Here is a 288,358-nt window from a genome sequence, read left to right as displayed (position 1 = left end):
TACATGGATTCAAAGTTGGGATATTATATACTGTGTATATTATGGCATGCCATTTAGGAAATTATTATATATATATGTGAAGTTTGAATATATTGAATGAAAGTCTGAATATATTGAATGAATGTCTGAATATATTGAATGAAAGTCTGAATATATTGAATGAGAGTCTGAATATATTGAATGAAAATCTGAACATATTGAATGAATGTCTGAATATATTGAATGAACCTCGAATATATTGAATGAACCTCAAATATATGGAATGAACCTCAAATATATTGAATGAACTTTGAATATATTGAATGAAAGTCTGAATATATTGAATGAAAGTCTGAATATATTGAATGAAAGTCTGAATATATTAAATGAACCTTGAATATATTGAATGAAAGGCGTGTTGACGTTAGCCTGATAAAAGGGACCTGCCTGACCAAAGAGGTTCCTTTCATTCGGTCTTCCATGATGAAAAAGTGAATAAACTTCTTCATTGGGAGAACGGTACTGGATACGGTTACCGTTAACAGTGTTTTGGCCCGTACATGCATTCACCAGTGTGTTAATAATCTCTTCATTGCTCAAAATTGCTGACACTAGATTTCTTGCTGATTCGCTCATAGTGTCACACTTCAGTTATTAATCACAACGAAAACACAAGATGGTGGCAGACAATGACGTCAGATTCCATTTCAACTTTCATTCAATATATTCAGACATTCATTCAATATATTCAAACTTTACATATAAACTTAGCACAAAAAGTAAGGAAATTTGTGTTTGGTAGATTATTTCTCTGTGGTAACAATGCTTTTTGGCAATAATTCTAATACCGTTGGAAAGTCTGTTTAGTTCCCTTTCAAATGGTGCCCCATTTGTAAGGAACATGCATTTGTGGGATGAGCAGCAGCGCTGAGTATGTGGGTTGTGCCCATGAAAAATTTGCCAAATCTTCTCTGCCAATGCCAAACAGATTATTTTGCTGTTGCTATTGACACTTGTTTTGAGGCTTGTCATCATTGGAGGCAATCTCAATGCAGAGAGATATAGAGATGAGATTCTGCAACCAGTCCCATATCTCCATAGTCTATCCTCCAAGATGACAACACTTGCCCCCACAGGGCGGGGTTTATCAGAGACTACCTCCAGAATGTGGGAGTGGAGAGGATGGAATGGCCTGTCAGCAGTCCTGACCTCATACCCATTGAAGACTTGTGGGATCAGCTTGGGCGTGCTGTTCGTGCCAGAGTGACCAACACAACCACGTTGGCTGACTTGCGACAAATGCTGGTTGAAGAATGGGATGCCATCCCACAGCAGTGTGTGACCAGGCTGGTGACCAGCATGAGGAGGAGGTGCCAGGCTGTTGTAGCTGTGTATGGTTCTTCCACGCGCTACTGAGGCTCCTGTTTGTGAAATGAATAAATTGTTAAATTGCCAATATGTCTTGTTTCTTCAAACTTCAATCATCCAATCCACCAAACACCAAACGAGTCAATGGCAGAATAAGCCATGGGGGCACCATTTGAAAGGGAACTAAACAGGCTTTCCAGCGGTATAAGATTTATTGCCAAAAAGCATTGTTACCACAGATAAATAATCTACCAAACACAAATTTTCTTACTTTTTGTGCTAAGTTTATATATAATAACTTCCTAAACGGTATGCCTTTATTTATTTATTTATATATATATATATATATATATATATATATATATATATATAGAGAGAGAGAGAGAGAGAGAGAGAGATTTTTACAGCCTGTGCTGTGTCTGTGTAAAAGAAAATAGACAGAAGGGATTTCTTATTCTCTTTGTCTGACAAATTCATTTAATTTCAAATAGACTTCATTGAGTGAACAATGACTTATTGATTCAGTGCACAATAAAGATAATAAATTAGAAAAGTTTCGGTGATAGTACCCCATTGTGACGCTATCACCCGATGAAGTCTAGACTCCGGGGGTGATGAATGAAAAAGGATGCTGAGATCTGGGCAGATAACGACCACAGCAGCAGACTTCTGGTGAGCTCAGACCTAGGCGCTGGAAATGACCAACTGGAGGTGGATGGGGTGGAGGAGGGTTGTGACGATTCACACTGAAATGACAGCTGACAGCAACAGAGAGGAGAACAGATTTAAATATTGACAGCAAAGATGTGATTGGGTGATCATGGCTAAATCTGGTTAAGAGTAAACACCCCTAATCAGCTGATAAGAGGAAGCAGGAGAAGAGGGAGAAAGAGAGGGGATGAGAATGAGTAACATTAGTAACATTATATAGGCTTCCTGTTTGAAGATACGCTTCATATATCCTCCTGAAGGTTTATGATGTCTGTGTTTGCTTAATCACAGTGCATTTTGACGTTTTGTGTTACAATCTAAATGATTGCAGCAGGATTAGTGCCAGTGCCATAAAGGTTAGCCTCCTGGCTAAAATCTAATCAAGCTAAGGTGTGGGATAAGGACATTACTAGCTAAAAAAAGTCAAAGTCAAAGAGTAAAAACAAGTCAACAGCAATGGCAGTGAGTCATTGAGGAATTAGTGACTAACCCTTGTGGGAGTGACACAGGCTGTTCTCATAAACCATTTATATACTGTAGCTACGAAAAGTAATGCACTGTAATTCTTATGTATTCAGTGTATTTATTGCTGCATGCACCACATTGACTGCTGCTGTATAAGAGCGCAGTCTTCCTAGAAGCGTGATGGTCGGGTGGATAGGTGGGTCATAAAACACAGAGCTTTCAAGTGGGGGTAGCGGAGTTCATGTCGCGGGAAAAAAACAAGACTCAGGAACTTTGTGTCCTGGGAGTACTACTTAAGGGGGCCGGTGTTTTAATCCAAACCACAATCTTTTCTCTAATCTTAACTAGTCGTTTTAGTGCCTAAACTTAACTGTCACTACGTGATGATCACCTTTTGTCAGCTAAAGTTAACTGCAACAGCCGCTTTAACGAGCGGGACCTCACGGTGCTCTGTACCTGGCTCAAAGTCACCTTTTGGCGGCTAAACTTAATGGCAATGGCGCGCTGAAAGGACCAGTCCTTTTTTCTTGCAACAGATAAACTGATGCTACAGTTGGTTTTCTGATTCTGGCTTGTCACTTACATACAGTTGCAAATGGGCTGTGACTGAACCACGCAGGGCTTTGCCACCTCAGGTGAAATGTCTTTCAGTTTCTGTGGGTTTGATTATGCTGCAGAATAACATGTAAATGCTCCATGCTAACATATATAATTATAATGTGTCAGTTCTGAGTCATCTAGGTTATGTGATATCTTGAAATACTAAGACATCTAGTCTTGCTTTGCCAGACCCTCCTCGCGCTGGAGGAGAGTCTGGCTACTCCATATAGCATACGTGGATGGGAGGAAAACGTGCTCTGGTTTATTGGCATTTCTTTAAACCATTCACAATCGTCTTGGGCGGTGCTAAGCCGCGGTGCTGCTGCAAAATAGGCTCGGAAGGAACTTGTTTTGGTGGCACATGTGTATGTTTAAAAGTTGTTTTAATCGTGCAACAGAATACTCAGATTGGACAGATAGTCTAGCTAGCTGTCTGGATTTACCCTGCAGAGATCTGAGGAGCAGTTAACCATAGTCCTCACAAATCCACCATAGTTTAAAATGCCAACACAATTCGGTCTAAATAAGTGAAATCCGGCAGATTTTCCGGCGACAACGGAGCAATCCCGGAAAGTGGAACGTCAAGGATATAGGACTATAAGACATCTAACCCCAGTTTTCTTTGACTTAGTGCATCTGGATGGTTAACAACTGCAGAGCACATTTTTTAGGTGACTTACGTTGGTAAACATTTAGTGAATGATGAATGATCCATGTCTTTAATAACTATTAAAAATGACAGTCCTGGTCTGTGCTTCTCAACCCTTTTATCATTAACTCTGTTGGAACCTATTAGATGATCATTGGGCAGCACGGTGGCTCAGTGGTTAGCACTTCTGCCTCACAGCAAGGTTCTGGGTTCGAACCCAGGTCGTCCCAGGCCTTTCTGTGTGGAGTTTGCATGTTTTCCCCGTGCTTGCGTGGGTTTCCTCTGGGTGCTCTGGTTTCTTCCCACCATAAAGACATGCATACAACTAGGACTACAGTTGAAAATTAGCCGACTGGCTAACACTGGCGCATTTACAGAAATGTTGATTAATGTGCATTGTCCTAATCAAAATAAATAAATCTTAATTGTACATTACCTCTAATTAAATTGCAGTGAGCAAGATTTCCCTACAAAAAATACTCCCATTTTAAAAGCTTAATTCACTGAGGTGGCAACAGAAAATAGTGTCCCACTATGAAACGGTTTAAATTCACAATTTAAATTACAATTAAAATCTCAAACCCAAATCTATCGCCTAAAAAAAGCCACAGAAAGCAACACTCGCCAACGTTAGCGGTCTGACCACTCTGGCCTGTTTGGTTTTCTCTGAGCATCACCAGCTGAGTTGGTCAACATTAGCCTGCTGTGTGTAGTTTGACTGGTTACGCTGTACATCATTTCAATTCCGATTTACTCTATCTGATTTCAACTGAGTTCAAAGAAGTCCCATGTTGGTTTCCTTTGTAGCAAGCCATCAAAACATCATGAATAGGGGTGGCACGGTTCATGAAAAAATAAAATAAATAAATATCCGAAACGTTCGGTTCAATGCATGCGCAATGTAGCCTTGTGCCCGTATGTGACCTCAGACAGTGTGTTTCTCTTTTGCGCGAAAGAAGAGGTGTGGACATAGACAGTTACCAACAAAACGTACAGCGAAAGACAAAACATTTCAGACCGTCCTGCCAACCTGTATACATTTTAACATCAATGTACGCTGTAATGTTTTTTTTTCGTTTTTTCACTCTAAAGTCGCTGAAAGCTGCTGTTTACTGTCAGCTCTCTGCAGCGGGCGGGGCTGCTCAGTTCCCCCCGCAACTGATGCGCGCACACACACACAAACACACACGGTAGATGCAGGAAAAAACAGAGATAAGACGTACAAGATGACCTAAATTGAGGACAGCTACGCTCGTTATTGTAAGTGCAATGATAAATTAAAGTCCAATCAGTACTTTATCAAACCGTATGAATGTGTGTCCCAGCCCAGGTTAGGAAATTAACTAACAATGTAAAGATCAACAAGCCACTGACACATAGTATGTTCAAATTTGATTCATTCAATAAATAATTTTTTGTCTTAAATCCACCAGCCATTTTCATATTATACCAACATTTGCAGCATCCTGAGCCTTTTTGGTAAGGTTACTAGGAAAACTCAGCCTAGAGTAATTTTATTCTCCCCAAAACAAGTTTCCTTTTTATTTTTAAAGAACAATAAAAAAAAAAATCACAACTTTTTTTTTTAATGTTTAACGTATTCTGACTTGAATCAAAAAACAGAGCTTTAAGAGTTCCTCTTTTTCTTTTAAAGGATACAATTTTTGTAAGAGCTACACTGAAGTTGGCAGTTTGATAAATGCAAGTTATTTCAGTTGATATTCTGTAATTTGTCAATCTTTGTGTGCTAAAAAGGCACATAAGTTCCTGTAGATGGCAATACACATTCTCCTTTTGTTGCCAAATAAATGAAAAGCATGTTGAAATCATCAATGTCTCACCTAGCTTTCCTCAGAGATGGTCCCAATAATGTGTATATATAGCTGTATATACAGCTATATATCATATGCTGAAGTATATTTCTGGAGTGTTAAAGATTAAAAGAAAAAATAACAACAAGAACCGCAAAGAACCTAAAACCGTGATTCGAACCGAACCGTGGGTTTTGTGAACTGTGCCACCCCTAATTATGAAACACTTCAACTTATTTTGGCTGATTTTAAACAACGGAGTGCCAGTTCCTCATTTATTTCTGATGTATTTTCAGTGGAGGAGTCAATGCTTACCCTCTTGGTGGTCCTTTTGTGGTTAAACCTATCCAGGACTAGTTTATGGTTCCAGATTTCACATCCCAATTGTGGGAAGAATCACGCCAATATCTCACGTCTTGTTTTAACAGGATGTTGGCATAACATTGCCGCCTCAGCACATTAACTATATTTACTACCACCCTTTTCTACAGGAAATTGCCTTGGCATGCTGAAGAAGTACTAGGAGGGCATTTTCTAAAGTTAGGTTATTCAACAATTTATAGATGGACATTTCCAGAATCGCATGTCACATTTCGAATTCCAACATTGTGTTTCCTTGCTGCGGCTGTAGGCAATAAGACTCTTTCCATTGTGATCTGTAAATGCTCATAGTGAATGATGTCAGGGGCAAAATAGGAGGTGTCTCACACACACACACACACACACACACACACACACACACACACACACACAAAACAACAACAACAACAACACTGTAATACACCATCTATCACGGAGGGATGGGATGGAGACAGAGCGACATTGCATTGGCTAATTTCATTTTACATCATAGGAAGTTTTATTGCAATGGGTTTGCATGGAAGAGAGAATGTATGTGTGAGGTGTGTGTGTGTGTGTGTGTGCGCGCGCATGTCGGTGTATGTGTCTTCATACAGCAGCTGGTCCATGGAAATGAAGGGACCATAAAAATATTCATCTGTGGTATTCCCTTCTGTCCTTCACAGAGTAATTGGAGCAAACTGTCTAACGTCATCTACTCTATTTTGTTTTATTTCCATGGGGATTTAAATTCTTAGATAGTATATCAGTCTTGCTGTTACTCCCCAGTGTGTGTTTACAGGGTGCTAGTTTCTTGCTCACTCCCCGTCCCGTTATCACACCATGTGACCTCTGATTATTTTCTCCTTCACTTGTCAATCTCTCTCTTCGCACGCAGTCACAAAGTAGTCCCAGTTTGCAGCATGACAAAAGGTGAGATTGACTGCCGTGTGAATGTTGCCCTGGACCAACCTGACATAGGAGGAGGAGATATCATAGATGAAATAATGGGACAAACAGTCGCCTAGAACCTGTCAGGGGAGATGAGGGGGAGCTGGATCTGCTGATATGACTGAAGTTCATTCGGGGACATTGATTAAACAATATTTTTTCAGACAGAGCACGGTGAAGGGAGCGAGATAAACCCTACAGAGGATTGAGAGACTTTGTGGGTGTGTGGAGGGTTTGGAAGAGGAAATCTGATACGTTCCCTTTCCACAACACATTCAATCATCCACAAGCATTCTCACAAGGAAAATCTGTAAATTAGTCTTGACTTTAAAGTAGACTGCGTGTGTTCTCTTCCCCTCATCCTAAGTGTGTTTCAACTGTTGATGCATGCTTGACATTGCAGATACTGCAGGCAGCCACCCACACAAAATGAAAATAATACTAGCTTAATCATTTCAGTCAAATTTCACCCCTCTGCGTGATGTTCTGCTCACACCGATCAGTCCAACGCCATGCCAGGAAAGAAAGCTCTGTGCACCTGTTGTGGGAACAAACTGATGACCCTCCTCCTCATTTTGCTCTTTAGAGTAGCATGAAACGTCACCTTGAAGTAGAGTTGGGCAATATATCGAAATTATATCTATCGTGATATGAAACTAGACATCGTCTTAGATTTTGGATATCGTAATATCGTAATATGACTTAAGTGGTGTCTTTTCCTGGTTTTAAAGGCTGCATTACAGTAAAGTGATGTCATTTTATGAACTGTCTGACTGTTGTAACTGTTCTATTATTTGCCTTTACCCACTTAGTCATTATATCCACATTACTGATGATTATTTATCAAAAATGTCATTGTGTAAATATTTTGTGGAAGAACCATTAGTCAACACTACAATATCGTTGCTGTATCGATATCGATGTATTTGGTCAAAAATATCGTGATATTTGATTTTCTCCATATCGCCCAGCCCTACCTTGAAGCTGCAGGCAGTTTATTTATGTTTTCACTCAAAGATTTAATGATACAGTGCCAGTATTGTATTTTCAGGCAGACATGTGTCTGAACTGTTAAAGCTCCATTCATTGTAAGGCTTTTCTTTTAGCTTCAATTCTGGCTTTATTTTTGTTTATTTTTTCTCTCCCAGCACTAACACACTCTTACACTGTGTGACACCAAGCCTCTTTGACAACTATGGTGCTTTCAGCAGCCACAGAAGGCGCTTTGCAGCAACACTGCACAATGATAAAAGCTATCCAGCAGCATGTTCATCGGGGCTGCAGAATAAAGACATGTCTTTCTTTATTTATTTTATTTCCCACAAAAAAAAAATATTTTGGTTTTTGTTGTCGTTTTGAAGCATTCTAAACCTCTGTTTTCTTTAGCTGAGCCCCTCCAAAATTTAAATATAGTTTTTGCTAATATAAGAAATGTATTTATTCTACAAAAGAATAATGACATTGCAGAGAATATTAGACAGAATTCAACATGGACCGTTTAAAACATGCACAGAATTTAGAACTTTTAATTAAACTAAAACACCGTATTATTAGTGTCAAGTCAGTCTACTTAGTTAAAGATTGGTATATAGAGGGTTTTCACGACGCGTCATCAGATGCGTCATCAGACCCGAAGTCGCCATGTTGGAGGTACTCCGCATCACAACAAAGCACAGGCACTGAAGTAGATCCCAAACGGCGTCAAGGAAAATGGTTAATTATTGCCGTGTTTTAGGTTGTACCAATAGGTCAGACCGAGAAAAACATTTGGAATATTATCGACTTCCAAAAGTTATTAAAAACCAGGGCGAGGAATGCCAGAAGTTATCAGAGGAAAGGAGGCGCTTGTGGTTGGCAAAGCTCAACCAGGATCTACGAGGGAAAAATCTGTCTTGTTCGATCTTTGAAATGAAAATAAACGATTGAGAGTCACTTGGCTACACCTTGAGTATCGCAGTGATATCATACAGTTAAGGTTAGGTTGATTAAAGACGTTATTGCATTACTTACTTTGGCCTTCACAACACGGTCGTTAATGACTTGGTACTGCGTCTCCCTCACCCATCCACACACCATCTGGTTATAAGTCTCCAAACTTTTGTAGGATTTAAGGTCTTCCGCTGTGTATGGGCTCGGTGAGAAAACCAGGTAGTTGACTATATCGGGATATGCAACTGAAGGAAGAATCACCGGGTCGCCATGGATCCAAGAAGAGGGAGCCAACTTGTAGGGATCTGCAATAAACTGTAATTTCTCAAAATATGCCTTTTTTTGTGGTCCAAGTCCTTCCATGCCTTTGCATCTTGGATGCGTTTTGATAAGCTTTTCTGTTGTTTAGACATAAAGTATTAAAGTATCCAAAGTGCACAATACTCCATTACTCCATTCAGTTGTTTACACCGAGTGCCTCCAATATGGCCGCGCATCCAGGTTACTGCCCAGAACGTGACGTCGGTGAAAACCCTCTACAAAGGTCTAAGGTCTTACAAAGCTTAGCTAACACTTTAGCTTTGTTTGTCCGATTTCAATTTAAGGCATTTTTGTTTGAGTTCTCGATAGGAGGAGGCAAGCTAGCTCTCAATGATAGAGCTCCATCCAGCACACTCACGGACAAGAGGTGTTTATTTCCCCGATCGTTTGTTTAAATAACTCAACACACATATCCATTATAAGATTAACTGGAACTTGTGGTAAGAGATTGTGGGCGTAACAAGCTCGCTGGCCGCGTTCTCACTCACACACACCAGCCATTTAGCAGGAAGAAGGGAAGGAGGACAGCGAGCTGCAGGCCCTGGAGCTCTGTCAGGGCAGCGGCGTTTGGTAGTCCAGTAACCCAGAAACTGTGAATTTGCGCGGGTATGGAGCACCGCGGGCTGCCGGTCGTGACGGAGCTCCATCTATCTCACAGCGGGCTGGGGTCTGTGAAGGCAGCGAGGCAGCAACCCAGGCAGCACGGGCCGCTGAATTCCGACACACAGTCGGACAAAATTTGCAATTAGCCATCAATTTTCGTAAAATGGCCCATATATGACCTCTACATAGTTGATTTCTTGCATAAAAAAGTCTCAGAAGTGAATTTAGTGATAAAATAGCAGATGAACAATGTATACAATTTCTGAGATCTATGCGACCTATTCAGAAGACTACCTGATCTCAGATCAGTGGTGTAGCCTATGTAAATGTTGGGGCGTGACAAAGGTAGAGACTAGAGCCAAATAAGGAGGAGCCACCGAGTTGACGTCAACTCGGTGGTTCATTGAGATTTACCCGTTTTCAGAGGCAGTTTGAAATTGTGAGATTTGCAGAGGAAAGAGGTGTCAATGGGATTTTGAGGTTCTATGTATGTCCTATTTACCCACCAAACTGTCGTTATTCAACTATGACAAGGTAAAATCGGTTTTGCATTCTATCACCCCTTTAAAGCACAATAGAACGCTTCCTACCTCTTTTGATGGTTTTTTGTACAGCTGTAACGTGAGAATTTCCTCTCTGCAGATCAATTGTCTTATCTTATGTTACTTGCATTGATACTTAGCATTACATAGGTTTTTATTTAGAATTAAATATTCAATGATGCGCCACAGATACTAAGACTACCGGTATGTGGAGTTGGCTATATGTTTTTATTCTTTAACTCATGATTCTTTCAGATGGAAACCTTTAATCATCTCATCCATGGCCCCTGAGCACCTCGTACCTCATACCTATGTGCCTGTGCCTCCTATGTTTCCCAAACAAATACCAATCCTCAACTGACCAAAATGTATGAATTTCTGATTTAAATGCACCCATGCAAATAAGATGGAGTAGTTATTTAATAAGTTATTTTCTGGTACATGAGTAATTGGAATGGCTACAGTACTTTAACACATTTGTAATTGTGTTCACTCAGGAAATAGGTGTCTGTGTTTCACAAATTACAGCTCACTGACGCGCTGAAATACAGCAATATCCAACTGCACAAGTTTTTTCACTAAGGTCTTGCTGCAAGGACGCTGTAGTGTTTATTATTATGATCTCAATCTGGATCTGGAATCTTAAAATACAAATGAGGTCTGCATATTGCACAGTGACAGCATTTTACATCACCAAGGACACGCAACAGGAGGCGCACATAAATGTGGAAGTCTGTATAAGTGTGGCATTATGGAAGGGTGGAAGTGGGGGTTGAAAATATCCATTAGAGCTCTCTTCTCACATATAGCTACCTTTCATACCTGACACTGTGCCTTAGACATGACATACAGTCACAGAAAATGGCTTTTAATAAAAAGAAGACTATCTGATGCATTCACATTCCCACTATGCATCTTGCATAGATCCCTGAATCCCTGAAAACAAATTGCAGTTATCAACCTCTGTCCCTTAAACAGCACAAGTGAACTGTGTAAATGTATACTGTAGTAGAATGGCCTTTTTTTCAATATATTTTTTAAGAGCCAGAGCCATACATTTAATGCTTGTGAACATGTCATTGTCCCCCAAATCATTCTGCAGCTTCCTAAGAAAACATAACACTCTCCACAACCATTATTGCTACAATGATCATTTTACATTAACAACTACAATAATTTTCTTTCAGGGATTGTTTTTTTCTGTAGTTAGTATCAGAGCCATACAAGTGAACCAAAACAATGACTTACTTAATGCACATAATATTCAGGTTTTTGCCCTTATTCCGAAAAAGTTGATATTCCGACTGAGCTGTTTACATGGCTAATGAAAGTGAATATTCCACTTATATTCCCGTTTACATGTAGCCGTGCAAAATACAATGTTTTCAAAGTTTATCAGTGGTGGCAGACTTGTTGGGCCGTGCGAACACAGCGTCCCTCTTTCTTTCCTTCAACCAGCTTCTTGAAAAGGTCGGCGTAGCGATGTGTGCGCATATCCAAAAACCTGTTGATATCCAAGTCTTTGATAATGTTTAAAATTTGCTGTGTTTCTCCTTATCGGGTCTGCAGCCTTGCAAATTGTTGACTGGTTGGTTGTGTACAGCAACCATAGCAACGCACAGAGCTGACCATAAGCCGTAAACAGGCGAGAGGCCGTAAACTGCGGTAACGATTCCGATTGAGACGCATATTCTGCATATGTCCAAAGAATGCCTCTAAAACCCTAATAATACCGGAATACCCCACGTCTTTATCGGAAAATGCTATATTCGGAAAAAAGGCCTTATTTGGAATATCCAAACGGAATATGCTGTTTACATGACCTGTATCAAATTCGGAATATTGTCATATTCGGAATATTGATTGTAGCATCTTTAGCGTATAAAAATCAATATATTTTGATATATGAGAAGAAAGTGGTGCGCTGGTGGCCTAAGGGTTGTGGCTTTGACCATGGAGTTTATAGTTCAGTTTGGGGAGAGATTCCAGATAGTAATGGAATTGTGCTTGAAGACTTTTTGCATACACATGTATCGAAGTCTTGAATGGTTTTGGTAGATTATGAGTGAGAAAACAGGATAATGGATCAAGGAGATTCAATTATTCAGGGCAAGATGGGAGAAGTTGGGACAATTTTTTTTTGCTGTACGTGTTTGCAATAAAGATTGTAGAGAATTGAGGAAAAGCCATCTGGTAGTAATGCAATGGAATAGAAGAGACTAAGGACAAAAGCAAGAGAGAAATTTAGTTGTAGCTTAGAGCCAGAAGTGAGTAATTTAAGAATTAAATATTTTCAAGTTTTATAAGTAGCCAACTTTACAGGTCAAAAAGAGTTGTTCTACGAGGATTTATTTTAAAGTAAGAAGCTGGTGGCTGATGGATCATTTTGAATATTTTAGGGTCTGTTTTATCAGTGAAAAGTGGCTTAAAAGTTGTGTTACCGATGCCTAATGCTTGGTGAAGGCATTATTTGTCTCATTTCTTTTTTTCTTCTTCTCTTTGCTGCACTGAATGCACTTGTACTTGATGGAAAGCAAACAAGCCAGTTGCTCTGCTGACAAACTGAAACTGTGCACTTTATTTTGTCACATTTTGACATACATTAAAAGCCAGACTGTGCAATTAAAATGCCATCCATAACACTGTGTTTAAAAAAAAAGAAAAAGTTCTAAAATATGTTACAAATTGTGGCTTACTGAGCTGTGTTCATGAGGATATTTGTACGCAAAACATTTCTGTTCTTCGGGTTAGTTGTATCTTAAATCAAGATGTGCTCATAAAAAAGCTACTACATGTTTCATTCAAGAGAGTTTGTCAGATTGGATTGTTAAACAACATATACAAAATAAATTGCATTAAAAGAAATGTAAGAGTGGACTTTATGATGGACTGTGACACGTTTCAGCTGGCAGTGAAGGGTCATAACTAAGGCATAATGGAGAGAAAAAAAACTGCTGCTGGAGTTATGCAATGATTTGTTAGCCTTCATATTTGGCAGAATGGATTTCATTTTGATGTGATTGCAACTGCAATGATTATAGATGACCTTATAAATCATACCTGGAAACATGTAAAACAGGTCATTTATAATGATGGATTGCGCGCAACAGTACAGCAGTATGACTCTGCAAGCTGTTTGTGAAAACAACGAGAACCTATGACTTCCAGTTAGTAAGGAAAAACCTGCATTAGACAAGTGTTTACTTTCAACAACACCACTGTCGCCATGTAGACTGTCCTGCATGGTGGTTTATCAGTCACAAGACTTTGCCCGTCAACCGCAGATTAAAAGACTGTTAACCCTGTCATGAAGGAGAGGGAGTTTGACATTAAAGAAAGGCTTGTCTAAATGTAAATAGGAACAGCATTTCTTGGTGAGCGTACCCTCCTCCCAGTGCTCTCAGCTGTAATGGATAACACTGCCAAGCCTGCAATTACTCACTGTCTCTCGACTGCACTGTTTTCATTACACCCTTTAGGATTAGTCCCATGAAAAAAAAAAAAAAGAAAAATTAAAATGCATGCTATTTATGTTGATGTTTTGAAAACCCTGTTGGAGAGCTGACCTCCTCAGCTACATCCTTGGCTTCCACCCTCTAAATGATTGATACTGCTGGTAGGCTGGGGAGTTAGTCCTGATAATTCAATTGAAACATTTGTGCATTTAAACTAAATTCAAAATTCTTTAAAGGGTGACAAGGAATATATTGGGGATGCATATTAAAAATAACTAATACTAATCCAGTCCGAAAATAATTGATTAACCTAAAAAAAAAAAAAAAATTATGAAAGATACTTCTCAGTTGTCACACTTAAAGTCAAGTTTATTACTACCTTCCTTAATGATGGCTGAAATCTGTTTCGGTTTCAAGTACCCAGTATTGGCCTTCTTTTCACAACAGACATTTTTACTTGTCGTAGTAACGACACACAGGTGTTACTAATAACGTAACACTAACGATGGCTCCGGTATTGTGCAGCATGGCTCTGTCACACTTGTTGTGCACAGTAGGGCTGGGCGATAGGGTGAAAATCACGATATTCTTGACCAAATACCTTGATATCGATATTGCGGCGATATTCTAGGGTTGACAATTGGTGGTTTAACAAAATATCCTCACACTTAGATTTTAGATAAATAATCATCAGTAATGTGGACATAATGTATGAGTGGGGGAAATGCAAATAATAGAACAGCTAGAACAGTCTGGTAAGTTCAGAGAAGTACATCACTTTACTGTAATGCAGCCTTTAAAACAAGGAAAAGACAACACTTATGTCATATCACGATATTACGATATCCAAAATCTAAGACGATATCTAGTCTCATATCACGATATTGATATAATATCAATATTGCCCAGCCGTAGTGCACAGTTGTTGTCACCTGTGCTTTTCCTGCTATGACAAGTCTTAATGTCTGCAAAAAAAAGGTCTACACCAGGATCCTGAAACCGAAGCAGCTAAATACAGACTTCAATCAACTGGAGTGTGCAGCTAGCTAGAGTGGAGTGTGCAGACTTCTAGCTTCCCTGAAAACGGTAGCTAAACCTTTAATACATCCATGAGCTAACCACACTGAGCCTCAGCCTTCTCAGCTAGCATACCTTTTCATTTGGTAATTTTAATTATCCATATCCCACTGCTTGTCTCTTCACAGGACAGGAGTCTTTGAAAAGCCCTGAAGCACAGTTCTACAAGGGTGAGTAACATTCTTGGCAAAGCACACTTTAATAACTCTCATAGCAGTGTTTCCACTGCCATTGTTTTGGTCGGGCGGCCCGCCCCCCCTGAAAGAATGACAAAATTATATAATTATGCTATATATTCCAAAAAAAAACTAATGCGCGAGATAAAGCTGTTTTCACACATACAGGCAATTCGCTTCTCGGTCCTCGCCTTAAAAATTCAATTAATTTTAACTTACGGGCTGGCTACATTGCACGCGTAACGAGCGGACATTCCAAAACTACGCTTCCACTATAATCAATAAAACTGGCTACACCAGACACAAATGTCCGCTAGTTTAGGTATGATTACCTGCATGTAAATAATGGTTTCAGTATGAAAGACCCATTTGTGCATACCGATTGTAAAAATATGAGAAAAACAGCTAAATATTCTATAAAGCTTTAAAAGTCAAGTTTATTCGTGTAGCACAATTCACACACTTTGGCAATTCAAAGTGCTTTGCAAATAAGCAGATATAATAAAGTATATAATCACAGAAAAATAAAAAATAACAATTAGGGCTGACAGCGTCACAGATCACAGTCTCCAGGAACCCCTTCATCCCCACATCATCTCCAGACTCCATCCGGAACTTGTAAACAAAATAAGACAATCAGCTAGTAGTGTGATATGGGAGACAAGCGCTGCTCTCATATGTGAATGCACAGAGCAGGAGTGTTAAAAGAGCAGCTTCGGTTACACAGAGCAGTTGGCGAATTGTGGCGGTAGCTTCACACGCTAACAGCAGAGCTAGCAGCAAACAGCAAAGCTAACGGCGGAGCTAACAGCTAACGGCGGAGCTAAAAGCGGAGATAACAGCGGAGCAAACAGCGAAGCAAAGACGCCCATACCGTTTCGGTTCAATACGAATACATGTACCGTTCCACCCCTAATATCCATATACTGTGTTAGGCTCGGAGATTAATTCTTGGCCTTGGAAACATCAGTTTATTAACACAATGGCCACTTACTTCCAACAAAAACCAAAATAATACAAATTAATGAAAAATATATCATCTATCATCAATGCCACCATCCATCATTATTTTTATTTTTTTACTGAGCCATGTTTTTAATTTTTCACTAAGGTAATCACACCTGTGGAAATCTGACCAATTGCCATCAATGAACAACTGAATGAAAATTGATAAATGGTGAAGCAGCATTAAAGCTTTAGTGCGTAACTTTTTGATATTATTGAACGTCCGTTACATTCAAGCCATTGCCAAATGAGTTTCTACAAAGCTAATAAAGACTATCAGCTTGATCAACTCTCTCTGTATTTCTCAGTATGGCTATGTTCACAAGATTGTGTTGTCCGGTGGGTTTACCGCACTGAAGCTCGAGTGAAGAAAATTACCTTTTGTGAAGAGTCCATCATGTGTCCTTCTTGGCTATTTGCAACTGCGTGGAGGAGGGGTGGGGGCGCGTGCGAGATCACAGAAGGCTGTATCATGTGGAGGCGCCAACAGTGTTGTTGTCATTACTTAGAATTCATCATGGGGGCGGAAGAAACTACACACTATAGCTTTAACAGAATCTGAAATGTGCATAATTACATCTGTTTTTTCTTGGCATGTAATGGCTTTATCAAATATAATCATGCTTTACAGTGTACTCTTGACAGCTTTTATGATTTTCTTACAACTTTTAATTCACATTAGACTTTTACCATTTTGACTGTAAAATCTTTGCTATTCCTTGAAATTTGGTTGCCAATGTTAACAGTTTCAAGAAATGCACACTTCCAATTTTTAAACCATCCATTGCTTTCATTTAACAAGATTTCTGATTGAGACCTGCAAATGAAATGCATGCCATTATGCCCTGAAAGATTTTGGTTCTGTATCAATCTTTCTCTTACCGATTTATCTCTTACTTTTAAGCAAATATTGTGTTGTGTTGATATGCTGCCTTGTTTGAGCTTAATTAATGCAGTAAATACCATAGGGTCAGTGATATGTTCCATTTTAAGAGTAGATGATGAGGTGTCTACTATAGCTGGGGTGTAATTATTGTGATATTCCATTGCATGAAGAAGCTGATAGCACTGAATTCCAATAGTACGTAATATGATGAGTGAATGTTACCACAACCATTTTAAGATATGGCTACAGGAGCTTTCCTCTGGCTGACACTAACATATGAGGTTAAATGATTCAAAGGCAAACAGACAGGCAACCTGATGGAAAGCCTGATTGGTACTTGGAAAGAACTGCTTTAAATAAAACCCATAATCAGATAGCAAACCGCAGGCAGCCAGCCATAGTACTCTGTGTAATTCTATGGATGGAAAAGAGCATCCAGAGGCTGAGATGCAGAGAGTCAGCTACCAGCCCTGGCAGCGTCGTGTGATTTGAATTTACTGTCAGGATTAATGCCATCCCTAGATTTCGATTCGGTCTGTGGCTTTTCAGTGTGTGATTATTCAGAGAGTGTTTTCCAATCTGTGTAGCTAGGGAGACTACTATGGGAGTTCTCTCCATGTGCCCTTTTGTGAGGGGGGAAACCTCAAGAAAGGCATGTCTTGCTCTTGCACTACAAAGTACAGCCTTGTCGCGTGTGAATCTCAAAATGAAATTCTTTGTGATAACAAATGAAGAGGGAGAACAAACATCGGAAGTCAGCTCCGTTTTTTTTATTCACTGCTTGAGGACGAGAGCTTTGTCTGAATATTCTTTCCACTTCATCAATTAGCAAACTTGCTCTTTTAGGAAATAATAAGAATTAGATTAATTAGCGTTGTCCCATCTATAATCATTGTGTATGATGCTGTGCAGATGCTGTACAAACCATTACTGCGTGAAGGGTCAGCTGTTCTGTGGTGCTTTTCATGTTTCTGAAGAGCAAATAAGGCAAGTTGACAGATACTGAAGAAAGAGAAAAATTCCAATTATCTTAGGTTATATTTCTCTTTGGATAAAAGTATGGGGTGGCAGAGGGATTTCAGGGCAGAATGACAGGAACTCAAGGGGGTTACCACTATCTCAGCCAATTACCCCACAATGGGTCAGAGAGAAAAGTATGGGTCAAACTAAAGGAGTCCATCAAAAATGCAGTTTTGGAGGACATGAAACAGCCAACAGATAAGCTTGTGTCCCAACAGTGAGATACTCCAACAGTACAATTGATACAGAATGGACAATGGTGGGGCCTCAACCCATCTATATGTAATTTATACTAATGACAAATACATTGTGACGTTTTGCTTAAAGGGGCATTCCACCGATTTTACAAATCAAGATCACTTTATCAGTCACAAGGAGTACAGCTAAGCTGGTGAATAACCGAAACAAGGTCTTCTATGACTCTTCTGTCAAAATCTGATAAGGGCTGATAAATATAACACTGCAGGAAATTCTTAGATCTCAATCTTACAGGCGTGAAGGACAGTTAAGGAGGAAGGCTCACATACTAGTACTGTGCAGAGGGAAATGCATTATCAATAGCATCCCAAAGAGACTGTCATTCAGGTTAAAGGTAAAAAGCTATTCGATGTTTAAGGCATTCAATGATGATATAATGCACTATAGTCTAAAATAACTAGTGCTGAGGATTTCCTTGAATCAGCAGCTAAAAGCAAAACATTTGTCAATTATATGGGACTCTAATATCAGAGTGAAACTTCTCAAAAAGACCATTCTCATTCATATAGGCAATAAGCTGGTCTGCAACTATATTTCCAAAACCTTGGCCAATAAGAGAAGCTTCACTGATTTACAGATTGTTTAACATATCAGGTCTAATTTGGGTGGCTTCTTAAGTAACAGTTGTTAAAGGCCCTGCACACTCAAACAGGTGTTTCCAATTCCTCTTGCTGATCAGACCTCTAGTCAGGTAGATGTCAAGTGGTGCTATGCTGGGAATCAACAGTGTGTATCAAGTGCTGTATAAAAAACAACAGCGAAATCAAAAGTCGGACAAAACATCCACGACTCAAGACTTAGTTAAGAGACCAAAATGCAAACCAGGGGTCAAAAGAGAGAAGAAAAATTCCCTTTGAAACCGCTACTATTACATTATCAATATACATGACCCCTCATCCCACAGCTTCTTCCCTCAGACCCCTTTAAATGTTTCAAAACCGGTCCCCTTGCCCTATCAAACACACTCTTACTCCCTGCATTTGTGAATTTGAGCTTCTCCAGCTCCAGCTCCTTTTAGCCACACAAGGCAGAGCATCGGACTTTCATAGTTGAAGTGAATGTGTCTGTTGGGAATAAAACCTGTTTGATCAGGGTGCACAATTGTGTGGATATACGTTTTTAATTGTTTGGCCAGAATATTGCTTTATCAAATTTGTTTCATTAGGAAGTAATCACACAGGTCTGTAAGAAGAGGCATCTAGCTCGTTGCGGCCCTTTTTCAAAATTAAAGAAATGTTTGCCTTATAAAGCGTTTGAGGCAGTTGACTATTAGATGCTGCAACATCCGCAACAGTAGTGGAGACAGCTCCTTAGAGAAGCACTTAGAACTCTATAGTGTACCCGTCAGGGCCAGGTGCCTTGTTATTTGCGAATTCCGTAATTGCTTCTACTATCTCTTCAATAGAGATGTCCTTGTCTAACTCCGCCAATGCTTCACTGCTGAGGGAGGTTCAGCTCTGAGAGAAATGACCTAATTAAGTCTGTGTCATGATTACAGTTTGACTTGTACCGTTCTGAATAGAACTCCATAAAACGTGTGTTTATTTCTTTAGGGTCAGTATGAACAGTCCAATTGTCTTGTCTTGGGTCTTTCTCAACTGCCGTGCCAACAATTTCTGAGGTTTATCTCCTATTTAAAATTGCATCTGTTTAATTCTGTTCATCTGCTTACAAATCTGACCAGATTAAATTGTATTGTACTCATCTCTATGGGAGACTATAGAGTTCAATGTATCTGGATCGGCGAGGCTTTGTAAGAATGCTCTAGTTGAGATACAGATTCATTTAACTCCACTAACCTCTTTTCTGCTTGTTTTCTCCTGCCTGCTACATGGGATATAATGCTCCCTCTAAGCACTGCTTTGATTGATTCCCACAGTACTGAATCAGTCACATCCCCAGTGTCATTGATGGCAATTATGTCTGGCACATATAATCCAGAAAGATTTTCTCTTTCAAAATTGTGTTATTAAATTTCCAGGTGCGTTCACCTCTATGAATGTTAGATCTAATGTCAAGTGACACGGGAGCATGATCACTTATGAAGATATTATGGTATTGTGTGGTCACAACACTGGAGATCAGTTTAGAGTCCAACAGCATGAAATCAATCCTAGAATAGGATTTATGAACTGGAGGGGAAAAAAGAGTAATCTCTGGTGTTGGGGTTAAGTAGCCTCCAAATGTCAACTAAGTTTAGATCGTGCATAGCATTTTTTATCCAATCACTAGATTTGCTATTAGTAGTAGACCTTGATGTTTGTTTATCCATTAAAGTGTCAAGAATACAATTAAAATCCCCTCTCATAATGATGTTTGTCTTACCAACCTCTGGAATTCTACTCAAAATCGTTTGGAAAAATGCAGGATCGTCAAAGTTTGGACCATATACGTTTATCAGTGTGACGGGAACGCAATTGAATGTCCCTGATACAATTAAAAACCTGCTATCTGGATCCCTGACTGTACACCCATGATCAAACAGCACATTCTTCTTAATAATATTGGCTACCCCTCTGGCACCAAAGTTTGACTGGTATATTTGTGATCCCCATCCCATGCTTAGTTTGTTTCTAGCTGTATTCCTGATGTGTGTCTCCTGGAGAAATATAACATCAGCTTTCAAGCTTTTTAAATGTGCCATAATTTTTCCTCTTTTAACTGGGTGATTTAATCCTCGCACATTCCAGCTCACTATCTTTGTGACATCACCCATACTCAATGGCATGATATATCCCGTTCTTATGTAACAGCCTAAAATTGTCCAAAGATGTATGTAAACAGTCTGCCATAATGTCAAATTGTAAAAACATGTAAACAGCTGCACTGAACCTGTGTTGTCCTCCGGGGCCCTCTACCTCCCTTCACTCATTCCCCTCTGAGAACCAACATCCCCCAAGTCCAAAGTTCCTTCCAAGCTCGTAACATACCGTCATAGTCCACTTAGGCCTGTCACGATAACAAATTTTGCTGGATGATATTGTCCAAGAATTTATTGCGATAAACGATAATATTGTCGTTCTGAGACCATTTTCATCTAATATAATGATAATGGCATAATAATGCAGGTACACCTTTTCAAAGATCAATAAACTTTTATTTCTAAAGAATATTTAACACTGGAACTGGAAGACATTTTAAATATCCACAATAAGTGAACAAAACAACCAAAAACAATAAATAAAATGGACTCTCAGCCTCTGTTAACAAAAAAATGCACTGGAATAAAAACCACACACAACCAAAACAATAAATAAAATGGATGTAAACAAAACTGCACTTCAAAAAATATTAAACATTCTGCTCAGACATAAAGAGTGATACATTCCTTAACAGGCAAAACTGCCAGTTAGGAGCTTTTGTAAACAAAAAGTGCAAAAGAGATGAAGCAGATGCCTCAACAGGCCATATGCAAAAAGATTATTTTAAATAATTTCTCCAGCATAAAGCTTTGGTCAAATAAAGCAAAAGTGAATTGCAGTCTATGTCCACAGCAGGGTGTGCACCAAGGACGAGAGAGAGAGCGAGAGAGAGAGCGAGAGCGAGAGCGAGAGCGAGAGAGAGAGAGAGAGAGAGAGAGAGAGAGATGCGCTACGCTACTGTTTTACAACAAATGCGACATACCGACTCGCTCAGGTGAAGTGGTTCACCACGGTCATTCGGTGTGAATCCGAAGTGCTCCCACACTGCAGCTGTCGCGTTTGGCTTTGAAACCAATTCCACCTTTTTTTTTATTCCTCCAACTCTCAACTAGCGTTTTCTCTGGCTATACTCCTCACGCGGCTCTTTTGCTGCACCCTGTTGTAGGCTACCCCAGGAGTCCCGCCTCCCCACACAGAGACCATGCGGCTGACAAGTGACTGACATGAGGGTTCACTCCTCGTTACGCTAAGGAACCGAGAGAGAGAGAGAGAGAGAGAGAGAGAGAGAGAGAGACGAGGAAAACAAACAAGTATGCAAATGGAAATTATCGCGGCCGGAAAAATTATCAAGTTCATTTTTATTTATCATGCGATTAATTGATTTATTACATATCGCAACAGGCCTAAGTCCGGTTCCTCCTGTCCTGTAGAGCGTGAGAAGCAAATAAAACAGGGAGGTTGAAACGTTGCAAGTGAGTCAATCCATGTTAGCCTGACATGAAAGTTGTCCTTTTTCTTGAACCATGGTTCGCTAGACTAGCGCGGCACGTTTTTGTTATCCAGAAACTTCTCAGCATCTTTCCAGTTGTTGATTGTGCGTTTGTCCACTCCTACCGAGACAAGAAATGTCGCTGGATGCTGGAACCCGCATCTCACCTCCGCCGCCTTGCATCTGGTCCTGATGTCGAATCGCTGACGCTGTTTCATTACGGCTGGGCCCAGGTCCGGGACAATAAAGATGCATGATCCCTGATGTTGTAAAGGGAACTTCTGTGAAGAAAGCCTCGTATCAGTATTTGTTCCTTTATTGAGTCGTGATGAATCCTTGCAATAAGTTGACAAGAAGGGCCGTCTGTTGCCGCGGCCCTCACACGGACCCTGTGTGCACGATCCACTTTAACAGGCTTGTTGCCAAAGTTTTTTTCTCCCAGCAGTGTTGGAATAATTTTCGAAACGAAATCTGTAGGGTTGCATTTTGCCGTCTAGATCTAGACACCAGGTCTTCCACTCTCTCGCTGAGCGACCTAGCCTCCTCTGCCCATCTTGAACACTGATCCTCCAGCTTTTTAATTTGGGTCTCATGTTCGTTCAGACCTCCTTCGTTTGAGATAACTCTTTTCTCCATGCCGTCCAGTGACAGTTTCAGACCAGCGATGGATGCATTGAGTGACTCAAACTTAGAGTCGACATTCTGATTCAGCCAGTTGATTGCAGCCATGACATCCGTCATTGTTGGCGCCTTGTCCGTCGCAGTATCCTGAACGTTGCTAGCTGCTAGCAAATTAGCTTTCGTCTCATCACTCGTTTCTTCAGTTGTAGTTTGTTTTTCAGTGTTTTTGGCTTTATTCGGCTTCACCATGGCTCCACTGCACACCGTCGAGTCTCACAACTATCTCACGGAAAATATCTAATCTTAAATTGCCATTATTTGGTGGAGGAAGCGGAGCCTCTCAAAAACGTGATTATTCCATCATCATCATCATCACACGCTTAGCCGGAAGTCCCATTAAATTAAATTTAACAGAGCAACATATCGATCTTACAAAGATCTTCACCTGGCATTGTCAAATTTTCTTTTTCATTTTGAAAATGCCTAAATTCAATCAACCCCACTTTGAGCCTGCCTGCAGTCTTGAAGAGGTCTAAGCAGGCAACTTAAGGGTAAGTTCACCCCAAAATCAAAAATACATATTGTTTCTCTTACCTTGAGTGCTATTTATCAGTCTAGATTGTTTTAGTGTAAGTTGCCCAGTGTTGGAGATATCTAAAGATATGGTTTAAAGAAAATAGTTCCTACATGAAACGGCTCACAACTGTCTGTGGATTGTCTTGAGTCACCGGGTCAGGATTTCTGGAAATAGACATTGCTACTGAGTTTTTCAAATGTATTTTTTGGAGCTTTGAGCACCACAAGCCAAGTGCAATGTAGTTCCATTACAGTGGAAAGAAAGCAGACATCTCCACGGCCGATATCTCCAACACTGGGCAACTCGCACCAAAACAATCTAGACTGATGAATAGCACTACAGGTAAGTCGATGTTTTTTTGATTTTGGGCTGAACTGTCCTTTAAGTTATACACCTGTATGGATGGAGCAAGGGTGTGTAGGGGTTTTAAGGATGATTAATCAGATATGTGGATGTACTGTAAGATGTGGCCAAATAGAAGCCTATACTTGCCCATCATTAGAGAAACAACAGCAATGGGCATGAATTCAAAAAATTAGTTGTATTTACATATATTTAACCATACATTAACGATAGGTGTGGCATATCATAAAACACAAATGAGCTTTTTTAATGGCCTTATAATGGGAATACACATTTTGTTATTTAGGTATAAGTTATGAACCATTCAACACTTATTTTTCTGCATTGATAGGTGGGAGCAATGATCACATTGCATAGTCTTGTTTTTACGAATTACATCCTCTGAGATGAACAAAGACCTGTGACTGTGTGGGGAACAAGACAATGAGAATCCCAGGAACCAAAGGCTTGTCTTTAGCAGTGGTGTCATAGACCTTGGGGTTAGAAGTGGACCCATAGAGTAGCAGGTTTTGATTTAAGCATTTATGAAAACTAAATAAATACTACAGTAAGACTTGAGATCTGAAAAATGAAGCTTTTTCACTCACACATGACATACTCTACTTGCTTCGACATATATCCAGTAACATCTGACAATTGTATTTAAGCGGTTCCTGTTCAATATACCCATTATGCAGCTGCTTCACAGCTCATTTGCAAAGGCTCGTGTAATACTACTGCTGCTCAGATAACATTTCAGCCCCAACTTACTCCAGCACTCTAATAACAGTAGAGTAGAACTTTGCATTCTGTGCGGCAGAAAATGTCCAGCAATGTTTAGATGTGTTGATTGTCGAGTTGAACTTTGTTTTGATGTTCATGAAACCAGTCCTGAATTTGTTCAGTGATGATCTTTAGTGATATCAGATTTTGCACATGCAGACCAAATACACATTTCTGCCTTTTTGCATGCAAATTTATGTAGACAAAGTACTTTCTATTTCTATCATCATCATTAACTACACCTTAACTTAATAGAGTTTGCACCATATAGTGGTCTCATATTGCTTGGTTGTTACACAACAGTACAGACAATGTAATTACTGTGGCTGCCCAGTAATGGCTGCCCACAACCCATTACAGATCCCCAACTATGTTTAACAGTTGGCAGCAGACCTTGTGGGTTGCACACATTCTTTGACTTTATAATAGCGAAAGCCACACAGATGTAGAAAATACGGAAAGGGGTGACTCATCAGACCACTTTACTTTTTCCATTGCTTTGGGGTGCTTCTTAGACCAGGGTTGTCAGTTGTGTGGTCATTTTAATGCTGTAAATCTGTGGTAAGTATGCTGTCAAGTGCCTAACATCCCTGTTGTTGAGCTTTGACTGGTATCCACTTTTTATTTTTGCTGGTTTGGTGTTTATTCCTCCACGGTTGGCGTATGGTGTTATAATTTGAGTCTGTTTCACTTAACACATTGAATTATGCAGTGATTTTGAGACCCATGCACCTGCAATTTGGAAACCAATAGATTGATCTCCTCGGAGTGCTGATGTTTGATGTCTTTATAGTTGACTCTTACGACTAAATGGCATTTAATTTGTCATGCAGCTGCCCATCACCTGCTAATACAAAGAGAGCCATATATTTTCTATTTTGAAAGAAAGAAGACAAAGAATAAGATTAGAAGAAAACAGTTTGTGTACTATAACACACCTACCTCAAGAAGGCGGTGCGCGATCACGGAAGGCTTGTATCATGTGGACGTGCCGACAGTTTTGTTGTCATTACTTAGAATTCCTCATGTGGGCGGCAGAAACTATGCACTATAACTTTAAATAATTTTTTCCCCAGATCTTCCACTAACAATTGCTTTGTGAGAAGGCGATAACAGCTACTGTATAATCACACTAATTTTATTCAGTGACACTACTTGAACTTTAATTGCACTGATATCCAGCTTTCCATTAATTTTTTACCTCCCACACATTTAAAATACTAAGACATGAAATGAAAAAAGTAGTTATTTGCTGGATGTAACCAATTAACCTTTATAGGTTAATTGCTTAAATCAAAATCACCTTTACTTTGTCAAGATGTGTAATCTGGCCCAAACCTAATAAACACTCAAACTAGCAAGATGTGAAACTCTTACACATCGCTGCCACTTATGCATCTGCTGTAGGGAATTGGAAGCAATGAGTACTTTCATTTAAAAATGATTGTTTAGTGTGATCATGGTCCTTATAGAAAAAGAATGGTTCTGTCTATAATAGCTGAAGAATGACATACTTTTAAAGGGTACCTCTATATATTATATAGAAGATAAAAAGCCAACCATGGTTTTTCCATTTTTGAAAAGGATATTTCCACAATGAAAAGCCGAAACAATTAAATTGCAAGATATAAAAACTCTTCCTGCAACAATTGTGAAAAATGACAATGCACATACAGGAAAGGACATTGGAGAATAAAGAGAAGTGAAAGTGCTGGGGGAGAAGATAAAAAGAGGAGAGAGAAGACAAAAGGGATGGCAAAGACAATCTTTGTAGGCTGTACGGTAAAAGAATATGTGTGTGTGTGTGTGTGTGTGTGTGTGCGTGTGCGCATACATCTGCGTATGCACGCATCTGCGTATGCATGTGCAGTGGGCCAGAAAGAGGGGGTGTGTTCTCTTGGAGACAGCGGGGATGGCTTATTAGGAAATCATCCCTCTTAGCCAATGGTTTTTAAGAGAGAGGCAGATGTCATTTGACTGAGAAGTACCACCTCCCACAGCCAGCACATCTCCTTCAGTGTAATGCAGCGCTGTGTGAGAGCACCACTGTCACTGCTCTCTCCTCTCTCCCTTCTCTCTGATTTTTCTCTCTCTCTTTATCTGCGCTCGTGGTCCCTCTCCTCATCCCTCCTCTCTCTCTTTGTGTTCTTCCCCTCTTTCTCTTTCTCTCTGACTCTGTCCCATAGGCAGAGATAGGATCTGTTACGTACAGCAGCAGCCACACCAAGAGCCAGGTAAGACCTTTTCTTCGTGATTTATTAACTGATGGGTTATAATACTAAAACAGAAAACCTTTTGCTCACTCTCCTTTGTGCTCAAATTGATTTCTCTACATTTCTCTTTCATTTCTCATTGCTCTGTTTTGTCGTGAGGAATTTGTAGTGGAGATCTGATTGATTGTGTTAAGGGACAGTGGGAGCTAAGTTGTTAATACCTTTAGTGAAGCACTCAAATATGGTTTTATAAGAACTTTCATCGCTGGTAAGCTGTGACGATGACAACTTCAGGAATCCGGCTTCAGTCATAAGAGTGTCACTGAGAGGTGTGTAGGACTGTTAGGATAAAAACCCATAGACATTATACAGAAACAGATATAGGGAAAGATGCAGAGGGAAAGAGATACATACAGTAGCAGAACAAGACAGACAGGCAAATGGGCTTTCGCTGATCAAAGCTGGTGGTAGGAAGTGAGTTAAGAGTTGCTGGAAAATGAGTTCAGGTGTTCGTTCACAGATCAGCAGGTGACGAGTGCACTTTATTGATCTGGAGCTGGCATCCTCCCCGAACTAAGATCAGGCTAGATCCAGAGAAGCTGATGTGAGATACTGTCTCTTTGGTACAATTATTGAGTGTTCTCAGTTGGGACTTCATTTACAGCAAAGAAATCCTGCTGGAGAGTCTGTCTGTTTGGTGCAAGAATAAAGGATAAAGGACGGTTGCTCTCATCCACAGACCCTCTGTGTGTCTGAATGTGTGGATGTATGTTTGAATAGATTTTCTGCTCCTGACTAATTGACACAAATTGTAAATCTGTGTGCATGGAACATTAACTCTTAATGTGCTGGAGAAAGAGGATAATTAGATGCAGTCCATTGCTGCGTGATACAGAAAAAAGGTTAGGTCATAGTGGAGGTTATATAGTAATTGCTATTCACTGATATACATTTGGAAAAGAGTTTCTTTTGAAATGAATATGTGAATTTGCATAAATGACTGAAGAGCCATTTCTTCTTGTCCCTGTCATTTAGGAGATGTATAAATGTGTTTAAGATTGCCCATGAGCAATGTTCAGCCTTTGAAGTTTAAATTAACAATAGCACAATGCAATGTTACATCTGAAATTCAACAGTGAAGCACATTAGTGTCACTTGAATCATGTCTTGTGGAGGGCTTGGTCGCTGTTTGCGCTGCCATGGAATTACTTGTAGGAGCATTGCAAGAACGCTTTTACTATAGTGATTGATGTAGACATTAGTTGAAAGGTGGGCTTTGCTGATAAGTAATCTCTGAAGTTCATCTTTAGCTAATATTTTCTCACGGACTGATGCCCTATCGCCTGGTTCTGTGGTATAAGAATATTCATCAGACTGATGAATTTAAATGAAATCTGAAAATAGCTCAGAGCAAAGTTGCGTTAGGTCTCATAAGTAATACAGCGGTATGCTTATATTTCATTCATGACAGTTTGCAGCTCGCTCTTGGACTGTGGAGAGAAATGAGAGAAATAGCTTTGTAATGTGAAAAGACATTGGTTGTTGAGGTAAGAGAACATCCAGACATGCTGCAGTGGGAACATTAGTAGCAGAAATTGAAGCATCAGTTGCACTTTAATTGTAAGAACCCACACTGAAACTTGTTCATTTGAACCATACTGTCCCCAACCACAGAGCCACAGTGTAGCAGTTTTGTAGTATTGGTGCAATTTGGTGGGCACTGCAACCCACACAGTACTGAGAAGGAATCCTTGGTATGGGCTTTCTAGAAGGCACACAACTTTAGCAAAATGAATCACACATTCTTCAATTTCAGTTAGGCAGTCACCAGCCGAGAGACGTAATACTGTTGTGGTGTAGTGCAGTATATTGGGCATCTGGTTTAACATATATAACAATGTGTTGATGTTATCTAGAGCTGCCTCAGCTCCTTGCCTGACACAGCTTCTGTCATTAACCCAGCACTCAGCCAGAGACCCAGAAAAATATCCACATTTTCAGGAAATTAGAGTCAGAGAAATGGGGGAAGCTGGTGCCTTTTTCAGTCCGCTGAGGGTTCTCCGCTGACAGCTACACTCTGTCTTTTTTCTGGTTGGTTGTGAGCTGCCCCAGGTGTGACAGGCAGCCGGAGTAATGGGGGACATTTGACAGATGCATATTTCCAGCCTTGAATGCTTCATATAAAGAAGATAGACGGCATGGATTCAGGCTGAGCGGGGGACAAACTGTTGGGCTGTGAATCACCCCAATGAGCGTGCCGCCTCTCTGCTCGATTGATCTGTCACGTGACTCTCACAACCCGTCCAAGTTACTAATTGCATCCCACCATGATTATTGATTGAAATATGAGGGTGGTATATTGGACTCCTGGAGGCAGGCAGTGCGTCGCACCCACTGAGGCTGGTGGTCAAGTTACAGGCGCTGTGAGTATGAGCGATTGATGATTTGGTTTCAGAAAACAAACATTTTGAATGCAAAGCATGACTTCTACATGGATTTTGTGAGTGTGTGTGTTTTAATTTGATTCCTACAGCATCATAGGGGATTTGTACTAATGTTGGAGACTTTGTGATAATTAATCTTTCATAAGCCTATCAGGGCACATAACCAGGAGTCAAGGCCAAGAGATTACATTACAGTTTGTACAGTAGAGCAGAGTGTTTCTTGGCAAATAGACTTCATCCCACTGCCAATCTATTCAGAGAAAAGACAAACGCGGGGCTCCTATATAACTTGAAATTGATGTACACTTTAAATTTACAGATCCATCTGGTGCTGCCATGCCCACTGGCTCATTTATTGTAATGGACATTTAAGTAATTTGATCTTGTTGTCACTCTTCATTTTAATTAATGTTGTTAATGCAGTGTATCACATTTAGTACAGTATACAATAACATACATATAGTATTTATCCTAATTAATATTAACAGACTCAAATTAAAATCAGTCAAATCAATCAACCAATTAATTAATCAATTAAAATCAGTCAAATCAATCAACCAATTAATCAATTAAAGTCAGTCAAATCAATCAACCAATTAATTAATCAATTAATATGCAAACAAGACTAATAGTTAGACTTGATTTTAAACTAAATGCTAATGCCAGCGTTCTAACACATTCACAATGACAATGCTAACATGCTGATTTTAAACAGGTATAAAGTATTGGACAAATTATAACTTTGACCTGATGATGGTGTGGGGGGGGGGGTAGTACTTTCTGAAAGTACAGGACTTTTCAGGGTGGGGTTTGCAGGGATGGCCTTCGCTGATTGGTCAAGAACACACAGCACTGCTGCTTCAACTCTGGCACCACTTAGGACGAGGGAAGAACATTTCTCTTGGTTTGATAACATTAAAATTAAAGTTAGGCTTTGCTCTCGGCTTCCCGACTAATTTAAAAAAAAGACAGCGCTGCGGTGCTGTAAATGAGGGAAATAAAACATTATTTTCTGTTTGTTTCACGGTGGTTATGTTCTAAAGCACAAATGAATAACCATCAAACCCTCAACAGGTGATTTACTGTGGAGACAGACACTTAATTTGAATGCATTTCATTCATTACATCGAACGTGCATCAATAATACTATGCAGCAGTAAATGTCGCTGCAGACTAATTTGCCTAATTTTCAAAGGTTTTTAGACCGCCTGGAAATTTAGATAGCGATGGGCTAAAGGAACCTTGTATTTACTTTAAAAGTTGTCCCTGGGATTAAAAGTCCCAGGAACTTTGGGTTGAAACCTAGTTTAAGATGCATCGTCTGGTAACCATGAATCTCTGGACAAGATTTTGGACTGAAATTTACTGGACATTTTTCATAGGACAAAAAGTCAGAGGATAACCAAAATCGGATTGATAATCTGAGGGCCATGAATGTCTGTACAAAACTTTGTGGCAATTCATGCAGTGGATGTTGAAATATTTCAGCCTGGACCAAAGTGGTGGACCGACCGACTGACAGTCAGACAGACATTTTCATAGAGCCACGCCGCTAGCATAGCTCAAACAAATAAACCAACATTAATTATTTTGACTTTCACTTGGCTGATAATTGCCAAATGAGAAAGATGTGTGGTGAGATGAAATTCACATTTTCTATTTATGTATGTAGATTATTGGTCTGACGATAACATTAGTTACAAACTAGACACTGCAGCAGACACAGCAGACAAAGCAGACAAAGAAATAAATTCAGCCAAACAAAAGCCTACAAAATGTTGATTATGAATAATGGAACAAAATTGATTATGAAAAATGGAACAAAAAAACTACACAAACAAGTTTGAGACTATTCAAGTCCCACATTCCACTTAGAGAGACTGCTGTTCAGCGCTTTTTTACTATTGATTTTACATTGTAACTTTAGAAATAAAGTTATTCCAAAAATAGGCAGTCCGAGCCACCCACCCTACAGTACTGTTAACACAACTTTCAGTGATAACAACTTAACTAAGTGCAATTCTGCATTGTGTAGGCGTGTGCAATCTTTGAATGTCCTTGTGATATTTTAAGTAAATAGAGCTAATTAAAGTGATTTTTGGACTAAAATAAGTGGCACATTTGAATATTCCTTTGCACTTCTATAATGACTGACGCTGTTTAGAGCCCGACCGATAAAGGATTTTTAAGGCCGATATCGATACAAATATTTGGTGATTTAAAAATCCGATATTCCGGAAAAAAAAAAATCCACAAATGCGTAACAAAACATAAACAGAATTCCCTAACATTAGTTATTTGTAGTTATTTATGAGTCCTCACTAATATAATATGATAATGCAGTTTAAAAATAAACATGTTTGTTTTATTGTCACAACAGAACAGAGGAACATCAAAATATATTAAAGTTCTGATAAATAAAATGTATAAAAATACAAACTTAAGATATGAAACTTAAAGTCCTTTGAACAAAAACACAATAAAAGAAATCAAAGAGTGTTGCCAACAGGGAGGTTGTAGAGTGCCCTCTGGTGGACAAACTATGCAACGCCAACACTCATAACATGGTTGAAAGGTGTTTCGTCCGTTTTTATTTTATTTTTTAAATATTAATTTACCGGCCATTATAAATGCCGATACAGATAATTGGAAAATGCCTAATATCGGCCGATAATATTGGCCCGCCGATATATCGGTCGGGCTCTAACGCTGTTTCTTTGTCTTAAGAGCAACCATGATTTGTAGACATTTCAAAAGGCAAAATGATTCCAGTTCCATAAGTTATGGGCAATTAGTTATCTGTATACAGTACAATAAGTCATGGACCATGAGCAGGTGTTCTGTGTTGCAAATGAAACCTTACAGCTGTTTTCCTTTCTTTATGTGAGAGCTTTGCTTGTTACAAAAAGGTTAACAGGACAGATGGTTTAGTTAGTGCATACATATTTAGCACAAAGATCTCTCTGATTTATTGTATATCTCTGTCCTGATATGATGAAATGAAAGGGCAGAGCAAGTAGGAAGCTATTTGTCAATGACATCATTCTGATAATAGGATTAGATGCATCTGTAGAGCACTTAAAAGAACAGTTAAATCTAATTTCTCATTAGAAAAATTGTTCATTGGCTATATTGTTCAACAGTGTAGCATAGGCCTAATAGTGGTTATTAGATTATGAATGCACGCCTTCAATTTGATCAGTTAATCTATCGATCAATCCATTTTCCAGCTTTGTTAATAAATCACTTACATAAATACTTAAAATGTGATATAACATGTTACAATATTAATAAGAATAGTTTTCCAGTATTGATACATACTGCTCTTTGAATTGACATTTGTATGCAAAATCACATAAACCAGTCAGTTCAATGATCCATTTCATTGGACAAAACTCTTCCTTTGTGTAAAAACAATAACTCTCTAAAATGTATTTTGTTACTTACTTGGATTTTATTTTACTTACGATTGATGTGTTTGACAGAGAAACAGCTCTATATTTAGAAAATATAACCTGCATCACAGCTTTCCTTTGCTTTGTGCAGAGGAGTGTCTGTGTAGATCTGTTGCGACAACCTCTTCATCTCCAGCATGAACAAAGTACTGAGGTTCAAATGCAGTTTTAAACCAACAGGAGCACTCTAGACCACCTGCAGAACCTTGCTGGACGGTGATTTTTTTTGCCCCCTTTTTAGTCGCCGGCTTTACTTGAATTGCTTGCTGACGCATGCAGTCATAGCATTAAACTACTGGTGGCCACATATTTATTTTGAGGCTGTGTGGTTAATTAATGGGAAAACTCACACACAATCACCCCTTCCTTTACAGCTGTACTCCTGCAGTCATCCAGGATACATTATAGTGCCAAGTCTGATCACGGCCTCTATAGCAATATCCTACCTAAAAAGTGTTTCCAGTATCAATTACTCGCTCCCGGGCAGACTTAAGAGGTGGCCTAAAAAAGTTTGGTAAGGGTTGTGTGTAACCCTTGTTAGATTGTGGAGAACTAAGGCTGTGGTTGAATTCTTGCTGATTGCGTTAGAGAGCCTCTTATGCTCTTTTGTAGAAATGACTGTTATAAGCTTGTGATTCAGTTCAAAGCTTCAAACCAAATTTTCTGAAAAGTCCATAGAAAAAATAATTCCTGGACCCAAACCCGGTGAAAGAAGGGATGGGCAGGTTTCAACTCCACAGAGAGAATATCGTCACATCACATGGGGATCTTCTAGCGTAAACACTCTGTATGCATAGAATATGATTAATGACCTCCGATTTTAATATGCACCGCATTCATCCTGAGGAACATGCGTTGGGATTTGCTGAATGGTTGAGAATAGAATAAAGAAAGCAGATGAATTTATGCTGTTCTTTTATGAGCGACAGCTCTTTTATTTGCCACACCCATTGGCCCATGTGCTATAGAAATTCCAGTGGACATACTATTTTACCATATAGATTTTAATGAGTGAGGAGCTGAACAAACTGCTATGATGGTGTAAACAGTAGCATGTTTGTACGGACTGGGATTTATTATTTTACTTATATGGAAACATTGAGTGTGTGTGCATATGTAGGTTTTTATGTGTATGCATGTGCTCATCAAGTGATTAACAATGATAGGAGCATCCTGGGATTCCTTGGTCTCATTACCTGTGCTGACACAGGGCAGTAAAGCATCACATCAACCTCAGACGAAGGTCAAGTCACTCAAGGTGGACCTTTAGTGATGCTCACTATAGTGAAGTATGTCTTTTATATGGGTTCTGTGTGTTTCATTCATTCATTTGAATTTGTTGCTAAGTCAAATTTAAAAGCAGTAAATATTTCACTTATCAAACCTCTTTAAATGATGTATATTGTTCTGTCACTCACTGCTGACTGCTCCAATTGTTCACAAAGGTAATGCAGCTGAATTGTGGAAGCTTGGTTATGGCAAACAATTGTCACCTTTTTTTGGCTTAACAATATCAGAATCCACTTAAATAAAGAAATCCTCCTCAGAGGACACCTTTTAGCCAAGTGTAACCCATGACATAGTTAGTGACAATGATTTTAAGCTCCCATCCCTTTTCACATCAATTTGATAGAAGGCAAAATCTGCAAGCTATTATTTGGGCAGAAGAATCCTTACACTCAGCTCGGCTATTGCTACTTCACATTGCTACTCAGAACACAAACACTTTTTTCCCCCAAGTCTATTGGATTTGCTGACCCCCAACACCTAACAGTTTTCAATTACATTAGCCACCATCCCCCATCCCACTTGGAATACAAATGTAAGAGTGTGAGCATGCCTTATCTCAAGGTTCTTTGTCAAATAACTGGCTTATTTGTCTGTAGCTCTTTCCAGCTAACCACATAGGTTATTATTTGGGTGTTATGTGGTTGTCGGGCAGCTGAAGAAAGCTGTCACAAAACCTGGTCAGCCTCCTGTCGGCCCTCTGGCCTTTAGCTTGGAACTCCGTCACCCCTATTACCTATGGATCACTGGCTATATTCACTAAATCTTCCATTCACATAATAGAATTAGTGCAACAATACGCTTCCTCCTCGATGGTCAGATGCGTCTTTTTCCCCTCCCATACAGACCCTCTGTCTCAATTGACATTATCTTTTTTTTATTCTCCCGCTGTCTTTGAGGTGTCACCAGTAATTACATCTAATGAAAGAGGAAAAGAGTTGTTCACCTGAAGAGAACACATGACCTCTGTTGAAAACATGCTGTTCCTGCTATTGCTCTAATGGAAATGTGCAGCTGCAGTCAGTTGGAGTTGATGTAATGCCACTTTGATATTCACGGGTTAGCACAGGTTTTTGAACCAAACACCCCTTTGTGTCCAATGGATTCAGGAAGAGAATATACTCCTACATGAGAGGATGTCACAAGTAATGACTGGGAAGTGAAAGATGTACACCTTACCACTTAGTAATGCAGACTTGAGAGGTGAGAGCCCAGAGTGATCTCATTGCAGCTGCTTAAGAGGAAAGTATTTTTGATTCACAGAGTCTCTTTAACGCCACTGTTGCGTCCTGATTTGCCATCATAAGTAGCTACCTCCAAGTGGAAATTACAAATAAGACTGCAATATGTAATGGTATGGTACCAGGGCCTAAGATAATTCCCCTTGGAAGGCTTATCACTATCTCATTTAGTGTCTCAACATTTATACACGTCCTAACTGCTAGTGAGTCAAAACAACATCTAACATGACATGGCAAGGCATGGAAGGGCTGAGATTGGGCTATTATAAATATTCTATATTTAAAGTTTTATGTTTTAAACTATAAATATTTAAAGCAACATTGCATAACATTGGTAAGTTTTGTGATTTGGCGCCCCTACAGTTTCAGTGTGCAATTCACTTCTACACTCCTGTCATTAATATATTTATATTTAACATTTGTTATGATTACATTACTTATGATCCAAAGCTAGCGAGTTGATAACTTTGCTAACACAACCAAACATTAAGCCAGTGCAACAACACAAGACTCAGCAAGTTAGGCAATTTTACGTACTAGTCCAACAGCAAGATGGCCAGCTCGCCGTCTGTCTTGTAGCCTTTCATTACACAAAGCTCTTGCCAACGACTAAAAGCCCATCTGAGATTTACTCTTCTTTGCTCGCTCTCAGCCGCCCAAGCCCACAAAATAGAGTACGTATTTGGTGCAGTAGTGTGTATTTATAGCACAGGACGATATATTGTATTGACTCAAACAGTGCTTCATGGTAAAAAAGAAACATGCCTCCCAACGGTGTGGCTTATTTAATGTGTTAATGGGTTTTTAATTGTTCTTTGGACAACAATAGCATATGTTATATCAGGATTTGGCTGTAAAAGTGAGTGTTGCTGCAGTCTATTAATTATATATTATGTATAATATGCTGATGATCCTGGTCTTTCTTGATATGAGGTATTTTATATTTTGCCTGGTTTATACTATAGCTAGATGCCAATCCTTCATGCAAGCAGAGGTGTGCATGGCTGTATTGCCCCGCTTTGTGCAGTCCATATCATTGTAGTTATTAATTTACACTTAATTATCATCCACATTTCTGTGTCATTATGTGTAAACAAACAAATGCACCCACACACTCTCTTTTAACAAACTTCACATTTTCTGACTTTGGAAAGAACATTGTATTTGATGATTTATATGAGTGTATTGGAAAATGAGACATCAACTTCAATTTTTAATGTTAAAAATATATATATATACATGATATATATATATGCGTATGTATATGTATGTATATATATATATATATGTGTGTGTGTGTGTGTGTGTGTGTGTGTGTGTGTGTGTGTGTGCGCGATGGTATGGTAGCCCAGGGCCCTGGTCTTTAGAAGTTGGTAATGATGTAAATGATGTTAGCTTTCTTTCTTTCTTTCTTTCTTTCTTTCTTTCTTTCTTTCTTTCGCTTTCTCTCTCTCTCTCTCTCTCTCTCTCTCTCTCTCTCTCTCTTTCTCTCTCTCTCTCTCTCTCCCCCCCTCCCCTCCCCGCTGTATTCTCCTGCACTCTCTTGCTCTGTAGCTTCTCTCTGTCTCTTGTCTTTCTGCATGTGGTAAACGACAGACAAGCATTAATTGTAAGAACATAAGAAACTCACACTCAAATACTAAAGGAGAGGGTTTGTGGACCAGTGATAGGTATTTTATAAAGTATGTTAAGTCTTGTCCTCATAGTCATAGTCAGTCTTACTGTTCTGTAAAGATGAAAATGTGAGTACATGTAATCAGGCCATGAAACTCTTTAATCAGCTGTCCACTGTGACAAGTGGATGCAGAATTTATTTCATGAGTTATATTTAGCAGCAAAACAAAAGATATTATGACAGTTTGAGCAAAGTCTTGGCTACCTGCCTAAATGGCAAGCAGAACTGATGGGCACAATCTAATTACAATTTCAAGCTGTGCTTATCAAGTTTGAATGTGTTTTATACAAACGAAACATTCTGGCATTCTTAGAAATGGATGCTAGATCAGTGATCATCTTGTATATTGTGGTACTGCATGCAGTCAAGGGACAAGAGGCATATAAAGCTGCAGCAAACACAATAAAAGTATGCCACCTGTAATGCCAAGTCTTGTAAGGAATCCAGCCAACATCACATAAACTTCATTACTGTCTGTTAGAATAGCCTGATATTTTTGTTTACAGCTGTTATATTGCGGTTTGGGTCTTTTTACGATTTGTGGATGAGCTGCTGTGAGGATCAGCTTTTATCGATCACATTTCACCCTTGTGTCCTGACACCTGGTGTGCAAGGATCAGTGTTGCAGATCTTTTTCTGTGATGGCCCTTTGCTCTCTACAGCAGTTGCATGTTTCAAAAGGCCGCCTGTTGATTTGCTTTGCTTTGCTCTCCATACCAGAAGATCCCATGGTAGTTCATTATTTCATTACACTCCAACCTGCAGCAGTAGGCTGTGTGACATGTTTTTTTTTCTATTCTCATTTGCAGCACCACTAGATAGAGTTTCTCTGCTCTTTTGCATCTAATTAGTGTGCCTCTAAACAATAGGATAATGACTGGCACTTGCTGGTTTCTTGTGCTGTTGCTGAGTGCCTCCTGGCAAAGAGCCAGAGCCTTGGCAGGGTTTCCTGCAGAAAATTTGTTAGCCGACACACGCACGCACACAAATACTGGCTCACACACCAGACGCCAGCCACCACGTCACTTCTGTTTACGGATAGCTATCGTTTACCCCAGGCTAATTAATTAGCTAGTAAGTGCCGATTTTTGGCAGACAGCCTTCCAAAAGATAGAACAATGAAATGAAATGTTAACCAATCATTAACCATTGACCGACAAGCAGGAAATGGAGTCTCAGTTCAACTGTCCGGGAGGCTCTGACACATTTTCCGCACTCTGTGTCCGCGGACAGCTGTAAGCTTGTACCGGTTAATGTTCTGTGCATTGTCGGACACATGCAGCCACTTTCCTGAAACCGCTTGCAAGACTGACAAGTCCACAGCAGCCCGTGGCATTTAGTCTGTCTCCACCGCCTCCACCTGCAGGTTGTCAACTGTGTGGTTTGGAATGAAAGGGAGAAAACAGGACAGTGACTCGCCGTGTGGAACTGATTGATGAAGATATTGCCAGCAAGTTAATCAAAAAGGCAGAGTCCTTTACTTTATATTCATTAGCATTGAATGAAAGTAATGACATAAAAGACACTGCTCAGCTCCTAATTTTTATTCGAGGGATTAACGAAGGTTTTGAGATAACGGAGGAGCTTTTAACCATGGAGTCCCTGAAAGGAAAGACGCAGGGAGAGGGCTTATATGACAGGGTGTCTGCTGTCATCGAGAGAATGAAGCTACCTTGGAGTAAACTTGCCAATGTCACCACGGATGGATCGCCAAATTTAACTGGAAAACACGTCGGGCTGCTGAAAAGAATCCAGGATAAAGTGAAAGAGGAAAACCCTGACCAGGATATTATTTTCCTTCACTGCATCATTCATCAGGAATCTCTATGTAAGTCTGTATTGCAGCTTAATCATGTGGTGAATCCAGTAGTAAAACTTGTGAACTTTATATACATACATCGAGGACGTCAATACTGAAACGGTACAGTTTGGTTTTGAGCTACTATGCATGTGTTTTGTTGAGGTTTCTGGTGTAACGTTGCGACTGGAGCGCAGTATCACAGAACAGAAGGCATCAATAAATTGTTGGGGAGGGTCATGCCTCTCTTCCCAATCATTTTGGAGGGATCCGATACATCTGCAAATACATGGACTACGATACATTTTAATATGAAATGATTCAGTGCAATTTGATGTTGAAACGATTCGGTGAGATACGATTCAATCTGATAGATAATATTTGTTTAATTTACACACATTCATTTCCCATTATAAATTAAAATAAGCCAATCCTATAAAAGAAGCATTGCCTACGTTCAAGTAAATATATATTTTGTGAAAGGACCAGGGAATTGCAAAGCTAGGACATGCTAATAGTATACACTGTAACTTCAATTTAAAGTGCCCATATTATGAAAAAAATCACTTTTTCTGGGATTTGGGGTGTTATGTTGTGTCTCTGGTGCTTCCACACACATACAAACTTTGAAAAAAATCCACCCATGCTGTTTAGAGTGAGATACAGTTTCTGAATGTGTCCTGCCTTCAGTCTCTGGGTGAGCTGTTCAAAATCGGCACGGCTTGTGACGTCACAAGCCGAAACGAGCAGGCTAACCGCAACCATTAGCTCGTAGCGTTAGCATGCTAACGCTATGGCTAACGCTAGCATGCTAACGCTAGCATGCTACCTCGTTCTCAATAGCAAAGCACTGCTACAACACACACAAGTTCACCATAATCTACAAAAGAACTACTTACATGTGCACCCTCATTTAGAAGTCTCCCAGCTAATCCTGCCTTGTAACTGACCAAAGTTGTAGAAACAGCCTTTCTTTTACTGTCTATGGAGCTAGCTAGCTGACATGATCTACATCTGAGCTACTGGGCATGTGCAGTGCAATCAAAGATAGTACCGAAGAAGAAGAAGAAGAAGAAAAGAGGTCTCACTCTGTAGCTAAAACAGAGACCAGGTGAAAAGAGGATCTGCAGCAGTGAGATAGAGCGGTGCAGTACAACACAAATATGGTGTTTTTTGAAAATTAAACCATGTAAACCTATTCTGGTACAACCTTAAAATACAATTATGAACCTGAAAATGAGCATAATATGGCTGCTTTAATTAGCTAGTCACTTATTACCAAATCACATCATCTCCATGTTAAATGAAACTGCCTCCTTGCTGCTGTAGTCTGAGAAACAGTAACTCAAACACAGGTCCACGTTACGCAGCCGTTGTGAGCACTCCAATAATAATCATATACAGTATTACGTGGGTATACATGTGAGCACAATACTGCTGTGAGCGGTAGCATGCGGCTAGCGGACTTTTGCGCTAATGTAACTGAAAATCTTAGAACATATAAACGTCAATATAAACTTAACATACCCAAATACATATCTATATATTTATACCAGTCTACTCACATGTTTATGAACACACACATGGATGGATGACTCACAGACCGCAGCTAGTAATTTACAATATCCACGATGTATTCCTCTCAGCCACTTTCACCGGTAACTCCAAAAACGAAACCTAGCAGTCTAGTCGGCACGTTTTTTCTGCAAACCCAAACAAAGGCACTGATTGGCTGATCCCTGCCATCACACAAATGGTGATTCTTTTGTCTTAGTCACGCATAAACACAGACCCGTCTCTTTCAACAGCATCACAAGCATGATTGACAGTTACAAATGAATATCACACAGTGGCAAAATTGTCCTCAATTGATCTCATGTCACATAATTAGCTACAGTAATTTTGGCTAATCAAAGGTAATTTTGACTTTTAAGAGCTATACTATGATATTCATTGATTTTCCACGTCTGTGAAGGTTTATGTTGTGAATAATGTGGATTTATTGGTGGATTGCTTTTTTTAATATAGCAAAAAGTATGCAAGGTTGCAGATGCAAAATCTGCAAACAATGCCATGGCCAACCTCGATAAATGATACGGGGATATAAGAATTAGACCCCTTTGGACTTTTACTGAAAACATCGTGATCAGGCCCTGATTTCCTTTTAAAACTGCTTTTTTGTGTTTTTAATGAAGCAAATGTTTTTGCAGGCTCATAAATTCTCTATTTTTTAATCGGATATTGAGATTACTCTAAATGCATTAAAATATGAAACCTTGTGTATAAGTTGAATGCATCCACATGCCGACGTTTGTGGATAATTAAAAAACAAATAAGTCAGACTGCAGCTACAGCTCTTTTTTCAGCTGGGTAACTCAAAGTAGTTGAGTTTCAGAAGTCATAACTCTGTCACAATAGTCTGCATGTACAGCAAAAGTTATACAAGCAACATAAACTAACACTGCTAATGCTGCGTGTCAAGGGTTTTCTGGCGGGGTATTTATCCTCTAATTTCTGGTTATCACTGCTTACTTTCCTCTCTTACAAATTCTAGATACCTCTTTGAACAGAAATCGATGAATGCAAAAATAGGATGCGAAATATTATGGTTTATTGTTTTTTAAAATGGATGGTTTAAAAGGAGTTCTAATTGAAAGTAATAAAACATTTATCGCAAGTATGAATGCTAGCTTGCAAATACCGTGTTTTTTTTTTTCTTCATGGACATTTTGATCATCTGCATACCATCAACTTATGGACATCCAGACCACCAATAACAAAAAAATAAAAAGCATTCTGCATTCATATCAAAGCTGTTAGACATCTTCAGCTCAAGGCTGGCACTGTAACCTTTGGTGAAGAACACCCCCTCCAAGCTATGGTCACACAGCCCACATCCAAAACACCTGCCTGCTGCTTTCATTAACAATAACAACATCTGCTGCTTAAGCTGTGAAATTTTGAAAAGATAACGAACAGCCCATTGCGCAGTTTAAGCACAGCTCAGGAATATTTAAACATAATCAAAGATAAAGTGGCTATGACCTCATGTCCTTGACTAGCAAATTAGCAATGCTGTCATGTCTTAAAACATACTGTGCATCGATTCATACAAACAGCTTTGAGAATACAGCATTAGAGCATTATGAGATTCCTGTTTGTGGGATGCATACAACGAGGGGTGAACCTATTAGGAAACTACAGACAAGGTTGTGTTTAAGGAAAATAATTTTCATCTACTACTGTAACCAAGGTAGATACAAGGGGTGTGTGTGTGTGTGTGTGTGTGTGTGTGTGTGTGTGTGTGTGTGTAAAAGCTCTCACACACAGAGATACACACTGCGCCAGCTGTACCGTGTGATACGCTCCTAGCTTACATAATGCCTCGACAAACACTAAAGTATATTAACATTATATGTGAATGGTTACCATTGCAGTCATTGTACTACATTTTAATCACAATCCATTCGTGAGGGAAAAATTATATTGTGATGTTACATATACAGGGGATCACAATGTAATGCATCGCAGCCCAAATCTTGATCAATTAAATCACACATGAAGTAAAACATGTAGAGTTCCTGCTGGTAAATGCATGATTGCTCTCTACTGACTACTAGGAAAAATGCCCCAAAATTATTTAAATGTTCTGCCAAATTCAATGCATGTTTGGCTATTACCACACAAATCATCCCATTTTTGCACAGAGCCTATTTCTACCTAAAATGTTTCACTGGAAAAAAGGCTAGCTGCAGTGTGGCTCTCTGGTTGGATAATGGAAACGGAAAAGTAATTCAACTATAAATCAACTGCTATACAGACATTCAATTTAGAGATAGTTATTATTTATCAAAGGTAGAAAAAAAATGAAATGAAATTGCTGGAACAAACTATATGTCCGCTAGACGGCTAATAAACTTTCACTTTACAACCAAATCAGGCCAGGTTTTGATGTCTTTTGACCTCCAAATTACCAAGTGAATGCTTACCGGCATTTATTCTATATAAATGTGTTTTACTATTATTGTTTGGGATTCCTTTTTTTTGTATAGCCCATTTCAAACAACATTTAAAAGTATTTTACAACCAATTAAAACTAAACGAGCTAAGCACAGCTTTTCTAAGGTCGGTTATTGCACGTTGAGTCGTTGACTGTTTACATCTCATCCCCAGAGCAGGAAACTCTGGACTCTGTTATTGATCATTTCACTTAAGTAAAAGACGTCATTCCTTATTTTACCAACCCAAATTGCATAGTTCTTTGACACATGCAACTTTGTACTTTATGTCTTTGTCTCCTAAAAAAATACGTTCCGGTACACTGTGACTGCATTCTCAATTATGTTTTAAGGGAAACTTATTTTCCAGCGGCCGGTGCGTGTTTGAAACGGTCACTAACGAGTGGTTAATGTTGTGAATGGAAACAAAACTACTTGGTTAGGTTTTGGCAACCAAAGTGCTTGGTTAGGTTTAGAAAAGGATGGTGGTTTGGGTTGAAATAAGAATGTTTGTTGTGTAAATTAAGTTACGTACGTGATGTAGGTTAGGTACGTTAAGTCAAAGCAAGTCAACTTTCACTTTTGGTTTCAGACGGGACACTAGTCCTGTTCGTTGACCCGTGTATCTACCTCGAACATATTTGCGATAAGACGAAGACAAACGTAATCCGGGACAAAGCATGTTTCCCTTGAAACATAATTGAGAACGCAGATTTGTTGTATGGGAACGTAATTTTATGAGACAGGGCTGTTTATGTGCACCCAAACTCTTGCATACCCAGACTTTGCCATACTTTAAGAAAAAGTTTGTATTGTTGCTAATGTACAGTTTCTAATTAAAGAAGACAAAAACAAATTGTATTCTTTATATCCTGGATGGAAGACAGCCCAGACAGATGTTGTCACCTTGGGAGTGTTGCTAGGTTACAAGTTCAGTTGCTGCAGTGTTTAACGGAATGTCTCTTAGCCAGTTGTGTTATTCAGTTGAACTAAGTGTTGTACAGTTTTACTGTTTGCAGTTTTACATTTTGTCTTTTTCCACACATCACATCTTGTGGAAGTACAACAGCCAGGCTCACTGTTGATCAAATAAGTTACATAACATGTCAGTTTGAAAGTCTTTGCATTTTCTCACGCAGTGAATTATTTTGTTAGTTGTTTCAAGTTGTTGTCCTAAAATTGCAGTCAGAGGTGGATGAAGCATAGCAAAAAAATCATTAGAATTCTTTGTGCTACTGTTCTTTTGAGGATAGGCTGATTTTTATCACTGTCCTAGGCGAGCTGGGGAAAGCCACAGATGGTATGTGGATGTAGATTAGCATGTCTATTGATCGTGGTTCAGGTTGCTATAAATGGCAGATGGAGCATTAATCTGATGAACAAATCAGGGTAATTTATTTCTTATTATTGATATAATATATTATTCCTACATAATGTCTGAATATGTCTCTACTGTACTGAATGTAGTGTACTGTATATCATAAAAGAATAATTGCAAAAACATTAGGGTTGTTAGCCTTACTCACTGAGTGTTTATCACTATCCACACATTGACGGCTAACAAGCATGGTGTGATAAAGTATTTAAATAATGGAACTAGAAGGGCATCCGGAGAGTGCAGTCCTCTGCCAAGGCATGCTCCATCTCACAATGTTAATGCAGTGGGAATTTTTCCAGATGGGAAGTAATTTTACCAATTATTTCGACATCACATGAATGCTGCACAAATGCCCCATCTCGCAATGTTAATGAAAGTGAAAAAATACTTTGTCTGTCCGCCCCGTGATTCGGCTACGCTCCCAAATTTAACGGGTTCTTCCTTGGCCCATGCTACACCCTTCCACCAAGTTTCATGAATATTGGGCCAGTAGTTTTTTCCAGTAATCCTGCTGACAGACAAACGAACAAACGAACAAACCGAGCCAAAAGTTGTTGTGATTACACTTCAACTATACCTTAAAATGGCGGCGCGCACAGACGCAGTGACCTGGAGCACTCCCTGCAGCAGCTTTATTAGTGTTAAAACTAGTAATGTTAAAACTTACACACAGACAGAAATCTTGCGTCTAAGTTTGTGTTGGACGTGCATCCAGCAACTCTGGCTCCATTCCGCTGGAGATTACACGCTCAGCGGCTCGCAAGAAGACCAACAGACCCACCGTGAGGAGACGCAGGTGATGTGAGAGGAAGCAGAAGCGGGGTAAGAGAGCCAGTATCCGGGCGGGGCTACGATTAGTCCCGCACTAACCTGCCGTTCCCAGCATCTTCCTCACCAACGCCCGCTCCATTGTTAACAACCTAGACGACATGAGATTGCGGGCCACCAGCAACCGCTTGGATAGCTGTATTGTGGCGTTTACTGAGACCTGGCTGCATTAAAAAACATCTCCGACCTAGCCATTGAGCTAGCAGGCCACTCCCTCTACCGTGCAGACCGCACAGCAAAAACGTGGACATGAAAACAAGAAAAAAAAACTCTGGACCAGGTCTACACAAATGTTCACGGGGCTTATAAACCTCTGCTCACCTCATCTTGGACAGTCGGACCACCTGTCCCTGTTTCTGACCCCAGCCTACAAGCCCCTCATCAGCAGAACAAACCACAAATCAAGACTGGCTGGAGGCATCCTTAGCCTGGCAGGATTGTTTTGAGGACACAGGTGGGAGCTCTTTGATCAGCTAGACATAGAACTCTTAACCACCACAGTCCTGTCTTACATCAACTTCTGCACAGCCATTGTAACCCCGAAAAAAACAAATATGGGTTCCCCAACAAAAAGCCTTGGTTCAACAACAGAGTCCGGGAGCTGTCCAGATCCGGGACACAGCGCTGAGATCAGGAGACAGGGAAGAGTACAGGAGGGCTCGGGCTAATCTACAAAGAGGCATCACATCAGCAAAGTGGTAGTACAAGCAACGTATTGAGGACAACTTCAATGAAAATAACCCCCTGCGCCATATGGCAAGGTGTAGGGAACATCACCGACTACAAGCAGAACAACAGTCACCCCACCTCCACTGACCATTCCCTCTCTGATCAGCTAAACACAATCTTCGCCCGCTTTGAGGACAGCTCCAGCTCCAACAGGGAACCAGACCCAGACACCAGTTTTCCAGAGAGCGAACAGCCACTCGCTCTCTAGAGCTACCAGGTTAAGAGAGCACTACTCAGCATCAGCTGCAATTAAGCAACTGGGCCAGATGGCGTCTCAGGACGAGTACTGAAGACATGTGCTGACCAGCTCACTGCCATATTCACACACATCTTCAACAAGTCTTTGACAGCAAGCCACTGTCCCCTCCTGTCTGAAAACTATAATCCCCATACCCAAAACCTCAGCCATCACCAGCATGAATTATTACCGGCCAGTTGCTCTCACCTCGGTAATTATGAAATGCTTAATGTATTTTGGACCAACAGATCCACAGACGGTATTTGCATCGCACTGCATGCAGCTCTCACACACTTGGAAAACCCCAACAGCTACGGTACTTCAGGATGCTGTTCGTGGATTACAGTTCTGCATTCAACACCATCAACCCAATCAAACTGGTCAACAAACTGCAAACACTGGGCCTGGGAGCCCTTCCCTTTCATTGGATTAAGGACTTTCTCACTAACAAACCCCAGCACGCCAGGCTTGGCCACCACTGCTCCTCTACCATCACTCTCCAGGGTTCCCCAAGGCTGTGTTCTCAGCCCAACCCTGTACTCTCTGTTCACACATGACTGCACCCCCTACCACAATTCCAACACATACATTAAATTTGCAGATGAACAGTAGTGGGACTCATAACTGACAATAATGAGACTGCCTACAGAGAGGAGGTCCGGATAACAACTCATTGCAAAGACAACAACCTCATCCTCAACACAAAAAACAACAAAAGAAATCATAATTGACTTCAGAAAAAGCAAAAAGACACCCCACAATGGTCTGTGGATAAATGGAGTGGAGGTGGAGAGGGTCTCAAGCTTCAAGTTCCTGGTAGTCTACACAAGGATTTTTAAACTGATTTTAAAACTTTGTATGAATGCACCATTGATGCAGACCTCAAGCTGCATTTATTGTAGCTCTCTAAAGATAAAATACCCACCTGCTGATCTGTACTGTATTTTGACATGGATTTTAAAGACAGGTTCAGTTCTACTGTGTATGTATGGTTCTCCTAAGGTGTTATTAATCAAAGACATTGATGGAAAGTCTGTAGGGGCTTTATCTGGCACAGTAGCAATACAGAGACTCTGAAAGACCCTTTATGAACTGCTTTAAATTGCTAGAAGGATATATTTCACAATATAAATCTGAAGTAATGGTCAGAAGATGCTATATACATGAAAAAGATTATATTCATGCTTACTATAATGGTGTTGAAACAGCTTCCAAGCTATACTTGCTGTGTTACAAGCAAATTGTCTTATTGGAATGATGGAGAGGCGCAATTTTTATGATGCAATAAAAAAAGGAAGCCATCAAGATAGTGGAAGAGCAAGAGAAACATTGTCTTTTCAGTTCTATCCTGTTCTTCGTCTAGTAATTCTTCACCAACATTGTTTTGCTCCTACGTCTGTGAAAGTCTTAAACCAGAAGCTTTCCTCCTAAACTGAACCCGAGAGGTGAGCAGCAACCAGCTGCTGACTGATTGGACCTGTCAGCCCTCAAAACATTTGATTGGATTTGGCCACGGTGAGGTCTCTGCTTTCACAAAGTGAGCCAGCCCAGGGTTCTCCACAGAGACAGAATGTTCAATAAAGTCCCACTTTCAACCTCCCTTTTCTCCTTCCTCTCTTATGCAGGAAGCACAATCAGATAAGTGCCTCACCCAACAAAGGCGATAGGGCACTCACACCATGAGCCCATTTGTCACGCAGCATCTTCCCACCCAGGAGTTGATAGAGCGACAATTAGAGCTCTAGTGTGGGAGGTTAAATATTGTTTTAATCGTTATCAATGTGTAATATAGTCCTGGGGGCTTTCTATCAAAGTGCCACATTTAATTATGACACAGAATAGATGACCACTTGCGGCAATACATTCTCAGTAACGTTTCAACCTGCTGGCTCACACTTTATTAGTGTGCATTTGTTCAATGGAAGTGTATCTGTATTATCAGCAAATTTCTGAATATAAAAGGGATGGTTCGCATATTTTGAAGTGATGTTGTGTGAGGTACTTATCCATAGTCGGTGCACACTAGTTTGGAGAAGCAGAAGGGAGTGCGTACTGAGACAGACTGAACGGGTGTAGGAATACGGAAGTGATGTTGATTTTTTATATATTGCCATTATTTTTTCCCCAAAAGACATGCAATGTTGTAACTCACAAAAATGTAAACACTAAATCTGGGCTTTATAAAATGTATAGCAGAGTTATTCTAAGAGGCTCCTGAATGTCATCTACTCTGTTTAATTGCATGTTTATACAGCTCCATAATTTTTATAACATCACACCTAGATTGCAAAATGTTTTGCTTATCTGAAGTTGATTATTTTGTGACACTGCTCACAGACAGTTGATTACACACATATTCACAGTAAACATGTCATGCTTTTTTTCAGTTGTGACTTCCTTCAAGATCTCATAGATCCCTGTCTCAATATATTCTTATGGCCGTTAAATCCATAAGAAAATCGTATAGCAGAGTTATTCTGAGAGGCTCCTGAATGTCATCTACTCTGTTTAATTGCATGTTTGTACAGCTCCATCATTTTCATAACATCACACCCAGAATGCAAAATGTTTTGCATTTCTGAAGTTGATCTTCTTATTTTGTGAAAGAGCACACTGCTTTGCCTTTAGTAGCAGACTACCTCCCAACACAACAGCTGTATATTTCTCAACTGGTCTTTACTAATGTTAGTGTTGGATGAATTTTATCACTTACATCCACAAATGATGATACAGTGGAATTGCATTTTTGACAAATCTTTAATGTTGGCGTTTAAAATCCAATCAAAACCTTTCAAATGACAAACCAGATTAAACAGCTTAGATCAACTCACAATGTAGTCAATGCCTTGCATGCTTTAAACATTCTTCCAGCAAGGTTGAAATGGAAGTAAAAAAAAACTTTAAGTGACACCCTTCACCTTAGGATCTAAATCAGATTTACAGGTAGAAAGGCAAATGTAAAAGAATCCTTGGTCTGGCATTTTATCTCAATAGTATTTTTATCACGACTGACTTGTTTATGAGATTTTCTGTCAGTTGAGAGCCCCTCCTCTACCAGAGCAACACGTTCTTATGGGATTCACCAGGGCTCTATTCTTTATTTTTATTTATGTATTTGTTTATTTAAAAGGGACAATGCACATCAATTGACATTTTTTGTTTACACTCAAAATGTAAATGTGCCAGAGTTAGCAAAAAAGCAAATTTTCATCTGTAGTCCCTTGGCAGGTTAACACATCATCATATTACATTAATAAAAAGAATGCAAGAAAGATAGAAAGCAAATTAAGAAAGAAAAAAGAGAGAAAAGAGAAAGTGACAAATAAAATAAATAAAAAATAAGTTCAATACATATAAGGGCAATACCTAGGATGAGGTAAATCAGCTATTGATGATTGCAGTTTTGATTGTTTTTAATCCATCTCTTGAGTGTGGTTTTAAATGATATCTGGTGCTTTCTCTGAGTTCAATAGGAAGGCAGTTCCAATAATTATGTTGTCATACCTTAACGTAACGGCCCCAGTTTTAAACACGTCATTAACGTTGTGAAACGGTGGGAATATGTGCAAAGCATGCTATAATCCCATTGGTTTTGTACAGGTAGCAAGAGGCTAGAAACCTTGGGGTGATCTTTGAACTTGATGTCATTTTCACTAAACATAGCAACATAAAGTATCACAGAACCGTCACAAAGATAAGATAATTCTTTCATCCAACATGCACAATCATGCCTTTGTCTCCACCCGATTAGATTACTGTAGCTCTATTTTCTTGCACCAGAGACTGACTGCCTGCAGCTTATAGAGAACACAGTTGCAACTCACAAGATCAAGAAAATGTTAATACATCTGCCATTTATTTGGCTCGCCTTCACTGGTTTGCTTTTGCTTGTAGAATCAATTTTAAAGTGTTAAAGGTATAGGTCTGCCTGGCACCTTTTGTCCTTAGAATTCTGTTTGTACCCTAAGTCTGCTCTCTTGTTCTTCTCTTGTTGACCATGCTGGAGATAGAGGGCACTAGGGCATTTTGCTGCCAGGGCTCCAAAGTTCTTAAATACTGTCTTGATCTGAAAATCAATTTGTCTTTTTTTCCTATTGAAGACTTATGTTGTAAAATTGGTACCTACTTTGCTGACATTTTTTGTTTTATTCTTATGTTTTCATTTTTTTTAAGTATGTATCCTACTGTCTTTCATCTGTTATATCATTGAAGGTCTGATGGTTTAAAAAAATGCTAGACTGTCTAAATAAAGGTACTATTAGTTGTATTAAAATACTTGTGAGACAATTGCGTAAATGGCCGCATGACCTATTTTTGTTGATTGTAAACAATCTACAATTTATTATATTTCTGAAGTGTTTTTGGGAGACTGAGAGCTGTGTTGCTTGTCAAGTTTTCAATTTCCATCTAATTCACAGCAGGCAGTGCCCTCCTCCACTCTGTCTCACATGTCTATGTTGTACACTGTTGTTATGAAGAATGCATTATTTAGTACAGCAGTTTTTGGTTAGTGAGTGTTGATCCAAGACTCCATTTCCTGTTTCAGATTTGTTTATTCAAATGTGACAGTTGAGAAGGAGCTGTTGCAACGCTCTGCTACCAAAGGTCTGAGTAGATTAGGAGATTCAAAGAGACAAAGACAGTCCCATCCCTGCACTATTGACTGTTGTGAGACAGATGAGTCACATGCTGGTAATGTCCCCCAGAGAGCATTCGCCTGTATCTTTCTAACAAGGGCTCATTTACTAACAGTGACAGGATGATGCTGTGTTCCTGAAATTAATTTGTTTGTTTCATACCGTCTTAGAAGTTACACACTGCTCACAGACAGTTTATTACACACATATCCACAGTAAACATGTCATGCTTTTTTTCAGTTGCGACTTCCTTCAAGCTCTCATAGATCCCTGTCTCAATATATTCTTATGGCCGTTATATCCATAAGAAAATCACAACTATATATTGGTAAAAATGATGGCCCTATTTTTTAAACCAAACATATTGCTTCTTATCAAACGGCAGCTCCGATATAGCTCTGGGTGCTTGCAATTGGGATAATTGTGTGGATTTTTTTTTATACACACTTCTAGTACTAGTAGGAGTACAAATAAGAACAATTAAGGTAGCTCAGGTTTCACTATCTACATCTAGAAAATAATAGTCTGTCCATTTTATCTATAGAACTATGGTTTTCTCTGTTGACCTATAGGATAACACTGATAAGATTAACAAAGTTTCATTTCTGCATCTGTCTGCCCTCTGAACACATTCCGCTGACTCTGCATTCACAAAAGTTGCTCATTAAGAACCCAGCCCATAGTGAAGGATACTGGCCCTATAGGATGCTACACTACATCCTTGGCAACAGTAAAACTGCCAGCAGAGAGTGGAGAGTTATTTCTAGCTCTAATGGGATCAGGACACTTTTATCAGTTGATTAACTAATGCATTGTTCCCTGTCGAGATGTAGAGTTGTTTCAGTCACCCTAGGTCGAAAAGGTCAGGCCAAGGAGAGATCCAATCAGGCCTACAGCACTGTCCCACGCTGCTGGGGCCCCGGTGTAATTACACTCTCCAAGACTCCTGGTGAAGTTACAGATAAGGAGTGGGCTTTGTTAGGGGACTTGGGGAAACCCTGTCTACACAAACACATTGTTTCACATTTTTCATGTTAATTGTATTGTCAGGATTTGCTGTTGCTTTACATCATAAGCACAAAGTTTCAAGGTGACTTTTTGTGCTACAGAACAAGTTGATGGTGTAAAAAGCTTTGTGTGCTAGATGCATGTCTTTTATGATGATTATCTAAAACAAATTCTTGCCTTCATTATTACAGTAGTTCTCATCTCTCATTTGTCACTCTGTACAGTAGTACTGCTATTGCACATAATCTGTGATATCTCTAATCTGTCTCTCTGAATTCTCCAAATGGCTGCTATTTTATTTAAACTTGGATTGCAATTGCTTATAGTTGTTACAAACTAATTTTGGTTACTAGATGTGTAATAAAATCTTCATTAGGCTATCCGGAGTGAATGTGTAATATACCGACCCTAATGTGTGTTGGGTTGTGATATTACGGGGCTGATATCATAATGTAGCTCAAGACATATCTAACAATCTAAGAACACTTACTAACCTGCATGTTTTCGCTACGTAAACTTCAGAAAAATAGCATACCAGTCTAGTCCGCAGTTCAGTGTCTTGTACCAATTCTAGATCCTTGTGTTGTTAAGGAAGACATACTCAGTAAAGGTATGCATATTTTTTAACCAGTATGTCCAGTATGACCCGTATGTCATTTTGCACAGCACATTCTTTAACATAGAGACTGTAGAAGAAGGGCCCTACTGCCGTATGATAGAAACAAACTGTATTTAATCATACAAATGGATGTGTTGCGCTCCTGAAAAAGGGGAGAAATAATCACGAGAGTGATACAGCGATGTTTCCTCACTGAGAACTTTAGTGTAATTCCATTTTACAACAGTACCACATTTTAACAGAACAACAGATCTACAGGAAACAGGTCATTTTGTAGAGTACCAGGCTTATTCAAATCACAACAGCATACACTGTAATTCACTAATTACTCACTATTACTAATTTTCAATATAACTGTTAAGCACAAAGTAGTTTTAGCTCAGTAACCCATAACTAAATTTATCACAAATGTCAAAGTGTTTGAAACACATTATACAAATAAACACCACAAAATATATTATTAACTGCGTACATGTTAATTCACAATTGACATGAAATGGCGGCTATTCTCAGTACGAAACTATTCTTCTCTGTAACTGAGCGGGGGTTCTGCTCACACACACACACACACGTTACGTTCTGCAAACTTAACTCTAACTTACTCAAAATGTTACTAACACACACCTTAAACACTCTTGACAAGTAGCAAGTAATTAAATTAACTGTTTTATATCAATAACGTACCTGAAAAAGGGGAGAAATAATCACGAGAGTGATACAGCGATGTTTCCTCACTGAGAACTTTAGTGTAATGAGGAAAAGACCGCGATTTCCCCGAGAACTTGGGTGGAGACCAAAGCAATCAATCTCAGGCTCATAGATTAAAGTGCCCATATTATGAAAAAATCACTTTTTCTGGGATTTGGGGTGTTATGTTGTGTCTCTGGTGCTTCCACACACATACAAACTTTGAAAAAAATCATGGTGTTTAGAGTGAGATACGGTTTCTGAATGTGTCCTGCCTTCAGTCTCTGGGTGAGCTGTTCAAAATCGGCACGGCTTGTGACGTCACAAGCCGAAACAAGCAGGCTAACCGCAACCATTAGCTCGTAGCGTTAGCATGCTAACGCTAGCATGCTAACGCTAGCATGCTACCTCGTTCTCAGTAGCAAAGCACTGCTACAACACACACAAGTTCACCATAATCTACAAAAGAACTACTTACATGTGCGCCCTCATTTAGAAGTCTCCCAGCTAATCCTGCCTTGTAACTGACCGAAGTTGTAGAAACAGCCTTTCTTTTACTGTCTATGGAGCTAGCTAGCTGACATGATCTACATCTGAGCTACTGGGCATGTGCAGTGCAATCAAAGATAGTACAGAAGAAGAAGAAGAAAAGAGGTCTCACTCTGTAGCTAAAACAGAGACCAGGTGAAAAGAGGATCTGCAGCAGTGAGAGAGAGCGGTGCAGTACAACAAAAATATGGTGTTTTTTGAAAATTAAACCATGTAAACCTATTCTGGTACAACCTTAAAATACAATTATGAACCTGAAAATGAGCATAATATGGCTGCTTTAAGAGCACTTAGTAGATCACAGATTAACACTTTTACCCTTAAAGTATGCACCACAAAATAAAGTAATAAATATGTTTACACATTCTTCTTACAATTTTTACCCTTTGTATGCGTGACAGATTTTAACTTTTTAACACAATTATATGAATTTTATCAATCTCTATGAACTGGTACTGAGTGCATGATCTTTTTAATCTGAGATATTTTAAGATCCTTACATACTATGAATTTACCAATACCTTTTAGTGTATAACAGGCTTTAATTATTTCTATTTCCTTTAACCTGTCACAGGTGGACGTTATTCTGTATATGTTCTATACGCTACATTATTGTTAAAAGTATTGGTAGTAATCACAGTTAATCTAACCAAATACAGACTCTGCCTTAATTGCGTTATATGTGTTTAAAGTATCCTAGGATTAACGCATTTCTTCGGCAACCTTTATTATAATGTTAAAAGAAGACAATGCCCCATTTAGAAGATAAGACCATAATCACCCACTTAAATGATTATAAAATACAATTGAGAAGAATCTCTTCAGTGCTTTAACATGAACTTTGAGTATCCATTAGCTAAGAGCATAGCCACTAATCACATTTTTTGTTGCACGCAAAATCGAATTAACCATATGGTGAAGCTCAGCAATATTTCCGACTAGCTCTCGCATACTGTGAGAGCCTCATGGCGTCCAGGTCACGGTTCTCGCTCCTCCGTCTCAAGGCTCAGTACAGCGAGTGAATTTGTATCCCCTTGTGCATAGGTGTGTCTGATTGGTGGATCAAGTTTCGTGTCCCCCCTTTCTGGTACTCTCATTGAATTACCACCATGTGGGCCCAGCAGCTGTTCCTTCTGGTCGCAGCAGGCCGCTGTCGTTAATTGAAGCGTAATGGGCTCAGCAGCAGGGAAGGTCAGACAGAGCTATCTGCTGATGCACAGCCCCTGTCAAAACCTATACACAACACAACACCTAGAAACTTTTCAACTCCTCTCTGGGGTCAGGCCAGGCTCTATCAAGTTTTAAAAAGCATGTGTAATTCATATCAGAATTTGCCTCAAGCCTAATTTGCTGCAACACATTGTAAATGTTGTTTTAGTGTACAGTTTACATCGGTATGGCACTGCAGTTCAGTTGGTTTCTCTGCCACTGTTTTAACACTATATTTCACTGACAGACCCCACATCAAACCAGGTAGTGATTCTTGCATAGGTGTAGATTTCAGGGTTAATGCAGGGGATATGTTCTCCCCCCCCCAATATTTAGAAGAGGTAGATTTTTCCCCCTGAAAAAAATATGAAAGACAACCCACCCCCCAAAAGAGGTAAAAATAACTGTTGAGGGGGCTCAAAAGAACACAACAGGAGCGTGAAAAATAAAGAGATTTATGTAGATTTAAACTTTGAAGCTTCTGGCTTTAACAAGGTCTTATTTTCTAACAATTTGATGTTGAGATGTACATGATTCCTAATAATCCTGAAACACGTGTGATGTTTTGAATATGAAGAAAGTTTTTGACAATACAGGAGAATAATAATTTCCTTTACATGAAGAAAGACAATATCACCTGGGTGCCCGGATAGCTCAGTTGGTAGAGCGGGAGCCCATATATAGAGGGTTCGTCCTCTGACCTGCAGCCCTTTGCTGCATGTCATTCCCCCCTCTCTCTCTCCTTTCATTTCTTCAGCTGTCCTATCAATAAAGGCTTAAAAATGCCCCCCCCCCCAAAAAAAAAAAAAGGAAGACATTTTCACCATAAATTGTTGCATAAAAATTCATCAGAATCCAGGAAATTAAGTGTTTGTATTTGTATTTTATGGGACACCTAGACCCACTGGTTATAATGTGTGTGTGTCCCCCCTCCAATGTTGAAACCAAACCTACGCTCTTGGATTCTTGGCCTGCCTCAGAAATGCTCCCTGGCAGATTCATCTTTTGACTTTTACCTCTAACCCTACCCCTCGGACCCTACCTCTCGCACAGTGAATACACAGCTCTTGATGCAATCTTTTCATTGTCTGTGCACTTTGTATATAAGTTTTGGTAACACTTTATTATAAGGGTATATTGAATATATATATATATATATATATATATATATATATATATATATATATATATATATATATATATATATCATGAATTCATGCATGATATCATGCATGAAAAAGCATTAATTCATTCATGTAGTACTTCATGAACTATCAGTAATGTATAAGGATTATTGGTATCTCATGCATGACTTAATGCTTGAACAATCTGTAAATTAATGCATCAATTAAGGTATTTCAATCATCATGATTTATTGATGTTTATTGATGACAGGCTAAAAAACTAAATTTTAGTGTTGTAATAATGATTAAGTAAACATTACTTTTTCATTACTTCATCATGTTTGTGGCCCTTCAAATAAAGTGCTGACCTCGTCCATCTTCAACATTGATTAATAAGATATGATTAATGGTGGCGTAAAATTAGGGCTACAAACATGATGAAGTTTTGAAGAAGTAATGTTTAGTTAATCATGATTACAACATTGCAATTCACCAGAATTGTGAAAGGTCAGTTTTGTTTTGTTGGCCTGTCACTTTAATTACAGATTTATCTATGAAGAAGACATGAACATCATTAATAAATCAGAAATCATGATGATTGAAATACCTTAATTGACGCATTAATTAATGTATTGTTCTTGCATTAAGTCACGCATGCTTTTAATCCTTGTACATTACTGATTGTTCATGAAGTACTACATGAATGTATTCATGCTTTTTCATGCATGAAGTCATGCATGAATTCATGATAATTGATGTACCCTTATTATAAAGTGTTACCAAAGTTTTACATTTTTTAAGTCTTTGAGTAATCGTTTCAGTCCTAGCACATTCATCAAATTAGCATTAAATAAGGAGTACATTTGGTAGATTGGATTTAAGTTGATGTAATGTGAGGGTTGATGAAAATGTAGTCCTGCAGACATGTTTCCCCAACTACTAAATTAGTAATGTGAAATAGTTGCATACAATTCAAGTCACAATGAAATTACATTGTTTGCTAATTTTCCATGCTACAATATACACCTACACTTTTATAATCCATGGCTGAAACGAGTTCCAGCGGTCTTTTTATTTCTGACTTCAGATTTCGATTTGTGCTTTACGGTACACTTCCTCAGGCCACTTATACGTATATGTTACACAAATATGTTATTTTGCTGCTGCTTAGAGGTCTGCCTGTCTTGTACTGACAAATTGTTCAAAACAGGACAAACCCAAATTTAACCTGACCAGAGCCTGAAGCTGCATGCAACAAAATAGCCCAAACCAGCTCCGCTCTGGTAGACAAACTTTTACCGGTGATAGTACTCAGTGCTACATGCACTGTAGGTACTGTATGTGATTTTGAGCTCTGTTTTTGCGTGCTCCTCGTGCTGGGTGTTACAGCTCTGAAGAAAATTAGCTTCAGCAATAGCATAGCCATTCATCTTCATGCTTACACCTCAAAGCACCAAATAATTATCCTCCAAGCTCCACTTCTGTTTTGATGATTCAAAAATAATTCTTGGATCATTGGCATGAGATCAGAGAAACAGTTTTATCAGTCCGAGAAACACAATGCTACTGCACATGGTACAATTATTACAGGCATTGTTTAGCTAGCTGTACTAGATTTTGTCTTGTCTTACTGGCACTACAGTTACAGCCTCTCTGGTCATCCAGTAGCTTCCATGAAAGAGGCTTTGAATTGTGGGTTGTACTGTAAAGCAGGGACTGTGAAAGATTTATGCCGTGGTGGGGCGCCCTGGTCAGAGTTGAATTGGAAATGTAGATTCTGTATGCATAGATTCAAGTCCCAGCTCTTGCTGTACTGTTGCATCTCCAGCTTGTTGTCATTTTCAAGTCTGAGGTACTATTTTCAGTACTTCTTTAACTTCTAGCCTGATTCCTATGAGAGATTCTTGATAAGCATGGCTCAGTTCACAAATGTATGTCAACAGGAGTAACCTGTAAATTGTCTTTTGCCATTGACCTGTTGGCTTTCCACTTCAGTTGAATCTTGAAAATTGACATCACTGCCAGTTGGTACATTATCTCAACTAAAAGCCCTTTGTTGCCTTTCTTGGCCTTAAAGTCATGTTGAAAACCTTTCTCTGCTGTTCGAATGCCATTTGCTATGAATAAGAAAGTATTTGCTCAGTCAGTATATAGCCGACTAATTGCATTATGGTCCGATTGTTCAGCCAGTCTTCACCCAGAAAACGACCATATGGGTCAATTGTGCAAGCAGCTCATAACGACTGATAATTACGTTTCTTGTTATCGCGTGAGCAAACAAGTAAGTGAGGTGACAAAGTAAGAGACCCACATTCTGCTTTAGGAGGCAGGTTGGGGTCGTGGATGAACACAGGACTTTAACACAGGAGACTGAGGTTCGTGTTCCATGGCAAACTTTATCATAGTTCATCATCATAAGTTTATCATATTGAAATTAAAAGTTTTACCTATGATTTTTATGGACCTTATTCCGTGACACAATAATGTCTATGACCTCAAGTTACGTCCTCCTTTTAGTAGTTTTACGTGACTCATTTTAAGCCAATCCCTGATGTTTTACTAACCCTAACTACGTTTTTTTTTTTTTTTTTTTTTTCCAAAACGTAACTAGTTCTGTTTCACAATGTTTACTACCTGTTTTAACTGTGGCTGCTAAACAACGTGAAATACTACGGTCACATGATGAAACCGCCACAACTGCAGCAGTAAATAGAACAGTTGTATGTGTCGTTTTGGGTGTCTTTGGAAATCCACCTATAATGTCGTTTAGGTATAAGCGTGTTGAATTGTTTTGCATGTGACTCAAATTCAGCAATTGAAAATGTCTATATGCTAGAGCCCGACCGATAAAGGATTTTTAAGGCCGATATCGATACAAATATTTGGTGATTTAAAAATCCGATATTACGATTTTTTAAATAATCCAGAAATGCGTAACAAAACATAAACAGATTTCCCTAACATTAGTTATTTGTAGTTATTTATGAGTCCTCATTAAAATAATGCAGTTTAAAAATAAACTTGTTTTATTGTCACAATAGAACAGAGGAACATCAAAATATTTTAAAGTTCTGATAAATAAAATGCATAAAAATACAAACTTAAAATATGAAACTTTAAGGGTTAAACACGCGTGTTGCCAACAGGGACGTTGTAGAGTTCCCTCTGGTGGACAAACTATGCAATGCCAACACTCATAACGTGGTTGAAGGGAGTGTCGCCCGTTTTTATTTTATTTTTTAAATATTCATTTATCGGCCATTATAAATGCCGATACCGATAGTTTGGAAAATGCCTAATATCGGCCGATGATATCGGCCTGCCGATATATCGGTCGGGCTCTACTATATGCTCCACAAGGTTGACTCTTTGAGTAAACCTAATTAGCTGAGATGGAATAAACTGACTGTGGTTCTTATAGTCAACTGATTTACTAGGATTTACTGTACCTGTAATCAAAATAATAGTGTGGGAACGTTATCCCCCCTTGTGTTCCAAACTTGCCATACAAATAATTTAATTTCTTTAATTACTGATAATTTACATTTTAAAGTTTGTCTAAAATTTCTATCCTTTTTATCCTTTTGATCTGCATCAGAGCTATGGGATAAATCTGGTACAAATGATGTACAAATCCTCTGGCTTTTTTTTAGAGATGTGATGCAATCATACAGTGCAGTGGCAGGCAGTGCTATTTGTAGAAGAATCTGTTATTATTCTGCAAGTCAATCTAATTTAAAGATAATGTGACTCAGTGATGCAGAATGTCTTATATAAAAGTTAAGCTGTTACCGATATGTAATCAAATCCTAAAATCCTTGTATAAGATAATGTATGCATCCAGAAGATGATATAAGTTTCTATCCCTTAAAAAAATTGTTAAATAATACTGACTTACTCATTAAGGGAAATAAACCATTTTAAAGTTGCATTTCCAATCAAACACTTAAAAACTGTTTAAATGTTTGCATTCTTCCAGCATGGTATCAAGATATAGCTGTATCGATGTGCCATTTTTTAACATTATCCACACTGGAAATGCTTGATTTTCTGTGATAATCTATTTCTGTCTTTCATGCTCTGACTCTGCAGTGTGGCAGATTAAGGAAACCTTTCTTTTGTGTCTTATTTGCTTTGCAAAAGTCTCTACAGCAAATAGAATAGGTGCTATTTTTGTAACATGAAGTGCAGACTGAGAAAGAAATGCTGGCTCTTTTTGGACCAACATTGGTGTAACCTTTTCTGAATCCTAATCTCTCACAGGTTGAGTGAAGTTGCTCATTTTTTTCCTTGACAGGGATGTAGCCTACTGGTTGCAGCTGCCTACTCTCCAAACTAGCAAAACGTAAAAGGATATGCTACAGGAAACAGTATATTTAAACCAGATTATTATTATAGTTAAAGGAACATACTTTTTTATATTTAATGTCTATATTATAAATACTTTGTGTGAAAACCATTCACTAACTATGAGTTTTTCTTTTGATTTTAATAATGGACTTAACTGGGAATTCTGTATGAAAAAAATCCCACTTCTTCAATCTTATCTGTAGGTCTGACTCATTTATAGTTATAGTATAGCGCCACATATACATTTACTCAGGTACTATACTAAAGTACAGATTTGAGGTACTTGTACTTTACTTAAGTATTTCCATTTTATTCTACTATATACTTCTACTCCTATACATCTGAAAGACAAATGTTGTACTTTATTGTACATTTATAAATATTGTACAGCTTTAGTTCAGATTACAATTTCTCATACCCTTCCTCCCCAGTCCATATATCTCCAAATTTGGTGAATTTCTATTTAATTTCTGATGATTTGAAGGATGAGGTGTTCCTTTTATAGGTTGATAAAACCCTCCTACTTGCTAAGCTAATTAAACTAAAAAATGTAAAACCCTCTTTGATCAGCTGGAAAATGCATCTTCACAAAGCTGAAAACAGTGAGCTCATGAGATGATATATGGTTCTCACAGGACAGCAATGCTACAAACATATGATGTTCCTATATGATATTATGCATTACTGTAGATTGAGAATGAGCACTTTTACTTTTGGATACTTTAAGTACATTTTGCTGATCATACTTAAAAACATTAGTCTGGGTCAACGGATGTACTTTGCTGGGATAAAGCCTGACATCCAGTGCGTGATCCATTCCCTCTCGCTATCTCCGCTATCGGGGCTTAGGACGGTTGTGATCGATTTAAAGAAATACAAACAAGTCAGAATGTTTTTTTCCCTATCCCAGAATCGATAGGCAGTGGAGCCATACTCCATCGCTGACACAGCGGTGTGGAACTAGGTGTGGCAATGCGAGACTATACATACTTTTACTTAAGTAAGGTTTTGAATGCAGGACTTTTACTTGTAGTTAAGTATTTCAAAGTGTGGTATTGCTAAGTTTTACTTAAGTAAAGGATCTGAATACTTATTCCACCACTGCACATAAATATGTCAGTTTTTTTTCCTGCCCATCAACGCACATGGGGGCTCTCTGTATTGTATAATTGTCTCAGATCTAGAGCTAAGCTAGATCTAAAGCTATCATTTCTTTGAGTCAAACCACTTTACAATAGAATTACATAAATACCATATCTGTTACAGAGTTTCAAACGCAAAAGAAAAGGCTGACAGCTGCCTGTCAAACCCTCGTACTTCGCAAATTGTGACTGGTACAAGATTGAACAGCTCTGGAATACAGAGAGCCAAAAACCACATCCAAGTTCTGTTCCAAAATGTATTTTTCTATAAAAGGTTTTTTTTGTCATCAATCTTTCTGAAAAGCTGAGACATGATGCATGGCTGTGTCCTACTTGACCACCTATTTTTGTCAGCACAGAACACCATTGTTATACTATTTGTGCTTGTTGTGCTTCTAATGGCATAGTAGCTTCTAGTTGTCACGTTTGTCACTTGTTATTATCAAGACATAACCTTCATTTGGACGGGCTTTGTTTCTTTATGGAAGATGGGGTGATGTTTACCTCCTACGCCAGTAATAATTACACTCGCAATTACCTTACCAATTATCACTAGGGGTAGCCCAACTGATTTTGTACCCCCAAGACTTAACACTAATCTGGGCAAACAGTCTTTTCTTTATACTGGAGCTACCCTTTGGAACCGTTTACCTGGTACACTCAAGACAGTCAGAAGCATAGGCAGTTTTAAACAGAGGTTGAAAGTATGGCTTAGGTGCCAATCATAGTCATCATATCATAGTCTATTTTTATTGTTAATTTTTCTATATAATGTGGATGAGTTTGTTTAATGTATAATGAATGACTGATGTGTGATTTGCTGCCTCTTGTCCCCTCCCCCCTGCCCTTATAGGGACCACAATGGAAATAAGTCTTTGGGCTTTATTGTGTCATCCCTGACTATTTATGTATTTTTAATGTATGACACATGTACTGTTTCATATTTTTATATTTAAGTGGTCAAATAAAATCAATCAATCAAAACCTTGTGGGTTTATTGGTGCACTTGTTGGTGCTTGTATAATTTAAGTCCCATCCACCTTGTATTTTAAAACCAAACGATTATTTTCTTGCAGCAGGTGTGTATTACAGAACTCCTATATTTTGGTAATGTCTCAAATGCCGTCCTTTACAGAAGAGCTTGGCAAATTATTGTGGACCTCCCCCTGGAATATTATTGAAATAATTATTAAATCGGGTCCAATTAGGGCTTTAGTTATAAAAACAACCTAATAGTCCGTTAGGTTGAATAATAATAATAATAATAGGACATTCAAAATGTTTCCATCAACATAAGGGTCATCATTTCAAATGTTTTTAACTTTAATTAACAACAGATTCTAATAAGTATAATGTATACAAAAGTATGATACAATATAATGTAAATCATAAGCCTGTATCTTAATGTGCTAATTACCGCCATCATAGTCAGTTGCTGGAACCACGCAATCCAAATTTGTCCGAAAGAGACGATGCCTGGGTAGATTCTAGGTGAAACAACCAACATTATGAACACAAAACTGGAATACAGCAGGGCTCCAACATTTTTGCACCATGGACCATTTCTATATTGACTTTGTTCGTGTAGATCAGCCAATAAAGGATCTTTATTTTTGTGAGTGGGACAGGGATTGATTAGGAAGGTGTAGCACAAACAGACAGAGCCAATTTTAAGGTAATTACCACACAGACAGTGTGCAAAGTTATGTGCCGATTAATCAGCTTTTTTCTTTTTGCAGAATCATTTTGTTTCCTTATGGCTAGAAGCAAATAGGAACCCCTGCAATGCCATACAGAACACATGTTAGTACTGAATAGTACAGTCTGGCCCCTAGCTGCCATCTAGCTAAAGTAAAGGCTGTGTAAAGCACTTCATGCTTATACAGTTTGAGTGTTAAAGCCAATGTGGCTTTAACACTCAAACTGTATAAGCATTCTCATCATAATAAATGGGTTTACAGAAAGTAGAAAAGGAAAAGAGAAGATGGAACAGACAGACAAGGCCACATAAAATCAGGGACACAAACTGTACAAATCACAAAAATAAAGCTTTGAGATCACAAAAAAGCCAAAGAAAACAAGCGAGTTAAAGATGCTTTTAAAACATGTGCACTGGTTTTGCCTCTCTGAGACTTTGTAGGAGGTTATTCAAAAGTCATGAAGCAACAACAGCAAAAACATGATCACAATCACGATCCACTTATTCTTGCAAATGAGGTTCAGTCACAGTGTGTGCTAAAGTGTGAGTATGGAACACTGCAGCCAATCATCTACCAGGAACACATGAAAGATGTTTCCATCATTCAAGAGCGCCACCCTCTCCTGTCATCATTATGTTGCTATCATTCGCGGGCTAATCTTCACAAATGATTGTGTATTCTTTTAAAGCCTGCAAGGAGGGAAGACAATTCCTATCAAATGTTCACACGCTCAGCGACGAGCCTAATTGCAGCTGCCAAAACATTGTCTGTTTACACGATACTGGAGTAGGCACTTATTCCCTTTCATGCTACACCCTACAGAAACATCTGTGGAGTGAGTGACAAATTGCGTTCTATCATTTCCATTTCCAGCCTTGAGTAGCACCAACACTTGTGAATGACATCAGTTATCTTCTTGGCGAGCTAACCAAGCTACCTTATTTGCAGTGCACATGGCTGCCTGTCAGATCTGGGTCAGACATTGTTTGTAAATTATATTTTGTTTTCCTTTTGCTGGAGTCTCTGACAGGTAGATTTCGCTATAGAGCCACAATTCACTCATTGAAGATTTATTCTTCCTATTTTGTAGCCTGTAGTGGTTCATGCATACAAACAGGATAAATAGGCCCTTATGCAACAATTAAAATTAAGAAACCAGTGAGGGGAAATGTAACAGCTGTCTTGAGAGTGCCTTTCCCCTGTATCCACACTGGCAATGTGAACTGGATCAATATAAGGTTGAGGTTTAATCCCTGGAACACATATCAATCAATAAAGGAAGTTACCCGTTTGAGTGCCTTTCCTCTACATGGAACCATAATTCCCAGTAACACACGCCGGGCCAGCCTCCTCTTCTCTGCTCTCCTTTACGTCCACGGCTGCACTCTGATAATCCAAACGGCTACAGACTCAGCATCCGGTCTTTCAGGCAGCCTTTCTCTATTGTCCTGAGCTCTTATCTCTCTGCACAATACTGGTGCCTCCTTAAAGCACAAAGCGCCAACTTGTTTCCCCTCACCCCTCAAAATGTGAACTCTGACGCAGTGGAGCTTAGAATCTTCTCATTTTATGGAAGAGACTTCAAAAGTTGCTCTGTGTGGCTATTAGCTGTCTGTGCCTATAAGCAGACTTTGTGTCTTTTGTGTTGTTTCATCAATTGGAATTTGTGTTTGATGGCAGGGTAAATCTAGGTTTTTGTTGCCCATGTGTAGGTTCTGTTAAACGTTTGTATTATTTTAATTAAACTAAAGAAATAAAGTTTTGTAAATGTATGCACATAGCAGACCTCTGATAGTGTCTTTTCAATTAGGTGAAAAACAACTGTGCATCCCTGATGACACACACAAACGTCTTTCAGCACATTAATAAACAATAGTTAATGGCATGGCATAGCAATTAGCTCATTGTTTTAAATATGTAGATAGCACAGTATGAGATAGAAACACAGCTGTGTGTGTCTGGTGGAGGTGTTGATGGGTTTGGAAAGGTCAGTGAACAAAGTGAGCATAATGTTCTGACATTTAGAAGAGTGCGTGAGATAATAATAATGTTTTTGATGATTCAAAATACAAAAATGGTGCCTTTATGCAACAAAGTCTTGTCTTAGAATCTCCAAAGTAATGTTTAAGCCCTAACTTGTGGTTTCAAGTCCTAATTTGTACACTTTCTGTGTAACCTTTTTTTGTGGTAGTTGACCTGTTAGCGGTTTTTTTTTGACAGAGGAATTAAGTCATTCAGCAGTTTTCTTTTACTGTTGTCAGACTGCAGAACATTGAGCAGTGGATAGGTCAGTGTATTGTAGTCTGAGCTATTTATAGAAAATAAAACCAGTGAAGGCCTGTTGTTCATTGTTAATATTGTGTTGATTTTTTTTTATTTATTTTTTTTTACAAAGAAAACAACAATAGCTACATAGCCTGGGTAAACCCTGACGAACTTCCGGCAAATTTGAGATTTGCTCTGCAAGTCAGTCTGCCGAAGAGCCCATTCAAGCCCATTTCCAATGTCCCCAAAATCAAGGCACCAATCATAACCGCTGAGGCGGGCTTTACACCAATCACAACTGTTGAGGCGGGCTTTACGCGACGACGATAGCGCAGCGACGGCGAGCAGCTTTTTGTTTACATTCAACATGACGGCTACCGAAGCGCAGCGTCACCCGGATCGTTGGTCTGATTGGTTGAAGGACTATCCAATGTGCCCAGAGGCATTTGAGCAGCGTCCATTGGTGATGCCCCTTTGGAAATGAACTGTCAGTGAACCTTTCCCAGACCCACTCTGAGTTACAACTGAGAAGGGTCTGGTGTCAACCAGGCTAGTAGCTACACAGTCTTGTGTCAAACTACGACACTATGTTTTCAGTACTCTAAAGGAACACGCCGACTTATTGGGACTTTAGCTTATTCACCGTAACCCCCAGAGTTAGATAAGTCCATACATACCCTTCTCATCTCCGTGCGTGCTGTAACTCTGTCTGACGCCCCCAGCATTAGCTTAGCCTAGCACAGCTCATGCAGGTAACAGGTTCCAACTAGCCGACTGCTCCGAATAAGTGACAAAATAACACAAACATGTTCCTATTTACATGTTGTGATTTGTATAGTCACAGGGTGTACAAATAATAAGGTCACATGAGACACAGCCATCTTCTAACCGTATACTAAGTGGGAACTATATTCTCAGAAAGTGGAAGCACTGCTACTTGGGTGGAGTGATTAGCGCAACACCGAAAAGCACAGTTACTTCCGTCAACAAAACCAATGTGAATAGCTAGTTAGTAGCGGACGTGACTGGTGATCATGGCATTATTTGTACACCCTGTGACTATACAAATCACAACATGTAAACAGGAACATGTTTGCGTTATTTTGTCACTTATTCGGAGCAGTCAGCTATTTGGAACCAGTTACCTGCATGATCTGTGCTAGGCTAAGCTAATGCTGGGGGCGTCAGACAGCGTTACAGCACGCACGGAGATGAGAAGAGTATGTATGGACTTGGGATACGGTGAATAAGACAAAGTCCCAATAAGTCGGCGTGTTCCTTTAACACACCATGCAACCACCTCTTTCTCCAACATGCTGGAACATTTTGACTTTTCTTTTTTTACTGAAACTCCAATTACTACTTTTTTTGGTGAAGACTTATCACAAGAACCAGGCTTTTAATTTCACCCATGGTTCCCCTCTCCTCCACATTTTCCCCCCCTCTGTATAATTGACTTTTTGCAGGTTTTAGCCATCTCTGGACATCTTCTGCAGGCTAGGGAGGTATCAACCCCTCCTCTACCACCCCCCCCCCCCCACACACACACACACACACACACACACACACACACACACACACACACACACACACACACACACACACACACACATGAATGAATACAGACATCTCTCAGTACATTTAATACTTATTTTACAGAGAGACACTCGTGGCTTCAGGGTCCAGGTGTCTCTGCAACTGGTGACCCATGTTATCAGCCACCCTCAGCAACCAGGCCTCCTCGAAATTAATCCTGATGCCGTCACGCCACCCCCCTCGTTCACACTGATGGCTCCCTCTTTGGGCGACAATCCCCTCTGGATCCTCAGCAGCCGGGACTCAGACACGCTCACCTGCATACCCCAGTCCCACGAGACACTCCTATCAATTGAAAAGGGGCGACAGAGTGACCCGGATTACAGCCAGTGCTGCGTTAATTATAATGTTTTTTAATGAATGGGAGGTAGGGGCTGGGAGGCCAGGTTGAACCGCCACACAAGACAAATCCGATTATCCAGGAACAGTTTGTTTCTCTTTCAAGCTCCCCATCTCCCTTATTCTGTTTTTTTGTGGAATAATTTCTCAGCTTGAGAAAGCAGAGACATTTGTTTTTGGTATCTGTTTCTGCTCCAAATCCTTTCTTGCTCTATTTTGCGCATGTTGTCGCAGCTTCTCAAGGGGCTGTAGTTACTTTATTTTCACTGAAGATGAACTACCTGAAACATAACCAATTAAAATTCTTTGTACGGAAGATGAGAGATGTCTTTTCACCTAAAGCAACTTTAGCTATTTCCACTTTTGTTTTTCCTGGGAGATGTGTCTTATCGAGCATGTTCACAGCAATACACAGAAAAAGCCTTATCATTTTGCAGCTTTTGTTCTGCTATTGTTCTGGCCTAATTTGACATTCTTTTCATGTCTGATGAAATATTTAAATATGTGTAAAAAAAAAATATTCAATAGGATTTATTTGGCTAACAACACAATGCTCTGTGGCTTTGTTTTAGACATCACATCAATTAGCGGCATTTTGCTCTAAAGGCTATTGATTTGCTTTGAACAGGGAAATGTGTGAGTGAGTAAATGGTGCAGGAATATCTAGCTATGAAATTAAACACCTTTTATATCTTTGAAGCAGCTTTGATGCATGAGGGTATTATTTGTTAAACACCAGAGTCTGTTAACATTAAAATACATCAATTTATCTTTTTTAATGCTTGCCTGTCTCTGACTTATTCTGGGTTGTTTTGATGAGGCTGAGCTGCAATAGATCCCACTGAGCACTGGTTCTGGATCAGACATTTCATTTTCAGCAACACGGTGGAAGAGCTTGTAGGCCTATGTTAACACAGCTGTGGGGTTCAGCTTTGTTGGGATTAATTTTTCCTTTCATCCAATGATAATTTACCAAGAAATGTTGTAATTGAGATGATTTAGGAATTTGCAGATTGTGAATCAAATTTAAAATACTCCACTGTACTGAAGTAAATATTTCCTCTCTGTAATAGTATTTGACGTAACTAATTTGATTAAGAGATTGGCTGCAGCTCGTCCATATTTAAACATCCTGGTGCCACATTTTTGCCTTTTTCAAATTTACCCTGTCTGATCACATTTGCTTTGTAATTAATCACTGTAATTCGGCAATCTTCTAAAGAATCATGTGCTTCCAGGCCAGTTAATTCAATGATTCAATTTTCATTCTAATCCAAAGCTATTTGTTGTACATATATTCAGAAACTAAGGAACAACAATGCATCACAATATAGACATTTAAAAGATTTAAAAACAAAAAAAACAACTCCCCAATTTTGTGAGAAAAAGACACTCAGGAGTAGATGGATGGTACCAGTTAGTTGATTTTTGTGCGGTGAGGCTGGGTGGCTCGGCTGAGTTAAAATTCTCTCCTGCCGTTATCAACGAGGTGACCCTGTCAGCTTGCTTAACTACTGCACTTATAGCACATAGAGAGGCAAGCAGAAAGAGCCATAGTATGTTTCATGCCACAAAGATAAACAAGCAGCTGATTGAGTTCACAACCCTGGCTTCAGGAGCAGCTGCTAGGACTGCCAGACTGTTTGAGGTGTTGGCAGAGTAGAGATACCTCTCTCTACCTATCTTTTTTTTTTTTTAAGATTATTTTTTTGGGCATTTTTAGGCTTTTATTGACAGGACAGCTGAAGACATGAAAGGGGAGAGAGAGTGGGAACGACATGCAGCAAAGGGCCGCAGGTCGGCGTCGAACCCAGGCCCGCCGCGTCGAGGAGTAAACCTCTATATATGGGTGCCTGCTCTACCAACTGAGCTATCCAGGCGCCCAACATACAACATCTTAACAGTCTGGGGAAATGGTTTTCAATTCCTGAGAGGATTGCATAATATATGGTGTGTTTTAATGATGTCATTATTGGCAAAGCACCATAGTTGAGCTTGATGTTCATCAGCTGATATACTGTATAGGGGTGGAAAGGGTTTTATGATGTATAAAAAGGTTTGAGGCTATGAATACTCCCAAGCCTGGTTTGTTTTGAGACATATTCAGACGATTTGAATGAGAGTTTAAATTCCTATCAAGGTCTTGGGTAAACTAGAAATCAGTTGACAGCTGGTAATGTGCAGGAGATGGTCAAGTTCAACATCCACCCACATGAGCAGAATATTTTCAAAATTGTATTACTTATATTTAATACTTATATACAGATATTATACAGTGCCTATAGAAAATAGTCATACCCCTTTTGAAATACTTTTATGCTACTTTTTTGTCTTACATTCTAAAAAAGAATAAATGGATCTTTTTCCAGCTTTATTTGAACTTACAACTTTCAACTAACAATATGTCTCTACCAGCTTTGCACACCTAGATTGGAAATAGTGAGCAGCGATGGACTGCTCTCCAAGTTCATCCACAGGTTTTCTATCGGATTTAGGTCAGGGCTCTGACTTGGCCACTCAAGGACTTTCGCCTTCCTATCATTAAGCCACTGCATGTTTTTTCTGTGGTGTGTTTGGGGTTGTTGTCGTGCTGGAAGGTGATCCGTCTGCCCCGTCAGCGGTCTAGCAGAGGGCCGTGGGTCTTCATAAAAATGTTGGGTGTACTTGGCAGCAGTCCCTGCTGAAAAAAAACCACCCGCACAACATAATGTTGCCACCACCATGCTTTACAGTAGATACAGTATGGTGTATTTTGGGTGGTGTGCTGTGTTTGGTTTTTAACGCTCGAAGTTAAGTCTAAAAATGTAATCTTAAATCTAACCTTAAAACCTTTTGCCACATGGCATAAGAATCTTCCAAGTGTTTTTTTGCAAAGTGCAAACAAGACACTTTTCATACCGCCCTGCTGGTTTGTAGGGACGGCCCAACCTAGGCAAGGTGTTGGTGGTGCCATACATTCTCCACTTCTTAATAATGCTCTAAACGGAGGAATAGTTAAAGCCTTTGAAATCTTTTTAATAATAATAATACATTTTTTTTTATATAGCGCTTTACATGGTACTCAAAGACACTTTACTGTAAAACCAGCACATATAGCACATTAAAAACAGATAACCAATAAAACCAACACATAAAACAAGCATATTAAAAGCAATTAAAAACAGTAAAACCAGTAACTATCAGGTGAGAAATGTAAGACTATTGTATGTGAAAAGCTAATCTGAAGAGGTGTGTTTTGAATGTGTCCAGGTCAGTACCGTCATGGATGTGTATGGGTAGGGAGTTCCAGAGGGAGGGGGCTGCAATGGTGAAAGCTCTCTCTATCACCCCAGGTACGATGCTTGGTCCTGAGTGGTGGGGAGAGGAGGTTTGTGTAACCCTACGGTGGTAGTTCTGCTTATAAGCAGGCTAAGAATCTATTGTAGGAGTTATCTAAATCTAGATTCGATGAGGAGGTTGGTTTTGTACTAATCATATGGCAAGAAAACTCACAGATTCCACCCCAAATGAAGCACAGCACAACAGATTAAAGTTTGAATGAGGTTCTTATTAAAATTATTTTCCTTATTTTCTTATTCAAAATTCAATATTTAGTTCAGTTCACACAACATCACTACCATTAATATTCACAAATCGGCCACAATTATTTTTGAGATCTCATGAAACAAAAAACAAAAGGAAAATCTTTCCAAAGAAAAATAGTTACTCTTGAGTGCACTCAAATATTTTAACTGTCCAAACACCCCTTCAATACTTAGCGTCCATATCAAACCACCCAATGTGACCGTTGCAGCGCTGTTAGATGAGGCAGTGGACCAAGGAACCAGGCACCAGGGTGAACAGAGAAGAATCCAGCCTCAATGGAAAGAACATCAGGGATCCGGGACCAGAGAAGCCTAAAAAAAAAACAGTCTACACAAAAATGTGCAGAAAATTAACTAATGTTCAACTAAATGTCCTTTTTTCATCATTTAAAAGTCCATGTGTTCAATAATACAACTTAAAATAAAAATCAATAAAATGGAATTGAACCAACAAAAGTACAGTATAGCATAGTAACTAAAAATTGGCATACTTGACTCAAAACAAAATTATTTCCTTTCAAAATGCATTTTTTTCATTGTACTAAACAGTAGAATATACAACAAATGTACCTGTGGGGTAACATCCACTGCTATTGTCGATAGCCAGACTGGTTTTTAATCCACTGAAATCCACTGTAACGTTGAAATGTAAACCTTTTAGTCATTTCACTATTTTAGCTTTAAGCTAATCAACACAAAATAATAGTTTCACTCACCGAGATAACTTTGTTTACAACAGATGTCGTGTAATGTTCAATGTAGTTCAACCTCGAGGATATATTTCAGCTTCTAGATCAATTTTAATTGTAATAGTTACTTCCGCTCGAGCTCCCGTTTTTCAGGCTTTTTTTTAAGGCAAAAACGAATGCCAGGAACAGCAGAAGAAGAACGAATGCCAGGAAACAGCAGAAAAAGAACGTTTCATTGTGCACTGCCACCTAGTGGCGAACTAGATATTGCACTTTATTCTAGGTTTAAGCGTTTGCATTAAAGATAATTTCAGGGCTTTATTGGGGCAAAATGTACAGGGTTACATTTGCGTCAGAAGAGCGGAGGTTGGGGGGGTTGGGGGTTGTGGCGGTGGAGCAGGTCTGTGAGGTAGGAAGGAGCCTGGTTATGGAGGGCTTTGTGGGTGAGGAGGAGGACTTTAAACTGGATGCGTTGGGAAACAGGGAGCCAGTGGAGGTTCTGAAAGACGGGAGTGATGTGATCACGGGAACAGGTGTGGGTGAGGAGACGGGCAGCAGAGTTTTGGATGTATTGGAGTTTATTTAAGGCTTTTGCAGGTGAACCATAGAGGATGCTGTTGCAGTAGTCAATTCTGGAAGTGATGAAGGCGTGTATCCTTCTCCTAACTTGTGCCTTTCCACAACTTTATCCCAAAGCCCTTTTGAAAGCACCTTTCCAAACATGGTGAATTCATGGACAACGTATTAGTGGAATTCTCAAGGACCACTACAATTGATGTCTGGTTTGGGCCAGTTGGCCTGATGTGTGATATGGAGTACCTGAGCAAGTTTTTTTACCTGAGTTTTTAATGGTAAATCTGAGCGGCTGATCACTTATCCAAAACCAGGTATTTTACTAATTACATTTTAATATTTTTTCAGAATAAAAAAAATAAAAATAATAATAATTTAACTTGGATGTTGAGAGTTGTAATGTGAATATTCAGCTGGAAAAATGTTAGTTGTTAATGTAAATGTTAATTTACATGGTGTAATGTGACAAACGGCAAGGATTTTGACAGTTTTCCATGGGCACTGTATAACTTCCCTACACTGATACAGCAAGGTATGTAGGTCTTGATCTCCCAAAATGATGCAGGTGGCAGCCCTGGAAGAAATCTCTATTTTCACTATAGTGCAGTGTTTATGCATGTTGTCATATTATCATATATTTAAGATAAAAATCTGAGCTGGGCAATGTTAAGATTTTGTCAGGTTGATTTGTACCAACTTGCAGACTTCTCCAACTTTTTAATGTAAAAAAGAAATGTCTCATAACTACAATACAATACATGTGTAAGGTCACAGTGAAACACTGGCAGGCTAGACACACCACAGAGGCAGGATACATGGTTAAATTCACTCCCTTTGATAGCTATTAAAGAAAAGCAATGCTGTAATGTGGAGCAAAAGCTCTGTAGTTGTGTCAAGACGGCGTTTGGCTATATGACTGGACGATAGTTCCAAGCTTGGTGAGGTACACAGCTCCTGAAAGAGGGTGCGAAGCATGAGACAGGTTGAGGTTGGAGGCGATTGTTGTAACAACAGAGGTTGGCGGACACTTCGGTTTTTGGGCTGAACTGTGTGGAGTGGAGTGGAGCAGAGAAAGCTGTAGAGGACAAGCCTGTTGATGCTATGTTGTCCCAGTATCAATTGTATATGGTAGAATAAGTTAACATAACACACTGTAGGCATACCAACTAACACTACTGTAGTTTAATATAGCCCTCAAATAAATCATACCTTCATGAAGGTATGTTTAGTGTTGAAAACGGTTTTAAAGAGGTGCCTCCAATTGATGGCCATTTGGAGGCAGTTTGTGGTGCTGGTGAAGTGTATGTAGGTTTTTCTAATAATTTTTAAATATTTTATATATAATATCATTAGGGCTGTCAGCATTAACGCGTTAATCGCAATGCGATTAAGGGCCGAGCATAATGCGTTAATTTTTTTTAATCGTATTAATCACATGCCGCCATTTATTAATTTATTTTCACTTCACTCGGCTTTGCGTCGTGCCTAACATGCTACTATTTTGCCGTACTTCCTCGTAACACATCGAATAGCAACGCGCCTCATTCTGGTGCCACTGATATGCCTGCACTTCTCTCTGATGCTCTGAAACAGACGTTACAGGCAACAGAAACATTACTGCATGTGACGCTAGTTAACACTATACTTGACAGCAGCTAACGTTAGCCTACCGCTAGCTAGTAGCTGGATTAAACACGGTTACAATGCTGACAGCTAACGCTAAACAGTGTAAAGTTTGTCTGTATTTCACTGTAGAGGATTCCGACACCGGGATGTAACAATCTGCAGCTGTTGTTGTCGGAAAAACACAGATGGTGCGTTCATGAAACTGGTAATTTACAGCCTCGTGGTGCATTCAAAGTTGTTGTTAAATGCCCTTTTCCCATCTGGTGGTTGTTTTTGTCATTCAACAGCTATTTACTAGTGAAATAAGTTATTGTTATAGTGATTACATTATTATTAAACATTTAATTTTGACGATATGGCCTTAGCAATAAACAAGCCATTCTTTAATGTCGCCAACTGTTTAGTGCCCTTCTTTTTTTTTTTTACTTTCTTAAAAGTATCGGTTCAGGCCCCGTTAAGGCACCGGTACCGTTTTAAAAGTACCGCTTTAGCACCAGTATCCAAACCAAACAATACCCAACCCTAATATTGACTCTAGATTCAAATGTGTGACTAGATTAAATATATAATAAACAAATACAAATCTTAAAATCAAGTTCATAAAGTCATTTTCTTTGCATTCATTTGATTCCCAATCAAGATACACTGGTAAGAATTGCTTTTCATTGTTAATATGTACTTAAAAACAGTTGTGAAATACAAAATAATAGAATTTTAATTATGTGATAAAACATGCGATTAATCGCGATTAACTACATAAAATTCAACGATTAATTGCGATTATGAAAATGTAATCGTTTGACAGCCCTAAATATTATATATTAACACTTGACTTTACCTACCTAAAAGTATGATTTATTGTAGGGCTGTTGTATTAGATATTAGTTTTAGCTAGGGTTGAATATCTTTTTTTTTTCCGATACTGATGCTAAAACAATACTTTTAAAATGGTGCCTGTGCCTAAACTTTGAAAAAAAAATAGAGCACACAATGACAGTCGGCGAAATTAAAGAACGGCTTGTTTATTGCTAAGGCCACATGGTCAAATTTAAAGAATTAATTTAAAATGTCATAACACTAATAATATCTATTGTATTATTGTATATATATTGTATATATATTGTAATAACAATAACTTATTTTACCAGTTCTGCATTGTCATCCGGTCCGGTAGATACTGGTTGTTTAGGTTTCGGAACCCAACCCTAGTTTTAGCTAGGTGTACCTAATGAACTGGTAATTGAGTGTAAATAATGTATATTTATTACTGAAATTACATTTTGCTTATTTAGTAGGTATAATTGGATACATCCAGCACAAAAAGTAAGGACATTTGTGTTTGGTAGATTATTTCTCTGTGGTAACAATGCTTTTTGGCAATAAATCTTATACCGTTGGAAAGCCTGTTTAGTTCCCTTTCAAATGGTGCCCCATTTGTAAGGAACATGCATTTGTGGGATGAGCAGCAGCGCTGAGTATGTGGGTTGTGCCCATGAAAAATTTGCCAAATCTTCTCTGCCAATGCCAAACAGATGGATGATTGAAGTTTGAAGAAACAAGACATATTGGCAATTTAACAATTTATTCATTTCACAAACAGGAGCTTCAGTAGCGTGTGGAAGAACCATACACAGCCACAACAGCCTGGCACCTCCTCCTCATGCTGGTCACCAGCCTGGTCACACACTGCTGTGGGATGGCATCCCATTCTTCAACCAGCATTTGTTGCAAGTCAGCCAACGTGGTTGTGTTGGTCACTCTTGCACGAACAGCACGCCCAAGCTGATCCCACAAGTGTTCAATGGGGTTGAGGTCAGGACTGCTGGCAGGTCATTCCATCCTCTCCACTCCCACATTCTGGAGGTAGTCTCTGATAAATCCCACCCTGTGGGGGCGAGCGTTGTCATCTTGGAGAATAGAGTTCGGTCCCAGACTGTGGAGATATGGGATTGCCACCGGTTGCAGAATCTCATCTCTATATCTCTCTGCATTGAGATTGCCTCCAACGATGACAAGCCTCGTTTTTCCAGTGAGGGAGACCATGTTCTTAGTTTAGTTAGCATGCTAATATTGCTTATTAGCACAAACATAAAGTAGCCTACAATTTAGGCTGATCATGGCGCTAGAGATTGATAGATCTGTTCAAACAATTCGGATTTCTTAGACATTGTTTATGTTTTTCTATACACAACAACAATTACTGCAATACCAACTATAGCTAGATGCAGAAATCCACAAGAGGTGAGAATAAGAGGTAGCACAGCCACACACACTTTGAGTGTTATAGAAGTCTAAAGTTGAAATTGAATAACGATTAAATGAATTGCTTGTTCCTACTTGAAACTCAATGAAACTGCATGCTCGCAATTGATTTTACTCCATCCACCAGGAGCACCTTCCTTCCATCCTATTTGTTGGCTTTTATTTAGTTAGCCAGGGTAGGAGAAGGGCAGCTACAGAGACAAGCTCATTTGAGCCACAATGGAATGACCAGGCAAAGCACTTAAAAGCCCTGGGAAATAAGGTCTGGGTCATTGGAATCTGGGGTTTTTCAGGAGCGTGGCCAGGAAGGTCAATAAGGGAGCGAAGCTTAGAGGTGGGGTAGGGATTGGGGGTGGATGGGAGACCAGGACCGGAGGTGTTAATAGAATCCGAGTTTCCTGTGGATGACCTCTCAAAACAGGCTCGGCTGGAAGGTTGACATGTAATCATTAAATGTCATAGGAGAGCAAAAACCCAAGCTGCTACTCTTGGACTGCACTCTTGTCTCTAATATTACTGTGAGAATGTGACACAGGCAGTGACAAATATGACCATAAGCCTCCCAGTTTACTGTAAATTTCACAAACAACAACCAACCCTGTGCTAAAACTTTACATAAGTGACGCTGCCCTTCATCTCTATAACTGCAGCAAATCTAAATTAGGGGGAAACTTGATAATTATTTTTTACATGCACAGCAACTTTCTCTGAGATCTTTCTGCTAATTCTTGGTTCTCCCTAAACGATTTTAGCCCTGATTTTCTACTCGACGACTTTTTCGTAGCTCCCTGACAAAAGCCCCACATCAGAGGCAAATTGGCACTGTCTTGGTGCTCACAAATTGGCGCTTGAGCGATATGCGCGAACTGTTTAAAGGTGCGAACCGTGAGGGTCGCTGGTGCCTCACAGACGTATTCTAGATATCTAGCAGGCTAAACATCTGGACCTGTCGGGACATCTGTCGGGGACCTACAGCCAATGAGAGCGCAAGACACAGGTTGAGGGAAAACCAAGGGGAGAGGTCACCAGTATTATAGGATCTTTACCTTATGTGTTGTATTTGCAAGAAGTTGTTGCACCTAGAGAAAACAGGCTATAATTGGTAAAAACGTGTGTAAACAGGCTATTTTGTGAAAATGTGTCAACGACGACACCCCTAACCCTTCTATTCTTCCTTTTTTAATTGCTGCAAATCAGCCACCAACAACTTAGAGCGATTGTTCCAGGCACACTTCCGTTTTTGGAAAAAAAAAAACATTCTGTCTCGCATCATGGCATTATTATGTTATTTCACGTGTCACTTCTCGCGCGTCACTTCTTGCGTGTTTTTTGTGACAAAACATAGTTTGGAGGCCGGACATATCAGGAATTCCTTCTGGTGAAATATCTTGTAGTGTGTTACCTGCTGTTGCCGGTCAGTCATGTAGTGTAACGACCACAACGACTTCAAAACTCCTGATTACCATACAGCAAGCTTTGACTGTGAACAGTACAGTACAGTGAAAGTCGTGTAGTGTAAACTTAGCTTGAAATAAATAGTAGAATGAATAAGAACATGTCTGAATGTCATGAATGGATTGTAAATAGCAGCAAAGTCATACCTCTGGACCAGTGTGTACGGATATGTATAAAATGAAAGGTCATGCATTTTTATGAAGCTTCCCTGCATCTACACATTGTCATTCATTCCTTTTTGCTGTATCTTTTGCACACCTATGCGATGCAAGATGGCTATCAACACTGCATCATGTGAAAGAAATATATTCTTGAGCATGTCATTGTTTGAAATGTCAGATTTTACTCTGCTGTGGTATCAGATGTTTATATCAGTATCTCTTTTTTTTCTTCTCTCTTTTTGTCTTCTTCTACCTCAGACCCTGTAGCCCCCGCTGACTCTTGTGCCAACCCTGGTGGGAACATCAGTGGGTGGGTACTTGACAGAGCCAGCGCCAGGAAGATAAAACCACTCAGTGCTGCTGGAGGTGTAACACAGTCCCAGCCCTCTGCACATTGATTCACACAGGATTAAGCCACTGCATGATGCTTCAGGCGGAAGGCCTGGCATAGCTGAATTACCGTCCCCGTCAGAATTAACGTCTTTGGAAGCCTCCTCTGCCTTGCTCCTGTCTTCAGTGGAAGGAGTAGTAAAAATTATCTGCCACTGCACCAACCAGATCACCCAAAGGGATGACTGGCAGTCATCTGTGTCAGGTACCTGCAAATCATGCCAGCTAATAGTGTCAGCTACTGTGTATTTACGTGTGCTTGCAGTGTGGGAGTTGATTTTGAGGGAATTTCTTAATTCTTAATTTCTGAGTTTTATTCTGGGGTGCAGCTACTTAGTTTTGTCATATCTGTCCTAACCAGTGTCAATTGCGTCAATGAAAACTATGACAGAAAATATAGGTTGACAAACTTCTTGTCATGACTGAAACAAGACCAAACTAAATCAAAAAACTGTGACACAATGTAAGACATTACGGTCAAAAAATAAAAACTATAAACAATAACAATAACAAATACAAACAATAATTAAAAACAAAAACAATATTGTGAAAGTTGTATTTTTTAATGCAAATTCTTATGCAACCACCTGCATCACCTGAATCACTCTGTATTCTAAGGCTTCTGATTAGTAAATCACATTTCTCCATCACCCAAAATATCTCTTGTTCAGGAGTTGATTTAGCCTGCTTGATCATTAATAAGAAGCATTTCACATTCAGTAACATACTGTCTCTGTCAGTAATGTGACGTTACATATTTTTATGGACTAAAATTATCTACAATCCACTGCAAATTAGACGAGGAGCAGCAACAAAACAGCAGGGGAAAAAAATACAAAAACATTCAGGCAGCGCCAAAAGGGTAACCTAATGAAACATCAATTAGTGTTGATGTAATGTTAATGTTACACACAGACAGCTATCTTTTGTGCTGCTATCGGAATGAATGAGTGAATTTTAGGATTAATGTTGACAGCCAACCATCTGAATCTTTCTTTAGATATTCGCTTAAGAAATATCACATTTGAGCATCTCCTCTCATGCTAAACTCAGACAATGAACAATATTTTTACAGAGTGAATCCATTTCTGAATGATTCGCTGCTCTGCATTGGAGAGCACAGGGAGCTGCGATAAATGCTATGCGAGCAGTAATGACAGAGAGACAGTGGTTCTGTTCAAAACAGCCAGAGTTTTGAAATGATTACTGGGTTTACTGAGAAGAGTCAGTCTGCTGTATTACTGCACAGCAGAGTGACATGGACTCTGTGTGGGAATACACACACAGGACTTTTCTGCTAACCTGGCGATAGACAAGAACAACACCCGTAACCACTGCAACTGTACACAACAAAGATGGCGACAGCTGTAGCCTTAAAATACGTAGAATACATTCAAAATTAAAGAGATGCAATATAAAAGATACAGAACCAAAAGAGCCGTATTCACAGGTAAACAAAACAAACTGTTCTGTCCTCCCTGTTAAAATTAAGAAATCGCCTACTGGTTACAGTTGATAAAAAGGCCAACGTTAATTGTTAAATTAATTGCCATCTATGATGGGCCAAAAACTCAAGTCTTCTGCATGAACTTGCTACACACCCATTCACCATCCCAACCTCCATACCCTTACAATTGCCTTGCTACACATACAGTAGGGCACACTACTTTCTGCTATTGCACTAATCATTGGCATTGAATTTACATTGTAAGGTGCAGATTCATCCAGTATGGATGTAATTTCTAAGATATTGGGCTAATCTGTCCCTGTATGCTTATTTTTAACTTATATTAAATCAGCAGTGCCCGTTCGTTGTACAGTCACGAGGAAACGTCCGAAGAGGCTAAACCTTTTTGGAAATGGCAAATACACAGCATGTCTCAGAGCTGTCATTATCTGTTCAGCCAATACAATTCGAAAGTCGTCTTTGTTACACTTCTGAATAGAATAACAGAAACTGTGTCAGAAGAATTCAGGAATAAATGGAGATGGACAGCAATATTCTCAAATATTAGTCCATGCAGTGACCGATGAATGCAGCTGCACCCACAAGCCTGTGATCAAAGAAATACAAAAAACTGTGTTGCGCATTGCATTTCTGATTGTCTCAATGCTGTCATGGTCATTCCTGCCAATGAAAACATCTGCAAAATTCAGCTTCTTTGGGTGGGAATACATTTCTGTTTTTGTATTTCCAAACGCAATCAAAAACAATTACATGCATCACAACGTGGAGAAATACGTGCAGCTGCGTTAACCTCAATATACTGGATGCAGTACACACAGAAGAGCACAAGGATATGGGCAGGAATTTAAGCCGAGAATGTGAATAGAGAATGAGCTGGTTGGCTACATAATTATGTGGAATTCCAGGGAGGAGGTTGGCATCTCTGGAACACGTACTGGGATCAAATGCCTTTGTTTCCACTCCAGATAGAACTAGCTGTTTGGCTTATTTAAAGAGAGGCTGGAGGATGGCATGGGGATTGTTCAGAGTCTTGGCATACCAAATTAGCTTTTGCCGCTCATTTAGAAAGATCTAATCAAACAGTAATTATTGTGACCACCTGTGAAAGAGAAGGCTGTTGAGTGTTCATCTGTTCCCTTATGGTAGATGCAGGGTCCTTACTCTCTCAATCCAGTGAGTGAGCCCCAAACAAGGACCACAGGAGACAGAGAAGCAGATTGCATTCCATCAGATCACGGAGTATCTAATAGTATGCACGACAGCATCTGAGCCACGCTGCTGTTTGCTAGGTTTTCTCTGACCACTGAGAGCCTGGCATGATTCCTTTGACCCAGATATTTAGCAGTTTAAGAGATTTTCTTTTTTAAGAGTTTCAAGATAGACTGCATTCCACCTCTACTGGCACAGTCCAAGCCTGAGCTGTAAGAACACAATTGCCACCAACCCTTGAAACCGATTGACAGGCTTTAAGAAAAGCAACCAGTCATCTGATTTTGCAAACCATATCTAACTCTATGGTAATCTCAAATGTCTGTCTTTGAAAAACAATACTGGGATGCCTTGGGGTCATGCTTGTTTTCATTGCATGTTTTTGTTCAAGACCATGTTTTCCAATCAGTTGTGACACGTTCTGTCAGGTTACGGAGAGCGCTGGTTGTCCCATGAATAGTCAAATTAGACTGGCTAGAGGGAGGATGTAATCGGGGTGCAGTCAGGTATGGCTTCCAGAGCAGCGCAACCCAAGAGGTTGGCTAGTAATCAGCAACCAGAGGTGTCTAATTGGCATATGGCTCTTTAAGTGCCAGACTACTCTGCTCATTCATCCAAATAGAATACATTCTCTGGCCATCACAAAATGTAAGACAAAAGCAGCTTTAATTAAACAAAACAAGAAAAGTGCATTCATTATATTCAGAGTGGATGAGTTATTTAAATAAGAGAGAACAATTAACCCCATCACTATTCTTTGGGTTGACAGAATTCAAATGGCATGCCACATATGTGTCTGTGAAGTGTTTGTGAAACCCATGCTGCAGTATTGAGGACAGATGCGAACACAAACTGTTTGTCGAAATGCCAAACCCTGAATTTGAGTTTAAAAGCCCCTCTGACACAAAGAGACCAAAGCACTTTTGACTATAGAATAACACATCAAACCCAGAGGAAAATTGGACAGTCCATCAAAAAGTGGGCATCTGGCAGCCCACTTCTGGGCACCAAGCCATCTCCACCCTGCACATCTTTCTCATTAAACATATTTTGCCCCCACCAAAAAACAGCTAAAGCAGAAAAGTCAAAATCTAATTTCCTTGAATGAAATCGAGCAAAAAATCATCAAGCACCCAGCGCTTTCAGAGCTTCACCATGTATGAATAATCTCAAATCTTAAATGCCTGCTGCCTCTCAGTAGTTAATCTACCATCAAATACTCTATGATACTTAGTTATCAAGGCAAAATGTGAACCCAGTGTGTTGTGGTGATCCGCAACATTAAAATAAAAATGAATTAAAGAACTAATTTTCATTTTGTCATGATGTACTTTTTTATTAAGGTCAGTAGGTAAATGTACCAAAACAAACTAAATAAATTAACCACCTGACATTTGTCGGTAAGTCAATTTACATAAACTTCTTAACTTTTTCTACTACTTTTCTCGTATATGCAACAACTCTGGGTTGCACAATTTATGCAATTGTATTCAATTGTATGCCTAATTATGTGTTAAGTTTTTGTATTAAAAGTTTTGCTGTGGATCACAAATTGTATTTTATGTTGAGTTTGTGATTGCAAGAATTGGCAGGGAGTACTCCCTGGGATGATAAGCTAATAATAACAAATCTCACAATACCCAAGTGCTTTTTGGAAAATGAATCACCTCAGTCATTAACAACATAACATCAGTCTCTCAAAGCATCAGGTGTTACAGCTTTGATTCCACATTCATTATTTTTGCTGTTGGTGCAACACAATTAGATGCCTAGTGAATCCAGGACTAATCCCTAACACTCCTAGGACATGAACCACAGCAGCAGGAGATAGGAATAAATGAGCTGCAATAAAAAGGTACTAATACCCGTATTACTCCAAGCTTAAATTCTCCCCTTCCTTCAATACATGTGTCCACTTCTTCCTTGGGAGACTGAGATGCTCAAGCCTATCTGACTAATTATTTTTGGTCTATGTGGGAGGAGAAGCAGGCATGATATCAGGCTCGTATGCTGAATTTAGAAGAAGAAGAAGAAAGAAACACTATGATTCATGTGCGAGAGAGTGTTATGTACTTTGGAAGGTGACACTGAAAGTCATGTATCTGGGCTGGAGGTTTCAGTGGGACATTTTCTACACAGCAGCTTCAGAGTTTCTGACACCACCTCCACTTTCCCCACGTTTAAAGAGCTTACACACGGTCTCTTCTTCTGGTTTCTCTGGCCCACGTCTCTCTCCATTTTTATGAGCAACTTACTGATGTATTTCATGTTCTTCCCACAGGAGTAAGAGAGGAAGCAATGGGCTGGACTATGACTCTAAAAGATGACTTTGGGGTCATTGCCTGGACACGGCGAGCTGGGAACAACCTCTGCCTCTTCCTCCTCTTGTCCCTCTTTTCTGTTTCAGTCCAGTCAGACATTGTGTTTCCTAAGGACCATCATTTCTCATGGAAAGCAGGTAAAATGTTTAATTCTTTGCTATAAATGTGTTAATCAATGCATCTTCTTTGACTTTTCAGATATTATCATCCAGGTCTTTTATCTCTGGAGCAAAAACACTAGATGTGGTCAATTATAATTCCACACATTGAGATATTCAAACTAGCTGCTCATCATTTGCCAAGGTTGCTTCAATGGCATTCTTTGAAATATATTATTTTTTCTTACCATTGAAGTTTAAAGATGTATCTCTCTGAACCTGTTAAGGTTTATAAAGTACAGCTGGATAAGCTGCGTGTGTGAGCACACAGAGACACACACACACACACACACACACACACACGCACGCACACGCACGCACGCACACATGCACACACGCACGCACACGCACACACACACACACACACACACACACACACACACACACACTCTTCAGTATACATACTATATTTAAACACACCATAGTCAGACAGTCATTACTACTTCTCATTAAAGGAGAAAATAGTACAACTACATTTGTTTTCAGTGCAACCAGTTCTGGGGGAAAGTATTCCTCCTCTTTCTGTCACACATTGTTGCACACATTGTGATATTGGACATCACCAATTTTAAGGGCCCTTACACCTGGGCAGTTAGCATAATAATACCTTCTTTCTGACAGACTATCTATCCCCATCACCGTGGTGACAAGCGGGGGTTGGATTGTTACCATAATGATGTGTATGCTGTGGTAACGTGACACGGTTAATGAGACATTGGTGCACAGTAAAACATCATGTCCTAGTATGTGCTGCTGGTTTCAATGAAAGCATGCTGCATACAGTTCATGTATTTCTGTCTAAATATATTGATTTAAAGTGTTTTTTATGTTACAAATGCATTTGGTGTGCATTATTGCAATATTTTATATACAAACATTTATCATATTTGTGGGAGAATCACATCTGGATAACTGTATTGAAAGCTGATATCATACGTCACTCCCTTTTATAAAGAGAATTTGAGGGAATCTCACGATTCATTCTTCACTCGCTGAGCAAATTCAATTGTAAATGCATTTTCAAAGCAGCTTGAGGAGGAAAACCTGGCCTTCCCACACAACCGCCCCACTTGCTGTGCGATTAGCACTTTCATTTCTCACTCTGTGGTTGGGTAATGACAATGCCCAAGTGATAAAGAGATTGATTAATTTCCCATGAAAGAGCGGATGTTCAAAAGGGATGGAACCGGGACACAGAGAGTGAGGATTTGACATCCTTGCAGGGCTAAGATGGCTTATGAGTTGTTGCTTAACTGGAAATGAGAACCACTGTCGACACAAAAAAAGAAAATCTCAAACTTAACATGCCTCGCCTCTGAATATACCCACCTCCTGATGACTATTTGACTGAGGGACTGTAACAATCGGTAGCACAGTGCTTTGAAGTGCAATCTTACAACAGAAACTTCAGTTGAAGAACAGTCGGTTGTACAATAAAACGTGTTGTGTTACAGAACAAGGACGTATTTGATATAGTTTGGTTTAAATGAGCAAACATTCCTCGGGGCCACACGTGTCTCACATTCACTGTCTCTGCAGCAGCTCCAGATTCTGTCTGAGTATTACGTTCATGTTGGCAAATATTGATTTAACTTCTCCATCTCCACCATGGACATAATATATTTGAATACTTAATTTGGCTAACAAGCTCCCTTTTAATTTTGGACTTGCCAACGTAGGAAAGATGTGCTCTAAATTATGCACAGCCGCCCTATTGTGTGTTTGGTGTGTCTATCTAGGCCAGCAGCATTGTGGGGTAATCTTTTGTGTGAGCCAGTTCCCAGAGCTGTGGCTAAGCTGGGAGTCTCTGGCTCAAACAGAGAGCTGGAGACATTTAAGCTTGACCTTCATCAGTGTCTTGGAGAGCAGAATGGAGCACTGAAACACTGCGGCTAATGGGACTATTATTTAACTGTTTAAAGTGACTGTTCAAAGACAAACCCCTATGAACAGCCATCGTTGCCCTTTTTAACAGCAAGGTATACATTTACCAGTAACAAACAGCACACTGAAAAGCATTGTGCCAGAATAGACTAGAGTTAAAAACCACATATAAGCATGTAAGGCTTTTTGCTCAACTACACAAGGTAGCAATCCCTTTTTTTTTTTACATTTCTGTGTGTGAGAAAAATGCTAAGGATGTAACACACATGATAAGGACTGGATGTTCCCACTTCAAATACCTTCACAACACATCAGTGCTGTCAACTGGTACAGCGCAGCGTGATTTGCATTGCTCTGTTTTATTTCATTACATCTTTGCGAGTTGTTGCGCTGTGTAGATTGCATAAAACTAGTTTATGTGTTGGAGAAATTGATTGTAGAATATAATGACAAACAAGTGAAAGTTTGCATACTGTAGCTTTTGCCTTTTAAGTTTTTTTATTTTTTTTATTCAAGGGATCATATGCCGTCAATGTTAGCTTAAGAATACAGATATCCTCCTAAACAGGGCATTCAAATTGTATTTATTTTGACTTCCATATGCATTCGCATTTAAACGCGACAGCAAGACACGGCGCTCATCCAGTGTCAGCTTTAATCTACTGAAGAAGTAAGACCCTGTCTCTTAGGTTGTCATTTGTCATCTGTGAAATGAGTGTAATTTTTCTGTAGAAGGCCTTTTGAAATGCTGGGATTCACCTATCAGAGTTATTTCTGTTTTTTTTTAACAAAAATGAAAAGAGCTGCTTTATTCTTAGATAAATCCCAGATGGGGCTGTATTGTGCATCAAAGCTTCTTGCTCTGAAAGGAACAACACCTTTTATTAAGTTTTTATTATCCTTCTTTGACTAGGGAATCCAACTAGTTCAGGATAGTAAGGTATGTTTATCTCTGAGGAGAAACATTTGATATTCCAACATAATTTGAACAATACATTTGAGACTGTGTATAGTATTAACCCTTGTTTGGACAACACAAGGGTTAACTATACATTTATTTGACGTTTTGTATTGGCCTGGCATTGAGCTTCGGGGCCCCCCCATCGCCGGTTCATGTGAAATGACATCACGTAGTACGCGAGGGTATCGGGGGAGCCCGAAGCTCAACGCCAGGCCAATACAAGGTCGTCAAATAAACTGGACGGGTCCCGGTGACCCAAAGGACAACACAAGGGTTAAGACTGCAGTGAGCACTTTAATTCAAATAATGCATTTTTATTTGTGTGGCAACTAGTATTTCCTCATTTACTTACTTGTTTCATTCATATTTATTCCATTTATGGCTAAAAAATGTAATGATACAAGTTGTTGTTGTTGACGTGATAAATCCTGCCAGGGTCCTCTGGAGGATTGAATTATTAAACCATATTCTGTTCATCTAAGTTATGTGGGAACTTTCAGCTATAAGAATCAGCTGAGGGGAAATGATTTTTATAAGATTAAGAAATCAATAAAGGTTTCCCTTAATGAGAGGGATCTCCCTCAGTTTCTGCTGGATTATTTAAAGAGATTCCAGGGCTGAAGCTCCAGGACCCCGGGCCTTGTGACTGTAAGACAATATGAACCCATATCTGGAGTGATACAGTCAGGCAACATTTACATTTCATTTCAGGGTCTGAGTGTACTTATTTGCAATTTCACCACACTGTTGCACCATCAAAGCTGAATTCAAACATCACTGCTGCAGTCAGCTTCTGTTGTTTCTGAAAAATAAGCTCAAAAGAGGCAGTATGTGGATCCAGTCTACAAGGATTTTACATTTAACAAAATTGCACTGAATATTTTACAGAGGGCATTATTTGCTTTAACAGTGACAAAGAAAAAAAATTACATTGCAGTAGGCAAATGCATTTTTAGCCAGTTTAGCTATTACTGGATAATCTGTTAGAATAGATAGAATTGATTTAACTTGATTATGAAAGGAGTCAAACCTTGTCCTAACGGACAATCCCTAGATCCAACATGTTACTTTCTCTTGGGAGCATGAATACACACAGCAATTGTTATGTACGGCACAGGCCAGGAGATGTGTTCATTTGAAATTTGAATGTGAAGAATACACACAAATAATAAATGATAAACTTAGGTCTCATGTGACCAGTGCTATAGGTGCAAACACCATTCGCAGCTGTAAATGACAAATGACATGTTGAATAGAGAACAGGTTATTGTAGGAAATCTGAGAATGTGTCTACATGCACTGCCATAATCTCATTAGTTACGTGGAGTTGAATTGTAATTGAGTCTGGCATATCCAAACCAAATACACGGACACAGTTTTTCCTTACTGTGTGCACTAGTCTGAATGTTACAAAGGACCTCTGAACTGTGAACACCCACTTATTCAGATGTATCAATTTACATTTCTGTTTTGTCTAATATTGGATTGAAAAGATCTTAATACAGCTATGACTCATGTTCTTTCGTGTCATTTGACTGCACTACTGCCCTAACGATACTTTTCCTGTATTGATCTTTGTCATGGAAATGTGCCATTAAGGTCATGTGCACAGTATAAGTAGTCTTAATTTACAAATGCATCTTTCTATTTCTATTTGTCATTTTCCTCCAAACCTCGTCTTAAAAATGCCCTTCTCACATTTAAATGTGGATAGGGAAAGTAAACGATAACAATAATGTACTCCTGAACAGAAATGGGAGTAGAATTGGGAAGAAACAAACTTTCTGTTGCTCAAAGCCTTTTTTATCCCTCATGTTGAATGATTTATATAGCCCATCACACAATGAAGTTGTTGTCATTGACCTATTAAGTATTTGCTGTTGACACCTGAGTGTAATCCAACGAAATTCAAAGAAGGGCTGTGATCATGCAGAGGCACACACACAAACATATTTACAACATTTCTGTTGTTGAAATTTATTGAAATTGTTAAGAGGATAACCCCTTGAGATGAAGCATCTTGTTTTCGAGGGGGTCCTCCATCTTCCAGTTTCAGTAGAAGACGAAGAACTATTTTGTAAATGTGATTAAGTCGAGCAACTATTACCAGTAGATTAATAAGAAAACTATTTATGTAAGAAAAATTACAAAGTATTACAAAATAACATTTTGACAGTAGTAAGAAACAATTTGAAATCTTGCGCCATCTGCAGCCCTAAGCACAACATAAGCAAGGCTAATAATGAGTAGACAACGTCATCAGGCCCTTAACATCTCTCCAATCCCAGAGAAGGGACGTCCCATCTGGCTATAAAAGATGCTTATACCTGAGAAGCACTCTGAGTTTGCTTGTTTAACAGGCCGACAGTTCTCCATCAAAGTGAAGGCCATTTCCAAACCACGGTAAAACAATTTAAGCTGGTTCAATCAAAAACACAAGTTTTCCTGCTGCCCTTAAAACATTGAGATAACAAGTTCAATAAATGTTGAGGTTTTAAGTTGAATCAACAGCTGTTCTGTCACAGTGAAAAATATTGCAGTCAGATATGTTTTAAATGTTCTCAGTCTGAAGATTCAGTTCTTCATCTGACACAAAGAATTTACAGCTGCCTTTGCTGCTGATGGTGACGCTATGTACCAGAGTATAGTACAAAGACAACGTGCACTGTGGTAGGGACTGAATTCGATACTAACGTTCATTGTTTTCATTATTATGAAAAAAAAAACAGCAATCATTTACTTTATCTTGGCATATAGCATATTTCTTCAAATTACAAAACGGAGGGGTCTTAAGAGTTTTAATTTTTAAACAATGCTGTGCAGACCATGCTCCTTGACTTACTTTAGTGAGTTGAGTGAACCCTAGCTCTATTTATTTCAAGTTAATTCAACTTGAAATGTCTAGTTTTATTTGCAGTCCACTTTATAAATATGAGTCGTCCTGATTTAAAGTCTTTGACTTGAAATTATGAGTTAAATATAAGTAATGCTTATATTTATGTTAAGATAATGTTAAAAGATTAGCTGATTCTACTCAGTTGCTGTATTTTTTACCATGTAGCCAACACAGATCCCCCTCCTTCATCCAGCTGTTCCAGCTGACAACATCCCCATATAAAGCCATCTATCCAGACAACTTAGTCCAGGAAATGTGCATGTATCAACGATGCTGTTCTCTTTTCACTGACTGGACTAATCCACTCCATCCATGTTCATGCAGCATTTCTACGGCATTGCTAATCTGCTGTGATTCAGCTAATAATCACCTTGAACAAATCAGTTTCATCTGCAATGTCATCTACACATCCAACCTTTTTTTTCATAAGGTCCATTTGCCCCCACCTAGTTGCTTGTTGTCTTTTTGTTGCAGTTAGTAGTAATGCATTTGTGTGGATCTAAGATTCATGTTGCCAAGGATCTGTGGACTGCATACATAGTAATAAATTACAACAGAAATATATTTGAATATATTTATAAGTCGCTAAGGGGGTCTGAAATGTCGCTAAATCTAGCGAGAAAGTCATCAAGTTGGCAACACTGTCCACAACATTACTGCTGCAGCTTCCTGATTTCCCAAACTACGGAGCGAAATCACAGAACGTGCATGTGTTAATTGCGCGTTAAAAGTTAGTGGCGTTAAAAGGAATTTGCGTTATCTCTTTATTAACGCATTCATTTTGACAGCCCTTGTTTTTATAGAATGATTTCAGACACTGATGGACAGTTACACAATATGTTGGAGATGGTATGTTTGTTAACTTTTTGGAAGATACATTCTCAGCACTCACTTTTTGACTTTAATGTAATCACAACGATGGCTGCCTCCTGGGGGCTCTGCAGTTGTCAGCAGTTTGACAACAGCTGTGTATCAAAGTGGGATTTATTTGGCTGCATACTGTATAGAGAGCTTTTAAGGTAAATAAGCAATGATTCACACTGGGCAGAAAACTGCTGCTGCACTTCCCTCTATGCTCCAAAACTTCTGCAACACGCCGATCAGTAATGTCACAGCATCGTCTGACAGGCATTTGACGCACAACACACTAACAAAATATAAATGACAATAACAATAATAATAATATCAGCTACAGTTTCAAGTCGTAAGTTCCATTATCTGAGTGTTTGCATGGATATAGCAGATAAGTCACAGCATGTTTTTTTGACTGCAACCACATGTCACACAATTCCCTCTCATTAAGTCAGTCTTTCTCTAACTTAACAAGGGGTTAGAATAGTATTGTTGTAAAGGCACTGGTCTGACATCTCACACACATCTGAAAAAATTAAAAACTGTACAAATTATGTGAACATTTTTAGTGATAAGTGATATAAACATGCAAAAATACCATCCAAACAATTTTGCAGCAGATAAGGACAGCAGCTACTTTTACTTCCTTTTAAATATGATAAGTCCAGATATGTTTAGACTATCTTGCCACAAAGACTGGGAGGAAACATTTAACATTTAACTTCTGTCAATAAAAGAGAAGAAATTTAAAAAGAGTCACCTGCGGTTTCTTTAAAATGATGTCCAAAATGAACACCTTCAGTCTGAACACAGGACCTCTGGGAAGGTTTCACAGAACACTTTCATCCAGCTGAGCTTCTATTTCCCTGCACACAACCGTTTGAGATGACACACACTTGATTTAACTGTCCCCCCTGTAAAGCTTTCAAGATTTTTCTCTTGTTCTATTCATATAGTATCAATTATGCAGTTGGGCATTACAATTCAGTAAATTCCTGCAAATGTGCTCAAATGCTGTCTCATTAAAATTTGAAATAAAAAATGTGGTTTGCAATCTGCCTCCACGCATATCTCCCTTGGGTAGGCTGAATCTAGTACACCAAGTAAGCCGGATTAGGATCAAGGTGAATACAATTCAAAGTTGACTATTGATCTGATCCTGAAAGATGTTGCTCCAATTAGATATTCCATATCTCAAGCTTTTTTTTAAATCCAAACACATCCAATCTGCTTTTTTTAAAAAAATGTTTACAAATAGTGCCTTGGGCTTACCATTGACAGAACACACAAACAATAAAGTGAACAACAAATGCTCTGCTTTTGTTTAATTAAAATTTGATCAGCATTGAAAGCGCCATATTTATAAAAGGAGTATTCCAGCTATCAAAGAGACCTTGACAAAATTTGACGTGTCTCTTCAAAAGGCCTTTTCGTTGATTATTCAATTGAGATCGCACTCATGTCACTCCTTCTGACTGGCAGGGAGCTAATTGAGGCTCTCATAAAAAGCTGGTGGTATGTCTCATGAGAGCCACAAGGCAGGAGATTCCTAGCAGTCAGACCCTTAATCCCATGACAATATCCTCGCAGAAGAGCTTGTTTAGAGCGGCTCTCAGAAGTCTCTTTCAAGCAGCGCAGGGTTCTCACATCACCCTTATACAAAACGTTCCAATTCTGGCATCAAGGAGGAGTAGGGAAAGCAGACGGCTATGACTACAGTAGTTTGGAACTGAGGACAGAAGTAATTATAAATAGTCCTTGATACTAAGAATATCCAGCCTGAAGTGCCATTGCGTAAATTATGGCAATCAAAGATAGGTCATCTCATTACTGAATGACTCCTGCAGGTTAAATTAATACTTATATTGAAATACATAAAAGGCATCTCTTGAGCTTCTACATTTTTGTTTAATAAAGCCCAATGTGTGCAGAATAGCAGCCTCAATACATCACTCTCAAATAATTTGTTTGGAAACTCTTTCTGCATTTTTACATGAAGAAACAAATACACAGACACGTTCAGATGCTGTACAGTGGTGTCTAGCTTTGTGTGCAGCATTCAAAATATTCAGTCTCTGTAGTATAGCTGACTGCACAAGGACAGTAATTCTTGCAGATAGTTGAAGTAAAATCTCAATCAAACTAGATATTTCGAAGGATTTTAGGAATACCACCGAAGCAAAAAAAAAAGTCACAATGCTGAAATGTGATTAGTCAACAGCTTCAGCTCCTTTAATGCAAATGAGATAAACCTGCTGACAAGGGCTTCTCCTGTTCCGTTGCTGCAAACTGGCCCAAGTACAAACATTTCCGTAAATCAGCAGCACGGAGAGTCAGGCAGGAGCATGTCCTGTTCTTTGATGCCTTGTTAGAAGTTGGGAGTATTGAGGCCGATGTGAATGACCTTGTACTTTGTGGGTTATGCATCTCTGTGTGAAGGTCAGGCACATAAAGAGGCCGTAAAAGTTATCCGTCATTGCATGGAATGAGAATGGACAGTATCTCACAGCCTCTGCTGCACACTACAAAATAAAATAAGCTTCAGTGTCACACGGCATTATTACTCAATCATTCTGGCCCTCATTTTTTTGTCAGGGTTGTTAATATGCTCCATAAATGCTCTCTAGTGAGGAACTTTATTGTAATTCCAGTTCATAAAAAAGGCTATTTGCTGCTTTAACAAAAACACGACATGCCTGTTGTAATTACAATAGTTTTAATGAGATAAACTTCTCTTTGCTTCACAAAAATAACTGTAAGCCTGAAGGTCTTAGCCAGACTGAGTCAGTGTGAGTCCAGGGAGAAGCTGCAGAATGTGCAGGGAGCACTCAATCAATGCTAAACATGATTCAAAAAAAAAAAGAAAAAAAAAAAACTCTTTTGTGTTCATCTTCTTCATGGAGCAGTTTCCTTGACAAGCTGTTCGCCCTGCTGGAGTGCTCTTTGTCAGCACAACTGCTTACACCCCCTACTGCAGACAGAGCTGGAAGTAAATAGGTTACTAATAAGATTTCTCATTTTTTCTTGCAGATTTCACTATATTTATGTAACTACAGTATGTCCTCCTTTGATAATTAATGGCATGCTATTTGTTTCCTGGGGTGGAGGTTTAACTCCTCAGAAAAATGGAGGATGGGGACTCCTTACTGATGCACTGGCTAAAATAAGAGAATAAAAGGAAGATGATAATGTTCTCTGTGTTTGAACAGCAGCTTCTGCAGAGACCTGTTAAAATAGTCTACTTTGTTTACTGTGCGTTTGACTCAGAGGGGAACACACTTGAGAGACAGTGAGGTGAAATCAAATGGATTTCATTCTTACCTGAGAAAAACTCCCACATGAGTCATTTTCTGATTGCAGAGCACTGTGTATCAAGAGTGCTTGTTTTATTATACTGTTTGATCAACTGCTGAAACAGACTATTCAGAGCAGAGGATGTAGGAGGGAAGAGTGGAAAAGAGAGAGAGAGGAGAGAGGATGTGTGCAAAGGAATGCAGTGGGGTTATCCTGCCAGTATTAATGCGGTAGCCATTGCAAAATATACGTTTTGAATTATGATCTTTGTCATTCATCTACCAGAAAATGTAGTATTAAAAACATGCAAATATGGGATCTGGGCTCTGTTCCAAGAAGCAGGTGTATGGAGCTATCTGAATGACTTTACTGAGTAGCCCTGTGTCAATACAGTCTCCGTTTTTTCTCCAAATTCCGTTTTTATACTACTAATTTTCAACAGCAAGTTACTAGAGCACAATTGCACATTGTCATGGTTGGGGAAAGGTCTCTTAGTATACCCACCATCCACCCTGAATACTTCCCTATGACTTATGTGTGGTACAACAAGCTTCATCACTTGAGAAAACATTGCCTGTGAAAATAATCCAGGCAGCAATTACATTTTTTACCATGACATAATTGGGAAAACAAGTTGATATTTTATAAACATAATTTCTAGGAGACAGGGTTGGCAATGTTTTTTGGTAACTTAAAGGCCCGGTACACCCACACAAGTGTTTTCACTTAAGGCGGATTTATAGCAGTACGTAGGCTCTATACACAGAGCCTACGCTGTAGCCAACATAAGTGGCCTACGCCGTTGTGAGTTTTATTTAATTTTTTTTCTATTTAACCTTTATTTTACATGGGAAACATCACATTGAGATTAAAATCTCTTTTACAAGTGAGCCCTGGCCAAGAAGGCAGCACATAAAAATACACTTTAATATACAACAAATAACAGACAGACAGGGATGGACAGCAATAATAAATAAGAAATAAAAACAGAAAATCACAAAGTTTTAGTTTGTGGAATATCATACAGTATGTATCTACTTGATCTTAGATTATATTCAGATCTACTAGATGTTAAGAGTGTAGTTAAATATGAAGGAGTGTGTCCAGTTATTGATTAGTACACAAAGGTCAACCAATGTTTGAGCCTTCTTGTGTTGAGTGAGGGCCAACCTACCATTTCATAAAATACACAGTGATGGGTAGAGTACTTAGCATGGGTTATAAATCTCAGTGCTGAATGATACACAGAATCCAAAGATTTCAACAGAGACGTTGTGGAGTGTCTGTAAAACACATCTCCATAGTCTAAAATTGGCAAGAAGGTAGATTCAACCAACTTTTTCTTGACTTTCTGTGTGAAGCAGGAACTATTTCTGAAGTAAAAGCCCAACTTTAATTTCGTTGCTGTGTCTGCGTCGTTCTAGCGTAGCTTTTGGTGTGTGTGGGGAGAGTGTGGTAGAGTGAGTGAAAGAGTTACGTGGATTAGTTTTGGAGCGAGTGCCGACTCCGGCGTTGGAGACAGAGAAACAAAGTGTGTCCTCTGTGTTTTCTGACAGTGGTTGGAAAGCTGTAACAGGAAGGGTTAACCCTCTCCTCCGCCGCAACGTGAAGTTACATTTGCGGGAAAGTGCATGTCAGGCTACGACGTAGGATCTGTATCTGCACGTACCTACGTACCTACTAACGGCGTAGATTCAACGCAGAACCTGTAATCAGTTAGGGCAGATTAAACCACTGCTCAGGTTGAAAGTACACTGGAATTACACTATGGATTTTAACACTGTACTCTCATTTACTTCTGTCACTGTCCTTTCAGCAGCCCCCTTTGTCTGCTGCTTTTTTTGTTTCACCATGCAGATACATAACCAAGAATATAAACAATCAATATTTCCTAAATAAGATATCCTGAATGAGAGGTCAATCCATCAGACTGACTGAACATTCGAGAGCCTTGTGATAACGGTGCTAAAGCACAGTTGGATTGTGCAAAGCAAAGAGATCAGGACCAAAAATTAATATGTCTTGCCCTGTTCCTCATACAAATCAATAGGGAAAGAAATCCAGTGTGTGCATAAATAATTTGCCTCTCCCTACCATTAGTAAAAAAGCTACAGCTAAGAGGCAGGCGGATGTCAAGCAGTCTTTACACACAGTCCTGAGAAGAGGTCTAATCAGTCAAAAATAATTAAATAATAGGTATTTTAATAAACCTGACTCTTAGAAGAGGGCCATATACAAATGTAACTTTAATAACTTTAACTTTTTTTTTTATAAACTTAGCACAAAAAGTAAGGAAATTTGTGTTTGGTAAATTATTTCTCTGTGGTAACAATGCTTTTTGGCAATAAATCTTATATTGTTGGAAAACCTGTTTAGTTCCCTTTCAAATGTTGCCCCATTTGTAAGGAACATGCATTTGTGGGATGAGCAGCAGTGCTAAGTATGTGGGTTGCGCCCATGAAAAATTTGCCAAATCTTCTCTGCCAATGCCAAACAGCTTATTCTGCCATTGACTCATTTGGTGTTTGGTGGATTGGATGATTGGAGTTTGAAGAAACAAGACATATTGGCAATTTAACAATGTATTCATTTCACAAACAGGAGCCTCAGTACCGTGTGGAAGAACCATACACAGCCACAACAGCCTGGCACCTCCTCCTCATGCTGGTCACCAGCCTGGTCACACACTGCTGTGGGATGGCATCCCATTCTTCAACCAGCATTTGTCGCAAGTCAGCCAACGTGGTTGTGTTGGTCACTCTGGCACGAACAGCACGCCCAAGCTGATCCCACAAATGTTCAATGGGGTTGAGGTCAGGACTGCTGGCAGGCCATTCCATCCTCTCCACTCCCACATTCTGGAGGTAGTCTCTGATAAATCCCGCCCTGTGGGGGTGAGCGTTGTCATCTTGGAGGATAGAGTTCAGTGCCAGACTGTGGAGATATGGGATTGCCACTGGTTGCAGAATCTCATCTTTATATCTCTCTGCATTGAGATTGCCTCCAATGATGACAAGCCTCGTTTTTCCAGTGAGGAAGATGCCGCCCCACACCATCACACTGCCTCCACCAAAAGGTGTTACTCTATCAGTGCAGCAATCAGCATAGCGTTCTCCACGTCTTCTCCATACTTTGACCCTACGATCCAACTGCCGTAGGCAGAATCATCCAATCCACCAAACACCAAACGAGTCAATGGCAGAATAAGCTGTTTGGCATTGGCAGAGAAGATTTGGCAAATTTTTAATGGGCGCAACCCACATACTCAGCGCTGCTGCTCATCCCACAAATGCATGTTCCTTACAAATGGGGCACCATTTGAAAGGGAACTAAGCAGGCTCTCCAACGGTATAGATTTATTGTCAAAAAACATTGTTACCACAGAGAAATAATCTTCCAAACACAAATTTCCTTACTTTTTGTGCTAAGTTTATTTAGAACATACAGAACATACAAATACAATTGAACAAGACCAAAAACCCTCGAACCACCCCCCACCCTCTGCGGTCTCGAGGAAAACAAAAACAAACAAATAAACTAAACCTAAAACAGAAATCACACCTTGCTTAGTCACTCTCCTCTAATTCTTGTGATGCTGAGGTCATTAGGACTGATACTTTTGCTGCTGCGTTTTTCCATAGGTCTATAGTCGATGGTTTGGCTTTGTTAATCCTTGCTGTAGAGAGCTCAAGCATAACTATGTCTAGAAAATACGCCAGCCACTGTTTTATACAAAGCGAGTGGGGGGTGAGGGGGGAGCCAGCGCTGAGCTATCATTTTCTTGGTTGCAGTTGAGCCGGCTAGCCAAACTTTCCTCTGTCTCCCAAGCAGGTGTAATTTAGAGTCGTCATTAAGTAACAAAACAATTGGGTCAGTAGGAAGTCGACATCCTATCACATCAGATATTATTGATGTTGTTTTATTCCAGAACTCATGCACCTGTTCACACTCCCAGACCATATGCAGGAAAGTTCCAGTTTGTTCAGGTTGACAGAACATGCAATAGGGAGTGGGAATGACTTTAGAGAAGTATCTCTTCTGAGGAGTCCAATATGTCCTATGACATATGTTGAAGTGGATCTGCTGGTGATTTGGGTTCTTGGAGCAATGGAAAATGTTGTCCCAAACTGTCTCCCAATTAATTGCATTCCCCTTAGGGCTCAGCTCTCGCTCCTATTTCCTTGCTATTGGGAGTTCTCCTATAGATACTTGCAACAGTTAAGCATAGATCTTGGACGCTAATCCGCTTACAGGAAAATCAACAAACCATTTAATGACTGGGTGAGCCTCAAGACTGTTTCCCCATGGTACTCCATAACATTTTAGGGCTGATCTTAAGTGCAGATACAAGAAGAAAGATGTCCTGGGGACCTCAAAACTAGCTCTTAGGTCTTCAAAACTCAACATACCTTTCTCATTGAATAACTGGTTTACAGTATAAATGCCTCTGTAACTCCACTGCTTACAAGCAAAGGGTTTGTTACCAGACATTAAGTGTCCATCCATCCATCTTCGTCTGCTTATCCGGTATCGAGTCACGGTGGTAGCAGCTCCAGCAGGGGACCCCAAACTTCCCTTTCCCGAGCCACATTAACCAGCTCCGACTGGGGGATCCCGAAGCGTTCCCATGCCAGGTTGGAGATATAATCGCTCCACCTAGTCCTGGGCCCAGGGGGCATCCTTACCAGATGCCCGAACCACCTCAACTGGCTCCTTTCGACGCGAAGAAGCAGCGGCTCTACTCCTTACAGATGACTGAGCTTCTCACCCTATCTCTAAGGGAGACGCCAGCCACCCTCCTGAGGAAACCCATTTCGGCCGCTTGTACCCTGGATCTTGTTCTTTCGGTCATGACCCAGCCTTCATGACCATAGATGAGGGTAGGAACGAAAACTGACCGGTAGATTGAGAGCTTTGCCTTCTGGCTCAACTCTCTTTTCGTCACAATGGTACGATAAATTGAATGTAATACCGCACCCGCTGCGCCGATTCTCCAACCAATCTCCCGCTCCATTGACCCCGTCATACGCTTTCTCCAGATCCACAAAGCACATGTAGACCGGTTGGGCATACTCCCAGGCTCCCTCCAGGATCCTTGCGAGAGTAAAGATCTGGTCCGTTGTTCCACGACCAGGACGGAATCCGCATTGTTCCTCTTCAACCTGAGGTTTGACTATCGACCGAACCCTCCTTTCCAGCACCTTGGAGTAGACTTTACCGGGGAGGCTGAGAAGTGTGATACCCCTGTAATTGGCACACACCCTCTGGTCCCCCTTTTTGAAAAGGGGAATCACCACCCCGGTCTGCCACTCCTTAGGCACCATCCCCGACTTCCACGCAATGTTGAAGAGGCGTGTCAACCAAGACAACCCCTCCACACCCAGAGCTTTAAGCATTTCTGGACGGATCTCATCAATCCCTGGGGCTTTGCCACTGTGGAGTTGTTTAACTACCTCAGCAACTTCCACCCGGGAAATTGACGACAATCCCCCATCATCCTCCAGCTCTGCCTCTACCATAGTAATACTACCGTATTAGTCGGATTTAGGAGTTCCTCAAAGTGCTCCTTCCACCGTCCTATTACCTCCTCAGTTGAGGTCAACAGCGTCCCATCCTTACTGTACACAGCTTGGATGGTTCCCCGCTTCCCCCTCCTGAGGTGGCGAACGGTTTTCCAGAAGCACCTTGGTGCCGACCGAAAGTCCTTCTCCATGTCTTCTCCGAACTTCTCCCACACCCGCTGCTTTGCCTCTTTCATGGCAGAGGCTGCAGCCCTTCGGGCCCTTCGGTACCTTGCAACTGCCTCCGGAGTCCTCTGGGATAACATATCCCGGAAAGACTCCTTCTTCAGTCGGACGGCTTCCCTGACCACCGGTGTCCACCACGGTGTTCGTGGGTTACCGCCCCTTGAGGCACCTAAGACCCTAAGACCACAGCTCCCTGCCGCAGCTTCAGCAATGGAAACTTTGAACATTGTCCACTCGGGTTCAATGCCCCCAGCCTACACAGGGATGCACGAAAAGCTCCACCGGAGGTGTGAGTTGAAAGTCTGTCGGACAGGGGCCTCCTCCAGACGTTCCCAATTTACCCGCACTACCCGTTTGGGTTTACCAGGTTTGTCCAGAGTCTTCCCCCACCCTCTGACCCATTTACCACCAGATGGTGATCAGTTGACGGCTCTGCCCCTCTCTTCACCCGAGTGTCCAAAACATACGGCCTCAGATCAGATGAAACGATTATAAAATCGATCATTGACCTTTGGCCTAGGGTGCTCTGGTACCAAGTACACTTATGAGCATCCCTATGTTCGAACATGGTGTTCGTTATAGACAATCCATGACTAGCACAGAAGTCCAACAACAAACAACCACTCTGGTTTAGATCAGGGAGGCCGTTCCTCCCAATCACGCCTCTCCATGTGTCTCCATCATTGCCCACATGCGCGTTGAAGTCCCCCAGCAGAACTATGGAGTCCCCCACTGGAGCCCCATACAGGACTCCATTCAAGGTCTCCAAGATGGCCGAATACTCCGAGCTCTTGTTTGGTGCATACGCACAAACGACAGTCAGAGTTCCCCCCCCACAACCCGCAGGCGTAGGGAGGCGACCCTCTCGTCCACCGGGGTAAACTCCAACGTAGCAGCGCTCAGCCGGGGGCTTGTGATGAAATAGTAGTAAGTAACCGAGGCAATTATCCCAGATGTGAGTTAGAGAGAAGACACACTAGCCCGATAATCGGCCGTCGGACCGTCTGGCGAGGTCGGTGACTCGAGTCTGTTCGGTGTTCCCCGTGCTGTCGGCCGTCCGAGGAGCCGTTGGACTTCATTTGGGCCGACCCGACATGTTCAGTCGGGAGACAGGGCAGTCGGGAGTCACCCGGAAATGGGGAGCGGATGAGCCGCTCAAAATCTGACGAAAATCTTTTAAACTGACCTTTGTCAATCTGAAATGAAGACAGATTCAGAAACTGCACGGCCTATTTCTCACTTAAAATGTTTTCAGAAACACGTTTCGTGAACTATTTTAGTACAATATGAGATCGTATTCTGAACAAGCCGCCATGACAGTCTGGCTGTGAATTTCCGGAGAAAAAAGAACCATGCGACGCGTTCGTCCAATCAGCTGCTGGTTTTCATTTTCTGGGAAATAATCAGACGGTTAATGGAAACAATACAGAGCAGCGCCGCCTGCTGCTATGGAAACGTATTATGTTTCGCGCATGCGCAGCGCCTACGCTCAAGTCGGCGTCGCCTCAGTGTGTTCTGAGGCATTTTTTGGACCTCGGGACCCGACTGATCAGTCCGACTGCCTTTTCTGCCGACGGTCGGCCCGTCTGGTTGGTGTGTCAGGGCCCTTATACAGTAACTTATATATGGGGTTTGGGGTTTTATGCCACATCATTTAATTTGCATTAAGGGTTTGTTTGGGTGTAGCCATTGTCCAATTATATCTCTGCAGCATATCATTTTTATTCATTCAGTCTTTCCACACATTTCATTCGTCCCGCCCTGGGATGAGCCGCTGAATAATTCTTTGTTGTTGAGAGTAGAGGGAGAGCTGAATTGACCTATTGGCCTCAATGGGCACAACAAACACTTTAATGAATTCTGCTAATGCTTGTCTTTCATCCTCTTTTTTTGTTTAGCAAGGCTGCATAATTTTTTTGTGGGTGACTTCTTAATCACAGTGTGGACTTAACAATTTGCAATTTTCTGCTTTACTTATGAGATGAGAGAGGGGCATTTCCTAAATGGGCTAAATGAATAAATGCCAAAGCTAAACAAGACATCTCTGCTATTCCAATCTAAACATATCCAGATAATTTTCAGGCAAAATAAACTCTAGCATTCATACAGTAATTATTTAGTAAGGACAGGATAATTATGAGATAAATATTGGTACACATTGGCAGTTTAATCTCATATTAGCTTTGGCTGAACTACTGTATGCATGTGTTACACAGAACAAAGGCTGTGTAGTTTGTCCTCCATCTCTTACAGAAAAAAATGTTGTGTTAGAAAGGGACAATATGGTGAAGTGGAAGGATTACACTGAACAATAACTCATTCAGTCTGACCCTAAGAATTTGTGATAAAAAAATAACCAAACTATAATTATTTACTGGTTTCAACACAAACCTTCCTGCCAATCAGAAAAAAAGTATTCAGGCCATTCTAAAAGGGTACACTTGACTCTAATGGGAATGTCATTAGTTTAGCAGGCATTTGGTCATAAAGCGAAGTATTGGAATTTTGATCTGGTGCAAGATGAAAAGTCAGGGGATAATTCAAGTTATTACAATTCATCCTGAGGGGGACATACATGCCTGACATATTTCATGGCAAATCATCCAGTTGTTTTTGAGACATTTATGCCAACCATAAATGTCAACCTCATGGTTGTGCAAGAGGAAAGGTCAGGGTATCACCAAAGTCAGAAGAATTTATCTTCTGGGAAGCATTGATGTCTGTTCATAATCGTGGCAATCCATCCAGTACAGTGTTCTGAACCAAAGTGGTAGACTGACTAACCGACCGATGGACTGACAGACAGTAATTACCACCCATAGAGCCACGCTGCTACCATGGCTAAAACAAAGCCTTTCTAACAATACTGTAGCTGTTTTATTTACTATTAAAATAAGAGTATTTATATTAGAATACGAGTAATTCCAAAATATCTGTATCCAGAAATTGCAATTACGGTGAAATAATACCACGTTGCAGATCTTCAGAAGTCTCCTGATGTCTTCAGGGGAGTTAGCACAAATGGTTTTATAATTATTCATCTCAGCAAAGTTACTTTACCTCAGGACTACATCTCCCCAGCCTTCAAACCCTGGATCCTGTTGAGAAAGAATTATTGAATTTCACAAACCTGAAGTTGTAGTGTTGAACTTATATGGAAGTCAAGTGGGAGTGCAGTTCAGAGAGATTTAAATAAGGCACTCACAAAGTTGCATTTCAATAAGATGTAACTAGGGGAGAGAACACTATTGCAATAATAAACAGACAGCAATGGGAAAAGGGTGCTGGTAGGTTTTGCTGTAGGGGTGCTTGGGGGCCTTTCCTTGATCAGGGATCATACTCTTAGACTGGCTGATTTGACAGCATGAGGCCTCCTCAGCCAAAGAATGGCAGAAGCAACTTCATGACAAAGTCGGAATATCCAAAGAAGCTACTCATCACAAATGAAGTGAGGCCTGAAAAGCGTGTTAAAGCAGAAACTACAAAGTTGTCAAAGCTATAAATCAGCCTCATGCGTCAGCTGAGCTTGTCAACTGCCGTCACAAATAAGCCATCATAAAAGCCCCTACATATAGAATTTGAAATGTGTTAACTTCTGTGACTCCTTTAGTCCCTGAAGCAGTATTTTACAATAGGTGTTGAACAACAGCTCACCCCTTAATACTAATATATGGAGAAAAGGTGATGAAAAACTGCCACAACTGGCATAACATGCATAACGGGATGTATTATGAGAACAATAAGATATTCTGTGTATTCTGATATTCTGTCATTGCTTTTTCCGTGGACGAAGGATTTATTTACAGGATTACAGTATGTGTGCAATAGTGTTTTCCCAAAGGCTCTGCTTTTTGTTGATGTTAAATTACACCTTACAAATAATAATAACCAAAAACAGCCCTGACACATAAACAACCTATTTTGACACATTAACAGGCTCATATTCAATACAGTAGTTGGTCTGACTGAACTAGGTAAACTTGTTAAAAAAAATTTTTTTTATACACTATGAGATCTGGCTAATTTAACAACAGAAAGTCAGTTAAGCATTCTGTTATGTTCAGGATCAAAACATGTCTATAATTACATTTACATTTGGAAGATGCTCGTATCCAGAGCGGCATACAGCTCTGATCAGTATTCATGATTAAACCAGGACCACCGTACTGAGATATCTGGTGGCAATCAGATCATTGCTGACCTAGGTTAGCATGGGAGCTACAGGGATTGAAAGTTGAACTCATCATGGGAACAGAAATAGACTATAGCCTATACATAGTGGTTTGGTTTTTCAAGGTGCTTGTCCTCTCCCATAGCTACTAGAGGACAAATAGTACAAATAATAATGTACTTCAAATTTTCTGTGTGTTTCCCCATAATGCTAACATCTTGTGTTTATCAGAATATCTAAAAGGGGCCCCAGCCCACCATCCCCCTGAGACAGTCATTTTCATTAATCCCCAAGAAAAAATGAGCACACATTCTTCGCCTCATCGTCTGAAATTATGTTTGGGGTGTTCTGTAATTGTGATACAGGAAAAGATGCTTAACCATGAGTTTGCAAGAAACTCATAGCACATACATTAATTAATATAACCCGGAATGTCCAAAGAGCATCTATAGTTGAATACAAGAAAGACCCAGCAGCGCTTACACTCCTTTGTCTGCAGTAATTAATATAAGTTTGATACGCCATGCATCATTTTCCTACCCCAAACGCCCAGCACTTAATCATGAGGAAAGAAGCCAGGTGAACTTTTAATTAGGATTTGTGGAGTGATGTTTGATCTTTCATTACCTTTGCCGTGCTATGATGGCCTCTGCCTTTCTGTGCATATCAAACATTGGCTGGGAACATTGATGCTCCTAACAGGAAGACATTTTTTTAGGTTAATGACCATATAATTTTTTACCTGGTGGGTGCCACTAAGAGGCCAAAGTAATGACTGTATTATACATGTACTCATGAATTATTGTTATGCAGGTACAATATTTGCACAGACCGGCTGCTATGATGAAACAATATTAACCCCATGACCTTTCTTATGCACTGAGTTGAGTGCAGTCTTGTTAACTTTGATCCAGAAACAGTCTTTGCTATGTCTGCAGAAACTGATTAATCGCTGTGCTGTGGTTTTCAAGTACAACTTTTGGGTAATATTCTCGGTGTATTGGGGAGGAACTGAAAATACAGTGAAAACTCATGTTCTTTTTAGGGAAAGCCACTGGTAAACAGCAGCTGCTACCTCCAAATCAGAAAGGACATATTTAAGACTTTTCATTATCCAATTGTCTTTGAATCCGTGTAACTTATTATGACACAGTGGCTGCAGATTTCCAGCAGAGTACAGGTGGAATCTGTGGAAGGTAGAGCTCTCAAAAACATAATTGGCTCTACCACTCTCTGTTCAGCTGGGTTAGAAAATTGGTCAGGTTTTTTTTTTTTCTAATCTTTTACTCAGTAACTACCATAGAAATGCGTTTGATTAATGTCCCATGGAACTTAAAATGAGAGCAGAAATGTTATCCCCACTCTCTCTGTGATGTGTGTCTGTGTGATGTGTGTCTGTGATTCTTTTAAATGAGTGTTAACGTGTCAGGCTGTGACATGAATGGCATTTGTCTTCGTGATCCAAAGAGCTAGCAATGCTGACTCAAAGGTAATCCTAAAATGTGTTTTTCGGTCTTAAACAGTAACTCTAACCCTCTCAATTCTGCAACATGAATCATGTGGCTGGATCTGTGATTTGATTTATGTCTCTCATTTAATTATAAATAATCCTTGTGTAAAAAATGGTCCATGCCAGGACTGGACTAGGATAATAATGCAGGCCAGATATTACCCCAGAGCTCTGATAGGACTTGTGTTGTGCATCATGAAGCTCTGGTAGATCTGTGTAACTGGAGGCACTACATAGCTACATAGCACTACATAACTGTTGCACCAACTGCTTGCTCATGGGAAATTGTTGGGTCTTTGTAAATTATAAAGTGTGGTCTAGACCTACTCTATCAGTAAATTGTCTTGAGATAACTCTTGTTATGATTTCATACTATAAATAAATTGAATTGAATTGACATAGCATTAAAAATGAATTATTAAAACACAGACTCAAATCTATATTCTGTTAATATTTATATTGTTCTGTCAATGTTCTTTTGTATGTGCTATTGAATAAATGAACACATTAATGAAACTCAGGAATGGTAGATGGGATATTATGACGTGCTAAAGTGGCCCTGCTAGCATGCTTTGTTTTAAAAATAACGCTAATCGTGTCCCTTGCTTGTGAACATATTTGTAATTTTGCAACATTTAGCCTCTCAGCTCCATCTTTTCTCCACATGCGAGTACCTACATAAAAAAGCAGGCTAACTGAACGCTGAATGCTGTTCAGTCAGTTCCTGCTTTTAACCTGACAGCATGATCTCTGCCAGCACGCATGATTGGTCGCACGCACGTCCTCACGCTCCGGGCCAGTCGGCTGGCAAGGCCATCTGGTATTCTCCCAGTGCTTCTGATAGCCAGTCCAGGGCCTGTTCCAATTAGGACTACATTGTATCAGTTTCGTTACGAAGCAAAACTGCATCTGCATCATTCCCATGGAGAGCAAAAAGGCCCCAATAGTTTTCTTCCGTATTGTTATCTTCACAGTGTTTCCCTGATCTGTGCAGAGAACGGCGTCAGAGCAGAATTGTTGTGCAAGAAAACCTCAGCGAGAGTCCAAGCAACCTTGATTTATCCCCCCTGTTCCTTCACCATGTACCATGTCAATGGGGCATGTGATAAGTGAATGTTGCTGCTGGCAGTATCATGGCTGTAGCCAGATTTATGTTCAAGCAGCTGAAATTGGATACCTTTTAAGATGTAGACTTTGTAACTTTACTTCACTTAGACCAAGATGAGCCCTAAGATTGTTCATATCTGACAGATAACCTGCAAGTGTTGTGAGTGTTTATAAATGTAGAGTGTACTGCAGGCAGGGCTATTGTATTGCATTTTATTACAGGTGTACCTACGTAATAATCTGGTTGCACATTGCATAGTCGGGAATATTCAATTCATACTCAGAGCTGTGAATGCCTGGTCTCAATTTCTGCCTTGACTTATGAGCCACACAATCCAAGCCATATAGCTGATTTTCAGGGTGGGCTGCAGCCAGTTTAATGTCATTTAAAATCCATGCATCGCACCCACGCTTCTAAATGATATGTGCCCACGCTTACATAACTGCCTTTCTTATTTTGTGTGTATTCAAGAATGAAGAAGACAATGCCAAGCTCTCTGACAGCAGATTAGTCAAGAATTCAATACAAGTTAATTCACAGAGTAAAAGGTGAAAGACGGGGTTTGATAGGGGTTACATTTATCAAACAAGCCTTGATTATAGTTTACATAAGACTACTGCCATAAGACTAAAGGCTTGTCTATACGGGGAGGGGTGTTCACACTCATTTTTAAGTTGTCCCTCTCACGTGTCTGACAGAGAATATACAGTAAGCTGTTCTTGCTTAATCTGTTTTAACCAGGACAGCCATCTACGCAGCCTGTGCAACTGCTTGCATATAACTTGTTATTTACACATGTACTGTAGTTGCAACCTGAAGCATATTTTTACCTTTCAAGTCTATTTTATTCCATTTTACGTGTGCAACTACCGTGAGCACAGTGACACCCAGCACTGTGCTTGAATGCATCCTGTGTCGACACTGCAATAGGATTTAAGCTGGTACTGCTGCTGCTTTCATTATGCAGCCTGTGTAGGCCTTGTGTAAGTTGGATACAAGTTGAGGTCTTAGGTTAGTTAGTCAATAAAGATGTCTCACTCAGGACAAATATGGTGGTCTGAGTGACTGAACTGAGCAACAGACTAGCCAAAAATATTCATGCCATTCAAATCATTTTTCCCATATATTTGACTTTGGCTTATTTGCACACCACAGCCGCAGTGTCCTCCGTATTATCTGAGGGAGATGAAGGAAGGTACACCTCCAACTATCAGAAGTCCCAAACCATCCATTCATTTTCTGTCCTTTCCTATAAGTCTCCCAGAGGAATGGAGTCGGAGCTGTCTGCACATCTCTAATGGACTCAGTGATAACAACTACCGTGGCTGCACAGTCGCTGATGGCTTTGTTTGAATCCCTGATAAAGACAGACCAGAGACTGTTGTGTTGTGTATTTTGGGCAGCCTTCCAGAGTACATTGAGCGATTTTTCAATTTCAAATTCAAAAGCGTACTGTGTTATTTCTGTATTGTACTTCTACTATGAGGTGCAAAAATAGAAAAAAAGGTTTCTTGGTAGCTAAACACTGAGCCTTTGCTGACTTTGGCATCAGGGAAGGACAAGTCTCGTGGTTTCGTCTATTGCCACATGTCATTTAGGTGATAGGGATGCTGGCAAATGTTATTTTGTCCAGTCATTATTTATTTGACCTCCCAGAGATGACCATAAAAATTAGAGGAGAATATGATTAATAACTGAGGGACAAAGGGAAGACAAATGACTGACAGGTGAAGTATTTTGCCTCTGCAGGTTACACTCTGCAGGATACCTGACTCGGGTAATCACTTCTTCTGTCAGAGAAACTCTCTTGACTCGGGGTCCTCATTGAATTGGTCCTCAACTCAGCTGCGTGGCCATATTGTGGTTGATTAAAGGAAAAAAAAAATTGCTCTGTTTTAAGTCTAAACCATGGAATGACTCTGGAACATGAAAACCCAGTGGACAAAGATGCTTTCAGCAGTGTATTCATGAATTGCCATTCATTTTCAGTGACAGTGAGGCAGACTGTTTGTTGGTATGGGGATATCAGTACTGAAGTATTAATAAATCTGTTCCTGATGTCTCCTTTTGAGAATCAAACCTGACAGACATTTTGTAAGGTTTGCTGGAAATGCTGAATACTAATCATTGGTAGAACATTTTTTTTTGTTTTTTAAATCTGTAATAGTTCATAGATAAGATTTATCGTATGTTGTTGTTTCACATAACTGAGATTATATTATAGTGTGAAAAATAGGCTACGTCAAATTATTCCAAGGGACATACATGAGGGGTCCCCTCCCCAGTAAATTGTCTTGTATCTCTTTTGCAAGAGGTCCTTGGCTGTAAAAAGATTGAGAACCTATGGTCTAAACATAACTATGTAATAGATGCAACAGATGAGAGCATGCTGATGTGACTCATTTTAAGCACAATTTTTGTTGTTTAGGTATGAATGATCACTTGCTAGATTACATTGTTGTGGTAGACGAAACCTGCCTGCCTCAGTTTGAAGTGCTTTCACCTCACACTTTAGCAGAAATCGAGCAGCGTCAGGAGTCGCTGCTCAGTCTGAGAGCAGCTCAAGGAAAACCTCTGCGGTGCATCAGCAATCAGTGCTCTAATGAAATTTCAGCATGTTCAACCATGAACACTAGCTTGTCAAATCACCCCTCAAACACATGTGAGTATTCCATTTAATTTAATTTAATTCCAAACCAGTCAATACATTTCTTTTGTTTTTGATTTCAAGTCAATCATTTCACCTCCACAAACTCACCTGCATCGTCATTCATAAATGTCACTTTAAGCGTTTAAATCATTGCAGAGTATAAAACTCTACTGCCCTCCTGTGCTGTGCTGACATGACATGACATTACACATAATGACAAATAAAACATAATTGAATACCATTTGTCATTCTGTTACATTTTTTTTTTTTTGATAAAATTTTACTCACCAAGTTAATTGAATTGCAACTGAGTCTGTCAGGGCCAAGGTTATTATAGTTTTGCATTTTTCATTAGTTTTTATTTCGTTTTGACTTTTTGTTTTCAAATTCAGTTTAGTTTGAATTAGTTTTTAAAGTTGGTTTGCTAGTTTAGTTTTTATTAGTTTTAGTCTTAGTTTTAGTCTTTTTTAGTAATATGGGTTATTTGTCAGGGGCAAGATTAAAAAAGGTCAGAAAAAAGTATTGTGTAATAATAACTCAACAAAAACATCACACCATTTCAGAAATATGTATTCACAATGTATTCAACAATAACACTGGTACATTAAATGTACATATGATGATGAGCATGAACATATGATGATGAGCACAGATATGTAAACAGTCTACACAAGACGCAGCAGTAAGTGCAAAATGTGTTAGTAACGTGTGCCAGGAAAAAACCTGAATAGCCAACAGACTAAAGAAGACATACATGAACAGGTGTTTTGAACTTTGGTTTGAGTAAAGTGTTGAACTTTTTGGAGTCAATCGACTCACACAGTTGTGTAGACATCTCAGTATCAACACACATATTAACCCACGCTTCCTCACGCTTTTAGTGTTCATGCGTATTTACTAACCAGCAGCTATCGGGTCACCGGTGAAAGCCTTCCTGTAGTGTTCTCTGTTCTGCGGTTGTCTCCATGATGCTGCCTGGCCCTGGCCCCATACATCCATGCCCGTAACGTTACCGGGGTTAGCTTCTGTTTCGGGGGAAGGGGGCTTTGCGTTCTCCTTGCCCTGTCACTGCTTGTTAAGGTAAGCTAGGTTAGCCTCCTTGTGTGCGCTTCTCACATGTACTTTCAAATTTGTGGGATTTTTCCCTTAATTGTCCACTTATTTTACCACCTTCCACTGCGAGGCACTTGCTTTTATCTGACACAGTCATAATCAAATAGGACTCTGCCGCTTTCTTCCAAGGGGGTAAGCGTCTCCTCACAACCCAAACCTCCTATGGCACCATTTTGATGCTACCAACCCATCATCTCCCGTTAGCATTCCATTGACTGCCATTCATTTTGGCGCCACTTTGACAGCGAATAACTTTACATCTGAAGCGTTTAAAGACTCTATTTGTCCATTGTTTATTTCTAAAGAAACACGACAATGTATAAAAGGCTCCATTACCTTGTACCTCACGTTATGGCTCCGTAGTAGACGTTTTTGTAAAAATAGGCTAACGATTGTGTCATAACCACGCAACTTACTGTCGCACAGTAGAGAAATTACCGTACAGTACAGGAGCTCGCAGGCAGTTTCGTCTCACATTAGCTGTTTAAGTTTAATTACTAATGTTAACTAGCATTTTAGTTAGCAGTAATTAGCCTGTGCCTATGTTATCTCCTTACATATACCTACGCTCTCCGTCTCTGCAAGATTCGGAATGATTGAGATTTCTCTTGGCACAGCTACCAGAAGACTTACAACTTTCAGACACGTTGCTCATGTCACATCTACGTCGTCTCTCTCAGTTGGAGGCTGCGCAGTAACGCTCAGCCATCACCGGAAAAGTGCTTCTAATATCCTTCACTGGTCTCCGTCCAGAGCAATGGGATCTGTTGGTCCATTATATATATGTCAATGCTTTCTTCCGACGTTCGGTACCGCCATGATACCAGGTGAGGGCATGCATGGGCGAGGGGCCCGGGCATGGACATGTTGTGTTCAATTTGACGGGGAACGTCGGAATGTCTGGGTTTCCAGTCAGAAACTATGTGTCTATGGCATAGACTGAATAAAACAGGTTTATGGTCGGAAATGTCAATTCAAGATATAACGTTATTTGCTCTGTGAAAGACATTGACGAAGACGAAAACTAATGACAATTACTTGATTATTTTATTTTAGTTAGTTTTGCAAGCAGACATTACAGTTTTAGTTTAGTTATCGTTTTTTTGTAATGCCTCGTTTTTATTTTTATTTCAGTTAACAACAATGTTTTTTCCCACCTAGTTTTCGTTATTTCGTTCGCCTTCGTTAACGATTATAACCTTGGTCAGGGCAAGCTACAGGAGCAATCAGACACATTATGTAAACAAGTTCCCAGTTTAACTATATTTTATTAGCAACTCGTTTTAGCAGTGTCACCCTGCTGAAATTACATTTGAAAGAAAAATAATATATTTTTTTCAGAATTGACAGTGACATCTACAAAAATAACCTAAAAAAAAATAAAACCTAGCTCATTCACTAAATTCAGTCAATAGGTTACCTATAATGAATTAGTCCAGGGCCTTTATCATGAAGACATGGACACCCAGGAAAATGATGTTTGTGTAAGCTGTTTTATTGAGTTATTGAATTATGTATCCACCCACCTTTGCTCGTTTTGTCTTGACTAAACAGAAAGGAGCCTGTGTTTTCAACAGCACCCATTTAAAACTCCCTGACAGCCCACTACTGTGGGCAGGTTAGAATATACAGGGGAGAAACAAAGACAAATGTGACACAAGCAATGATCCGGAAAAAATATATATCAGGAAGAGCGGAAAATAAGATTTTTTTTTCACGACTAATCTTCATCTGTACATATGCAGTCATATATACAGTATACATATATTAAGCTTTTCGAGCTACCAGTGAGCCAAAGTTTCACCTCAGTTAAAAGGTGTACACTCACAACTATGGCTCAAGCACAAATTTATATTCATTTCAGAGTATGTGTGCTTAGTTTTACATACACATGTTTACAGAAACATTGCTAAATGTGTCTTTGGATATAAATTGATGATGTTATTGTACTGTATTTATTTTTGTAGTATTGTCTTTAATTGATATTAGTACAAAGTCTTCCCTGGCACATAAAAAGTAGCCTGAAACTTATTTTGAGCAATAAATCAACTTAGCATGTTGTATCTCTTTTTACTATCATGCATTCATCATATTGTATTTTGTGGTGATGCCCTGGTTTGCAGTTATGCTTTATTGAGGTGCTGCTACTGTAACACAACTTAGGCTGCATTCACACCAAGGAAGGTGGCGACCGCAGGGGATGCCGGGGAGAAACAGCAGCGGCCTTCGGCAAAAAGTTAAAACAGAATAAACTTTTGGAGAAACGCAACCCCACGTCATGCTGCGATTGTCACGTAACTGGCAGTCAGACAAAACACAATGGGGTATAACAATACACATGTTTCACTTGTAGTCATTTAATTTAGCCTTGTGCACCAGTTTAAAGCTGTAATGATAGGCCTTGCATCCAGTTGTTGAAAATAAATGTGTTTTTTTAATACCTCGTAGGACCGGGCATAACAGCAGCATGGCTAAATGCTAGCACCATGGGGAACACAATGGAGACAAATGAGCCATTTAAGTGGCATCCCCACATTGCCGCACAACCCTGTGCCTTAGTGCCTATCAGTATCGGGAATCAGAAGAAGTTCTCTGCTGTAGTTGATTTTTGGAGGCTATGTTGTATCACTATTGGTGTGTTTGCGCAAAGTGGCACAGGAACCATAATATACCATAGCATTATTTTAATTACATGTAAATATGGATCAAAATGATTTCATGGCTGCATGATTTCATTGGCATAATCATGCAGTCACAGCACTGTGTTGATTGTTTTAGCCAGAGCTGAAAAGGGAAATATCCCCAGAAAGTGAAAATATTATTCAGGGCCTCATGACCTCTGTTATTTCTTGTGGGTCCACCTTACTGAGTGGTCTGACTTCTGTGCATTTTACAATAGTTCCTTATCCCACACAGTGATAACTCTCTAAAGTATTCATGCTAATACTGACCAGTGTTGCCACAGTTACTTTGAAAAAGTGACTTAGTTACTTTACAGATTACTTGATTTTAAAAGTAACGAAGTTAGATTACAAGTTACTTTATTAGTTACATTCAACAACTGCCGACAACACCCCCACATCCTCAACATAAAAATAACAACCGGTTTACTGTGAGGCAGCTCGGCATTGCCAGTAGTAGGGATCTTGTTTATTATGGCACGAAAGAGAGCGAGTCAACCGTGTTAAGGGCAGCATTTCCTCTACAACATACTGCCCGATCAACTTCTTCAACTCTCCCCCACTTACTGGTTTTGTAAGTCCAGCTTTTGTTGTTTGGGTGGTGGGGGGCCTTCTTCTCTCTGCTTCGCACCACCTGGTGGGACTTGCTCTGTAAGTTTGACTGCAGTGCTGCGACTCCAAATGTTTCTTCAAATTTGACATAGTGTTTTTGTAGCTAGATAGCACTTTGTCGCCACCAGCACAGAGTGTACAACAAACCTTAATATTGCCGTCTTTAGCTGACACAAACTCAAAATAGTGACTGTATTTCCAGCTAGAAAACGCGCATCTCTCTCCTCCCTCCATTGTTTACGTTTGTGTCGCTGCGTGGTAGGCTACAAGTGAACTGTCCACATGCTGAAAATGTGACCTGTCCTCATGCTGAAAACGTGACTTAATTGTTGCATACGTGACTTCACTCCCCTAGACTTAAGAAGAAAGCAAAAAATATATTTTTACTAAGGAAAATGACAAAAATAGTAACGCACAGTGACTTGGATAAGTAACTTTAATCTGATTACTGGTTTGGAAATAGTAACGCGTTAGATTACTCGTTACTGAAAAAAGTTGTCAGATTAGAGTAACGCGTTGCTAAGTAACTAAGTAACGCGTTACTGGCATCACTGATACTGACTAAAGATGATTGATTATTCACTTAGAAGTCTTCATGCTGGTATTAAAATTATCCTCTTCATGATTTACTGCATTATGGATTTGAGGTCAATCAGAGCGGAGGAGCTTGTAGGTCCTTCATTATTCTTTATAGAGTGTGAGACTGGCTCCATGAACCGTTACACCTGGAATCAGGCTACAGACTCTGGATCAGTCTATGTGTGTTTATTTATCCGTCCGTTGATCGAGCATAATATCTTGGACACCACTAATCAGATTCTCATTGATGGAAGGAAATGAGTCTCATAGCTGCATTTTAAAATAATGCTATACAGCCAAAGAGTGGGGTTACATTACAGTTTTCATTTGGTTAGTTACTGATTGGCCCAAATGGGGATTACATCACTCAATGGGCACAACATGTGTTAGTGTTGTCTTGTTTATACTGCTGGCTATTCAGTTAGCGATTAGGCATTCAAGTAGGTCTGGCACTGGCGCTGTAGGGCTGAATACTAAATTAAAACAAAAGGCCTTTGGGGCCATGTGTATGGTATTGCAGCCCCAAGGTACGTAATTCATTAGTGTGGGATATTGAAGCTCCTTTTGATGCTTTGCCTCGGGATAATGCAAGCTGCAATAAGTATCTCATTGTCAAGCCAAAACATAAATACTATAATGCATTCACTTATTGAGCATTTATGGAAATATGTGATTTATATTCAAGCAGGAAGGTCAACCTTCTGTTAGCTGTTTTTATCATCACGCAAACTTTATTTTTAGCTGCAGGTGATAAGTGTTTTTTTGTCAGTTGATCTGCTTGTGCGTTGTCCCATGGCGATCACTTTCAACTTTTTTTCTTACATTTCACAAATTTCCTTCTAACCTGCTCTATAAACACAACTTGGTTAAAATGGGCTGATTCAGGCCTTCTGGAGATGGATTGACTGCCTGATGATAATCTGATGAATTTCTGCATATATGAATGTTGTAATTGAGGATGCAACTCGCTGCTCATAAATTACAACTAATGGAAGTGTGGCATGGGGGACGGCTCTGGGCATAATAAGGCACAGTGGCATAGGTATCATTTAATTAAAATGTGTTGTGACAAAGGACGCATGTATCCAAACAGTCAAATTTAACTCTGGCAGAGAAGTTGAAGATGGATTGTGAGTAAACTCTGCAGATGTATGTAAGGAAAATGCACAAAAAACTGCGGTGTAGAGAGAAAACCATATTGTGCTCTCTGCATATGTCACGGTACTAAATCAGCATCTCACATCGATGAACATGTAATCAAAAGTGTGCTGCTGTTGTTCTGTTCAAACTGCAGTATTGAACATTTTTAACTGGGAAGTCTCTACATAACCTGAGGTAGTTGATGTGTTTCTTATACAAGCTAAATAAAGTGCTTGGAACAGTGAGACACGGATCAATATCGTGTCTCTCTATCGTGGCTTACAGAAGCACGTTTTTTGGCCATGTAAAATCCAGCTGGTCTAATAGTTTAAAGCATCACTGGTAAACATTGAACATTCAAAGCTCCAAAATGGTGGTATGAAGTTGAAAGCACCAATAAATACTTTAAGACTTTACTGACCTGACTCAGTGTTGCTTTTACCAAATGTAATTAAAGAGACCAGAGAGGCAGAAGATTTAACAGCAGTTTTCTCTTGATGGAGAGCTGCTGTTTAAGAAACAATTTACTGCTTTGCTGTTTTCTTCTTCTTTGTCTGTTTGTCTGGTTTCGGGGCACAGTGGAGATTGCTTTTGTTGTGTTACTTGTTATTGTCGTACAGCCTTGCTATCATTTGTCCAACTTAAGGGTTCAACTGAACACTGCTAAAAAAGAGAAGATATGTTCAGTCACGCTACACCAGCTCAGTTTAATTCAGGTCTTTTCCTGTATTGTAGAGAAGTCTGCACAGCCTCTTGATGATTCCGTTTTTTCTTATATCCAGACGTAAATGGAATAGTAAATATAACAGGGGACCCCTGGGGTACCGGAGCCCCCCGGAGGTGTAAGCAAGGAGACCAAGTGCGTCAGGATGAAGGAGCTGCGGGTGACTGGTTCCTCCTGAGGGCTTGACAGATGCTGATGCTGACAGATCGAGAGAGTGATTATTCAGAGCTTAGGAGATGAACTAGTGCTTGTGTTAGCTGGCTCCCCTGGCAGCGGAATCACTCCCAATCACACCTCCATAAATCAGGCACACATATCCTGGCACAGCGTGAAAACAGCAACATTGAGCACAGGTGGTCAAAGATTGGTTATCATGAAAGAGTGCCATCAGTGACCAAGAGAGCAGTGCACTCAGATGCTCGGTGTTGACACTAAAGGTCTTTAAGATCCGATTCTCATGTCTTATATTTATGAAGACTTTGTATGTATTTTAGGGTTTAACCCATAAGACTTTTTTGGTCTTTTCAGCTTTGACTGAATCGAGAACGTCTCTTTAAGCACACTGCGGAGCAGGGATGTTAGAAGTGGGGGCACGACTACACTTGAAATTAAATTATACTGATATCTACTGTCTAATTAAAAGGTTTTCATATACGTACAGTAGATGTTTTTAACGACCGTGATTGATCTTGCGTAGCCTCTTCTCTCTTCTGACAGAAACATGTCTCTCCTGTTCAATGCGCTTGTCTTACAAATAGCCTGGCAGTTCACATCATCTTAAGCCTGAGCTCAAACTATCCATTTAAACTGAATGGATAGCTGAGAAACTGAAGTTGATATAATAGAGTAATAGGGGCGTGGACGCTGTTGTTAAATACTTCCTTCATCGTGGAGGCATGCGAGAAAAACACATTTTTCTTCAAGAATTCAAGGTAACACAGGGTGATTAATTAATATACAAATAATAATTTAACTTTAAGGAGGCTAATGTAACCAAATATATATTTTTTGCCTTCAAGTGCCTACAATTTGACCTCTTGATACAGCTCTATTTCCATAAGCCACGGGTCTAGCTCATTATTTATCAGTCTGCTGCATTTTTATTGACTGCTGCATTCGAGTGTGTCTCTCCAATGAAGTTCTTAATGAGAATGCTTTCTCTACATTATTGTGTGTTGTTGTCCTCCATCATGTCAATTCACGCAGGATCAGGAATTAGCACATCCTGTGAAAGCTGTAAAACCTGGTTCAATACAAATCACATGTAGGTTTGTACCACGTATCCATGTCCATATGTTGTTTATGGCAATCAACAACCTTTGACTGCAGTGTGAATGAAGACAAAAGGATGATAATATTTGTTGTGACAGTATTAATGCGTTTGCGCCACATACACATACATATACATCTGCTGGAATACCCTCAGTGTATCAGACAAAGATGGCTATGTTGTCGTTACAGCACCTCTACATGTTTATTTGCATGTCTTATCTAGTTTTTAAAATTAAACGTATAGTATGTAATTTTCTGCCGCTAGGGGTCTCTAAATCGAAACCACGGATTTAAACACGGGCTTCAGAGGATGTCGTGAATTTGCGTTGGATCACGGGACAGAGTATGGGCTTATCTGCTAATGTAAGCTACCGACCGTTACCTTGAAACCATCCAGAAAATAGACGGTACCGTAGGGTGATTCAACGTCACCGCTCATTTTACACAGTTTAACAACAAAACAAAACACTGAGTGAACATTACTAGCTACATTTTTCATGTTGGTTTTGAGCGGTATGCACCCCCACTAACCTGGAAAACGGTTTGAAATCAGTAACGTTACTACAGCGTGTCAGAGGAATACACACAGTCTCCTGCAGCGGCGAGTCAGAGGCAGAGGGGCCATCACAGCAGCATGGCTAACGTTAGCTTCTTGTCTCATCTGGGGTCTGATAAACAGTAAATTCATCAACTTCAGTGTCCACAATGCTATTTTCCAATAAACTGTAGCTGTCATATTTCACGGGCGTGAGTGGGGATTTCATGTCGCGGATTTCGTCGCTGTTTATCACTTATTGAGTGAAGTAGCTAGTACTTGCCCTGTTGTTTATTTGGTTGCCATAACTTCGCGAGTGATGACGTCCTGTCACTGTTCAGTTGCTCTGCTCACCCTAGGGGGAGAGAGAGCGGATGACAGTTCGCTTGAGTTCAGTAGAGCAGACGGCGCTACGACTTTATGACTTTTCATAAACAGCTGAAGGAGCGGTGGTGCACGGCGTACATAGCGGAAACCCTGTTGTGCGTCTGCCCTATTTCTGATACCATGGCGCTGGAATTTTACCGTGGCGGACCGCCACTATGCTATCGAACGCTCATACACGCACTGTATGAGCGTGTATGAGTGGGGGGATGGAGCGGGGTCACTAAAGAGGCGTTTTCATCCGAGAGACGCTGTGATTGGTGGATAGGATATGGAGCAGGGGACTGACAGTGACATAACCAATCACACTATGACAGACGCTCCACTTAGCACCAACTGCAATGTTTATTTTTAAAATGTATGTAGCCTACTGGCAGTCGAGCCCCGGAGTACCCACGGTATCGGCGCCTATGTACGTGTCCATTGTCAGCGTCATTTCCCTGCTTCCCATTCATTTCTATGAGAGCAGCTGTGCAATGCATTCTGGTAACGTCACGGGGGCGTCGAGTCGCCCGCTCCTCATTTGCATAACAGTGAATCCAGGCTACTTTATGCAAATGAGGAGCGGGCAGCTCTGCTCGCCGCCTCTAAGCTCCAAGCTTTAAGCTGACAAAAGTCTTTTAAACTGACCGTTGTCAATCTGAAATGAAGACAGATTCAGCAACTGCATAGCCTATTTCTCTCAAAAAATGTTTTCAGAAACCTATTTTCATTTCCAAACGAGCCGCCATTGTGGTCGGTTTTTGAAACTTGGAGCAGACAGCCCCACGTGAAGCGTTCTGGGTATAGCCTTTTAGCCAGTTTTCTTTGCTTGCCAGTGGCCAGTGAAGATAAACTGATAACTGCTGGGACAAGCCCACTAGTGTGCAATGCAGGGAAGCGGAAAAATGCCTATATGGACACATACCATTACTTTGCTGGTTGGGATGGCGTGCGGCATCTCCGGGGCGGACTGGAGAAACCCGGATGGCCGCTGTTTCCTGTCTGTTCCACGCCAAAACACTAAACTTTCTGTTATTGCCGTTGGCGTCGTTAGCACCTGATACTGGGATTTGTACTGGCTGGGTTCGGGCTACTGTAGTCGCTGACTGGGGACTAATGGCTGTTTCATGCTTCTTGGGTTCAGCACGGTTGGTGCGGTGCGGACGGCAGTATGACGTAAACGCGGCCTGGGCGGAGGGTCTGATTGCCAAGCTGCGCACCTCCATGATTGGCTGCAGGAGAGAAGAAGTCGGTTCTTTGAGCCACTCTAATCACAATCAGTATGAAAGACCTGACAGTTTGCGGGGACCATGTGCACTGTCCGCAGCGCCCTGACCTAGCTGACCACAAGAAGCAGGAAAACCCATTTAACTGTGGCCGTGTCCCCGAGGCTGTTGTCCGCTCTGAGCCTGACTGAAGTCCCTTATGCCGAAAACACACTGGACGCGAAGTGCCGTGAAGCACAGAGACATTTTCATTTCATTCCAATCTGTGAGTTCACACCGGCTGCGATCAGGAGCAGAGTGGCCACGCCGGCCCGCGCACTGCAGCAATCGTTTCGGCGTCTCCTCTATTTCTCCCGCGAGCCGTGAGCGAATGTGTCAAGCCAGGTAGGTAATCAAATACCGGAAGGCTACAGCGAAGCCGGATACTTTACAAAATGTTTAATTTCAAAATGAAACACCCAGCTTTATGTAGATTTTATAATCTTATAATTTTACTGTACGGTTTAGCCACCATGCATTTGCATGAGCCACACCTAGCACATTGTATAGTAAGCTGGATGAATATTTTAATATCTATCAATATCAATAAATTAGGTCTCTACTGTATTATGCAAAATGCCATGTAATTAATGAAAAGAATATGCTGTGTGTCAGAAAAAAAAATCCTGTTACTTAGTATAATTCTGTGACATTGTATGATTCACAAATACTCTCGAACGTATTATCTGGGTTCCCGTGTTTTGACGGGAGTTTGAGTAACTAGAGGGGTCAAAGGTTATATGACGCCATTGACAGGCAACTAAATGAAACGTCCTGTGTCATTGATTAAAATTACAGATGTCCCTGGGTTTGAACATTGTTAGAAACATTTGGAATAATGTAAGTATACAACTAAAACATGTATAACATAAGTGTAGTCGTTTTTAGACATTTTAATGCAGAAATATTACATATTATATATTTAAGCCAATAGACAAATAATTAAACTATTTTCCAGTGTACACAAATCTCTTTGTTATAATGTATTAAAGTCATATTTTTTGTCATTGGTGTGTTCAGTTTGTGGTATTGTACTCGCTTAAAGTGCAAGACAAAATTATCATATTAATATAATGATGTAAGTGACACTGTAAGCCCGCATTAGCATTGCAAAGCCACAACGAATAAACTCAATGATGTGCTTCGATGAACTATGAAACAATTTAGCAGTTTGAAATATTGCTCCCTTAAGCAAAAAGCTCCAGCTTCAAAGCAGTGTTGTTGTGTTGATAATTGAACAGGGAACAAAGTGTTAACAACAGATTTCACTGGCACCAAAAGGCAATAAACTGTTTCAGCAAGTTGTCATTCGAAAGCAATTTAGAAAGCAGTAGGATCTCATTATTACATCAATTTAATTCCAATTAAAAGAAATGAATCAAATTATCCCTTTCATAGCATGTGGCAAAATAACTGGATGAGAAGTGAAGGTGACTGACGTAAATAACCACATCATATCAGCACATTGATTTCATTCATTTCTTTTTCTGATGTATGTCTACTTCTTTTGAAAATGAAGACAAAAGGTCAAAAACTAAATTAATAGGGCACAAATTTGTTTTTGGATTGGGTTTTATGAATTACAAATTGATGTTGCATTTTATGAAATTGCAATTTAATTAGCTTTTCTAATAAGCGTAATCTACACATTCTGCAGACATTAACACAACGTGGACCACTATATCATGGCACGTTTTGGTATAGATTTGAGAACATATTGAAATAAAGAAGGTAGATACAAGCCTTCAACTAAATAAGCATTATTATTCAACAGGTGCTTCATGCATGATCATGAGAGAAATCCACTTCATAAGAGAATTACAGCAACCAAAAAGGTGCTTGCCTACACAATACTGACAACTATTTTGATGAGACTTTTTGTTTGCTGGAACATTCTGATATCAGCAACATTTAGTGCATGTCAAAGTTGGAGACAATCTAACTATATTTGTCATCTATCCATCCATTTTCTGCACTCATGAAAACTCCACACAGTCTGTTCATTTATACCCAGGACCCTCTAGTGCTAACCACTGCAACATTATGATTCAAATCAACAGTTTTTTGCCCCTTATGAATAAATAAAACAGAGCTTTCATTTCTTTTCAGATGGGTGAACTTTATATCCAAAATTCTTGCTTTTTTTAGTTTCATATCCTCACTGTCTGCAGACTTGATGGTGGCTGTGAAAAGTTTGTTGTTCCCTCCTCCACAGAAATAGAGGTGTGTGGTCAGCCTTGATCCCATATAAGTATTACATTTTAAGCTACAATTTGACGCTGATGCAAGTTTTTATAGCGAAAAAAAAAAGAAAAGATATCAGCAATTTTGTTCTCTCTTTGACCACAGAGTACTTCTACTTTTCGCTATTTGTCAGAGGTGGAAAATGACTGTGCTTTTGTCATACACTTTGATGTTACCAGGCAGTGAGTGTGAGTGCATTTCTGTTTCACACTGCAGAAATCAACCACATCATCACACCGATAGGATGGTGAATACCTGAAAAAGGAAGTCGCCGCTCTCTTTCAAAACTTCACTGTTTGTGAAATGTTTTGGACTGAGCATTTTCATGAAAAAACAGGATTTTGCCCCTTTTGTGAGCGTAGCTTAACCTGGCTACTTAGTTAGTTTTAGTTGCCTAACACTAACGCTCTAAGCTTAATGTCAGTATGACTGATCATAATGTTGTGTAATTTGTGTCCACAATAACTGTTTCTGAGTTAGTTATGTCAAATCTAGCCACAGCAGAGATCAGTTATAATTCAGAATAGTTAATTAATTCATGTGAAACATGTATTTTTGAATTCTCTATTTGCAAACAGACCTATTGGGTATCGACTGAATCAACTGTCAGAACTTGTGAGAGTAGTAATAAAAGCACTTTTGCTTTTATTACTACTTTTCAAACTGTGATGTTTTTAGCAGTTCCTCAAGCTATCAACATACAAAAAGAAAATTGTGTTTGTCTTTTTGCTTTTGTTCTGTACACTAAGAATTACTCAATAAGGACAGTTAGACGTTTTTATAACTCCTCTTTTGCAGACAGAAATTATTTTGCTGGTGATATTTTAAGACCGGGTGAGGTTCTGATTGTATTCTTAAATTAAATTAGGATAAATCAAATCATCTGTTAGCAAAGAGTCAGACCACAGCAACATGTCATACATGTCTTTGGTTGGTTTGGGTTATTTTGAATGGAAATCAATAGTCCATGTTGAAAACCTTCCATGCGCAGCGCCTCATCTTTGCGGACACGATGCTTTCACTGTTGAAGAGGACGCTGTATTGAGATGAAATTAAAAATAAATAATTCAACTTAAAAACAAGGTATTGCCTTTGCCTAAGATTTAAAGAGTTCACAACATTGTGTAGCTCAGCGAAGTAATAGCATATCTTACAATAATACCGAACAGCAACTGTCTTACATAGCCTAAGATACTGATCAGTTTGGGACCAAGAATCTAAGTGAATCTAGTCCTTTGTGACAAAGAAAACTAACCTTGTATTTTTTATATTGATGTCCCCCAGTGGTTTAAGTACTTTTGTTTCTTTCTTCCTTAGTTCATGAATAAAGCAATCATGGAGGTTAAGTGAATGGCCTTGAATTGTGCTTGATTACAAGCTGCCAGATAGCTGTAATTCAATCATTTTTTCTAAAGCTCCGGGTTTTTAATGAAAATGCCCTCTCCATGTGTCTTTTCTTGGTTGCAGGCCAGTGGGGTCAATGTATCGGGGAGGAGTGTGGTTCTGGCGGCGTTCAGACAAGGACAATATGGTGTGTCCACATGGAGGGCTGGACTACCCACCATTCCCACTGCCACCACATGGACAAGCCAGAAAGCCAGCGTCACTGCTTTAAGGTCTGCGAATGGCACCAGAACCTCTTTGAGTGGGAGGTGTCAGACTGGGGGGGCTGTGTTCTTGTCCCTTTCTTTTCCAACGAGCTGAAGCTTAGGACGACTGAGTGCATTACAGCACAGCATGGCATCCAGAGGCGCAAAGTAAATTGTGTCCGCACTTCAAACCATACTACAGTCACCTTGAGGATATGTGAGTTCTTTTCCCAGAAACCACCTGTGGAGCAGGCATGCCTCATTCCCTGCCCCCAGGACTGTGTAGTTTCAGACTTCAACTCCTGGTCCAGTTGCAGCAAAACCTGCGGCGCTGGCCTGCAGCATCGGACTCGACATGTCCTGGCCACACCAATGTACGGAGGCGCAAGCTGCCCCAACTTAACTGAGACCAGGACTTGTTCTAGCTCTGTTGACTGCCCTGCTGGGGAGGGCGAGTACCAGTACAGCCTTAAAGTAGGGGCCTGGAGCGAGTGCCGACTACCCCATCACAAGGATGCCCTTCTAAGTGGTAGGACCACAGTGGACTTCAGCGCCAACTCCAATGAGAACAACACAGTCACATTGCACACGCAGGCTTCTCACCACCACGTCCATCACCACCACCCTCATGCGCACAAGTACCCCATGTCATGGGAACTGGAGGTGGGATACAAGTCACGACAAGTCCGCTGCACACGGAGTGACGGCAGGAATGCTATGCTGAGGTAAGCCAATCACAAGTGCTGTAAGGTGCTGCACCTTTCATACAGTGAGAATGAAAAAAGGTGAATATGAGATGAATACATGGGAAATAAACACACAGTGAAAAATAGGGCATTTCTTAAGGTCCAAGATAAATCCAAGATTATAATGAAAGCAAGGTGGCTGTGTGAATAGAGCTGGTTTGTAGTTAGTCTGGGGAACAGACCTGTACAGATAACTGGATTCTCCTCACATTAATCTCTTTTTCAACTGATGTAGAATATAAGGTGAGTTGTAAAATGTGCTCTGTCGCTGAATGTGGGTGTGTGTCCGATGTAATAGTCCTAATGGAGCTGATTGTTTTTATGGTTCTTCCACACTCGTATTGTTTCGTAACATGAGAGAGACATGATCGATGGTCACCCCCCCTCATGATCCCAGTGGGTCATTTATCTCAAGCGGAGGTGTATTCAGTGAAACTAAATGTTTTTATTGATGGTGGTTATTTATTCAATTATAACTGGATTATGTGAGAGCTGGTGTTTCAGCAGTGTATTAGCATGGTGGTGAGGCACTATTATGGTAAATGTCAAGTGCTGCACCCCTCTTGTCCCTGCTGTTTGAGGGAACTCTGGTATTTGGATTTGATAAGAATGGATTTTATTGCACATGCCCACACACAGAGCAAACACACACACACAGACACACAGACACACACACACACACACACACACACACACACACACACACACACTGGACACACAACATACAAAAACATGCAGAAATAAACAACATTCCATCTTGTGCTTTCTTTTCAAAGAGAAAGAAAATAATTTCATGTAAATTATATTGACTAAACAGTCTACTATACCATCTACTTGGTGTAGAGTGACACTGTTAGGTGGCTGTTGAAATCATTATTGAATGCCATTCATGAAAGCCATGGTATCAGCAACCACTTATCAATAACAATTCCGTCGGAAGAATGCAATTTTTTTATTGTTTGACATTGCTTTTATTGCAGTCATGGGCAGTACATTGCAGTTGCTAAATAGAAGCTAAGCATGGCTTTAGGGATATCTGTGATTTGTTTGATATTTGCATGTTATTATCCCCGACAAGGCAGGTTCACTGGCTTCATGACATATGAGTGCGAAGGGACCATTTACAGCACAGTGCCTGATTAGCATGGTATTTGCTATAAGAGGTGGGATTGGAGCTTTTGAAAATGGATTTCCCACCTGAGTTCTGCCTCATTCTACTTTTCTAATTACAGCCTAATTACAAAGTATAATTCTTAAATGAGCATTTCTCACATCTTAATAACCTACCTAATTAAATTGTCCAAATTAAACAATGGAATTATAATTACATGACTAATGCAATAGTTTAAATTTTTTAAGTGAGCACATCAGCTCTTTTAGCTCCTATTCTACTATTTTTGTAAAGGCTGACTGTATGTCTGAGACCTGTGTTGTTGTTATTATTATGCTGTATAATAGCTTTGAATATTATATTATTATTGAATATGTAGAAGAGAAAGCTGCAAAGGTCATCTGTTTAACAGGAAATCAAGACATCCACTAGTCAAGCAGATGGTATTTCTTACAATTGTTGTCATTATTACTTCATACCCACCAATCTATTTAAATCCCAAACAACACCTAACATCATGCTCTCTCTATATAGCAACTCTATTCTCAAACAAAGATGTTATGTTATGAAATAAAGTTTCTTTGATGTTTCTCAATTGTAGTATTTTCTTCTTCTCAATCCACAGTCTTTGTACCAAGGACAACTCCCCTCTCACCTTCCAGGCGTGTGTGATGCCCAAGGACTGTCAGACATCTGATTGGTCCTCATGGAGTCCCTGCTCTAAGACCTGCCGGTCCACCGACCTGTCCCCTGGTTACAGACTCCGGTCAAGGATCATGACGCACATCCCTGTCGGAGGAGGGAAACAATGTCCTGCCCTTGAGGAAAAAGAAGCTTGCCACATCATAGGAGATTTACTTCCAAACTGCCCCAGGTAATTCTTAAATGTGTCGATTATCGTCGTATTACCTCATTTTGAGCTCTCAAATCACAATCCTCAGAAACAAAAGCTTTGTTCACAGATAATCTCCTGATGCAGATGTTTCTGCATAAAATGTCAAAGTCTAAAACCAAATAATGATTTTTAATTTTACTACTCTGAGCTTTTTCACCTGAATGATTAGGAGATAAAGCCTCAAGGCTACAAATATATCACTATTAAATTACTTTGTGCATATTTGTTTTGGGATAACCTCAATTACCTGGTGATACCTAGAATAACCTAATGTACTGTTGGGAGTTTCTGACCAAATGGACATGCCATGGATGACAAACAGTGTTTGACACAACCTCATTGTTTTAGAAGTGATTGAGTAGATATGGGCTTTGGCTAATATTGCATTCAGTAAACAAAGTAGTCAATAGAGAATTGTTTCCCCTGCTGGTAGATTTTGTTTTATTTGCTTAATCTACATGGAGTGCCTGAGAGCATAGGATTTACATGATTAGGGAAAACTCATTACAGAAATTAAGCGTTTGATAGATTACTACAGGCTGTTGTTCTGGTAAACTGCTCCAATATTATTGCTTTCTGCATCGCTGCATTTTTCATAGTTGAAAGCCAAATTTTTTTTTTTTTAGAAGTTTTGAAATCAAAATAATCATGCCTCCCTCCTCCTGACATACTGTGCGAGAGGCTCTTGTCAGACTGCTCTTGGTAATTTGTCTTTTGCTTTGTGGGACTTTTTGGAAACAACTGCCACATACTGTGTGTATGCTGACACTTTATCTTTTGATTAATGCATTCATTTATCAATTGTTTCTGAATGGATTGTAGCTTTGTTTCTGAAAATGCACAAACATGATGCCCCTTTGTACTTCGAGACATATCAAACAATAACTCCAGCAGTGACTCAATTTAACTGCTGTTTGCTTGTTCAAATTGCAAATGTGTGTTTTGTGTCTGTGTGCGCTCTGCCAGCTATGTGTGGAGGACCACTGACTGGGGCGAATGTCGCATCCTCCCCTTACTGAGCCAGCAGGACCGGCGGCTGGCTAACATCAGTATTCTGTGTGGAAGCGGGATCCAGACCAGAAAGACCTACTGTGTTCAAGTCCCTGATGACTCAGCACCACATCACAGGAAGGAGGGTAAGAAAAAAACATTTGACCCAGGGCTCACTGGAAGCACATAGTGACTCAAGAGATATACCATAAATACATTTCAAGTCAACTCAGTGGTGTGTTTTAGCATAACTTATTGAAGTGAAAGTTAGCAGCAAACTATTATGTTGGTTATGCAGGCCATAACAAATAATAGGCACGCTAAAGCATGTTCACATTACAAGTAGACAAGAAGATTAATTAATTTATTAAAGTTTACACTTTATACAACAGGGAACTACTACTCTGCATGTGAATTACCACATTTTACATCTAATTATATCTCTTCTGTTTAATCCGTACAAAGCCGGAATGTAAAATCAACACATTGTGGTTGTACGGGAGGTTGTGTGCTGGACTATTTTTTGTATTTCCTGGAGTCTTGACAACAGGTTGCCAGGGAACCAGCGAAGACACCAGGAAGTGACTGCGCCGTGTCAAGAAATCTATAGCCATACTGGCAACCTTGTGAGACAGTAATGTTCACACCAGAAAATAATTGAGCAAGACACTGAGGACCAAATTACTCCCAATGAGCACAGCAGCATCGCCGCCATCGATGTGTGCGTGGGTGAATAAGAGGCACTGTGAATGGCTTTGTTCTGTTCAGGTTATGAAGTGCTATATTAAGAAACACACCATTGTTTTCTTAGATCCTTATCCTAAGAATAAGAATATAACCAAAAGTAGTGCTTGTTGGAGGATGATGATATATCACAGAGAAGGGGATTAACATCTTACCTTTTATACAACAGTAACATGTATTACATCAGATCCCTAATTTCCTCTTTAGATAACAAGCAAATCTCTATTTGGCATCTTTGTGAAAATACCCTTCTTTGAGTGCACTGTAGAAGATATTTGGGACAAAACAATGGGTATGGCTACTAGCACTTCTAGGCAATGCCATAATTATTGTCTGCCACGGTTTATTTGCTCGAAGACCAGACAAAGCATCTGCACGTCAGCATGTGCAGGAAGGGGACCAACAGCCCATCAGGAAGGGGACCAAATTCTGCCACTGTTGTCGCGCATGAATTATCTCAAAATGTATACAAAAACATCATTTTTACAGCCAAAGTTTAAAAGTGGTATCTAGGTTAGTGTTTTCAGTCTTACTTCCTTTTCCCATTAATGTTAGTGCAGAAAATCTAACTGACTAAATCACTTTAACATGTGGGGTGGACATAATGGCATGAACAAAGGTGATAAGGCCTATTCCATTATAAGTATACCAGTATACATGTTTCTGAGGTTAGGAAATATGGCTGATACAGACTTGCAGTGTGTTTTCACTTTGGATTAAATATGGCACATCAGCTAGACGAAGAATTGATTTACTTTAAACATTGAGCAGAACTTGATCGTCCCTCCCTCTGTGAATTATGTTTGTTATTATGCATTATGCTAGTATCATGCAGATACAACAAGCTCTAATGACATGTAGACATGTGGCATAAGACAGGCTGCATAAGATAATGAAGTCAGTCAATGTAGAGAGTCTAAGTTCGGAACTAAGACAGTTACTGAAGTTAGTTAGAGAGAAACACAGCTCATGTTATGGTTTTGTCCATAAAAAAAACAATCCATATACCAAAAACAAGGGGTAAATGTCTTGTCAGGTTCATAATCTTGTTAGTTATTTTTATTTATCAAATACTTCCTGATTTACATCAAAATGGGTCCAGACTATTTTATTAAGGCAACATTCCTACATTTCCAAAAGGAAACTTTTAGGCTTATAAAATCAATCATTGGAAGAAAAAACTAGGAGCATGCATACTAAGTATTTCATTTATCTTTTTAATTAGGCACAGTGGGAAGTTTTTAATGAATTTTAACTATAAGCTGCTCTTTTGTAAATCACACTCTTTCTTGCCTAATAAACATAACCATTTATTTATAATAATATATAAATTTTGCCCCATCCATATTTGTCTTATACTTGATGTATCCACATGCCATAGCTGAGAGGTTTTGGCAGTTGCTGTGGGATGCCCCTTTTACTTAGCAGATATGTTCACAGAAGTGCTAGATCAGAGGTGTATTTGGACAGTGAATATGTTAACTGAAAATAGAATATCAAGAAGGGCAGCTCTTTGAACCAGTGGATGTGAGGGACAAAGATCAATACGTCAACTGTAGCGTTTACCTTTAATGCAAACAGATGTGGCTGTATGTCTGCAATATGGAGAGCCACTTGCTCTGGTAATGTGGAAAAATACATCCCTATGTTGTGAAAACGCAAAGAAATACGTTCTCATTCTCTGTGAGAGACTAATGTCAGAGCCCATTACAGGTTGCTGTGGTTTCTGTGAACTCCAAATGATACCAGCCATGCTTAGCTGTGAATTGGTTATGTTGTGTCTTGCCTTAATATCTTCGTGTTCAGCTCCTGTTTACTCCCTTAGCCGGCCGCTGTCCTCTATTTAATATTCTCCTGAGCCAGACGTGAGATGACACGAGCAATTTTCCTTCTGTTCTTTATCTTTTCTTCCTTCATTGGTCCTCCACAATAAGCTTCACTAAATCTACCCTGTTTCTCACCACAATGTACAACATTTGAAACTGTAGCCTTTACTAATACGATAAATACACTCCCGTCTTCACAATCAGAACTAAATTACATCCATGCTTTTCCATCCGATGCTTCTTCATCTTCTTCACTCTCTTCACAACATCTAGCACATCCTGCTGTTTGCATTCATTTACAAACATATTACAGTACCTGACAGCAATAACACACACATGCACGCACGCATGCACACACACACACACACACACACACACACACACACACACACACACACACACACACACTTGTCTGAGCTTGACCCGCTATATCCTTGCCTGTGATCCTTGTGTTTGGTTAGTATCCAGGCCTGTGAATGCCAGACTGTGCGCTGGTGAAGAGCCCCCTTTGGCCGTGCAGCACTGCTCCATCCCTTGCCAGCACCACTGCCTGCTCTCCCAGTGGTCACCCTGGGGTGCCTGCCTACATGACAACTGCAAAGAACCACAGGGGAAGAAAGGTATGATGGAGTAAATTGGATGCAGAGCCACATGTAAATTTGCCAACAGTGATTTATGTCATTGGAGACAGTAGTCATAATGCAATAATGTGTAGAACATGTTTTCAAAACTAGATTATCCTATTGTAAGATATTGATAATACGTTTTTCACATGTCACCTCCCAGCAACAATGCCTGATGCCATAACTAAGGTGTAAGATAACTGCCGACCACTGCTAGCACGAGTTATAATCAGCTAGTTCATGTGCAAATTGGATGACACATGATAGCTGCTGTAACAAGATGTAACGATCCTATAAAAAGATCAGGGAATTATTTGAAATGCCAAAAAGAAATGTTCCAAGATGCGTCATCCTTCCAACTGTCTTCAGTAGCAGACTACGGTCCTCTCAGAATCATGTTTCACAGATGGACGGACAGAGGGATGGACACAGTCCATCCAAAGGATACTACAGATCGCTAGCTAACAAGCTGATATGATTTGAAATTGAAACTGATAATTGCACAGGTGGGCCAGTGGTGAATTCATAAGCACTCAGTCAAAAAACAATTAACTGTTGAGCTCCATTGCAGACACTGTAGCCATGTAGTACATTTACAATCAGCTGTTCACAGCAATTATTGTTGCCTAGGGTCTAAGTACCTTCAATATGTTCAACAAGGGGCTTTACACTAACCTTGTTTAATATATTTAGATTTTCAATGTCCAACATCGTGCTTTGGCAACACTGAAACTGACAGAGAGAGAGAGAGAGATTGTGGCTGGCGGAGGCTAAGAGAGAGAATGACAATACAAGAGAGCGATGTTGTCAGAACAGGAGAGATGCAGTATATGTTTGGATTGCAAATTGTTTGTTGATAAGCACTCTGGAAGAAGTTTGTGATAGTGCTCTGAAAGAAGACATTACGTGTATAAACCACAGCATACGAAAGACAGAAAGAGAGCACACCTGTAGTTCAGCTCTCAATCCCTGGGTCGGTGAAAGGAGTTACAGCAGATAAGATGCTTCCTGTGTGTGTGTGTGTGTGTGTGTGTGTGTGTGTGTGTGTGTGTGTGTGTTAGTGTGTGCACGCGCGCAAGGTGTGCTCAAGTATCTGCCGCCCTCGTGCTGTCTGAATGTTCTTGTCTTTCACAGGTGAATGCGTATCATATCTGACTGCTTTAGATGGGCTACACATTGTGTGTGCAGTGTAGTGTGTGTGTTTTCAGTCAGTGGAGGAGCTGTTGAGTGTGTTAGTGATGTGCTAAAAGGGCATCGTGACCCCATCTCTGCTATGAGTAAATGTGCATGAAAGCCCCCCGGGGAGCGACTCAAGTGTAGATTGTTCAGGTCAGTGCCCACACTCTCCAACACTGGATCTCTATGGGATGAGCCAGCTCCTCTCACAGACAGTGTCATTAATATATTTCAAGAAGTGAAAAACACTGCATCTGCTGTTTCACACAGGGCTCTCTTGTGGCACCACGTCTGTTGATGGCATTCATAAAGATCCAGAGCCCACAACTGATAGAGTATGAAACCAATAGAAAATCACTTGCAGTGAGCTCTGTGGCCTGCGAAGCAGTGAACAGTTATTGAGTAGCAGGGCATTGTTATGATTCAAGTCGTTCGTCCGTGGTCCTTGAGCTGCAGAGAATTTCTTGCTCCTATTGAATGTACACTTTGCCTTTATGTTTCACAACATCAGAATAAACTGTGATCTGTCTTTAACCGACAGGCCCGCGGGACCCCAGTGTTCAGGTAGAAGAGCCAACCAGCCAAGATGCTTATGCCGCCCCCAGCTTTGCTCTCTGGAAAATTACAAATTTAAATTGCCTTGCAGTAGCTTTATGTGCTTTTCACATTTTTTCATGTTATCTTGGCCTATCACATTTTGCATTCATGTGGGAAAATGAATTGAACACGGGACGTTAGTGGATAGAATTTCAGTAATGCCTCTACTTGAAGTCTTCAAGCTGGAGGGAGGGATATTTCTGAACAACAGTGTGCTAAAATCGCTGGATGGCCCTTTTTTCCCTGAAATAAACCTGGTATGACCAAGAAACCTTTCAATTATTAATATCCATGGGGGCATGCCCACGCCAAATAGTTTTTTTGTGGTTTGGATGTGAGTAGCACTAAGTGCTCTGGGCAATACTGCAATCGATTCAAAGTGTCTTTGCTCTGTGAGAGCACTCTCGGGCAGCACCGCTCAGATCAGGCTCCTGAACTGGCGTCTCACACCAGTAGATGGTCAGGGGATGTAATTTGTCCAGTGGGAATCTTGGGGTTAGACAGTTCCACCTGTAGAGGAAAAAAAAAACTTTGGGACCTTTCTGCTAAGTCAGAGCTGTGGTAAAATGAGCGTGGCTCAAAAAGTAAAGCTGCTGCTCAAGTGTCGTCAACAATTACTCACATTTTTCTGTGTCATCAGAGAATTGGAAGAACTCAGTAGTTGATAGAGACTGTAGATTTAGAGCATGAGGTGTCACTCAGTAGGAATCCTTTCATGAAGAAATAGATTTTTTTTTAAGATAATTTTTTGGGCATCTTTAGGCCTTTATTGACAAGACAGCTGAAGAAATGAAAGGGGAGAGAGAGGGGGAATGACATGCAGCAAAGGGCCGCAGGTCGGAGTCGAACCCGGGAGCACTGCGTCGAGGAGTAAACCTCTATATATGGGCGCCTGCTCTACCAACTGAGCTATCTGTGCACCCGAAGAAATAGATATTTAATGAAAGATCCAGCTTTGAGAGAATCAATGTTTTAGAGCAGGGAATATGAATGAAAATATGAGCTAATTAGGCAATTGATTGGGTAATTGGCTCAATGATAATTAATGATGATGTGTCAAAAATGTTGTTGGACAATTTGCTAAGCACATATTCAAAACATATTTAGAGCCATTTATTGTTCTTGTCATGTTGTATCTCCTTTTAGATCTCACTGCCATTGTCATTTTATTTTTCTTAAAAAATAGAACATATCATCCATAACATTGTGTCTCTGGACAGATAATTGAATGTAAAAGCAGCCTAGCCAGTGCATTAGCTACACCTAAGATGTATTAAGGTAAACCAAGCAGAAAGTACTGTACATCGTTAAAAGCTGGAAAATTGTAATCCAGTGGTCTATGCCACTCCATGGGGAATTATATTTCTCTCTACACTTTCTATTTCTATTCTCTTTTTCCATATTCACTAAAGGTCCACAGTGACGTTTTGCGCAGGTGAACTGGAAGAACATTGCCACAGCTTAAAATTGTATATGTACATAAATAAGTACTTTAGGCACAAACTACACCTTGTTTTTCCATTGCCAACTGCCTCAGATGAAAATCTGTCTTTGATGTGAAGAATCAGGGCCACTTTTTTATTAAACAAACACAGCGGGGGAAAGACTATACCCAGGTCCAATCCTGGCTTTTCTTAGTTGTAGTTCAATTCAATTTTATTTATAATATCAAATCATAACAAGAGTTATCTCAAGACACTTTACAGATAGAGTAGGTCTAGACCACACTATAATTTACAAAGACCCAACAACTCCAATAATTCCCCCAAGAGCAAGCATTTAGTGCAACAGTGGCGAGAAAAAACTCCCTTTTAGGCAGAAACCTCGGCAGACCCCGGCTCTTGGTAGGCAGTGTTTGACGGTGCCGGGTTTGGTTGCACGATGAACAGTGGCAATTATACAGTAGTAACAATAAAGTGAATGCAACTATGACTAGAAATAGTAGTTGTAGTAGTTCAGGGCGTAGCAGGGCACTGCAGGAAGTAGCATGGCGTAGCAGGGCGCCGAGCAGGACCACGGCATCAGCTGCAACCATGATTTAGGTGCCACCCTAATCCAAGGAAAACTGCGGGGCAAGAAAACAAGGACTCCGGGGAATAAGCTGCCTTTCTAGCCTCCTGCTTAAATGTGTATTTTTCCTGACTATTAATGGCTCACAGCTGGTCCATTGTGATATGATTGAATTAGCCAATTGAATACATTAGTGATTAAAAAGGCCTATTAGATTGTTTTATTTGTTTACAGCAATAATCCAATCAAACGACTCTTTAAATGTCTCCCACATTGAGTTTTCCTAACTCCTTTTTATTTCTACAACATCAAGCTGTTTTCAACTAATATTTCCTCACACATGGTTGAAAAAAGGTATAATTGCAGTTCTAAAAAGTGTCTTGTCTTCAACCAGTATTCCTTACTGCTTATTACTCAGGCTCTGATCTTTGCAATCACTTTTTTGTCTCATTTAGCACAAAGCTAGCATACTATTCAATCATGATTTCTTTTCACTTAGATGATCGGAGTAAAGGACTTTTCTGGTTCACACTAAACAATCAGATAAGAATAGCATCTCAGCCTTGGGGCTTATTTTAGTCATATTAGATCTAAATTACATCTTTGGAGAAATCAAATGTGTATATCTTCTTTTTAACTATTACTGGAAGCTACTATATATTTTAGTTCATGATTTTCCCATACCCACAAATGCACATTACATTTTTAGTAAATAAGGAAATAGTGGCATGATTTAACACCTTGAAACAATACAATGTTGTTCTTAATTTACTATGCGCTGGTTTTTCACTTTCTTGTGAAATAAATATAACAATTCAAGGTTGAATTTGAGCTGAAATGAGCCGTTATGATGGATTTCATTTCTACCACTACAGAGATGTTCAGTATGTGCTAGTGTGGAGCTAGTGCACACCTCAGCTGGCAGACCCCAATTTAGTAACGGAAACGGTGGCAGCAGTAGCGAAAAGACAGTGAGACTCAGTAATTGGAGAGGCAGGTGTCATTGTGGAAGGCTCCAACTTTTTTAAAGCACCATCTCCTTTGCCGTGCCATTTGGCTCATTATTTCCCTTATCTCCCCTTGTATATCTTCTCACTTGGAAAATGGGATCCAGGTGAAGATCTTTTTTAATGTTTTTTTATTTAGTTGATCAATTAGTCCCACCACCCCATAATATGTGGGCTCATACATTTATCTCAGAAAAGAAAGAGAATGTGTGTTTGTAATGTTAAAAATGGGATGGAAATTGGTTGTTAAAATGCAGTTGAAATCTTGTTCCTCCTAATTTGTAATGTTAGTGCTTTCTAGGTTAAAATTTTTTGATTTAGTTTCCTAGTTTAGTTACTGAGACACACTTTCCAAGTTCAGCAGCTTTTTGGCATCTTTCGCTACTTTTTAGTTTTAGTGTGCTCATTGCATGTGTGTCTTTTACTGTAAACTACAGTGAACAATATCGCCTTGCAGAAGGAACATTTGAATGCATGAGTACATGAAAATAGGAAATATATTGGTAGTCTTTTTGAAACCAAGTGATCATACTCTTTTACACTGTGTGCCTTGTCTTCCTTGTTAAACATAAAGATTTTCTAATTGTGAATTTTAAGTAATAATAAAATGTGGCTAATGATAGTAAAATCAGTGCAAAAATATAGACCCTAACAACTAGACAATCTAACAATGAGTCTCACAATACCAAGGAAGCCTAAATAGAAGCTAAAACTGAAATGTAAAAGAATGTGAGTTGAATTTTCAAACCTCTGATTGTATCACTGACAAGTTTAATGAAGTTTGTAGGAAATATGACAATGCCAGGAGTCTTGTGGTGGATAAAGAACCAGGTGATGATCTACATTTTGAATCCCCAGACTGCCTGGGAAAACCGACGGGACTGAGCAGGTCACAAATTGGCATCAACCAGCTTTTAGGTTAAATCTGGCTATTTACCAGTCCAAAATTCTCTCTTTGGGTATATCAACACTTTTACAGCAGTTTCATAATTCTACTATACATTTAACTTCATTAATACAAAGTCAAAATCCCATTTACTTAATACCTGTGGAGAAAGTAGAAACGGATTTTGGGTCTCACTCAGCACCAAGCTATAGATCATACTGTGGACAGCTCCTGGTGCTGAAATTGAGTCTAATAAGTAGATGTAGCACTTGTTTCTCCATTACTATATATATATATATATATAAACACCTATATGCAGCATAATTTCAGGGTAAAGATAAGTGCAACAAAATTATATTCCCTTCTGATAAGAACAGTTTTGCTGTAAAAGGAAAAAAAGCCATGATGCAATGGCTAAGGTGCTATGGTGCCTGACATGGCCAAACAAAAGTAAAATAGACACAGACTCCTCCACCCTTTCTTCTTTCACACGGTTTTCATGATTCCCCTTTAACTTCCATGGTTATCAGAAATGCATGGGAGCTTTTATTAGGAGGTGCTGCTGCTGACTATAGCATAGTTGATGAAAAACATGAATAACTGATCACAGAGATAATGTCCAGTAAAGTCCACATCATAATACTGTATTTTATGGATTGGCTGAGAGGGGTTCTGTATTCTTTGTGTGTGACAACATGCTCACTGTTGTACAGGAATATCAATTGCTTCTCTGACAACCTTTTCCTGTTCCCTCCCACCCCCTTCTCTTCTCTGTCAGGTTTCAGACAGAGGAGGAGAGAGGCGCTGTGGCAGTCCAGCAGTCCTCCAGAGACCTGCCCTCATCTAGTGGAGTCCATCCCCTGTGAGGATCCTGCCTGCTACCTGTGGCAGGTCCAACAGGAAGAAAGATGCATTCCCACTAAAGGCTCCTGTGGTCCTGGAGCTGCAGCCCAGAATATGACCTGTGTCACCGCTGAAGGTACACTCCTCCATTTGCATCCTATGGGAATAGGTTGCATCAAAATTAAAACCCTCACTCACACCATGGAGATTTTCTTGGTAGTTCAATTTGGTCTTCTTTCAGCTAAGGAATGTTTTTGACACAAATATGCTTACTTGCTGTCTTGCCGTCAGTTAGATGAGACGATTGATACCATCCTAAAGAGGTGCTGGTAGACACCTTTTGTTACTTTTGGACAGAGCCAGGCTAGCTCTTTCCCTGTGTTTGTAGTCTTTATGCAAAGCTAAGCTAACTTAACCGCCTCCTGGGTGTAAAAATAAAAGTTTTTTAAATTAAAGTGGAAATTAAAATAGTATTGATCTTCTCATGCAAGTCTTGGTACAGGTTCAAGTTCAACATATTAAACTATTCCTTTCAAAATTTATGAATGTCATAAAATGACAGAGGTAAAAAATCACAGTTTGCTGTACAACTCTCAGTCATAGTTTATGTGTTTAGTAGTCAACTTATTACAGAAAGTTAGAGTAGAAATAAAGTAATTGATTTACATTTAAATGCATCTGTTCTGATTTAAATGACAGTTATGAAGATTTGCCATTGCTTAGTATTAGTATAGGCTCATGTATTTTTCTTATAACTTCAAAAAAGGTAGTAACCCTAGACTGCAACATGAATTAGACTAGATCTACAAGTAGCAGTATATTCATCAAGGCCATAGTAGAGCTGTGTAATCAGTGCTGTGGTGCAGACACATAATGTTATTAGTAACAATGTGATCAGTAACAATGTGATGCATGAACTATCAGGTATGAATGTGCTCCATTGTGCTCAGACATATCCGCACATTGGGTGATAGGAACATCAGCGTTAACGAAGCATGGATTATTCATGAGGATCCATCACCAAGTTTATGGGCACAGAAAACATTGGACTGATTAAAAGTCAGAATCGCAGCTTCCTACGAGCCATTAATTGCTCATCTCCATAGATTATAAACGTAATTGCACCCTTTTTTTTGCCTGTGTTTTATTATTCTGTCACAATGGATCATGTGTATGTTTATCAGGAAGGCAGTGGAGGGTCCAAATGTATTAGCCAACAGGAGAGTCTAATAAGTTTAGACAGGACAACTAAAAATGCAAGCTTTGGCGGGTTTGAGGCAAAAGGCTTATGAAATCATCTGCGGCAGATTTATTGTTAGAGAAAGTTGACAAGTTGTTAACTATTGCTTCCTTAATTGGCTCATTGGACTTACCATTCAAGCACTGTGAGTTATTTTCACACAGAGTCAGAGCAGTGTCAGGGCCAGGTTGGTAAGTGATCCAAAATCCTTTAAGAAGCTTGTTTTTTAATACAGTGGGACTGTATAGCAGCGATATACTGTAGGTAAGGACTAAAAGCATTACGAAGCAAGAAAGTATAATTCACAATCTCACAGCTAGTACTGTATGTATGAAAAGCCATGCAGGATAATCATTTCCATTTTAGATACATGCAGTTTTTGCTATGAATGGTAGATTTTAAGTGGAGTTGAGCTGAACCGGATTTGGATAAACTGTCATCACATATGAGGTCTACTAAAACATCTAGCTTTTCATATCTACACAAAGCAAATGCTGAATTATTTTAAAATGTTGAAATGTTGTGAGACATTAAGCATTTTCTATTTTGATTTTAGATGTTTGTTATGAATAGTTCTGATATGACTCCAATGAGAAAAGATGTTTGGCAGTCTGGCAATCCTCGTTTCAAGGATTTGACACTGCTAATGATGTCAATTGTTTTTTATTCCAATAAAATGCAGCATCTACATGCTCATTACACCTAATACAACCAACACCACAAGTATTGTTCTTAACACCAGCATTGCTGTGTTTTTCTTTTAATGAATTGAATGGTGGACAGATGAAAAAATGATTAGATAGACAGAATAAGTTCCTATTATTATTATTATTATTATTATTATTATTATTATTATTATTATTATTATTATTATTCTCAGTGACCCCCTTTGATCATGGTCAAGTTTTTCTCCAGATAGAATATGCTTTTATTTACTTTTCTGTTATGCTTGACATACATTCTGTAGACCTTGGAGAAAGCAGCCGCTAATTGCTAGTCTGTCTGCACATTCAGACTCAACACGTTCAAGCTCTCCTTCTCAGCTGTTACACAAGTAGAGATGATGGACATTTTGTCTTTGCAATTCGGAAATGTTGAAAGAAGGCAGACATGCTTCTCTCCTGGGATGAAGGCCAATGTTTTGCCAGTCTAAAAAAAAAGACTTTGAAGTCTGGGTTTATTCAAAGCTGAAACAACTTCTACTCACAAAAGATTCCCTATCAAACAAAAAACAACTCTTATGAAGGAAAGAAAAAAAAAACATACCATCTGTTTTTTATATATATATATATATATATATATATATATATATATATATATATATATATATATGTATATATGTATATGTATGTTTATCATATCATTTCATTTCAAAGTTGAAGTAAAATATCACAGTGAATTACCTGCACTGTGACCAGGCCTCCTACTCTGCTCTGATCCGCTCATCCGTCCCTCAGGCTAAATGAGGAATATAATTAGCCATATAAAGAACATAACGGCAAATAAGTCTAACTCACTGTGAATACCACTTCACAATATTACTGGCACACTCAATATTTTTTACAGATACAACAACAACAACAACCTGAAGGCCAACTCCATTTACTCAACTAAGCTCTTTGTACCGTAGTGGATGAATTGTTGAAGATAAGTAACAGTCCTCTCCAGAAACAAATGCAGCGATGGTCATCTGTTCAAACGCTGATTTAATTTGGACCAGTCTGTTTTGAGATAAGAACAAAAAAACCTTTCTACTATAAAAAAGGTTATGAATTCTTCACAAAATCTCAACTGATTAGAAAACAAATGGCTTTCTATTTCCATTTTAATACCAGAATTATAATAAGATTTTAAGAAAATGTTCAAAGGACAGTTTGGTGCATTATATATAATGCACCAAAATGTCCTCTGAACATTTTCATAAAAGTTTAATTAAATAGAAAAGTCAGATAATTTCAGTTGAAAAAGGTGTTGTAAGTTGACCGTTACAATTATAGTTTTATAGCTGATGAAAGAATTGATTAGAGCTGGACTTACAAAATCAGTACTTAGGTTAAAGACTGAACTCAATGCACAGTTTTAAATTAAATTGTATATTTTTAAACAAATAATGACTGTTATGGACCACCACTCATCCCTGATATTTTTTACCGTTTCTGTAAAGAGTTTTCAATAATATTTTACAGTTCTGTGAAAAGTACAATAGGAGTCTGGAGCTGCTGTTGCAGGAATGTTAAGACTGACTGTGGAGCGTATAGTACCTGCATACATAGCCACTATTCACATGGTTTCAACCATTTTCACTTTTAAGTGCTGAAAATATTTGCCAATGTGAGACAGGCGGAGAGGAGCGGGAGGTAGGAGTTAAGGCTGCACAATATATCGGTTTTTTTATCGCAATATCAACTGCCGCAATATATATATCGCGAAAGGTTGCGACACTACGAGATTTTTTATGTTAGTTGAAAGAAAATATGAGTAGAAATCTGCACTTTAAAGTGTAACTGTCATTATTTTTTAGTGGTGCCTGTTATTGTCATTTCAGTGTTCAATTTGTTCAATAAAAGAATGTTAGAAATTATTTCCTTTTATTTGTTTTAAATTAGGGCTGTCAATGTTAATCGCGATTAATCGCTGAATTTCTATAGTTAATCGCATTTAATCACATATTTTATCACATGATTAAAATTCTATTATTTTGCATTTCAGAACAGTTTTTAAGTACATATTAACAATGGAAAGCCATTCTTACCAGTGTATCTTGATTGGGAATCAAATGAATGCAAAGAAAGTTACTTTATGAACTTTACTTTAAGATTTGTATTTGTTATACAACAAACTTATTTATTTACTGTAAAGAAAATGTGTGAATCTGTCATTATTGCACAATTCCTCCAAGTACCTAACTAAAAAACTAAAAATCCCTATTCTTACTAGAGTCAATATAGTGTTTAGTAACTCCTAAATAATTTTGATTACTCACTGACGTCCAGTGATCACCGGTTAATGAGACAGCGTTTGCACACCTTGCAGCAGTTCCAGTTGGGCTGCTTTCTCAATTCCATTCAAAACTTTATTGCCATGTCAACATAGTTGATTGGAATTTATCTCTGTGTCGTACAGGCTGTGTATGCGTGAAAACTACTGTCCCCCTCGACGGCAATGAGACAGGTCAGAACATGCCAACCGTAGTCTTTAAGACCCGAGTCCTCTACGATGCTGACAGGTCTGCAGTTAGTTGCCACCCGTTTCGCAAGAGCTGTAGTAACTGTAGTAAGTTGGATTTGGTTTCATCCACAAGTCGGCAAGTAGCACTCTCCAAAATAGTGCTTTGCCTGATTGGGTAGCATGCTAGTGGGTAGCATCAACCTGAGTCACGTTAATTAGCTCGTAGGTGGTAGCTCAAGCTTGACGTGCTTCGGTGATATTTTAATTCGGCTTTACACAATGTGCATATGGCTTTCGACTTGTCTACGAGCCGTCCGGGAGTTTTGGAAAATAAAAAGCGCCATTCAGAACTGTGTTGCTGCTGTCCTTCTTCATCATGCCTGAATCCTGCAGCAGTAGGATGTGTTACGAGGAAGTATGGCAGCTTGATGATAAGTAAAGGTGCGGCAAAGGGTCAAAATAGTAGCCTGTTAGCCATGACGCGAAGCCGAGTGAAGTGTAAAATAAATTAATAAATGCCGGCATGCGATTAATGCGATTAAAAAAGAATTAACGTGTTATGCTCGGCCCTTAATCGCATCGCGATTAACGCGTTAATGCTGACAGCCCTATTTTAAATTTAACAAGCAATTTGTATTTTAGAAGAATAAGAACTAAGTACATTTTAATATCTGTTAATGTATCGCAAGTAAAGTCGTTATCACAATATTCAACGTTATCGCGTATCGCATATTTTCCTCATATCGTGCAGCCCTAGTAGGAGTGACATACCTGCAAAGATGAAAGGATTGTTTACAATAATCTGATATGTCAATGTTGCCATAAACAGTAAGCATCTGCACATGTCTTTCAATAATAGCAGCTTGCCTTCTAATCATTGAAATAAATTAGCTGACATACCTGTCTTTTTCTAAAAATAAAATGATTTGTTTTGTGTTTGCTGGGTTCCTCAAAGATGTTTGAGCTGGAGTTCCATTCTGTTTATGGAACAGAAGTGAAAGGTTTCTGGGGAAAAAACAAACAAGCCCTGTTTGCAATCCAGCTCATCTTGGTCTGTATGTTTGAGTAAAGACATTTTCGATTGGAAGGAACTCCCTAAGTAAGTCAGTCTATTGCCCTGGTCTAGTTTCACTCTGTCCCCCTTTTAAGCAGAAGCCTTCTCTCTCATTCACTTAAAACCTGCCTTAACCCTGCGCCCAGTCAAAAGAACATTCATACAGTATTTGGAGCTTTGGATCATTGGGTCATTTGCCTCACTGAATCTTAAGTTGATTTCAAATCACAGATATTCTAGGGTTGACAATTAGTGCTTTAACAGAATATCTTTCTATCCAGATAAATAATCATCAGTAATGTGGACATAATGTCTAAGTGGGGAAAAGGCAAATAATAGAACAGCTAGAACACTCTGGTAAGTTCAGAAAAGTACATCACTTTACTGTAATGCAGCCTTTAAAACCACTAATAGGCAATACTTATGTCATATCACGATATTACGATATCCAAAATCTAAGACGATATCTAGTCTCATATCACGATATCGATATAATATCGATATATTGCCCAGCCCTAAGTTGAAGTTATATCAATTATTAAATTGCTCTACAAATAAAGCGTATGTTCTTACATTATGTAATAAGATGAGGTTCACATCAGTTGCTGTACGTTGAGTTATGTTTCCCCACCAAAACATTTCATAATGTGTTTAAAAGGTGAATTCTGACAATGTTGTCGGTGAATGACTTTGGTTTTTGTGTTGAAATCCGATTAAACAGACACCTTTACATTTTCCTTTACAAAACATACAAATACCCAACTTGTATTGATTGCTGAGGGCCGAATGGTTCAGTTTAATGTCAGTGTATTGAGTCACTCAGAGCATGGGTTTACAAATGCTCCCTGTGTGCAGCTGCATTGGATGAAGATATTACAAAAAAAAAAAGGTTATGCCATGAAGGTAATTTTTGTTGATGTTAACATATTTTTACACCCAAGTGGAATAGGTGTTTGAGCTGGCAAGTACTATTTAAGATTGTGAACTTTAATTAGGCGCCCAAGAGATACAGAGTGTTTTCTCCATTTTACTCCTTGATTGAGTAACCATTTGGTTTCTAATATCACAGCATAAAACTACTTGCATTTCAAAGCTTAAAAACTCGTGAAGTTGTCTGAGGAAAGTATATGGTGGGGATTTAAATTATTGTCAATGGCTGCTCAAGCAATCAGAAAGCATCTTCTATCACCTAAAGCCCAACTTTTATTGCTTAGCAAATGCATAAGGTATTTCCTAAAACCACTCAGGTATAGATGAGATGGAATAGACTGGCCCAGACGTGTTTAAAGACATTTTGGGGCTCAGCCAGGATCCAGAGTGATCTACCCCTGTGAAAAAACATACTTTTTCTTACATCAATCTGGTGCGTCACACACTCTGGACACACGTTTAGCTGTCTTATGTTTATCCTTCTCCTCACCTATTTCCTGCTATCTTCCGTTCCACTTTAGGTTGTGTGGATAAGAGACACAGTGCTCAAAGAGTACAGAACAGCATTAGTGGATGTGTCACTCCGACTGAAGCAGGGTTTCCGAAAATGATGACTGTAGGACTTTTACCTGTTAATACATGTGTGAGACTTATATGAGCGGATTAGCTGACAACTCTGGCATTAGTGTGAGATTTAGCATTTTCTTTAGCACAAAAGCATTGCATAATTGATTTTCAGATTGTTTGGCCCTCTGTGTGATATGTTCATTACCATGGGTAATTGCATTTTCCTATTATCAGTCCTGTTGAATCTCTTTTATCTTTCTATTGTTGCGTGTTCTATTTCACTGCAATTGTATTTATTCTGATTCTTTGAATTTGCTTACTGTTTTAGAACAATATAATATTGCTCCTTACTCTATATTGTCAATCTTTCCCTCACATCGGTAAATTATTCAAAATGTTTTGTGAAATAATAAACATTTCAATGTTTAAGTGAAGAAGGAATTGTATTAGTCTAAAACGTATTTGTATTTGCCATAAAACGTTCTGAGTGTATGCATTTTTATTTGCCTGTTAACTTGACTGAGGCAGATCTTATCGTGACAGCAGAGAGTGTTAGGTCGTTATATCCAATTAGGAAGACCCCTCCTGTCTCATCATGTGGCATTCATGCAGAGACTAAAGCTTTTAAACTTTAAACCATGGTATTTGCATCTTTGAAAAACACAATTTTCATTCTCATATGTGTGTTAGCTATGTGGATAAGGAGTTGCCTTACATGCAGTTTTGAGCTGGAATGAAATTAAAATAATATGGCATCTTACACAGGGAGGCTAATGGCCGCTTATTGAATTCCACTATTACTTTATTGGGCTTTAAACTATGGAACAGTAAAAAAAGTGCTGTGTTAGCCTGACCCACTTGCCTTTCGCCCCAGGCTTAGTAAAGTTGTTTTGACAGCTCCCACTCTCTGCACAGCGTCCATTCACACCAGAGTAGTCGGTCCCATTTCCCGATCTAACTACCAACCACAGGGCACGCTGACTCAAACATACTGGCTGCACCTGTGACGGACAGCTGACATGACCGATTTAACCTCTTATAGATGCATGTTGGCGGACCTTCCCAAACCAACTGAGGCTCTGACATTTCTGAACCCAACAACAATAGCTCAACAGCATGGTTACCATCAGCCTGAATGATCTCTCCTCGACTGGTCAACAATATTCAGGCGATGATGAACTCAAAAAAGCAGCCCTTAACTTGGCTGTGAGACTGTTACTGATAATGAAATTCTAAAGTTACATGATTGACAGGTGGATACAGCAAAAACATTAATTAGTGACCCAATTTGTCAGAGGCCACTTTGATGTTCAAAGTGTTTTTTTTCCAATTTGCCTTGTTGCTTTGCCTGCCAGCTTTGTCTCAAAAGCTGCCCGCGCAGAGTGGATGTGATTATTAACTTTTAAGCAAAGGCGAGGACTTCTCGTTTTTTTTTTCTACATGTACCTGAATAATAACAATGAAGAAGATTAATTGGTGGGTGGGCGAGCAGAATCGAAATCATGTTGAAATTGCATGCAGGAGGCAGTGGTATTATATCTGAGTAAGAGCCCCAGCTACAGATCCCTGTATTAATAATGCAAAAGGACCCCTAGGGCAGCTATCTATTTGCACCACCATCCCCCCACATAGTCTCACATATGCACACTCACACTTATACACGCATACCCAAGTTGAGTATTTGGATTCATGTTATCATACCAATTTTCTTTAGGCATTGTTTCCAGGCAAAGCTTTGTGAGTCTTTTGTTAGTTTAGTTTGCAAACATATTCATTAGGCCTCAAGCAGAACAGTTTCATAATTACTGATTTTCTACTGTTGGCAATAATAATCTAAACAAATCTTTAAATATGCCTAGAGCACAAGGAAACCTGCTATGTTTGGCATGACATTGCATACTTGCATATTCATCTATTGTTTAATGTAAAAGTGAAGGTTGTAATTGTAAACGTGTTAAACTAGCCTCATATATATTTTTGCCTTATTACGGATTACTAGGGTTAACTAAACATAGAGGATGTTTGTGTTCTGACAGCCTTGCACCAGTTTGTGCACCATTACTGTATGTGAGGTTTTGGCTTGCGTCGGTGCTTCTTCTGGCATTCTTGATGAAACTATAAAGCCTTATAACAGTATGCAGCAGGTAATGACTTACCATGTGTTCCCAACAACAACTAACCAGCCATGGTATTGTTTTGTACTGTAAGCACAGTATAATTTAAAAACTATTGAATTAAAAATTTAATTTGCACCTCATTTACTGAATATTTGGTGGAAATAGCAATATGAATATTGTATCTAATGTCATAGAAATATTAGGTGTTGATGTTTCCTGAAGGATTATATAGATAACATACAGTAGCCATCAGTTGCAAAGCACACATTTGCATAGCACTGGATATGCGATTGTCCGATGTACTGAATGTCACTTGGTTCGGTTTATTGCCTGCTTACTTTTCGTGGTTGATAAAGTTCTTACAATAAATCCAAATTTCAGGCTTTGTTACATTCTTATGTGACAGCTCTGATTAAAGAGAAACCATCGGCTCTGTTTCACTACAGGGCGGGCAGTACATGCTTTCAATTTCAATAAGATTTACAATTAACGTATCATCTGGTGTTTCTGGGCGTTTCCCGGGTTGTTATCGGAAGTTAGAGAAACTAGAGGGGTCAAACTTTATATGACACCATTGATAGGTGACCAAAACAACACGCTCCGTTTCCTTGATCAAATATTTTTTTATATTGTTGGAAACATTTGGGATATAGCAAGTACAAAACAAAAGAAAAATCATTTTATAACATAGGTACAGTCGTTTTTTAGACATTTTAATGCAGAAATATTACATATATCTTTACAGTGTTTAAACATTGTCTTGCCGTATCTCATTGTCCATTTTTACACTCCAAGTGAAAAATATGTCTCTTCTCTCGGCAACAGATACTCTGAAACTACATAGATGGTAAAGATTCAGTACTCCATGTCCGTCCCTCTGAATGTGGGTCAGAGGTTGATGTACAATATCTATGGTTCGTCCGTGTTTCATTTTATGATCACTTTTTGTAAAGCACAGACACCTGAAATAATTACCTGGGTGGGAGCCATGGTGAGCCAGAACAATATATTTCCCACCGCTTAAAATCTCACTGCCAGTTCAAAACAATTATGTAAAGTATCAGCATACTTCCTATTCAAGCGCTGCCGCCTCCAGATCTAAGTAGAGTTGGTGTAGTTGCAGATGTGTAATTATAAAGATATATATATATATATATATATATATATATATATAAAAATTAGGGCTGTTAATCGATTGAAATATTTAATTGTGATTAATCACATGATTGTCGATCGTTAAAAATAAGAACTGTATTTGTATAGCACCTTTCACACAAATAAATGCAGCTCAAAGTGCTTTACAGTGTGGGATTAAAACAAAACACATTAAAGAAAAAACATACATAGAAATGGCAACATACACAAGATAAATAAACGCATAAGAATAGAATAAAAACAATACAAATAAAAAGGTACAGAGCTAAAAGTAATAAAAGTGTCAGTAGAAAAAAAGCTAAAAGCGAACTACATTACCTAAAAGCCAGCCTGAATAGTTAGGTCTTCAGTTGAATTTTAAAAGAGTCAACAGAGCTTGCATTTCTGATCTAGCTGGTCAGGGTGTTCCATACACTTGGAGCGTAGTAGCTTAAAGCAGATTCTCCATTTGCTTTGTGGGCTACTTTGGGAACAGTTAAAATACCAGTATCAGAGGATCTGAGGGCTCTTGTTGGCTTATTAGGAGTTAAAAGGTCTGACATGTATGAAGAGCTTTACTGTATATGTTAATAAAAGGACCTTAAAATAAATTCTAAAAGAGATGGGTAGCCAGTGTAGGCCAGCTAAAACAGGGGTAATGTGCTATTTTTTCCTAGTTTTGGTTAAAAGTCTTGCGGCAGCATTCTGAACCAGCTGAAATCTTTCTAGCAGCTTGTTTGGTAGGCCAGTGAAGAGTGCATTGCAATAGTCCAACCTGCTAGTAATAAAAGCAGTTTTTCCGCATCCTGGTTTGTCAAGAATGGTCTCCGCATTTCTTAAGTGAAAGAATGTTGTCCTGGTCACTTTTTTAATGTGAGCTTTGAAGCTTAAATCAGAGTCTAAAATGACACCAAGACTTTTCACTTCCGATTTGGTCTGATGAGCCACGTCCCCAAGCCTATTAAAAAGTTTCTCTCTCTTAAATTCAGGACCTAACAGCTGTATCTCTGTTTTGTCTTTGTTGAGTTTTAAAACATTGTCATTCATCCATTGTTTTATTGAGGCCAAACAGGCAGTCAAAGATGATAGGCCATTTGGGTTGTTAGGCTCGTGAATAATTGCAAATTAATCACACATCTGTTGTAAATGTACTTTAAAAGGGATTTTTTTTTTCAAGTTTTTAATGATCTTATCAACATGGGACAAATATGCTTTCTTTATGCAAATGTTTATTATTATTGCAACAATCCAAAACAATGACAAGGTTAAATGTAACTTCATCATCGACCCATCCATGAACTTCTTTGCTAAGAGTGAAAGTGTCACTTCCATCGAGTGCTTGAGAATTATTTTGTGTTTGTTAACTTCAACTGCAGAACCCTCCATCTTATGTCCATGCATCCCATACAGTAGCCTGTGGGACTGAAGACCTTTCTTTTTGATGTTGCCTTTCTTTTAATAATTGTTCATTTCTTATACTGAAGTTGCATTGTTGAAACTGTATGACAATCTATATAAGCATATAAAGAGAGTAAGACCGGTAGGACTGGCCCGTTCTGGGAACGGCAAGGATTATGGGTGGATTACGTGTATAGACCTCTCCTGGAACCATCACCTTATCGTGGTGGAGAGGTTTGTGTGTCCCTATGAACCTGAGGGCTGTGTTGTCTGGAGCTTTGTGCTCCTGGTAGGGTCTCCCAAGGCAAAGTGGTCTCAGGTGAGGGGCCAGACAAAGAATGGTTCAAAAACCCTATGAGTGACCAAGGAAGAGATGGAGTGACCCTGCCCGGAGGAAGCCCGGGGCCCCCGTCTGGAGCCAGGCCCAGATGGAGGGCTCGTCAGCGAGCGTCTGGTGGCCGGGTTTGCCACGGAGCCCGGCCGGGCACAGCCCGAAAAAGCTACGTGGCATCCATCTCTCCATCCCATGGGCCCACCACCTGTGGGAGGAACCACTGGGGTCGGGTGCGCTGCCACATGGGTGGCAGTGAAGGTCAGGGGCCTCGACGGACCAGACCCGGGCAGCAGACGCTGGCTCTGGGGACGTGGAATGTCACCTCTCTGTGGGGGAAGGAGCCGGAACTGGTGCGGGAGGTGGAGCGCTACCGGTTAGATCTGGTGGGGCTTACCTCTACGCACAGTCTCGGTTCTGGAACCATACTCCTGGATAGGGGTTGGACTCTTTTCTTCTCCGGAGTTTCCCAGGGTGTGAGGCGCCGGGCGGGTATGGGGATACTCACAAGCCCCCGGCTGAGCGCCGCTACGTTGGAGTTTACCCCGGTGGACGAGAGGGTCGCCTCCTTACGCCTGCGGGTTGTGGGGGGGAAAACTCTGACTGTTGTTTGTGCATATGCACCAAACAAGAGTTCGGAGTATTCGGCCTTCTTGGAGACCTTGAGTGGAGTCCTATATGGGGCTCCAGTGGGGGACTCCATAGTTCTGCTGGGGGACTTCAACGCGCACTTGGGCAATGACGGAGACACATGGAGAGGCGTGATTGGGAGGAACGGCCTCCCTGATCTAAACCAGTGGTTGTTTGTTGTTGGACTTCTGTGCTAGTCATGGATTGTCTATAACAAACACCATGTTCGAACATAGGGATGCTCATAAGTGTACTTGGTACCAGAGCACCCTAGGTGGCAGCCTCTGCCGTGAAAGAGGCAAAGCAGCGGGTGTGGGAGAAGTTCGGAGAAGACATGGAGAAGGACTTTCGGTCGGCACCAAGGTGCTCCTGGAAAACCGTTCGCCACCTCAGGAGGGGGAAGCGGGGAACCATCCAAGCTGTGTACAGTAAGGATGGGACGCTGTTGACCTCAACTGAGGAGGTAATAGGGCGGTGGAAGGAGCACTTTGAGGAACTTCTAAATCCGACTAATACGCCCTCTATGGTAGAGGCAGAGCTGGAGGATGATGGGGGATTGTCGTCAATTTCCCGGGTGGAAGTTGCTGAGGTAGTTAAACAACTCCACAGTGGCAAAGCCCCAGGGATTGATGAGATCCGTCCAGAAATGCTTAAAGCTCTGGGTGTGGAGGGGTTGTCTTGGTTGACACGCCTCTTCAACATTGCGTGGAAGTCTGGGACGGTGCCTAAGGAGTGGCAGACCGGGGTGGTGGTTCCCCTTTTCAAAAAGGGGGACCAGAGGGTGTGTGCCAATTATAGGGGTATCACACTTCTCAGCCTCCCTGGTAAAGTCTTCTCCAAGGTGCTGGAAAGGAGGGTTCGGTCGATAGTCGAACAATGCGGATTCCGTCCTGGTCGTGGAACAACGGACCAGATCTTTACTCTCGCAAGGATCCTGGAGGGAGCCTGGGAGTATGCCCAACCGGTCTACATGTGCTTTGTGGATCTGGAGAAGGCCTATGACCGGGTCCCCCGGGAGATACTGTGGGAGGTGCTGCGGGAGTATGAGGTGAGGGGGTCCCTTCTCAGGGCCATCCAATCGCTGTACAACCAAAGCGAAAGCTGTGTCCGGGTTCTAGGCAGTAAGTCGGACTCGTTTCAGGTGAGAGTTGGCCTCCGCCAGGGCTGCGCTTTGTCACCAATCCTGTTTGTAGTATTTATGGACAGGATATCGAGGCGTAGTCGGGGTGGAGAGGGGTTGCAGTTCGGTGGGCTGGGGATCTCATCGCTGCTCTTTGCAGATGATGTGGTCCTGATGGCATCATCGGTCTGTGACCTTCAGCACTCACTGGATCGGTTCGCATCCGAGTGTGAAGCGGCTGGGATGAGGATCAGCACCTCTAAATCGGAGGCCATGGTTCTCAGCAGGAAACCGATGGAGTGCCTTCTCCAGGTAGGGAATGAGTCCTTACCCCAAGTGAAGGAGTTCAAGTACCTTGGAGTCTTGTTCGCGAGTGAGGGAACAATGGAGAGGGAGATTGGTCGGAGAATCGGCGCAGCGGGTGCGGTATTACATTCAATTTATCGCACCGTTGTGACGAAAAGAGAGCTGAGCCAGAAGGCAAAGCTCTCGATCTACCGGTCAGTTTTCGTTCCTACCCTCACCTATGGTCATGAAGGTTGGGTCATGACCGAAAGAACGAGATCCAGGGTACAAGCGGCCGAAATGGGTTTCCTCAGGAGGGTGGCTGGTGTCTCCCTTAGAGATAGGGTGAGAAGCTCAGTCATCCGTGAGGAGCTCGGAGTAGAGCCGCTGCTCCTTTGCGTCGAAAGGAGCCAGTTGAGGTGGTTCGGGCATCTGGTAAGGATGCCCCCTGGGCGCCTCCCTAGGGAGGTGTTCCAGGCACGTCCAGCTGGGAGGAGGCCTCGGGGAAGACCCAGGACTAGGTGGAGGGATTATATCCCCAACCTGGCCTGGGAACGCCTCGGGATCCCCCAGTCGGAGCTGGTTAATGTGGCTCAGGAAAGGGAAGTTTGGGGTCCCCTGCTGGAGCTGCTACCCCCGCCACCCGAGACCGGATAAGCGGACGAAGATGGATGGATGGATGGATGGATGGATTACGTGTATAGAGCAACGGCTTATACATTGTCCCATACAGCCTAAAATCTCATACTTTATCTGCTTTTATATTTTTTATTGTTTTTAACTGCTCTTTAATGTTTTATGTAAAGCACTTTGAATTGCCCTGTTGCTGAAATGTGCTATACAAATAAAGCTGCCTTGCCTTAAGCATCTCTTCAAGCAGACTAACATCTCCTCCTGCATACACACCAGTTACTTTGATAGCTGGAGGTCTCGACCCTTTAACTTAATGGCCGAAATGTTTTCAAACTCCCCCGAGTCTTTCATATCTATCTGATGAGGTGATACCTACGTTTGCTCTCTCCACTGCCCTCCTATGCATCAAGGGTATTCCCTCAGAGAAGAAAAAAAAAAAGACAAATTGATGACAAATTTGCCCTAGGGTTGTTATTGTTCAACCATTTTCCATGATATAGTGGCAGAGTTCAACCAAGTTAATGATACTGCTGTGTGTGAGCGTATATCCAAAAACAATGCTTTGGCTGCTGCTGGCATTGTTTTGACATCAGGATGGCATCCCTGTTTCTCCAATTGATCTCGCTCTCTCTTGGACAGAGAGACCTTTGAGAAATCTGTGACATTCTGCTAACTCTGGGCAGGGGCCAGAAAAAAATACAAGGGATGTTTTTTTTTTTTATAAACGGTAACAACAAATGGTAATAACAATAACATTCATTGCTAGAATATTTTTCTGTAATTTCAGTGTTTAATCACACACTAAGAGAGTCATTATCATGGAAGTGCAGTAAAGAGAAAAGGCTCTGTCTTTCCTGTAGCTCTTTCACTCCTAAAAGAAGAGTTAACTGGGAGCTGTGATAAATATTTCATAACATGACTGCAATATGAAGGCTGAAGGATAGCTTTTAAAACTAACTCCGAATACCAATTGGATGGCCTTATAATTTTCCTTAGATGAAATGAAATTCTATTGGTGTTTGACGGAATTTTTCTAAAACACCTGCTTAATCATTCTGTCTTAGGTGCATTTACATGTACAGTATGTGTGCCCTACAAGTTTGAATCAGATCAACACCAGATGCATAGCAATGCCTGTTATAATTTTATACGTTCTTTGTGCTTCTCACATAAACTTGTGATTCCATGCATCCCTTACCTGGATTAGGATTTGAAGCCCTATCTGATTGCTGTCTGGTCAGGTCAAGATACATGAAGTGTAAAAGTGTAAAAGTGTAATCAGTGTCATCATGATTTATATTGAACCCTTGATGCTAATGTCTCCATTTCAATATTCTTATCTTAACCTGCCTTTCTCAGGGTCCTCCCCTGTGCCGATTGCCCTCTGTGTAGACGACCCTCCCCCAACAGAAGTGGCCTGCGAGGTGGCCTGTCCTTCAGACTGTGTGGTTGGCTCCTGGTCTCCCTGGTCACCCTGCTCACACAGCTGTACCACCAAGACTGCAGAGGGTCAACAGAGCCGCACACGCACTGTGTTGGCCATCCCAGGGACAGGTATTGCAGCACCCCCTCTGACTTCTTTGAATATTTTTGCCACGTGGTGTTTATGAATCTGATTTATTTGCTGTTTATTGTCGTGGTGTTTTAGTGCAGAACTTTCCAGACATCAACAAAATGTCACAACTGGGACATTTTATTTTCCTTAGATTGTCAGATTTTGGCGGGAGTGCAGTGCTGAATCGGTTGAGTACTCCTTGTAATTACATGTATTACAAAAAAACTATTACAGTAAATAAATTGCATGATATATGATATTAATATTGTCACTGGGAATCAAAACTGAGAAACCCATAGACCAACTCAAAATTCAATTCAGCAAACACAAAAAAATAAAAGTTGATTAAGCCAAAGTCAAAGGCAAAAAGAGTCTTATTTAGACATTTTTCTTCTCAAAACCATTTGAAGTTTCAGTTGACCATCCATCATCAAGGGCTCTTTCTCTTGCAAGTATTTTATCTGTGTACTCCAAGTGTGTTTTCAAGTCAGACAGCGGAGTCTTGGCAGCCGGCTACTACCCATTAATCCCTGTAACCAAACGCATATCTGCAACAGCTGATGAAAGAATCTCACACAGGTTTCACACTGTGTTGTTTATTGCTGGCTATCTGCTTGCTGGCAAAAGTGTGTGTGTGTGTGTGTGTGTGTGTGTGTGTGGTGTGGGGCATTTAGCTTTATTTGATTTGATCATGAAACAATATAAACTTAACATTCTTACATTCAAACATATACACAATATATGAAGACACATATCTAAAATGACACAGCAGGATTACAAATGCACAGACAAAACAGAAAATGGGAAAAAAGCCAAACAAAATCAGTTTTTGCATGAAATTTAAAAAGATAGCACTCTATAAATACACTTAAAATTACTTAAAATGATAATATGCTCATTTATATTTTTCACATATTTTCTACTTATATGCACTCTATGTGAGTGTTTGCCTCAGCATGATCACATTGAACTGGCGGTGTCACCTGTTTGCAAATACAGTAGAAAGTCACTTAAAAAAGTATAATATTATATTATAAAATAAAATAATTTAAAATATTAATTTTGCATGTGGTAGCCTCCTGCACAGCTACAGTACACACTCCATCTTGGTGATGTGTCCAAATAATGACTCGATGTATGACAGATACAGGGAGCAGGGACTGGAAAGATTGTTGTGGTGTGGCTGTGGGCAGTGTTTGTATTTGCCCATAAATTCTGTCACAAGTGACCTTACTGTGACTTTTCATTGGGAATTCCAACTTCTACAAGCTGTAACTTGTAAAGTGTCTGCTCAGCTAACCCGGGCCAACATTTGTTTTGTCGTCAAGCAGCCAGTGGTCAATGATAATATTAGCATTTGACTTCCAGCAGCTAACTACAGCTTGTTACTTTAGGTAAAATGGATTTTAGTATATTCTGTGCAAATCACATGCACTGTGCATAATAATGATGCTTTGTTGGACTAGCACTATTGAGTCACACAGCATTCTTCTTTTCTTTGACTCACTTCTTTGGCGGTTCTTTCCTGTGTGTTGGTGGCCAGAAGGGAAGGAGTGTCCGGCAGCTCCAGCCCTGGAGGAGTGGAGAGTCTGCAATGACCACCCATGTATGGTATTCTACTGGGAGGCCTCAGCCTGGGGTCCCTGTATTGAGGATGCCTTCATTGATCTCAATGGAACCAGCTCCTGGAATGGGACCCCTACCTGTGCCATGGGTGTTCAGATCCGCAAAGTCAGCTGCACGAAGATGAACGTTGGACCTGTCATAAGTAAAAGGTACGCTCTCTGACCAGAGACCTCATCAGCATCGACTGTGTATCTACCAAAGTGGCAATGCAATATCTACTTCAATTCTATAATATTGTAACTCAGTGTTGGGATTTTGCGCATATGTACGTACATGTTAAGACTTTCAATAATTTTCTTTATTATAAGTGAGATGTTTTTTTAAACTGTTTCTTTACAGTTTAATGTGCCGGGCATGTAGTTGCAGGTATGTTTTGCAGAGTCTGTTGGGAGGTGAATCAATAAGTTGCCTCCTTCCTTTCTCCTGTTTACCTTTGGATGGTGTTGAGCCAAATGTGCTCACACGTTGGTTGCATAACTGTAACACCTCCTTGCCTGCTATGTGTTGTCTTTTCACTTGAGAACCAGACCTCGTATACATTGAGCAGGTGTTTTCCACTGGTCTATCAGGTTTGTTTTCACTCATGTAAAATATTTGGTCATGAAGAAAATAAGTGAATATGTTGTTTCAGCCTACCGACAATCTTTGTTTTACCTATTCTGATTATAGTTAATAACAAGAATAATATGTCTCACCTAAAATGTCTATTCTTGAGTCATTATGCCAGTATAAGAATGGCACTTTGGAACAGATTTTTTTTCTTCTGTCCCTATCTGACACTGCTACTTTGCTTAGTTTTAGATACTAGAAAATGGGTCATGGGAGAAACAAATGGTACATTATAAGTGAGGAGTAAAAGAGCTTTGTAAAATCTGGGTAAGGAGTTGAGAGGTGATCATGTTTCTCTTGCAGAAAAATCGCCTAAGAATAAAGATTCCAAAAGTGTTTTACTTGAAGATAAATTGTGTATGCTTTTACTTACTGACAAATGACCCAGAAGACTTGATGCACTGTGAAATGATATCCCCAGAGCTTTGTACATTGAGCTCTTCTTTTGTGCATTCTGCCTGGGTTTAGGATTTGTTTTTTCCTAAACCTGAGATTCATTTTGCTTTTGCTCCACCATTATCTACTCCTCTTTCAGCAATACAATATCAAACACTGCTAAGGGCTTTTGTGCTGTCACTGTAATGATGTTAAAGCCCACACTAGGAAGACAGATTAATAAATTATTCACAAAGTTTGCCCTTCTTTAGCTGGATATATTATTGACAGGGCCATAAAGTGGATTATGGCGAGGCTTTCTTCTTATGAACGTCCTATCTCCCACCACAGACGCTTTATGAAAGCTGTCATTTCTGCTCCACCAACAGATCTCGCCTGTACAGTATGCGGTGAAGCCAATCACTTCTTTGCTATTCAGATATAACTGCGGTGTTCATTTAATGGAACATCAGCTAACACATAGCCCTGCATGTTGCTATTCAGGTAGCTAGTCAATAAGTCATTTCTGCTGTCTTTCCATGATATGTAATGTGCAAGACATAATCAGGGTTTGTATATATATATATATATATATATATATATACACACATATACTGTATATATATATATATATATATATACACATATACTGTATATGTGTGTGTGTGTGTGTGTGTGTGTGTGTGTGTGTGTGTGTGTGTGTGTGTATGCCAAAGGTTTGCTGTTCTGTATGGACACAGTCCATATAACATCTCAAGCCTCATAAGATATTGCTATTCAGAAGACAAATACACTGTGTGGTAGCATGTTTCCCAGACTAAAAAAGGGACAGCATATTGCTAGATAGGAGAGTTCAGACTCCATTTCCATTGCTTCCACCTTAGAAATGTGTTTAGAGTACAGGAATGTCCCTAATATTTTCTAAATCGTTCCAATCTGAAGGACTAGATGCTCCCCTAATATATTTTATGTTGTGCTACTTGAGAACCATCACTCCAGTTAGCAAACATCTAAGCATTTCATGCTTAGCAATAATCTCCGTGGTGCCCAATGGCTCAATAAAAGGTTAGCGGGTCTGTCTTGGTATAAGTACAGAGCCCTCAGCCCTCACATCAGATTGATTTTGAGTTTAATTTCTGCTCCCCTTTGTCACAACTAAAGCAGTGTTGATATGAGTAACCTATAACCTTTTCTATTATACATGGATAAATAAATGTTATTGCATACTGCACTGCAATGATAACTGTAAATGATTACAACCCCTGTTAAATAAAAAAAAAAAAAGATATTTAATATTTATTTATTTATATTTGATTGCAATGATGATAATAATAAATAATGTGTAAGAGACATTTAATGTTTCCAAGCATTTTTACACCATGGCCTTGACTGTAAGTCTGATTCCCTCATTCTGGGCGTACTACACAATATTCCCCCAGCTGCTCCATCGCGTTGCCATGCCCTCTGGCATGCATCACTGCAAAACGGGAGAGAGAAGAGGAGGGCTAAAGCTGGAAGGATTGGGTTTTATGTATCTTGCCTCCTTATGCTTTGGCATATACTTTGATCTCATTCCTGTGCGTGCTGGCTTTCTGCAGTCAGTAGGATGTGACACCATGCTGGGTCTCTAGTGAGACCTGGATACTGTTGTCGGGCAAAGGAAGTCACTCACTCTGAAATTAAATTGTGATGTCTCTTTGTGTGTGTCTGTGTGTTGGGGATGGGGGTCTGGCTGCTTGTTGATGAAGACATCAAAGCCCATGACTTATTTGATTTTACATAGTTGCATTAATCCTGCACCACTTCAAGATTGCATGCAACATTGCATGGTACACAAGATATACAGCAAACTTGGTACAGAGAAAATAAGTGATTATTTTCTATCTTAAGACAAAGAAATTGGTAAAAGTCTTTAAAATGCTCTTTAAAACCTGGTAATGGTGTCCTTGGCATGGCAGGAATGATTCATTGGTAAACAGTTTGCATATCCTCACTTTTCTCAGATTTAATTAGCAGCCATGCTGTGGACTTTGATTGATTTTTTCTCCTAGAACACTCTGTCTCCTTGGTGGCAAGAAGAGACTTCTGTGGCTGCTCATGTATATGGGGAGATAAATGCACCTGGTTTCCCCTACTTTTAGCTACACAGTCTTGGTAACACATTTTGTAGTTGTAATCTATTCAATGCATTACATATCATTCCACAAATACAAGTACTGTGAGTATTTATTTATTTATTGACTATTGTTATTGATTAGTAATGCATATAAGTCATTCTTAAATTTTCCATTCATTTGTAATTTTGTTGGCAACCTGAGGGCAGTGGAACGAGCTAAAATATACATTTACATATCACCCTATGAAGTTGCTATACTGTATGTTATCAAATGAAGTATTTATGTGTGAATCTAGCAGACATATTAGTCCAATTAATACCTGACGTTCAAAACGCTTGGGATTTTTCCTACTCCAAATTCACTAAGGCGGTTGATTAACATGTCCCCTGCAAACAAAAGTTAAGTACAGACATTTACCTCGGATTAACTCTGAACTCAAATCTCTTTTCAGGAAAAGAGATAAAGCATGGGACAATTTTCATCTGACAAGGAACATGCTGATTGGGATACATATAGACAATTGAGAAATATCAGCAAGATAAGTGTTTGTTTTGGGACCGCCTTAAAAACGGGATGAAACATCTTATGGTGTTTATCCTGATATAATTAATTTGACTATATGGAGCAACTTTAACATACATTTGGATTCATTTTGCTCTGTTTTGGTCTCCACCAACTCATGAAAATACCTGTCTCTTCATCTTTTTACATGCTCCCCTTTTTTCACCATCAACATGTCAATGTTGTCTGTCTGCTGTTTGGTGATTGGCTCGTAATATACAGTGGGTTTGTCAGAGATGTTTAGCTGAAAAGAGATTACTTTTGTGGCTGATGAGGTTGATGAAAATTGAGTTGCGGGATGGAAATCCAAAATAATTTTTTGTAAGTATTTGTGAATACAGGCCACCCCTTTCACATTACTCATTTTTGATCCATGTTAATATAACACATTTTTATTTGTGCAGCTTTAACAATAAAATACAGACACATTGTGCGCTTGAATAGCAGGCACATTTTTACTTTTCATATAATATTTGTACCCTGAAACTGAATGTGTGATAAAACTGTATTTTTTCTTCTATTTGTCCACCATCTTCCTGAGCAAGCAGTCAGGGGGGGGACATGTAATCAATCATGTTTTCTGTGGGGAGATGTGTGGTATCAAGGACAGGGCAGTTGTTTCACTGCCCTGTCCTGTTAACAGCAATACTAAGAACGTTTATCATTCATCGCCTTGGGGATAAAGAGAATTTAAGACCACTGTTTGTCTGTATGTTTAGGTGTTCAGATTCTGCTCGTCCAGAATCGGTCCGACCTTGTTTGCTTCCCTGCGAGAAAGACTGCATTGTGACACCCTTCAGTGAATGGACAGCCTGTCCATCAACCTGTATGCCAGGTAGCTCTTCTCGTTAATTTCAATTAACTCTATTTAGTAATGCCTGTCTAAAATCTCCACAACCTTTTAGAAAACCTCCTCTAACTATTGCTAACTAATGGCAGGAGTTGTTGTAAAATGGCAACATTTTTGTAATGTGAATTGTAAAATTGTATGAATTAAATGTGAATTAGTAATGTATAGTCGTAGAGAGTGATTCAAAACCCTAATCGTAAAATATATGTTTTTGATTCATTGCAACTTTAGTTTAGGTGTGATTTCCCCTTTAATTACATACCTGTATGGAACTTAATATTAGAGCTGAAATGATTTGTTAGTAAATTAATTAGTCAATTTTGATAACTGATTAAATGTGTGAAAACACATTTTTCAAGCATAAATGACAAATTTACTGTTTTTCTCTTGTAGTGAACTGAAAATAAATCTTTGGGTTTTGGACTGTTGGTCAGACAAAAGAAAGACATTTCAATATGTCAACTTGCATTTTGGGAAAACTCTTTTCTAATATGTTAAAGATGAAACGATGGATTGAGAAAATAATTGGCAGCTTAATTCAAAATGAAAACAATAGTTGCATTTGAATTGTTGCATATAGTTACAGTATCAAGACATAGAAGGAGGAACGCCTCATAAGGAATGAGGCACACATGTTAATGTTATTACAATGCCACCAAGAGGTTTAAAAATGTGAAATGTTGCCATACAATTATGCTCTCCCTTGATATCTCTATTGTATTCAATGATTACACTTAAGAGTAAATGACAGTGTTAACTGTTCATTACATTAAGCTGACACATCGAGAGGAAAATGAAATTTTAATGGGTTTCAATATGTGTACTGTAAGTATCTTGGAAATCCAAAAAGTGTGTAATTGTTTTTAAAAGAATCGGGCAAGCATCTCGTCTCTGTAAATATGCTGTAGTCCATTGGGTCCGCTGATGATGTAATCACTTTCTTAATTGCACTATTTTCAATGTTTAGTAATTAGTGTTGTGTAATGAGCCTTGGAGCGTGAGCCAAATGAAGCCATTACAGTGTGGTGTGTCCGAAAACAGACTGCAGTGAAATGGAGGACATCACAGCCACAAGGGCAAGCTAATCAGGAGCAGATCAACTTCAAGATATTAGATTACACTGGCGATATTGTGTCGCCATTTCTTTGGTGTCCCAGACATTGTGTCATTTGTTATTTGCCATTTGTCTGGGAATTATTTTACTTTGTCTTCCTCCTGTAAAACATTCACTTGAATACAACTGTGCAACTAATCTGCCACTGAACGCAGCCTTTTTGTGAAGATTGTATTTCATGTTCAACAGAAAATGCGACTGCCGCCACGCAGTCTCGATACAGAACCATCATTCAGAGGTCTGCTAATGGAGGTCAAGAGTGCCCTGACACACTGTATGAAGAGAGAGACTGTGAATCACTTCCTGTGTGTCCGGTGTATAGGTAAAAACACAATTTATAACCAACCATTTTCCTTTTCTATCCAAGGATAAGGGTGTCTGCAGTAGGCTATATTAGCACAGGGTGAGAAGAATGTGAGTGCATTATTAGTGAAATACTTGAGAGATCTGCATGTGCTTCACATCACTTTGTGTTTCCAGCAGTGCAATCAAATACCAATTGAGTTAGAAATGTTGCTTACACAAACTGCACAAGTTAGATTACATCAAGTTTTCCTTTGATTGCAGCAGTGATGACAAATTGTAGTTTCCCCTGCCTATATAGAGGTTGCATGTTGGCTGCATGTGGTCCAGATCACCAATTACCTACCAAACACAGAACAAAATTGGACTGTTCCAATAACACACTGCCATCCTAAAGTCTGTCTTTGTGTTTCCATGTAGTTGGAGGACACACAAGTGGCACAGCTGTAGCTTGGTTCCAGATTCTGTTCGACGTGGATTATCTGGACAAGGAGAGGCCTGTGGAAATGGTTTAGAAACGAGAGGCAAGTGTGTTCTTTCTTTGCTGACCTATGCTGCAATATCACCATTTTAAGCTTTGCTCCTCCATCTATTAACTATCCTTATTTAATGAGATCTAATAGCCCTTTCAGAACTGCTCCTTTAACAAGCAAGTGATGGAAACATAAAAGACGGAGGCAATTTGTCCAGAGAGTGTAACGAGATGAACCTTTCCGTCTGTTGTCTTGATGATCTCATCACAGCATTGGTTTCTTATTAATGAATGCAGTAAGTCAGATGGCCACAAGCACATCTTAGCAGCAGGTTGAAGAAACAATGAGCCTTGTTACATACAACACACACAATACATGCAGACGTGTGGATGGGCTCACACAATTAAGTTTACAAAATTGTTTGGCTCATACAACAGTGCCCTTCCAGTATAGGCTTTTGATGAATTGAGAATAAGTACTTCATGGCTTTAGATTCTGGTGTCATAAAGTCTGACTTTGACATAGTTCTGCAATGTATAGTCCACAAATTAACAATGAAAATAAACTCTCAGAGAACACAATCCATTAATAATGTAACACGATCAAAGAACAAAGCCATAAACAGAAAGGATTCCTAATTAACAGAAATAAACGTTGCCACTTGAGACTTGTGTGACTTAAGTGACTTAAATGAACCTTGGTTCCCCCAAAAGGAGACAAATATTGAGACACATTTTTAAAAAATCACCCACTGTAAAATCTTTTAGTGACATGTTTTCCTAGCAAAATGTCGGCACATACAGTATGGCGCACTGGAGGTGCATTTGTGTATTGACACTTATTTTTTGTGCATTTATTCTTCAGATATTTTTGTACATTTTCTAGGTGAATGTGGATTGCTGGGACAACAGGTCACAGTCACAAAACTTGCTTAGGCTATAAATGCTGTGGCGTGGCATCAGTCAGTGCTTTGTATACAACAAAAATACATACAATAGATTTGCAATATGTATAAGTATTTGATATGATATTGATATACTGGTACAGCTATCGCAGTTTGTGATTTTGATACTTGTTCGTGATAAATCAGCACTTTTACTAAATAATGTATCCTAAAATGTTATTGACATACTGGCTAATATTGCTATTATTTAAATATAATTAGCTATTTTTGAAGTAATTTGCTATTTTGAATTTCTTGTAAAACACATTTAATAATTAATTGAGAGACGTTTGAACTCGGGAACAGTTTCTTCTTGTCTGTAAAACTGTGAGTGAAACTGATGCCACTCCACACTGCTGTGCAAGACATGAGTCCTACTTAATGAAAATACTTTTTATTTTCTTTAGTTATACAATTTATTGTGATGTGTTGTTGATGTTTGTCTGCAGAATTGCCTGTGTCTTGATATAATCATTACTGTTTTCAGCATATCATAAGTACTGTATCCCTGTGATTACCACCCCATTGATTGTGCTCTGTAAGTGTGTGAATGTGTTGTGTGTTTTGCACTGTGCAGATTCCTGTTTACTGTCCTTCATGAAGAACTGTGTTTCTCCAAGTGGAGACATGAAAACAACTGCCACTGGCCCAAATCGTTAAAGAGCCAGAGTGTTAATTGGATTCATTCTAGACTCGTTTAGAGAAGAGCAAATGCCCCAATAAATCCCAAACTGGCTGTTGTATCTAATTTTCTGATGTGATTCAAGTGAAGTTTTCAGTGGCATACTGTGCCGTCTTGACAACTTTCCAGCATTTTGCCCTCACCGTTGTTAATATTGCAGTATAATTATGACATTTCTCAAGTGAATTTCTATGACATGGAAAAAGAGTCTGTACTGTTCCCAGGTTAAGAGCAACCCTCATTGACCTTTAGAGCTTCCTATTTGAATATGGTTAGAAAATGTTGTAAGAAGTTAAATACCTGTGACATTTGAAACTTTAGTATGAGTTTGGAATTTGCAGTCTGTAGAAATAGTGAATTTAAATATAAACATGAAGCAACAAAGAATTTATCCAGGATTTAGTCAGTGGATGGCTGAACCAATTCATTGGAAAAGGTCATATAAATGTCACATTGGGGCATAATTAGACACAATAGTTATATAATATGGCCATATTAGGGGCATGGGGCCATTGGATGACGGCATATCAAAGATTGACTAACAGCAAGTTATAGCAGGAGTTCTCAATTATGTTATTCAGGTACCTTTTAAAGATGTCGCATTGCCTTGAGAGAGTTCTTTTTATACTATAATCCACCCACATTCAGATAGTATAGTATAATACAATCTGGTTTAGATAATATTAATACTGATGATGATATAAAGTGTGTGGCTTTATTTCCTTTTATTGTGTTCATGTAATTACGTGTGCAATTTCCATGTAATGATGCTTTCAACAAACATTTAAGTCCAGTTAGATATTATGCTTTTTTTTTCATTTTCTGTTTTCCCTTTTGGAACACCTCTTGCTTTTTTTTTTTTTTTTTGTTTGAAATTCAGATTTCCTTCACATAAATTTCAGTATCGCTCATAATATTCAACACTGTTATTTTTTCAAGCACTCCATATTCACTGCAGTTAATGTACAGTATACACATCCTGTGGGAAGGGTGTGCGAGATGGTATCTACTTCAAATATCTCTGAATGTGAACAAGTCGGTTGTGCAGCATTATCATGTCACACATTCATTCTGTTCCAGTGCAATATATAGGTCACCTTCTCCTCTGAAGTTTTCTTCAGTAGCATCTTGTGGTGACTAATGTCTAAGTTTATAAACGTAAACATGTTATTTTTAATATTTTTAAAGCCATATGTGACAAACGTTTGCTGTATTTTCATTAACAAACCATTATGTTATAATACAACATTAATACATCAATTATAATTAATTAATTAATTAATTAAAGATTTGAGTTAGGTTGTTTCTAGCGGCAGCTTTGGCGCTAAGATGTAATTGCCGGCAGGTGTCGAATGTGTGACGTCTGTCGGTACACGATCTGTGCTGCCTGCACGATCCGTCCAGCGCATGCGCAAGATGTTCGCGCATGCGCAGATGATAATCATGTTTTACCGAGGATACGAAACTGCACAATCTGTTCCACGCTAGCCTCCACCGGGAAGCTAACATTAGTTTAGCTAACAGGTAATTCGGCTAACCGCTAGCTGAGACAGCATGTAATAACTTTAAAAGACCCTCAAAATAAAACCTGAAAATAATCATTAAAATATATAACAGCTGTTACGTCAGTTCTACTTTACTTGTGCTCATTTAAAATACAATCAATCAATACTTGTCTTTATTGTTATTACTGTAAAGTCTTAATTTAGCTATAACCTGCTTTTCCCAGTGTTTAGTTTGAGTTAACGCTATTTTAGACTGAATCAAGCTGTCAGCTAGCGGTTAGCCGAATTAGCTGTTAACTAAACTAACGTTAGCTTCCCGGTGGAGGCAAGCATGGAACAGATCGTGCAGTGCCGTATCCTCGGTAAAACATGATCATTGTCATCTGCGCATGCGCGAACATCTTGCGCATGCGCTGGACGGATCGTGCAGGCAGCCCGCATCAAGGCGGGGCTTGACATCTGCCTTCCCGCGGGCTGCAGCGAGATGCTCCTCTCTCAGCAAACAGGGCGCCTGCAGCTGCAGGGGGCGCCGATTTGCCAATTCCCCACCACACAGTGAAATGATAAATAACAGAAAACCGCTTTGCAGCGCAAAGGATATATATATATATATTTTTTTTAAGCTCTCATGTCATGAAAATATGCGTATTTAATAACGTATCGTTTCTTTGCATCTTTCCCATCGGAAGTTCTCAATTTCTGGGTACAATGGAATGGAACATAATAGGCAGTGACAAGCTTCACCTGGACAGACCATGGGGCAGACGGGGGAAACGAACCGCTGCTGACTGACGTAAATAGCGTCACAAATTTGGGGCGGGAAAGTCACCACAGACACTCAGATTGTATTACTTGACAAAGCAGCAAATACAAGCGCTTTCATCACTGGGTCATATGCTCAATCACCATTATTTTAACTCACTTTTTGATAGATAGGTACTTTCTAGACAATTAACTACATGAAAATCTTACAGACAATAACGTTAAGCGTGTATTACATAATAATATACGCCACCTTTCGCCCAATGTCAGCCGTGATCTGCTATGCCCCCCACACACACACACACACCCCACTTAAGGATAAGCAGGTAGGCTAAAGATAATGGATAAATGGAGGAATCAACAGATTTGTAAATTAATATATTACTTATTATATGAATTAAACATCTACAAATTATTTAATTGTGAATAATTACTACACATTAATATATCAAAATGTAATTTTTTGATCCTTATGATCCTTATCCTATCCTAGTGTTGCATGGTAAAACATGATAACAGTGTAGTCCTATAGTAGCACTGTTGTGGAACTATCTGTCTTCTAGTAACAAATGGAAGTGTTTGCTGTCTGACTGCTAAGACATTTTCTGTGACTCTGTGTGTCACAGCTGTTTTCAGAAGTTACTGGAAACTCAGTTTCCCCCCGAGATTTCCTCGAGACCCTCTCTTTTCTGCTCCTGCCTTTGTACATTCATAGAGTTATACATCTCAGGATAACTCCGAACTCTTCCTCTATAGTTGTAACATTTTCAGCACACCTCACCACTCAGTGTGCATCTTTGCGCCTTTGTTTGTATTCATGCTGCATCTTCTGAACAGCATTTCCCACATTTGCTTTTAAAAATGGGGTTTGCGTCTACATGGGGTGGTGGATGTAAATGCATCAAACCATACCAGCGTTCTCATGAACCATACGTTCGAAAAAACTACGGAAAGATAAGCACTGTAATTCGTATAATTTCCACGTTTTTTTTGCTGGGCGCACCACATTGGGCAGGCCACCTACGGAGGTGGTCGGGGTAATGGGTGGGCGTTAACACACAGGACTTTAAAGCCAGGGAGCGGAGTTCGCTTCCCGGGAAAACAAAAGACTTTCACCCAGGAAATGCGTGTTCCTTGGGAGTGTTTTAATACAAACCACAAACTTTTTGCTAAACTTAACTAGTCGTTGCGATGCCTAATCTTAAATTCCGTCGCTGTTTAACGCTCACTTTTTCTTGCTTAAACTTAACCGTAATCTCCGCCGAGCTCGCGGTGCTCTTTACCCGGCTCACAGTCACCTATTCTCGGGTAACTGAACCACCAACTACCGCTGACCTGATGGAGCACCATGTGGAGCAGTGGTTCCCAACCTGGGGTCCGGGCACCCCTTAGGGGGGCGGCAAAGATCACAGGGGGGGCGCAAGTCTTTATCTGGTTTGAGGTTGAGGTAAAAAAAAAAATGTGCACATGTCAAACAAATTAGGATAATACACTAGAATATATAATTAATACAAAAGTCTGTATAAAAACTGTATATTTTTGTTCTCGCTTAAAATTGTAGGCAGGCTGCTTAGTAGGCCAAACCTCCGGGACCTCTTAACCTGGGACCTTGCTGTCATCAGGTCAGCTGTTAGCTGCTATCATCCTCGTTTTTCCTGCCGCCACGACATCACTATTTTATGAATGAAACATGGCGGAGAAACGTAAAAGTGCTGATAACTCCTCTATATCAAAAAAGAAAGTAAGGCTCTATCTCGAGAGTAACCTCAACTTCGGTTTCAGGAGGGGCTCAACTTTTCTTAGACATGAGTAGGGGGGGCGCCAAGGAAAAAAGGTTGGGAACCACTGATGTGGAGCACCGTAGCCGGTGTCGAAGAGCTCTGTAGCGGCTAAACACATCTACTAACTGCCGCTGATACGACGAGCTGTTATGGAGGTCTGTAGCATGCATCACAAAGCTCTGTAGCAGCTTAAACAGCTAGCAACTGCCGCTCTGTAGCACAGAGCTCTGTAGTTTTGTTAGGTTTAGGCAACAAAACTTGATTAAGTTTAGAAAAAGATTGCAGTTTGAGTTAAAATGTGTACATGTGTTACGTTACTTCACTTCCGGTTGCACGTGATGCAGAACGTGACATTGTTCCATTTGTTCCGTTAAGTTGAAAAAACTTGCCATTTGCCCTTATTTTCAAACAGGACATGAACCCAGATCTTCTGGGTGAAAGTCCTGTTTGTTTGACCTATCCACCCCAATCCCAAAGTTTGTGTACTTCCTGCTTTGATCCCATCATAGTTACTACAGCCACCTGAGTTCGGCACCACCTAATAATAAAACGTAATTATGGGTCATAAAAGTCTTTTTTCGGGGAAACACAGTCTCCACCAGGTACACAGCCACTGGGGTAAGCATAATTCTGGTTGCCAGGTTAGCTTTCCTGGGAGAATTTCTGTACAGAAGGGTTGGTTGGAAATTGGAAGACTGGTAGATGGCTAGTGATGATGAAGCATTTAAATAGCAGTCACAGAACAGTTCAAATAGCAACCAGGGATTTTCAGCCAAGTCAGGACCAGTCAGTTTGTTGGACACACTAGTTCAGGCATGTACTGTAAGGTTAGAATCAGGCCAGGTTTCAGACACAAGCATGTGTTTGGGTTTGTGGTTTACAAAGCCAACATGCCCTTGGCTTGAGTAAATGCTTCCTTCCATCTCAGTGTGTGTATGGCCCCATGTTGGATGCAAAACTGCATGTTGATGAATGCAAATGTCTGACCAAGTGAGGCGAGGGTTGTGGTGCATGCTGTATGCTGTCCTGACAAGCCGGAATTCACGGGTAAGAGGCGTTACTAAAAAAGACAAGATTTGAGAAGATGAATCCTAACCTTGCCAAAGTAATAAAATAGAAAACACAACTCTGAAAAGCCTATGAAAGTTCTAGCTGATAACTTGGAGTGAGCAATGAGCCAAGGGATTTCACACTAAAGACACTGGGTCAGATGTACTAACGCTTTTGCGCCCACTTCAGGCGTATTTGTTTCGTAACGTGCCCGTAAAAGCATGGCGAGGTACAAACAGAGCGCACTGAGGTAAAAGCGTAGACACAGGAACAGAAAATGGCAAATTGCACTTTTCCGTAGTATGCATTTGCATTCACAGGAGGGTCAAGGGGAAAGTGGGAGTTTCCCATAAAGAGATGGGAGGGAAAGCGTAAAGTGCGCCTAATTATGTATTCCGCGGTATGTACAAAAAACCCCTGTGACAGCGTGCCTCTATTTTGCCGTGAAAATTCTCCACCTCTTAAAAGCAGGTGTAAACCAGCCGCAAGCAGGTTTCCTCGCATATGCCTCCTGGTGAAATGGCAGCAGTAATCCGAGCAAGACGAAGACATAGGTCAAGGAGACGAGCTGAAAAGATCTTTGCCACAAGGATCACACTTTTTCAGTTGAGTGAACACGAAATCATTAAGCGTTACAGATTAAGCAGCCATGCAATATTACAGTTACTGGAAGAAATCAAAGATGACATTGAATCTCCGACTCAGCGTTCACATTCCATTCCAGCAGTTGTTAAACTCCTCGCTACATTACAAATATTGGCATCAGGATCATTTCAAACAGTCATAGCATCAGCAGTGGGAATATCGCAGTCTGCACTCAGCCGTATCATAGCACAAGTACTTAACGCTTTGCTACAGCGCAATTTAGTGGGTGGAGAAAGGTGCTGATTACCCGATGAACTGCAGGTTTGGTAAATACGACGTAAGCTGAAGTATCACAGCGTGCGCTTTCTGCGGGTTGGCCATGGCGCTGATAACGCTACATTCGCAAATGTACGAACATCTGGACTGTATCTAAATTCAACCAACTTGTGGCTCATAACCAGCTGGATGTGTTATATCCCTCCCTGAGTAGAACTGGAACTGTTTTGAGAACTTAATCAATAAAAAATGAGTCATGTTGAAGATCTTTTGCTGCAAGAAAAATGTGACTCAATGATGAATCCAATCCACACTACTCTTCACAAGGCATCACATAGGAGAACATTATAAAAACAGTATGACTGAATAACCATACAGATTCTATTTGATGGGAGGGGTTTTAAAGTGGATAAAAAAAAACTTTTATTAAAAGTAATGATAGACAAATCAACATGTTCTGAGTCGCATTGATAAAAGCTATCAATTGAAAGGGGACTTGATGATTTTTTTAAAGCATGTCCTTAAAAGTCTACAACATTGCCACAGAAAAGATTCTTAAAAATCTGGAGAGTAACGGGCCTTTTGAAAGCGTGTCCTTTTAACTGCTCTTCAAAAGTGTTCACCTTTCTAAGGAACTGTATAATTAAAGATGATCCCTGTCAGTGGTGAAGATACTGTGACAAAAACTGTTTTGTGAGAGGAGATGATGTGAAAGGCCACACAAATGAGCTTGGGCAACCAGAAGCTGAAATTAATATGTTAAAAATGGATGGCTCCCAGTTCAAAATCAGAATGTCAATATACTGTACCTGCAATGCTGGGCATTTCGAATAAAAGATACTGGGGATGACAGAATGGAGTTGTGACTGGGGTAGTAGGTTCAGTAAGAGAGGACACTATTCCAGATAATGGACAGAATTAAATGCAAACAGGGACATATAATTATTCCCACAGTGGTGCAAATTAGGCTAATACTGTAGCATATGTTAATGGTTAGTTGTTTATCAAACAGGTTTGTTAAAGGGAAAATAAGATTCACCTTTTGAAGGGTCATCATAATAACATCACTCTTTAACCTAAACACTTACATTGCAAAATGAAAGTTGTTGTTTTTTATTATTGTGAATGTTGCATGAACACACTTTAATAATAGCTATCATCCATCTCCCTTGTGATGCCTTTGTAGAGGCCTTGTATGTAAATGACCATCCCACACATTCTCAGCAGACATGTAGAAAGCCAACAGTTTTTGTCAGAGGGCAAAATTTAAAAGTCAAATAGAAATCAATAAAATGGATTAAAGGCATGTTTGTATATCAGTGAATCTTCAAAGACGTTAAGGCGTTGGGGGGTGGTCACTGGTGACATTGTTTTCCTAAATCCAGGAGTGTCCATGAGACAGCCATGTATTTGAACATTGTAATGTACTGCGTAGTGTGTCTTTTTGCTCTAATTTCTTGTTTAAAGAAGCTTCAGTCCAATCAACTGCTTCTGTCTAATCAGTGGCACCTAACAAAGCTATACAAATCTCTTCCTCCACCTCCCTCTCTCTCCTCAGCCAGCAGACTCTGCAGGAGCATCCACACACCTACTCATTTGTTCTTTGTTTTTCTTCTTTTTTAATTCATGTAATTAACTCATATTAGGTTTATCTGTATTTTTGAGGTTCCTCATTCATGTTTCTTCCCTCTATGCTAGGGCTGAGCCACTGTTTCACTGTTTTCATTCACTGAATGATTATCCCTGCAAACATGTATGCCAAGCACCATGCAGATTAAAATGTCAGTTTCAGGGAAGTTATTAAGGCTTGTTTTTAGCCTAGCCAATTGCTGGAAATGCCTTTTGGTACTGAAGAAGTTGTTGATCACTTGCGGCCCCTACCAGCCGGTTAAGAGGAGTGAGGAGTCAGAAGTCAATGATGGTATAAACAGAGCAGTCAATAAAATAGGTTTTTAACAAATTATGAATTACCTCAACCACGAGATGTCCTTGAGCATACAGTCATATATGTGCACAAAATATTTTGGGCTGATGGGTCCTGTAATATGTAAGATTAGCTGCGGACAGACAGTTACAAGCATGCAGTCCTGCACGCATGCACGCACACACAGGACCAAACACATGATCCCCTCCAGGCTTACGTCTGGCGGAGATAAACTGTGCTGCTTGGTCTAATGAATGCACCATAAGGCTCAAGATGCAAGTTGCAGACACAAACAATCTAAATTTCCATCTCTGAAAGGAAATTTAACCAAGTTAATTTCAACAAAATGTAATGCGATGAAGCATCTTGCTACCAATTAGATCATTCTTGTGGGGTTACATGCTTACTTGTTTTTGTAAGATAGGATGCTCACATTAAAGGGTTTTTAGTTTTTTTTAGTTTAAAAAAAAAAATAAGAACAATTTTTACGTTTTCAAGGCAAGCTTTTGCTTTATTATGTAGTGGTTCTGATGTACCTCTCATATTGATCCTGCCTTTTGTTCTCAATTTGTATTGAAGTGTATACTTTTTTAGTAGCTCTGTCTTTTCTGACAAAGAGTGGCCTTACTTCTTGGACAGTTTTCATTTTGATGTAAAAAAAAATATAAAATGATTGCCAAAAACGTGTTCAGGGGTATTTATCAGGTAAGTTATCAAAAGCAGCCAAATTGGACTAAAAGTCTGCTTTCAGTTAATTGAGTTCTGCATCAGGTGTTTAATAACAGAAATAACCCATCTGGCCTTGCTGTGTGTTCTAAGTTATTATTCTTCGTGATGTCTGTATCCCTCTTTGATCAAATACGTCTGATTAGATAGTGTATACATCATTCTGTCAAAAGTATTTAGCTTTTATGTTAATCTGCTATTATGAATGCCTTGTTTTTATTCAATAAATCATAGATGTCTAAAAAAGTCTGATAAATTGTTGTGCTTGAAGGTTGAATTAGCATTTCACTAGATTTTAACATGAAAGCCGCACAGGGACATTCTTTACAGCTATGACTTGCGCAATGACAATTCTGTAGCTACCTTTTCTTTGTGAGACCATTCAACCAAACATAAAATAAATTAATAGACCTGTCCCTTCCTGTTGCTGCTCAATCAAAATGTGGCGCAGAAAACCATAAAACACTATATAAGGAAATTTAAAACAATACCAACAATTGAAAGTCAACTTGTTGGGATGAGATCTTGTCACGTGTGCATTGTCTGTATAATTGGAATGACATCTTTGCCTCCCCGTGATTGCAGGAGTCAGTTGTGTTGGGGAGATGGGTGAGTCGGCCAATATGACTGAGTGCCTGCGATGGGCTGGCCCCTTGCCCCCTCAGATCAGAGAGTGTCGGGTGGCTTGTAAGGATGACTGCACTCTAACTTCTTGGTCCAAGTTCTCTGAATGCGCTGGATGTGGCAGCTCCCGCAGTCGTAAGCGCTCGCTGACAGGTAAAGACTTTTCTTCACAGATTGTGGAGTTTCATCTTCACCAGTGGAATGATGGGATTTTTTGGTCAAGCATTCTCACATTAGAAAATCTCAATTCACATATCTTAACACTGCACATTGGTTGCTGTTTATCTTGCTCTCAATCAGCCAGTGTCAATGCTTTAATAGAACCTTGTAGTGTGGACCACAATAGGGAACATAAAGTAGTCACCTTGTACACTCATTCCAAGAGTAACTACATTCCTTGATATTCAGGGTTGTTGTCATGGCAGCATATTCCTTCATATGCTGAAAAGCCCCTGTGGCTTTGACATACATACCGCAATCCAGTCCAACCTCTTTTCTCGTTCTGGTTCTGTTACTGTAACTTTCTACTGTCCCTTTTGTATTATGTTAGGTCTAAATTAGGTCTCTCACAGCTTGTAATCCCTTATTTCAGTGCAGATGGCAAAATCTGAATTACATGCTGTGGTTGCAGACCAGGCTGGATACTATTTGTCTTCATGAATATTTGATCCGATGCCAGAGGGGTTGTAGTAAACATACCCTGTCTCCTTCTATACTGCTCCTAGAATCCAACACGTGAAATCAGCTCGAGCTCTGTGGTGGGTTTATTTGTGAAGAGTGTGCGTTCATGTTCAGTGGGTCGTAATGGACAATATAACTCTTTTATGTCAACTTTAATACTTTCAGAAATGTCTCTGTCAGGTAAATTGATGGAAAGTAAATCCACTGTAAGGTTTACGCTCTAGTATGTGGTTAAGGAAGTTGGCAGCTTACCAGGACATCTGCTTAGATAATACAGCTATGTTGAAAAGCCTCCTTGAGCCATATTGCAGTATATTCTGCGTGTCTAAACCAAAAGTAATTTTGATGGTCCAAAAGGCTGTTTAAGAAAGTGCTGTACAGTTGCAGTGCATGTCTCTTGGATTTCCTATGCTACAACTACATTCATACAGAAATCATTGGCAAATACTGTGAATGGTATACACACAAAAGCTCTATTACTATTAGCTGGGAATATGGTTGGAAATTGGCAAGACGTTCATGCTAGACAAAGTACACAACACTTTTGCTTTCACTTTCACAATGTTTTTATTTCGCTCATGGATACAGACAATTGTTATAACTGAAACCACAAATAACATTATCCATGATCGGAAAGTAGCTGGATGAAGACAGCATCTTATTTTTCCAGCCCCTTTGTCAGATACAACAAACAGAAATAGATAGGCTGTCGGTCGATTAACAGTTGATTTTGCATAGAAAAGTGAGAGAGAGAATAGAAAATAAAAGGAATTTAATTATCTAGTTTGCACAAAGCACATAATGACAGATATGCCTCGGTTTTGTATGTATAATTTTTGTTTTGTCATATCAACAGCCTCCCTCGTATCATGTCACTGAGGGCTTGAAAGGAGAAAGACATAAAATGAGCAGCCGTGCCTCAGCACTTGTGTTACCGTTTACCTTTTTGTCAGTTTCTGTCACCCCAACATCTGCTTCACAAATATGCAACCATCATTTGTACTTTACATGTTTGATGTTACGCCTCTGACATTTAATGTCTCACTCAGAAGTGATTGTTTGGCTTTTTGTAGAGTTTGGATGTTCTCTGTGTGTTTGGCTGTTTGTCCTACTGATTTCCGAAATACTGTATGAGCCATCTGAACTGGAGACTGTAAATTGGCCCAATGGCATGACAGTGCTATTGTAACTGCAGTGCTAACTGCTGAGCAATCCATGCTGTCCTAATGCCAATTAGGACAATTCAAAGCAAGACGGTTCTGGAGTCCACATGGCTCCTGCCGCCTTTCTGCAAAGAATTTGCATGTTTCTCCCATGCAGTTTTTTTTCCAGGTGCTCTGATTTCTTCCCACAGTCTAAAGATATGTAGATAAGGTGAACTGATTATTCTATATTGCTCATAGATCTGTCTACCGACTGGTGACCTGTCCAGAATACCAGCCCCTTTTCCTAAAAATTACATTCCCATACAAACTGCATTCTCAATTGCGTTTCGAGGGACCCTTATTTTGTCCCGGATTACATTTGTCTTTGATATATAACAAATACATTTCTAATGAAAGTCTGAGTGTCCCATTTGAAACCAAAAGTCAACGTTGACTTGTGTAATGTTGTAACGTACCTTATCTTAACTTATGTGTAAACCTTTTGTAAAAGGTTTTGTATAAAAGGATATAACAAACTTATTTTAACCCAAACCACATATTTTTCTAAACCTAACAAAGTGGTTTGGTTTCAATTCACAGCGTTAACCATGTGTTTAAAACAGCGACCCTTTCGCAATGTGCTCTGGTTGCTGGAAAAAGTTTCCTTCCATACATGACTGAGAATGCAGTTTCATTGTGTGGGAACATAATTTATAGGAGACAGGGTTAAGAATACACACCATCTGTGCAGCTCTACTGCCTCTTGTCCAATATGTGTTTGGAGACTGTGTAGTAGGCTCACATTATAACTTTTCTTCTTTCTTTCTCGGCTGGCTACATGTGCGTGCTACATGTAACATTATGAAATCATATATATTCTTGAACTGATACTCATATATACTTACAATGAATAGGCTAAATGACATCATGGTAGAGGCCTCTCTCTACCATATATCAGCAAAACACAAAATTAAAAACTCATTCTTAGTAAACACTGTTGGTCTTTGTCAACAGCTCTGAAAAAACGTTAGCTCTGTTTACTCTGAAAAAACAGCATAAAGGATTCCAGCCTTCTAGTTTGTTTATATTAATTACACTGATGTCTTCACATTAATAGGATAATGATTTGTTGATGTTTAAATGATACACATTTATGCAGATGCTGCTGTAATCTGAATCTGAGTTTCCTGTCAGAATAAAGGATTACTTGACTTGAGTGGAAAAATGTTGTGGAAAATTATACACGCATAAATGGGTTTTTCCTGTCGCTTTCTTGCTTAAGTATTGAGTTGTAGCTAATTTCTTCTTCTCAATCAGCATGTTGAATTTTGTTTGGGAATTCAAATGTTAAGTTCTGTGAATTATTTCTGCCACACATCAGGGAGCAGAGTTTGTGTGTGTATCTGTAAGAGCTTAACTGCAGACAAATGGTTTAGCTACACTATCCAGCTTTGTTACTGAGCCATTCAAAATTCCTCCGACTCTCTTCTTTGTCAGAATAAGCCTTTAAGTACCTCCTGTGTATCATTTTAGCTTGGCCTTTCATGGCAATACTGTAGTTCTAATGGTCAATTTGCTATAAGGGAACTGAATTTATTTTATTTTATAGCTCAGTTTTATCTTTGCTCTTGTGTATTCTTTACTTTGTGTTTTGTTTCTCCTCTTAAAATGTATGCTGCTGGTATTAAATCGTTTTATTTCATATAATTGATTAATTGTAATTTTATAAACTTTTGTTAAACATGCCATATACATAAAGATTGATTGAGTAATTAATTGGTGGGGAAAATAGTGGAACATAAGTGGGGAAAATAAGGTAGCACTAGGCTGAAATGCAGGGAGAAGATTTGTCTGCGATTTATTATGCACCTACTGTATCTCACAGTATATGGATTTTACTACCAGGCATTATGTTACAGGAGAGCTCGGCTACATCAGAATAGAGAGACTTGTTTTTTTATGACATGACTGTTCTAGGACTGTTGGATTGTATTGTGAGCCATGAATATTGAAATTTGTGGATTTAGAAAATATATGTAGCAATGTAAAGTCTAATAATATGTTCAGTTATGCAGTGTTAGCAATAGCAGCACCATAGACTATATCAAATATGGACATAGTCTCTGTGACATCACCCATAGGTTTCTAAAGAGACAAATTGAAGCTCAAAGTGGGTGGCTCGCGGTGGCAAATTAGCATTTCCTAGGATGGCGTAGGCATGACCAACCCTACTCTGCCTCTGCTTGGCTAGTACTCTTTGCCTTCTATGGTTGGATTAGTTAGGTTTAGGCATGAGAGGTGGGATTAGTTAGGGTTGGGGTAAGAAACGAAACTTCTCGGGCGGCTTTCATCCTGGCAGTGCCTGACAGGATGGATGGAGCTGAGGACAGCCAAATGAAGGCTACAGCCTGTGCTTGCCTGCTGTGTCCGCAGCCACCTGTAACTCAAAGCGACATGCCTGTAATAGTGCAGAACTTTAAGGCTTATCATTTAAACGGGTGAGTTATAAAAATGTAACCCCCGATGCAGTTGTCATCAATGGGGAAATAGCTATATATAGCTATAGAGACAGTTTTTTTATACCATGCTGTAAACATGTTTAATTCTGCTGTAAAGTTGGGCATGGGGGTTCTATGAGGACTGACTCCCTTTTGGAGCCAGCCTCAAGTGGCCCATTCAAGGAACTGCAGTTTTAGCACTTCTGCATTGGCTTAATTTTTTAGCACCGGAGGTTGCCACTTAATCAGCATACTACTTTTGTTATTGTCAGAACAGATGTTTTTTTCCGGTTTGTCTTTGAAGACGGTTTCAAGTCCTAAATTCCCTCTGTGTGTCAGTCTCCATGGTAAACCCTACTGTACTGAAAATGACTGGGTCATGTTGGTTAGTAGCCTGACACAGTCATAAATGCTCTTTTGTGCTTATGTGTTTCACTGTAAACAAATACTCAGTATGATCAACTATTAAAACTAAGAATTGCAAATGCAGCATGATAATGCATCAACAGTGTTTGTAGAACATCCGTCATGTTTTTATCAGTTTAGTCAGACCAGTGACGGACACCAAGTGGAGGAAAGGTTAATGTTGGGATTTCCATGAAGGGGACATCAATCATCTATTGTCTATCTATTGATATCTTTGTCAAGCTAATTCATCTGTGGCCTTGACATTCCACAGTAAGCTAAAGCTCCTTCACTCACTCCACATTTTCAGATCCTTTCAGCACACTTCTGCAGTGTTACAGAGACAAAGAAGACTGCAAAGTATTATGGCTGCTAATGAAGCATCAAATCAACAAATATTAAACAGAGATAATTTTGAAAATGATGTTTAATTCAAATTCATAATGGTAAAACAAGTTGAATACTGCAGACTTAAATGCAGATTGTTTGTGGTGCCTGTAGGTCTATATGGTTCTGCCGCCAGTAATGTAGTTGTCAAAGTGAAGTTAAGTTGCACTGGCGCTCTACAATCAACCACCAACAGTGGCGTAGATTGAACAGATTGTTGGTGAATTGCCGTGTGATGGCAGTAAGTTCACACTCTGTGAGGAATGTTTGCAACTAAAGAAACAGATGGGCTGCTCACTGGGCACACAGGAGCCCGAGGACACCCAGGATCCATGAAATAAATAGGGGTGCACAAATATAGCAGGATTAGCAAAACTGCAGTGCAACTCTTTCACCAGGCTTTGTGTGTGTGTCTTTCTCCCTCTCCATATGGCTCAGGAATTCTGTTAGCACTTTTATTTCCAACCTCGGATTGTAGGAAGAGGTACAACAAAGATGCTACGGCAAGAGGGAACCAGGACGCAAGGTCAGCGGGGGGATGTCATCTTTGTTGTACCTCATCGATCTCTAGTTGTGATATTAGTCTGCGACTGTGGATATTATTTGTTTCTTGTTTAGCTTAGATGTTGGGTTTCAAAGTATCCATTGGGCCCACATTCTCTTCATGTAACCCCTTTCCTTGGGGAAACTAGTGTAGTAGCATTCCAGTAGTTCCATATTCTCCCCTCTAGTCCACGAATGTCTTGTTCTTGTTCCAGTAGCCCATTTCTCATCAGGTTGCCCTGATTCTCTAACACCTGACTCGCACCTTGTTGACCCGGGCAACATCCGAGCTGCTATGACTCTCCTGTGGTTTCGCTCATACTCGAGGTAGGCAGATAGCATCAAGTGTCTTGCCGAAGGACCCACACTGGGTTCAGTCCAACCAGTTCTCCATTCACTTGGATTGTCTCTACTACATACTATGAACTCAATGCAAATCCTGCATGGGGACTGATGCTTTTATCAAATGCTCTTATCAAATTATTTGGTTTTGGTTAGAGTTGGGATGTAGGAGAGAGGTGTTGACAATAGTGATTCTTTCTTTGTCTTTTTTGAACAATGTACTATAAGCAACACTTAACATGTCGATGACAGCAGCATAATGATAGCTGTTTAGAACAGAACCCCATAGCTCTCTTATGTAATACTAGTCAATGATGTGAAACAGACAATCAATCATGTGAAAGATTTTATAGCAGCATGACAGCTTGACAGTTTGGATCTGTTACTTGTCCAAATATTAAAAGTGACAGTGTGTGGCGTGTAAGAGGAACACATGCTTTTCAGCTGCTACAGAATGTTACTTTTCTGCTCATGATTATCTATAAATACTGTAGTCCTCAGATATAATGGACAGTACTAATTATTTGAAGTCTGAAGTGAACTGTATTGAGAGGTTAGCTCTAATAGTCATAATAGAGGTCTTAATGGAGGTCTTTATCTTGAAAATGAAAAATTAATTTTCACCCTCATTAGACAAAAGAGTTAGAGCTGGTGTTTTGTGGCTGTGCGTTCAATTTCAAAGAAAGAAATCACTGCTGAACAATTGCTGCCAGTCCATGGTGCATCTCTCCATCCATTTTCTAATATTCATTGATGACATGTTTTGAGTATAGCTGCAATCAAGTTTGATTTCACATAAACATTTTGGCACCACTTCATTAAAAGAAGCATTAGTAGATTACATGACACCCACAAGACATGTTGTGGGTTGTAAGGGTGAGTACTGCAAAAAACAACCTCTTGCTCTGTTCTAATGAAGTTACTAGGGGTTGCCTTAAGCATCATAGTAAATATATGAAATTCACATTGAGATTAAAATCTCTTTTACAAGTGAGCCCTGGCCAAGAAGGCAGCACATAAAAATACACTTTAACATACAACAAATAACAGACAGACAGGGATGGACAGCAATAATAAATAATAAATAAAAACAGAAAATCACATTTTAAAACAAGCGCAAACACAAATTACAAAGTTATATAAAACAAGGCAGACTGAGGGAAAGTAGGTCACCAAAAACAGAATTAAAGCACTTTAATCACAAAAAATAACTCCCTAAACTTAACATTACTGACTAATAATATACTTTTTAACAGTGTGTGGATATCAAACCTCCATGGGCTGCGATTTCTCCACTATTGTCAGCCACTTGAATCAAAAGCTCTCTGTGCACCGTTAATCATTAATAATGAAAAGCAACCACTATGTGCTGGTGAGAAGTCATGGATGAAGAATGAGAGGGAATAAATGTGCATCAGGAGATAAAAGGCAAGAACTTCTTGAGGGAAATTGTGTGTCTTTCAGTATTTCCTCCTCAGTGGGAGCTCAGCTGCAGCAGTTTTCACTCTTTCGGGTTTTCATGGTAGCACACAATGTCTGTACTGTACGTGTTATGCCTAAATATGGTGCATTTGCATACAAATGACATACTAAAGGTGAGGAATATAGACATTGTGTTTCAGTTGAATAAAACCACAATCTTGTTTGTATTCTACTTACACACAGTGTGTTGTTTCGATATTATGTAGAAAAACAATTACCCTGGTCTTACCTTCAGAGAGTTTAGCTGAAGTGACGAAACACACATTACAGCATGTGTGCACCATTCCCTTAAGGGGGAAGAGAACAATTAAAGTTGAATATGCTTTCAAATAGTACTAATCATTCTCTGGGGTTATTTAGAGTGTCTGAATATGCATTACATTGAGAAGGGCTTTCTTGCCACTGGTCATAGAGCACTTTTGACTGATTGGCTGTTCAATTATTCTGATAGTTTCCTATAAATTAAATCTACAGGGCAGAGTAAAATAATACAACCCCCATATCTTGGCAATAATTTGTGTTATGTAACCAGAAATTTAGAAAGCGATGTCTATTTGACCATGCCTGCGATGGAACCAGATGTAAAAAGTAGTAAACACATTTACAGATGTTCAACTGCCTGTTTTTACGAACAAAAAGGTTAAAATTATGTTATGACTTTTTTCTCAGTGCAAATTCAACTTCATTTAAATGCATCACAATAAAAGGTGGAATAAAACCACATGAAAAACATGGTTAATGTTTAATTATATATTATAATATATAATATTATAATATATTATGTTACTATAATAGTATTATTGGGGTGGCTCCACCTCAAAGTTATATGAAATTATTTTTTGGTCATAAAAAACTAAATGTATGTTCACATTAAGTTGTTGTCTTTTTATATATATTTGGGCCATGTGTGCCTTTAAGAAATAAGACAATGATGTCAACACAATGTCTTTTTTTCTCCATTTAAAGAGTTTGTGTTGCTGTTGTTACTTAAATGTCACATTTGCCATTTAAATAAAAACATTTTTTTACTTTTTTGAAAAACACGCTAGACCTCTTTTCACTTTTGTGTTTCACATACAGTAGTTCTTGAAAGTGACAGATTTGTCTGAAAATAATGTGTCAGCTTGGGGCACCCTGGTGGCTCACCTGGTAGAGCGTGCGCCCCATGTACCAAGGTTCAGTCCTTACCGCAGCAGCCCAGGGTTAATTCTGCGGCCCTTTGCTGCATGTCTTCCCCCTCTCTCTCCCCCTTTCCTGTCTACAACTGTCCTATCAATTAAAGGCCAAAAAAAGCCCTAAAAATGATCTTGTAAAAAAATGTGTCAGCTTACCTCGCTTTACTTTATTTGACAATCACAATGATACAAATGAACAATTTGCACTCAGTTTATAGTTTACTTTGCTGACGTGCTGACATTGTAAGATTATGAATGCATTATAAATGATCATAAATAAATGAACAAAAGAAGACATTGTGCTTTTTAGTTTTATTTATATTTTGATTAGAGTTCCTTCTTTGTCATTCCAGTTTGCTGAACAGTTGTTGTTTTGCTCTCTATGAACTGATGTTTAAATGAAACAATACATCTATGTATGCATTCAGTAGCTCATACTCTATTCCAACATGGGAAAAAGTTAGCTTTACACCCTATTCATACAGCGTGCATCATCCACCCAGTGCACAGTAACTCTCCATTGTTTTGTCCATCTTTTTTCAGGTCGCAGTAAAAAGAAGGAGCATTGCCTGGATGAGAAGTTGCACCCCCTAGAGGAGACAGAGACTTGTCCCTGTGATGAGTTTCTGTCCCAACCCTATGGGAACTGGTCTGCATGCATCCTCCCTGATCCTTCAGCTCCGGGGTCCCTGCAGGGCTGGATGAGCCACCGGGAGGTGAAGGAGTGTGGCCAAGGTCTGCGCTACAGAGCTGTGGCCTGCATCAACCAGCAGGGACACCTGGTCAATCCCACACATTGTACAGACTCAGGTAGGACTCACAGAAATATATTTTGCAGGTCCTAGGACATTTCACTAGTTTAACATATTGACCCTTTACAAGCCTACAAAATTGTAGCCTGATAATTAGACTGAATCAGCATTTTATTTCACTGCATTCTTTCAGCCTGACATTGTGTTCATGTTAGGGTGAGGTTATTTTTATGTTGTTTTGCTCTAACCAATCAGTGGAAAGTACAGTCCCCATTTTAATCACTTCCAAGCCTAAAAGCAAAATATTCAGTACTTGCCAGTATATAGGCAAAACATTAGTGTTGTGATATCGGTGACACCGTTATTATGTAATCAATACATAATAATGCCATTACATTGTAATGCTTGAAGATTGTGGTCACTTAAAATGTTTAGTTTCTACATCTTTGTCATTTTTTTCAGCATATTTCAGTGTAAAAGACACTTGGGTGAGTAATGCAAATGAAGTTATCTAGAGAGAGTAAACAAACAAGGCATTATACAGTGTGAAAACTCTTAAGCAGTTTCACTATGCTGTGTTGGCACTGTGTAGGAATGAGACACTCATTAGGCAGATAATTAGCTCTTGGTATCACAGTGAGCAAGTCCAAGGTCTGGCGGAGCGCAAGCCAGTGGCATGTCTGTCTGACATCATTAATGTGATCCTCACTGCAGCCGCTGAGCAAGTCTAAATCAAGCCTCCCCCCTTCTGTCTGCCAATGTTAAATTGCAGGCTACATGGTGGAGGTTTGCCACATCCCTTGCCCCCTAGACTGTAAGCTCAGTGACTGGTCAGCCTGGTCAGCCTGCAGTGCATCCTGTGGCAGTGGGTTGAAGATCAGATCCAAGTGGCTCAGGGAGAAAGCTTTCAACGGGGGTCGCCCATGCCCCAAGCTGGATTTGAAAAATCAGGTAAGGTGTGCACCAGTGCTTGTACGTATGTCCATATTCTGTACAGTACAATAGGGAAACAACATGTGGAAGGTGACTTATTGTGACATCATGCTGATGAATGAATACTCATACTGGTATTCTTAAGAACTATCTTGAGCCATTTTGTGACTGTATTTTTGTGCAACACTTGCTTATGTACACTTTATGGACATTAGAATAATGCATTTTATTTTGCATAATAAGACACAGCAAAAAACGGTCAAACAAGGTTGACCTCATCATACATCTACATTGTTGTCAAGTCACTTTTCCCCGGACTTGATTGTTTCTAGGGGCACATATAATAGAATGCAGATGAGGGCAATCTATATTCTAAGTCCACTCATGTTCACCGCTAAAGTACATGTAAAAGGGAGGCCACTCTAAATGTAGACAAATTAGTTTGCATAATTCTAATAATATCCACACTACTCTATGTTTTAGAAAGACGCACCACATTCTCTCACTGGGAACATTAGTATGGTGCATGCTGTACTTTGTATTTTCAGTTTTTTTGCATTTGGATAAAATGTTTTCCTCCATCCCTGGTCGTGTTGCAGCCCATTGCTGTCACATAAATACACAGTGGAGATGTTGCATTCTGCTCACATTTCAATGATATGGCTTAATACCCATCTGCCAGTGGGACTCCAGGGTGACCTGTTCATTTTCTAATGTCTTCAGTCAGACCACATCATTGGCCTTGCAAGACATGCCCTTTCCTTGACATAAAAACAGGGTGGTGTCAAGTAACAAAAAGGAAAGGGGTAGAGAGGGAGAAGTGGACAGATGGGAGCTTTTGATATTCCATAGTCAGGTTTCATCCATAGCTCTAAGTATTTTGTGACAGCGCACCTCTCATGGGGTCATGGCTTAAAGAGGGGAAGTGTTTTATGAATGCTGCCTGTATGCTTGAATGGGCTTGAAAGGACACTTTAGTTTGTAGAGGTCAGTATGGAGATGAGGCACGGCTGTGTGAAAAATATTGCAGTGTGTTCTAGTGGAGAGATTTGTGTACAGATGGTTAAGTGCCCACTAACAAGGTCTATATGGCCCTGTAGTAATGCCCTGTAATAACCTCTCGCCAATAAAATTGGAGCTTACTGTTGCCAATGCCCTCATGGATTTATCCTGAGGGTGGACAAGGCCTCATTGTTAACATTATCAAATTGGCCATTTAAAGTGAAGTACATCTGTCCGAGGTGTGGGTGGAAAGATACTATAACCTCTACTCCCGTTCAATACGCAATGCTGTTGTGTTAAACAAGGAAACTTCTGGATGGTCACAAGTGACTTCTTATCAGGGTCTCAAAAAGAACTGCTTTCTCCTTGAGCCAGTGCACTTCACCGCTCAGCCCTCATATTTGGTCCTTAGTACTTCATTTAATCTGTGTTAGGGTGCAGCATGACAAAGAATATTCACATTCCTAATGTCTCTCGTCCTCGCCTCACAAACACTTGCTCTCTTATCGGCCACTGTGAACTACTCTCCGAGCTCGCTCCCACCAGCAGACGTTTCCCCTCAAGCCACGGCCAGAAGTGACTGGCTTGACAGAGCTGAATTTACAGTGCACCACAACTCATCCTCTCATCACATGGTTGAGTGAGCAAGTAAGATAGGGAGAGAGATAGAGAGGGAGACAGAGAGAAAGAAAAAGTGCCACTATGAAAATAACGAGCAGAAATGGCCACAGTGTCGAACAGACTGTGTGGGAGTTGGGCTGTAAAGTAAACTGTAAGCGTGCTGTTAATAAGCCTGTAAGATTATAGCTTTAGCTTATCAATCATAATCAACAAAGTCGATCTGTCGAGTTTGATTTCTTCGCATGTTGAAGCGGTGTGCATGGGGCTGTAATAAGGCCTGTCCTGCTCTTTATTAGATTAGGTGATGTTCACAGTTCACAAGCCGTTAAATACCTCTTGTCTTTTTCATTCTAGACATATAACAGCTGCATATTCTGAAAGTACAGTAGAAGTAAAGAAGAATTAGACATGTAACAAATATTTTAATAGTCACACTAGGGCATCCTGCAACTTATTTCTTATGAATGTGCGTATAAGTGGCTGAGGGTGTTCGGGATGTTTGGTTTCTTCAGTTTAAACACATCTTTTTGCATTTTGTTTTTTAATAAATAAATACATAGTAATATAATTTACTTAGAATTATATATCACTGCTTTTTTAAATTAGATAAAAAATAGCTGCAAATATCCATATGCTGATGAAGTGATGGATCTTCACAGATTGATTTTACAGTACAGCTATTTGTAGCCCATATTTGAATACAAGATTCCCTGAGAGACTGCCACAGGGAGCTTACAGATGTCAAGGCAGAGCGCACAAATCGGATCTATAATTACAGGAGACATTTGAATTTCATCAAAACTCCCATAAGTGTTTGCCGCCAAATGCTGAGATGTCAAGTAGTATATGCACTATTTCCATATCATTTAACAGAACTGTCTTGAATGGCTGCCAGCCACTGTGCCAGTCACATAGTTCGTTTTTCATTGTGTTAACGCCTGGAGCCACACACTGGCCCTGTCCTTGGAGAAAGATCCTTCCTGTCCACCTCCGAGGCTCCTCCACTATATATGTCGTGTGTGGTGGGAGGATGGTATTTTTGTTTGTGAGAGCAATCTATAAGGTTAAAAGACAGGTGCCTTTGTGTGTGCCTTTATGTGTGTGTGTGTGTGTGTGTGTGTGTGTGTGTGTGTGTGTGTGTGTGTGTATGTCGGTTCTATCGATGTGTTGATCTGCCTGTTGCAACTGCAGGTCAGAGTGGAAGTGGAAAGATTGGTGAAATAAGATGGTCTGCTTTAATGCTTTCTGTTCCACTGACGGCTTTTGTTGAATGCCACATACCGTATAGACGGAGAGAATGTGCTTTAATTTGAGAATGAATGACTCTTTAATAGGCAGCATGGCTATTTGTGCCTTGATTCAAGCTCTCATTTGTAAATGTATTTCTGGTAAGTAGTTTGGTTACATTTTGTGTCCCTCCTTTTAACAATAATCAGCTAGAGTAGAGTTCAGAGGAACACAATTAATACTTATATCATTTTATATATATGTATATATAGTTCACTGCTCAGGATTTGGCAAACATTGTAATATTAAGATAACATAACTGTGAATCATAGAACAGAAATTCGCATCAGCTGCTTCATGGCAAGCCTGCAAGCTTCAGGCAGACAACTCAAGTGATGCTCAAACCTGACGTACAGTATGCCATTACGTACATGCACTATGTGCATATCCAATGCACTATGTGCATATGCAATGCACTCTTCTGTCTCGCTTTTCTTACTCTTTTTATCCACCTATCTGCTGATTCTCTAAATGGCTTTTAATTAGCAAGCCTGCATGCCTCCAGTTTGGTCATGCCACTTCAGAACAGATTTATGAAGGACATAATCATGTGTGTGCTCCTCATTCAGTGCGGCTGACAGCATTCTGCGACTCCGAGAAATGACTCATTTGATATTAGCCCACAATCACACACTTCAAGGCAGAAGTCAATGTTTTCCTGCTGTTGGAGGCTTGGAATCACTGCAAGTCTTACAAATGGTTTCATTCACTGTATGTATCACCGTTGTCAACGTTGAATTCCAAAACTCGCTGTTTTACTTTATCAAATTAAGCATTTGTTGCATGTGTAGCGCTTACTTCATCATATTTAGATGTCTTAGCTTAGTTCAGCTGGGTGCTGGGTGCTGGTGTGTACGTAAGTACGTAAATGTCAGTAAGTTATGAGACTGCTGATGCTGCTGGCTGTTTTTTCTCAGAATACTTTGAACGTTGCTGTGGTGGTGCCTGTTTAGAGGAACAGGCTAGAAAACAATCAGATAAATAGGCATTCATTTGTTGAGGGTTTTTTATTGCTTCCCCACACGGATCTTCTTGTGGCCGATGTCATGGTGCTGGCTGGTATGGTTGCCAAGCTAAGCTCTTATGGTGCTGATATATGTCTCCGAAACAAACCATTTGAAAATGAACATGCCTCAGACTAAGGCATAATATAGGCATTTATTTACAGAAGCCATATTAAACAATAGAAGAAACGTGGAATCAGTCATTTATGCATGTATGTTTTTTTTTTCTTTTGAGATGATTCATGCTATTGGTTACAACAGCAGTACATTTTGACTTCTCATGTGAGCATGTGGTTAGTTTGGAGGTATTCATGTTTGTTGGCATTGTTTTGGTGAGCTTCCTCTTGGCCTGTTAAACTGAGGTTACTAGTAGAGTGGAATACTTGTATATTGGCTTTAAATCCTTTGATATATCCCTTAAAGGGTTCAAATTCAGATTTTCTCCACACAAATCAGCACAAGAGAACCATTGTCAACTCAAAAGCATTGGGTTCTGTGACAGCTTGCTCTGCTGTTCACATATCATAAATTAGACCTAAACAGCTGAGCTCTTGTTAAACTCTGGAGTAGCTGCTGTACTATGATCACATTTAATGAACTCATGACCATCTGCTGTTTATCAATGCTGCTTTACATAGAGGAGATGTTGTCTGCTCCAAGCCAAGACTCAAGTTTGTAATTTGAATAAGTTAATACATGATCTGCTGCAAAGCTGATGTGTCTTAGCATAATTCTGCTTATCGGGTGGGATCTGTTCTCTTTAGTTCACTAGATGGTATATTTCCCTTCATGGTTGGTGGTACATTGTTAAGGAATGGCCACAGGGTGGTCAGTTCTGCACTCCAAGCATATGAAGAGTCTGGGAAGGCTCTTCTTGCCTACCTTAGTCCCCTGCATGGTGTGTTCAGCTATCTGCTGCTGTTTTCATACCAGCCATGTCTCAGGGTGAATGAAGTGGTCATTATCCTAAGGATTGTGTGGAGTCCTGTGTCCTTTCATCATCTGGAACATTACATCTGCAAAAGCTTTCAAACAACTCAGTCAAAGTTCTGTCTGCTGTATCACTGATGCACAAGAATACAGAACATGTAGGATTTTGTGGATATGTGGTGGACCTCCCTTCAGCTCAATTTTAAAGCCAAGGAGCTATTGGTGGACAACGCATTCCCCTAACACACCAGTTAAAATACTGAAAAGCACTGGCCTAACCAGTTTAGCATTCTGTGTCTTGCACAAGGACATTTTGACATGTTGGCTAGACTACTCTAGTTTCTTGTGAGACTATTCAAACTAATGAGGGAGTTTGGCTCTGTTCTTTGTTGCCTTTTGGTTACCCTAGAGTATGCAGGGTTGAAAGAGTGATGACTAAACTATCTAGAAAGTGCAACACCTGCTACCCACTGCATAGAACAATAAGTGCTTATGGCAGCTCCTTCGGTGCCAGGATGCTCCACATACAGTGTGTGAAAGAGAAACCTCCTGCCTGCTGTTTTAAGGCTCTACAACCACTGCTACCCTCAGTAGACCACAAAAACACATGCATTATCAGACAACCATAACATCCAGGTGTTTTTAAATGCGTTTAACATTTTGCTCCCAGTTTGTCTTTAGGCATCTGGCATTGGTATCTGCCTCACTAACCATTATCATTATCTGCTGTTAACTGTACACAGGAGAGCTGCTTTTCAACAATATAAGCTGCTGTGCTTATTACCTTATTCAAGTGCAATTGTGAGTTTTTTTTCACTAAACAAGTACAACTCTGTTGAATCCCTTTGTCCCTTTAATTTTACTTACTTACGTATTTATAACTGCCTAATGCTTCTGTATGTTACTCCCCACTACTGTGTTTTGAACAGTGTTTACAGTGGTTGCTAGTTAATTTTTCCTTAGCTTAGTTTAGCTTAGTTTAGCTTGTTTTAGCAAGGCTTGGCTTTTGGTCCTCTGTCTTCACCACTGTGGAATATTCATCAAGGTTTTGCAGTAAATTCACAAATTAATTCTTTTTGTCAACTGGTTTGGTATTAGAGGAAGAACATATGAATCAGAGGATGGAGCCTGGGTGAAATTGAGGTAGAGTGAGGCATTTAGAACAACATTTTAACAAATGTGACCGTTTTATTTTAATGACTTTGTATTATGAGACAGAAGTGGCTGTTTTCTCAATGAAGATAAGGTGGTTCCCAAAGAAATTGAGATTCTATAGATGCTATAGATGGTCCACAGCAGATGTCATGACAATCAAATCTTTCATCATTCTGCATGCTGTCGATCCATTAATTCCCCCAAAACAGCCCAGAGCCAGTCTAAAGAATGGATGAATCCAAAATATAAGAAGATAAATAAAGAAGAAATGTTCTTGTTTTTACCTAAGTGCACCCAAGTGCTAAACTCATCTATCTCCTTGATTAAGATGAAAGATTTTAGGAGCAAACTGCTGATGGAGCTACCTAAGGCCAATGATGTGTAATTAACGTCGAGCAGTGCTTGGGCATGTGTTATTCTCCCCCTGTAGGCCCAGCCCAAAAAGTGAGGTGTCCCCTTGCATTACAATCAATGCATATTGTTAAGGCAGACTGAAGCACTGCCAACCAGGAAGGCGACATTTTGGAGCCTCTCTGTCTTTGCCTAAAGCCTCTAGCAACCCAGATAGTCCACAGCATTTACTTCAGTTACAAAGGTTAACCACAGCTTCTATCTGTTAATTAGAAAAACAAATTGTATTTAATGTCTGGGAAAATATTTAATACATGCTCATTTTTCAAAGGACACAATTAATGCACATTTTGCCAGTTTTTACTTTACATTAGTTCAATAAAATGTATTATTTGTATTTATCTGAATGTGACTGTATAGTCTTCTTTTTAACAGTGTATCAACACTAACATCTAGCAATTCCTACTCTCTTTACACTTCCATCTGGTACCAAATGGCTGTTTAAAAACATGTTTCTTGTGCCAACCACAAAATATCCAATTATAACAATACTAGACAAAGAGATAGAGAGTAGAATTAACACTTAACAGGAAGAAATGTAAGACGAAAGGGCCCAGATGGGGCCTGCAGGGGTTGTTGTGATGGTAAACTGTGATTTCAGTGTTAATGTGAGTTTTTTCCTCACCACCTCACCTCACTGCCAGGTATTGGCTCTGATATAATAGGGGAGGGACAAAGATATTTGACCATGGCTATTATTAAAAGTGGATGTGAGGTTAAGTGCTTGCGAAATTTCTCTGCTCATGCACACGTCTTCTTGAGCTGTGTCGTGGTAATAGATTACAAAGCAAGTGAGCAAAGGAAATTATGTCAGAGCTGAAAATAGAGCTTGATGGCCAAATAATTTGTGTAATTATGGAAAGTCACGCCATTGCCCTGTGGTCTTAGAAGGATGTCAGATATAAATCTAGTAAGGCCTTTGGTTCATTGACGTCCTTGGTGGTAAGAGACCTAGTTGGAAGACAGTAGGAGAGCGAGAATATGATATGTGAACCAACTCCGTAATCAAAGATCGAAATTAATTTTAGAGCAGTTACTTTATCGACGTGTCTCTTGCGGCCATGTGTGGGTGTTAGTGTGACACTGATAACATGGAAAGATTGACAGCTGATTGAACATTCCAGGTTCACTGTTTCTGGTATACAATTGAGACACAACATGTTGCTAATACACATTTAAATACAGTCCTACAGTACAATAATAAATGCTGTTGATGGATACCAAACATGGCCATGTTATTACTGTATGTGTACCAGGAAAAGCTCGCTGCTATAATTCCAGCACATTAAGTAGCTATGTCAATTTCCTGCAGAATAACATCTTTATATATTGGTTTGATCCTATTTTTTCTCATGGCAGAATTGTGCTCTCCTCAGGAGATCATCTATGCTATCCCCCCCAGTCTTAAATCATCAGGAAGTGTGAAGGGATCAGTGTGTCAGCAGGGCTTAAGAGCAAATCACAAACTCAGACTTCTAATTGCCTTGGTACAGAGTCTCTTGTTGCTCAAAACATTGGTTATTGCGGATTTTGTTTTTGTGATTTAGGTTTTTTCAATGTTGTAGGCCTTGTGGCTGCATTTCATCTTATCGTCTCTCATCTACATCATTTACAGTAGCTTAGATTTAAATTTTATAGCAAAAACAAGGGTTCTTTGCGTAGCATCATGTCTTTTCTGATCATAAACAGGCATCTAACTCACACAGTCATCCTAATGGCTGCATTATACGTTCAACTGTTCATTTCATGAGTATATTTGAGAAGTCATCATCACATGGGAAAGGATCCCACTGTGTTTCTTAAAGGAGCCATGGTTTTCTAACTCATCCGGGGGCGTGCAGACAGCAGCGCTGTCTATTTAAAGATGTAGTCACACTATGACAGTGATTATAGATGAAAGTGCTCCTCTTTAAGGCATCCTGTGCCATTTTCTCTGTGCCTGTTGGCACGTAACGTGTCATTTTGTATATGTGTTTATTTGTGTATGTGTGTGTGTATATTCTCTTCATATGTATGCACATGCATCACTGTGTAGGCACCCACAGTGTGTATTTATGTATGTCTGTGTGCATGGGGTTTTCATCAAGTTGTAGCAGGTGTGTTTGTTTGTTTGTTTGTTTGTTTTGATTGGAAGCAAAAACCATAATCTCATACAGCAATTGAGAGAGTTTGACAATACTGCAATTTACTTTACATGCCATGCATGTGGCAGTTTCAATGAACAGATACTATTTTATATAAACTTGGGTCTTTAAATTTAGTGACCATTAGCTATTTCCTCTAGACCAGAAATAAAGAAATCTCGTTCAGATGTGCAGATATAAATGAATAGATGATGATGGAAAAAGTGTACTGCTTTGGCATCCAGGGTGCTTTGCAGCATATACATGGATGCATGCTCTTGCTATGACAATTTGTCACTGCATGAAGCATACTGTATTTGGCTCAAACAAGCATTCTGAGTCCAGTAAATGTCTACAGCACATTTAAGTTCTGTCTTGGGTCAGAGGATTTTATTTGAATGTCCCTTTTACTGTGAAAAAATAAATCAGGACAGCCTGAATGGTTTCTTGTCAACAACATAACAGTTACTTTTAGTAACCTTGTTTAGATACAGAGCACACAGCCTCTGTGAGCATATGCTCATTCACGCCAACTTCCCTCTCACCATCTCCAGACAAATTAGTTTCTCGGAGTTGCCTTCAGCTGCAGGTCTGGCCATTGCACAGCTGTTGCAACCAACTGCAGCACTTTAAAACTCTCTCAACACTATGAATCATTCAGTTTGGCAAATTGTCCAGGACCGCTAGATTCACTGCAGATGATGAAGTATTTAATCATCCTTTACCCTGATTAATGAAACACAGAGCAGAATGCAGTATTTTCAACAAAAAGAAAAATCAAATTTAAGCAAAACTATACATTTCTGTCACTGCAGGCAAAATCTAAACTAATGATCATATTGTTCTTCTCTCCCCTGCCCAACTTCTGGCTTGTCTTGCACTGCTAATATGGACATCCACGCAGGCTCAGGTCAGTGCCGTTCATTCTGTACATATACTCTGCTATTAGCTAATGAAGACAAAATGCATGCCAGATCTGTCCAAGTCACATATACTCCTGTGACCCTTTTCGTAGAGAGAAAGAACAATAGTTTGATTGGAGAGAGTGCTACATGGATGGAAATAATTTATGTGAAGTGCATTTGGATGAAATTCCATCTGCTTTTTAACTACGAGGACTCAGATTGACTTTTCCGAATGGATGACTTCATTAAATGATATTATATCATCATAAGTGAATAGTCGATAAAGCTTTGAAAAGTGTCCTCAAAGATATTGAGCCTGGTAAGATCCTTCTTGTATTGCTTATCCGAAAAAAAGAAGAAGAAATATTTCATTTCAGGGAACAAAAGAGCAAAAGATAGAGATTGATTGAGATTGCTCATATAGCGTATAACCAACGAGGGAATCTGGTCTCTACAGGTGATTCTACAGGTGATAGCCTATTCCTCTATCCTCTGCGATGACAGCTCTTTGTACATGTGTGACTTAAGATGTATTTGGGAGCAAATCCAGTATTATTCTGCTCTGTGTGTCTTAGTGCACCATCTTTAACCTGCCAACAAATGATTAAATATCTATCTGGCACCTTATGTGTTGTGGCACTATAACCCATTTGGTAAGTGCTGTGATCCCATAATTTCTCACTAAACAAATGGTGTCAATGCTTAATAAATAGTTTATATATTGCGGACATTTTTTTTCTTCGTGGTAATGAAAATTAGCTGTTAAGCCGAAATTGTGTTTCTACAGTAGGAGTGGATAAAGTGGGAGCAGAGTAGTTGCCAGTTTACCCTGCAAGGGCATCTGCAGGGACAGATGGGAGATGATGAGGGTGTGTAATAGGCATCTGTGTGGCCCATAGGGGAGGGAATACTCAACACTCATTCTCTCTGAGTAGTCTGCACACACACACACACACACACACACACACACACACACACACACACACACCTACCTAGACACACACATTTACAGGCACCCATTACAGCTTGTCATAGCTTTTTCCACAAATTGTCCTCTAGAGTATACCTTTTACTGTGGCAGACTGTTACATAGATTGAGAGTAAACATGTGTTTACAGGAGCACTGCGCTGGCTGTTTCCTTTGTTATACAGACATGCCAGAGTTACTGGTTGAGTGGGAAGAAGTGAATTGGCTCAATATCCAGCCAATTACATTCTCAGCTGAAGGGCCTATTGCCATGGTTATTGTTGTTTTTCACACGGCATGCTGTTCTCTCCATATCATGCATGGGTTTTATTTCAGTATGAATAATAATAATAATACATTCTTGTACTTTTCTGCAGTGGTAACATTAACAATGTTAAGTGCCCATCAGTTAGTTCAGAGCCCCGCTGTGGTAAAAGCTGCACTATTTCTAGTTTGAGGGTTGAACATTTCTTTTATTTCTGATACAGTGTAATCCTGTGCTTATACTCACATGATCCTGATATCAAACTCCAGCATCTTTGGCAACACCTTAATGATTGTTATTTAATTGGGAGTAGTGTCGACTTCAAAATGTCCCAGGGAAGCAATACGCATGTACAGTACATAACTGCACAAGTGCTTAATGTTAAAACTACATTTAATAAGAGAATACTATGTTGTGTTCTTAAACAGCATGTTGACATATATAGCTCCTATACCAAGGCAATAAATTATACCTTCTTAGAGATATATTATTGTTAGATGTACCAAATGAAAACACAAATGAATACTGGTTTTACCATAGAGACACCGCTTTAGTGTACAATGAAATGTGAAAGTGTCCCTAATATCTTCCCTAATATATCAAGTGTGTGTGTGTGCGTGCGTGTGTGCGTGTGCGCGCGCGCGTGCGTGCGTGCACGCTGTGTGTGTAACTGATTTGGATGCATGTCCACTTTCTGCTTTTTTTTTCTTTAATCCCTGTGTGTGACCCTTTCCTTGTGTGTATGTGTGTGTCTGTCGTGTGTGTTTGCACATGCACACATGCAGGTGTACGAGGCAGTACCTTGCCACATTGAATGCAGCCAATACGAGTGGAGGATCGAGCCCTGGTCCATTTGTACCATCAACACTGTGGACGACCTGCCAGCCTGCGGGGAGGGAGTCCAAAGCCGCAAGATCAGGTCAGTGAGCGGCTTCCGCTTGGCAGACTGCAAGCCTGGCACTGCAACACACAGCGGGAGGGGTAGACTGGCAACGTTCCTGTAGCTGGCACTCTCATTGGTCCTGACACTTGCGATGCCAGACAAACAAACAGTCAAAACAAACTACTGCTTCCTAATGAGAGGAAGCAGTTCCTTTTTGCAATGCCCTGTTTAGTGGTACTTAAAATAGTGTTGACCTCTGTATGTACAGGTGTTGGTTTTGGCTTATGCACCATCGGAAATGTCAAACTGGGCAACGGTGTTATTGTGCACTTAAAAGCAACCTAAATGGTCTTGTTTAATATAAGCCTACCTTAAGGTGGGAGTCACAGCCACAGATCTAAAACTGGTCCCAATCAGCCACGCAGCTGAAGGAGCAGACATTGTCAACAAGGTCCTCAATGTGATTGTCGGCCATCCAGAAGCATTTTAATCTATCATGGAATTACAGTGTATTTGTAAGAGAAATAATTCTGAATCCAAAAATCAAGTCACATAATCTCCAATATCTCTGCATCGCTTTCACCTAGCCTCGTTCTGTTCAGTTTTTAGCCTGATAGCTAACCAGGCCTTTCCAGAGAGACATCAGTGCGATTGCAGCCCTTCCAAAAGCTTAGAAATCCAGCCTAGAACTTCAGTGACTTTTTTCACCGCCATCTTGGCTGCTGACTCTTGACTCTTGACTGATGGCTGTGTCAACCAATCACATGAAGTTGCAGAGCCGTACCATACAGAGTACCTAAGAGAAGCCAATGTTGACTGTTGCCAAGAAGTCAAACTTAGGTCTCCAGTGTCAAAGTCACATGCTTGGTATAACCAAAAAGTTTGCTCTCCAAAAAGCATGGGTATTTGAAGTCATTGGAACAAAACAACCAATGCTGTCATTTATGTAGTAAAAACAGTTAATACACTTTTTGAACCCACGTTTCCGTTTTTATACAGCTAAATGTTCAGAGAAGCCAGACACATTGTAGAGCCCCTTTATAAATAAATGAGTTGCAAAATCTCACCTGGGAGAGGAGTGAAATCTATTTTAAATCAGAAACCTAGAAATGTGTTTGGAAACTCAAAAAAGGACCCAGTTAGGAGTGCCCCAGAGACTAGTTATATAGCTGCATCTGTTCCTCTGCTAGGTGTGTGAAGCAGGAAACAGCGAGTGGGGAGAACAGCACGTTGGGAGACAGTCTGTGTGATCCGGAGGAAATGCCACCCAGAGCCCAGGTCTGCTTTCTGGCCTGCCCCAAAGACTGTGTTGTGGCACCCTGGGGACCTTGGAGCAACTGCCCCCTGGTAAGAAGCAATAATCTAGTGACCATTTTCTTGGTTGGTTGACAGGTTGTGTGCCAAGTGGGATTATTTATGTGTCCATAATCAACAGCATATATGCAAACATTTGGGTGAAATGGCTAGATAAGCCGTTGGCAATGAAAGATATTGAATAGAGGCTTTTCAGTTTTTTTTAATAACAGCACAGTATGAACCCACCGTGTTTTCAAACAGAAAGCCCAGTCACTGAATCAGTCTTGATATTGCCCTATTTTCATTCTTCTCCAAGACAATTATGTCTCACCCTCACCTGTCTTGACATCTGACTGACACTGATGAAAGATGGAGATCTTAAAAAGATACATCTTACTTCCTGATGTCCTGGAAGGAGAAATTGTCTTTGCAAATGGATAGTGTTAGTGTAAAACAGGGGTACTTAGTGTAAATATGCTAGTCCACTGTAATTGGAGATAGTTGTATAGCCCTGGGCCATTCCTGTACTCAGTTGGAATGAGGATGGTGTGCAGTGTGTTCAGGATTGTGATGAGATCAGCAGTGTTGTGGGGTCCGAGGGTGGCACAGTGATGAAGGAAAGCATCCTGGTTAATAACCCTGTGACAGTCCCCCATACTGTCCACATACATTCACAATGGCATAATGGCAAATGATGTTCCTTACCCATAGCCTTGTTTTAGTTGAAGCCAACTGTGTCAATAAAAATGCAATTATGGGGGATTATGTTTAGCTCCAAGACAGAATAAAATCACATAGTATTGAGAATATACCCAGAGCAGTCTTTATGGCGAAGCACAAACTGCATTAAAGCTTTGTGTTAACATCATGCTTATAGGATACACTTTGAGTACACAGTTTATCGACTCTTTTAGGTACATTGCAATTAGACTTGTGTAATGTTATTCCCCAACCTGGCTGCCAAAAGTGGATGGTTGTATTTTTCCACGAATTCTATGATTTTCATGGAGTTGATTTTAGGAAACAGTTATCCATTTGTGAACAACTCAGTGGCTTCAGGATTACGTCACAGATTTGAAACGGAACTGAAATAAACAGGAAACAAATGGCCCACCCTGACCTGTAAGGCAGGAAAACACATTCAGCATTTATCAACATCACTATGTGTTTTGGAAAATATTAGGCAATATAGTAACTAGTGCTTAAATTGTAGGGCTAAAAATGGTAAAATACTGGTTTGTGTACCTGGGTTTTTTCCTCATAGGTTTCCGAGTAAAAAAATATCGGACAAATTCTGAAAGAAGAAACACTTAACCACTCTTTACTTTACCGCTCATAATATTTCAATCAGGAGAGACTTCATTTAGAGTGAACAATCCATTTTTATTCAAGTGCATGATAAAAAAGAATTTGAGAAGAGTCTTTGGCGATTAGACCCCATCGTGACATGGCATATTTAGAAGAGTAGTGATGCCGTGATTAGTTCAGGATATTTCCCCCTGGGGTTTAGACACTGGTGGTGGTGGTGAAGAGAGTTGCTAAAGAAGGCAAGATCTGGTTGGACTACTTAGAGTGAACGCCTACAGAATAACAGCCGGAGTGAGATGAGAATGAATGAGTGAGTAAAGGGAGTCTTCATGATTGAACTTTGGCTAAGCTTCATATTCATATTCAAGAACACATATTCATAAACTATTTCCTCAAGCTCAGCTTAGGGCAGTTTTTTGCTGAGTATGAAATGGTCAGGATGTGAATCAATACTTAAGTCCAGAGGCCATACTGTAGCTCCCTATGGGGGGAAAAATTTAATTGTCAACTCTAGGTTGGGTTTTGCTGAAGGAGAGGGTGGCGCACAGGACAAACAAGCAAAGTGGTGCAGCCACTAAACTATCCAATGTATCTGAAGATCTACTCCATTTGTATTGCCCAGATTCTTTGGGTTTAGTATTGCCAACTTCCCATTTTGTTCATTTTACTCAGTGTTTTCTACTAGTCTATAAACACAAATTTATTTTAACTGAGGTCAGGATTGCAGGATTGGTTCCACATTGGCAAAGAATCCCCAATCCCCTGTATGGGTGTGTGACAGAGACAGAGTGAAAATGTGAGGCAGTATGTTCAATAGTTATGCATAAAAAAAAATGTTCTGAGCCTGTTTCTAATCTGTCAACAGCTAAAGGCGCAGTTGAGCATGCAGATGAAAGGATCTGCATGTGCATGGTTGTGTGGAAACATTAGGTGCAAAATGACTGCAGTTGATTCATGAGCTTCACTCAAAGGTCCCTCATTAGGAGCTGACAGTGATTGAGGTGCATGGCGTGATACGTCAGGTGCAGAGGGACAAATGCAGCTCAACGCAAAGACCTTTATCAATAGAATCTTTCCTCTTCCCTCAGAGCTGACAGTTCCTCCACATACCACATTTCCCTTTGCTTCTCTGTTCATGGATGTCCATTCCCATGTAGTGGGACTTGAGTGATTTGCATGCTACCAATGTGTTAAATGTGGCACTCTTAGAGTTCTCATAATCGATCACTCAATTAATATCACACTTGTCTTCATCTGCCTTCAACTGCCCTGCCTAAAAGTCAATATTGCAGTGAATTCAGCTTTCTGCAAGTTTACCTTTGCAGGATAATTGAGACTTTCAGCCGGAAAACCCATCCAGTAGTAACCGTATGTGTCAAATTATGTTGAATTCCATTCAAACAGTTGTCCTAGTTCTTTCCAATACCTCAAGTGGGGATATAAGAGGATGTTTAAATACAGATTTGTGTCACTAAATGTGCATTACCTTTATTGGAAAAGCTCAGCCTGTTAACACCAAAGTTTTAACACCTTGTCTAAAAACAAAAAACACCGTACTCTAACATTAAAAATGTTGACTGGTAGTCTGACAAGCCAGACCCACATCAAGATGTTGGGTCTGGGAACTCACCATTGGCAGGGCTCAATCCGAAAGGCGGGATAAACAGTTGTCTTTCAAATTCCCTCTGCACACAATAGGATAGCACTACAACCAACCAGAGCAACGCTAGTTGATAGATTAAACTTTTGCCGTATCCGGTCGACAAAACTCTGACCACATCTTCCTCTTTTAAGAATGACTTCAGTGCTTAACTCGAAGTCTTCCAGAGTCGCGGCCAAAGCCAATTCGTAAGACCGCTGTTCGCCAGCAGCAGCAGCCATCTTCTTTGTTTTCAAGTAGCAGGGAATTTACGCGGAACCGTCGCAACTCTGCCGTCCTTATGTTAAGCCCACCCACCGACTCTATACATAATGTGATTGGCCTGACCAGAGTTTGGTTTTTCCAGCTCGCAAGCCAATAGAGAGTCGCTAGACTGACCCTGGCTGCAAATTACATTTGCTGCCGCTAGGGTGCGTCTAGATTTCTAGGCTAGTTGACTGGAGCTTCAGTACATAAATCTAGGATACTTTGTCATAATTATTATACAGTATATGCTATATCATAAGTATAAGATAATACATCATAGTTGTATAGATAATGTGTCATTTTAAAAGAAAAAAATACTTCTTTTTTTACATTATTATTACATGTCATTTAGCTGACGCTTTTATCCAAAGCATTTTTGTATTTTCAAGAGCAGAAATGGGTTGATAAAGGTGGAAAAAACATTATTGATGAGTAAGTTATTTAAAATAATTCTAGAGAGCTAGATTGCTTAATTTATCGTTCCATGCCCACCATGACACACAGTAAGACTGGATTTAAAACACCACTTCCGGGTTGTTGGCCAATTACACCAGGTTATCACAGTGGAACTTGCCGCCAGAGACTAATTTTACATTACATGTAAAACATAATTATGTAAAAAGGGTTAGGGTGATGAGGTTTCGCAGGCAAAAGAGGCATAATGAGGCTTGGGTCTTCATATTTATTTTTCCAAGTTGGATTTAGCATAAATGTTGCTATACAGATTTTAGGTGGCTTGTAATTCCCTTTAGTTCTTTCCTGCCAGAATAGGCTTAAAGTGTGCTTGGACAGGGTGGAAAGTAAAGGCCTAATTTACAAATTGCAATGGTTTTCCTAAATATGTAACATTCAAGTTTTGATATCACTTAATTGATATTTTTTATTTATGTGTGGTAATTTAAATGGTTCAAGTGGGTCATGAAGAGACAATGATTACAGCACTTTTATATCATAAATAGACCGTTTTCAAAAACAAGAAATTGATTTTGTAAGAGCAACAACTGCAGCTCGAATTTTAATTTCAGTTTCTTTGGCTAGCTGAAGGACCCCTTGAATCCAATCTGCTACATCCCATCCCCCTCATCTCTGAAAATAAACCTGCATGCTTGACAATGACATGTTTTTTGTTGATGCTGTCATTGTTGTGCAGCAATGTGACCAAGGAACAGCAAGGAACAGAAGCAGACACATCCTCCGCCTCCCAGCCTCAGAAAACTCGACCTGCCCAGAGCTAGTCCAGTCAGAGCCCTGCGTCCTCAACAGCACCTGCTTTTCCTACCAGTACACTGTGTCAGGTAGGACGATCTGCACATCAGGTCCGAGCTAGAATAAATGAGCTGAGACAAACTAGTGAGACTAATGTAGGGGTATCCCGGATATCCCGTCCACTTCGCTCTGCATCGGCCAATCTGCTTGTTGCTCCCTCACTGCAAGGGACACCTAATCACTCAACCAAATCCCAACTGTTTTCTGTGCTGGCTCCTAAATGGTGGAGCGAGCTCCCCATTGACGTCAGGAGAACTGAAAGTCTACACATCTTCCCCCGCAGGCTAAAAACACGTCTCTTCTTCTTATTGGACTTACATGTTGCACTTACATATGGCACTTTGTATTTTGGCCTATTTGAAGCTATTGTACTTCTTCTATGTGATTCTTGCTGTTCTGAGTTTGGAACTTCATGGTTGAATGCACTTATTGGAAGGCGCTTTGGATAAAAGCGTCAGCTAAATACAATGTAATGTGTGTGTGTGTGTGTGTGTGTGTGTGTGTGTGTGTGTGTGTGTGTGTGTGTGTGTGTGTGTGTGTGTGTGTGTGTCTGTCTGTCTGTCTGTCTGTCTGTCTGTCTGTATTGCAGACTGGAGTACATGCCAGCTGAGTGAAAATGCCATCTGTGGTCACGGTTCACGGCTGCGTCTCGTGGACTGTATTCGCAGTGATGGCAAGATTGTGGAGTTGCAGAAGTGCGAGCAGGTAATTACAGCGTAGTCAGACCATAAGTTCATAATGACACACCGCAGTTTAAAATTATGACTGTACAGTTATAGTTAAAGAAAAATCATGTTTGACAGTCATACAGTTATTGTGTAAATATTTTGTCACTATGCATAGGGAGATATGAGCAGGCATTTTAGAAGTCTAATGTTTATTTGTTTCATAAACCATTTATTTGGAAATTTTAACCAATGCAGATGGGGATGAGCGAATAGGAAGTGAAGTGTGCCAAATTACAGAGAACGTTGGAATATTGTGCTTCAAAATTGTTAGGGGAGTATGAGGTATTGATTAATGCTGCATCACTCCACTTCCTCTTCTGTTCCCAATGGCTTATACATTATTGAAAGCCCAGTTGTCCTATTTGTTTTAGTGAAAAGGTTGTGTCTAATCTCCTAACACCTTTATGTCTCACTCAGCAGTTTGTCACCAAGCCAAATACAACTTCATTTCATTGCTTTGACTTAATTGTGCAAAGATAGATGGTGGTGTTGAAGATGCTACAAGTTACTGTAAATTCAATAACAGTGGTGGGTTGCAAACTGGATATCAGTCTTGTTGCACAACCTGCAGTTAAGTCTGTTATATCTAGAATCATATTACACTATTGAGTGAAGGGAGTTTTATGGGGGTGATGGCTGTGATGCTGTTGCCTCTGTGTTAAGTATAACAGTTCGTTAAATGGTCACGTTATTTAATCTATTGATTCGTGTACATGGACACGTTTATGTTGTTTTTTCCGTGGTGGTGAGCACAAATTTTAAACTAATGTAGTTCGATGGGAAGCATCTTTCGTGATCACAGCACGACTATGGTAGCAAGTAGTATGAAAAGCCGGAAATCCGTGCAGTGAGGTTGGTTTGGGTGGTGGATGGGTCAAACAACACAGGACATTCACCCCGGAGACTGGGGATTGTGTCCCGCTTGTGACGATTAATTTCCCCGTTGTTCTTTTCCTAAACACAACCGTCCCGTTGTTGTCGCGCTTCCCCAAGAGACCGCGTCTGTCTCCCACGTGTGACGGTTCCTTTCCCCGTTCTTCTTTTCCTAAACACAACCGTCCTGTTGTTGTCGTGCGTCCCCCAGAGACCGCAGCTGTCTCCCGCGTGTGATGTTTCCTTTCCCGTTCTTGATGCTTCCCATTTCGTGCTGACCACCACGAAAAAAACTAGATGAACGTGTCCGTGTACACGAATCAATAGATTAAAAATAACGTGACAATTTCACGAACTGCCATGAGACCGTGTTGAGTATAATGTACATTAACAATTCCCTCAATAAAACTTTAAGGAATGTAGCTCAATAACATTTGAAGCAGGACATCTCTACTGTCCTTAAATGAACTGCAGCCTATTTAAAATATGGAAATTTGGGCGCTTCCTTTTTCTTGTTAGTGGAAATAATTAGCTAGCCCTCCTCATAGCTCTGCTCTTGTTTTCTACAGTTTGGGCTGATCAACAAGTACTGGCTGTCAGAGAGCTGCATGGTTGACTGTCCTGTCAGCTGTATGCTCTCTGAATGGTCACCGTGGGCGGAATGTTCGCACACCTGTGGTAACCAAGGTAAACAAATATGCAAACAAACTTAACTCAAACCAATGGGAACACCAACCTGATAAACAGACACAGAGTCAGCCACATGTGCAGCGCCTCATTATTTCTTCTACTCAGGGATTCACCAAGATGTTGAATTGTGCATGAATACATTTAAATGTTTTAAAATATTTAAGAGTATGTGTAATTCAAAGCCTTATTATACAGAGAAACAGTGTGCTGAGTTTTTTTTTTTTTCATTAATGTATACATTAATATTCCCACTTATCATTCTGTATGAAGCCCATTTTTCTTAATTAACATGGGCAACTTTGCTTTATGAGGTCAGATTATAAGAACAGCAAGTTCATTTAAACTAAATTTTATACAGCTCACCTTTATGGACGTCATAAATGATTCAGTGTTCCTAAATAAAATATATACCCTTCGTCTACGTGATTTCAAAAATGCAATTAGTAATCACAAACCTGTGGCATGCTCGTTATCACTTTGAGAAAGCCATGTTATAACCTCATGCAATATACAAAAGTTAATGATTTAACCTGGATGCATACATTGTTTCTTGGGCCCCTAGAGAGAAAACTTGTTATTCTCTTAATTAGCCAGACACAACAGTATCTTTTAATTTTAAGTTGTCGTTTTCATTCCAATAAGCTCACACTTACACACTCTGTGTCTCTCTGCTCTGTCAATGTTGCTGTTACTCTGTTCCTGCCACTCTCTGTTCATTCATCACACATTGGGAAACACATCTGTCAGCCTTGATGGGGGTTTTGCATCGTATCTGTGTCAGACGACGCAAGGATCTTGTTCTGTCAGGATGCCATGGGAGCGCTAATGTTTTGGTTTGATTTTTGAAATGGCGGAGCTGAACGTCCTTTTGCTGTGTCTGCCTGGGGCACACAGAGCTCAGCATCTCCCCTGGCATAACACAAACGCACAGCTTCTGTCTGGATGGCTGATGGAGGCCATGCCTTTACCGAACCTCATAGGACCCAGACACTGAGCTGTTACAGCATAGCAAACCCTCTCTGTGGCCAATCCTTTTTTTTACTGTTGCCATTTCCCAAACTTTCCCTTCCAGCCATTCTTAATGGCTCACTTGAACAAAACACTTGAGTAGGAAAGTATTAGATCTGATTATAAAGTGGCACGGGGACGCAGATGTATGGTGCTTATTCCTCTCTGTCACGATGAAAAACTTTCTAAAGAGAAGGCGCAGGATCATCATTCATATCATCATTCATTTCAGCCACTCGTTTTTTAACTGTAGTTTAAGTGTGCCTTAGGTTGCATTTATTTATCTCACCCTGACTCACATGTAGCTGTATCCCATGAATCCTATAGTGTTTTTGTTCTTTATTCACAGAGTTTTTCATTTTTGTTGGCCCTGAATGTCACTATGCATGAGATTCATAAAGGCAAAAAGAGCATTCAGCTGGAACATGAGAGCTCTATACATACAGTTGTCAAATGTACTTGGGCCTCCTGTGCTCTATTTGTTCTTCCCAACGGTGTGTCGGCCTCGATGTTCTGCAGGTCAGTTTCTGCGCACCCGGAGAATTCTGCAGGATGCTAATGAGGAAGGTCAGCCCTGTCCCAACCAGCTCACCCAGATCAAGCCATGTCCCATAAGGCCTTGCTATACATGGATGCTGAGTGACTGGTCCCCATGCACTGTCGAGGTATGGCATGCACTGTAAATGGTTGTTTGGAGGTTACAATGTTCTTCCTCCATATAAAGCATATAAAGTCATCATGTACTTACCAAGGGTGCCCAGTGCCCACTGCAAAAAACAAACAAAAAAGTTTTGGGTTTTGTTAATCGTCAGTTTTGCTCTGACTCAGTTGTTTTAAATATTTGCAGTTTGGAATGTCATCACACTGAACTGCCACATTTCGTAAAGGTACCCTGTGGAGTTTTTGACCACTAGTAGCACTATGGAGTAATGTTTTGGATGGAACCTTGTACGCATTTCAGCCAATTGTTTTACACTATTTCACTGACTTACAGGTGGCAGTAACACAAATAAATGCGGGGGGAAAAAGAAGACTGCGGTCAAGTAAACATGAATGTAAACAAAGCTAGTTTTAAACATTTTCAAAGAAGGAAATGCATTCAACACATTGTTAGACTTCAAAAATACACACAATGTGTCTTGGTGAGTACCACTGAATGTAAGCACAAACTTTGTTGACGTGAAATTCCACAGGGCACCTTAAACCTCTTAAAATGTGAAAGTTAAGTTAAGCAGATAAGTGTTACAACCCAGAAAATGGTATGTTCTCCTCAACATCCCAAGGATGGCAGACAAAATATGTGTGATATTTTCACAAAGATTGGAAAAAAAATAGCTCCATTAAGTTATATAGTAGATATTCCTATTAGAGTCCAGTGTGAACCAGTTATTAGTATTTCTGAAGTTACAGAGGAGCAACACACAACTCTCTTTCTCATTATTTTGAGTCACCAGTCCGTATTGTTGGACTGGTGACTCAACTGCATGAAAACACTAAGAAGTACTGACACAGAATTGAAAGTACTACAGTAGATCACAGCATTTCTTTGCAAAATGTACCTCATATCCAAACAAGTCAAATAGAACTTCTGTAGAAAAATGATGGTGAGGAAACATCTGTTGGTAAATCTTACAAAGATCACATTTGTATGTGCAGGGTGCAGAGTGTGGTGAGGGGCTTCGGAGAAGGAGCCTGTCATGTGTCGTCAATAGGGGCAACTGGCCTGAGTCTCCTCCGCAGCCAGTGGACGAGGAACTTTGTGGAGACAAACTGAGGCAGCATATCCAACAGGAGATGGAGCAGCCCTGCTTCGTCCCCTGCCCAGGTAAAGCTCAAATATACTGGATTAACATCAAATGTATCGATGTATGTGGTGTTATTATTGATGTAATTGCATGAAAAATACAGTACATTATTATTTCCTAATCAGCTTAAATAGAGCAAAACTACACAATAGCATGAATTATTTATTACCGTCATCATTTTGGATTCACAACGCCATTCATTATTTGACCTGGGTTACTTCATAATCAATAATCTTGTTTTTGAATTTGCGTGAATCTGCCAATACACTGTCCCCTCTCCCAATTGGTTGACATTTTCAGCTGCTAAATAATTATTGCAAAATCAATAAAAGTCATACATTAACTAATGACCCTTTTAGCCCTACATTATCTGGTCAAACACTTGCATTAACAACGTGTGGGGGGGGAAAAAACACAATGTCGACTTGGATAGAAGAAAGATCATGTTTTGTTAATACAGTTCCTAAGAGCGTCAATGCTACAAAAGTCAATATTGAGTAACTAAAAGTGAGACAGGTTTTACAATGAAGTACTTAACGCTAATGATTTCTTACACCACATAATGTAACAACCCAGAAATACATAAAGAGTGAAAAATCATCCTGTGCTAACTGGTGGGGCAACATGAAAATGATGGACTGTATGTTGTCCCTCTAGAAGCCAAATCTGAAGCTACTGAAGTCATGAACCTCATCACAATTTTACACTACTTTATTTGACACCTGTAAAAGGAACTAAGATCCAACAGGCTCCAGAAGCAAAGCAAATCATGTTTACTTCAAGTTCCTGAATCAAAATCTAAAGGGAAACAAATGTCCCATCATCTTAAAAATAAGAAGATTTGTCTCATATGCCATCAAATAAATATAAACTTTTTTTTAATTTAATTAGACAATGACAACCAGCCTAAACTGATTGGCTGTTGATTATGCCCATTATATGTCTGTGTTATAAAAGCTACAGGAGATGTGTTAAAGCATATCATTTAGCAAAACTGCATGAAATCATTAAGGCAGTGTGTGGGTGGAAAACACTAAGAAGTACTGACACAGAATTTAAAGTACTACAGTAGATCACTTACTTTAGCATTATGCCCTGTATAATATTCCAGTGTCAGCTCAACATACATACATACATACATACATACAGACATACATACATACATACATACATACATACATACATACTAGGGGTGCATGATTCAGAAAATGTCACAATTCGATTCGATATCGATTTTTAGGCTCAAGATTCGATTCAAAATCGATTTTCGATTCAAAAACGATTCTCGATTAAAAAAAACGATTCACAATATGTAAATGTAGTTACTTTTCCCATGTGATTGCAGTAGACATACAATATATAAAAAAAAATATATATATATATATATATATATATCATTATGAAATATGAATACATTTTTGGAATTCTATGAATCGATTTTGAATCGGTAGAGCTTGAATTGCAATACAAATGTGAATCGATTTTTTTGCACACCCCTAATACATACATGTCTTTATGTAATTTATAACATCACTATAATATCTTAAAATATCCCTGCAGCAACGTATGATATTTCTCTGCCATCAACATTGTATTTGTGCCTCGTGGCTTTATTCAGCTTTATTTTAGTGTCTTAAAATTTATAGTAACATATGTTATTTAATGGGGACTTGGTTTGCCTGTCACAGGTGTTTCGATCTTAGACAAATTACTCCACTAAACTGCATAATTTCCTAGGGTCCTCTGTCCTGGTCAATAATTACTAAGTAAATCAGCTGCTAATTACACAGAGATTGCACATAAAATGTGAATGAATGGTCCTGCATGTCCCTGTGCTTAAATCTATCTAGCAGTACAGCACTGTACAGCTGCAGCCACAGTCTCCTCCATTGTAGACAATGAACCATGTAATGCCTAATTCAGGCTTGATGAGGATCTTCCACTTTACTGGCTCCAGCATATCAAAATTAAGAACGTATAGACAAAAAGAAAATGTAACCTAAAAACACAGTCTTCTGTCATACAGTGCTTTTAATTAATAATTTTGACAAGGAAATTAGAGACCCATAGCATTGCCATGGTTTTTCAATTGTATTTGGTCTATCTTATCATTATAAAAATCACCACAGCAACAAGAAGCCAGCAGATCGTAGTTGACTGACATCCCATGATGCCGACTGGTGTTTTTTTTATTATCCATTTCTGGGCCTCAGTGTGAATGTAGCGTTTGCCATAAGCAAGGGAGCTGCTGGCTAGCTGGCAGCGATGACCTGCTTCACTTGTCACTTGTCTGGCTTTCCACACTAAAAAAATCTATAATGAAGCTTTATGGTTCTTTAGGCACACTAAGTTGGCGTTCAAGCCAGCTACATAAATAACATATTGTATCAGATTTTTTTGTCCTTTTTCAAAGAGAAACACAATCGTTATCATCTGATCAAAAAGACATCTCTGATCTCCTTTGTCATGGCTCTGGCCAGGCGAGGCTCTTGGAAGCTTTTGCTATGAAGAGACGCCGTCTTGCAGTGCTTGCTTTTGCTCATCTGTCTCTCGTTCTCCTCTGATCCTCGCCTTGATTCATCACTCATCCCGCCTTTGCTGCGAGCCTTGGCTCAGGATCAGAAGTGTTTAATGGCTGGAGCAGATGTGTGTGTATTTGTGTCCGTGTGTCTGTTGGTGTGAAGGTGGCAGGCGCAGTGTGGGGGCCAGGGGAGGGGTTATCAACATGTATGTGATGTACAGTATGTGTGTATGTGTGTATGTGTGTTGCTGCATCCTGCAGCTTTAGCCACAGCATGTTTCCACAGGCATAGCAGCATGAGAGAAGGGCTGATGGAGTGGATCTGTATAAAGATGAAAGATAATGAATGCACACAGACAGTCAATAATGAGCGTTCAGGGCAGAGAATCAGAGGGTTCTTCTGACTAAGGAGCTGTGGCGGAGGGTGATATTATCACTACAAGCTGACCCTATCAAAGTTAAGATTACATAGAAATGAATGCTTGATCTTCAAGGAAGCAAGTGTTGGCGTATTATTTGTAAACTCACACAATACATCAACCATTATCCACTTAAACATTTCCCAAATCAAATATGTTTTGTTTCTCCTCAGAGACACGTTTCAGTATTGGTTGTTGCCTATACAGTTGGACTCACAGTTATAGCTTGTATTGTATAATTTATAACTCTGGTTGGTCTATTACTTCTGAATACCCATTGGGCTGTCTGAGTAATTTGTTTTTATGCATTTGGTGCATTATCAGCTGCAGATGTGTGCTGAAGTGGTTTCGGATTTCTTTTAAATGTTCATTGAGCTAGCAGGGGAGCCAATAAAATGTTCCCTGAAATAGTGTTGGCAAGCTGAATATAAACCACCCTCAAGTATCAGAAAGGAAAGTGTTATTGATGAAGTTGTGCCTATCAGTGATGTTTTTCTGTCTCTTTCTGCCCTCAGGAGACTGCCATTTGACTGTGTGGTCGTCTTGGAGCTCTTGCCAGCTGACCTGCCTGGAGGGGCGGAGTTTTGAAACCACCGGTCGCCAAGCTCGCTCTCGAGCTGTGATCATTCAGGTCATGGAGAACCAGGGCAGCTGCCCACATCAAGTCTTTGAGACCCAGCCCTGTAAAGGTACTGAGGAAACCATGTATATACATACTGTATGTCGGAAAACCTTATATATTGTAATATATTGTGATGAGAGTCATCTTAACACAACTTTATTGGAAAGCTCTTAAGAACCCACTATACGCTACTTGCTCAGCACCAACAGCAGACATACAAAGCGAATGACTACCTGCTGAATGTATTTCCCTCAGGAGTTTGGGGTGTCCAAAAACAGCTAAAAGGAGAGTGAAAAGAAAGTACAAATTAATGTTAATGCGGCTTTGTGTGTGCTTGATGTGTAAATTAGAAATTGTTTCCAAACATGTTAGTTAACTGACCCTAAGTAGACCGAAAAATCTATCTGTTAATAAGGTTCAAAAGGTAACTCAACACCAAGGTGAAACGCATTGTTTCACCAACCCTTTTCTGGTTGAACTTTCAAGGCTTTTACACCTGTTACCACACCCAGCTGTGTACTGGACACGCCCCGAGTACACTTCTACATCACTGCAGCTATGGGGGAGAACCCCAACCACTGGAGGTCAGCAAAAACAAGGTTTTAATTGGTTTTATGTTGGCCTTTATTCTCTCTATAAATGGACAACCAATTAGGGGAGAAGCTTTGGATATTTAAATACGAAAGCCTCAGATCCCTTAGATGGATCAATGAAGTGGAAATTGTCTCCGAATAAACGTTCAATATACTTGAATTTTACTAATGAGGGCCACAGAAGAATTTCTATTCCATCCCGTTGACCTTTCTCTATATCGATGATGTTTCATTTCCGGGATTGTTCAGGTGCATTTTGGTCGCCTAAAAATGTCTTGTTCTGCGTTCGGTAGCACCCTGCCAACCAAGCTAGCTAGCTAGCGTTAGCTGGTAACTTAAGGGTAAGTTTGCCAGTTTTCTGTGTACTGTTGTACATGCAGATAAAAGGCACCAGTACCCGGAGGTCCTTTTTTACTTGCTGGCAAAACTCCGCCCAGTGACTTGCATCCGCCGATAGAAAAATCTGTAGCTTTCACTCTTTAGTCATCCTCACCAGCTCAACCCTCTTGTCCAAAAATCGTCACGTCCGGAGACGGCCAAATTGCCAAACTCAAAGGCTTTAAAACGGCGGTCCACAAACCAATGGGTAACATCACCTCTGCTACTTCCATTGTTTTTACAATCAATGGCAATGGGGCACTATTACCTTGGAAATTCATAATGGGAGTATTTGCACCTTGACATAACACTCATCAACCCACACACTGCCACAGCTCTTAACAGCTCTTTCTTTTGGTTTCAATAACTATACACCTGTCTGTACTGAGGTAAAAGGTGAAGTGTTTTTTAAATAGCCAGCCCTGCTGTAAATGACAGTGATTGTAATGCAAAGTCATCATTGAAGCTGTGTCACAGGTTAGCACTTAAAAATTATAAACGGTTAAAAGGCTACCATTAAAGTGTCAGTATTTGAACATACAGTAGTAAGGTCATGGGTGCTACACCACCTATCCAATTTTGATGAAAGATAGAGGAATCTAATAACTAACTGACCCAAGAGGGATGAGTGTATTACACAGGGAAGTACTGTATGTATTTATTGTTTTTGAATCTCTACTGCAGTTTTAATTTTTAACATCCATTTTGTGTTTGTTTCATTCATTGTACTATTTTTGATTGCTGCACCTATTTAGGCCAACACCATTTTTCCCTCATTAATTAGCTTCTTGTAAAGATGCATGTATAATGGTAATTGTCATGTTGGCATACATTATAATACTGCACACCTGTGTAGCTAAATGTATGACTTTCATCTAAAAGATACTGTGTTGAAAGGCCTTTCCTGCTGTGTTTGTTCTATTTGTAATCTTGCCATACAATTCAACACTGCATGTGTGGCTATATTTTTTTTAATACATAAAATCAGGCTCAGGTGTCTTTGGCTGTTCTTCTCTTCAAATCAGTCTTCCCCCCAGGTAAATAAGAGCCTTCCTTTTAGAAGATAAGAGGTGTTTTTCATTTCCAACCAATTTCTACCATCTCATTTCCTCCAAATATGCCTCCGTCTTGTAGCTCACTGCTTTTTGTGCCCTTTTCCTTTCACTACAAACATAATACATAAATATCTTACTTTATAATATGAAGTGGGGGTTAGTAATGTCCATGGGAGCCTGACGACAGGCCTGGATGCCCAATACAAACTGCTAATGAGCATCGTCTCTTCCTCTCTGCCATTGCTACAGGGGGGAAATGCCACAGTTACCAGTGGAGGACTGGAGGATGGAGCAACAATGAGAGAGCAGTGTGGTGTCAGCGCTCAGATGGTGTCAATGTCACAGGTGACACTTGTGGCGTTGTGCAGAAGCTCATAAGAACACACATTCTTATAGAAATATGAATATCTATGTACTGTATATCTGGCAGTTCTGTGTTTGTCCCCCTGCACTGAACTGAATCTGTTCATGCAGCAAAAAGCTGCATGGGGTCACATTTTTTTAATTTCAGTCTGGATCATATGAATATGTGCTACAATATCAGATTGTTTGATTGCTCAAAAAGGAATTTGTAAGCATTGCCATGACAGTAAGTGAATTTTCTTTAATTCGTTTGAGAAAGCTGTCACACTGGTAATTTTGGCAGAGGTGGTTGTAGCAGGTGGTTTAGAATGGATTTCCTTGTTGGTTCAGGAGATAATTGAAACGTTTGAAAACAAGTGAGAAGGTAGGTTACAAAAACGGATGTGATGTATTTGCAGTAGTTAATCTCAGTTTACAATAGCATTACACTTTATATGGGTTATGCACTCTGTACTTTCTATCTCTAACACTCACGCATGCACACACACACACACACACACACAAAGAATAATTTTAGCATAGTGTTCTAGTTGAATTTAACACCTTATTTGATCTGCCTATACTCAGTGCAGCCACCATTGATTTCTCCCCTCCCTCTTAACATAAGTAATCAATAAGCCAGGCTCTGAGCTGGGAGGCTTTCAATCCATATAAATATAATCATGCATTTGTGTTTGTGGGAAGAAAAGCAGGCGTAGAGAAAGAGAACAAAGGTAATAGCACTGTGGGAACGAAAGCTTTCGGCGAGCTTGATGTGCCGTAAATAGTGGGTGAATGTGATCTTATCGCTGTAAGGAAGTGTTTCTGGCAAATATGAGCCCAGGAGGAATAACCTCCTTCTGCAGAGAAGGCAAGAGCCGAAGGCATTACTCTTTGATATTTTGACATTCAATTTTCCATGTTGGAATTAAAATGTTCACAGATTGATCAAGGACCTTGATAGGCAACTGAGCCCATTAATCAGGTGTGACAGTACATTAATTTAGTGATCAATGGCTAAAGGAACAGAAATAAGAACCTGTCGTCTCTTCCTCCAGGGGGGTGTTTCCCGCAGAAAAGGCCGACCACAGTCAGACACTGCCATCCCGCGTGCACTAAACCCTTCTCTCACTGCACACCGGTAAGATCATTGTACTTTGATCAGGCAGCGGTGATCTGTGTAATTCTCACTGTGTTTTTCGCTGCTTCCACCTGCTACCACGTTCTAGGTAATGAGTTTAATGGATTTTGACAGATGTCATTTCTAATTGTCAAGAACAGGCATTTAAAGCATAATTACATTAATACCAATGAGTGTGGGCTCAGTCTCAGTTAGACTACACATAGATTGGGGGGAAATTGCACACAAGCAGCTATGAAAATGACATAGAATAGCCTAAACTTGACGTTTTACTGCCCCTTAGAGTACCCTTCACGTAACTGCACTTAAGAAATGCAAAACAGTGTAACTGATGCATTTAGGAAGCATTTGATATGTGATTTTATTTAATAGAATTTTAAATGCTTAACGCAGATGAAATATCTTAACTTAAGTAGAGTCCACAATGCTGTGATCCGGTGTATTGCATTTGGTTCCTGTGTGTGTGTGTGTGTGTGTGTGTGTGTGTGTGTGTGTGTGTGTGTGTGTGTGTGTGTGTGTGTGTGTGTGTGTGTGTGTGTGTGTGTGTGTGTTTTTGCCTGGCTGGGGCTTAATTTCATCAGTGTTTAAATCTTGGAAGTGCTGGTGTAATCTACCCCCTGAGGAGCACAGTGATAATGTCGGGATTTGGATAAATCAACCTGCGTTACTAGCAGAAATTGTTTTAAGAGAGTCGAGTAAAGCAGAGTAGTCCCTATACATGGCAGAGTGGTTTGTCAGCAGTGTTTTGCATTAATGGGAAAGTAACGATCGCAGTCGTCTTGTGTTGACTGTAAGTGATGTTCTCCGTCCAATGCAGAGCGGAGTGTGTGGGTGTGAGAAGGGTTACACTGAGGTGATGACCACACATGGCTTTTTGGACTACTGCACCAGAACCCCGGGGGTGGATAACAACAAGAAAGCTGATGTGAAAACCAATTCTGGAAGATTAAAACCAGGGCCGTCTCAGGCCCAGGACCTCTTCAGCGAGTGGACATTACGACCTGTTGGTCCAGGTACTGAAATGGAAATAATCTTTACAGCTCGACCAATGTGCCTGAGATCATTCCTTTGAACCTGCCTTTGTAGCTCTAGAATCACTGGGCTGGGGGTGGAATCCATTGTAGATCAATGCTTCATCATTAAATGCTGTAAAAAATAAATAAAAAAAGCTTAGTGGACCATACAAATGTCAAGAAATTCTAGTTGCTCCTCTGCAGTATGTTGGAAACATAGACCCACTTCTTTATTCTAAAATGCGAGAAAAAAAGTTCTAAAGATCACCAGATAAAAGATGTAGATGTAAATATATTCAAAACTTTGTATTAAAACTCCTTTTTGATTGCACAGATGGAAGAGTAAAGCTGTGGGTTTACGCCGTGACTGCCGTTGGATTCATCTTAATACTCTTCGTTATTGCATTATCATTCCTGGTCTGGTATGTACTATATTGCTTTCTTAACAGATTCCTCACATTTTAAGAACAAAAGCGCTATTGTAGGCTACACACATTGTAGGTGAGAACACACGGAGAAGCAAAGCTAATTCCTAATCATCTGCTTTTCTTTGAGAAAAAAAACCCTATCAAGAGTTATATTCCTGACAGTATTTTGTCTGCTGTGTGCAGCTGCTTTCAGATAATGGAATTATTTGTTAAGAATGAAAACAAGTTGGGTTGCTGCTAAATCAGATACACTTTTTTTTGTCTATTTATTTCAGTAAGCCATCCAAAACCACTAAGACGTCTCCTCCACCGCAGAAGCCCTTGACCCTGGCCTACGATGGTGACATGGACATGTAACCAGGCTGCTATACCTCGAAAGGACGCGCTCAGCCTCGGACAGACTCCTGACTGCGTTCAGATTGTTAGCAAGCACGTCCATCACATACCACTGATTGTTGGCCAGTTTGAGCTTGGGTGACTATTTGCTGTAGTGCCAATTGTATTGCAAAAATGCAGCGGACAGATAGTGACGATCGCACCTGATTTGCTGCTGAAGGGCAATGTAGCCCATAATTATGGCTTCAGTCAACTTTCCTCCGTTAGGAAGAGGAACAAAAGCCAAATATGGTGGAAATGAGATAAAAGGTCTCTAGACAGGAAATAAATGGACCTCTAGTTTCTTTTTTTAACTGCTTGCAATGTGAACGCACAGTTGAAGCACTGTTTGCAACCCACAAGTCACGAGGACTCCTAAAAGGCAAAGACTAAATGGATTTTTGAGTTTTATTGTGTTAAGAATCAGAGGGACCACCTGATTATTTGTCTCGTATTTGTGTGGTGAGGGAGACAAAACATCTTGAGTCAGCAGTCACTCATATCATTCAAAAACGGAACAACAGAACATTTGGCATTTGACTTTGTCTTTCCAGTGCTGGATCTTTGTAAAAAGAAAATGTCACACGCCTTTTGGCTTAACAGCCTTTTTTTGAATTTCTGAGAATAAACAAGATGCTCTATGCACTACATTAGTGCTGATTCACTTTTGTTTGTTTTTCCTTTCAAATGACTTTTCTAGTGTTTTAATTGTAATGCAAGTTGTTGCTGTCAGATTGTGTTTTGTTGATGATGCCATATGTTGTGTATATGTGGAGACCAAAAGCAGGCTTGCCTTGAATTTAACAAAACAATGATGCAGTAATTTTTCTCCTCCCTGATTCTCATAAGACTTCTCGAAATTGTGGATTTTTTTTGTTCCTGACACATGGCAGACTGTGTTGTTGGTCAACATGGTCAAGAATTAACAGCAAACAACACACACAGACCTTTTAATGCTAATTATCAAATGCCAGCATGATGAAGATCATACCTCACACACACTTTTTCATCAAATCATGCAAGCAAGAAAGCACTGATCACCAAAACAAATACAAGAATGGAGATGGTGAATTATCAACAGTATCACACACAGTGTATTTTTAGAGCAAAAATGCTTTACTTTTCACAAGGATGTCATACATTTGTTTACACCATTTATTTCAATGTATTACATCCATTTACAAAGTCATTTGCCAGAGCAAGACGCGCTACACGTTATTGACAGCGTTGTGTTCTTTGCTTCCTCTTTTATTTCAGTTTTTGGACCACAAAGACAGGGCTCAAAACATGACAGCAAATACCAAATATGTGTGAGCACAAATTAATTAGGTCATCTCTCATTTCTATTTCTCTAGCTCATGCACAAAAACAATGACTTTTCGGTAACACTTTCTATGAAGACCACATCTATAGTGTGTCATGGGGGCATAGTGAATTATAATGCATTTACATTTTTTTAAATAATCTATGCTGCATCATAAGTCGTTATGTAAGTCGCCAAAATGCAGAGAATCACAAATAACATTTGTCTGCTTTGGGAAGGGAACCTTAAGTTGTAAAACCTACATGATATATTGAAAGTAAGAAAAAGATTACATTTACATTTTGTCAAGCTTTATTTTCACTATGGATGAAAACAGTGAGTTGGGGTGTTCTAACAAACAATCAACATCAACAAATTGACAAAATCTATTTTGTGTTTTTCTTACTTTGAATATATCATATAGGTTTTATAACTTAATGTTGCATTCCTAACACAGACACATTTTACTTGAAATTTCCCTGCATGGTTTATTAACATTTTGGTGTCTTACATAATAACCACTGCATGCAAATGCATTACACTTTACTTACCACCAACAATGAAATGTTATGATGAAGCATGCATTACTATAGACGCATCAATATGAACTTTACTTTACTTAACACATACAATGATAACTTATGACACTGCATGGACTATTATAGCACACTATGAGTCCTAACTACATTTGATAGTTGGTATGTATAGGTGATAATAGTCATAATGTATTTTAAGCCCCATCAGTCTAGAGCATCGATAAGACACTTGAACTTATAATTCATTATAAATCACATCTATAATGTTTTATGACTGTTGATACAGTGCATAAGAAAGCATTATGTGTAGTAATGAAGCATTTGAAATGCTTTATAGTTCCCTGTGGATGCCCTCATAGAAAGTGTCACTGACTTTTCTTTTATTCGGCCCTGGAATTGTTTCAGATTTCCACTTACAGTATAAGGCATCCACAATCTTATTAAAGCATCTTCATTTTTTTTTTTTTCATTTAATCCTCTTGGCCCCCTTGGGAGCATAGGCCGTCCACCATGGATCTCCACCTCACTCTCCTCTGAGCTAAGGTCTTTACTTCTTGCCAGGAGGTCCCCGTCTTGGTCAGTTCATCAAGCGTGGACCGCCTCCAGTTGGATTTAGGTCTCCCTAGCTTCCTCTTGCCTTGGGGATTATAGTCCAGAGCTTGTCTTGCTATGTTCCTCGGATCCTTCCTAAGTGTATGACCGATCCATCCCCACTTTCTGGATTTGATTTCAATGTGGATTTGCTCCTGGTTCATGCATCTCCACAGGTCTACATTTGTAAAGCATCTTAGTGGACCATAAACGCTTACATTTACTATCATTTAGTCACGGATCCTTCAGTGCATTATTCATACGACCCAGTGGAGAATTAAGTTCCTTAAACTTGGTGGTTTTGGCACTGACCAGAGTTTACGCTGTTTCTCTTTCTGCCTCCACAAACTGAAGACACACAAGACTTGGTCTTGTATTATCTGACCTCCTTCTGAATGTATTTTACCAGTAACTCTATAATCGTAGTGGTTGTACAAATACAGTTGTTACATGTTGTAACAATTGTATTTACACAGCTGATTGTATGTAAGCATGCTTGATCCATTTTTGCAGAAAGTGCTCCGGGTGGCCTTGCAAAGATTCTGTTTTACACGTTGCCAAACATTTTAGAGTTGTTTCTTTCAGGCAGTGTTTCTACACTAATATTTGGCCAACAAATGGACATTTGGTAAATGTTAGGTCAATGTGAAATCCAGTTGTGAGATATTGATAATATCTAGATAACAGAATCAACTAAATTAGCTGGGCACATTTCCATTATAAAACCAAGCACAGCCAACTTCTGACAAATTTGGGTTTTATCCAAGAAAATCTAAAAGTATGTTCACTCATTGTTTACAGTGCCATGCAATTTGTGTTACTATTGTGTGTACATGGAGAGCTGGACAAAAATGCAAATAAATTGTGGAACCATGTGGAAAATAAAACATTCTTTCCTTTTTGTTGCACATTTCAGAGTTTAAACTGAGTGAAATCTTTTCGAAAGAGATGCTCTAGTCCTACTGTGATCTTCATCGGCTCCTTGGCGCTCAAATTTTGATAAATTGTAATTACTGATAAAGGCTCTGAGGCAGAGCCCAGAATATGTAAGCAGCTGATAAGATTCATCTTGCCCTCCAGTCAGATTCACATTGTGTTAGTCCCAGGATGCTCGCAGGTTGTGAGAGAAACAGTGTTTAAATATTTTGTCTAATCCAATTTATTTATTTAAGACTGTCACTTTTGTTTAAGAGAGGGTTGAATTCAAATGCTTGTGTCACGGCCATCTGATCAGTGGCAAAGACGTGGGCTGATCTTGTCCTGTCCAATTAATGTCATTTTAGTAGCTTTCAAGACATATTTGCATGGTTTCAGTGCACACGTGAGCAGTTTGACAATGGCATTGTCTAGCTTTATTCAGAATGCAACTATTTCTGCAAGCTAGATCATTCTAATAATTTTTTTCAGCAGAGATAGAGCTTAATGAATGTCTAGCAGGAATAATGCATAATTTCCTAAAATAATGAATGTTTATTATAATTTATTTTCGAGTTACTATGTGCTTGTTTTCACCCCAGCAGAGTCAAAACTTTGCCGGTGATGTTTTGTCTTTTACTGCATTTTTTGGAGAAACAAAAATATATATTGTGCTATTTATGGAATTTAGCCTGTATTGAAGATCATTTTTTGATAGAGAACAGCAGCGAGACAGAATAGGAAGCCATGCGACGGAAGTCACCAGCTGGACTTGAACCAGGAACAGTTGCATGTTGCTTGTCCATCACAGACATCTGGACCAACATGAGCCTCCATATCTTTATAACATCGACGTGTTATGGTCAAAGAGGTGTAAATGCCTGGGACTCCCCTGCAGTCAGTCTTAATCAATAGATGAAATGTGTGCAATATCAAACAGCAAGTGCAGTTGCCATTAGGGATGTCCCGATCAGGTTTTTTTGCCCTGTAGTCCGAGTCCGAGTCATTTGATTTTGAGTATCTACCGATACCGAGTCCCGATCCGATACTTCTATAATATATTAAAAAAAAGAATAAAGAAGAGTGAAAAAACAGATCCAGAATGTTCCTTATTTTTTATTTAATTCACCTTATTTTAACATTCAACAACTCTGTTAACAAACAGAGCACTTCTGTTACATATCTCACAGTTTGCTATGGCAATGTTGTTGTCATCAACTTTATAATACCTCCAGACCGCAGACATACTCGCGCCTTCCGCTTAAAGCTGCTTCCGTGTTCTACTTTGCTGGAATTTAACCAATAGCGTCTCTGCAACAAAGTGATGTCATGCCGCACGCGTTGCTGTTTCTGTGTAGAGTCAAAAGGGTCTAACTCTGTGCCACCGCATAACTATAGATGTGTTAAAAAATAATGAGAATATATATACATATATATCCGAGTCCTGATCGGGAGGTAACGTCCGATTCCGATCGAGTCTGAAACCACGTGATCGGACCCGATTTCCGATCACGTGATCGGAGCTGGACATCCCTAGTTGCCATTGACTTTAGTAAATTACTAATGCTGAACAAGATGTTTAGGTTTCAGGGATTTGGGAATGGGGTGTCTTTATAAGTCCAGGATTGCCTGATTGTTTCCACTGTTTTACACTGCTATAAAACTAAAAAAAAGGACAGCAATGTCGGTTGTATCACTTTGATGCAGAATGAAATATCTCCACATTGGATGGATTGCTATAATATTTAGGACAGACATTCATGGTCCCCAGAGGATGAAGACCCCTGACATTGGTGATTCCTTCTTTTTGCAACTATTGGATACAATGCCATACCATTTGGTACAGACATTCATGTTCCCTTCTGGATGAATTGTTGTCATGATCCCTTAACTTTTTATCTAGCGCCATCATCAGGTCAAAAGTTAAATTGTCTAACACTTAGGCTTGTAAGTATTTGGTTTATGACCAAATACTTGCTGTGCCTAAGTACAGCCTCACAGAGCTGCAAGCCTAGCTGTTGACTCTCATTAAATATGACCTTTGTGTAGAGCATTACATAATGTGTGTGTGTGTGTGTGTGTGTGTGTGTGTGTGTGTGTGTGTGTGTGTGTGTGTGTGTGTGTGTGTGTGTGTGTGTGTGTGTGTGTGAAAGTGAGAGACAGACAGAGACAGACAGTTGTTTACTTTGATATCCTAATGAGTATCTGGTACAGAGTTGGTCAGACTGAGTTTCTGCTTCATCAGTAGCAAGCAGGCGTTCAATCCAAAGATCTGAAGCTTGGCAGAAAAATACTTTTTGTCTTCTCGGTTTTAGGTACAATTGTCCTTATTATACGAAGATAAGCACCTTGCGATCTGAGAGCGCAGAGGTGGCACATTAGGAGAACAATGATAAGATGTTGCATAGATAAGATGGTGCAAGCTCATGTAATTATTAGGGACTTTGAAGTTTAGCCTGGCTTGAACTCGGAGCTAATGAGGGAAGGACAAATCAATAGCTAAGTTTCCATCCACTTGTTGTGATGTTCTTGTTTAGTGTTTGAGAATGACCAGACGTTGGTTGAATAATTAATATACTTTACTGTGATAACATGTTCAGGCAGGTACATACAGCCGTAGACCACTGACTAACCTTTCCCGGGCTTAGTGCAAACGTTCTATACACACTGTATGACGGCAGTCGTACAGCAACAAGTCACTGTCGTAAACATCATACTAATGTTGTGAACCTAAAACATTACACTTGTCAATCGAATTATCTGAAGTTCGGTAAAAAAACTCATGCGAATAAAGCTGGTGAAAGTGTGTTTCCATCCAACGGCTTTAAAGCGAATAAAAACCTGTGCGTAATGACGTCACATGCTGTTTTGCGATCAAATTGGTATATCGAATTGATTTGAGACATTTTAAGGTGTTTCCATTCATTTTCGCACTGAATCGCACAACATTCAAGCTAACTTTTGCGAACAAAGTTTTGCTAGACAAAATGGATCATGCCATCTACCAACAAATGATCAATATTACACAAGTTGTAATAGTGCTTATGTGCCAGCTGATAGCGACATATCAAGCTATAATAAGAAAACACTATGTTGACGCTATCAACACATTGCTATGATGATGCAGATGCACGTAAATGCCCGACGACAACGGAGGCGGCCTGTGGTGTGGGAACGACAGCGCTCCAAACAGTTCTGGGAGATCGTGGTTCAGAGACACTTCACGGAAACCCTTTGGTTGAAGCATTTTCGATGACCAAGACAACATTTGACCTGTTGTGTAATTTTTTTGGCCAGTCCCTTTTCCCAGATGTCGCAAGCTATCGCCCTCCGGTTCCAACCGAGAAGCGTATCGCCATTGCGCTCTACAAACTGGCTACATGCGCAGAGTACAGAGTGGTAGGCGAAACGTTTGGAGTCAGCAAAACCACCGTGCACCGGTGTGTTTACGCCGTGTGCAATGCCATACGAACGAGGATGATGCGAAGGTATATATACCTACCTGGAGTGGATGAGGCGCATGATATCTCGCTGCGTAACTCCAGAGCGCACCTTGTACCACAGGTGTATGGCGCAATAGACGGGACTCACGTCCCGATTAGACCCCCTGCTGAAGGCTACAGGGATTTTGTCAATAGAAAGGGCTGGCCATCAATCATACTACAGGCTGTGGTAGACGATCGTTGCACCATAAGGGACATTTGTGTCGGCACTCCCGGTAGTGCGTCTCCTTGTTCGTCCACTTACATCTGTCTTTGTTGACACCCGCCATGTGTGCAAACAGAGCGGAAATACTGGGCGGAAATGAACTAAAACTTCTTCTTTGTTTTGTGGCGGGTTGCAACCATAAAATGACCTAAAACTTAATCGCAATTCATTATTTATTCGGCAAATAACGTTTCCATCAGCGTTTATCGCATAAGCCGTATATCGATCAAGATAAAATCCGATGAGACCGAACGTATTTCATTTGAGTCGATATTCATGAAATTCAATCGAATTTTACTGTTTCCATAAGGCATTTTTCATTCGATATCACTTAATTTGGATAAAAACGTGTGGATGGAAACATAGCTTATGTAATATGGTCAAGTTTCTGAGTTTTAGTTCATGCTCTGGCAGCAGTATTTTGTATAAGCTGAATGTTTCATTCACAAAAGTAAATAGGATGTTGCAATAAAAACAATAGTTTTCTTCAAGATGAAGAAATCATGATGTATTGATTCATGTTAACATTTCTCAATTTTTAGGGGCAAAAAAACAAAGTAAACAAATACAAATACAAATACAAATTCACTTGTCCCAAGAAAAGCTGTTAATGATGACAATGGTCATTCTATCATTTGAGGATTGCACAAATTCAATTGGGAAAAACTGTCTTTAATGTACTTGAATAGAACTCTCATGGCCCCAGGCTCCAAATAATGCAGAAAACATGTGACTAGCTTCTAAACCATAGGTGGTGGGGTCATCAATAGAGGCAGTGAATGTCCCGAGGATTCACTGACTGACATCTTTGAGAAATATTCACCACAGGGGCACATGTCTAAAAAGGAAAATTGTTATTGTCTTTTACAGTATCTTAGCAACTACATGATGAACCCCTGGCTACTAAACTGACTAAAATCTCCTTCCAGGTTTCATTCCCTGGATTAAAATCTTATCATGATGGGGTCTGTGGTCTAATTACAATCTAATTTGGGTTCTTGGCCTAATTCTTGTCTGACATTATAACAACTGGGAAATCTGGGAGACATCGACAAGCCAGGATACATTTCCTTGATTATCTCCCCTTTAAATGAAAGCATTTAGTCTTGTTTTTATCCCAAACTGACCATCCTCTGTTGTAAAAGCATGGCATAGTCTATCTGTCTTTATAGATGTCTTTTAGAGCATATTACAATATCATAGTTCACATTTCTGCTGACCTTATTATCAAAGCATGCTAAATTTTCTTCCTCTTTAAAAATATCTTTCCAGGCATTCTCCATGCAGTGATGCATGCAGCTTGCTGAGGTTTGAAATAAATCATAATGGATATAGTCTGCTTTTATTCTTGTCAAAGTTACATTTTCTTTGTGAAGTGATGCAGAAGTGCTGGGTTGCAATGTGTTTGATATGCAACTTTGATCTTTGACAATGTAAAACTGACATGATGGATTGCTTAAGTCGAGCTGATTTCCTACTTGTGATCTAACTGGAGACGAACAGCCAATCAGAATTGACCTTTAATTATCGATTGGTTGGTTTTGTGGCACACTTGTAATGCTGTGAAAATTTGAGCGAGTGTGTCTAGAATTGAGCGCACAGATTAGAGCTTAGATCGGCCCAAAAAATCAAGCCCGAACCTACCCGAGCCCGAGCACGTTGCGTCCGAGACCGGCCCGGCCCGACACATTAACTGCAATTATGAGCCCGAGCCCGATTTCAACCCGACACTTTTTTAATAGTGGGCCGTTATAACTGACGTTCAAAACTACAATTCAGAGTTGTTTGAACTACAGAAATCTGTTTAGAATAATGCAACAAGGACGAAGCCTGTAAACTGCGCTGTTTGTTTATTCAGAATGGATCGCAAATGGATCCGAATGAAGAAAAAAAGAAACAATGATGAACAACATATTGTTGTCACTGCCCACGACTTGTTTAAACTGCTTCCATACCTCCGACTTTCCTCCACACTTGCTCAAAGTTAATTCTCCTGTTTTTCTTTTTTTCTTTACATCTTCAAGCTCCATGTGTAGCACTTAAGATACACAATACAGCACAGCAGGCCCGGTGTGGTGCGTGCGAGAGGAGACTCCGCACATGAAGTGCTGCATTTAACTGCAGCCTCAGGCTCGGGCTTGGGCTGAGAATCTAAACTCTAGCACAGAGTGAAGAGGTTGAGAGCTAGGGAGACATGACCGGAGCGCAGCAGCGCCTACCTGCGAGAAAGACATGCAAATACATATTTATTGTGCACGGAATAGGTTTTTGTTTACTCAAACTAAATTATTTTTTGCGAGTGTTCATTTCTGTTCAAAATGCAATGTAATGTGCTTGGAAAATATAGTTATCTGTGCTCAAAACATACAATTACTCGCTCAGGAATGAGGCACATATAACGCCATATAGTATTCCCTATGATGTTAAGGCATAATCCAAATATAAACTGGCTCTCCCAAAATTGTAAACGTAGTGTCTGCAAGCTGCTTTTAGCCCCAAATTGATTGTCAAGTTATTTACACACATAGCCTCTATAGAATAGTGACTTAATCACCCTGATTTTTGCGTTTTAATGCTATGTTTGTTTAGGCTACTGTAGAAATATGCAAACGCAGCAGAGTTCAAGTCAAATGTTACATTAGTGAATATGCAGTAGCCTAGTGGGTGGCTACTCATAGCTCTTTAAGGATTTACGTTCCACTTATCTATGGTTTAATCATTGGCTTGATTTTTGTTGGGCGGATTTTCTTTGCAACCGTTGGCCCTCCTAAAAGGGAAGCTGTAACTCTAGTGGGAGGGTTTAATTCCAGCCTGCAGATCTCTCCGGACTCACTCCAGCAAGACATGTAAGTGGAAAATGTCGCGTTTTGTCTCGATCTGTACAGCTACAAACACCACATGCACAACGAATATGATTCAAACCAGACATTAACTGAGCGAGCAAATTGCTTGCACGTAGGCTATTCCAATCAGCTGTACACATATAGGCTACAGTATTAAGGGACGCGATAGGCTCTGTCTGTATCTCTCTGTATGGGGCGGATTTTTTGTGCTGTTGGAAACATTTCTCCAAAACACACGGGTTAGCTGTCTCATGATAGTAAAGATATGCCGTGCAGCGGCTGGACACATGCTCAGGTTCAGCGATCCTATAGCCATGAATAGCGAGCCGCCAGAGTGAAGTCCGTTTCATATTGGGAGTCCGCCCTTCAATTTGCAACAGGTCAAACACTCAGGGAAGATAGTGTCATGCCTGAAAAATGGTAAAAACAAATATGCAATGGCTCAATTGTTTTGAGAAAGTAGGCTAAATATTCATTAAAATAATACATATTTTTAAGTAAGTGAGTATAGTTGGCCTATAATGTAGATACAATCGGAAAATTAAACACTCTATAATTACAAGCTATTATAACTTGAATCGAATATAAGTAGGTTAATTATTCTGCACTGAATGTTAAGATGACAAATATGACTCCAGGGTGCAAAATACGGGGGAGCTAGGGGGAGCTAGGCTCCCCTAATGGACTCCCCTGAAAACGTGATTTGTGAAATTTCTTGTCTCAAAGAATATTGACTGTCTGTCATTTTGACGTGCAAATTCAGTTTTCTGTAATGTGATCATCGTGGATTATTTTTTTATTAAAATTGCAAAAATATCATTCATTCATGCATGACGACGATTTAAACCTAATTCACTCATTAAAGCCTCTCCCTGGAACGCGTAGCTACTATGGCGCCATTTTGATGCTACCAAGCCATCACCTCCCGTTAGCATTCCATTGACTGCCATTCATTTTAGCGTCACTTTGACAGCGAATAATTTTACATCTGAAGCATTTAAAGACTCTTTTTGTCCATTGTTTATTTCTAAAGAAACACGACAATGTATAAAAGGCTCCATTACCTTGTATCTCACATTATGGCTCTGTAGTAGACGTTTTTGTAAAAATAGGTTAATAAAGGTTATAAACGATTGTGTCATAACCACGCGACTGTCGCATAGTAGAGGAATTACCGTACAGTAGAGGAGAAGCTCGCAGGCAGTTTTGACTTATATTCGCTGTTTAAGTTTAATTACTAACGTTAACTAGCATTTTAGTTAGCAATAATTAGCCTGTGCCTGTTATCTCCTTACATATACCTACGCTACCCGTCTCTGCAACATTCGGAATGATTGAGATTTCTCTTGGCACAGCTACCAGAAGACTTCCAACTTTCAGACAGGTTGCTCACGTCACATTTACATCGTCTCTCTCAGTTGGAGGCTGCGCAGTACCGCTCAGCCATCACCGGAAAAGTGCTTATAATATCCTTCACTGGTCTCCGTCCAGAGCAACGGGATCTGTTGGTCCAGTTTATATACAGTCATGTGAAAAAATTAGGACACCCATGCTAAAGTTGACTAAAAAGAGGAATAAAAAAATCATCTTTTGGAAATTGATCTTAATGCCTTAATTAAAAAAATGAGGAAAAATCCAATCTTTAAGGACACCAATTGTGTTTGTGAATGAATAATGTATCGTAAATAAATAAATGTTCTTCCTTAAAATACACGGGGCATAAGTAAGTACACCCCTATGTTAAATTCCCATAGAGGCAGGCAGATTTTTTTTATTTTTAAAGGCCAGTTATTTCATGGATCCAGGATACTATGCATCCTAATAAAGTTCCCTTGGCCTTTGGAATTAAAATAGCCCCACATCATCACATCCCCTTCACCATACCTAGAGATTGGCATGGTTTTATTTCAGTTAGCCTAATAGCTGGTTTGATTTGCATTGAGAGATGATTTTATGGAAAGTACCCCATTGCAATGACACAATCGTGAATGGCAGTCAATAGAATGCTAACGGAGGGTGAGTGCTTATTAGAATCAAAATGGCGCCATAGGAGCTACACTTTGTGGACGCTCACTTACCCCCTTGCGTTGGAGGCCATTAATCGGTGCGCAAAGTCCTTGAAATCCATTCTGCAGTTAGCATCATATAGCCATGGCAAAAAGAAAACAAGGCTGCTTAATTAATTTTGGTTTTGCTAAGAAATTGTGTAGCGATGATGTTAATAGCACGGCCGATTCACCTGCTGCAAGCCCTGTTAGCACACCTCCCGCCAGAGTGACAACGCAAAAAGAAGCTGAAGAAGGATCGGTCACGATCCTAACCCCTCTTGCTCCTCTCTCCCGTTAAATTGGAACAGCCAGCAGTGAAGAGACTGGAAGAGCCCATATACATGGCTGTTTGTTAACCATTGTGTTGTCTTTAACCCTTGAGAGAGATTATCTATTGATTGATGGAATAGCTGACAGCATATATAGTATAACACCTTTGCATCTTGAGCAAAGTCACACTTGGCCATTGGCTGCATCCTTTGGTGTTCTTGTTGTTTATTTTCAGGCTATAGGCAATTCCAGATGCAACTCCCAATACACTTTTGTTTGCAGAGTAAAGCTCAAACGGAACATGTTAGAGACCATTTCCCCTGCAGGGAGATCGCGAACTAGAACCTAAGTGTTGCTCCTCCCAATGGCCTCAGGTAATACTGTAACTACAGTCTGCACACACTGGACACACAGCACTTTGTTCAAATGCTAACACGCTGCTGGCAAAACGAATGGAAGCTTGGGGTGCATCGCTTAGGCCTAATTGAACGGAGGAATTATGGTAGCCTGTTCTTCGGTAGCCTGAGTAACTTTAACCGTTGTTCATGTGAAATCTCAAACACAGCCTGATGCTTTGTTTATAGACTATTTGTGGGTGGCTGTTTGCTGTTTGACCTATCAATTCCTGGCGATAACGTATAATAGGGTAAATCCTGTATAATGCATACACTTGTAGCTGTTATGTATCTTTGTAAGTCATTGTAAGTCGCACGACCCTCCCCCCTCCCTGGTGAAAAAAAAGTGGGCTCCCCCAGAGGCCACGGTATAGTTCGAACACTGTCTACTCCCTATACATATGTCACAGTACCACCCACGCTGTTTGACTGGCAGGTGAGGGACAGAAGTGTTCACCTGCAACAGCAACTGTTAAAGCTACAGGAAAATAAAAAACTGAAAAGAAAAATGCACATTTTAGAGATTGCCCTTCTGCTGACCCTCTTATCTGTTGATAGAAATATTTTCTGTTTTTTTATGCCAGATTTTTTTTGCCATGGCATCTTCACTGAAGTGTCTGGTTGATGATGATAGCAGGTACCAGAAATCCTTCCAGCTTTTTCTGGAGCGCTCCTCTGAGCATCAGTGTATGCGGGACTTTATCCACAATATGCTGCCAGATATACTGGCAAGGTAATCCCCACACACACACACACACACACACATACACACATACACGAATACACACACACACACACTTTATAAGTGAGGCCACATGACCACACAATTGACAATATAATAAAAAACATCAGTGTACATTTGAATATTATATATTAGAATAGTTAATAGCTTTTACTCTAGTGTTATAGTAAACTGGTTGACCAGTACGGCCAGTACAGAAGAAAAAACACAATTTAAAGGTCTAAAGTGAAATGAATGAAGAGGGCATCAGAGCTAGGCAGATATAATGGCTGCTATTAGTTAAGTGACAATATATATTGCTATATTGGCATATATGGCGGCTGATAAGTAGACAAGACAAGTAGACATTGCAGTACAAAAATACCAAAGATATGTTTGAGATCATAAGAAACATTGTCACCCTTGCATAGTCTGTGAACAAATTAAAGGGATCCTTATCAACAATGCTTGATTATGTTATTTGTGTTTATTTTGTGTGAAAACATGCCAGTATATCATTACTAGATTACCAGAACTGTCAAACATTTGTATTGGACATAAGCCAAAATATGGTCATAATCTTTAAGCAGTCGAGTGGGGAAACAAAGAACAGATTTCAATACAGTATACAGGATGTTAACAAGGGAGGCAGATTAGAAAAAAATAAATGAATCACCAATTAACACCTGGAATGTATTAAACAGGACAGATGGAGAGAGATTGATTAACTCTAAGGAGGATCATCCTCCACCTCAGCTAGCATTGCTAGCTATCTTGTTAGCTCGTTTTTTCGCTATTTTTCCTCCACAACACTGCTCTTCTCAACAATCAACGGTGCTTTTTCTTTAATTCTTTTGGGGAAAGCAAAAGGTCTTCCAGCCATGCCTACACAGGGTAAGTAAATTAAAAAGCAAAATGTTATGTTTAAGCCTATTCTAAGATATTTCATTCATTCATTCATGAATTAAAACGTTTTTGTGGCATATATGTTTATCTAGATAGTCTGCATCATTAGGTCCTTATCCATGTGTTTTTAGCTTAATATATAGACGTGTGTGTGTGTGTGTGTGTGTGTGTGTGTGTGTGTGTGTGTGTGTGTGTGTGTGTGTGTGTGTGTGTGTGTGTGTGTGTGTGTGTGCGTGTGTGTGCGTGTGTGTGTGTGTGTGTGTAACAATAAGTTACGGGAGTGAGAGATGCAAGGCATTGTGGCTGTTTAACTAATTTATATCAGTTTTAAGACTAAAAGATCATGTTGTAGGGGCATTTATTGGTTTCAATAGGTAATGTCCAGTAGATTTAAGACGAAGCTACAGCTATAACATTATCTAAACGGTTGGTTTGTGACTAAACCTTTATCACAAGCTGCTTTAACACATAAGCTCTCGCCATATGATCCATTTCTATCATGATCAGGTTTAACAAAATCTTAATGTAGCTTAATGTAAAATGTTCACTTTCTTTAGTGTTAACCTTATAAACTAATATAGGAGATAGTTTTACTGTTAGCTGACATAGTCTGTCCATGTTATAGCATCGACTGCCTATATTACCTTTCAACAGATGTATTCTCAGTAATCTGGCAATCTACTAGAAACAGGGTGCTTTTAAATCACCAAAATACTGGGGACAACCCCGTTTGGTGTGCTCCTCAATGCTTTTAGCATTGGGGGCTAATGTTACTTTTACTTTATGACAAGTGTGTTCTGACTGACCTGTCACCTCACGTTCTCTGTCAGTCATTTCTAACTAGTATGTTATATGGCTAGCTAACTAGCTTGTTAGCTGTCCATTGTCCTTCTATTTACTTCACTAAAACAATAAGATTGACATCCACTGAACCAGAGTGCTTATGTTATCAGTAGTTAGCTTGTACTGGTTTCCTATCTGCGTCCAAGTTATAGCAGCTTAGCTGGGAGCTTCACCCACCTACAGTTAATGTTATAAGGCGGCATAAGGCGGTCCTTTTTATAGTGTCAACTTCCTATATTACCATCTAACAGATGTATTCACAGTAACGGGCCAATATGCTAGAAACAGGGTGCTTTTAAATCACTAAATTAGTCGTGACAGCCCCGTTTGGCCTACTTCTCAATTCTGTTAGCATCATTGCTGTTAACTGTAAACATCTTAGGTTAGCTAATGTTGTATTTTGGTTTCTCCCTTGTAACTAGGGCTGAACGATTTTTGAAAATAATCTAATTGCGAGTTTTTCAAAAATATTGCAATTCAATATGCGATTATTTTTTAAGCTCTTTGTCTTCTGTATTATTCAACAAAGACAAGCAATGAATCATTGTATAGTATGAACAATACCAGATTCTTGTTCTTTCCTGGAGGCCTGTATGTGATGATGAAATTAGGTGATGCAGGAATTTATATGAATGACATCTTTTATTTAACTACTTCAGTCCCAGTAGTATACTGAGCACTGACCAAGCTTGGTGGAAACATTCATTTGAAAGTCAGAAACAAATCACACAAACTAAAGGGCAGATTGCAGAAATATAAAAACAAATATGTGGCTTTACCACACTTAGTAGTATTCACATTCAATTATCATTTACTGTAATAAACATATGTAAATATGTGGATTGCACTTTTTAAACACTGTCTTTGAACTCTACTAGACAGTTAAATAAGTAAAAATATAGTATATACAGTATATACAATGGTGTATTTTTTTACAGAGCACACAGAGGAGCTGCCTCCAGCCCCTCCCTCCCCTCATGAAGTGGCGTGCAGCGTGCATGACAGCGTCAACGTTGCACTCACACTCAGAGACAGAGAGGCTATCGTTACGTTAGCAGTAGCATGCTGCTGCTGGTCTTGCCGTGGGATTAACTGTACTAATAAAAGCGTTGAAACAACGCGGCCACGCTGCTGTGATAGGTCCCCGAACGGCATTTATCAGAGTCTGGTTGTTACCCCTCCCCGTGGTAGTCTCAACCACTCCATATCTTTGTAACGGAGCTAGCTAACTGGATCTAACCGCTAATCGGAGCTAATCATTGCTAACCGAGCCTTCAGTTCTGCGTGCCTGTATCCATTAACTGCATGTATGGACTCGATCCAGAATAAAACCCTTCATTTTATTAAAATGGCTGTAAAAGTTTTAAACTACAACTCAGAGTTGTTTGAATGACAGAAATCTGCTTAAGGTACGGCGTAGCGTTAGCGTGCTAATTTGGTGCTTTCTCTGTGGGTACAGACTGATTTGCTCTTGCGAGTCACGTGACCAAATCGCAGCCTTAACATATCGCAATATTATTGCAAATGCAATTAATCGTTAAGCCCTACTTGTAACATATGCCAAAAACAGTAACAGATGAAGTAACATGAAGTCAAGTACATGTACATATAGTGTACTGTAATTGTAACCTGTACTGGATACAGTATTTTATGTTTGTCTGTTTGCTGAGCTAACAGTGTTATACACACTACTGTAGTAGCTGTATGAAAACTGGGTCATGTTTTGTGGCGATTCTCCATGTTGACATGTTGACTGATTTGGCTATATGGAGAGAAATTTATTCTATTTTCCTCAGTCTGCAGCATTGTGCTTGTATAGTGTAGGGAACTTATTGTATATTTGCTTTCTCTGTGTACTTCATTTACAGTACTATAATCACGAGAAGTAGAATTGCTAAAAGTGTTTCAGATAGCAACAGCAGTGGATAACTGGTTCAAACAGAATTAAGACATATGTTTTCTGATAATTGGGTGTGTGTTTTTGCTAATGATATGTAGCATTTTGAAAGAACTGGTCCTTGTTTTTAAAATAGTACTTAAGCAATCGAAAAGAAGAAGAAGAAGAAAAAAAAAAAAAAACTGCAATTGTAACATACTGCTGTTTATACTGTTTAAACCTCTGGATTAAACAGATTCTCTTCTTAAAAACAGAAAATGTAAAGTCCCAAGTCTATCAGAAGGCTTACAACTTGCCACCCCTGAACCAGGTGATCAACTTACAGGAGGAGAAAAGTTGACATTTAATTGCCCCCCGGCCTGCAGACTAAGCGTGAAAGCAGTGGATGACTGTTTAGCAGGCGGTCAATGGAGTGACTCCTTTCCAACATGTGGAGGTAAATCAAGGCTCTTTTCCCCTTGCTCTTTATCTAGATGTTTCTCACAGAGCACCGTAATCTCACAACGCATGATTTGCACTATTTAGCCTGTTCTACATTTTACAAATCATGTTTGTTATGTGCTATTTTTTCTTCTTCTAGTACACATTAATAATACTTACCGTTTCTGGTATTAACATTAATCCAACTTAAAGTTAAATAAAGTTTGAATTAACACATCTTTAAAGGGGTTTGAACAAGACCTGAACATTAAAACCTTCATGTATAGTGTGTATAGCAGAGCGACTGTATAAGACTATTGGTTTTAGCTTTTTCTATGAAATAACTTATTTTTTTATTTTTTTTGTGGGGGTGACTGGGTATGGGTGATCACAAGCACAAGGGTGTGTGAACAGTAAAGTAGCATTCAATCGTGTGTGACCTAATCTAAGTCTGGTATAGACCAGTTCTTCCCTTATGTTTAAACTCAGAGCAGTACCCCTTTTCCAGGGCACATTCTTCAGTATTTTATGATAGCACATGATTACTTTCTTTTGTGCTAACCTTATAAACCAATAGGGGGATAGTTTTTATTGTTAGCTGCCATCGTCTGTCATTGCTACAGTGTTGACTTCCTATATTACCTTCTAACAGCTGTATTCTCAGTAATGGGCATGTTTTGATGTGATTCTCCATGTTGACATGTTGACTGATTTGGGTATATGGAGAGAAATTAATTATATTTTCTTTTTATTCTAGCCTTATAAACCAATACGGTAGATAGTTACGTGTAAACATCCTAGGTTAACTAATATTGTATTAGTTCTCTACCCTTGTAACATATGCCAAAAACAGTAACAGATGAAGTCAAGTACATGTACATTTTAGTGCTTGTAAGGAATTGATACCTGTATGGTATATTAGCACTTCACAGAGGAAAATCCCACCCATTCCATGTGTAAAGGGTTGTAGGACTGTTTATAAAATAAGAAGACATTTGGTTTTCGGTTTTGTTGTGTGTTAGGATGTTGTATTTTAGACGGTGACGTTCATGGTTTTTTTTTGTTTTTTTAAACTGTACCCATTTATGTTTTTAGCTCACCTGCAAAGTTTGTCATTCCTTCACCTCAGGTATGTTTATACAAGCACTGTCGCTGTTTAAACAAGGCATTAGCTGATGAGTTGCTGATGGCATGAATAGTTTGAAAGTTACCAACGCATAAAAATAAAAGTGGTTGTACTCTGAGGTAACCTGGAGGGGGGGTTCAATTTTAATTTATTATTATTATTATTATTATTATTATTATTATTATTATTATTATTATTATTGATTGTGTTAAGATAGTTTAACTAGTTTGTTTTTGACATATAGATTACTTCTGATCGTAAGCGGATGCTATTTCGCAAAATCACTACTTGGTTGTTTACTTCTAGCTAGTTAAAAGTAATATTGGAACTGAATCCCACCTAGTTTTCGTTATTTCGATCGTTTGATAAAAGAGAGAACAAACTATTGTGTTCTCTGCTTGCATGAATAGGTGCCTGTAATGTCTGCCCACATATACAATCAATTCAATAAATGTTTATAAGCATCACTGATATTTCTTAAATCATTGTAGTTTTTCAGAGCAATAAGAGATTATTAAAGCCATGGTCATATTTGCAACAAATTAAAAACCCTTATCAAGGCATTTAGGTTTTTCATGTTCTGTAATCTTATATAATCTAATATAAAAAACAGTCCAATTAAATTTAGTGGACACTTGCAGGTTGTTTAACATATTTAATTTACCTTGTCAAAACCAATGAGTAATTCATAACAAACTGCACAATATTTGAGACAAAACCTAAAAAGCGTATGGTTCATACTCCTGTGAAGCAGTACACTTTGCCTGTAGGATTTACTGTAGCAGGAACATTGATATTGGCAAACAGATGACCCATGTACATGTGAGTTTGTGAGCAGGGTTATGATATGAACTAAAATAAAAGATAAGTTTAGGGTTCACAATAGGGATAATTCAGGTATTGCAACACAAGTTAAGAATAATTGAATTAAATGAGGTAGTAGCAAAGCTAAAGTGACGTATAATCAATAGCCATGAGTCAAGTCAACAGTGTACACCAGAAATAATATATACTGTGATTAAGTAATGATTTTTAGTGTTGTCTGTAGCCTACTAATATAACAAAACAGAAAAATAATATAGCACCTGATGCAGTATGGAAGAGCAGCAGCGTGACTTCTAGCTTTCATGGGTTGATGATAAGACACTGTGCTGCTATGTTGTAGCATTGGTCGAGCCCTTCAGCCGCAACTGAAAGAAAAGAAAATACGTTTTTTCTGTTCAGTTTGCTTTGTATTCATTAAAACCTACTATTTAAGGATCATATCATTTCTAGATCTGTTTTTATTATAGGAGTGAAATTGTACTTACGTTTTATACAGACTGATATGATTCCATCATTTTTAGACTTATGTTATATGGAGGAATGAAGACTAAATTCTGATGAACAACACATAACATGACGCCTAAACTGACACAAACAATCCAGTTTCTTGTGTTCTTTCAGTTATATTACAGTTTTAGGTTTTACTATTGCCCCATTCACCTAGCAAATCAGCAATCAAGGTAAAGAGCTGATTATCTGCAGTCATGATACATTACTAAATAGACCGTGTTGATGTTTTCACACGAGTTATCAATATCTTACAATAAAAGTCCCTGGTAGGTGTAATTTCAAGAAGAACTACTATAAACATAGCAGTCACCTCTAGATAGTTAAACACATGTTAGAACAGTGATCTGTTTTAGTAAGGATTCAGTTCCAATATTACTTTTAACTAGCTAGAAGTAAACAACCAAGTAGTGAATTTGCGAAATAGCATCCGCTTACGATCAGAAGTAATCTATTTGTCAAAAACAAACTAGTTAAACTATCTTAACACAATCAATAATAATAATAATAATAATAATAAATTAAAATTGAACCCCCCCTCCAGGTTACCTCAGAGTACAACCACTTTTATTTTTATGCGTTGGTAACTTTCAAACTATTCATGCCATCAGCAACTCATCAGCTAATGCCTTGTTTAAACAGCGACAGTGCTTGTATAAACATACCTGAGGTGAAGGAATGACAAACTTTACTAAAATGTACATGTACTTGACTTCATCTGTTACTGTTTTTGGCATATGTTACACGGGTAGAGCACTAATACAATATTAGTTAACATAGGATGATAAGACACTGTGCTGCTATGTTGTAGCATTGGTCGAGCCCTTCAGCTGCAACTGAAAGAAAAAAAAATACGTTTTTTCTGTTCAGTTTGCTTTGTATTCATTAAAAAAAAAACAACAAAAAAAACCTACTATTTAAGGATCATATCATTTCTAGATCTGTTTTTATTATAGGAGTGAAATTGTACTTACGTTTTATACAGACTGATATGATTCCATCATTTTTAGACTTATGTTATATGGAGGAATGAAGACTAAATTCTGATGAACAACACATAACATGACGCCTAAACTGACACAAACAATCCAGTTTCTTGTGTTCTTTCAGTTATATTACAGTTTTAGGTTTTACTATTGCCCCATACACCTAGCAAATCAGCAATCAAGGTAAAGAGCTGATTATCTGCAGTCGTGATACATTACTAAATAGACCGTGTTGATGTTTTCACACGAGTTATCAATATCTTACAATAAAAGTCCCTGGTAGGTGTAATTTCAAGAAGAACTACTATAAACATAGCAGTCACCTCTAGATAGTTAAATACATGTTAGAACAGTGATCTGTTTTAGTAAGGATTCAGTTCCAATATTACTTTTAACTAGCTAGAAGTAAACAACCAAGTAGTGAATTTGCGAAATAGCATCCGCTTACGATCAGAAGTAATCTATTTGTCAAAAACAAACTAGTTAAACTATCTTAACACAATCAATAATAATAATAATAATAATAATAATAATAATAATAATAATAATAATAATAATAATAATAAAAATAATAATAAATTAAAATTGAACCCCCCCTCCAGGTTACCTCAGAGTACAACCACTTTTATTTTTATGCGTTGGTAACTTTCAAACTATTCATGCCATCAGCAACTCATCAGCTAATGCCTTGTTTAAACAGCGACAGTGCTTGTATAAACATACCTGAGGTGAAGGAATGACAAACTTTGCAGGTGAGCTAAAAACATAAATGGGTACAGTTTAAAAAAACAAAAAAAAACCATGAACGTCACCGTCTAAAATACAACATCCTAACACACAACAAAACCGAAAACCAAATGTCTTCTTATTTTATAAACAGTCCTACAACCCTTTACACATGGAATGGGTGGAATTTTCCTCTGTGAAGTGCTAATATACCATACAGGTATCAATTCCTTACAAGCACTAAAATGTACATGTACTTGACTTCATCTGTTACTGTTTTTGGCATATGTTACAAGGGTAGAGAACTAATACAATATTAGTTAACCTAGGATGTTTACACGTAACTATCTACCGTATTGGTTTATAAGGCTAGAATAAAAAGAAAATATAATTAATTTCTCTCCATATACCCAAATCAGTCAACATGTCAACATGGAGAATCACATCAAAACATGCCCATTACTGAGAATACAGCTGTTAGAAGGTAATATAGGAAGTCAACACTGTAGCAATGACAGACGATGGCAGCTAACAATAAAAACTATCCCCCTATTGGTTTATAAGGTTAGCACAAAAGAAAGTAATCATGTGCTATCATAAAATACTGAAGAATGTGCCCTGGAAAAGGGGTACTGCTCTGAGTTTAAACATAAGGGAAGAACTGGTCTATACCAGACTTAGATTAGGTCACACACGATTGAATGCTACTTTACTGTTCACACACCCTTGTGCTTGTGATCACCCATACCCAGTCACCCCCACAAAAAAAATAAAAAAATAAGTTATTTCATAGAAAAAGCTAAAACCAATAGTCTTATACAGTCGCTCTGCTATACACACTATACATGAAGGTTTTAATGTTCAGGTCTTGTTCAAACCCCTTTAAAGATGTGTTAATTCAAACTTTATTTAACTTTAAGTTGGATTAATGTTAATACCAGAAACGGTAAGTATTATTAATGTGTACTAGAAGAAGAAAAAGTAGCACATCACAAACATGATTTGTAAAATGTAGAACAGGCTAAATAGTGCAAATCATGCGTTGTGAGATTACGGTGCTCTGTGAGAGATCTAGATAAAGAGCAAGGGGAAAAGAGCCTTGATTTACCTCCACATGTTGGAAAGGAGTCACTCCATTGACCGCCTGCTAAACAGTCATCCACTGCTTTCACGCTTAGTCTGCAGGCCGGGGGGCAATTAAATGTCAACTTTTCTCCTCCTGTAAGTTGATCACCTGGTTCAGGGGTGGCAAGTTGTAAGCCTTCTGATAGACTTGGGACTTTACATTTTCTGTTTTTAAGAAGAGAATCTGTTTAATCCAGAGGTTTAAACAGTATAAACAGCAGTATGTTACAATTGCAGTTTTTTTTTTTTTTTCTTCTTCTTCTTCTTTTCGATTGCTTAAGTACTATTTTAAAAACAAGGACCAGTTCTTTCAAAATGCTACATATCATTAGCAAAAACACACACCCAATTATCAGAAAACATATGTCTTAATTCTGTTTGAACCAGTTATCCACTGCTGTTGCTATCTGAAACACTTTTAGCAATTCTACTTCTCGTGATTATAGTACTGTAAATGAAGTACACAGAGAAAGCAAATATACAATAAGTTCCCTACACTATACAAGCACAATGCTGCAGACTGAGGAAAATAGAATAAATTTCTCTCCATATAGCCAAATCAGTCAACATGTCAACATGGAGAATCGCCACAAAACATGACCCAGTTTTCATACAGCTACTACAGTAGTGTGTATAACACTGTTAGCTCAGCAAACAGACAAACATAAAATACTGTATCCAGTACAGGTTACAATTACAGTACACTATATGTACATGTACTTGACTTCATGTTACTTCATCTGTTACTGTTTTTGGCATATGTTACAAGTAGGGCTGAACGATTAATTGCATTTGCAATAATATTGCAATATGTTAAGGCTGCGATTTGGTCACGTGACTCGCAAGAGCAAATCAGTCTGTACCCACAGAGAAAGCACCAAATTAGCACGCTAACGCTACGCCGTACCTTAAGCAGATTTCTGTCATTCAAACAACTCTGAGTTGTAGTTTAAAACTTTTACAGCCATTTTAATAAAATGAAGGGTTTTATTCTGGATCGAGTCCATACATGCAGTTAATGGATACAGGCACGCAGAACTGAAGGCTCGGTTAGCAATGATTAGCTCCGATTAGCGGTTAGATCCAGTTAGCTAGCTCCGTTACAAAGATATGGAGTGGTTGAGACTACCACGGGGAGGGGTAACAACCAGACTCTGATAAATGCCGTTCGGGGACCTATCACAGCAGCGTGGCCGCGTTGTTTCAACGCTTTTATTAGTACAGTTAATCCCACGGCAAGACCAGCAGCAGCATGCTACTGCTAACGTAACGATAGCCTCTCTGTCTCTGAGTGTGAGTGCAACGTTGACGCTGTCATGCACGCTGCACGCCACTTCATGAGGGGAGGGAGGGGCTGGAGGCAGCTCCTCTGTGTGCTCTGTAAAAAAATACACCATTGTATATACTGTATATACTATATTTTTACTTATTTAACTGTCTAGTAGAGTTCAAAGACAGTGTTTAAAAAGTGCAATCCACATATTTACATATGTTTATTACAGTAAATGATAATTGAATGTGAATACTACTAAGTGTGGTAAAGCCACATATTTGTTTTTATATTTCTGCAATCTGCCCTTTAGTTTGTGTGATTTGTTTCTGACTTTCAAATGAATGTTTCCACCAAGCTTGGTCAGTGCTCAGTATACTACTGGGACTGAAGTAGTTAAATAAAAGATGTCATTCATATAAATTCCTGCATCACCTAATTTCATCATCACATACAGGCCTCCAGGAAAGAACAAGAATCTGGTATTGTTCATACTATACAATGATTCATTGCTTGTCTTTGTTGAATAATACAGAAGACAAAGAGCTTAAAAAATAATCGCATATTGAATTGCAATATTTTTGAAAAACTCGCAATTAGATTATTTTCAAAAATCGTTCAGCCCTAGTTACAAGGGAGAAACCAAAATACAACATTAGCTAACCTAAGATGTTTACAGTTAACAGCAATGATGCTAACAGAATTGAGAAGTAGGCCAAACGGGGCTGTCACGACTAATTTAGTGATTTAAAAGCACCCTGTTTCTAGCATATTGGCCCGTTACTGTGAATACATCTGTTAGATGGTAATATAGGAAGTTGACACTATAAAAAGGACCGCCTTATGCCGCCTTATAACATTAACTGTAGGTGGGTGAAGCTCCCAGCTAAGCTGCTATAACTTGGACGCAGATAGGAAACCAGTACAAGCTAACTACTGATAACATAAGCACTCTGGTTCAGTGGATGTCAATCTTATTGTTTTAGTGAAGTAAATAGAAGGACAATGGACAGCTAACAAGCTAGTTAGCTAGCCATATAACATACTAGTTATAGTTATAAATCTACTGGACATTACCTATTGAAACCAATAAATGCCCCTACAACATGATCTTTTAGTCTTAAAACTGATATAAATTAGTTAAACAGCCACAATGCCTTGCATCTCTCACTCCCGTAACTTATTGTTACACACACACACACACACACACACACACACACACACACACACACACACACACACACACACCAGTCTATATATTAAGTTAGCTAAAAACACATGGATACATGGACCTAATGATGCAGACTATCTAGATAAACATATATGCCACAAAAACGTTTTAATTCATGAATGAATGAATGAAATATCTTAGAATAGGCTTAAACATAACATTTTGCTTTTTAATTTACTTACCCTGTGTAGGCATGGCTGGAAGACCTTTTGCTTTCCCCAAAAGAATTAAAGAAAAAGCACCGTTGATTGTTGAGAAGAGCAGTGTTGTGGAGGAAAAATAGCGAAAAAACGAGCTAACAAGATAGCTAGCAATGCTAGCTAAAAAATAGCAGGGAAAAGCAGACAGACAGGCTGAGACACTGCTTTTTAAAACACTACAAACCACACCATGTATGACAGTTGGACACCCTTTCCCTACCCCCCTAACTTTTTAACCGTTAACCATTGGTATAAACATACGTTTTAACTACAGAAATCTAAATAAGACCACTCAGAAGCTAATGAACTAACAAGCTAACCCACGCCAGACTCCCTTTCAGGAATACATGATTTTAAAACTTCACCACACTGTAACAGGCCACTCCGGGCAGTCATGGTTCTGGTTCTCACGGGCTTCCCTTCCCCTCAGCGGGCACAACAAACCGGGCACTATCAATTTCATTTTTTTCAACGTTTTTTTTTTTGTTGTTGTTGTTTTTTTCGACCAATCAGAACGCTAGAAAGAGATGCACACACACCCCCTACCCCCCTACCCCCCTACCCCCCAAACCTGTGCAGTATATACTACTCACCTCTCATTTAAAAAACAGAACTCTTGGAAACTTGCATTGGTATACAATGTTTCTTGGCTGACAAGTAAGTGTGCTCATTAGCAGGGAAGCAAAACATTCAATTTATTTCTACCGATTGTATCAGAAAAAGGAGTATGTACACCTCAATCTATAACACTGTCAGAAATGTGATAAAAGAAAAGCGATAAAGTGTGAAGACTTTTGTAGCACACAAGCAATTACGCAACTTAACCTGTGCAAATCAACCAACATGCACTGTGTCTTAATCATTACTGCTGAAAACAGTCAGCAGCGTTAGTTGGTTACTCGAAACACCCCAAACATATTATGTGAATGTTATATATGGGTTTGATCATTCTGTTTGTTACTGTTATGCCCACAAAACCAAATAATCGACTACACAAATGTATATAGATTAACCATCTGAAACAAGGTGTGCATATGTGCATGACAATGAGTGAGTGTTTATGGAAATGTAGACCCTGTGACTGTCTAAGAAGCACACCAGGGAAGAATCTGGAGAGATATGACTCGCAAGTAAATTAAAAAAAGTGTAATAGTGTTATTAAAATTCAGACAGTGAGTGACATAAACATGCCATAGCAAGAATCAAAGCCTCGGTATTGCTCAAGACGCTATGTCAGAACATCTCACATGTGTCACAAATTGACAGGTAAAAGCCCAAAAATGTGACCCACATCCGGCAGGTTAGAGGATGTGAATTTCCAAACTTGACTGTTCTAAAGACTTAAAGTGCTTTTTTTGCTCTCCCCTCAGCATTGGAAATGGAAAGTCCCATCTAAATGTAATTGGAGTTGGAAGTGGAGCTGGTAAGAAGAACACACAGTGTAGGACACTTTCACTGCTGAACTTATGTTATGTTCTTCTATGTGACACAGTAAATAGCTGAGCGACCTCTGCGGCAGACAGCGAAGGTGAGGAGGCGTTGTTGAATCAGCCTGCTGTAACGGTTTCTATTGCTCTGCTGTCATTTATGGCTGCAGCAGTAAAAAACCTTTAGCCTTATTATCACTGCCAAGAGTTTGTATGCAGCTGTCCAGTTGTCAGATTAATCTTTAACCTTAGTCGCAGACAGTGTCCTCACTAGCCTGTGGTTTTACTGCACATTGTTTCCAGTGCTCATGATACATTAAGGTTCATTTGTTCCTGAGCAAACCCACTATATGTGCCCATGAGTGCTATTACCCTTCACTTAGGTCAAAGCCAATTCTTTTAATTTACCTGAACTGTCACGTGAGTGACATAATGGAGCGATGGTACAGATTCTCTAATGGACTGTGCAATCCATTAGAATGACGACAAACTCCCCCGCAAGGTATTATTCAATCTAATCAGAAAGATTCAGCGCCTGTCCAGATCAGCTTCTTTGCTTGGATTTACTTCTGTACTTGGCAACTTGTCAGCTTCAATAAGAACTAGAGCAAAAGCACCTGCCTGTGGCTATATAATATTGAAAGGAATATCACAGTGATAACTCTGTGGTTTTGAGCTTTGAATCAAGGTTTTTTCAGAGATTATTGCAATATAAAATGTATCATTTCCTGCTAAAATGACAAGGGCTGTTAGCCATTTCCTGTTTAAATCTGCAGCACTAGGTGTTGCTGGAAGAGTATAGGTCAAATGTTATTACAAAAAATAGGTGGTTTTAAAATTAAAACTGTATTTGTACCTGTAGGTGAGATTGACCTCGAGATGCTCGCCAAACTCCGTCTGAAGCACCCAGGGGTGACGGTGGATAACGAGGTGGTGGAGCCTAGCAGCACTCAGCTTCATAACTACAAAGGTACAGTCTTGATAGGCACACACGTATCTCACATACCACAAATTTTAACTGTATCTGTATATTCACATGCCCCAAAATAGGCTTAAATATTTAACAGCAAATAAGGAATATACTTACTTTTTATTTTATTTTTAATTCAGATAATACAATTTAAAGCAGCCCTAGGCTTTAACACTAACACATGAGTAATACAGTTATTCATGTATTACAGTAGTAGGGAGATGGTCCTTTAACCACCAGCCCTAGATTCAAGCCCTCATGTCAGCAAGTATACACCTTGAACACACTGAATCCCCACCAGCTCATGGTCTGCTGCTCTCTGACCAGTAGTTTCACATACTTTGTAGTACTACTACTAATTATTCACACATCCACATATATTCGAAGAACTATCATAATGAAAGTTGTAGGTAAAGTGGTGATCCTGAGGTTCCTCATTTTTATCTTTAATGCCCATCTGTTATGCACTGTGTGCTTATTACAGTATATGCTCACACCTCCACACTGTTTTTGCAGTTTGAGTTTCTGAATTATTTCCAAAAATGTGTTGATAGTTAGTGTAGACACTACAACATCATGTTCATTTCAGTGTTAACAATACTGTATAATACAGTGAATTTTAAGTACAGTAATAATGAGTGCTTTCTGAGTTAAATTAGTTATTTTATACTTCCCCTGTTATATATTTATCATTCACACAAAGCAAAATGGAGTAACGATACATATTGGGATTTTTGACATTGTAATGTAGCAATTACATTCCATAACTCTGTTTTGTGTCTGTTGATGCAGTTTTGGTGTCACAGAAACCAGGTTTAGATTACATCAAATTCACCTGGAACAAGATGACTGCCACTGAGTTTCAGGAGCACTGGAGAGTGAAAAAGATGACTAAGAAGGCTGACTTCATTCACATGATACAGGTTGGTTGTTGCCGATGTAGTGCTTCTGGCCCACAGACTGTATTTTTGACACATCTAGGCCATATTCATTCGGTGGCGCTCCACGGCAATTAATCCCATTAGAACATCTGTCTAGCATGGCATTTAATTAGGTGCTCCATGAATCCGGTTACCAGCTCATTATCTGCGGTGAAATCGACAGATGCTGTACTATGTGAAGGATCCTGGAGCTACCATCAGCTTCTTCCAAAGTCTCCTAGACAAGAATGGGAAGCTTCTTATCCTTCTAGTATCTGGTAAGTGGATGGAACTAATCTTAAATTATCGAGACTTTTTTTTTCTTTTCTCTGATTGCTGGGCTTTGTTATGCTCTATACAGTCAAGTATACCCTGCTTCAGTATATCTAGGGATGAAAACCAGTTTAACAATGTATCTATCTAAAAATACTATTACTGTGGTTATCAGAGGTAGTGGGGAAAAAAAACAAGAGAAAACTCCCTCTGGCATTCTGGTATATACTGTACAAATGTTTAATGGAGTTGGGGGGATAGCAGTTACACTGCTATTTACTAAACATATTTTTGTCTGTTTTTACTAAGTTCATTAAAAAGTTTTATATTTATGATTGAAAAACAAACAACACATTAATCAGTCATCATATTTCAATATTATAACGTCGGTCTGTCAGTCAGTTGGTCCAGCACTTTGGTTCAGACTGACATATATATCAACAGTTATTAGAGGAATTTCCATGACATTTTGATACGGACATTCATGGTTTATATGGGATGAATCCTACTGACTTTTGCAAACTTCTGTCTTTTTCTCTGGCACCTCTAACAGGGCAACGTTTTTACTTAACTAGGATAATATCCCAACATCCAGATGATGGAATGGATTGTACGTCAGAGGATGTATGTTAATGATGACTTGGAGTGGTCGTCAAATGTATGTTATGTTATGTATTAATTTGGTTTTCACTTCTCCTTTAGTGCCATCATGAGGTTCACATGTCCAAGACTTGTTCATGACCTACCTACAATAATAATTACATTCCCATCAGTCTCAGCTGTACTTTTGTGTTTAGTGCTAATTAGCGAATGTTAGCATGCTAACACGCTTAACTAAAATGATGAACATGGTAAACATTATACTTGCCAAGGGGGAATGTTCTGCCTGTAAAAAGTGTAATTAATTCAAGGATACATGTAAATTCATTCAGATCAAAAGGCTCACGTATGAATGTAATATGCCTCTGCAGAGCAGTGAGTTGACCATGTCACCACCTAGAGGGTGAGATTTTCTCTATTCCCCAGAACGTTAATGAAGCTGCAGCAGAGCCACAGATAGCCTTAGCATAATGTGGAGCAATAGAATTGTCCATGGTTTGTGTGTGTTTTTTTTGTAGTTTGGTGTTCAGATATGAAATCGTCAAAGCTGTTTTAGTTTGCCCAACATACACCAGACAACAGGGACATTTCAGCATGTAGACAACATGTGTGCCACTGAAGTGTAGGAAACCCTTTTTCATCCAAACATTACCTGTGTGTTAGCACTGTCATTGTGAGTATGTAAGCACACTGATGTTAGCATTTAGCTCAAAGCACCCCTCTGCCAAAGTACAGCCTCACAGAGCTGCTAGCATGCCTGTAGACTCTTAGTCTTGTTTTCTTGTCATCTATTGCAGGTGAGAGTGGTTGGGGAAGGCTGTGGCGGACCTACAGGAACCAGCTCTGTAACACAGAAATAAGTCAGTGTGTGACCACTGGAGACATCAAAAGCTTCCTGGACTCCAAAGGGGTGAGCTACCAGAGCTACGAGCTGCCATCTGAAATGGACATCACCGAGTGTTTCACTGAGGGGGTTGAGAAGGGAGAGCTGTTGCTTGATTTTCTCACCGAGGTGCTGGACTTCAGTAAGACCGCCTCACCTGAGCTGAAAGCTGGTGTCTTGGAGTTACTCCGGCATCCAGACTGTAGTGTGGAGTCCAACGGCAAAGTTATCTTTAACAACAACCTCGGAGTGATAGTCATAGATCAGCTTACTTAAAAACAAGTGGTTAATGCAGTGAATGTAACATTTGCAGCACATTAATAACATACTTGAATTAGTTTTAAACATTGTGATTTTCAAATTGTACACTTTATAATGTACTCTATGTAATTAAAAAGCGTTAAGCCTATGGGGAAATGCTTTGTTTTTCATGATCAGTTCTGTTTTCTAAGAACAGTTTTTTTGTATTGATACCAGTATTATTTCTTAATTATGTCTTTGCTTGAGCAAAATGAAAATGGCTTGATTGTGATTTCTTTTCTTTTTTAAAGTTTTAATCAACTTCAGGCATCAGCCTCGGATTCCTCATGATAGCATTTTTTATGTGCTACAGCTGGCAGTCTGCTTCCAACCCCATTACACTGTTGCTCCCATTGGATCATATTACTTTAGGACTATAAAAATAAATGGAAAATTAAACATTTAATTTTCCATGAAGATTGAGCTGTTACGTTTAGATGGACACTCCTGTGGGAGTGTCTGGACTTTTGAACGTTACATATTGAAATGGTTGCAGATTATATTTACATCAATGAGAGAACAGAGTACACAAATTAAAAAACAGGACTTGTTTATGCTGGCTTTTCTATTTTGCATATAAACTGTTGTAGAATTAACATGTGACAAAGAAATATTTTTATAATTATTTAAAAGTCCCATATCCATATTTATTATTGTTAAATGTTGACTTGTTAAAATACAAAAACATTTTTGTTATACAAATACATTTTTTTCAGTCCCATGTCAATGACAAGGATTTATATATAGGAATAGAAATATGGTGTAAACTGTACTGGACAAATTGACTGGAAGATCAAGAAATGTAACCAACCAAACAATGGAGTTTATGTAATTGATATGCTTTATTAATCAATTACTTTAGCCTGCTTTTCATTGATTCTGGATCTGTGGCTTATATGCAACTGTGATAACTCTACACAACTTAAATGAAGTTAGACCATCAGGGACAATGTCTCTTCAGCTTTCCAACCTGTACCATTGGTATGTACATACTGATCCATAGGTAAACACACAATAGCTGTTGGCCTCACTATTCAGACAAAATAATTATCACTGATATATGAAGTATTGCTACCATCTTGAGGGCAGCTTCAGTAACTGTCCGTAAAATACAATGATGGGCAAATGAAATAAATAACTTACAATAACAATCTGAGCCTGTCAGTGGCAAAAACAGCACTTTAAGTGGACGTACATTGGAAGTTGCTATTGCCCCATTGGATTACATTGCAGTCCAGTTTGTGGCTGCTGGTTACAGTGTTCTCCCTTAATGCTGGACCAATTTCAAAGATATTGTTCACATTAGTCACTTAAACACAAATGCGTGGGGTAATAGCGTCTAGGTTGAAAAATACAGAAATTCCCTTTTGAAGTCTTAAGTTCCAAATGATTTTAGTAAGCTCCAGAGGTCTCCTAAATCAGTTGGAAGTGTATGACGATAAGTTGATAAAAGATACAAGGTTTTTCCACTCTCCTGAACAACATGAAAAGGTTCATGACATGATGGAGTCATCATGAAGACAACCAAATACACAATAAGAGGTTTCAAAATGTTCACAAAAATGATAAAATATACAGTGCAAATTATATTAGCTTACCTGTGGAGTACGATAATTCTGGTGGGTTTGATAGACAATGAATAACAAAACATTCCAATTAAAATGATTCAAAATATTCAAATTTACTTTTAATTTTTTTTAATTAAAACGTTTCATTTTTTTATGTTGAATTTATACAAAGCTTCTAAGTGATGGAGGTGTGTAAATTGTAGCACAACATACTGCAGGTTTTACTGTTTGACTTGGAATAATATAATTTGATTTCAAATTACCACTGGAATATGTCCATGAATCTGACAGCATCTGCTCTGATGTACAGTTCATGTATGAACAAGATGTACAGATTCATCTTTCAGGATTTACTCAACAAAAGCTAATGTGAGGGCAGCCAGCCAGCCTGTAGGAGGGGAGAGATACTGTAACCTAAGAGGGGAGAACAATCCACTCTGTCCTTACTCTCCACATATTCAAGGTATTTGTTGAATACTTACAATGTATGATTGACGCTTCCATAGTAATTTAGAAATACTTTTTTAATGGTTGTTGGTTTTGCACGCATAAATAATAATTTCCAACAGGTATGTGGAATGCATTGGAGGAATCAGTCATCGCTTCAGAAAAAAGCAAACTTTTGATCGTTTTGGTCATAAATGAATAAGCGTCTGTCCGATCGTCATAAAACCTGTTATCTTTAATGCAGGTGTCGGAAACTGTCAAAGGTCTGCAGGATCCATGTTGACTTGATCCACTGAATCGCCACTTGCTGCTATATTTTCTTTTAGGTTCTGTTGGGTTGGCTGGATAGGTGTAATTGTTTGATTTTTTTCCCCCTCCAATTCGTTTTGTACTTCTTATTTTCATTTATTTTTATATGTTGAGTATGAGATGAGCTTTCCCTTCAGAACTGTCAGAACTGCTATAGCTGCTTCCCAGAGTATTGTTGGTGAGATACACACACAGACAAACACATTCACACTAAGCTGCATGTGTTTGGACTGTGGGGGGACCTCAAAAGGCTCCACCTAGCCAGTGGAATTAAACAGCATTGGAGAATTTTATTTTGTCTGGTTGTTGTATTTTTTTTTTTTTAAATAACACATTCAGAAGAGTATGTAGCCTTGGTAAAGTTATGTGGCTTTTTAGTGATTTGTGGTTTGCAGGATGAAATAATGTTTTACTAGTTCAATATGGCTAACATTTGACTGAAACTGGGTAAATAGATTGTGTTTTTTGTGTTACATTGGTATGCATACTTTTCACCACTAGAATACTCCCATGTACGTCATGACAAGAGTTACGCAACACAAGTTAATGTAAGGACAACCAGCCAGCCTGTGGGAGGAGTGGGAGAACAATCGACTCTTTGTCCTTACTCTCCATATATTCAAGGTAATTGTTGAATACTTACACTGTATGCTTTATGCTAACCATAGTAATTTAAAGTTTAATTTCGTTGTTTTTGCATGCATAAATCCAGTGTTGCCACAGTTACTTTGAAAAAGTGACTTAGTTACTTTACAGATTACTTGATTTTAAAAGTAATTTAGTTACTTTACAGATTACTTGATTTTAAAAGTAACTAAGTTAGATTACAAGTTACTTTATTAGTTGCATATAGCAGCTGCTGACAACACCCCGCCGCCTCAACATAAAAATGACAACCGTGACAAAGCTGTTCTGTAAGGCAACTCGGCATTGACAGTAGTAGGGATCTTGTTTATTATCGCACGAAACGAAGGCGAGTCAACCGTGTTTAAGGGCAGCATTTCCTCTACAACATACTGCCCGACCAACTTCTTCAACTCTGCCCCACTTACTGGTTTTGCACCGAAGTCCAGCTTTTGTTGTTTGGGTGGTGGGGGACCTTCTTCTCTCTGCTTTGCACCACCTGGCGGGACTTGCTCTGTAAGTTTGACTGCAGTGCTGCGACTCCAAATGTTTCTTCAAATTTGACGTAGTGTTTTTGTAGCTAGATAGCACTTTGTCGCCACCAGCACAGAGTGTACAACGAACCTTAATATTGCCATCTTTAGCTGACACAAGCTCAAAATAGTGACTCAGCTAGAAAACGCGCATCTCTCTCCTCCCTCCATTGTTGTTTACGTTTGTGTCGCTGCATGGTACACGTTAACTGTCCACATGCTGAAAACGTGACTTGTCGTCGCATACGTGACTTCACTCCCCTAGACTTAAGAAGAAAGCAAAAACAATATATAATTTTACTAAGGAAAATGACAAAAATAGTAACGCACAGTGACTTGGATAAGTAACTTTAATCTGATTACTGGTTTGGAAATAGCAACGCGTTAGATTACTCGTTACTGAAAAAAAAGTGGTCAGATTAGAGTAACGCGTTACCCGGCATCACTGCATAAATCATTGCTATTTGTTTGATTTCCAACTGCTGTGTGTAATGCATTGCAGGAATCAGTCATGGCTGCAGAAGCAAACCAGACTTGTTTTGAGGGCAGGACTCTCCAAAACTTTCAGGTCTACCTAGAACAGTCGGGAGACCACAAGGCCAGTCTCTGGTGTGTTCACAACATCCTGCCAGGTGAATTCAAAAGGTACAGAAAGAAAGGCTGTCTTCATATTTTAACTATTTCTACTACTTGCTCAGACTCAGTAGAGGTTGTGGACGTCTTCTTTAAGTCTTTTTGTGCAGTTTGAAGACATACAGATAATTTAGCTCATTGACTAAGCTCTTACTTCACTACTAACGTAAACTGACATGAAACTGCCAAATTATTGGTATTAATCAATTTCATAATGAAACATTTGAGTATGTATTGGATCAGACAAATGCATTCATTTGTTTATTTTTTACCATTTCAAAGTTTTATTTGTTTACAGTCCTTTGTCCATCTCTCATGTGTTGATGCAGAATTGGAGCAGGTAAAAGCAGTCTGGATGTTCTTGGTGTTGGAAGTGGTGGAGGTATGTGATGATATACAGCAACTGATCTGCTGTTTGAACACAACATGTTGTGGTTTGCTGAAGTAGTTTGGGCTCAGTTACTAACTGAAGTGTAATTTGCATTATTGTGTTTTTAAAAACCAGAGGGAAATACACTGTTCCATGATTTTATCATGTTTAATATTTCCTCTACAGACAGCTACAGTACTCAGTTGGCAAAGGCGGCCAGCTGCAGGACTCCGACCACTGCTGTAAAATAAATGTGTCACTTTTTCAAAAATAATGCCATTGAATTTGAACTTTGAATTTCGCCCAAAGTTGTTTTTCTGTAATCATGAAAGATGCAAATCTACGTACATTAAATACCCTATTTATGTAGGGTGTACCCAAAGTGTTCAAAGATAATCAAAGTTATACCATGGTCCGGGTGAATACTTTCTAAATTCTAGATTAGAATTAGATTCTAAATTGGCTGCAGGATGTCTAGTAAAACGTGATATAGGACACCTACTTTAATGAAAGTGCCTTTGCAATAGCAACACATTAACAATCTCCAAGTCATATCTAAGGTTGGTCCTATTTAATGGAGTAGTGAACACTAAAATCGATTTTTTTAAGACATGATTGCATTATTTCAAACAAATACAAATTTAGGTGCAAAGGTTTTAACATTGAAGCAGCGCAACATAGAAAGTCTTAAGACTTACTGTTTTATTCCAGGGGAAATGGATGCCCAGATGCTCACTCTACTGCAGTCTACATTTCCTGCTGTCCCGATCACTGCTGACATTGTGGAGGGCAGCTCTCAGCTCACAGACAACTTCAAAGGTATCAACAATTCAGAACGCCACACAGTGAATGTTGTTTTATCACTTTTAGATTTGTATTTTTCACCTGATCATAATCTGCAATTAGGTCATTAGGTTTGTTATATAAAATGTTTTCATAAACTGTTTTGTGTTTATTTAGCTTTCTGTTTCTTTATGTCCAACTTATAGCTTTGGTAGCAAAGACCACCAACCTTCAGAAGATCCCATTTGCTTGGTATATCATGCACAGTGAGGACTATGAGAGGCAAGTAAAAGAAAAAGGAGACATGAAGACTTTTGACTTCATACACTTGATTCAGGTATTATGAGTTTGTAGCCTAGGAACCAGACAAGCTCGTGTTTTAAATGCATTTGTGAATAAGTGCCAGGCTAATTACTTATTACTTACTTTTTTGAACATTCAATTTAAAAATTATGATTTTGGGTTCACTTTCTGGCCTCTGAGCTTAAATCCAAAAAGTTAAATTACAGGTTCCCCACAACTCTCTCCTTAACAGATGATCTACTTTGTGGATAACCTTGCCGACACCATCAAGTTCTACCATAGCCTTCTGAAGAACAATGGCAGGCTTATGATCATCGTTGAAGCAGGTAAGTAGAACTGTTTTCCATACTGCTTTCTCTCCTTCTTCCTCCTAACCTGTGTCTTAATCTTTACTGAAACACCAGAAGATATATCAGTCTGAATTTTGCTTCATTTACCCAAGATGGTACATATTTTTGTTTGTGCTGGAAAAACAGTGCTCTCCTGGGTTTTTGTGTTCAGCAAATGTTCAGGCACACAAAGAAAAATGCTGTGTTGAGGACTGTTGAGGCTACAGCTAAAAGCCCTCTTGACTGTTACTGTATATACAATTATAAGATGACCAAGAGTCTCTATTAACTGTACAACATTATAAATAGTAATTATTATTATTACCAATATGTTATTCTGGAATCAATGTATTTCTTCAATCTCATGCTATCCAGATAACAGTGGCTGGGACGTCCTGTGGAAGACTTACACAAAGGAGCTCTGCGTTGGTGCCATCACAGAGTGCCGCTCATCAGGAGAGGTAATTGCCTGCCTGAAGAGCCAGGGTCTGAAATATGAGGAGCACGTGATTCCCAACACCTTCGACATCACTGAGTGCTTCAATCCAAGCAGCCAAACTGGACAATGTCTGCTGAATTTCTTTACAGTCAAAGATAACTTCTATCAGTCGTTCACCCCAGAGATCAGAGCAGGCATGTTAGACCTTCTCAGGAACGAGTGCAGCACTGAAAAAGATGGCAGGGTGTTCTTCAACAATAATGTGAGCTGCATACTTGTATATGCTTGAGTATGTTTTATGGGATCTTCTTGCCTTCACTTTATATGCTGCCATTTGATCAAAAGTACAGTATATTTGCCTGTTGCTAAAATGAAGTTCACCATGGGGTGTAGTTTTCAGTCTCTTTAAACTATATTCACCTCATTCACTCTGTATGTGTACCAAAATGATAAAAACAAAACTTGTAGTTGCTATTTGGTGATTAAAATCACTAAAATTGACTCAGTGTGCCTTACAAAACTTTGTAGATTTCGAAAAACCATCGTATCCAAAGATTTTACTGACTTTTCTAGCTATGTGGTGAGTCTTGAATTGATTTTGTCAACCCAAATGTAGCAGTACAGTAGCAATTATTAATATTTACTAATTCATCAATACCAAAATATCTAACGATAATTGAGAACTTAAAAGTATCCCATAAACAAATAAATTGGCATTAAAGGTGAAGGAGAGTAATGGGGTTTAACTATGACTATCAGGAACAATGAGTGGTATACAAATTAACAGAATTCATGACCTCGAAGCAGCACCTATCAAAATAAGAATTTGATAGCCATAATTAATTAATCATAGCATCATAATTTGATGGCTGCTACTGGAGTTCTACTAGATATTTCATACACACAAACCATGGAACCAAGTTATTTATAAATGAAGATTTATTGAATTAATAACTACAGACTAAACTAATAAACAAACAAATGAAAAACAAAAATAAGAAATGAATGATTAATAAATGATGGCAACTTTCTCTCTTTAGCATTTAGCATAGTGCAGCACCATTGCGACCATAAACAATTCTGGTTTGGCTGGGTCATCCCCCCTTTTGCCAAACTCAAGGCTACAAAACTGTAGTCCACAAACCAATGGCTGACATCACTGCTGCTACGTGCACTATTTTTACAGTCTATCTTTTGCACTAACTGTAGGTTAGGGTTGTATTATCACATAATTATAATACTTTGTCATACTTTACGTACCTTGTTGTTGTTGTTGTTTGGTGATTAAAGCTAGCTATTTTTAGCTGTTAGCTTCGATATTGCTAGCAAAGTGTTCAAAGACAATTGGGCCCAAGAGACAACCCTGACAGGACATTAATACACTGCATCAATAATACTGCTTTTCCCTGATTGACCACTGGAAGTGAGAATGTCATTCTCTGCGACAATATTTTGATTAGTGTGGCCTTTATGCCAGAGTAACTAAGATTAACCTTACGTCTCCGTAGTGCAACCAAACATCGAAACAAGTTTAGTATCAAACTAACTAATTTCAATGTATCATTTAATGACTTTACACCCTAACCTAAGAGAGAACTTACACATAGCTGGTGCAACAGGCTGCAGATGTTTCACTAGCCTTGCCTATGAACCAGATGAATCTAAAAGCTCATCTTCTATTTGCTCTGGCAGATGCGTCTGGTCCCCCTTTTGTTCAAACAGATTTCCAGCAACTTCAGATTTGACGGGTCAATCACAACCATTTAACTCATGTGGTGTGTGTTTGAAAAGAAGACTGTAAAGAAGAGCGCCGTTGACGCATTTCAGAAGACAAGCAAGATGGTTGCAGCTTTCTGTTGAAGCGGCTAGCGTGTCAGTATTTTAACAAACTTGACGATACATTTTTGCAAAAACAATTAACTGCACTTAAAGCTTTTCTTGATTGCCGTAATTCTGACAGGATTTGGCAAAAGTATAATAAATGGCAATACTCGTTCACAAACATAATGTCGCCATGGTTTCAAATTGCACCGGCTGCTTGGATTCCTGTACTCCTGCTTTCTCTGTCTAGTTTTCAAATGAAACTTTATATTCTAGGTGTTTTTAAAGATTACATCTTCAGTAGAAACCAATGATGCTGAGGGCCACAGACAGGAAGTCAGAAAGTATGAAGAGACTAACACATTGATGTTTTGGTCTTTTCATGTTGAGAGTAAGGCCCTACATAATGTAATATTATAATTACAGCCTTATTGTTTAAAGGAAAGAGCTGATGGTGGGTTGTGTGTCAGAAATCCATCTGGATGTAGATGAGCTCCTTCCTAATTGGTCAGCCCTCCTTCAGCTGCAGAGACACCTAGGTTATAATAATCCAGCTCAATGTTTTCCTGCATGCCCGGCTTCTGTCCCCTGCTAGCCTGGAGAGACATGACAGAACACAGATGTGACTTCTTGCATCAACCTCTCTTCAGCTCAACAGACTGCGTGCTTCATTTCAGTCAGGGGTCCAAACAACAGACGTGTCAGTACCTTACAGTAAAGATAAAGGGCAGCATTCACCAACAGCAGAGTCAGCGGCAGGACGACCGCTCTGATGATAAAAGGTGTTGGATCTGATCAAACACATGGACATATCATCACATCACACAACATCATGAGTCCAACACATAGGCAGTATAACACGTCCAACAGATCCTATTAAACACAACTGTAGTGACCTAAAATCTAAAATTACTTCAACATGGATACTTAATTATTAAAACGTACTAAACTTTATATGTAGGCTACTTCATATTTTAGTTTGTGCATATGTATGCACCTGATCTGAGAGCTCAGGATTATAATTAATGTATCATGTATTTAGATGTAATTGCCTGATTTACACCAGTTATTTTTCTCTCATTTTAAATTTGTGGGTTATTGATAAGGTAACATATCCTTTGATGTAAATGTGCATTAGATTTATTGAAATTGTTTGTGCATCTATAATTATCATTCAACTACTCTTTAGGCTACTTCATTTTTCATGATGTTTCAAGGCTTGTTCAGTAGCATATTTAAAAGATTATAATTCTTGTTTACTTTAGAGAATTAATGACCGGCAGTATGGATGTTTTTATGTATTTTTTTTACGCTTGGAAAGTTTGATTTCCTATTGACCTCTGGGTAATCACACGAGAAAGGTGATGAGAAAACTAAAGTTGTAGAGCAGAGTTGAGCAGGGAGTTGTCAGAAACCATTTTGCCTAGTGTTTAATGTGTATTTTATATAGCTACATATGACTGTTTGCCTGATTATTATGCTCCGACGAGTGTGCCAAACTTACTGCTAATAACTTTACTTCCGAACAAGTGTGGTTTCTTTGGACTGTGAAGCCAGCTAATGTAGCTTGGCTAATGTGCTGCCATCGCTGGAGAGACGACGGTCGCATTCTTCGCCTGCACAAAGGGACGAGAGTGGAGATTGCGGTCAGGAGGAGTTTTGGAGTTCGTCGCGGATGTATACCGCGTGAGGATGGTCTGCTATTGTGAATGTGTTGTTCCTGCAGCTCATTGCTTCTGTGCTTCTTCAGACGCGGTAAGCACTGTTCCTAGAACTGTTCTAACTCTACACACGGAGAGAGGGAGTTACATTTTTAAGTGGCATGTTGCACTTGCCAGTGGCATGTACTTCCGTATGCCAATTGCAATTGCGTGTGAATTGATGCATAAGGAGAGTGGTCGGAGTGAAGGATGGGTAAAACATAGGACTTTCACTCAGGAGAGTGGGGATCGCTTCCCGTGTGTGACTTTGTGTCCTGCGAGTGATGTTTCCTATCAACGTTTGTTGTTTCCCTAACCCCATTCTTCTTTTCCTAAACCCAACCAGTTGTTCTTTTCCTAAACCCAACCCCGTTCTTCTTTTCCTGAACACAACCTGCGTGTGACGTAGCCTCGCGATAACACGTAGCCTCGCGATAACATGCCACTTGGCTTTAGGAAAGTGGCACATGCCAGGACATGCCACTTCCGGCTGCTACATGCCACTTAAAAATCTAACTCATACTGCACACGGAGGTGCTGCTGTTCTGTTTCTTCTTGAGTCCCAACGTTAAGCTAGGTTTCTGCCATAAAATGACGTCACCACGGCTGTCGTTTCCAGCGCGAAGGCCCCGCAAGCTGTCGCGGCGCGTGGTCAACGAAAATTAATGCAAGAGTGCACTCAGGTTAGCACAGACTAAAAACTAAATAGCAGGGGTCTTTCTGTGTTTTTGTTTGCTTTTCATATTGGGATTTTTCTGTATCTTGATATGCATTCAGTTAATACAAAGTCAAAACTGAGATAGGCCTACTGAGTATGTGTTGTTGTTTCTCATTATATGCTGTCAAAATGAATAGGTTAATTCATAGTTTTCAGCAGTAACATATGTTGGGTTATTAAAACCACAATTGTTCTTTAAGCCTGTCATTAGTATTCAAGAGAGGGTGAGTGTCAGGTTCTGGCAGCCGTGGCAATGAGCAGTCGTTATTATAGTTCAAAATGGTGAACAGTCAACAAGTTATCTTTATTGTGACAGCAAGTGCACGTTAAAATAGTTAAACTGAAATAATGAATGGATTAGCCATGCTGTTTTAATCAGCAAGACAGAGAGATACTGTACCAGAAATAACTTTCTAGGCAAGGAGGATGGATTATACAGGCACAGGGGAGAAGGCTAGAGAGCATAAAAAAGAGCATAGAAGGCCTGTTTTTTGTTACATCCTTGGTGTGAAAATGCTTTTATCCTGGTAACCAAACATGCTCTGTCCTACAGTATATTGTTTGCTGTTGCCATTTATACACTTTGTATACGTTTAGTTACTAGTTGACATGTGTAACACAATGGCAGTCGTCAAAGTGTCATTCCAGAAACATGTTGTCAGCTCATCATTTTCATTCAGTTTGGACAAATCATGTTTTCCAAACCTGTCAGCTTACCTATGATAGTGAGAGAGAGCAGATGGCTCTCAGAGGAGAAGTTATGAGATAAAACAGAGACGTGATAAACACAGCTGTAGATTCCTTGGTGGGCGGGCTCTGCAGCAGGAAACAGGAAGTGGGCGGAGTGATTGACAGCAGGCATGGTGTAATTGTGTGCTGAGTTGGAAGAGGTAAAGGTGAGCTGAAAGGAGCCTCCTGGGTACTGTGGCTGAATAAAGCAGCTGATGTTGAAGGTGGAGCCCCTGAACACCCGAAACCCTTGCTGCTGGGCCTCGGAGTCCCCGTCCAAGGAGATGTTGGGTGGAAGCAGTAGGTCTGTAAACACAGAGAAATGATTGGCTGAAGCAGCAAGTCTGTAAACACAGAGAGAAGGTCTGTAACAGGTTCATCACCAAACATCCAAAGCAAGAGTTGGGCCCCAGACAACACACACAGAGGGAGTATTACTTAATTCTCTGCTCAGGACGCCATTACTCCACTATATCTTTACATAGCAAAAATATTGTTTACTGCTATATTAATGTTCTGAATGTCATATACAGAACCTTTTACATTTCGAATGATCTCGTCCTTTAGCCACACTCACTCCTCTTTCTGTTCTCCTCCATGATGCTTTCAGGTGTGTCCCACTTGTTTCCCCACCTTTCTGACGTCACACCTGAGTTAGTCTATATTCAGGTGCCGCCAGAAATTCCGCCTCTTGTCCCTCATTTCGGACAGATGTCCCACACATTCCACTTTCTTTGTTTTGGAATTTAAACTCCGGTGGAATTATGAGGACTATGGTTAAATCCAGACAGCTAGCTAGACTATCTGAGTTTTCTGTTGCACGGCTAAAACCTTTGAATGTACACGTTCCACCAAAACAAGTTCCTTCCCGAGACTATTTTGCAGAGGAAACTAGGGCTGAACGATTTTTGAAAATAATGTAATTGCGATTTTTTCCCCAAATATTGCGATTTCAATTCGATTATTTTTTTAAGCTCTTTGTCTTCTGTATTATTCAACAAAGAATAATATAATAATGTATAGTATGAACACACATTTACACACTAGACAGTTAAATAAGTAAAAATATAGTACACACACACACACACACACGTAATTTTTTACAGTGCACAGAGAGGATCTGCCTCCAGCCCCTCCCCCTCGTGAAGTTGCGTGCTGCCGTGTGCACTTGTTCAGAGAGGCTATCGTTGCGTTTGCTAGTTGCTGGTGTTCTTGCCGTGGGATTAACTGTACTAATAAAACTGTTGAAACACCGCGGCCACGCTGTTGTGAAAGCTCCCCGAACGTCATTTATCAGTCTGGTTGTTACCCCTCTCAGTGGCAGCTCCTCCACTCATATCTTTATAACGGAGCTAACCGCTAACCGCTAATCAGAGCTAATCGTTGCCAACCGAGCCTTGAGTTCTGTGTGCCTGTATCCATTAACTGCATGTATAGACTCAAGCCCGAATAAAACCCTTCATTTTATTAAAATGGCTGTAAAAGTTTTAAACTACAACTCAGAGTTGTTTGAATGACAGAAATCAGCTCAAGGTACAGTGTAGCGTTAGCATGCTAGTTGATGCTTTCTCTACGGAGTGCAGACTGATTGCTCTCATGAGTCATGTGATCAAATCGCAGCCTTTGCGATTAGGAAATCGCGTTTTAACATATCGCGATATTATCGAAAATGCAATTAATCGTTCAGCCCTAGAGGAAACGTTGCTCCGTCTGGCGCTTAGCGCCACCCAAGATGATTGTGATTGGTTTAAAGAAAAACCAAATAAACCAGAGCATGTTTTTCTTCCATCCCGGAATGCTGTATGGACTAGACAGACCCTCCTTCACAGCGCTGTGGAGGAATGTCTGGCAACTCAAGACTACACCTGAGTTGACCAGTTGGCCAGGAACAACTTGGAAAAACCATTATATGTAACAGGGGGGGGGGGGACTCTAGCCAAGTTTGCAATTGCTGGAAATACTAGTTGATAACAACGCATTATGTGGTAGCCTATTTTGTGTGTACAAACCGTCGTAACATGTTTACAGATAGAAGATGGACGGTACTGTGTTTACAACTGATTGAAAACCTGTAAACAGTCTGCTTACCTGAGACAGCGAGAGAGAGCAGATGGCTCTCGGAGGAGAAGTTATGAGATAAAACAGAGACGTGATAAACACAGCTGTATTTTCCATGGTGGACGGGCTCTGCAGCAGGAAACAGGAAGTGGGCAGAGTGATTGACAGCTGGTTGGGTGTAGTTGTGTGCGGAGTTCGAGGAGGTAAAGGTGAGCTGAAAGGAGCCTCCTGGGTACTGTGGCTGAATGGAGCAGCTGATGTTGAAGGTGGAGCCCCTGAACACCTGAAAGCGTTGCTGCTGGGCCTCAGAGTCCCCATCCATGGACGAGGACACAGAGATGTTGGGCTGAAACAGATCTGTAAACACAGAGGATGTGTCCTAAATCATGCACTCACTACTAGTTGTTATAGTCCGCTATTGTAGTGCTGTCTGATTGTATAGTGAGAATTCTTATACCCTTTATAGTGGACTCAAAGTATCCCACAATGCATCACAAGGAAAATAACAGACGGATGAGAGGAGAAAGAGCAGCGTGGCTGCAACCTATCGTAATAATGTAGGCCTAAGTAATTTTCGTTTCACTTGCGATGATATGTTGAAGTTTCTTTTACTAGTTTATGTAATAAATTACGGCACTATGGCAAAAGTGCCATTGGCAGCGCAAATAAGGTCAAACTAGATGTGGTACTTTTTTGAATTCATAAATATTTATAATGTTAAGGCCTTGCATCATTGATTTTGATAACGTCTTGCAAGAGCAGCATGTCTCAGTTTTCTAGTTATTCTGTTTCTTTTAATTAAAAATGTTTAAATGATTGTGAGAACACAGAGAGATTGACATTGATTGGTGTAGCATTTCCATAGAGCTCTGAAATCTGTTTGTAAAGAGTATTACTATGTTTTTTCCGATGTCTTCGTTTTTCTCTGAGGGCAGGACAACGATGTTTAATGTGAGCATAGCAGCGCATCACAACACAAATGGCCACACTGTACTTTGTATTTATTCATTTGGTAATTCATTTGTTAAATAATTTGTATTTATTAGTTTGAGTGGTATGCAACTCTGCCTACCCGATGCCCCGCAGGTGTATGCCGGTGTGTTAATGGTGCGGACCCACAGAGAGATGATTGGCTGAAGCAGCGTTCAGTCTGAAAACGTGTGCACCGTTTTGCTTCAGTTTCCGGGTTGAACGACATGTTTCCTCGGAAAGGTGTGCTACTGCCTTTGAGGTAAGTTTTATTTTGTTTGGTGGGTGTGTCAGAGGTATTACCAATCAGCAGCAACGTGTATATATACCCAAACCACTGACTGTCACAGTGACAGGAAGGAGCACACTTGAAACATTACTGTCATAGAGCAGTGGTTCCCAACCTGGGGTCCGGGCACCCCTCAGGGGGGCGGCAAAGATCACAGGGGTGCGCAAGTCTTTATCTGGTTTGAGGATGAGGTAAAAAAAAAATATTTGCACATGTTAAACAAATTATGATAATACACTAGAATATATAATGTATACAAAAGTCTGTATGAAAACTATATATTTTTGTTCTCGCTTAAAATGAATTAGATTAGATCAGATTTTATGAATGAAACATGGCGGCGAAACAGAAAGTAAGGCTGTATCTCGAGAGTTAGGCTCAGCTTTTCTTAGACATGAGTAGGGGGGGCGCCAAGGAAAAAAGGTTGGGAACCACTGTCATAGAGGATGTCACGGATGGGCTTACCTGAGCAGGTGAGATTCAGGGCGATGTGAAAGTGCCATGGTGTTACACAGTCTCTCAGAACAGTTCCAGACTGAACACAGTCAGAGCTGACCCTCCACATATCTCTGTATGAAGACTCCTCTTTCCCATCTACAGAAACAGCAGAGCCACAGTCCAGTTCTTTACAGGTGGCAGCTGCTGTCTCTGGGGTGATGTCATAGTTAATCACTGGTCTCCAGTCCAGGTGTTTCAGCTCCACTATTCCTGCACAGCGACTGTCTCCTCCCACCAACCTAACAGGCTCTGAAAAGAAACAAGAGTCTTGAGTAAAATAATGTCATTTTCAGGAGAACAGGAATTAACCAAATCAAAGCTGCAGCTCCTCTTCTACCTGAGCAGGTGAGTCCAACTACTTTGCCAGGTGAGCAGGTGACATTTATATCTGAGCCTGAGCTTCTACAGTCCAGGAGAGCAGACTCATGGCCTCCACACTGCAACTCTTTGGTCCACATTGGGACTTCCACTTCTCCATAGTGCACCCCCTGAAGGACTGAAGGAGCCCCACAGCCAAGCTCCCTACAGACCACCTCTGCATCCTGCTGGTCAAAGTCAGCTTCACACACCGAGGACCACCGCTGGGGAGACTGGTTAGTCTTCACCTCCAGTCTGCCTGAGCACAGACTAGTCCCATTCACTAGCCTGACAGATTCTGGAGAGATGACAGAAGATAAAATAGAGATAAAAGACTTAAAAACATAAAAACCTGGGTGACCTTCAATTTCCTGATGTTCACTTTACAGACGGAACTGAACTTATTGTAATTTGCCTCAAACTCCCTGGGGCTGATCTTTCTCCTTTTAGGAAGTTGGGTGTGGATATGGATATACCGCACAGCCCCCAGCTGAGCTGCTCAAAGTTGTGACTAGTAGGTCATTGATGCCTGTTACGCTGGCAACCAAAGAACCTGCTGGTGGAGACCAGAAAGCTGTCAAGCTGAAGGAGTTCTTTCAGACTAGTTGGTGGTTGGCCCAGGGGACTCCTTCATAAACATATATATATAACAGGGTTTCCCGCAGCACTTTGCAGCTCGGGCGGCCGCCTAAGCTGGGGAACACTACCACCTTAACTAGGTCGTCAAAAAAAAAAAAAAAAAAAAAATCCGCTGCACAAAAGGCCGTCAAGTGCATCTTGGACAATAGCGCGGACGCGCTTCACACCGCGACCCAGTTGATATCGCGCGTGTGTCCGTGAGAACAATCACCATTTCACCGTCGCGTGTGCGTCGGAGTTTGTCAACAAATGTGCGGCAGCTGGGGCATGCCCGGGCAGAGACGGGGTGAGTGGACTTACCGGAGTGTTGGCATACGGTGGGCAGAGAACATTTATATATGTTTCTCTGTCCTGTTCTTCACATCAATGAGGCTTTCTTCTCTTGTTTCAACGAAGTGAATACATGATGAAGTGACTGGAACTATCATCACCTCTCGCGCGTGGATTCTCAACGTCCCGGCTGTTGCCCGGTCTTTGAGACACAGCTGTTCTTTTTAATCACTACACTCGGTTCACAATACACGGTTAGTTAGCGTAGTTACACACAGTGAAATTACGTGTCCTGTTTTTATTTCACGCATACTATCTGCTGAAGTGTGTGAAGCTATGGGCTGAGCTCTGTTATCTCAGCGCAGTTTGTTTTGGAGAAGAGTTGTCGGGCAAAGTGGAAGAGTGCGTGTCACGGAGGATAATGGGAGCAATGCCAGTAAAATTGTTATAGCACTTTTTTTGAAAATAGTTTAATGAGCTTACAATTGCACATTGCAACTGTTATTTTGAAAAGCTGGTTATTTATTATTTATTATTATTTAAATGTAATATTTAGTGTGTAGTACAGAGTCTGCACTACAGAGATGTATTAATTATATATTAAAATTTGATATTCACCGTCATACACCCCCCCCCCCCATATATATATATATATACAGTGCTGCTCATAAGTATTCATACCCATGGTCAAGTTGACTAAAAAGAGGAATAAAAAAATCATCTTTTGGAAATTGATCTTAATGCCTTAATTAAAAAAATGAGGAAAAATCCGACCTTTTAAGGACACCAATTTTTTTTGTGAATTAATGTAATTAAGGCATTAAGATCAATTTCCAAAAGATGATTTTTTTTATTCCTTTTTTTAGTCAACTTTAGCATGGGTATGAATACTTATGAGCAGCACTGTATATCTTGGTGCATTCAGCATCTGATTTACTGAGACTGCAGCTCATCAAAGTCCATCATGGCTGCTGGAGATAGTCTGCTGCCATTCTAGCTGGTGCATGTGTGTGTCAACCTGAGAACATAACTGTCATAGATTATGTCAAAGATGATGTCACTGATGGGCTTACCTGAACAGTTGAGATTCACAATGGTGGAAGAGGAATCTGATCTTGCACACTCCCTCAGAGCAGATCCAGACTGAACACAGTCATATTTGATCTTCCACACAGATCTGTCTGAGGACTCTTCTCTCCACCCTACAGAAACAGCAGAGCCACAGTCCAACTCTTTACAGGCAACCGCTGCTTTCTTCAGGTTCCAGTGAGTGTCACTCACTTGTTTCCAGTCTCCCTGATGTTTCAGCTCCAGTGATCCTGCACAGCGGCTATCTCCTCCCACCAACCTGACAGACTCTGAGCAGAAAGTCAGGAGTGGAGAAGTTAATTAAATTAAGAAAAGATTAAACTAAAAGTTGACTGCTGATTCTGCTTTATTGATCCACGAAAAAGACCTTAACAGGCTGTTTAAAAGACAGAACTCCCCGCAATGCAGCCGGAACGGACTCTGTCTCTCTTTTCTTTTTTTTAATTTACCTGTTGAGTTGTGTTTTCCTTCAGCCTGGAGTCCTGAAGAAAAAATCAGAAGATAAACATCAGTATAAAGCAGCATGATTGGAGCACAGCCAGGTTTCTCTGGTCTCAGAACTTTGGGGCCATTATGGTACCAGAACTAGGGCTGCACGATATTTTGTTTCATCGTCTACATCGCAATGTGCAAATGTGCGATAGCCACATTGCAGGACGTGCGATGTTAACGCTAGAACTGTTTTGCTTCTTGATAGAGAAACGTTCAATGTTCTCCTTAACATGATTGTTACCGGTCAACACTACCCCTTTGAGACAGGTGGCCATGTGGGCAACGTGTGTATGTGACGTAACGTTAGTGGTTTGTAATGGGAAATGAGGTTCTCCCGTGTGTAGAAAAGTACCGTAAGCGGTAGCTGCCGCTGACACAGTGATGAACATGCTTTTCCATGGGCAGTGAAGCTACAGTAGTCAGTGTTTTATGTTCGCTACAAAGAAGATATAAATCACCTGATTAATGCAACGTTTTAAGCTAATGTAGTTGGCCTTAAGAATCACTTCTGTCCCAACTAACGTTACGGTTCGGAGCCGCGAAGCTGGAAACAATCTACAACAGAAGTCTATGTCTGATATAACATCATTTACACTGATTTAAGTGTTCTTGGATACACAGTTTGTTTCTAGTGCGTGACATGCAGGCTCTGCATGCACAGCGAACCACCAATCACAATCAATGTTGATCAATTTATCAATCAAACAAAGAAGGCCCCTAGGTGACAAAAACCTGAAATGTAGAGGAAGCAACATGCATGCATTAGCCTGGATTGATAGTATAACAGTGTTTCCTTTGGGATTTGTTTTAGCAGTGGCCTCCCACAATTGAACTGGTCGAGGCGGCAGATATGGACTTGACTCTGGTCAAAGAATCAGGCTCCAGAGGAAGTATGTTTATTTTGAGTTACAGTTGTTGTTCGTGTTGGTGTTTGTGGTCTAGAAACAAGATAAATACGATAATAATATATATATATATATATATATATATATATATATATATATATATATATATATATATATAATATCTGCAGTATAAAGGAGCTATACTAATAATTATGAATGTTATAGGAATCAACAGTGGTTAATATAGTTACTAAGTGAACTAAAAGCAGCACCTATAAACTTACAGTGCACAATGATATTAGCTGTAGCTGTTACCAATGTTACAAGTAGGCTACAGACATGGAGCGTTGAATAAATCACGAGGTGGTTAAAGGCACATAGCCTACAGAGCGCAGAAACTGAGGTTCACGTCACAATAACCTCTATTACACTATATTATAAAAGTTAACATATAAACACTCAGAGCACACACAGAGTGTGATATAAACCGGCGTTATCAAATATTAACGGCGATTATTAGCTAAGTAGACTCTAACGAGTGTGCTATGGAGAAAGGAAAATAAGGCTTTCATGACAACTCCTGACATAACTTCGATCTAAATAGTTAAACTATACAGATTTATTTGTCCTGCATTGTGCACACAACAAACTCCACATGTACAATACTCACGTTTTCCTCATGAACGCACAAACCAGACAGAATTAAGAAAAGGAATAAATAAAAAATCCGCTGCCTCTCTAAACAGACATCAAAGCGCAGTGCCGCTCACTAAACCGACATCACACTGCAGTATCGCCGTCCACCTGCGGGGGGCGTGGACAGGCTTTCCAACAAGCAAGATCATTTAAAAGGTAACTACGACTAGACACAGACATGTGCGTCTGCCCTATTTCTGATACCGTGGTGGCAGAAATTTTTTCCGTGGCGGGCCGGGCCCCCACTTCCAAATCAACATAGAGGAAACACTCTATTATATGAATACAATGATGTCATGTGAATCAACCAGTGTATTTAGCTACCTAAGTGCTTACTTGCTTTGGTGTTTGTAAAGCATTAAAGTTCAACATAGAATGGTTCACATAAGAAAAGTCCCCTTTTTATTTTCTATGTAGATGCACTCCCCTACAAAATTACCCTAGTTGAGAATAATTTATTATTTTCAAATAGAGCTATTTATGTCGTCTTGTTTGCAGGAAAAAAACAAAACAAAACAATTCTGTCAGTTTTTTCTAATATTGTGTAGCCCTAACCACAACTGTGACACATGCCACTATATTGATGAGGACTGGCGGGTTAAATCGGCCATCCACATCTAGGAGGGCGCAAAATAAATATAGAGATACTATGTTGTTTGGATTAAGATTTATATAGAATGATGTTCTGATTCAAATATATTATCTGTAACAATTGTCTCATAAAATATCTGCTACTCCTGACAATACATCAAACTGACAGCAAAATGACATCATGTTTCCACATTTCTGTGTTGTTTGACTTAAATTTGTTCTTCATAAAGCTGCAGGATGTTTTTGCTTTGCTGCTTCCTTTATTCATAACCACTCGTATTGGTTTTATTTTGAAATTGATCTGAAGCTGTGAATCACTTCCCCAGTTGATTACTTACATTAAGACAATCATTTTTTTGTATTACAAGTTCTGAAATTGTATGTTTAAATAGGCAAATATCAATCAATAAATGACCTTTATTTCAACTCGTGAGACACTGAGGTTGCCCTCATTTACAGTGACGACGAGCAAGAGGAACACAATAAACACAAACAAGCAATACCGTGACTTCGATACCGAGTCCCAAACAATACTTTTATTGATACCAATTTTATCAAACAAAAAGAAATTACAACATTAAACATTATGGCACAAATCTTTTTATTTATTTTTCAGCTCCTACTACGTGAGTCCTGTCTCTGTGCCTAACAGAGTTTTTTCTGCGTGTCTCTATGACGTGTAACGTTAGACAGCCAATCACAAACATTATTAGATCTTGGTAGAAGCATGCTGCATGCTTATTGGCTCACTGACGCTGATGAGATTTACTCCTTAGGTATTGAAATTGGGTATTGAATGACGAGGCATTTTTCGATACTCAATACGGCAATGTATAGCTGCACAAGTTTTGGGTGGACTCCAGGAAGAATAGCTGTGGCTATGGCCCCAGTTAATGGAGATCCCAATAAATCAAATCAAATACTAAGGAGGCAATTCGGTCGGTGCCTAAAAGGTTTTGAATTCGGTACCCAGCTCTATAAATGATATACGAACAAACCCTTCTGCAACAACCTTCAGAATATAGGAATGAAACCTGAAACATTGGTGTATGTACTACTGAAGTGGAGATATCTAGTTTATAATATGAAAACAAAACATTTAAAGATGCTTTTTTTCCCCATACATTTTGAAGATATTACAGCTGAATAGGGATTACAACTTTAACTAATTGATATCACCATGACACTTCCCCCGTTCATTATTTACACTAAGAAAATTATTTGTTGTATTACACGGTCTCTGAAATGTTGTTTAAACATGCAAATGAGGCATTATGAAATGCTAACTGAATTTAGGAAGTACAGATCAGAGAGACAAAGTGCAGTAAAATAACTATTTTCCACTTGTCTGAAAGAAGACTGCTTAACAGCCCAAAATCTCTAAACTGACCAGTGCATGAAAAAACTACGTTTTTGTCTGTAGTGTCTCAACTTAAAGCAGAGCCTTACCTGAGCTCAACAGCAACAGCACCAACAGGTGATCCATGTCCAGGTAGACCCTCTTTCTGCCTGTCTGTCTCCAATATGTGCTGCCCTTAGTGTATATCTGCACACAGGAAGAGGTGGAGCTTCACTGGAATATCCCTCCCTCAGGTACATTTCCACTTCTCCATTTATTTTGTTGTCGTTCTCCACCTGTCCACCAGTTTAATTAAAATACAAGTAATATGTAATTTGAAAATACAAAAATACATTCTACTCCTATTATCACATTTTAAGCATTCATTAGCCTCGATATGAGACTGATCTTAACCCCCGACATTAAAAAGATGAGCTCTACTAATTTTCCACATCATTAGATTTAAAGTGGCCAATCAGGACATCTTGGCGACCATTGACAGTGAACCATTGAGTGAACAGCCAAATGAAATGCAACTGGGGGAACAGTTAGGCCATGGTGGTGCACAAGTTCTTTCAGATGACAATAGCACTGGGCATTTGCAGTCGAGTTAATATATTTTTAAGATCTCCAACAAGCAACCAATTGAACAAGTGCAAAAGACACAAAACAGTCCCATTACAGCAGATGATACAGAACACCCCTCCCCTTCCCCCCAGTACTAACAACTTTAATAAAAAAGTATTTTCCTCTGTGTACCCTTGTGTAACACTGCAGTCCAGAGGAACACAAATATAATACAGTAGATCACAATGATAACATTACATTTCAGAGACTGTGTAATACAAAACATAATTGTCTTAATGTAAAGAATCAACTGGGGTTTCATGGTGGTATATTTTAGTTACCTATTCACCTGTAGTTTTATTTTAAAATCCACATCTTTAAAAGGTTTTGTTCTCATACTCTAAACCATATAGTTTCACTTCAGTAGCACATATGCAACAATGTTTCCAGTTTCATTCCTATCTATATTCTGAAGGTTTTTGCAGAGGGGTTTTTAGGGTTGTGCAATTAATCAAATTTTAATCCCGATTACAATTTTGGCTCCTAACGATCACAAAAGCAGAGTAATTGAGAAAAACGATTATTTTGCATTATTACATGTCTTAGGTTTTGAATGAAAAAAAAAGTTAAAATTGGAAAAGTTGTAAGGGAAATGTCACAGTTCAAGGTGTTTTCACTGTTGATTTGTTTAACTGTTTCACTGTTTTTTAACTACAATAAATACATCTTTCCAAAAGTTAATGAGTAATCGTGTTAAATAATCATGATTTCAATATTGACCAAAATAATTGTGATAATGACCCTATGTGCTTGTTCATATATCAACTATAGCCTGATTTATACAACACGTTATTCCTAAAAACATGGAGAAAATGTGTTTTGAAGAAACTTTGGCAGACGTGATAGATGACAGATGGTCCATCCAATCAACTGCCAGGTATTTTTTTGAAAGTGCCTGCCCTTTCATTAAACAGTTTCCAATGACAGCTTCTTGGATTCTGTGTTACAAACTCTGGCTCGTCAGGTTAAACTGCCATCGAGCGGCCGTGAATAGAACGGTCATATGCGTCATTTTGTGAGTCTTTGAAAATCAAACTATAATGTCGTTTAGGTATGAGAATGTGTTGCTAAAGCACAAATAAACACACCCACACCTCAGCGGGAAGCTGCCACAGTGTCGTATTATGAGTGAATGCATAGCTTCATCCTATTTGTTTCTGTGTGTCTGTGGCAGTTAAATTTGTGCCTCGATATAAGACGCTGAAGGGAAACGCAGCGGTTGGGAATGAGAATGGGCTGCACTGCACTGCACACCCTGCACGCTGTCATTGGCTGGGGGTTACACACCAATGTGGGGCCCAAAGGCTCTTTGCTGTCACCCATAAACATCCCTCACACAGAAAAAGAAAAGGTCTATACATTGTTTTTAGGATAACACTGCATTTTATACTGTTAAAACTTAAAATAGCATTAGTGTTGAGGTTGTTAGTTCTCAATAAGCCATCTCCTTACACTTAAATGTATAATATGACTCTCTGATTGACTGTGGTACTGAATTCTACTGATGCTCTAAAGGCTAAATGCAGTTTTTCCCCCCTAGCTGCACTTTGAGTGGCTCTGTTTGCGGTAGATTTTAAATGAATGAACCCAGACAGAAGAGGAGGAGTTGGACCATGCATAACCTTATAAACTAGACAGACATGTATGTATCTGATGAGGTTTTCCTAGCTAAGCAGATTATATTTGATCGACTTTATTGTCTACCTCAGTGGAAATTTTTCTTCGGCTTTTCCCCAAGTACATCAAAAATTCATACAGTGCACATAACACAACACACTATTTAAAAAGTATACAATATACAGTACAATAGTGCAAATATGCAGGTAGCAGCAAATTAGTTATATAATTAATAAAAGAGAGCACATCTTATAAAAGTGTTCCATGATGCAGTCATTCTGTTTTCAATGCCTGTATAAGGAATAAAAGATTCTCATGTTCCGACTGGCCCTTGGGATCAAATCGAAATTCACATCCAGAAGGCAGTGATGAAAACTGGTTTTGAGACTCTTTGTCACTGCTTTCGTCTTTGTTAAATTGGTCCATTAAAGAAGATTAAGCTGCAGACCCCAGAGGTAAACCTTTTCTCACAGGTGCTTTATTCTATCATTCCAGTGTTTCATGACTTTATCAATCAATTTATTCCTAATGACTATAAATCATTGTTTTCTGTTTTAATTAGTGCTTTTTGGGGTCCTGGGGTATCCCAGTCAAAAGCACCCAATTCCCAGTTGGGTGCAGTTTTAATATATGTAACTATTTACTTAGTTCATGTTTGCCATGGGAACACACTATCAGAGCGGGTCATTTCGAAGGAGACAGACACACATGCAAATTGTAAAATCTAAATTAAAATACAATTATTCAAACTTTATTTTGACCAAGGTCTCTCTCTACTTTTGTATTGAAAGACAAAATAAAAATTGTTTTTCTTCTCGTAAATTATTTTATAGTAGTCACTTTCACCATATTAATAGATCACAAATAATGTTCACTTGAAATGACTGAAAACGATGATACCAGAATCAAAAAATGGTAAATAAGCTTTTAAAGTGGATTGTATTTTGGGATAAAAGCTGATTTCTATATTAAAGAAAGGTATTTATTTTCATTTTAAACAATATGCAAATTAACCGTAACTTTCCTAAATTAATAAAAATCTATTTTCACATGACTTGTATTACATAACTAACTAACATTTTGCTCTGATGGTTGTTTCTTACAGTACTTTATTATTGGTAGGATGAAGGTTAAACACACAGCAGCTTCTCTGAACTGCATTTCTGTGAAACTGATAAACCTTTCATTTGATAAGAAGTTTGCTGACAGATTACAGGTTATAGGACTGTGGTTTCTGTTAGCATGATAGCCAGGCAGGTTGAGCCATTATTAATGCTCTCAGAGTGTGTTCACACTCAGAAACAGGAAAACAATAGGGTTCCACAGCTCTGCTGGATCTGTGTACACAGCTGTACAAAGCTGCAGACTGCTTCAAAACTTGTAATGAACCATATTATTATAACATGGCTTGACAAATCACATCTTAAGTTAAATGTTAGTAAAACAGTTGGTATGTTATTTTCAAAGCGACCATGTAGCACTCCAGACCCAGATATAATGATATAGGAAGACTGATCTCACTAAGTGGCCTATGTGTTTTTGCGTGTTATCAAGACGCATAATCGTTTTTTAGTGTTTTTTTTTTGTTTTGTTTTTCAATAAAGCCTTCCCCTTGTTATGTTCTTTTCCTAAACCCAACCGTTTATTGTTTTACACGCGTGTGACATTCTCGCAATAGCACGCCACGTGTATGTATGTTTACATCAGCTGTATACAGCGTAGACATACACGTGGATAGCTCAAAATGCCTACAAATAACACGCCATTTGGCTTTAGGAAAGTGGCGTGTATGTTTACGCAAAGTCATGATGCCATGTTGTATCAGGGCAAAACTTGCAAGTTGTGAATAAATACAAGTATCTGGGTGTCTGGATTGATTCAAATCTGTCATTCAAATCTCATGTAAAAGTGTATGCAAAAGATATAGATTTAATTTGAGTAACTTTAGATCTTTCAGTCAATCACTCAGCTTTAAAACTGCTATGATAGATATGAATGCCATGATTATCTCGCATTTTACCTATTGTTTGACTAGCTGGACTCAGGCTTACAAATCCACAAGGAAGCCACTAGAAACTCTATATAAACGTACTGTCAAAGTTCTAGATCAGAAACCCAACAGTTTTCACGGCTGTCAAATTTTAAATAGACAGACTTTTAAGTTAAGGCAAACCTGATTAAATATAGTAACCTTTGTCTAATTTATAAGATATTACACTGCTCCGCCACCACTGAAGACAATAGTTGTTCAGAGAGCAGCTCTCAGATTACCAGAGGTACCACAAGAGGGGACTGCATCATTCCCACTCGAAGAAGTGCTTTTGGTCAGTCAGCATTCTCTATTACAGCATCTGAAGACTGGAATATGTTGCCTATGCAGATAAGAGAAATAAATACTTATCGTTTTTTTTACTGGTCAGCTGAAGAACTGGCTTATTGATAATCAGATACGTGCACATTAGACTGCTGACTGCCTGTTGACTTTTGCCACCTGCCTGCAGATTTGTCTTGTTTTGTTTGCTGTCTGATATGTTTTGCTGTCTAATGGCATTTGCAAGTTTCCACCGTGCCCAAACTAAAAAACGATGAGCTACAGTCTTCCCTGAAAGAAGCAACTTGATACACTGAGTATAATGACTATGGTTAAGGTCTGATTAAGCATGTGCAACTAATTAGGGCCCGAGCGCCGACAGCGGCGAAGGCCCTATTGAAACTGAAGGAATTCTTCCTTTCCTTTCCTTTCTTCTGGCAAATGCATTGCTTTTTTTGAGTGGTTTAACATATTCAAAAACTCACCAAATAGGTTTAACAAACTCTGAGTCTAACCCTGAACTCTGAGTTGATTTACCCTGAGATGGGAAACTCTGAGTTTTCGGTTTCAGAACAGCTGATTTGAGTTGGTTCAATCAACTCAGAGTAGGTTCACGCGTGTGCACCACCACAATAAAAAGGCAGCATGAATGGAGCCATGGTAGATTCACCATGGTAACAACCACAAACGGGTCGGCGGAAATACTCATTCGCACATACAGCGAGTTAAAAAAAACAACACAGCGGCTGCTGCAAAAGAGAGAGAATTTGCATGGGAGAAAATTGCTGCTAGAGTAAATGCGTATATTGTAATTTAGTGTATATCATATTTAATCATAAGTATAGCCTAATATTACTGGTGAAATGGTATTGAACCTATAATCTATTTCATTTAGGTGCAATACTGCGGGCGAAAAATAATACGCCTACTAATCCCACTGAGGCTGCAGCACCATCATTAACAGAATTATAATTCATAATCTTTTATTTCAAAGGGTTTATCATCTCCTGACATATAACACCCTGCAAAGGAAAGCAGAAGTAATACAGGTTCTTCATCAGCGGGATCGTCGACAAAAGGAAATACCATGTTTTTAGAAATAAATGTTTTATAATCTGCCTAACATAAACCAACACAATTTTTTTTATTCATGCCGATTACAAACTGTGCTAAAATGCGCCTGATACAGACTGAATGAATGAGGAAATGAAAGAGGGTTGTGTCAGCATGCTGGGCTGGTGTCAGAGGGAGGAGACAGAGAAACTCGAGGTTTCTTGAAGAAAACCTGCTCCCGACCAGGTTAGGTTCACAGACTCAGTTACCATAGTAACTGACCCTGAGGTGAAGTTACCTCTCTTTCTGAAACAGAAAACCCAGAGTTTCCCTCATCTCAGGGTTAACAAACTCAGAGTTTTCACTAAACCTGCTTCCTGAAATGGGGCCCCGTACTACGAATCAAGATCAACATGCCCTGGATTGATTTCAGTTACCCGGCTTCACTAACCCTAACAACCGCGGTCCTGCATAAGCTGTGTCACAACGGTGGTTAACAACTAGTTCAATCAACCCAGGGTTTCCCAATCCAACAACGCGCACGTTCACATAAAAGAGGCGCTGTTTGCACAGCATGACCAATTGCAAACATCTACCAGAGACGCATATTTTATATAAGAAGAGCAAACTATAATTCTACATAAATATGAAGAACACAGACATGGTTTTACAGGCAAAAAGCAATACAGTCGCTGCTTCCTAAAACAGGAAGGAAAGCTGGCAAAAAAATAGCCGAAGCTGTAAATGCGTAAATCACAACGCTTATCAATATCACTTCCCCATCAGTCAGGCACAAGATCTGACCATAATTACACTTGTGCTTTCCATAAACTGCCGTTGCTTTAGCCTATTATTTCAGTTGCAACCCTGGCAGTGGGAAGCGATCATGGGAGCAAATAAAAAATATAAAAATAAAATTCAAACCAATATGTGGCATTGGCAACACATGGCTCATGAAGCCGACAAATAGCCTATACGTAATTCTCTGCGCTGAAAATCTATATATTTCCTAAACATACCCATCAGGGAATGTTAACGTTGTCGGTCTCTAAATGTTTTAACTTTTATGAGCGCACCTCTCTCTCTCTCCGCGCACCAAGCTCCACCTGATCTTCTAAGAACGGTGACGCCGTTATCAATCGAGTATTGATCCCAGATAGCAATTTATCTTTGGCCCAAATGTGGCCCACATATGCAGTTCTCTTATGGCCCACATTTGGCCTTGAATGACGGCGCTGACCTCAGGTGAGTGTGGCTCCCGAAACTCAGCCACAGGTCCCCCTAATGTGGCCCAAATGTGGCCCACATATGCATTTCTCTTATGGCCCACATTTGGCCTTGAATGACGGCGCTGACCTCAGGTGAGTGTGGCTCCCGAAACTCAGCCACAGGTCCCCCTAATGTGGCCCACATATGCAGTTCTCTTATGGCCCACATTTGGCCTTGAATGACGGCGCTGACCTCAGGTGAGTGTGGCTCCCGAAACTCAGCCACAGGTCCCCCTAATGTGGCCCAAATATGCAGTTCTCTTATGGCCCACGTTTGGTTTAGTTTGAAATGTAAACAGACTACAGATAACTAGTTACCCAGTTTAAAAAGTAACCATTTTAATTACTTTATCAAAGTAGTGAAATTTATTACATCTGATTACTTTTTGATTAGTATTCTAAACATGTTTATAACTGGGCTATACAGCTGAATAACAGTGAATTTAAACCAGGCAGTTTAAACCTCACAGTAGTACCAACATAGTCAGACTTATAAAATGCAATATCTACATAAAGCTACATATAAGCTTTTTAATTGAAAAGATTTTTTCAGATGTAACCCCATTGTAATACTAAATTAATTACATTTTTCCTCAGTGACTAGTTACATGCAGTTTCCTGCTCCCAAACCTATAGAAACACAGTGAACCAGCAGCTATCAGGGTGCGGCAGCTGACTGATGTGCATTCGCAGACTCAAACAGTTTAGAATTACAAATTTACAAATGTTCCCTAAATACCTCAATTGCCTCAGAAATGCCATGGTAGATGCTTGCTAGCCCTAACCCTGCACCCAGAGAACCTCTAGTGCATACTCAGTTACTGCAGTAAGGAAAGTCAGATGGGTGTATGGTAAAAGTTAGCTTGAAAATAAAGTTTTTAGGCAGCTTGGACTGAATTTTGTAATGCTTTTTATTTGCACATTTAACAGTTAAGACTGGTCCTGGCTGGTTTCTGTCTCAAGTTCTCTGGCTGTTTCTGTCTTTTTAACTCTGGAACTTGGAGATTGTTTCAAGCTACAAATTGCCTTGAACCTTTTCAAACTCAAAAGTGGGCCTATGTTGACAATACCTGACCAATTTGGTATTCCTAGCTTCATGTTTAGGTTAAGTGTGTTCAGTATTATAGTTTTGTCATTTTAAGAAAAAAGGAACACATACCAATATTGAACATTTGAAAACACACTAAAAGAAAATTAATCTTAACATTTACTAAAATAGAACATGTTAATAGTATAAAATGAATCTTAACCAATCTATAAAACACAATAAAACAACTATTTACGTGTGTGTGTGTGTGTGTGTGTGTGTGTGTGTGTGTGTGTGTGTGTGTGTGTGTGTGTGTACCCCCAGGATCCTCCAACTTAAATTCAAGGCTTTTTAAGACCTTTTTAATACCATTTCAAATTAAATTCAATGCCAACTTCGTACCCATTCCGACAGAAGTATGAGGGGAAAATGTAAAATCTGTATACATTTTTCAACCCTAGAAAATAATGATGTACAAGTAGGCTACTTGAATTAAATAAAACATTTTATTTAAATTATCAGTCATTTAATACAATTTACTGAATAATAATATAATCGAATTAAATAAGATATATTACACTGCATAATTTTACTTTTACTTTTGGTACTTTAAGTATATTTTGATAATACTTTTGTACTTTAACTTAAGGGAGATGTTGAATGCAGGACTTGTAACTGACAAGTAACTTGTAACTCTACACAGTTTTTTTCTACTTTTACTGCAATACATGATCTGAGTAAGTCTTCCACCTCTGTAAATCACCAATAACAGTCAAGCATGAAAACCTGCAGCAATGTTTAACACTGAAAACACACAGCTCAGTTCAGCGTTTACTTGCAGCTCTGCTACAGTAGCAGATAGCCGTTAACATTACCTGCCGGTCACATCGTCTCTAAATAGTCCGCTCACACTGAAGTCCTGCACAGATCAAGAGATGTTAGAGTCCGATGACTGCTCGATACGCTGCCCTTCTCGCCCTCTCCGAAATCTTTTTAGACAGGTTGAGTTGAGCCTCGAGCGCAGTCAGCGCCACCAGCCTGCCGTACTGGCTCGTCCTGAGGGCCTTCTCTGGTGTCTGTTGAGGAAAACAAACACAAAACACAGTGAGGTCTGATGTAACAGACATAAAATGGACTGAGTCTTTAAAGTACATATCTTAGGAGTTTTACTTACATTTTGTAGCCTCGCTATAAACTCCCTCTCCTCCTCCAGTCCCGAGATCCCTGACTCCTGGTAGGGGACAGGGGTTTCGTCCTCGGAACTGGAGGAGGAATCAGGATTGTGGGACCTCTTCCTGGTGGTGGAGGCTTCTGGTGACTCTGGTGATGGTACAGTGGGGGTGAGGGCCTGGCGGAAATCCCTCATCCTCTTTGACTGGGCCACGTTCAGGCTGAGGGCGTAGAAGCAGTCAGCTGTGGCCGTGTTGTGGCACAAAGGTGGCCACCATCTTCTGCTGCTCGGCAGACAGGTTGTTCTTTGCCTTAAAACAGTAGAAGAGAAAAGATTGCTACAGCCAGCATATAGCTTTCTGATCACGGTCGGAAACTAAGCAATCAGGAAAAGTTAACACATTGAACATTTAAAATTAAACAGCTGATTAACGTGAGCTTGTTGCTCCGTGTGAGCTGATGACCTCATCTGTTGACATTTCTGAATGCCTTCCTACAGCTGCTTCATAAAAGCTTTCCACACAAACTAACGTACATGTGTCATTAGTATAGAAAAAAAAAATTTGATTTTAACTGTGTCGGGCTCAGACACAAACTTCTTAATGCCTGTCGGACGCGGGCCGGGCTCGCACAGAAAAATTCGGCCCGATCCAGACTCTAGTGTGTGTGCATAACGTTATGAGCAGTTTGCAGTTCACTGTGCCGCTAACTGCTCGCATCATCTGTACCGATGATCTAACATGTCCAGGGATACCATATATCGTCTGCAAAAACTCCCACAGTTGTGCACAAGGTCTAGGATACTGTACATCAAAAACATAAAAAGCCTTAAAGCAGGCATCTACTGCCCCAAGAAGAGATGGGTGCTCCAGGGCATGTCCATGCACTATAACAAAGGCTTGCGATAACAGATGCCTGTCCCCAAGAAGAAGCACATGTGGGACCTCTGTGCTTGTCCTTTTCGTAAGGTATTCAGCGATGTTTGTTCCAACGTGTAGAGAGAGAAAAAACTTTATAAAGACACCTTTACTTCAGATATTAACCCTCGTGACAGGCATAAGCTTGAGTGATAAAATGAAGGCCAAAATTATATATAATCTATGTGGATTTAAATTATGTATTAAGTAATGGGTTAACAACTGGAAAACTATGTCTTTCTGTGTTTGCTCTAACAACATTTCGTTTTAATAATGATAACAATAAACTGAAACAGATCATTGTTGTGCAGTGGTTTGGTCTGACACATGTGTGTGATAGGTCTGAGAGAGGTAGGTAGTAGAGGATGGATACCCCAACTGAGCCCGACTGGACCCAATGGGCCAGGCCGGGTTCGGGCAGATATTTAGAAATGATGTTCGGGTTCAGTCACATCACAACCAATTTTAAGCGGGAAATAAAAGGAAAATGTATTGAGGTCTGCAAATCTTCAGACAATCTGTTACAATACTTGCTGACGCTTGTTTTATTTGTTACATTTGTATTAACTCACAGGCTGCTCACCTATGAAAGCTTTTGTAGATTCGGCGTAGCTGGGGCGGACCGTCTTTCTCTGGATTTTGTAGGTGCCGGGGTCACCACAGGTAGCAGAAGCAAAGCGATGTGCCTGTCTGCAATATTGCAAGCATAAAAGTCAAATGTAAAATTCTACAACTCTGTATCACATTCTGGCGACTACATTTCAAAATGCAAAAAAGATTCCCTGACCTTGCTCTGACTTTACTACAAAATGCTCAAATTCCTTGATTTTCCGTGCCTGGTATAGACCCTCTTAAATGTCACGGCATTCCAGAAATGTAGTATAGTGCATGCAGAGCAATGCATTATATTGTTCTTTTCTTGTTTCTTCTTTTTATCATTATTCTTCTTCCAGGCCCTAATTTGACTAGAACCGCTTGCTGTAGAAATTCCATTCAAAATATTGATGAGTTGGTCCTTGTGCAAATTTTAGGTCTATGTCTTCTCATGTGATTTATACTTTGAGATACTGAATAAGAACTAATAAGCTCTTTGTGACATCAGTGAAACTTCATTGAACTCAATCTAACTTAATTACATTTGCAGCACCTGATCATTGATTAAAATGTGTTAAGTCCAGAGAAAATTTAACTCAGGTTCTTTTTTTCTGCATGGAAACTGGTCAAATACTAAGCCGTATAGATGACATGTTTCGTTGATCGGACCAGTATTATACTAAAATATCAGTGATCATAAAGACATTTATTTGTAACAGCAGGCCTAGGCTATTTTCAGACTATTTGTTGATTTACAGCAGGATTGTTAAGTGCTGCATCAAAACCAAACCTACAGGATATATTGTTGCATTTCGGGGCAGTGGTATCAGAAAATATTACCGGCAGATACCCACATTTACAATATCAGTATTGGACATGAAAAAGTTGTATTTTGCCATTCTTATTCATAGTACATATATGTCTTTTACTAAAAACTTATAAGCTTTTATAAAATGTGCCTACCTTCAAATGTAGAGAGTAAATCACCCAGGTCCCATTCTACCAGTTTATTTTGAACATGATCATCCATCTACAGGAAAACAATAATAATAAAAAACATTACAAAGCTGCCATATATCACTTTCAATAAGCATTCAGAAATGTCAAGCAAGCAAGCGGTCATTCTCATTACGCCAACAACATTTGACAGCTAATAACATAATGAATAATCAAGAATAGTTATTTTGGCAGGCAACACACACGCGCGCGCACACACACACACACACACACGCGCACACACACACACACACACACACACACACACACACAATTCACTGCCAGCACAGGTTAGAATCAGCCAATTTCTATATTGCATAGTGGAATTCAGCTGCATGGAGGTAAAGTACTCCGTGACAATAGCTCATGCAGGTCAAATTTAACACGTTGGTCCCAATTGATTAGACTGACGCAAGACTTCTTTGCCAGGTTGTTCACTAACTAAAATGAACCTATTGGCGGGAACCGGCGATGTGTTCGCCTGTCTTTGTCAGCATTACAATTTGTATTTTGTATTTAAAGGAACTACATAAAGTACTTAATACATAACATTTAGTAACGTTACACAAACAGCTAAAACACATGCAAGCCTGAGCATTCAAAGTAGGCTACATAATCACTGAATACAAATTTCGCTCTTTTTTCTGCATGTTCACAATTCAGCAAGCAAGATGGCGGCGTTCGTCTTTTAACACAGTCACGGTCATTCGTAACGTAGGCTGAGGACGGTTACCGGTAAAAAAAAATTTGCCGCGCATTTTAACACTTCTAAATTAAAATATCCAAAACTAATTTACCGTTGGCAATGTCCGTACGTTACTAACGGTCGGTGGATTAGCTAACATTAGTAACGTTTTATTCATAAACCGCTCCTTAAACCGAGCTAGCTACCAAGCCAATGTAGCATACAATGACTCAGATATATCTTAATAAAAAAGAAAACCGATAGACAACGTAACTTTGAATGTGCAAACAGACATAGAAGATAACAACGATACAGCCTTGAAATGTCTCCATTAACGACTCCTTTGAAATAACGTTAATTAAGTTAAATGTCACACTTCATAAGCTAGCTAGCTAGCAGCTGGCTAGCTTATGTGAGTCATTGTATGCTACATTGGCTTGCTAGCTAGCTAGCTAGGTTAGTGCCATGACAAATGTTAGCACGCTTAAACGTAGCTAACGTTGATTTAGCTCGGTTTAAGGAGCGGTTTATGAATAAAACGTTACTAACGATAGGTAATCCACCGACCGTTGGTAACATTCGGACATTGCCAATGGTAAATTAGTCTAAAGTCTAAAAATGGGTGGCAATTTTTTTTGCAGCTAACTAGCTAAGTTACGTTAGCTAATGTAACATTAGAGTTTATTCTAGAAGCACTGTTTAACAAAACACATTTTCAGCAACAAACTACCGGTAAAATGAGAATGCTTACCTCGCTTCCCTGCCCCAGGAACCAGATGTGTTTTTTAAGAAAATTAGTTGCTGCTGTTCCGACTCATCGAGAGCGAGAGACGACGATGTGGGGTGACTGGGGGTTACGTCAGTTGAAGAGGTGCGCTTGTTTTTCCCTGTGTGAAGATCCAGCGGGCGGGGTGCCAGATAGAGCGATCTCTTCAATGTGTTTCTGTCTTCGCCCGCCGTAGTTCTTTGCTGGTATTTATTTGTAACGCAAATCGTGATAGGATTTATATTTAATAACGTTACTTGAATAAAACGAAGCTAAAACATAAAGTTATTATTGTAATATCGTTAGACTGTTTTTAAACTAAGCTAAACCATCTGATCTAATCTACGAAACAAACGTTTTTTATACGTCTTTTATGTCACGTTTTTTATTCTTCCCATACCATGTCATGACTCGTGTGTGTGTGTGTGTGTGTGTGTGTGTGTGTATATATATATGCGTGTGTGCGTGCGTGCGTGCGTGCGTGTTAAAACAATGTCATCCAAAATAAGGCGGATCAGCAGTGTTGAAAAACTGAAGCCTGGATTTCGTTCAACGTCATCAACCCAATGCAATGGGTTATAATATGTTTAACCATTTTGTAACCCAATTATGGGTAAATTTATACATTTCAGGCTTAACCCAGCATATGAGTAACCAAATTAACCCAGCATTTTTAAGTGTGTAGGGTTTTCCCTCAATGTCCTATATATGCCTTCCTGCTTCATTTCTTCTTGTATTGAGGAACAATGTGGGTTGATTACTGTCATTTTTATTTTGCTTGACCAACAGGTTGCTGGTTTGATCCCTGGAGTGACAGGATAAATGTGGGCAGTCAAGTGAAAGAGCAGCACGCCCTTCTTTTTCATTACCACTGCTGAAGTGCCCTTGAGAAAGGCACTTAGCCCACACATGCCTTAGTGGAGATGTTCAATAGCCAATAGATATGACTGTGTGATTGTGGTGGGCAGCTTTTAGAATAATAATAAATGAAATCAGTTTACACAATTTTGTTTTTGTTTTTTACATTTCCCTTCTTATAAAAAAAGTCATACCAGTTTTATCCACTTCAGAAATGCTAGCTAATAGCCTTGCATGAAATTATGAGATAAATGAGACATTTTCCAACATTTTAAAGGGACAGCATATTTACCAAGTGTATGTGTATGTACAGTTGTGCAGTTAAATGTACAGTACAGGAAGTGATGTCAGAACTCAGATTTATTCAGAATAAGGATTATTGTTGAGTCACAACAGTGCCATTACAGGGAGAGAGACATTTTCATAATATTATTTATAATATTTAGTTGGTATTTTATTTTGTTATGTTATCCACGTCATAAATGTGATATTGGTGTAAACATCATTGCATTTAAAATGGGAGCGGAATATATTTTTTAAACTCAAAATGCTGAGAAAAAAAAAAAAATGTATTACAGTAAAAGTCAATAATTTAAAAATGTGTCTATCCAGTGGCATATGAATATTCTGCTGTTGTAGTCAATCTTCAGCATTTTATGCATTTTGTGGTCTGAGATACTTTTGCGCACACCACTGTAATTGAGTTGTCCCCAAATATTGCTGAGACATGACCTATCAGGGATAACATAATGCAATGCAGTGCGGTGTCATGGGGGAGTGACATTCAAAATAATCAAATATCAAATAAATAGTCTAGATTTATTTGCCTCATAACATCACTATATACTTCCACATAACTCTTGCCCAGTGTATCATATTAAAGCAGCCATATTATGCTCATTTTCAGGTTCATAATTGTATTTTAAGGTTGTACCAGAATAGGTTTACATGGTTTAATTTTCAAAAAACACCATACCGTACTGCACCGCTCTCTCTCACTGCTGCAGATCCTCTTTTCAGCTGGTCTCTGTTTTAGCTACAGAGTGAGACCTCTTTTCTTCTTCTTCTTCTGTACTATCTTTGATTGCACTGCACATGCCCAGTAGCTCAGATGTAGATCATGTCAGCTAGCTAGCTCCATAGACAGTAAAAGAAAGGCTGTTTCTACAACTTCAGTCAGTTACAAGGCAGGATTAGCTGGGAGACTTCTAAATGAGGGCGCACATGGAAGTAGTTCTTTTGTAGATTATGGTGAACTTGTGTGTGTTGTAGCAGTGCTTTGCTATTGAGAACGAGGTAGCATGCTAGCGTTAGCATGCTAGCGTTAGCCATAGCGTTAGCATGCTAACGCTACGAGCTAATGGTTGCGGTTAGCCTGCTCGTTTCGGCTTGTGACGTCAAAAGCCGTGCCGATTTTGAACAGCTCACCCAGAGACTGAAGGCAGGACACATTCAGAAACTGTATCTCACTCTAAACACCATGGATGGATTTTTTTCAAAGTTTGTATGTGTGTGGAAGCACCAGAGACACAACATAACACCCCAAATCCCAGAAAAAGTGATTTTTTCATAATATGGGCACTTTAAGGCTATCTGCTCTACAAGACAGGCCAGCATACTTCATCCATAAAATGTGGTCTGGCTCACACAGCCCTTGTTGTAACCCTGGCTCTTTACATTGGGACCACCACCTGACAGTCGGCGCAACCTAGGTTGGGCCCGGCTTCTTACATTTGGGCCAGGTCTGGCCCACACGACACTCACCATAACCTAAGTCAGGCTTGGCTCATTTAATTTGGGCCACATCTGGCCCACACGACACTCACCGTAACCCAGGTCGGGGCCGGCTCCTTACATTTGGGCCAGGTCTGGCCCACACGACACTCACCATAACCTAAGTCAGGCTTGGCTCATTAATTTGGACCAGGTCTGGCCCACACGACACTCACCGTAACTCATGTAGGGCCTGGCTCCTTACATTTGGGCCAGGTCTGGCCCACACGACACTCACCGTAACCCAGGTCGGGGCTGGCTCCTTACATTTGGGCCACATCTGGCCCACATGACAGTTGCCCTAACCCAGGTCGGGCTTGGCTCATTACATTTGGGCCAGGTCTGGCCCACACGACACTCACCATAACCTAAGTCAGGCTTGGCTCATTTAATTTGGGCCACATCTGGCCCACGACACTCACTGTAACCCAAGTCAGGCTTGGCTCATTTCATTTGGGGCACATCTGGCCCACACGACACTCACCGTAAACCAGGTCGGGGCCGGCTCCTTACATTTGGGCCACATCTGGCCCACATGAGACTCACCGTAAACCAGGTCGGGGCCGGCTCCTTACATTTGGGCCACATCTGGCCCACATGACAGTTGCCCTAACCCAGGTCGGGCTTGGCTCATTAATTTGGGCCAGGTCTGGCCCACACGACACTCACCGTAACCCAGGTCGGGGCCGGCTCCTTACATGTGGGCCACATCTGGCCCACATGACAGTTGCCCTAACCCAGGTCGGGCTTGGCTCATTACATTTGGGCCAGGTCTGGCCCACACAACACTCACCGTAAACCAGGTCGGGGCCGGCTCCTTACATTTGGGCCAGGTCTGGCCCACACGACACTCACCATAACCTAATTCAGGCTTGGCTCATTAATTTGGACCAGGTCTGGCCCACACGACACTCACCGTAACTCATGTAGGGCCTGGCTCATTACATTTGGGCCAGGTCTGGCCCACACGACACTCACCGTAACCCAGGTCGGGGCCGGCTCCTTACATTTGGGCCACATCTGGCCCACATGACAGTTGCCCTAACCCAGGTCGGGCTTGGCTCATTACATTTGGGCCAGGTCTGGCCCACACGACACTCACCGTAACCCAGGTCGGGGCCGGCTCCTTACTTTTGGGCCACATCTGGCCCACATGACAGTTGCCCTAACCCAGGTCGGGCTTGGCTCATTACATTTGGGCCAGGTCTGGCCCACACGACACTCACCGTAACCCAGGTCGGGGCCGGCTCCTTACTTTTGGGCCACATCTGGCCCACATGACAGTTTCCCTAACCCAGGTCGGGCTTGGCTCATTAATTTGGGCCAGGTCTGGCCCACACGACACTCACCGTAACTCAAGTTGGGCCTGGCTCATTCCATTTGGGCCACATCTGGCCCACATGACAGTTGCCGTAACCCAAGTCAGGCGCGGCTGATTACAAGTGGGCCACATCTGGCCCACTCAACATTTGCCATTGCCGTAACTGAGCCTTAAGTGCCAAAAGTGGCACAAATTTGGCCCAAATGTGTCTGCTATCTGGGATTGGTCAGTAGGCAGTGCTTTTACACCGGTTGATCTCTAATCTCCAACATAACCTGCTCCCGACCAGGTTAGGTGTTCAGCATAAGTAACCACGGCGATTGAACCCGGTAACAAGTGATCCACCGTCATGATACAAACATGCATACAAAACCCTGGGTTGAACCTGAAGTTACCTCATTAACACCAAATCTTGCTTCGTAGTACAGGCCTCTGGCCTCTGGTGAATCAGCTGAACATGTTTATTGTTTTTCTGTGCAGGCCTTCAGGTTGTAGGTGTAACAACACATCAAATATTAAATTGCATTGTGTTCTGTATGTTTGCAAACTTGGATCGAAATACATTTGAGGTGTACCTGTCAGTTGCCACTGCTGGGCCTTGCCAAAACATCTCACCCAAGTAGGCCTAGCCTGTAACAATTCCAAATTTTGCTGGACAATTAATTGTCTTAAAATAATTGTGATTAACAATATAATTGTCCCTTATAGTGAAATAATATTTTATTTATTTATTTATTACTTTTTCAAACAAATTGAAGTTTAAATGAATCCCAGGATACATCTTTTGTTATATCACTGTTATGTGACCCAGACACGCAGGTTCACAGCCTACGAAGCAAACCACGCCTCTTTATTATCATAAAACATTGTAAAAAATTAAGAAAATTGATAATAGAACATTTATTTCCATCAATAACAAGCAAAGCATTAATCATAGGCCTAAACAAAAAACTGAGCATGTTTGGCTTTAGATGGCTACAGCCCAGGCTGTATGGAGTTTCTATGGCAACAAGTGACAGCTGCCGCTAGCAGCTAAACAGTCTGACCAATAATAACTTATATAATTACAATTTGGCACATCTAAACAAAATCAACAATTACCATTAACAGTCATACCCCTTAGGACCTTAGCAAAAGTTAGCAAACAAGTTGTTCTGTACAGATTACAACAATAAATCACACATCAAAAACCTGTGGAACTAGCTACTTTAGCATTATGTTAATGAATAACGGCCATCTCTGGTACATCATCGTCATTTACGGTAACGTTACTAATTAAACAAAGCACCATAGTAGATTAAACACCACAGACGGACTAACTACATTACTTAAACACATGTAAAGGTGCTTTTGTGAATTTTTAACGTTCAAAAGCCGACTGGACTTGCAACTGCGGGTGGGGCGTTCTCTGCTAGAAATCCATAGTATCATAGGCTAGCTAACGTTACTGTTAGGTGATGCTACACCGGTATTGCGAACGCGTTTGATGGATCCAAATAATAGTGTGACCAATCTCATTAAAAAAATGCTCTAATGCTTTAATTGCGGTTATAGAAAATAGCCGTGATTATGCAAAAAAATTGCAGTTAGACAATTATTTAATAATTGTTACAGGCCTACACCCAAGCCCTGTATTTTCTTCTTTTTAACATCTATAGGCTACTCTCAGCTTGCAAAACATGCAAAGCCATATCATGCATTGTAAAATGCTGTCTAAACAGATTCTCTGGCAGTTTTGTGTCAATTGCACAACTCAAAACCTTTATCTGACCCTGAAGATGTGTGTCATGCAGTATAAATGTGTGTGCTCACTCGAGCAGAGTGTGATCTGTTGCTCAAAGATCTGTATCTGGGTTTTGCAACTCATACACATGAATCAAAAAATTTGGGTCATAGTTAACCATTTTTCATCCGCGGCATGGTCTGCCATGACAGAGAGTCACCCCTTCTAATTTAATTTTCTTGTCTAATGCTAAAATAACATTTTTCATCTACAGTCTGTGTAAACTATCTGTTTGGATCTGGTGTTCTGAGCTGAGTAAATGCTATGTCAGTGTCTTCTGTCCATGTCACCTTGTCAGTCTCAGTCCATAGTCATATTAGACAAGAGTTCTCATGCTGGCACCAGAATACAGGAAACGACATCTACTCTGTTAAAAATGTCCCCTCCCCCAATAAATTGTCCCACCAATATTTTAAAGGTCCCATGGCATGAAAATTTCACTTCATGAGGTTTTTTAACATTAATATGCGTTCCCCCAGCCTGCCTATGTTCCCCCAGTGGCTAGAAATGGTGATAGGTGTAAACCGAGCCCTGGGTATCCTGCTCTGCCTTTGAGAAAATGAAAGCTCAGATGGGCCGATCTGGAATCTTGCTCCTTATGAGCTCAAAATGAGCAAGGTTACCTCCCCTTTCTCTGCTTTGCCCACCCAGAGAATTTGGCCCACCCATGAGAAAGAGACATCATGGCTTTCAAACGAGCAAAGTGGCAGTTGGTCAAGGCCACACCCCCACCCTCCACCTTGCCCCCCCCCCCTCTCCTCCTCAATAGCTACAGACACAGAAATGGCACATCCTAAGGAAAGCTCATTGTGGGACTGGCTCTAGTAGCTGTAATTCTGTACCAAGGCTGAATTTTGGGAAAGAGACTTCAGATACAGTATTAGGGGACCACTAAGGTCTATATAAAAGCATCCAAAGAGCACCATGTCATGGGACCTTTAAATGCTTCTTACGGCAATGTATTTACTCCTGTTCTGTAATGAAGTACATTGCTTTTTATTGTATTACAAAGTGCTTTACATAAACTAAATATACAAAAATAAGAAGCAGCAGTTAACTCAAATATAGTCTGGATTATTTTAAAATCAATCCTGTAATCCTGTATTTTTTAGTGTGACATTTTTCTATAGGGCTAGCAATAGTAATATGGCATCAGTCTTGTAAATTCTTTTCAAGTTAACTTTTTGAAATCTTATTTTTCTTACTGTGACACTGTTTTTTACAGTTACAGATAACTTTTTGTTTTGTTTTAAACCATTTTAATGGTCTTTATTATGACAAGGCATTCTCTGTTATGAGTTTAACACACTAATGATAGGGCTGATTTCATAATCGCCGATGGAATACACCCAATAGGAATCTGACAGCAGAGTTGCAGTTGGCTCTGGTAGACAAATCCAAAGTTCATATTTTCAAGAGTTACTCAATAATAGCAAATATAAGAACAGCCAGCCAGCCTGTGTAAGGGGAGAGTAACTCTGCAACTTAAGAGTGGCAGAACAATCGGCTCCCTGTATTTACTCTCCACATATTCAAGGTATTGTTGAATACTTATAACATTGCATGATTGATGCTTACCATTGGGATTAAAAGTTCTTTTTTAGTTGTTTTTTGCAAGGATAAATCATTGCAATGTGATTCCTTTTCCAACTGCTATGTGTAATGTATTGCAGGAATCAGTCATGGCTGCAGAAGCAAAGCAAACTTGTTATGAGGGCAGTTCTGTCCAAAGCTTTCAGTTCTACCTGGAACATTCGGGATAGCACGAGGCCATTCTCCGGTGTGTTCACAATATCCTACCAGGAGAATTTAAAAGGTACAAGAAAAAAGGCTTAGAGTGCTACACTGCACTTGTTTTTAATCTTAACTATTTCTACTACTCACACAGACTTAGTAGAGGTTGTGGGTGCCTTTTTTGTCTTCTTGTGCAGTTTGAAGACATAGAGATCATTTAGCTCATTGACTTAGTTCTTACTTCATGACTTCTCTCAGAAGTTGGAAAATGTTCTTTCAAAGGGAGATGATATTGCCTATAATTTCATTCAGGTACAAAGCTGGCAGTAGTGCTGCAGTAACAGAAACATTAAGGGCCCTTGTGTTGGTCAAAAGTCAATTTTCCAACTCTGATAACAGTGAAGTTGGTGGGTGGCGTTCAATTTAATTTAACACTCTAGCATGATTTTTGTTGTTGTTGATGGCTTTTTGACTTTAATTCATTTTAATCTTAGGGCACTCTGTACACTGTACAGAGTAATGACGGATTTTTTACTAATAATGAAAAGTGCTTGTAGGATGTACTGTACTTTCTCATTTGATGAATGTAAAGTCCTGTTTCCATACAGCAGCAGGATTGATATGTGCTTTCCATATACAGTCTCTAACTCTAGTTACTGAGTGGTGTGCATAAATACACATGGGTTTATTAGAAACGTCTGGTATTAGACTTAAGGGGTGAGATACTACATTTTTTGAAATGTTTTATATTGGTTTTCTTAAAGAGAGTGGAGAATGTTTTAAAGTCAGAAATATCAGAAATCAGGCCAAGAAACTGCCAAATTATTGGTATTAATCAACATCATAATGAAACATATTTTAGTTATTACATTAAGTGCTAATTGGGTAATACATGGCATTTATTTTTTTTATTTTTTATTTTCCATCTCTCATGTGTTGATGCAGAATTGGAGCAGGTAAAAGCAGTCTGGATGTTCTTGGTGTTGGAAGTGGTGGAGGTATGTGATGAGAACTGGTGACTGTTTGAACACATGTTGTGGTTTGTAGAAGTAGTTTTGGCTCAGTTACTAACTGTAGTGCGTGAAGGCAAAGATCAAGTGCAGAAGATTGCATTATTGTGTGATCTATGTGTTAAAAGAAGCAGTTTTTTTTAAAGACCAGAGGAAAATACACTGTTCCATGATTTAAAAAAAATAACTAGTGACTTTGACTTAATTTTCCACAAAAGACACATTTACTGTAATCAAGAACTATGCAAATCTACATATAGTAAATGTCCTATTTATATACAAGATGTACGGAGTTTATCAAGGTATCAAAGCTGCCCATATGAACATTGATTCAGTTTTTTGGTGCTGTAATCATTCCTTCTGTTCATACTGACTAAAGAGATGTGCTTTCAATGTAAGTGATGGGGGACAAAATCCACAGACCCATTTCTGTGAAACAATACATGCAAAGGAAGCTAATATGACTTATGCATCCGCACTTGCAGTCTTTCTATTTTACAAAGTTCCCTCTTTGTGTTACTATGTTACTGTAGTTTAGCAAGGAAACACTATCTGGGCAAACACAAGGAGGAATTGTGTCCTAAAAAGGCTGTAACTCTGATATGACTGAGTCAGACTGCTTAAGCCTCATACACACTTATTCCTAACAAATACCTTTTGGTGCGTGAGGTTTTTACATTGAAACAGCATTACACTGAGGCAGTAGGATTTCAAAGTCTAAAGACTTCCTGTTTTATTCCAGGGGAAATGGATGCCCAGATGCTCACTCTACTGCAGTCTACATTTCCTGCTGTCCCGATCACTGCTGACATTGTGGAGGGCAGCTCTCAGCTCACAGACAACTTCAAAGGTATCAACAATTCAGAACGCCACTCAGTGAAATCACTTTTAGATTTGTATTTTTTCTTTGTCTTCATCACCTGATCATAATCTGCAATTGGGTCATTAGGTTTGTTATATAAAATGTTTTCATAAACTGTTTTGTGTTTATTTAGCTTTCTCTGTTTCTTTATGTCCGACTTATAGCTTTGGTAGCAAAGACCACCAACCTTCAGAAGATCCCATTTGCTTGGTATATCATGCACAGTGAGGACTATGAGAGGCAAGTAAAAGAAAAAGGAGACATGAAGACTTTTGACTTCATACACATGATTCAGGTATTATGAGTTTGCTTTTTGGACATTCAATTTAAAAATTATGACATGACAAGATGATTTTGGGTTCACTTTCTGGCCTCTGAGCTTTGCATGTTCTCTACATGTTGTCCTGGGTTAAAGTGAGGACTAAAGATTGCTGTGAACTGTTGGTAGAATGTCAGTCTTGCTTTGTGTATGCAATGACATTTATTTAGCTCCCAACTAAGTCCTCAACTGCTGCTTGAATTCACTGGGGAGCATATCAGCAGAACCTTTTCTGCCAAACAAAAGTGGACAAAGATCAGTGTTATAAATAATCGTATATACTGACATCCTCTGACATAGCCTAAATCTCCATGACACAGCAACAGTGACTAGAAGACACTTCAAACGGTGGGTTTGAGTGAATGCAAGCTTAAATCCAAAAGGTTAAATTACAGGTTCCCCACAACTCTCTCCTTAACAGATGATCTACTATGTGGATAACCTTGCCGACACCATCAAGTTCTACCATAGCCTTCTGAAGAACAATGGCAGGCTTATGATCATCATTGAAGCAGGTAAGTAGAACTAGGTTTTCCATACTGCTTTCTGTCCTTCCTCCTAACCTCCTCACAAGTCCCCGGCTGAGCGCCGCTACGTTGGAGTTTACCCCGGTGGACGAGAGGGTCGCCTCCCTACGCCTGCGGGTTGTGGGGGGGAAAACTCTGACTGTTGTTTGTGCGTATGCACCAAACAAGAGCTCGGAGTATTCGGCCTTCTTGGAGACCCTGAATGGAGTCCTGTATGGGGCTCCAGTAGGGGACTCCATAGTTCTGCTGGGGGACTTCAACGCGCACGTGGGCAATGATGGAGACACATGGAGAGGCGTGATTGGGAGGAACGGCCTCCCTGATCTAAACCAGAGTGGTTGTTTGTTGTTGGACTTCTGTGCTAGTCATGGATTGTCTATAACGAACACCATGTTCGAACATAGGGATGCTCATAAGTGTACTTGGTACCAGAGCACCCTAGGCCAAAGGTCAGTGATCGATTTTATAATCGTTTCATCTGATCTGAGGCCGTATGTTTTGGACACTCGGGTGAAGAGAGGGGCAGAGCTGTCAACTGATCACCATCTGGTGGTGAGTTGGGTCAGAGGGTGGGG

At 39.6% G+C, this 288,358-nt stretch overlaps 5 protein-coding genes and 1 long non-coding RNA gene across 11 annotated transcripts; 4 read left to right on the top strand and 2 right to left on the bottom strand.

Moving 5' to 3' along the window:
* Positions 1-77,719: 77,719 nt before the first annotated feature.
* Positions 77,720-215,679, top strand: thsd7ba (thrombospondin, type I, domain containing 7Ba). 2 transcript variants are annotated; one of them, XM_031281753.2, is made up of 29 exons: positions 77,720-78,053; positions 82,807-82,983; positions 122,076-122,922; positions 124,680-124,928; positions 125,916-126,085; positions 128,971-129,129; positions 135,587-135,787; positions 151,618-151,812; positions 153,357-153,588; positions 157,821-157,936; positions 159,255-159,387; positions 159,789-159,892; positions 170,661-170,852; positions 179,901-180,167; positions 180,882-181,060; positions 190,480-190,485; positions 192,498-192,631; positions 193,786-193,942; positions 198,256-198,400; positions 198,961-199,076; positions 200,542-200,659; positions 202,190-202,335; positions 203,327-203,495; positions 206,931-207,104; positions 209,313-209,408; positions 210,464-210,546; positions 211,364-211,559; positions 211,894-211,981; positions 212,263-215,679. In XM_031281753.2, the coding sequence occupies exons 2-29, from the start codon at positions 82,824-82,826 to the stop codon at positions 212,342-212,344; spliced, it is 4,914 nt and encodes a 1,637-aa protein (XP_031137613.1). In that variant the 5' UTR covers positions 77,720-78,053; positions 82,807-82,823; the 3' UTR covers positions 212,345-215,679. The 2 variants fall into 2 exon arrangements, with proteins under 2 accessions (XP_031137613.1, XP_031137614.1); XM_031281754.2 differs by lacking the exon at positions 190,480-190,485.
* Positions 215,680-222,107: 6,428 nt separating this feature from the next.
* LOC116037798 (histamine N-methyltransferase-like) lies at positions 222,108-243,241 on the top strand. Of its 2 annotated transcripts, none has more exons than XM_031281826.2 (7): positions 222,108-222,261; positions 225,556-225,704; positions 239,125-239,177; positions 240,044-240,151; positions 240,944-241,074; positions 241,256-241,349; positions 242,742-243,241. In XM_031281826.2, exons 2-7 carry the CDS (start codon positions 225,568-225,570, stop codon positions 243,101-243,103), a joined length of 885 nt encoding a protein of 294 aa, XP_031137686.1. In that variant the 5' UTR covers positions 222,108-222,261; positions 225,556-225,567; the 3' UTR covers positions 243,104-243,241. The 2 variants fall into 2 exon arrangements, with proteins under 2 accessions (XP_031137686.1, XP_031137687.1); XM_031281827.2 differs by lacking the exon at positions 222,108-222,261 and adding an exon at positions 224,929-224,950.
* A 1,249-nt stretch (positions 243,242-244,490) lies between these two features.
* On the top strand, positions 244,491-249,778 carry LOC116037803 (histamine N-methyltransferase-like). 2 transcript variants are annotated; one of them, XM_031281835.2, is made up of 7 exons: positions 244,491-245,158; positions 247,111-247,253; positions 247,571-247,623; positions 248,323-248,430; positions 248,601-248,731; positions 248,930-249,023; positions 249,402-249,778. In XM_031281835.2, exons 2-7 carry the CDS (start codon positions 247,120-247,122, stop codon positions 249,752-249,754), a joined length of 873 nt encoding a protein of 290 aa, XP_031137695.1. In that variant the 5' UTR covers positions 244,491-245,158; positions 247,111-247,119; the 3' UTR covers positions 249,755-249,778. The 2 variants fall into 2 exon arrangements, with proteins under 2 accessions (XP_031137695.1, XP_031137696.1); XM_031281836.2 differs by lacking the exon at positions 244,491-245,158 and adding an exon at positions 245,759-246,075.
* Positions 249,779-250,389: 611 nt separating this feature from the next.
* On the bottom strand, positions 250,390-264,858 carry LOC116037802 (scavenger receptor cysteine-rich type 1 protein M130-like). 2 transcript variants are annotated; one of them, XM_031281834.2, is made up of 9 exons: positions 264,676-264,858; positions 261,052-261,084; positions 260,587-260,871; positions 258,585-258,902; positions 258,215-258,496; positions 256,522-256,848; positions 254,422-254,739; positions 252,000-252,077; positions 250,390-251,882 (listed from the first exon to the last, which is right to left on the bottom strand). In XM_031281834.2, the coding sequence occupies exons 1-9, from the start codon at positions 264,710-264,712 to the stop codon at positions 251,878-251,880; spliced, it is 1,683 nt and encodes a 560-aa protein (XP_031137694.1). In that variant the 5' UTR covers positions 264,713-264,858; the 3' UTR covers positions 250,390-251,877. The 2 variants fall into 2 exon arrangements, with proteins under 2 accessions (XP_031137694.1, XP_031137691.1); XM_031281831.2 differs by having other exon boundaries at positions 251,654-251,882; positions 251,995-252,077.
* Positions 264,859-275,207: 10,349 nt separating this feature from the next.
* LOC116037690 lies at positions 275,208-277,828 on the bottom strand. Its single transcript, XR_004101928.2, has 3 exons — positions 277,582-277,828; positions 276,113-276,179; positions 275,208-275,245 (listed from the first exon to the last, which is right to left on the bottom strand). It is a non-coding gene; the product is annotated as an uncharacterized LOC116037690 (long non-coding RNA).
* A 6,924-nt stretch (positions 277,829-284,752) lies between these two features.
* On the top strand, positions 284,753-287,815 carry LOC116037733 (histamine N-methyltransferase-like). 2 transcript variants are annotated; one of them, XM_036004680.1, is made up of 6 exons: positions 284,753-284,868; positions 285,005-285,144; positions 286,009-286,063; positions 286,818-286,925; positions 287,102-287,232; positions 287,678-287,815. In XM_036004680.1, the coding sequence occupies exons 4-6, from the start codon at positions 286,823-286,825 to the stop codon at positions 287,777-287,779; spliced, it is 336 nt and encodes a 111-aa protein (XP_035860573.1). In that variant the 5' UTR covers positions 284,753-284,868; positions 285,005-285,144; positions 286,009-286,063; positions 286,818-286,822; the 3' UTR covers positions 287,780-287,815. The 2 variants fall into 2 exon arrangements, with proteins under 2 accessions (XP_035860573.1, XP_031137583.2); XM_031281723.2 differs by having other exon boundaries at positions 285,005-285,147; positions 286,011-286,063.
* Positions 287,816-288,358: the final 543 nt, after the last annotated feature.

The sequence above is a fragment of the Sander lucioperca genome, chromosome 8 (genome assembly GCF_008315115.2).
Source record: "Sander lucioperca isolate FBNREF2018 chromosome 8, SLUC_FBN_1.2, whole genome shotgun sequence".
Taxonomy (NCBI): domain Eukaryota; kingdom Metazoa; phylum Chordata; class Actinopteri; order Perciformes; family Percidae; genus Sander; species Sander lucioperca.
This window is presented reverse-complemented; position numbering and strand designations above follow the sequence as displayed.

Bases quoted from the DNA above. Each gene is read 5' to 3' on its own strand.
- thsd7ba (XM_031281753.2), top strand. From the start codon at position 82,824: ATGGGCTGGACTATGACTCTAAAAGATGACTTTGGGGTCATTGCCTGG. The intron at 159,388-159,788 runs GTAAAAACACAA...GTTTCCATGTAG, and splicing joins CCTGTGTGTCCGGTGTATAG to TTGGAGGACACACAAGTGGC. The intron at 203,496-206,930 runs GTAAAGCTCAAA...TTCTGCCCTCAG, and splicing joins CTGCTTCGTCCCCTGCCCAG to GAGACTGCCATTTGACTGTG.
- LOC116037798 (XM_031281826.2), top strand. From the start codon at position 225,568: ATGGCATCTTCACTGAAGTGTCTGGTTGATGATGATAGCAGGTACCAG. The intron at 241,075-241,255 runs GTTGGTTGTTGC...TGAAATCGACAG, and splicing joins ACTTCATTCACATGATACAG to ATGCTGTACTATGTGAAGGA. The intron at 241,350-242,741 runs GTAAGTGGATGG...CATCTATTGCAG, and splicing joins TCTTATCCTTCTAGTATCTG to GTGAGAGTGGTTGGGGAAGG.
- LOC116037803 (XM_031281835.2), top strand. From the start codon at position 247,120: ATGGCTGCAGAAGCAAACCAGACTTGTTTTGAGGGCAGGACTCTCCAA. The intron at 247,254-247,570 runs GTACAGAAAGAA...GTGTTGATGCAG, and splicing joins CTGCCAGGTGAATTCAAAAG to AATTGGAGCAGGTAAAAGCA. The intron at 248,431-248,600 runs GTATCAACAATT...TCCAACTTATAG, and splicing joins GCTCACAGACAACTTCAAAG to CTTTGGTAGCAAAGACCACC.
- LOC116037802 (XM_031281831.2), bottom strand. From the start codon at position 264,712: ATGGATCACCTGTTGGTGCTGTTGCTGTTGAGCTCAG. The intron at 261,085-264,675 runs GTAAGGCTCTGC...TTTTTTCTTCAG, and splicing joins GCTGTTGCTGTTGAGCTCAG to GACTCCAGGCTGAAGGAAAA. The intron at 258,903-260,586 runs GTAAGCCCATCA...TCATCTCTCCAG, and splicing joins TGTGAATCTCAACTGTTCAG to AATCTGTCAGGCTAGTGAAT.
- LOC116037733 (XM_036004680.1), top strand. From the start codon at position 286,823: ATGGATGCCCAGATGCTCACTCTACTGCAGTCTACATTTCCTGCTGTC. The intron at 286,926-287,101 runs GTATCAACAATT...TCCGACTTATAG, and splicing joins GCTCACAGACAACTTCAAAG to CTTTGGTAGCAAAGACCACC. The intron at 287,233-287,677 runs GTATTATGAGTT...TCTCCTTAACAG, and splicing joins ACTTCATACACATGATTCAG to ATGATCTACTATGTGGATAA.